Source organism: Gorilla gorilla, chromosome 14 (assembly GCF_029281585.2).
Source record: "Gorilla gorilla gorilla isolate KB3781 chromosome 14, NHGRI_mGorGor1-v2.1_pri, whole genome shotgun sequence".
Taxonomy (NCBI): Eukaryota; Metazoa; Chordata; class Mammalia; order Primates; family Hominidae; genus Gorilla; species Gorilla gorilla.
The window spans coordinates 103,013,971-103,302,328 of record NC_073238.2 but is presented as its reverse complement, the minus strand read 5'-3'; the positions used below and the strand labels follow the sequence as shown (position 1 = coordinate 103,302,328).

General features: G+C 34.9%; 3 long non-coding RNA genes across 3 annotated transcripts; all 3 read right to left on the bottom strand.

The window, feature by feature from the left end:
* Positions 1 to 22,170: 22,170 nt before the first annotated feature.
* On the bottom strand, positions 22,171 to 26,251 carry LOC129526302 (uncharacterized). Its single transcript, XR_010130693.1, has 4 exons — positions 26,186 to 26,251; positions 25,657 to 25,727; positions 25,318 to 25,359; positions 22,171 to 22,297 (listed from the first exon to the last, which is right to left on the bottom strand). It is a non-coding gene; the product is annotated as an uncharacterized lncRNA (long non-coding RNA).
* A 62,849-nt stretch (positions 26,252 to 89,100) lies between these two features.
* On the bottom strand, positions 89,101 to 136,921 carry LOC129526153 (uncharacterized). The gene is made up of 3 exons (XR_008670768.1): positions 136,811 to 136,921; positions 121,737 to 121,802; positions 89,101 to 89,136 (listed from the first exon to the last, which is right to left on the bottom strand). It is a non-coding gene; the product is annotated as an uncharacterized lncRNA (long non-coding RNA).
* A 2,607-nt stretch (positions 136,922 to 139,528) lies between these two features.
* Positions 139,529 to 240,626, bottom strand: LOC134757086 (uncharacterized). The gene is made up of 3 exons (XR_010130692.1): positions 240,156 to 240,626; positions 165,845 to 166,037; positions 139,529 to 139,957 (listed from the first exon to the last, which is right to left on the bottom strand). It is a non-coding gene; the product is annotated as an uncharacterized lncRNA (long non-coding RNA).
* Positions 240,627 to 288,358: the final 47,732 nt, after the last annotated feature.

Here is a 288,358-nt window from a genome sequence, read left to right as displayed (position 1 = left end):
CTCCGTCTCAAACAAACAAACAAACAAACAAAAACGAAAAAAGAAACAGGTGGATTTTAGTGGTTGTTCTGCATTCTGGCCAAAAAAGGCACTACACATCATGGTGCCTTCAAGTAGGCATCATCATCATGCTGCGGGAAACACTGCCCACGTGTTTTTCAGGCGTGAATCCCTAGTCGGCTAGTTAGCTTCCCCACACAGCCCATGTGCTTTTGATAGGTCTTCCCCAGGTCAAGAGACAACTACAGGTCAGCAATTACTGCAGAGATAACATCTTCTGCCCAAGACTGCTGGCAAATACATTATCCATCTAAGTTCCAGTGCTCAGGTTGTCTTCCACGAGTCAAAAAGCAATGGCAGGTCAGCAGTGACCCAAGGAGGGCCTAACTAATACCCACAATCTCTTTTCCTTATTTTATTCTCTTCCTTTTCTTTCCTCTTTCCCCCTCCCCTTCCCTTCCCTCCCCTTCTCCCTTCCCTTCCCCTTCCCTCCTCTTCCCTCCCCTTCCCTCCCCTTCCCTCCAGTTCCCTCCCTTTCCCTTCCCTTCCATTCCTTTCCCTTCCCTTCCATTCCTTTCCCTTCCCATTTTCTCTTCATTTTTTCTTCCCTTTCATTAACTTTCTTCCCTCCCTCTCCTTTTTTCCTTTCCTTCTTAAAACAGTCAAACACAAGGAGTATTCAATTTACTGAAAAATGTGTTGTGCCATGAATGATTTATATAAACTGAGAATCTATTCTGCAACAAATCCATTAAAATTAATTATATTCACCATTTATTGACAAGTTAAAGTTTTACAGAGTCATTGCTAATAGAATGGATACAATTTTCATTTGTCTAGAAGAATGATGAACATTCTCTGCTCTCATCTCAACAGACAGACTGTTCTGTCAGTGGACTAGAAGAACAGAGGTTTCCAGAGAGAATAGAGATACAGTAGGCTCAGTATAAAAAAGAAAAATATTTGAAATTTGAAGGCTGTTTCAAGTAATCAAGTAACATCTTTATACAAATAAACTGCCCTTGAGGTAAATGAAATCAAATAAAGATGCAGAAATAATCATATGTGACCTAAAGGTTAAAGAAGTAATTGTATTACAAACTAGCACATGGAAAAAATAAATCTTAAAAAAACAGAGATACAGGAGGATATGGTTAGTAAAAACACCAGGTTCTAGCACACTGGATGAGAATAAGATAACTTCCTTGGAGATGTAGAAGTGGATACTTTAACAACACATTGCATACCCAATATAATGTATTTAGAAAAAGTCAATATATACTTTATACAGTTATTATTATATGAACAGAATTAATCATCTTTATAATTTCTAGTGATAAAGAAACCCAATGAGTGTTTGGATATATAGTTAACAATATTAATATAAAATTAGCTATTTTAACAAAAGTGTTAATTCTAAAATAGGAAAAACCAGGAAAGCTAATTACTGTCAGATTTCATCTGTATAAATTATCTCTGTCAGTCTTAGTCTATAACACATTTTCTCTCCTATTTATCTAAATATGATTACTTTTTCTGGGGCCTGGAAAATATTTTCAATTTTTTTTTATGAAATCCTCCTATTTCAAAACAGACTGGGCTTGTGATATTAAGCAGGTGCCAGCAGTTTTTGAATTGAAGTATGGAGCTTACTGAAGAAGTGAGATACCTGACCTTTTGATTTGAGTCACGCATGGACTGCTTACTACTCATCAAACCTTTTTGGGTTTTGTTTATTTTTAGTGATAAAAATTCTGGAACAACTTCAGAGGGCTGATTTTCAATGTTGTTTTAGCTCTCAACAAATAGATTTCATACAAGTTTCACTAACTCTTTCATCACTGCATTTTCTAGATTGTCTGAATTTTATGCTGCAGATCTTGAAGGACTCTCTGTGAGGCATCTGTTACTTAGTTATCTAGTTACCACAGACTCTCTTACTTTGTCTTCTCTAAACCAGTTCACAGACTGTAAAGGGAATACCAAAACTTGATATAAGTAGTGAATAAGTAGCATAGCCTTTATTCTCAATCTCCCTTTGCAAGTATCTGATAACAAACTTTTTTCCAGAATTCATATTTATTTGTAATTAGATTCCCTAATTCTATGAACACTCTATTAGAGATGTTAGCCTTCTGATATTTGACAATCAGGGCATTAAAACCACAGGCAATGCTGAAAATTTAGTAGCTGATTTTGGCAACATGAATGTTTTAGTCTCTCCCTAGATTGCAGAAATCTTAGGAGACTAAGTAAGAAAAGACAGGATATTCACATCTGAGGGATAGATTCACTATACTTGCCCATGTCTCTTTCCATGAAAGATAGTATGAACATTTGCTCTTTTGTTTTACGTTCTTTAAAACTACTAACTGCCTTCTGATATATACACATTTGGCTGTACATTTTCTAAAGTCAGTGGAAGTTTTCCAAAGTCAGTGGGCACGTGAATTAATATTCAAGGTACTATAAGCAATAATCACACCAGCTGTGGTATTTTATAATGCTATACAATCTACCATCTTCTCATGCTGCAGTGGAAGAATCCTAACTTCCAGCTACCATGAAATGACGATATAGTCAATAAGAATCTATTTCTAGTAAATCTCCTTCAAAGCATTACTAGATATTTTAGGCAGGATTGCTTTTAAAAGAGAAACTCATTTCAAATTAGCTCAAAAGGCAAGTACTTTTTATTCATGTGTGTATATGTGTATATAAATGCATACAATGTATGTATACATAATAAAAGATAATAAATGACATTAATAGTTAAATTATTTTTAGCTGATTTAACAAAAGCTATATTATTTCTCACAAATGCATATTTCTGTGCTCAGTTTACAGTTGTGCTGACAGCCAGAGATTTAAGTAATTTTCTTATAACAGCCAAAAACTAGTTGGCATAAGTGTGTGTGTGCTTATAATCACAATGCATTTGGAGAATGCCGTAGAATAAGATCACAATAAATGTACTTTATCTTCATTGGAAGAAGTATATCACCAAGCAGCTCATCTTTTAAGAATCTCATGGTCACATTTGCTTCTATGCTCTTGTCTCTACTATCCCCGTTGCTCTCTCCTCCCAAATCTATCATCTGCTTCATTCTAACTTTCTTTCCTAAATTCCTCTTGGTAGACAAGCTTCCCTTGGTAAAAAAATTCTGCAATTTTATTTGTTTCTGTGTCTGACTTTATTAAACCAGCTTGTATATCTCATTTGCAAATTACCAAAATATAACTTAATCGTTTGAATTAGGTTCAGAGGGTGGTTGCTTGCATATGTGGGTTTTTGGTTCTATGAAAATGGTGAAGTGGTCAATTTAAAAACTTTTTTAAGCTTTGAGTTTTGACATAGCTTTTCACATATTTTTGACCTGTAATGTAGTGAAAACCTGAAATAAAGTAGTCAAATATCTTTATCTAAACAATTTGTATCAGATGTTTTAAAATTTTATAAATCTCATTTTTTCTATCAATTATATCTAAACATGTATAGGCAGACAATAGTAAATGCTATATTTATTTTAATTCTCACTGTAGTATTATTAGTCATCTCATGCTAATATTTCTCTTCCACCTTCCCTAGAAACACTATTCTTTTCTTCAAAGTGTATCAGTATCTATACTTCCTTCATCTACCCTGTGTAGTGTTTGAAATGGAGTAGGTATTACATTGACACTCTTGTCTGTTCTGCTACATTTAATTTTGCAGTAGTCAGAAATTTCTTAGAAAAATCTATCATTACTCTGAATTTGTTTCATATAAAAACTCAAGAAATGTTCAAACTGTTTATTTCAAAGACAGACACCCTAAATTAGGACTGGGATATACATGTTCTCTTTTATTCAATATTCTGCTGGCATATGCTATGACAAGTAAATTTCCATTTTGAGGTTGATACTAAGCAGCTTCTAAGCAAGTAGGAGTAGTATTAGCAGCATAAGGAAAATGCAATGATCCCATTATCAATCCCTATGCTTCCAGTTTATTCTCTACCAAAATCAATCATTTTAACTGTTGCTATATAATCTTCCAAAATTTCCCTTTCATCATGTCATAGTACTGGCCAAAACCCTTCAGTTTTCAAAATTCATTGTCTCAAAGAAAAATAATAATGTGCTTTATAGGTTTTTCACTGTCAGTTTTCAAACTACCATTTCAACTTCATATATTAATATTCTAATATAAATGTTTTCAATACTAACTAAAGTGTTCTACTTGAAAACCTCACACTGAATTTTTCTGACTTTACACCTCTCCCTGAAATAATATCACTTGAGATGGTTTTCTGAAAGCCAAATCTTTTCTATTTCCAGATGGGAATTTCAGGAAATTTCAGAACACTTGTCTTTTTCTGAGTTCTCCTCTCCTGAGAAATCTGAAGCTGATTTTGTCATAAATTATATAACCTCTATTAACTTGTGTGTTAAATAATGATACTGTACATCTTTGTCTTAAAATGTCTCTTGTTTACAATGTAGGATTTGTGTGACTTAGTGTATATGGTACCAAATTATGAATGTTAAATATTTGAGGACACTCAAGCTTCAATAAATCCATTAAAACTCAATTACGCTGCAGTTATTAATGAGGTTACAATAGGTCAAAAACTCAGAAGATACAAATTAAGGGGCTAAACAAGTAATTGTAAATTTTTTCAGTTACAATAGGTCAAAAACTCAGAAGATACAAATTAAGGGGCTAAACAAGTAATTGTAAATTTTTTCAAAATATTTTTCTTTTTAGTGTATTTCTCATCCTATATTTTATATATATACACTTATTGTATATATAATATACACAATAAGTATTAAGTATATACTTAATATATGATATACACTTATTGTGTTACTTTTATACAGAAAGTAAAATTAATAAAATTTAATTAATTTCTTTGAGAAAATGTTGATTGTGACCAACACTAGTTTGGAAAAGAAAGAAAAAAAATGTACAGGTTTTAGCCATCAATATGCACAGACTTTGATATCATTTAGGTTTCATGAAAATAACACATTATCCTAGGTCAAGTTGCTTATTGTCTGTTTTTCAAGCATCGCAGAACTCCAGTGAAGCACAACTTTCAGGCAGTGCCCTGGCAGCTATACCAATGTCATGCTAGGCCAATCTACAATCCTACTTCATCCATCAAAATTACCTTGACCTTTTCCCAATAAAATGTCATAATCTTTCAATCTAAAATACTTCTGTTCTTAACCTACTTCCTTTATAGTATAATGTAATACATATATAATGTGTGTGTGTGTGTGTGTGTGTGTGTGTGTTTGTATATACACATTTTTTTTTTGAGACTGAGTTTCACTCTTGTTATCCAGGCTGGAGTGCAGTGGCGTGACCTTGGCTCACTGCAACCTCCGCCTCCCAGTTTCAAGCGATTCTCCTGCCTCAACCTCCCTAGTAGCTGGGATTACAAGCTTGTGCCACCACACCCGGCTAATTTTTGTATTTTTAATAGAGACGGGGTTTCACCATATTGGCCAGGTTGGTCTCGAACGCTTGACCTCAGGTGATCTGCCCACTGTGCCCCGCCAATATGTATTTTTTTATTTCTACATACATATTATATGTTGACTCTAGGCATCTTGCCTAGAGTTGGTATGAGAAGAGTTTGGAATCTCTCTTTTACTGCCTCTACAATATTAGAAAATTATTCTGTATTTCTCTTCTTTTCTCCTAAATATAAAAGTGTAGGATTTAATATTTTGCTTTTTGTTTTCTTCAACATTTATTTTAAGTTCAGGGCTATATGCACAGGTTTGGTTATATAGGTAAATGTGTTCCATGGTGGTTTGCTGCACAAATCATCCCATTTCCTAGGTATTAATCCCAGCATCCATGAGCTATTCTTCCTGATGTTCTCCCTGCCCCCACCTCCAATATGTAGTAGTTGTACTTCTATATGAGGCATAATGAATATACGTGTGGGAAAGGCAGGGTTTCTACCTTAAAGGTCTTAAACTCTAATAAAAGAATCCAATGGCTAAACAAAAACCTCAGTGTCTTATATGCAACTAGAGAAGGAAATACAAAAACATAGACTTTTGCAACTACTCAGTCTCATAAGGTTGCAGTTGGAGGTTGGGGGTGTGTGCAAATAAAAACAGCGAAAAATAATGGTAATTAGCATTCATTGAATGTTTACTATAGGACAGAGTACATTATTCAATTTGATCCACAAAACAAAATGTTAGGTATATTGGCATTATAATTGGGTTATTGAAGGCTTAGAAAAGTTCAAATAATTGGTTTGGAGCCTGTTATGTATAGCTATTATGGTATGTCCTATCCCACCAAAGTTATAAATTATCTTTAAGCTGAGGTCAGAAGGATAAATCCAAGATAGGAAAAACAAAAGATGGAGCAGGAGAAGACTCCATGCAAAAATAATGTTATGCTTAAAGACCAGAAGCAAGGATAACATAATACATTCCAAAACGTGTTTCAGGATTAGCTGTATGAAGATTAGAGTGAGACATAGCCTAGTTTTTAGGCATCACATTATAACATTTTAATTTTCAATACAAAATTTTAAAAGCAGTGACAGTCATAAGGAGCTAGTAAAGGTTTTAAGACAAGGATATATTATACAGTTTGTGTATAGAATGATCATTCTACTGGCAATGTGAAAAATAAATTTTAGGAACTTCCAATTCTAATGACAATAGCTTAAATTACTTATATCAAACCTGAGGTAAAAAAAATTCCAGAGAAATTTTTAAAAAATAGCCTGAAAATACTGAAGAGATTTAAACATTTGGAAATATTCACACAAAGCTGTGGATAAAAGCCTGCATTCACAAAGGTAAGTAGAGTATTAAGGCATCACATTTTTTTAAAAATTGGATGGCATCTTTTTCTTACCATACACTAAGAGTTGAGATTCAAAAAGTTGCAGAGTTAGTAGGAAAAAAGTCAAAACCAGAAAACTTCCCCAAATAGGGAGTCTATAACCATATTATGCAGATACCTCTAATGTCTACACACCTTCTGGATAATAGCAAAGCAGAAATAGATCATCCTACACTACCCACAATCCAATTGAGATGCTGCTGATTAGAACAGAACAACCATAACAAATTTAAAAATGGGAGAAACTTCTGGTAAACTATTACTCTGTATTACAAAAGTACAAATTCCTACTCTTGATACACAAGACCTGGGTTGATCAGGGAATCTCAAGCAAGAAATTTGCATTATATTGGTTTCTGTCTGGGGTGCAAAAGGAGGCAAAGCAACTTGACAATGTGGTGTTGAGAGAATAGTCCTATCCACGCTTTGTATATTTGGATTATCAAATTATGTAGTAACATAAAAATAAAACAAACTATGGGTAATTATAATAACCTTTATGAGGATTTATTGAGAGATTTTAAGAAGACAAATTAATGGGAATGTATGCTATTGTTATGAATTAGAAGAACCAATACATAAATCTATCATTGTATGCACAATTATTAATACATTCAGTGCATTGTTAATACAAATTTCAGCATTTTTCCTATAAATAAATAAAGTAAAATGTATGTAAAAACATGAAGAAAACCCAAGACATTCTTGATGATAAAGAACACTGTGGAAAAAGAAATTATGCTACCAGATATAGAGATTTACTATAAAGCAAAATGAGTAATACTCTGTTGTTTGGGCAGAAACATAGATAAATAAATGCATGGAAGAGAAAAGAGTCTCAAAACAAACCTGTGACATATGGTAGTTTTATGTAGAACCGGCATGTTATTCCAAATCAATGTAGGAAACAGAGGCGTTTTTCTGTAGTGGAGCTTAGTACTACTACAGTAGCATAACAATTTTATAGATAAAATAAATACCTAATGGCTTTAGGTAGCATATTAACAAATATAATAGTTGAAAGGAAGATAAATGTACGAAGAAAACTCAAAAACATAAAGTAAACTAAAAGTAAACAAGGAAAGTAAAGTATGACCCTTATGAAACCAAAGGCTAAAAAAAAAAAAATCAAGTATTTAGGCATGGTAAACACTGTCAAAATTAAAAAAAAAAACTTTCGGGAACACCAATAAAAGATAATCAAACATAATATTGATGAAATCTTTCTCAGTGTAACGGTGAACTTTTTACAGATTTGAGGAATTAACTTATTGTGAAGAATGCCTAGGGACAAAATATTCAATAGTAGCATTTTGATGGGCTTGGTGTTAAGTATGAGGTCTGGACAGAAAGAGAGCTTTGAAGTGGGCTTTATTTTCTCTGTTGCAATGCTTTGAGAAAACTATTATGTCAGTGTGAGATGGATATCATAACAGATTGTCACAACGAAGGTGGAGTAAAAAGCTGATAGCAACAGCATCCCCACCTTCCATTTTGCACTACGAACAAACAAGGAGGATACTTAATGAAACAGGTAAAGACGGTTTTCCCGAGGTTCAGAATTTTCTAAAAAGAAAATTTATTATTTGGGTAGCCAAACTCAACCTTGGTACTCTGGCCTCTGCCATGGAGAATGCTTTCCCTACTCCAAACTCTACAAATACCAAAGCATTAAGCCTTGCCTCTTCTACCTTGAATACTTTACAAGCTAACTATTTGGTACCTTCAGGAATAAACAAATTCAAAAATAAACATAATAGGCCGGGCGTGGTGGCTCACGCCTGTAATCCCAGCAATTTGGGAGGCCGGGGCAGGTGGATCACCTGGGGTCGGGAGTTTGAGACCAGCCTGACCAACATGGAGAAACCCCGTCTCTACTAAAAGTACAAAATTACCTGGGCATGGTGGCACATGCCTGTAATCCCAGCTACTAGGGAGGCTGAGGCAGGAGAATCGCTTGAACCTGGGAGGCAGAAGTTGCAGTGAGCCGAAATCGTGCCATTGCACTCTAGCCTGGGCAACAAGAGCGAAACTCCGTCTCAAAATAAATAAACAAACAAACAAACATAATAGCATCATAAATAAGAAGAATATATAAAAATAAACATCTGTAGCAGATAAGCCAGGGCACTATGACAGTATAAATACATGAAAATACTAAATTAACAATAACACCTCAAATGGATGATATGGCATGATTACATCATGAAGCAGGAAGAACTAGTAATAAAGAAGACTGTGGAAATATTGAAACTGGCCCAATTCTCCATAGAATTGATGTTCATGATTTCTTTGGAATAAACGTGGAAATTGACCCTCTCAGTCTTTAGACTTGTGAAAGTTATGATTGTCTTATCTGAGTTATTTTCTCAGGAAACTAACCTTTAGTCCTCCCAAATAGTATCACAGACCTAAAGCACACCAGATTACTGCATCTGGATAATGAAAAACCAGACCCCTCACCAGTCATGATTGTCTAACCCACCACTGGCTTCCTGTTCACCAATACCTTTTCCTTACCTGTCCCTAATTCCTGTTTTCCTGCGTGTGGCTACAGTTCTTCCTGCTATATAAACCCCTGATTTTAGTCAGTCAGGGAGGTGGATTTGAGACTGGTCTCCCATCTCCTCAACTGCATCACCCTATTAAAGCCTGCTTCCCTGGCAAAACTTACTGTCCCAGCGACTGGCTTCCTGTGTGGCAAGCAGCAGGACCTAGACTGAATCTCTGGCACTTGGTTAACAATATTAGGTTAAAAAATAGTGAAGTAAATAAATAATTCAATAGATGAGGGAATAACAAAACTAATGCTATTTAATAATATGGATTGCACTCAAAATTTATTAAAGAAATTCTTTCAGAAAACACATGACAAAGGGATGATGTAATAAAATTATTTGATATAAAGATGTATTATTGTTAAGAAATTCTAGGTGTATAAGAACAGAGAAAATCAAATATTAATATGGAGAATTGCAAAGAATAATAGAAACATAAAAGACTTGTGGTTGAAAGGAATCCCAAAATTTCAAACAGAATAGTTAAAATAAAATTCACACATAGTACAATAATAAGATCAGCAAGAAAAAGTTCTTTACAAAAGTTGTTGAAGTTCATAGATTTTTACAAGGTAAACAATGTCAAATTAAGATAAATAGTCAAAGAACTGACAAGAAGACCAAAAAATAAGCACTATTTTCTAAGTTCTGATAAAAAATAATTTTGAATTACAAATGCATGTCTTACCAATTTATTATTAAAACATGAACACCAAATGCATATGCTTTCCAGCATAAAGCTTTAAAAAGTTTACTAAAGTCTATCTTTGTAAAGATTCTTGGTAGATATACCAAAACAAAACAAAACAAAACCAACAACAAAAATAAACTATTGAAAGAGAAGACTACATATTTAAATGAGAAATAAAAATAAGTAAATATTTAGTAAAAAGACTCTAATGTTGGATAAACTTCTTCAGTGCCAATTAAGTAATGAAGGAAAAACAGTCAACTAAACAAAGTAGAATTTAAAAGACAAAATAAACTCCAGGCACAGAAAAGATTAAAATGAAAAGGAATGTTAGAAGAATTATACATTAAATTTGGATCTTAGAGATAACTACTTGAAAAAAATAAAAATCATGATTTTTAAACTCTAGTGGATAGACTTTAAGATGGTCATCATGATCCTTTTCTCTGGTGTTCAAATTTATATGAAATATCTACCCTTGAGTGTGTCTGGGCCCTCTGACTTGCTTCTAACAAATAAAGTAAGACAAACATGATGGGATGTCATGCCCATGATTATGTCATGTTGTTTAAGACTTTGTCTTGTTAGAAAACTCACTCTAGAGATTCTCTTTACAGGCTGGATGTTTTAGACTGAATGTTTTTGCTCCCCCAGAATTTGTATGTTGAATTCCTAACCACCAGTGTGGTTGTATTTGGAGATGAGCTTCCTTGCAGAGCTGTGGGGAAGACTCTGCTACCCCTGTGGTCCTTGAGGACAGTGCAGCAAATGAAAGATGAGACATCTTTAGCTTTAAGATCTAATGGAATTTGCCTTGCTAGGTTTTGGACTTGGTTGGGAAATACTACCCCCTCTTTCCTTCTGATTTTTCCTTTTTAGGACAGGAATTACTATTCTCTGCCTGTCCCAACACTGTATTTTAGAAGCACATAATTTCTCTCGTTTCATAGGTTTACATTTTAAGAGGAATGTCATCTAAAGATAAATCATAGTTCAAGTCTCATGCATGTCTGATATAGATAAAATTTAGATGAGACCTTAGACTTTAAAGTCAGAGAGTTAGTACTAAAATGTGTTGAGACTTTTGGGACTATTTGGATGAAATAAATGTATTTTACATGTAAGAAAAACATAGTTTTTGGAGAGCCAGGGGTGTAATGTTATGAACTGAATATATATGTCCCTCCAAAATTTATATGTTGAAGCTTTACTAAGCCCCAGTGTGGCTGTATTTAGAGGTGAGGACCCTAGGAAGTAATTAAGATTAAGTGAGGTAAAAGGGCATGACCCTAATCTGATAGGACTGGAGTTTTCATAAGAAGAGACATCAAAGAGCACTTTCTCTCTCCCCAGCGCAACACCTCCTTGTGCACATTCAACAAGGAAAGACCAAGTGAGGACATGGAGAGAAAGCAACCATCTTCATGCCAGGAAGTGAGCCCTCACCCTGCCAGATATTGATCTGGGATTTCTAGCCTCCAAAGCATATATATATATATATGTGTGTGTGTGTGTGTGTGTATATATATGTATGTATATATATATACATATATATGTACATATATGTATGTGTATGTATATACATATATGTATATATGTATGTGTATGTATATACATATATGTGTATATATGTATGTATGTGTATATATGTATGTGTATATATATACATATGTGTGTGTGTATATATATACACATATGTGTGTGTGTGTGTGTGTGTGTGTGTGTGTGTGTATATATATTCTGTTGTTTAAGCCATGCAGTCTACAATATTTTGTTATGGCAGTCGAAACAGATTAATACACTGGATGAAAAAAAAAGTAGGTATTCTGAGCAAAGCCCACGTGTCAAGGAACTGCAGACAACTTCCAGGAGGTGACAGCAGTTTAATCCAACAATCAGAAAGAAACCAGGGCCCCCAGTTTTACTACTGCAAGAAAATGAATTGCACTAGTGAACTAAATGGTTTTGGAAGAAGATTCTTTCTTAGTCAAACCTCCAGGTGAAAATACAATTTGGCCATTACTTGGATTACAGTTTTGACAGATACTGTCAGAAGATGCAGCAAAGCCATGCCAAAGCATCTGGCCCACAGCAACTAAGAAACAATAATGTGACTTGCAGTAAATGCTAAGTTTGTGATAATTTATTACATAAGAATTGACAATACTATAATAAATTCTAATTAATTTATGTAATTTAACTCATAAAAAATAAATCATGAATGGTAAATAAATAATGCAAGTGTATTTGTAGAAATAAGTATTAATATGTGACTTAATTACTCTGTGTTTGTGTGTGCTAAGCTTACCAATGTAAAAACAGATTCCCAAATTAAACTTAACTATATCTATAAAATATATAGTTATATAAATTTAAAATAAAACACTAAAACTAGAGACATGAAAAAATGATATCAGTGAAAATGGTAGAATAGATAGGTCTAAGGTCTTTTCCCTTCACAGAATAATCCAAAAATGAGCCCAAAACTGTCAGAATAAAGTTTGTTACAATTGCGAAGAACAGTCCAAAATTTAAGCAACCAAATGAATGCTGAATCAAGGAAAAGACAGCTTAATATGGAAGAAAAACTTAGGCACTTTACCTGCTTTTTCTCCACCTTCTTCTTTTGCTCAGCAATTATCTTGAAGATGACAGCATGTTTCCAGTGTGGAATGCCGGTCCCTGGTTCTGTACAGCAGAACTTATACTCAAAGAATTGCATTTGTCTGTTCTAGCCTGCCTGGGGACTTCTTGAAGGACTAATGCAAGACAGTCATCTTTGATTGGCCTAACTCAATATTCACTCCAATTATAAAAGTGGCAGGCATTACTTGAAAACATTTTAAGGCAAGCTAACCAACTGCTGTTGCCTGGGGCAAAATATTACAGTTGAGGTACAAAAAATAGTGCACCTAAAGGATAGGAGGAAATCCTAGAAACAGAGAGTTTCTTTGGAAAACTAGCATTCAAAAGTTTATATGTATAGTGGGGAAGCTAGAAAGTCACATGCTTGCCCCGGGTAGGGGCTATGATTAGAACATGCATAAAAACACTTAAGTTTCATTTCTGGCTATTACATAGATTCAGAGCAAGCAGAAAATAAAGATAAGATATGAAAATAGAATTAATAGTCTGGATAAGTGTTAAAGAAATGCCCAGCACAGAATTAATCAGCAAAGACTGGAAGATTTTGTTTACTTCTTTCCTTTTTCTTTTTTCTCTCTCTTTTTTTTTCCTTTCTTTGGTTCCTGGTATTCAAGAAAATCTCTGTGAAAACACTAGCTGAACACAAGCTAAAGGAACATAAATTTCTGGGACCAAACATGAAGGAAAAAACTACAAAAAGAGTTTATAAAGGTGACTAAACAAACAAAAAGCTACAGCCCACAGCAAAGATGGGTAATAATATAATATCCAAATTACCACATTATAATATTCAAAATCTCTAGTTTTTAACAAAAAAAATGCAAAGCATGAGAATAAACAAGAACCTATGACCCAGTTAGAGAAGAAATTAATAGAGAATGCACCTTCAAAAATCAGTCATTGAACTTTCTAGACAAAGACATTAAATCTATTATCTTAAATATGTTCAAGAGTTAAATAAAACCAGAAGATAGTATAAGAAAATATAAACAAAATTATGATAAGTACATAAAAGGGGATAACATAAAAATTTTGGAATTAAAAAAATAATAACTAAAATGAAAAACTCACTGGTTAGGTTTAACGGCAAATTTGAGCAGGACATAAAACATAGCAGTGAATTTGAAAATAGGTAAATTGAAGTTATGCACTGTGAGAAAAAAATTAAAAAAATGAAGGAAAACGAACAGAGATAAGAGCTATAACAGATATCACCAAGCACAACAACATATGCATAATGGAATTCCAGAGGGCAAGAAGAAAGAAAGGAGCAGAAAAAAAAAAAAACTTGAAGAAATGACAATAAAAAAACTTCCCAAATCTGACAAAAGGAAAATATCTACACGTTTAAGAAAATTATTCAAAGTGTAAATTCAAAGCAAACCACTTTGAGACACATTATAGTCAAATTGTCAAAAACCAAAAAAGTTATTGAAAGCAGCAAGAGAAAAAATTCATTCCATTCAAAGGACACACAAAAAGATTAATAAGTAATCTGAGAAGCAGATTTTTCATCAGAAACCATAGGGAGGCCATAGGGAGTAGGATGACTTTTTTTTTTAAGTGCTAATAGAGATAACTGTCAACCAAGAATTCTACATCCTTCAAAAATAGCCTTCAAAAATAAATCAGACATTAAAGCATTACCATCCAGGTACAAGTCTGTTCTGCCCATGTACAGTAAATCAACTACTGTGACATGGGTTTTGCAAAAGAGAGTTTTATTCACAAAACCACTGAGTGAGGAGGCAGGAAAACAGCTCTCAAATCCACCTCCAGAAGATAAGACTTATGGATGCCTATGTGTTAGGGAAGTGGTGTAGGGAAAGGTGATTGGCGGCGGAGAAAAATAAAGTAACAGGTTTGTTCTACGCAAGCATAGTCAGAGTTCATGACATTTCAAAGGAAATATGTCCAGAAACTGGCAATATTAGCATGTCTGACGGTGAAGTTTTTGGCCCTCCAATGCCAAAAGGCCACCTGTGCAAACCCAGTTGAAGGGTCCGTGGTCTCAACCAGTTTGAACCGGCCAGAAGTTGGACCAAGTTCCTGAAAGACAACTGACAACATGGTGACCTATGATTGTTTTCTATAAAGTAACCAGTGAAATTTAAGTTTCAGTTTTAAGCAGTGAAAGCTTCAGCTACTTCAGTCTTCAGCATCATGGAAAAAAGACAAAAATAATAATAACAACAAGCAAGCAATCTAAAGCAAGCAGGGCAGGCAGACTTGATCAAATTAACCCTTCAGTTTCCAAAGTATTCCCCATTTAAAGAAAATAAATAAATAAAAGCTGAAAGAGTTAACACTGGTAGACCCACACTACAAGAAATGCTAAAACATTTTAGGCTGAAATAAAAAGACACTATGTAATAACTTTAAGCAATATAAAAAACATAAAGAACTCCACTTGTACACAGGTAAAAGTAAAAGCCAGTATTACTGTATTTTTATTGGAACTTCTTTTTTTATTTCCTATATAATTTAAAAGTCAAAAGCATAAAACAATAATTTAGTAATTCAGTAATGGTCATACAATGTATAGTTGACCCCTAAATAACATAGTTTTGGACTATATGGGTCCACTTATACATACATTTTTTTCAATAAATATATTGGGAAATATTTTGGAGATTTGCAACAATTTGAAAAAAATGTGTGCATTTAAAAATTGTACCTACTTATTCTTATGACTTAGCACTTTTGGGGATTTTATCTATAGAAACCTTTCAAGACATGTTGACTGAGCATTTCTTCTGGAAGGATTTGTGTTTGCTTCTGTCAGTTACCTCACAATATTTAGACCTATTTTCATGCTGTTTCAAATAGCATGTGGTCTGAGATAACTTGAGATTCAATAATCAAATCACGTGAGACTCTGACAATAGTAATATATTCTCAAGGGAGGCATTTTTTAAAAATTCTACACCCAAAGCTAGGGATGAAGCAGGACATTTCTCTGGCTGTTCAGCCTTTATGGTGGAATTTCTTTTTCCTAATTCATTATTTTCCCGAGAGGAAAGATTGCTTTGGAAATCAATATACATAACATGGTCTCGAACCCAATTCCCACTCTACATAGACCATGGTACTATATTTCTAGACCATCATCATCTATTTATGCCCCTTAGTATCTAAAAGCTTCAGAATTTATTGTATTCTTTGGACTTAAAGACCTTCGCTCCTTGCTTTAGTGGATTTGTATATTGTCTTTAGGCTCTCTAACAATATATAAAATCATAACTATTATATTTAACATACTCATGTATAAAATAGCAGAAGAATATGAGCATCTCTTTCATCTTACTGAAAACAGAGGCTGATGGTATTCTATATAAGTAAAAACTGATAAAAATAAAATATGAATTATATTTTGTCATGAATATGTCCACCACCACTCAAATATTCAGTTGGTGAAAACTGAATTCTGTATTTTGCATTGGCATTCATACAATAGAATATGCTGCATATTGTACGTGTTTTATAGTAGCTTTTAAATGGACTTCAAAAATTAGTATAGTTCTATGGAATTTCATTGGGAATGTAGTTTGACTTGGCCAATTGATCAATAATGCTTCTTGTAAGATATGTTTCTGCATGAGATTCATATTCATTTTGTGAAAATTAGCATATCTTACTAAATAGATATAAGACAAATGGCTAATATTAATCTCCCTGAAATGTACACATAGGTGTAGCATAATTACCATAGGATGTAGTTAACATCTTGTTCTAAAATGTGTAAATTGTCAATACAGGAATACACAAGAAAATTCTATGATCCAACATGTCTTTAAAGCACATGTCATTTCCCAAATTTATTCGTCTGCATTTGTTAGTTAAGAGCATATGTTCTGCTTTCTTAATAGAACCTCAGTAAGCAATTGTATCAAGTAATAACCCAAATGTAAACAATGCTATGATATTGTCTAAATATTATTACTTCTGAAGAAATTTAAATATTAATGATATATAATATAAATATAATCATATAAATATGTAAATATATTTATATTAAAGAAGTTTATTTTTACATAAAGTGAGATTTTATTTAGACACCAACAAGAACTTGTCATTATGTTATACCAACAAGTTTCAATGCTTCATATAACTAAATGATTATTAACAGTTAAAACAGTCCTTTCCTCCACTAAATAATCTCATGATAATTTAGGTATATTTTTAAAAATACATTTTTGTGTTCATTTTCCTAAATAATATAATGCTGTTTTACACCTGAAAATCATCTATAATATCCATTTCACAATAGGATAATGAAGACCATCTTCCAACATACTGTGAAGACTCTAATTTTGATTGTATGTTATTTATGAGCATTTATTAAACAAACATATTTATTTCTCTATAATTTTTGTTCTCTGAATTTTGTGATTTTATTTTGTAATTTTTCAGAATTATTTCATAATTTTCTTTCTGTTTTTTCAATTATGAGTGTTACCAGTTATATTATTATTTCCTCAAAACTTTGTTTTATTATTGAAACAACAAATTTTAAAATATTTGCATCTATAGCTCAGAGTGCTTTTTGTTAGTTTTACTTCTGGTTAATATTACTAAATAATAATATTTTAACTTAAGATGCAACAAGCTGTTAACACTTTTGTCTTTAAATATAACTAGCAGAGCTTAATTGAGTTATAGTTTAACTCACCCATGAATATGTTCTTATTTTCTTTCTGTATTTTAAATATGTTCTAGACTTATTCTGCCATAGGTATTGCAATAGTTATTATTTCAGATTTATCTTTGTTCATTATATGTTTAAGGTATTATAAAATTATCACAACTTTCATCCCGAGTTTATTCATTCAACATATGTTTATTGACTGATAATATGCCAGGCACTGTTAAAAAGACTGAGGTTATGTTGAAGAGTAATCAAGGTGCAGACATGAGCAGTGACTAAAGAACACAGTTACCGGGGTGTTCAGAGGAAATCAAATGCTTAAGTGCAAACATAAATCTAAGAAAACTCTTCATTTACTTTTATTTTAATTTAGAAAGCATCAATTTCCTCCAAGTATAGTGACATGATTTTAATAAACTGATATAGAAATAGTTTGGTTAGTTTAATTAGGTTGAATAAAATGTTAAAAGCACTGCACCTCAGTTTTGCTGCCTAATAGCACGATATAACTTTTGCAATATCTCCTAAATTATTCCATAACATAATAGTTAACATTTAGATATCCAAGAGGACTACCATCTCTATCTTTTAGCTTCCAGTCCTTTTTTATGTTCAAAAATATGACACTGTTTACGGCAGTCTATGTGGTTGAAGAGTGAAAGTTTATGCACCATTTGCTGCTAATGACACCAGACAGGTCAGATGTTTTCCAGCTTTATTTGCATGGCAAAACGAACACTAGAATGTAGAATAATAAATACATATACCCCTTGAGATTGCATTTTTAAATTACTATGAAGTTCCCTATACGTAAATCAATAAACAATATTTTTAAGAATGTATAATATATTTAACTATGAGCCATCTGTAGATTAAAAACATTATTTTAAATACATCAATGTATATGCTCCATTGTTGCTTTATTCAGGGTAAAATTAAGAAATCTGTGAGGTAGTATATTTACAATCTGGAGAACTTTTTTTTTAAATCAGTCATTTAGAACTAAATATAGTCATTAAAAAGGCAAATCAAACTAATGTAGTCAATATAGTAATGCCTATTCTATTTAAATGAGCAATTATTTTAGATTTTCATTGTAGTATAATTTTTACATAGGATCATCTAAATCATCAATATTAAAAATAAATATAGTTACTTCAATAATATTTAAGTAACTAATAAAAAAACTAAGTTATTCTAAAATCAGAAATCATATCTGCAATTCCAATGTAGTGTGAATAACATCCAGTTTGTGCAGTAGAATTCAAATAACCACTATGAGGACTTTAAAATTTTATGACTCAGAAAAACTATTTGAATAAATATTTCATTTTTCCAATGAGTTTCTTTAATATCATGTAGGCATTAGATAAGAGACGTTCCTATTCTTGTTTTGTCTGAATTTAACACTACTTTAAATTTCTTTGCATTGGATTAGCAGTGATTATGAAATTATATAACCAACTTTTCCTGCTGTAGTACTTATATATATTTTAATGTCAATCATTTGAAGCACAGCAGGTAACTATACCTTACTGAGTCTTATTGTTGAATACTTAAATATTTTACAACTAAACAAAATATCAATCTCTCCTTTAAAATTCTTAGCATAATGTAAACAAATTTGGATATATTATATTTACTCAGACAGGAAGTACACCTTTAAAAAGCATAAAATATGGATCACCTTTCTCTTAAGATATGAGTAGAATTTTTATGAAGATTGAGCCATTCTATATGTTGATTTTTTGCAGAAAATAAATTCAAATTGTTCTCTGTAATCCTCTATTTACTGGGGATATTTTCTTTTTTAAAAGATTAGTATTCTGAATGCCAAATAATAACACTACTGATGTTTTGGGAAGTTTTATAAAGAATATTTATTTATGTCTTGACTTAGCAAAATACTTACCACTCAATCTAAATTTTAGGCTACTCTGGAGACAAGAAAGAATGATGGAGTTTTGTTTCCCTTATACTCAGCATCAAGAAATCCTGACCATTACATATACAATGTCATTATGCTATATCACATCATGTCATAGCATATCATATCCAGAGCACATGTGTTAATTTCCTGGGGATGTCATAACCATGTACCACAAACCCAATTGTTTAAAACAACACAAATTAATTATCTCAACGTTCTGGATTTTAGAAGTTTTCTATCACATTTCACCTGAACCATAATCTCTCTGAAGTCTCTAGGGAGGGATCCTCCCTTGATTCTTTCTAGCTTGTGCGAATGGCTTGCAATCCTAGTTGTTCCTTGGCTTCAACTGGTATCATTCTAATCTCTGCCTTTATTGTCACATGGACTTCTTTCTTCTCTTTCTCCTTCCTCTATATCTCTATGTTTCTGTCTCTCTCTGTAGTCACCCTCTCTTTATAAGGACTTCAGGTGCTGAATTTAGGGTCCACTCTAATTCAACATTATATCATCTTAATTTTATTACATCTGCAAAGACTATTTTCAAAGAGAGTCATATTCACAAACTCCCACTGAGCAAGATTTTTTGGAGGACCCTATTCAACCCAGTAGATCACATCATATCGTATCATATTATATCTTATAATTTTGTATCATATGATATGAAAGAGATTTTTAAGCAATTCTTGCTTTATTAAAGTGATGAGCAGGTAAACGGTAAGGAACAGGGGTAGGGTTACCTATATGTCACTACTTCAACCTCAGCATTAGTGGCATTTTGGATTGGATGATCCTTCATTGTGCAGAGGTATTTTGTGCTTTGGAGGATGTTTGGCCACATCCCTTGCCTCTATACACTATAATCCAGTACCCACTGGTGAGTTATGACAATCAAAAATATCTCCGGATATTGCTAAATGTACCCTGAAGGTAACATCACCTGTAGTTGAGAACTAGGATTAAAAAACCTTAGATCATTTCCTCATTTTGCTTATTGGAACCCATTTTACTATTAACTCTTATTCTGACCATTATTCCACAGGAAATCTTGTTTATTTCTTCTTCTGGGTTTATTGTTACTTTGGCATAATCTCTCTTAACTATTTAAACCAGGTCAAAAGAACATGACTTCTTAAAATTTTACTATGCTCCATAAATTAAGATTTCCTACGTCACCTGCTCTATCAAGACATTTGTGATACTTAAGGCAACTAAACCGAAAAGAAAAAGTTCAGAAGAATAATATGTGAAGCTAAAACAAAAAAATTGTTAATATAAATGAGAAACAAAACTATGTACGCCACATGACCATGTTGTTCTGGCTCCAAATTATTTTATTTCATCCTGGCTCCTTGAGGAGACAGATGATCAGGGGTTTGATGGTAATGAGTGGAGTCAGAAAAATGAACTTATGAAATTTGAATTTCTACCAGTATTTCCTTTAGTGATGTGCCTGGCCTTGAAAGCCCAGTTTGGCAAGACAGAGCACCTGTTTCTCTGGAGTTGGATGAACATGGCAATTGTCTTTATGTGTTTAACTATTCTTCAAATCTTTCTCACTTTTTATTTTTTTCTGATTTTTTTGCCAACCATTTCATACAACTGCCGCATCTTTCATTTAGGTATAGTACTGTTTTCATCTTATTTGAAACAGTAACATCTTTCTATAACCAAATGACATGAGGCAAATATTTAACATGTTATGATGCTTACTATGGTCTGAATGTTTGTATCTCTACAAAATTTACATGTTGAAATCCAGGATTTCAACAAATGAATGGGTTTCATTCATATGAATTAAAAAATTCATATATTATTAGGAGGTGAGGCCTTTTGGGATACGATTAGTTCATGAGACTAATATCACCACGAATGGTGTTAGTATCCTTATAAAATACACCAAAGGGAGCTCATCTGTCCCTTTTGCCATAAGAAGACACATTAAGACGGTGCCATCTATGAACTAGAAAGTGGCCCCTCACCAGACTCCCAATCTGTAAGTGATCTTGGACTCTCCAGCCTCCAGAACTGTGATCAATAAATATCTATTGTTTATAAACTACCCAGTCCAGTTTATGGAATTGTTTTAGCAGACCAAACAAGCCAAGGTAATGCTTCATGGTCCATTTGTATTCACTGTGTGGTTTATATGATTTATATTTTTAAAAGGCTGTCTAAATTATAATTTACTAAAAGCAGTTCTCTGACAAACATCCAAAGTCCTCTTTCCCTAGCCATCAACAACCTAGAACTATGCATTTCCCATAGAAAGAATTAATCTTAAGGCCTGTATTAGCATGAATTAACAATTGAAGAAATGTTCAATATTCCTTATTTGCTAGGCCACAGATACAAAGGTATCTGACATAGACAACCTTTTAGACATTTATCCCATCATATTTTTCCATCCACAATACCTGAATTGTTTTTGTTTATGTCACAGCATTGGTTCAATCTGCTATAACAGAATAGAATAGACTAAATGCCTTAAACAACAAAAATTTATTGCTCACAGTTCTGGAGGCTAGGAGTCTGAGATCCGTGTGGCAACATAAGTGGATCCTTGGTGAAGGTCAACTTCTTAGTTTACAACATCCATCTACTCGCTGCATCCTCATATAGTGAAGAAAGATCTCTTGTCTCTTCTCTGTTTTTAAGGACTTGAATCCCATAATGAGGGCTTTACCTTTCAAAAGCCCCACCTCCTAATTCCATCATACTGGGGGTTAGAACTTGAACATATAAATTTTGGAGGGATACAAACATGGAATGAATAAAGGTTATACATGAGCAGTCGCTGTATTTGACCCAACAAAACTTGTCACTCATTCTCTGAAACAGGTTTTATGTTTTGCTCTCCTTCTTCCACTCTGTTCACAGTGCTTCAGACCCAGTTTGTAGTACCTTTCTCGGTCTAGGCTCATTCCCTTGGTGATGTCCTCTTGTATTATTGCTTTAAATAAATGACAAAAAGCACAAATCATATCTCTGTATCAGAGATCTCTTATAAATTTCATCCTCATACCTACAACTGCCTACCTGACACCTTTGCTTGAATGTCTGATGCACATCTCAAACATGACACTAAACCTCTGTCGTTCCCCCCTCAGACCTGCACCATCTTTGGTACTAATTGTGTTCCTCCCATTGCTCATAAAATACTTGGGGTTATTCTTCACATGTTTTTTGTTGTACACCTTACATTCTGTAGATCAACAAGTCCTGTTGGCCAGATTTCAAGAATACAAGTTTGAATCACTTTTTATGACATGCTAATAACACCATGGTCTGAGTCATCATCATCCCTCTCATTCATTAGTAAAATGGCCTCCTATTTAATGTCTCTGTTTCTATCATTACATCTTCAATCCATTCTTCAGACATAATCCAAAGGGATTTGTAGTGAAATATATTTTGGAACTTGCTGTTTCTCTGTCTAAAGCCCTGAAGTGGCTTCCTATGTGGTCCTACATAGAACTACCACATCTTATCTGAGTTTGAGTTACATCTTAAAATTGCCTTTGCCTGGATAGATTAAATTTTGTATCTTCAAGATATGATCAGAGTTTGTTTCTCCAAGTCATCAAGTGGCACTAACAATGTGAGAACACTTAAATTATATTCTCTACATAAGCTTTTTGGTGTACCATATTTGTCATGTGGATTGAAATCTTAAATCAAAATGAGCATAAGCCTATGGTTCCAATATTCAAGTGGTTTTTTTCCCTTGTTTTATCTTTTGCCAAGATAGAGACAGCTAAGTTTCCTTGCTATGATTTTCAGTTTTTTCACCTTTACTTTGAGATGGAAAATTACAAGTATTTTTAAACTCTTATTGAATTCTGCTTTTAGAGATTTTGCTTGTTAATATTAAATAAAATAAAGGTACATGTTGAATTTGGTGAAATTTAATATGACACACACAAACACATACATTCTAAATCTCTGCTCATAGGAAATGCAGTCACTGCTTAGCACACCTTATAAAACCTTTTGCACAGTCTTACATATTTAATTTTTCAGAAGTAAAGGGATACATATAACTTTCTGTGTTTCATTAACATCCTATTTATGCTAGAGACTCCTTAGTTGAGAATGGATCTGGGAAGGCTTAATTTTTATGGTTATATTTTACTATGTTTTAAGAGTTTGGCACCATTAAGTTTTATTTTTAATCAACAAATGATCTAATTAAATGATGTAAAAAATATTTTTAAAGGCACACATATTTAGAGTCAGTTGTTTTCAAGTGGACTGCTCACAAGGTTCAAATTAATTAGCTAATTACAAACAATATTCTCCTATCCACTTTGGCTGGTGAACATAACCAGGCAAGAAGTTTCCTGAACTGGGAAGAAAACCTACATTACAAAGTTTTGATCCTAGATTCAGTATTACGGTGTGCAATATTCAGTTGTATCAAAGCCCTGGATTTCTTGTGCCAGATAAAATTATCATCTAGGTGGCAAATTTTTTTGCCATTTATGTCTAATTAATATTGAAAATAATTAGAGGGTATGTTTTATGCCGTCTACTCTTTTAGGCCTGTGTATAACTTTACTAATTATTCTAGCGATACATAAGATTTAATTAAGGAGAAGTCAATTACAAATATTCCACTGTGTACTGAAGAGAAAACTGCAAATGAATCACCAAGAGGTGAATTTGGAGCTGAGTCTCAATAATGTTAACCTTTGTCAGTGAGTTGTCAAGGATTGATAGGCATGAAAGAATAAATATTTAATTTATATTGGTCCAAAATCTGAGTTTCAGTGACTGACACCTGTATTAACTTTTTTGGAAGCAAAAAGGCTTCAATAAGCCAGGGAACATTCCAGAGGTCGATAGATAGCAAGATCCTTCAGTCTCTGGTGAATGAAGGATAAATCAATGTGTTTCAGATTAGCCATCCCATTTAGGAGTAACTTGGTTCCAGTAGTCATTCTTGATATTTGTTTCTTAATGTATGTTTTATAAATTCCAGAAGCACCAATGAAAGATGCATATACACATTCATTCTTGCAGAATGTCTTAAAACACTCAAAGACATTTTGAAATCTTCTCATGGCCTCCTGGTTGTCCATGAGCTCTAGAATAAGAACCTCTGCCTAAAAAGATTCTTGAAATCTACCTTGCTGATGTACATCTTGCAATGCTGAAATTAGTGTCTTTTTTATCAGTAGAAATCTTCCTAAGATATTGCTCACATACATAATGACAATGCAAATAGACAATACAGACAGTACTTCATTCATGAATATCAGAATTGTTTGTAAAACTTAATTAAAATTAGCACAAAAGAGATCAAATTACAAAAAGAGTGCAATATTTTTAAAAGTAGAAATCTAATGTTATTATGTAAGGAAGCTATTGGGAAATAGATATATGGGTGTATATATATACACACACACAATTTTTGAGTGTATAATATCACATACTGCAATTAGATATTGATTTTTTCTTTTTATATCTAATCTATCATATTTTTTTCTTACTATGTCACCTTCTACTGTCTTACTTACCTCATATAACTTCTTGATTTTAAAAAGTAAGTAGTAGATAATCACTTTAAAAGTAGGCAGAAGGCAGATAGGCTTTTATTAAGTGGTTTTAGAAGTTAAGGAGAAATGATATATTTGAGAAAAAGAGTTCAGGCCTAACAAATAGAAAATAATGTAGAAAGAACAAGCAATTGGTAAGTAGAAAGTCAGGTTTTTCAAGATCAGTATGAGTACTTATTCCATCATGCAGTATATTAAAATTAATGTCCAAAGGATGATCACCTACGATGACTCTCATTCATTTATTTGACACAAAACATCTTAAATTTTCATTTAAATTCTTTTCTAATAATATGTCAATTTACCATTCTTGATCCATTCCCCCATGTTTTTCTTTGCATATCTGGCTTTCTGCCACATGGTCAGGTTAAACTAACACTTCTTAGCTGTGTATTTCTCTTGGGGAACTTACTTTTCTCTGCCTCAGTATTTTCATCTGTCCAAAGGTGGCAATCTGAAATTATATTTAGTAAGATTTCTGGGAAGTAAAATAGATAAAACATGTAAAATTGCTTACATCATCAGTTCATGATACATATTAATCACTGAAAAAATGTCAGTTGGCATTATTCTCTCACACTGGATGCTTTTTATTTTTTGGCACTCCATGTATGTCCCCTTACATATCTCTCTTATTAAATTTACTAGTCTGTTCATAATTTGAAATATTATGTAGTATGGGATCTAATTTAGCACCTAACACATTGTATATGAAGGAAGAAATTAATTACCATATTTAAAACGTACACACCTGTACTGGCAGATGCACACCATATGACTCTGATCTTGTTAAATGTATAGTTTTAATGATTATTTCAAAGCCTGTGTTAATAAATTTAACATGATTATATAATGCATGTTACAAAACTTATTATATGATATATGCAATAACAAGATATCATACTAAAGCAACATATAGCCAAAGGCAACCTTATTTCTTATTTAATGTATATTATCCTTGGATTATAGACAAAAATAATTTCAAAATTTGCCCTCTCTTGTTATAATATAAAAAAAACTATTAGTTGAATTAGGTTAAATATGCTTAAAAAATAACGCCAGTAACATCAAAACATATTCATAATTCTGTGTAACAGAGACAAATCAAATAAAAATTTGAGCCATATCCATGTGAAAATCTGATAAACAATAAAAATTATGCTTACGAAAAATTATGTTTATTTTTGTGTCTCTGTGTTTTTCTCTTAGTCAATTTTCTGTTACTTATAACAAAACCTTCATAGTTGGGTAATTTATAAAGAATAAAATGTATATCTTACAGTAATGGAGATGAACATTTCAAGGTTGAGGATCCATATCTGATGAGCGTCTCATTGCTGGTGGCGACTCGCTGTAGAGTCGCAAGGTAGTGAAGGGCATCGCATGGTGAAGGGGAGGAGTGTGCTAGCTCAGGTCTCTCTTTCTCTGCTTATGAAAGCACTAATATCTCTCCCATGACAATTCATTAATCCATTAATCCATTAATTGATAAATTCCCTCATGAGGGCCGTGATCCAATTACCTCTTGAAGGCCTTACCTCTCGATACTGCCACACCGGGGACAAAGTTCATGCAACATGAATTTCAGAGGGAACAAACTTTCATGCCATAGTGTTCTGCCCTTGGAGCTCCAAAACTTATGTCTTTCTCACAACTTTAAATACATATACGTTTTTTTCCATCCTCATAGCCCCAAAGACTTAACTCATTTCAGCATCAGCATCAGCATCAGCTCAGAAGTCCAAATTCCAGAGTCTTACTGGTAACCTTCGAAATTGAGGCAAGTTATCTACTTTCGAGATAAAATGGTGTTACAGGTATAGGACAGACATTCCCATTCCAAAAGGGAGAGAGAATCAAAATAAGAGTAAAAAGCTCCAAGCAAGTCCAAAACCCAGCAGGGCAAACATTTAGCCTTAAAGGTGGAGAACAATCTCTTTTGATTCCATGTCAAACATTCTAGAACACACTGGGACAGGGGTTCAAAGCCTCAGGAAGCCCTGCTCCTGTGGTTCTGCTGGGTGCAGCTCATATGACTACCAACATGGGTTGGAGCATGGGGCCTGAAACTTTCCTGGGTGGGTGTTGCATGCTGCTGGTGACTCCACAGTTCTGTAGTCCTGTTCCCATGGCTTCAGTAGGAATTGCCCTGTGAGGATACACCGCAGTAGCTTCAACCCCATGTTTCTACTCAGCATTGCTTTACTGGGGGCCTGCTGCAGTGGCCCTGCTCAGCTACAAGCTTCTGACTGGGACCACAGGCTTTTGAAGACATCCTTTGAAATGTATGTGGAGGCTGCCAAACCTCCAGCTTTCTTGCTTTCTGCTAGGCAGCAAAATCCGCACCACATGGACACTGTCAAGGCTTATGACTTTTACCTTCTGGAACTGTGGCATGAGCCCCACCTGGATCTGCATCAGCCACAGCTGGGGTAGCCAGGGAGCACTGTGCTGAAGTGTGGAGGGTAGAGTCCTAAGATGGCCCTCAGCTTCAAGCCCAGGAAGAGCAGCTGAGGTCTGTCCCTTGGAATCATTCTGCCTTCCTAGGCCTCTGGGCCTGGGATTGAAGGGGAAAACTTAAAAGATATCTGAAATGCTTTCAGCATCTTTGTTTCATTCCCTTCTATCCATGTTAATCTCATTAGCAAACAGGCCTTCGGCTATGACCTTCGTTTCCTCTCCAGAACATACTTTTTCACTTTTTATGTGACCAGGCTGAGAGTTTCCTAAATCTTTCTGTTCTGCTTTCCTTTTAATTATAAATTCTGGCTTTAAATTATTTATTTGCTTTAGAATCTTAGTGTGAGTGGCCAAAAGTAACCATGCATCTTCTTTTATATTTTGCTTAGAAATTTCTTCTGCCAGATATCCTACTTTATCCTTCAAAAGTTTGGCCTTCCATAAAACCCCTGGGCAGTGGCACAGTTCAGACAAATTCTTTGCCAGTTTATAACAAGGCTGGCTTTTACTCTAGTTTACAATAACTTATTCCTCAGCTCCATTTGAAACCTCATGAGAATAGCGTTTACTGTCTATGTTGTTATCAGTTTTCTGCTTATGACCACTTCACCAATCTCTAAGGATTTCCAAACTTTTCCTAGTCTTCTCGTCTTCTAAGTCCTCATTAGAACCTAGGCATTTTCTAGCCTGCTCCTCTAAATTCTTCCAGTTTCTGCCCATGACCCAGTTCTAAAGTTGTTTCCACATTTTTAGGTATTTGTTGTCATCAACACCTTACTCCTCAGCACCAATTTTCTGTCTTAGTCCATTTTTTGTTGCTTACAAGAGAACACCTGAAACTGGGTGATTTATAAAAGAAGAGAAATATATTCCCTACAGTATAAAGGCTGAGTTCAATGTCAAAGGGCTACATCTGGTGAGTGTTTTCTTGTTGGTGGGGCCTTGGGAATTCTGAGGTGGCACAGGGCATCACGTGGTGAGAGGGCTGAGTATACCTGCCCAGGTCTCTTTTTCTCTTCTTATAAAACCACTAATGCCACTCCCATGATAGCCCATTAATTCATTAATCCATTAATTCATGAATAGTTTAATCCACTTATGAAAGCAAAGACCTCTTGACTTAATTACTTCTTAAAAGCTCCACCTTTCAGTAGTGGCACATTGAGGATTAATTTTCAGCATGAGTTTTGAAGGGTGAAAACATTCAATTCCCAGTACTCTCTTTCTGTTGCTCTACATACAAAAACACACAGACACACATGTTTACACACATAAAGGGAACTGGATGAAAGTAATGTGCAGAATATACTAAACAATGACAATAATTTGAAATGAAGAATTCCAAAAATTGGGTATAATGCTGTTATAAAAACAGAATGAATATTATTTTCACTTTAATGATATTTTTATTTAAACATTTATTCAAAGCATTTTTAATGATTTAGAATGTAATAGAAGAATGTATCAACGTAGAAAGTATTTTAACAAATGCAATAACATCTTAGTTTATATTCTAGTTGAGCTAAGGCATTGGATCCCTTGCTAATATTATAAATAGCTCATTTTTTTACTTCTTATAATTCTCATCTCATAGGTTCTATTCTGTTTTTTCATACAAATATCTTTTACATATACTTAATTTTATGATATAAAATATAATAATACATCTATTATAAAAATATTCTCTAGGGAGCTATCAGTGTATCACTTTTAGAGGCATTAAGCTGTCATTGCTTGACCCAGACATACTTTATGTGTACCATTGAGAAGACCTATGATAGAAATTACAATAAGAATTTCTTAAATGGATTTTTTACCTTCTCTTTTTTCCCTGTGGCTGTTCATGATTGAGCATTAAGTGCAAACATATTTCTGTTGCCTGATTTTGAATATAAATAAATAATGACAATTACTAATGTTAAGAATTAATTCATTTTTATTTTTTGTTTTTATTTCAGTAAGTTTTTGAGGATCAGGTGGTGGTGTTTACATAAGTTCTTTAGTGGTGGTTTGTGAGATTTGGTGTATCCATCACCCGAGCAGCGTACACTGTACTCAATGTGTAGTCTTTTATCCCTTGCCACCCTGACCCTTTCCCCTGAGCCCTCAAAGTTCAATGTATCATTCTTATGCCCTGTGTCCTCATAGCTTAGCTCCCATATATGAGTAAGAACATATGATGTTTGATTTTTCCATTCTGGAGTTACTTCACTTAAAAATTATAATAAAAAAAGACATTGGCATTGATGCAGTCAAGATATAGAACATATTTCTCATCACAAAAAAGAATTAAACATTAAGAAATTTTATACATTAATAATTTGATTAAATATTTTGCTTAAAATAAAGCAAAAGTAGATTTAAAAGTATAAAATCTGGGAAATATAGAGAAAATATATTGTGTTTTAAGATTCATTTTTATATCCTGTGTGTATTTTCATGCCTACATACAGAAATTTTATAGTTTAAAAAACTTTTTCTAACTAATCATAATTTTATTTCTTGACCATCTCATAAACATGCACATAGATAAGGGACAAATATGGTGCAATATAGGATAGCCAGTAATGCCAAATTCAGTTGATTATCTTGTGCCCTGCAGATCTGAGTTGTGATTATGAAATCATGAACTGACCATGAAAATTCCAGCTACAAACAAAAGGAGGGGATAACATTCAGGTGAACAAGTCTATCAATGTGCTAAAATTAGAGGACATTTTTCAGGAGCAAAATAGTTCATTCAGGGATTGTGAATTACAGGTGAACTGTATTCTATGGCCTATTACCCTCTCCCTTACCCTCTCAATCTGGTGTTATACATATGCTTTACTTTATTAGTTTAGCTTTTAGTGGGACTTACAAAACTACTCTTGGCTAATTTAGTTGAATAGTTTAGAAACTATTGGTGAAACATTTTTTGGTTTATTTTAAAAATAAACACTCAAAGCTTATATATGCAATTATGATTTGTCAATTTAATAGTAATAAAATTAAAAAAGTAATAAAAATGCTCAAAGCTTATATTTTGCAAAATTGCCATCGGAGAGCATTACCATCTGAGTTCTGCCTCCTGTCAGATCAACTGCACCATTAGATTCTCATAGGAGTGCAAATCCTACTGTGAACTGCACATGCGAGGGATCTAGGTTGTACACTCATGAGAATCTAACTAATGCCTGATGATCTGAGGTGGAATAGTTTCATCCCTAAATGATCCGCCTTCTCTGTGGAAAAACTGTCTTCCACAAAACTAGTCCCTGGTGCCAAAAAGGTTGGAGACCCTTGCTTGATAGCATATAATACTTCTGATGCTGTGATCATTTTATGTATTAACGTGATTAGGCCACAGGTTTCCTAGATATTTAGTCAGGCCACTATTATGGTTGCATCTGTGAGGCTGTTTGTTGAGATTAACATGTATGGTAGACTGAATAAAGCAGACTGTCTTCCTTTATGTGGGTGTTAATCATCCAAATCAATTGAAAGTGGGAATAGAATAAAACATGTTTGACTCTCCTCTGAGCAACAGGGAACTCCTTTTGCTGAATGGATGAGCTGGAACGTGGGCCTTTTCTAGCCTCTGGACTCAAATGGAAACACCAGCACTTGCTGGGTCTCCAGTGTTCCGGCTTTCAGACTGAAATTTGCGCCATTGTCTCTCCTGGTGCTCGTTGGACTGGGCTAGAACTACATCTTCTAGGTCTTCGGCTTTCCAATTGCAGATCTTGGGACTTGTCAGCTTCCATAATCATGTGAGCAATCCCTTATAATAAATCTCTTTATCTTTGTGTATATACATTATATTGGCTCTATTTTCTAAACAGCCTTAATTTAATGCCAATTTTTTGCATGCTTGCTTCCATTTGGTCAGTGTGAGGCACCAGAGGAAATGGGACGGTCTAAGGAATGTTCTCCTTTAGGACTAGCGGTTGTAAAAGATCCTCCACTGTTCCCATGACTTTATTTTTAATATTAATTTTTAAAATGTGAAATACATTATTGTAATATGATTTTTATCCACGAATAAAATAAAATGTCATTCACTTAAAAATTATAAATCTGGCCAGACTCAGTGGCTCGCGCTTGTAATCCTGACACTTTGGGAGGTCAAGGCGGGCAGATCACGAGGTCAAGAGATTGAGACCATCCTGGCCAACATGGTGAAACCTCATCTCAACTAAAAATATGAAAATTAGCTGGGTATGGTAGCGGAAGCCTGTAATCCCAGCTACTTGGGAGGCTGAGGCAGGAGAATCCCTTGAACCTGGGAGGCGGAGGTTGCAGTGAGCTGAGATCACGCCACTGCACTCCAAGCCTGGCCACAGAGTGAGACTCCGTCCCTATATATATATATATATATGACCAGCAAAGAAAAAAAAAAAATATATATATATATATATATATATATATATATCTTTTCTTGGCTCACGGAACTTCTTCTCTGCTTCTCTTCTAAATACTAAGAAATATTCTTTCTAACCACATTGAAGAGGAATTTTACAATGACAGCTAGTAGGTTTTATTTCTGCCATGCTTTTGTGATTGATTTTGTTAAGTTTTGCTTCATTTCCTTTGAAACATCTTTTTCCCCAAGTTGAAGAATCAATATAGCTGCTACAGTTATATATAATTTAATAGGAATAGTAGTTTAAAATATTAACCCATCATAGTTTTTTTTTTTTTCTTAAATGCATTTCTTTTCATCCTTTCACTAACTAACTTGAGTCATGAGGGTTCTCACCACAGCATAAGTAGTTTGGTGGTAGCTGATTACAGTAGGAAAGATGGGGATATTTGAGTTGTTCTTTGCCGGTCCAGAAACAAACAGCACAAAGAGAGGCATATTAAATAGTGTGAGGACAGGAAGGAAAATAGTATTGAGGCAGCTGTGTTTGGAGGCAAGAAAAAAGCTTGTATAAATACTCTGCGATTGTCTTGGCACCAATGTAGCATTGAATGGATCCAAAGTTCTTCAACACACCGACAAAATATAGTAAATATCAGCAAGTGTCATACTGGGGTGATTATATAAGAGATTATTTAGGCAGAAGAAAGTGACCAGGTACTTGAGGGCTTTGTGGCAGTCGGTTCTGGCAAGGAACAAATTTGTGTCCTAGCCATATTTCAGAACATGCCAAAAAAGAATAAAGTGTGGCCAAGTCATTAGTGGAGAACCATAATGTACAAGCAACTCCAAAGAAGAGACCATATGTTCTCTAAATTCTAGAATCAATAACAGATGCCGGCAGAAGTTCAACACCCAGTAGAACAGGAACCATTGCCCCTGTGACCAGTATAGTCAACACATTGCTCAACTCCAGGATGCCTAGAGTGTATCACAATGTAAAACAGTACAATGTAGAGTACCTAGAGGTTTATAGATCCTGTCTCCTTGATACAAGCACATGACACAAGCTTCTTTAACCCACCATCAACATATATACATCAAAATTCCATAGGGAATAAAAAGAAATCTCAAAGACAGAGATGTCCTTTCTTTTCCCATAAAACTTATATTGATGGAATTAAAAATTGATTCAAAATTGATGGAATTCAAATGCTTATGTGTAATGAGATTTTACATATTTTATCTTTGAAAATGTCTTTTCATGCAGACAGGTACTGCCAAATGCTGATTTAAATGCACAAGTATATTATTTTAATGAGCATATTTATTAATTACAACGTATTTATAGAGTTCTATTTTTTTCTTTTCTTTCTTTTTTCCTTTTTATAAGAGATGAAGTCTCACTCTGTTGTTTAGGCTGGAGAGCAGTGGCATGATCATAAGGAGACCATTATACTTGTGAAGAATACTGCTAAATCTAAATGTTATTTTCATTTGATAAATTAATATGAAATATTAAGGCAGCTCTATGATAAGTCTTGAATCATTTCAATGAATGAAACTGTGAAAGTTCTGGTGATTTGAAAATTTGTCTTTATACATACTTATCACATGATTCAAAAACAAAATAAAAAGGCAGGATAATACCAATAATTTAGTAACTCTTTTATGTGCTTTGACATCTCTGCCAATATACATACCCTCGTTTTCCAACTATTTGGACTTAATTTTACTTAAAAGTGAAATAGATTGTTTCAGTTATAGGAGAGAACTAAATTCCTATTTTGTCTCTGTTTTCTATAGATTTGTTTCCTGATATTAAGTTAGGTTTCTTGGTGTTAATTCTACATTCCAATTTCAGGACTCTGCAAAATGGTAATAAAATGTTAAGTGAATAAACTATATTTGTATTATGTGTCACATATCAATAGATAGGGCAGATAGGAAGAAAACAAGAAATGGAAGAAAGAAATAACAAATGAAGAAAGAAGAGAGGAAATTAGGGAGGGAAGAAAAATAAATAAGAGGGAAGGAAGGAATAGACATATTAAAGATATAAATAATATTAGGAGTGTTCTCCCACTCCTTTCCCATTAGCTATCTGTATAGCTCATGTTTTGCTAATGTTATTTGAACTTTTTAATTAATCTACATGTTATACAATGTACATACATCTCACTATAAGCATAACAGTCAAATTGTTAAAACAAATAAAAATTATTAACAAAATTGAGTTTTGTGTGGCTTTGATATTAACCATGGTTTGGTCCTCTTCTCAAAATTAAGAAAAATCAGGCTGCCTTTGATATTTTCAGTCTATCTCTTAAAATTAAAATTTAATGTATGCCAAAGTTTCCTGCACATATATTTCTTTAGAAAGTACATTATATTTTTCCTCAAATCATGTACATGTAATGTTGAAATATGGAAAATGTGGAATTTCTTATTCATATTGGAGATGCCACGAACATACCTTTGTAATTCGCTATTGTCAGAAAAAGTTTCTTTCTCTATTTTCTACATGTTATGAATAGGAATACAAAGAATTTAATGATATTATAACATACTTCTTATTTAGGTTTTAAAAATGCCATTAAGTGAATAGAAAGTAAAACAGTTGCAATTACAAACTTATAATCTCAGGGCTATAACATAGTATATTCAAATTGCATATGCTAAATATACACATATTTATATAATTAAAAATATTTTTATAAATTTTAAATATAAATATTATTTTTAAAACTATGTTTAATTTAAATTTTTTTTAACTATACCAGAAACACATTTCTGTAAACTGTGACAGAGTATGCAATTCATAGCTCCTTTGCTGAGTTTTGGACATCTATAAATTAAATGTTTGGTGAATTTAGAAATAAGACAAATTCCTCTTTACAATATTCCTAAAGGTGTGTTCAGTGATACTGATTTCTTGTCATCACTTTGAGGTAATATGTCTGTGAAACATCTTATTCATAATTGTGATTATTCTTTCGGCTACCCCAGACTTCTGTTGCTGAAGTTAAATCATGAGTATATGTGGCTGAGAATCGGGGGCTTTCTACTTATTTTCTGGCCCCACCAATAGGACAAGGTTCTCTCATTGGCATAACACCACAGGGAATACTGATGCCAGGATCCCAATTAACCTTGTACTAACTTGTGGTTCCACACAGAGATAGGTCAAGTGTGACCTGCACTGCTGCTATGTGTTGAGGAAAAAATATTGCTGTAAATGTCTATATTAGGAAAACAAGACAAATCTCAAATCTATAATTTAACCTCACCCTTAGGACATTGGGACAAAAGGAAAACAAATTGAACTTAAAAGAACTGGAAAAAAGAAATTATAAATATGAGAGCAGAAATGAATTAAGTATGGAATGACAATGAAAAGAAATAAAAAGGTGTCCTTTGAAAAGTTTAAGAAAATTGACGAATCCTTAATTGGATTGACCAATTGAAACAAAGAAGACTCTATTAAAATCAGAAATTTAAAAAAGGGTAAAATATTGCCAATTTTGCTGAAATTTGAAAATAAGTAAAGATAAAGGAATACTATGAACAATTGTGTGCCAGTAGACTAGACAACTCAGATAAAATGGAAAATTCCTAGTAAGACAAAAATTATCAAAATTGACTGAAGAAGACACAATCTTTATAGACTCACAATATATAAATAGAGTAATTAGTCAAAATAATTCTAATACCCAAAAAGAAAATTCCAGACCAACATTGATTTGCTGAAACATTTTACCAAACATTTGAAAAATTAAATGTTTTATTTAATTTTTCACAAACCATTACAAAAATAAGAAGAAACCCTTTCCAACTATTTCTATGGTGTGACTATTAACTTGATATTAATGTCAGAAAAATACCTCAGAAGAAAAGAGACTACAGATCAATATATTCTATAAATATGGAAATAAAAACCCTCAACACAATACTAACAAACTGAATCCAGCAACATTGAAAAAATAATTATATAACAAGACTAATTTGGACTTCTCACAGGAATGCAAGTTTGGTTTAACACCCAAAAGTCATTCAACATAATACATCATATAAATACAATTAAAAAGAGGCATGGTAATATCGATAGACCAAGAAAAAGCACTTAGCAAATACAAATTCTCTATAATGAAAACAAACTCAACAAGAAATAAAAAAGGCTTTCCTAAACCTAATAAAGTATTTATAAAAAACTCAAAGCTAATATGTTAGTTAACACTGAAAGATGGGTAGCTTTACATATAGCTTTGAAACAAAACCAAGATGTCTGTTTGGCCCATTTTATTTAGCATTGTACTAGAATTCTACCAGAGCAATGGCATGAAAAAAAATTAGAAATATCCAGAATGGCAGGGAAGAAACAAATTTATCTACATTAAAAAATGGCATCATTACACCTATAAAATATTAAGAAATACACTTAAAATAGTTTAAATTAATAAATGTGTTGATCAAGGTTACAGGATGCAAGATCAATACACAAAAAGTAGTTATATTTTATATGCTTGCATTGAACAATACAGAAAGGAAATAAAGAAAACAATTCCATGTTATGTAGCATAAAATAATAAAATATTCAAGAAATAATTTAACCAAAAAGAAAAAAAAATATGCTTTGAAAACTACAAAACCTCATTGAAGCTAATTAATTATGATCCAAAAATATAACAAATCATTCCATGTTCATGGATTTGGAGATTTCACACTATCAAGGTGACAATACTCCCTAAATTAACCTACAAGTTCAATATATTCCTAATAGAGTTTCAGCTGCTTTTTTTCTAGAAATTCATAAATGGATTTTAAAACTTACATTGAATTGAATGGGGCCCTTAATAGCCAAAACAACATTGAAGAAAAGAATATAGGTGGAGGACACACACTTCTTGATTTGAAACTTACTACAAATCAATAGTTTACAAGTTAATATGGTACTGGCATAAGAGAAGACATATATATATATATATATATATATGTAAATGGAATAGAATTGAGAATTCTGAAATATATCTATGTCTCCATGGTCAACTGATTTCTGAGAAGGATCAATAAGATTAAAAGGGAATGCATAATCTTCTCATAAATAATGCAAGGGCACCAGGATAGCCACATGCAAAACAATGAAGCTGGACTTTTACTACAGGGCATATCCAAAACAGATCAATGCCTTACATATAAGAAGAAAAAGAATATTATGTTTAGAAGAAAGTGTGAAGCTATATATTTATTATCTTGAATTGGGCAATGGATTCATAGATATGATACCAAAAGCACAAGCAACACAGGAAATATAGATAAGTTAAGCTTTGTAAAAAATAAAAATACTTTTCTTTTAAAGGATACAATCAAAAAAATGAAAAGAATTCACAGAATGGGAAGAAATGTTTGTGTGTTACATATCTAATAACAAACTTCTATCTAGAATATATAAAGAACAAATACAACTTAATAATAAAAAGACAAATAATTCAATTGAGAAATGGGCAGAGGACCTAATAGACATTTCTCCAAGGAATATATACAACTAGCTGATAAGCATACAAAAAGATACTCGTATCATCAGTCAGGGGAAAACGAAAATAAAAACTGTGAGATATCACTTCACACACACTAGGATGGGTTAATGAGAAATCAGATAATAACAAGTGTTGGTCAGGATGTGAATAAACTAAAACTCTCATATACTGCTGCTGGAAATGTAAAGTGATTCTGCCACTTTAAAATAGTCTGGCAGTTTCTCAAGTGGTTGAGCACATTAAACACTGAGTTAACATATGACCCAACTTTCTCACTTATAGGTGTATATCCAGAAATAATGAAAATGCATGTCCTCAAAAAAACTTGTACATGGATGTTTTTAGCAACATTATTCATGGTAGCCATAAACACCCATCAATAGATGAATGGATAAACAAAATGTTGTATATCCATAAATGGAATATTATTTGACCATAAAAAATCAAGTACTGATATGTGCTACAGGATCAATGAACCTTGAAAACACTGTGCTAATTGTTAAAAGCCAATCACAAAAGTTATACGTTTCCATTTATATAAAATGACCACAATAGGCAAATGTATATCAACAGAAAAGATGCAGGTTATTCACCACATAGGGCTGGAGGAATTGAGGAATAGGGGGTGAGAGCAGAAAGTGTACAGAGTTTTTTTTTTAAGTTGTCAAACTGTTTTAAAATTTACTGTGTTGATGGTTGTACATTTCTGTGAATGTTAAAAACCATTGAATTGTACATATTAAAGGCTTGCATTATGTGGTTTGTGAATTATATCTCAATAAGGCTGTTACAAAAAACTTACAATAAGTATAAAAATGACTGTGAAGTTAGTCCCAATAAAATTCAGTGCATAAATTCCCATATAAATTGTGTTATAGGTGTATGGGCACATGTATATTTCTGAATACTTATACAGACATACACATGTGGCCCATACATGTATAACACAAACTTAGTATTTAGAACCCAAATGAAAAATATTTTTCCATTGATACATGCACATTTTTATATTTATGTATGTACTCATACTTGCTTGGTATATTCCAAAATGGGATAAAAGCAATTTTATAAAATGAATAGTCATGGAGTATTCACATGCTTAGAGGTTAAAGAACAAAGCATTTCACATATTCATTGCAAAATAAGCTAAATAAAAATAAAATATAACACTAAATCTTTTTGTTTCCTCTGTCTATATCCTTTATTTTCTCTACAATCATGGACAACTCTGAAATATTTCATCAAAACTTAATTATAATTTCCAAGGCTTTAAAATTTCATTAGTTTATCAATTGTAAAATTAACACATTTTGGCAAATGACTGTCATGTTACAATTTTGGGACAATTAATTAGTTTGAACTTACAAAATTACATTTTGATTTTAAACATAACAGAAGAATAAAAAATAATAATGTAAGTTAAAAGATTATGGTATGTATCATGGTGCTGTTGCTTCTTGATTTTGCATTGTCTGTTTAGGTCCAAGGTTTTTTTCATCTACAAATCTGTTACAAATTAGCTTTTGGAAATCTCATTTATATATTTGTTGAATCTATTAGTAAATCACATTGTTATCTGTTTTTTCAGTAGGATAAAATTGTTTTTTTCTTAAGTAAACAAATTTAACTGAGTTTACTCACCATTATGTAATGTATTAATTAGTTCTATTAGAGAAGATTGTACAAATTAAGTGATGCATCTTTGGTTTATGCACAACACCTTAGGAAAAATTAAAAGTTTAGGTTTTAGAATCATTTTCAAAAGTGAAAATAATCTTACCTTTTCATAATCTGACCTAATTGTAGTTTAGTGAGATACTTAACTATTCTTAACTGAGATAAAGCTAAAATATTTGTAAGCAATTTTCTCATACTGGTTTTGCCTGGTGTTGTCGTTTGCATGAATGTAGTATCAATAGATTTTATGCTTATTCAAAATAGAAAATAGAAACTATATGGTTAAATGATAGCTGATATAATTGGGAATCTATTCCTAATGAACAAAGTGGTAACTATCCGTTGGGATTTTGAATTTCATTGTAATCTCCAGATTCTTTTTTTTTTTTTTTTCATTTTTGAGACATTGCTACCATTGTATACATATAAACAGGACTCTAGGTAGAGAATGCTTGCATAAATATTTTGCTAAAAATGCCTGAGAGCTTCTTTGCTCTTTTCTGGAGTAAGTTATGCTTGCTTAGCTGTCAGAATTAGATTTTGAACTCTCTGCCACAGGAGTATCCCTTTAATAGAAACAGATGTGTATCATTGAAAAATACCTTTTTAAAAAACCCTTCCTTAAAAAACAATTGTACAGATTTAAAAATATGTATTTTCGAACTGGTTCTAATAATAGTATTACATTTTGTACTTCGAAATTAATTTACCTTGGTCATTTTCCTGTCAAAACATAAAGATCTGGTGGAATAACTTAGATGCAATGGGTTTTGGCCACAGTAATTTATTCTATAAGCTTACCTTTTCAGTTAACATTAATTAAAAGCAGCTTTTGAGCAGAATGTGTACAGTGAGGTAAATAGCAGCAGATACTGTTATACACATTGAGAGGTACAAAAACTTTCAGGTAGAGTTAGGAAGTCAAGAAGAATTTGTTCTGATCTAACTATTATATTCTGAGTCAATCTTCATTATCCATTACCGGAAAACGATAAAGCCTAAGACATTTATCCTTTCCCTATCTTATCTGCTTCTTTTGGAACATACCAATTATTTTATTTGATCTAAAATGCTACAGATATTCTTAGAATCAGTCAGCGATTACTCCCTAAAATGGGGAAGAGATAAGTTTATCCCTAAAGCATAATTTATTAACATTGGTTGGGAGATTAAAAGGAGGAATTTAAGTCTTAGTCACTTGGGAAATGACATATATTTAACATGGCAAATACTTTGAGAGAAAGCTAGATGAAACTCTAAATAGAAAGAAAATAGTAGCACAAAACACAGAAAATGTCAAGCATTTTAAATATGAAAGTAAACGTAATGCAGAAAAATTAAGAAAAATATGTAATTATTAGAATGGTGATAGAGATGGAAATTAGTAACCTGGATGTGATTTTTACTATCTTTAGCATAAGAATGAATAAGAATTGTAAGGGGAAAATAAGGAATGGGTTTCTACTCAATGACACACAGAACATAGAAACCATTAGAATAAGTGTAAAACTATAAAAATATATACATATTTTATATGGTATTTTCATCCTCCAAGGTTGATAAGCAATAAATTCAATAGCAAACCAATAAAGTGAGATTGGTGGGCCAGTAAAGGAGAATGTGTGTCCTGTTAACATCGTTCTCCACCTTGCTGAAGCAGACCATGTGTGTGTGATTTCCCGACTTTCACATACCTCAAATCTCCGAGGCAGGAGCAGAATCCGCCGGAGGCGAGAGTTAATGCATGAAGTCATGTGTACAACTGATAGAGTCAGCAGCCACACAAGCAAGGAATTTTAGATCAGATGAATCCTAGAAAATATTTTGAAATGTGTGTAAAAAGGCTTTTATTTCTAGAGAATTGATGGTGAATTCACAATTACCCGTGAAAGAAAACAGAATCTTGGAACCCCAAACTTGCTATTTCAAATGGAGAGTTAAAATTTGGACCTGAGACACACAAAACTGCCTTCCTATTGTTCTCAAACAGACAGCTGTAATTTCACAAGCTTATGTCATAACGTCATACATAAGCCAGGTTCCCACAGTGGTAGAAGGCTACAGGTCTTCCCAGATGGCCTGTCTCACAAATGTTGGACAAAAAAATTCCTTGTGGGCCCCAAATTGTTTAGAATGCATGCTCCCCCTTGAAACTAGCCCTGAAACCAAGTTCTGTTAAATCTTTTCTCAACAGTGTCAATTACCAGCTTATCTTCACAGGTACAGACAAGACAAGGACAAAATTAGAATTCATCCCTCTTCCCACTCTGAGATGAATGCATCATTGATTTTTTCCTCTACTGTCTGCTCTTTCACATGTAAAATGTAGATTCACTGAGCAGTAATTCGAGCCTCGTGAGAATGTAACCACTTGCTTCATTGCTCACCCTCCCCTCTTTTTTTGTTCTTCTCCTTCTGCTTGCTCTGTCCCCTTTAAATACTGAGGTTCTCAAAAGCCTCTTTGGAAAATGTGCAGGTCACAGATGCTCCTGTGATTTGTGTTTCTCCTGGGCACATTCTCGACCCTGGCAAAATAAACCTCTAATCGATTGATACCTGCCTCAGTAACTTTTTCATTTATATACTCTACGCTTTATTTTTTTTTAAGATAAAGAAGACAACACATAATTCATTAAATAGCCCTGAAAAAGTAAACAATATTTTGTTTTTTAAAGTTAGAGTTTTATAAATTTAAAATTTAAATAAAATTTTGATTTTGATTTCCAACACCATTATTTAAAAACATCAAAAGAAGGAAATTATAAAATTATCCCCAATAGATACTGAAGCACAGTTTCATTATAAAGGTGGCTTACTGTAAAAGTGTACATGTATAAGATGCATATATATGTGTGTGGATGTAATTATACATACAATAATATGTTATGTTAAATATATTCTTACATGTAATTTCCATCAGTAAAAAAAAATCTGTGAAGATTAGAAGTTATTTCAAAACCAGAATGTAAAGTTGTATTAGGATTCTCTAATAGGAGATTTAAGATCCTCTATCTATATCTTTATCTATATTTAAATCTAAATCTATCTATTTACCTATCTATCTGGAGAGAGAGAGGGAGAGAGAGAGGGAGAGAAGAGATTTATTATGGGAGATTTCTTACAGGATTATGGAGGCTGAGAAATCCCACGATATTCCTCTTATGAACTGGAGAACTAGAAAAGCTGATGGTGTAACTCAGACCCAGTCTGAAGGCCTGAGAACAAGGAGTTCCTATGTCTGAGGAAGGAAAAGCTGGATATCTCAGAGAAAGAGATACAATTCACCCCTTCTTCACGTATTTACTCTATTTGGGGATCTCAATAGGTTGGATGAGTGTATAAGTTCATTCTCACACTGCTATAAAGAACTGCCTGAGACTGGGTAATATAAAGGAAAGAGGCTTAATTGGCTCACAGTTTCAAATGGCTGGGAAGGCCTCAGGAAACTTACATTTATAGTGGAAGTGGAAACAAATATGTCCTTCTTCACATGGTGGCGGGAAGGAGAAGTATAGAGTGAAGTGGGGGATAAGCCCCTTATAAAGCCATCAGATCTCATGCGAACTCACTCAGTATCATGAGAACAGCATGAGGGTAACCACTCCCATGATTTAATTACTTCCCACCAAGTCCCTCCCATGACACTTGGGGATTATGGGAACTATAATTCAAGATGAAATTTGGGTGGGGACACAGCCAAACCGTATCAATAAGGCACACCCTAATAGGTGAGAGCAAATCTTCTTTATTCATTCTACTGACTCAAATCCTAATCTCCCCCAGAAACACCTTCATAGACACAACTAAAAACACGGTTTTATCAGTGATCTGGTTATCCCTTGGCCCAGTCAACTTGACACACAAAATTTACCATCACCACAGTGTTTTTGGAGTGAGAGAATCCTGAAAGTAGAACAGTAAATAGTGTACTAGAAGTAAGAAAGAAAAGGATGGAATAATTATCACAGATTTAGAATTATTAACTTGATCTTAAACACAAACCTGGGGGGTGGTGGATATCTGTGCTTTACTAGTGCAAGTTTGTCTTCGTTTATTGAGCTCACTTAATGGCCTGGTTATACTTAATTTAAAGTTATGTATGAGCAAGTCTAGGCTTGACTATGTATTACAAAAATACTCAAAAAGCACTGTTGTAAAAATGATAGAAGGCTATTTTTTACGAATTATCAAACAAGTACAGGAATCATGAATCCAAGACTTTTAATCCACTTGAAGGTGAGATAGATTAGTTACTCTCAATCATAGTCCTGTACTTTGTTATTTTCTATTCCCAGATTTACCTCTTAGTACAAGATTATAGCTAAAGATTCAGCAGTTACACTTGGCATTTCAAACAGCAAGAGTAAGAGAAGATAGATACAGGTCTCTTCTCTATAAGAATACTTCTAAGAACTATTCTTGAGTGCCAACCCTATGAATTTAATCACATTAGCAAAACTGTCTAAAAAGTCTCTAGAATATTCAGTCTGTACTTTGCACCTATGCATCTAACCAGATTTTCATTAGTGAGAAAGAAAGATTACACACATAAACATTTCATAAATATATAGAGGGACTTCTAACATCAATATTCAGTTGTAAATCAGTATAACCTTGAGTTAATAATGACACGCCAACATTGGTTTACAGACTATGAAAAATGTGCCATAGTAACCTATTAGCATGCTCAATGTTTCACGTATTTCTAGGTAGAATGTTGGAGATGCCACCTTGTTTCAACTGACTGCCTATAGTAAAATTAAGAAGGAGATACATGAGGTTAAATTTAATAAATATTTTTAAGAATTTAAGCAAAAATTAAAATCATATTAATAAGATACAGCTTTCTGGGTTTAAAATTTAAATTATTTTTTATTCTCTCCTATTCAAGTTTCTCAAATAAAAAGGGACTTCAGAGGAAAAGTTAAATTCAGTATGTAAATATAATATCATTGGCAAAGACCACAGAAAAATCCAAATTAATGCCTCGAAAATATTCAGTTAGACAAAATATTCATTAATTATTAGTCAGCATGCCTCATACTTTTCACTGAAGTGCATCTGAAAATATTAAGAAAAGTGTCCTAATCACCTTTACAGGAAATTCAAGGCAGAGAAAGTCTTATGTTGGAGATTTTTAATGTGTCTTTTGTCTAATGGAGTGAATAACCAATTAATTCATAAGACCCACAAAAATGTTATATAGAGCTATTTAAGCTTGAACTAGAAGGAACAGAAACAGTGCAAAATTAAAGGGGATCTTTAGACCCTCAGACTTCTAAAGGCCAACAGCAGGCTCACGAAACGATTTCACCGGCCATCTCTGCACAGCTGTGCTATGAATGTTTGTATCTTCTAGATGTCAGCCATTCCTCTCCCACTTTTGAGTGGGAGTGGCTATAGTGATTATTCAATTTCTGTTCCACCATTGTATTTGGGTTGAGAGGGATACCTTGTCTTGTTGGTTCTTTATTCTTTAATTGAGATAAACTAAGTGTGCAATGTTTTACCAAAGAAAACATTTCTGAGGAACTCTATTGATACATGGGCCAGATTCTCATGTGCAGACCTTGAACCTCAGGAATGAACTTGTTGCAGTAGATCAGTAGTCAGCAAACTGTGGGCAGCACAAATGTGACTCCACATTTCCTTCTTGTACTGCCCTAGCAGAGGTTCTCCATGAGTACCCCACCCCTGCAGCAAACTTATGCCTGGACATCCAGGCATTTCCCTACATCCTGAAATCTACAAGTCCTTTTACCAAAGGAAACATTTCTGAGGAACTCTACTGATACTGATACATGGGACAGACTCTCACGTGCAGACCTTGAACCTTGAAGAAGCACTTCAGTGAAAAGTATGATGCATGCCAACTAATAATTAATGAATATTTTGTCTAACTGAATATTTCTGAGGCATTAATTTGGATTTTTCTGTGGTCTTTGCCAATGATATTATATTTACATACTGAATTTAACTTTTCCTCTGAAGTCCCTTTTTATTTGAGAAACTTGAATAGGAGAAAATAATCTGAACTTGTTGCAGTAGATCAGAGGTCAGCAAACTGTGGGCAGCAGGGCAATTCTGACCCACATGTTTGTAAATGAGGTATTACTGAAACACAGCCATATACATTCATTTACACATTGTCTGGGGCTACTTTCAAGCTATAATGGCAGAGCTAAGTAATTTGGACAGAGATTGTATATACAGTACTAAAAATATTACTGTTTCATATATGATTATTTGAAAATGGGTCTTAGAAAGTGGGATATACTTTTTATATGCAAATAATGTAAACCTCATGTGGCCAGAGGTCAACAAAAAGGTCTGCACATATTTTGGTCAATTCTCCAACCTATATTTGAGTGTACTTTCTTTCTCCTCAAATATAGGGTCACCTTAATTTCTAATTTGTAATGTGTACACTGCAATAGAAGTAACATTGTCTAAAGCATGGTACTAAAAATTATTACAGCTTTTGCTGTCCTTACTTTCTCTCAGGACACACACTCTTGGAACCCAACAACTATGCTATAAGAAAGCCCAAATTAGCTTACAGGGAGAGAAACAGAGAAGTCCAAGTAGAGAAAAGTTGACAGCCCAGATGAAAGCCACCAACAACCACCAGGTGGAAGTCGGATTCAGATGATTTTAGCACCCTAGCAAATAAGATATGAATGTACAATCTTGAGACTTATTGGTTGTGGTAGATATCTCACTATTTAGAAGTAGCCAACCTAGTAAAATGGTAGAATGTCTTATAAAATCTGAGTTAATTTGCCAGACTGGAAACAAGACCCTGTGTGTTTGGATGTTTTCCTCTAAGATGCAGTATATGAACTAAAATATAGTGCTGTGTCCCAAACTACTAGAATTTGTGACTTCAGGAGTAATATTGCCCCTGCTCTTTGTAAGTCCCTGTGGCTCACCTGTAGAATTTTTGCTTAAATCCTCACAACTTCTGGCTCTGCAAATTTGAGATCCTGATTTTGAATTAGGAATATGAGTGCATATCTAATAAACAGAGTTGTAAGAATTTCAATAAACTCAAAGCTATGAATAACACCTGGTCATTTAGGACTCCTCATTACCTCATTAAAGATGAAAAAAGACTGTATGAATACTTATAAGTTTTAAGATTTTTTGTGGTTAACTATTTGATAATTTTAGTATACATTACAAAAACTTAAAAAAATATATGTTCTGGATTTGAAAGATTTAAAGCTCAATTGTACTATTTTCTGTTTTTACTTTTTATTATGTTTTTGATTTGTGATACACTACAATTGGTAAATCTGAAGAAGATTTTATGTTTCCCATTATAACTTTATTTATGCTTTCTCAAATTATTTCTGCATTTCTTACAGTTTTTGGCTAAAAAAAGGTATGCTACTAAGGTCACTTGGAATTTGTATTAGTCTGTTTTTATGTCTCTGATAAAGAAATACCCAAGACTGGGTAATTTATAAAGAAAAAGAAGTTTAATGGACTCACAGTTCCATGTGGCTGGGGAAGTCTCATAATCATGGCAGAAGGCTAAAGCCATGTCTTACATGGTGACAGACAAGAGAGATAATGAGATCCAAGTGAAAGGGTTTTCCCCTTATAAAACAATCAGATCTTGTGAGATCTATTCACTATCACAAAACAGTGTGAAGGAAACTGTCCCCATGATTCAATTATCTTCCAGTGGGTTTCTCCTACAACACATGGGAATTATGGGAGCTATAATTCAAAATGAGATTTGGGTGGGGACACAGCCAAACCATATTATTCTGCCCCTGGCCATTCTCAAATCTCATGTCCTCACATTTCAAAATCAATCATGTCTTCCCAACAGTCCCCCAAAGTCTTAAATCATTTCAGCATTAACTCAAAAGTCCACAGTCCAAACTCTCATCTGAGACAAGGCAAGTCTCGTCCACCTATGAGCCTGTAAAATCAAAAGCAAGTTAGTTACTCCCTGGATACAATGGAGATACAGGCATTGGGTAAATACAGCCATTACAAATGGGAGAAAATGGCCTAAATCGAGGGGCTACAGGCCCCATGCAAGTCCGAAATCCAGTGGGGCAGTTAAATCTTAAAGCTTCAAAATGATCTCCTTGGACCCCAGGTCTCACATCCAGGTCATGCTGATGCAAGAAGTGGATTCCCATGATCTTGGGCAGCTCTGCCCCTGTGACCTGCAGGGTACAGTCCCCCTCCCAGATGCTTTCAAGGGCTGGGTTTGAGTGTCTGCATCTTTTCCAGTTGCACAGTGCAAACTGTTGGTTGATCTACCATTCTGGAGTCTAGAGGACAGTGGCCCTCTTCTCACAGCTCCGCTAGGCAGTGCTTCAGTGGAGAGCCTCTGTGCACCCACAGCCTCAACACCAAGAAGTTGCCAAGGCGTGGGACTTGAACCCTCTGAAGCCATGACCAGCGCTTACCTTGGCCCTTTTTTTTTTTTTTTTTTTTTTTTGAGATGCAGCCTCGCTCTGTCGCCCAGGCTGGAGTGCAGTGGCATGATCTCTGCTCACTGCAAGCTCCACCTCCCAGGTTCATGCCATTCTTCCGCCTCAGCTTCCCTCCCAAGTAGCTGGGACTACTACACCCGCCACCACACGCGGCTAATTTTTTTGTATTTTTAGTAGAGACGGGATTTCACCGTGTTAACCAGGATGGTCTAGATCTCCTTCCCTCGTGATCTGCCCCCCTCGGCCTCCCAAAGTGCTGGGATTACAGTCGTGAGCCACCGCTGCCGGCCACCTTCACCCTTTTAAGTTGTGACTGGAGTGGCTGGGATGCAGGGCACCAAGTCACTAGACTACACACAGCAGAGGGACCCTGGGACCGGCCCAGGAAACCGTTTTTTTTTTTTTTTTTTTTTTCCTCCTAGGCTTCTGGATCTCTGATGGGAGGGGCTGCTGCAAAGGTCTCTGATATGCCCTGGAGACATTTTCCACATTGTCTTCGTGATTAACATTGGGCTTTCATTACTTATGCAGATTTCTGCAGCTGACTTGAATTTCTCCTCAGAAAATGGGATTTTCTTTTCTATTGCATTGTCAGGCTGCAAATTTTACAAAGTATTAGGCTCTATTTCCCTTTTAAAACAATGCCTTTACCAGCACCCAAGTCACCTCCTGAATGCTTTGCTGCTTAGAAACTACTTCTGCCAGATATTCTAAATCGTCTCTATCAAGTTCAAAGTTTCACTAACCTCTATGGCAGGGGCAAAAATGCTGCCAGTTTTTCTATGAAAACATAAAAAAGAGTCACCTTTGCTCCAGTTCCCAACAAGTTCCTCATCTCCATCTGAAACTACTTCAGCCTGGATTTCATTGCCTGTGTCATTATCAGCAACTTGTTCAAAGCCATTCAACAAGTCTCTAGAAGTTCCAAACTGTTCCATATTTTCCTGTCTTCTTCTAAGCCTTCCAAACTGTTTCAACTTCTGTCTGTAACCCAGTTCCAAAGTCGCTTCCACATTTTCAGGTAACTTTTTAGTAGAGCTCCATTCTTGGTACCAATTTACTGCATTAGTCTGTTTTTATGCTGCTGATAAAGACATACATGAGATGGGATAATTTATAAAGAAAAAGAGGTTTAATGAACTCACAGTTCCACGTGGCTGGGGAGGCCTCACAATCATGGCAAAAGGTGAAAGGCACAACTTACATGGCAGCAGACAGGAGAGAGATTGAGATCCAAGTGAAAGGGGTTTCCCCTTCTAAAACCATCGGCTCTTGTGAGACTTTTTCATTCCCTACCATGAGAACAGTATTGGGGCCACAGCCCCCAGGATTTAATTATATCCCATTGGCTCCCTCCCACAACATGTGGGAATTATCAGAGCTAAAATTCAACGTGAGATTTGGGTGAGGACACAGCCAAACCATATCAGACCCCTATAACCAGGAAGGGCTAAGGTAACTTCTGCATATTTGTAGTAAATACCAGGATGTTTGGAAGCCATATCTGAACTTTGTGTCAGAAATTTTTTACATATTCCTCTTGTCAGGCCTCTGAGCCCAAGCCAAGCCATCGCATCCCCTGTGATTTGCAGTTATATGCCCAGATGGCCTGAAGTAACTGAAGAATCACAAAAGAAGTGAATATGCCCTGCCCCACCTTAATTGATGACATTCCACCACAAAAGAAGTATAAGTGGCTGGTCCTTGCCTTAAGTGATGACATTACCTTGTGAAAGTCCTTTCCCTGGCTCATCCAGGCTCAAAAAGCACCCCCACTGAGCACCTTGTGACCCCTACTCCTGCCCGCCAGAGAACAAACCCCCTTTGACTGTAATTTTCCTTTACCTACCCAAATCCTATAAAACAGCTCCACCCTTATCTCCCTTTGCTGGACTCTCTTTTCAGACGCAGCCCGCCTGCACCCAGGTGAAATAAACAGCCATGTTGCTCACACAAAGCCTGTTTGGTGGTCTCTTCACATGGACGCGCATGAAATTTGGTGCCGTGACTCGGATCGGGGGACCTCCCTTGGGAGATCAATCCCCTGTACTCCTGTTCTTTGCTCCATGAGAAAGATCCACCTACGACCTCAGGTCCTCAGACCGACCAGCCCAAGAAACATCTCACCAATTTCAAATCTGGTAAGCGGCCTCTTTTTACTCTCTTCTCCAACCTCTCTCAGTATCCCTCAACCTCTTTCTCCTTTCAATCTTGGCACCTCACTTCAATCTCTCCCTTCTCTTAATTTCAATTCCTTTCATTTTCCAGTAGAGACAAAGGAGACACGTTTTATCCGTGGACCCAAAACTCTGGCGCCGGTCACGGACTGGGAAGGCAGCCTTCCCTTGGTGTTTAATCATTGCAGGGACACCTCTCTGATTATTCACCCACATTTCAAAGGTGTCAGACCACGCAGGGACGCCTGCCTTGGTCCTTCACCCTTAGCGGCAAGTCCCACTTTTCTGGGGAAGGGGCAAGTACCCCAACCCCTTCTCTCCTTGTCTCTACCCCTTCTCTGCTTTTCTGGGGCAGGGGCAAGTACCCCTCAACCCCTTCTCCTTCACCCTTAGTGGCAAGTCCCGCTTTTCTGGGGGAGGGGCAAGTACCCCTCAACCCCCTCTCTTTCACCCTTAGTGGCAAGTCCCGCTTTTCTAGGGGGCAAGAACCCCCAATCCCTTATTTCCACACCCCAACCTCATATCTCTACGCCCCAATCCCTTATTGCCATGCCCCGACCCCTTATTTCCATGCCCTGACCCCTTATTTCCGTGCCCCAACCCATTTCTGCACCCCATCCCTTATTTCCACACCCCAACCTCTTATCTGTGTGCCCCAACCCCTTTTCCCACTTTTCTGGAAGGTAAGAACCTCCAAACCCCTTCCCTCCATTTCTCTACTCTCTTTTCTCTAGACTTGCTTCCTTCACTATAGGCAACATTCCACCCTCCATTCCTCCCTCTACTCCCTTGGCCTGTGTTCTCAAAAACTTAAACCTCTTCAACTCACACCTGACCTAAAACCTAAATGCCTTATTTTCTTCTGCAATGCCGCTTGACCCCAATACAAACTCGACAGTAGTTCCAAATAGCCAGAAAATGGCACTTTGAATTTTTCCATCCTGCAAGATCTAAATAATTCTTGTCGTAAAATAGGCAAATGGTCTGAGGTGCCTGACGTCCAGGCATTCTTTTACACATCAGTCCCTTCCTAGTCTCTGTGCCCAGTGCTACTCGTCCCAAATCTTCCTTCTTTCCCTCCCGCCTGTCCCCTCAGTCCCAACCCCAAGCCTCGCTGAGTCTTTCTAATCTTCCTTTTCTACAGACCCATCTGACCTCTCCCCTCCTCGCAAGCCCAAGCTAGGTCCCAATTCTTCCTCAGCCTCTGCTTCTCCACCCTGTAATCTTTTTATCACCTCCCCTCCTCACACCTGGTCGGGCTTACAGTTTCGTTCTGTGACTAGCCCTCCCCCACCTGCCCAGCAATTTACTCTTAAAAAGGTGGCTGGAGCCAAAGGCATAGTCAAGGTTAATGCTCGTTTTTCTTTATCCCAAATCAGAAGCGTTTAGGCTCTTTTTCGTCAAATATAAAAATCCAGCCCAGTTCATGGCTCGTTTGGCAGCAACCCTGAGAAGCTTTACAGCCCTAGACCCTAAAAGGTCAAAAGGCCATCTTACTCTCAATATGCATTTTATTACCCAATCTGTTCCCGACATTAAATAAAACTCCACAAATTGGAATCTGGCCCTCAAACCCCACAACAGGACTTAATTAACCTCACCTTCAAGGTGTACAATAACAGAAAAAAGTTGCAATTCCTTGCCTCCACTGTGAGACAAACCCCAGCCACATCTCCGGCACACAAGAACTTCCAAACGCCTGAACCGCAGCAGCCAGGCATTCCTCCAGAACCTCCTCCCCCAGGAGCTTGCTACATGTGCCGGAAATCTGGCCACTGGGCCAAGGCATGCCCACAGCCCGGGATTCCTCCTAAGCCTCCTCGCTTCTGTGTGGGACCCCACTGAAAATCGGACTGTTCAACTCACCTGGCAGCCACTCCCAGAGCCCCTGGAACTCTGGCCCAAGGCTCTCTGACTGACTCCTTCCCAGATCTTCTCAGCTTAGCAGCTGAAGACTGAGACTGCCCGATCACCTCGGAAGCCTAGACCATCACGGACGCCGAGCTTCAGGTAACTGTCACAGTGGAAGGTAAGCCCGTCCCCTTCTTAGTCAATACAGAGGCTACCCACTCCACATTACCTTCTTTTCAAGGGCCTGTTTCCCTTGCCTCCATAACTGTTGTGGGTATTGATGGCCAGGCTTCTAAACCTCTTAAAACTCCCCAACTCTGGTGCCAACTTAGACAATACTCTTTTAAGCACTCCTTTTTAGTTATCCCCACCTGCCCAGTTCCCTTATTAGGCTGAGACACTTTAAATTATCTGCTTCCCTGACTATTCCTGGACTACAGCTATATCTCATTGCATCTCTTCTTCCCAATCCAAAGCCTCCTTTGTGTCCTTCTCTTGTATTCCCCAACCTTAACCCACAAGTATAAGATAACTCTACTCCCTCCTTGGCGACCGATCACGCACCCCTTACCATCTCATTAAAACCTAATCACCCTTACCCCACTCAACACCAATATCCCATCCCGCAGCACGCTTTAAAAAGATTAAAGCCTGTTATCACTCGCCTGCTACAGCATAGCCTTTGAAAGCCTATAAACTCTCCTTACAATTCCCCCATTTTACCTGTCCTAAAACCAGACAAGCCTTACAAGTTAGTTCAGGATCTGCGCCTTATCAACCAAATTGTTTTGCCTATCCACCTCATGGTGCCAAACCGATATACTCTCCTATCCTCAATACCTGCCTCTACAACCCATTATTCTGTTCTAGATCTCAAACATGCTTTCTTTACTAATCCTTTGCACCCTTAATCCTAGCCTCTCTTCACTTTCACTTGGACTGACCCTGACACCCATCAAGCTCAGCAAATTACCTAGGCTATACTGCCGCAAAGCTTCACAGACAGCCCCCATTACTTCAATCAAGCCCAAATTTCTTCCTCATCTGTTACCTATCTCGGCATAATTCTCATAAAAATACACATGCTCTCCCTGCCAATAGTGTGGGACTGATCTCTCAAACCCCAGCACCTTCTACAAAACAACAACTCCTTTCCTTCCTAGGCATGGTTAGTGTGGTCAGAATTCTTACACAAGAGCCAGGACCACACCCTGTAGCCTTTCTGTCCAAACAACTTGACCTTACTGTTTTAGCCTAGCCCTCATGTCTGCGTGCAGTGGCTGCTGCTGCTTTAATACTTTTAGAGGCCCTAAAAATCACAAACTATGCTCGACTCACTCCCTACATTTCTCATAACTTCCAAAATCTATTTTCTTTCTCATACCTGACGCACATACTTTCTGCTCCCTGGCTCCTTCAGCTGTACTCACTCTTTGTTAAGTCCCACAATTATCATTGTTCCTGGCCCAGACTTCAGTCCGGCCTCCCACATTATTCCTGATACCACACCTGACCCCCATGACTGTATCTCTCTGATCCACCTGACATTCACCCTATTTCCCCAAATTTCCTTCTTTCCTGTTCCTCACCCTGATCACGCTTGACTTATTGATGGCGGTTCCACCAGGCCTAATCGCCACACACCAGCAAAGGCAGGCTATGCTATAGTACAAGCCACTAGCCCGCCTCTTAGAACCTCTCATTTCCTTTCCATCGTGGAAATCTATCCTCAAGGAAATAACTTCTCAGTGTTCCATCTGCTATTCTACTACTCCTCATGGATTATTCCGGCCCCCTCCCTTCCCTACACATCAAGCTCGAGGATTTGCCCCCACCCAGGACTGGCAAATTAGCTTTACTCAACATGCCCGAGTCAGGAAACTAAAATACCTTTTAGTCTAAATAGACACTTTCACTGAATAAGTAAAGGCCTTTCCTACAGAGTCTGAGAAGGCCATCGCAGTCATTTCTTCCCTTCTGTCAGACATAATTTCTCAGTTTAGCCTTCTCCCCTCAATACAGTCTGATAACAGACCAGCCTTTATTAGTCAAATCAGCCAAGCAGTTTTTCAGGCTGTTAGTATTCAGTGAAACCTTTATATCCCTTATGGTCCTCCATCTTCAAGAAAAGTAGAGTGGACTAAAGGTCTTTTAAAAACACACCTCACCAAGCTCAGCCACCAAAAAGGACTGGACAATACTTTTACCACTTTCCCTTCTCAGAATTCAGGCCTGTCCTCGGAATGCTAAAGGGTACAGCCCATTTAAGCTCCTGTATAGACGCTCCTTTTTATTAGGCCCCAATCTCATTCCAGACACCAGACCAACTTAGACTGTGCCCCAAAAAACTTGTCATCCCTACTATCTTCTGTTTAGTCATACTCCTATTCACCGTTCTCAACTACTCATACATGCCCTGCTCTTGTTTACACTGCCGGTTTACACTGTTTTTCCAAGCCATCACAGCTGATATCTCCTGGTGCTATCCCCAAACTGCCACTCTTAACTCCTGAAGTAAATAAATAATCTTTGCTGGCAGGACTATGCTGAATCTCCTTAGGCACTCTCTAATCAGGTATCCTGAGTTGTCCCAATTCTTAGACCTTTTATACCTGTTTTTCTCCTTCTATTATTCCATTTAGTTTCTCAATTCATCCAAAACCGTATCCAGGCCATCACCAATCATTCTACACGACAAATATTTCTTCTAACATCCCCACAATATCACCCCTTACCACAAGACCTCCCTTCAGCTTAATCTCTCCCACTCTAGGTTCCCATGCCACCCCTAATCCCACTTGAAGCAGCCCTGAGAAACATCGCCCGTTCTCTCTCCATGCCAACCCCCCAAAATTTTTGCCACCCCAACACTTCAACACTATTTTGTTTTATTTTTCTTATTAATATAAGAAGGCAGGAATGTCAGGCCTCTGAGCCCAAGCCAAGCCATCGCATCCCCTGTGACTTGCAGTTATATGCCCAGATGGCCTGAAGTAACTGAAGAATCACTAAAGAAGTGAATATGCCCTGCCCTGCCTTAACTGATGACATTCCACCATAAAAGAAGTGTAAATGGCCGGTCCTCGCCTTAAATGATGACATTACCTTGTGAAAGTCCTTTTCCTGGCTCATCCTGGCTCAAAAAGCACCCCCACTGAGCACCTTGTGACCCCCACTCCTGCCCTCCAGAGAACAAACCCCCTTTGTAATTTTCCTTTACCTACCCAAATCCTATAAAACAGCCCCACCCTTATCTCCCTTCGCTGACTCTCTTTTCGGACTCAGCCCGCCTGCACCCAGGTGAAATAAACAGCCATGTTGCTCACACAAAGCCTGTTTGGTGGTCTCTTCACACGGACGCGCATGAAACCTCTCTAGCCTTTTCATTGTGTGTATTACCACAGCAGTCACAAACTCAGATACATCACATTAGCAGAAAACAAAGAACTGAACATCAAAAATGCACACTATGATTTTTAAATACTAAATATAAAAATGCCTTCACTTTGAAAGCTATAAAATGAGCACTTAAAAATATTCTTGCAAATAAGTTGAAGCGGAGATATCATTTGAAATGATGCAACTACTATATTTTTTATTTCCTGTAATTTCACACATTGGTACAAATGTCAAATCTTTCTTTCTCTTGTCACACATTTTCTCTTTCTTCTAGCTTTGTGCCACACAACCTCTTCCCTTCCTCCAGGAAGAGTCTATATATTAAGCTAGGAACATTTGTTTATTTCCAGAACAAGTTGGTAAAGGGGCAAAAAAAAAAGATGTAAAATCAGAATTGAACCATATTTCCAAATTTGAGACAGAAAGGTGAAAACATTGGCCAAAAGCCCTATCTAATTCTGAACATGCATTCATCTCCTTGATTTAAAATATATTATCAAAGATATTTGATTTGCCTTGTATTTGAAATTAATTTTCTAGAGAATTTTTTAAATATAATAATTTCCGTATCATCTTTTGTTTCACTATCACTACAATTCCCCTGAACAAAATTAATCTCTATTCTCTTCAGATTACTTTGCTGGCTGGTAGCAAAGTGTTGATTTTCAGCAGGATAATATTTACAATATTAACTGATTATTTTCTTTTGAACATCCTTTTCATTTCCTCTTCCATGTTCAGTTTGCTCATATCTTTTTTCTCTCTCAATATAACAGTGAATGAATAGCACGGTAGAATACAAAACTGCTTATCCTTGACTTTTTATTGAAAAAAGAGTTTGGAAAAACAAACATTTTTTTTTTCAATATGAAAACCAGCATACTGAAGTGAAAATAAATAATGTTTATATCAGACATAAGAAAATGAGAATATCACAGACTATGAGGAAATAAAAGTAATATCTTGTTGGGAAATAGTTGTAAGCTCGTGATAAAGAGAGCTAAATTTCTTCCATTTATCCTTCCCACCTCCACTTGCTCCCAGGGTAATGCCTACAGCATGCAGAAAGGAGTAGGGGGAAATATAAATCCAAAAAACGTGAAACAAAAAGTTTTAGGAAAATGTATATCAGAATAGGACAGTTCTGCACTTCTGGGTAGAATTTGGGGAAGCAGCAAAGCTGTGCACTCATCATGACTCAGAAATAGCAGAAGCAGGAGATTTGAGATGGCAGACATGTCCTCAGATGAGAGTAACTATTTCCTACATATCAATGAGAGAGGGGCTAAGCAGTCTGGAAAGAACTTTTAGTGAAGAAAGTATACTGCAGTCTAAAATAAAGATTTCTCACAAATATCATTAGATGATGAACGAGGACAAAGATTCTCCCCTGTTCAAAAACAAAACAAACATATTACTTGATTTTCCTTAACGGCTTTGTAGATTATTGTGTCCTATCCAGAATAGGATGATGAGAAACACTAAAATTTATTTATTGAGACTAAGTTTCACAGACTGGGGGAAGAAAGATTCTAAGTAAAATTCAGACTCACTTACTGAAATAAAAAATATAATTTCTTCCATATCTACATTTATGAAATGAAATATTTTAACTGCTATATTCAGAAATTTAGGCAATTAAACATTAAACGCTAATACTGTTGATAAAAAATGTTAATGTTGAAAAATATACTTTGATGTAATGTGTCTAACTAGTACATGAGCACGGCATTATGTATAAGGCACAAAATTCAGTGTTTAAGAGGAATTTACTTACTTCAAAGAGTAATAATTATAAGTCACGTAAAGAAAGAAGTCACAAAATGTTCTTTTTTTTTTTTTTTTTTGAGATGGAGTCTCGCTCTCTCACCCAGGCTGGAGTACAGTGGTGTGATCTCGGCTCAGTGCAACCTCTGCCTTCCAAGTTCTAGTGATTCTTGTGCCTCAGCCCCCAAGAAGCTGGGATTACAGGCGTGCATCACCATGCCCAGCTAATTTTTTTGTATTTATAGTAGAGACACGATTTCCCCAAGTTGGCCAGGCTGGTCTCCAACTCCTGACCTGAAGTGTTCTACATGCCTCAGCCTCCCAAAGTGCTGGGATTACAGGCGTGAGCCACCACACCTGGCCAGAAGTCACAAAATATTCTATATACGATTAGTTATTTTTAAAATTACAAGAGATATCAAAAATATATTTAAAAATTAAAATTAGCTAAAATTTGTTATATTAATCTGCTTAGGCTGTGATAACAAAATATCAGAGACTGTGTGGATTAAACAACAGATATTTATTTTCCCATAGTTTTGCAGTCTAGAACTTCCAGATCAAAGTCTGGCAGAGATGATTTCTGTTTAGAGCCCTCTTTTTTATTCACAGACAACCACATTCTTACTATATCCTCACATGGCCTGGCCTTATTTACATATGTAGGTTAAGAGAAATTTTTCTGATCTCTGTTCTCTATGGATATTAATTGATATTGTGTGGATATTTTTTCCTTCCAAATCTTACGAGTTGTGATTCCTAGTGTTGGAAGTGGGGCCTGGTGGGAGGTGACTGGATCATGAAGGCAGATCCCTCATGAATGGCTTAGCACCATCCCCTTGGTGACAAGTGAGTTCTCACTCTGATTTCATGCAATATGTGTTCGTTAAAAAGAGCATGGTATTTCCCCACTCTCTCTTTTACTCTCATTCTCGCTGTGTGGTATACCAGCTCCCCTTTCTACCATAACTGTAAGCTTCCTGAGGCCTTTGCCAGAATTAGATACTTCTGTATAGCCTGCAGAACCATGGGCCCATACTTCCTGTGAGCCTGCAGAACTGTGGACCAATGAAGATTCTATTTCTTTATAAATTACCCAGTCTCAGGTATTTCTTTATAGCAACACAAATAGCCTAACACAAAAAGTTGGTACTCGAAGTGAAACATTGCTAAAAAGATACCTGAACATGTGAAAGCAGCTTTGGAACTGGGTAATGGGCAGAGGTTGGAAGAGTTTGGAGGACTCAGAAGAAGACAGGAAGATAAGAAAAAGTTTAGAACTTCTTAGAGACTGCAAAAATGATTGGGACCAAAATGCTGATAAAATATGGCCAGTGATAGCTAGGTTGATGAGGTCTCAGATGGAAAAAAGGAAGTAATAGGGAATTGGAGTAAAAGTCACCTATGTTACACCCTTGCAAAGAGCTTGGCTGCATTGCGTCCACATCCTAGGAATCTGTGTAAGTCTGAACTTAAAAATGATGACTTAAGTTATTTGGTGGAAAAAACTTCAAACCAGCAAAGCATTCAAGAAGCACTGCAGCTGCTTCTAACAACCTACAATCATAGATGGGGGCAAAACATGTTAGAACTTATATATAACAGAGAAGCAAAGCGTAAAAACTTGGAAAATGTGCACCCTGGCTGTTTGATAGAAAAGGCATTTTTCAGGAGAGAAATACAAGTGGGATGCAGGGCAGCCACTTGCTAGAGAGAGTAGCATGACTAAAAAAGAGCAACGTGCTAACATACAAAACAATGAGAAAAAGGCCTCAAAGGCATTTTCTGGGATATTCAAGGCAGCACCTCTTACGACAGGTCTAGAGGGCTAGAAGGAAAAAATAAAAGGCTTCAGAGACTAGGCCCATGACCCCACTGCCCTGCAGAGCCTCAGGAAACTGTTCCCATCATCCCAGCTGCTGTAGCTCTAGCAGTGGTTCAAAGGTCCCCAGGTACAGTGTGGACCAACACTCCAGAAGGTACAAACCATAAGTCTTGGCAGCTTCCACATTTTATTAAGTCTGCAGGCACACAGCATGCAAGCATGAAGGAGGCTTGGAAGCTTCCCCTAGGTTTCAGAGAACGTATAAGTAGCCTGGGTTCCCAGACAGAAGACTGCCAGAGGGGCAGAACCCTCACATAGAACCTCTATTAGGACAGGGCAAAGGGGAAATGTGGGGTTCGAGCCCCCAAACAGAGTCCCCACCAGTGTACTTCCTAGTGGAGCTGAGGGAAGCCCTTCAGATTCCAGAATGGTAGAGCCATAAGCAGTTTGCATTCTTGTCTAGAAAAGCCACAGGTACTCAACTCCAAACTGTTAGAGCAGCCATGGGGGCTGCACCCTGCAATGCCAGAGGAGGGGAGCTACCCAAGGCCTCAGGAGCCCACCCTTTGCACTGGTGTGCCCTAGATTTGGGATGTGGAGTCAAAGGAGATTATTTTGTAGCTTTAAAATTTAATGACTGGCCTGCTGGATTTCAGACTTGTGTAGGGCCTGCAGTCACTTTCTTAAGTCCAATTTCTCCCTTTTGGAGAGGGAATCTTTACCCAATGCCTGTACCACCATTGTGTCTTGAAATTAAATGACTGGTTTTGAACTTTCAGGTTCAGAGGAGGAAGAAACTTGGCCTTGAGTTGCAGATGAGACTTTGGACTTTTGATTTAGTTGATGCTGAAATGAGTTACGACTTTGGAAGACTATTGGGAAGGGATGATTGTATTTTGAAACTTGATAAGGACTTGAGATTTGAAGGGCAAGGGTTAAATAATATAGTTTCGATGTTTGTCCTCTCCATGTCTCATTTTGAGATGTGATTCCCAGTCTTGGAAGTGGGGCCTGGTGGAAGGTGATTGGATCATGGGGATGAATCCCTCATGAATGGCTTAGCACCATCCTCTTGGTGATATGTGAGTTCTCACTTTGAGTTCATATAAAATTTGATTGTTTAAAAGAGTGTGGCACTTCCCCTTCATTTTGCTTCTGCTCTCACCATTTGATACAACTCCCCTTTCACCTTTTGCCATGATTCTAAGCTTCCTGAGGTCCTCACCAGAAACAGATGCTGGCACCATGCTTTCTGTACAGCCTGTGGAACTGTAAGCCAATTAAACCTCTTTTCTTTTTAAATTACCCAGTCTCAGATATTCCTCAATAGGGACACAAATTGCCTAACACATTAGTCTTATCAAATCAGGGCCCACTCTTGTGACCTCATTTAATCATAATTATGTCCTTACTCTAAATATAGACACACTGAAGTTTATAACTTCAGCATATGAATTCTGGCAAAACACAATATTAGTCCATAACAGTCACCATCCTGAGATGAAATACAATAAACATAATTTTTTCATGAATTCTACAACATAGCTTATGTTATATTACACCTGAATTTTTTGTGTTTTTGTTTTGTTTTGTTTTGAACTTGGGCACATATATTTACTGAAATGTATAAGGGCATTTTTTATTGACTTAGTTCTGCATGGCAGAGGAAACCTCAGGAAACTTACAATCATGGTGGAAGGCACCTCTTCACAAGGTGGCAGGAGAGAGAATGAGTGCTAGCAGGGGAAATGTCAGATATTTATAAAGCCATCATATCTCATGAGAACTCACTGGCTATCATGAGAACAGCATGGGGGAAACTGTCCCCATGATTCAATTACCTCCCACTGGCTACCTCCTATGATACATAGGGATTATGGGGATTAAAATCCAAGATGAGATTTGGGTGGGGAGACAGGCGAACCATATCATTCCATTCCTGGCCCCTCCCAAATCTCATGTTCTTATATTTCAAAACACAATCATGCCTCCCCAATGGTCCCCCAAAGTCTTAACTCATTACAGCATTAAACCAAAGTCCAAATCCAAAGTCTTATCTGAAACAAGGCAAGTCCCTTCTGCCTATGGGCACGTAAAATGAAAACCAAGTTATTTACTTCCTAGATACAATGGGAATATAGGCATTGGGTAAATACATCTATTCCAAGTGAGAAACTGGTCAAAAGAAAGGGGCTACAAGGCCCCATGCAGGTCTGAAATCCAACAGGGCAGTCATTAAACCTTAAAGTTCTGAAATAATCTTCTCTAGGTCTCATATCCAAGTCATGCTGATACAACAGGTGAGCTCCTATGGCCTTGGGCAACTCCATCCCTGTGGCTTTGAAGAGTACTGTCCCCTTCCTGGCTGCTTTCACAACTGTCATTGAGTGTCTGCAGGTTTTCCAGGCACATGGTGCAAGCTGTCAGTGGATCTACCATTCTGGGGTCTGGAGGATGGTGGCCCTCTTCTCACAGCTCCACTAGGCAGTGCTCCAGTGGGGATTCTGTGTGGGGGCTCTAACCCAGGTTTTCCTTCTGCACTGCCCTAGCAGAGGTTTTCCATGAGGACACCATCACTGCAGAAGACTTCTGCCTGGACATCCAGGAACTTCCATATATCCTCTGAAACCTAAGTGGAGGTTCTCAAACCTCAATTCTTGTCTTCTGTGCACCTGTAGGACCAACACCATGTGAAAACTGCCAAGGCTTTGGGCTTGCATCCTCTGAAGCAGTGGCCTGAGCTGTACCATGCCCCCTTTTAGCCACAGCTGGAGCAGTTGAGACACAGAGCACCAGGTCCCAAGGCTGCACATAGCAGGGATACACTAGACTGAGCCCAGGAAACTATATTTTCCTCCTAAGTCTCCATGCCTCTGATGGAAGGGGCTGCCATGAATGTCTCTAACGTGCCCTGGAAACATTTTCCCTATTGCCTTGGCAATTAGCATTTGACTTCTCATTACTTATGCAAATTTCTGCAGCTGGCTTGAATTTCTTCCCAGACAATGAATTTTTCTATTCAACTGCATTGTCAGGCTGCAAATTTTCTAAACTTTTATGCTCTGTCACCTCTTGAGTGCTTTGCTGCCTAGAAATTTCTTCCTCCAGATACCATACATCATCTTTCTCAAGTTCAAAGTTCCACATATCTCTAGGGCAGGGACAAAATGCCACCAATCTCTTTGTTAAAGCATAGCAATAGTCAATTCTGTTCCATTTCCCAACAAGTTCCTCATCTCACTATCAGCATTTTGGTCAAAGCCATTCAACAAGTCTCTAGGAAGTTCTAAACTTTCCCACATCTTTCTGTCTTCTTCCGAGCCCTCCAAAATGTTCCAACCTCTGCCTGTTACCTAGTTCCAAAGTTGCTTCCACATTTTTGGGTATCTTTGTATCAGCACCCTACTACGTCGGTACCAATTTACTGTATTAGTTTGTTCTGACACTGTTATGAAAAAAATACCTGAGAGACAGGAATTTCTAAAGAAAATAGGTTTAATTGACTCACAGTTCCACGTGGCTGAGGAGACCTCAGGACATTTACAATCATGGTGAAAGGCACCTTTTCACAGGGCAGCTGGAGAGAGAATGAGTATCAGCAGGGGAAAGCTAGATACTTACCAAACCATCATATTTTGTGACAAGTCACTCACTATCACAAGAGCAGCATGGGGGAAACTGCCCGCATGATTCACTTACCTCCCACTGGGTCCCTCTCATGACATGTGGGGATTACAATTCAAGATGAGATTTGAGGGGGGACACAGCCAAACCTTATCTATCAAATAGACAAGCCACTAGTTAGACTAATAAAGAAGAAAAGAGAGAAAATTCAAATAAACAGAATCAGAAATGACAAGGAGAATATTAACACTAACCCCACAAAAATGCAACCATCAGAGAATATTATGAACACCTCTATGCACATAAGCTCGAAAATCTAGAAAAAATGGATAAATTCCTGGACAGAAGCCAGAAGAAATTGAATCCCTAAACAGATGAATAATGAGCTCTGAAATTGAGGCAGTAATAAATAGCCTACAAACAAACAAACAACAACAACAACAACAAAAAGCCCAGAACCAGATGAATTTACAGCTGAATTCTATCAGATGAACAAAAAAGAGCTGATACCATTTCTGAAACTATTCAAAAAAATTGAGGATGAGGCATTCTTCTTCAACTCATTCTATTGTATGAAGCCAGCCTCATCCTGATAACAAAATCTGACCAAGATACAACAAAAAAAGAAAACTTCAGACTAATATCCTAGATGATCATCAATGCAAAACTCCTCAACAAAATACTGGCAAACCAAATCTAGCAGCACATCAAAAAGCTTATCCACTACTATCAAGTAGGCTTTATCCCTGGGATGCAATGTTCATTCAATATACACAAATTAATAAATGTGATTTATCAGGTAAACAGAACTAAAGCCAAAAAACACATGATTATCTCAACAGATGCAGAAAAGACTTTTGATAAAATTCAACATCTATTTGTGCTAAAAACTCTTAATAAACCAGTTATTGAAGGAACATACCTGACAATAATAACAGCCATCTTTGACAAACCCATGGCCAACATCATACTGAATGGGCAATAGCAGAGAGAATTCCCCTTGAAAACTGGCACAAGACAATGATGCCCTCTCTCACCACTCCTATCCAGCACAGTATTGGAAGTCCTGGCCAGGGCAATGAGGCAAGAGGAGGAAATAAAGAGCATCCAAATAGGAAGAAAGGAAGTAAAACTATCCATTTGCAGACAACATTATTCTGTATTTATGAAACCCCATAGTCTTACCAAATGCTCCTTAAGCAGATAAACAACCTCAGCAAAGTCTCAGGATACAAAGTCAATGTTCAAAAATCACTTGTGTTCCTATAAACAAACAACAGTCAAGCTGAGAACCAAATCAGGAATGGACTCCCATTCACAATTGGCCACAAAAGAATAAAATACCTAGCAATACAGCTAACTAGGGAGGTGAAAAATCTCTACAATGAGAACTACAAACCACTGCTCACTCAAAGAAATCAAAGATGATGCAAACAAATGAAAAAAATATTCCACGGTCATGGGTAGGTAGAATCAATATCTTGAAGATGGCTAAATTGCCCAAAGCAATTTATAGATTCAAAGCTATTCCTATTATACTGCCATTGAGATTCTTCATAGAGCTAGAAAAAACTGTTTTAAAATTCATATGGAACACGAAAATAGCCCAAATAGCCACGGCAATCCTACACAAAAAGAACAAAGCTAGAGGCATCATGTGACCCCACTTCAAACTATAATGCATGGTTACAGTAACCAAAACAGTCACCAAAATAGTATGACACTGGTACAAGAACAGAAACGTAGGACAATGGAGCAGAATAGAGAACCTAGAAATAAGACTGCACACCTATGACAGTGTCTTTTCTACTAGCATATGCATTAGATACTTGAAACCATTTGTTCATTATTTTCAGGTTAATATTTATATTTTGACAACATTTTAAACCCTAAAATTGTTAATTATTAATATGTATCATGTTCTTTGATTCTATAATGAAAGAACAATATTTGGACCTTTGTTTTATCATATCTGCCATGCATGTTTTCAATGATAATCATTCATCATTTTAAACTGCCTTTTACCTTTTCTTCAACAAAGCTGACAAAGACAAGCAATGGGGAAAGGATTCTCTATTCAGTAAATGGTGCTGGGATAACTGTCTAGCCATATGAAGAAGATTAAAACTGGACCCCTTCCTTATGCCATATACAAAAATTAACTCAAAATGGATTAAAGACTTAAATGCAAAACCCAAAACTATAAAAACCTGGAAGACAACCCAGGCAATACCATTGAGGACATAGTCATGGTCAAAGATTTCATGACAAAGATGCCGAAAGCAATAGCAAGAAGAGCAAAAACTGACAAATTGAATCTAATTAAACTAAAGAGTTTCTGTACAGCAAAAGAAATTACCAACAAAGTAAACAGATGACCTACAGAATGGAAGAAAATTTTTTGCAAACCATGCATCCAAAAAAATACAGGCGGTGGCCCACACCTGTAATCCTAGCACTTTGGGACGCCAAGGTGGGCGGATCACCTGAGGTCAGATGTTCAAGACCAGCCTGACCAACATAGAGAAACCCCGTCTCTACTAAAAATACAAAAAAAAAAGTAGCCAGGTGTGGTGGTGCATGCCTGTAATCCCAGCTACTTGGGAGACTGAGGCAGGAGAATCCCTTGAACCTGGGAGGCAGAGGCTGCAGTGAGCCAAGATTGTGCCATTGCACTCAAGCCTGGGTGACAAGTGAAACTCCATCTTAAAGAAAAAAGAAAAAGTTTTCAAAAGACATGAATAGACATTTTTCAAAAGAAGATATACAGGAACCCAACAATCACTTGAAAAAAAATCTTAACATTACTGATATTAGAGAAATGCAAATCTAAACCACAATAAGATGCCATCTAACACCAGTCAGAATGGCTATTATTAAACAACCAAAAAACAGCAGATACTGGTGCGGTAGTGGAGAAAAAGGAACACTTATACACCCGCTAATGGGAGTGTAAATTAGTTCAACCCTTGTGGAAGACACTGTGGCAATTTCTTAAAGACCTAAAGACAGAAATACCATTCATCTGAGCAATCCCATTAGTGGGTATATACCCAAAGGAATATAAATTGTTCTACTATAAAGACACTTACATGTGTATGTTCACTTCAGCACTATTCACAATAACAAAGACAGTGGAATCTATCCAAACACCCATCAATCATAGACTGGATAAAGAAAATGTGTGTATGTGGAATATATACACCATGGAGTACCATGCAGCTTAGAAAAGAATGAGATCGCATCATTTGCAGGTGCATGGATGGAGCTGGAGGCCATTAGCCTTAGCAAACTAAGGCAGAAAGATAAAACCAAATACTGCATGTTCTCACTTATAAGTGGGAGCTAAATGATGAGAACACATGGATACATAGAGGGGAACAACACACACTAGGGCCTATTGGAGGGTAGGGGGTGGGAGGAGGGAGAAGATCAGAAAAAGTAACCAATTGGTACTGAGCTTACTACCTGGGTGATTAAATAATCTGTATAGGAAACCCCCATTACACAAGTCTATCTATGTAACAAGCCTGCACATATACCCCTGAACTTAAAAGTTAAAAACAAACTTTGCATTAAATATAGCTCTATAAACTCATGGCTAATCTTAGGCAATATTCTTATAGTATTCAAAAAGATTATTATATGAATTCTCACATTTTCACTGATGATTTTATCCCAAAATTAGTACACATAACTCTTTTGTGTGCTATTAAAATCTGTACATCATTTTGCCTCATCTCTAAAATTTTAGTAGTATGAAGGTATTTGGAGGAAATGTTATTTCTCTTTGTAAATAGTTAAAAGTTACTTTGTTTGTTGAGCATCAGGTCCTCTTTCAATTAAAATGTCCGTTATTTTGGGAGAGCAGCTAAACATAGATACTAATAGCATCCTCTGCACTCAGATTATGTAGGTGCAAATCATCACTGTGGGGAGAATTACTTAACATCTCTATTTCTTAGTTGCTTTCTCTCTAAACTGGGAACACTAATATTATTGACTTCATAGCATTGTTGTAAAGATTAAATGATGGATATTAGAATGTTGCTTGGCACATGTTAAGGAATAAAAATGAAAGGCTCTGGTTTGAATTTGTGCTAGTGAAATTCCTGCCCCGTGTAGCAACTATAAGCTTTGCTTTTATAAATTTGTCTCTGCTTTGAAATATATCTGAAAGCTATTCACACTGGGTCAATATGACGTCTTTATAGCTGCATATGCATTTTCTGAAAAGAAAAGAAAATACATCATCCAATCGCCCTGGTGATGACTATTTATGTATAAGATGTGCCTGAATTTCAGCACTGTAAGTTATACTCTCAGGATATAAAGTAGCCATGTTTAGGAGCTAATGTAACACTCTGATACTTTCAAAATTTACTATTTCAGTGAAATCTTAGTTCTTGTGTGCATGTGGAAGTTAATTTGCTTGTTGTACAGTGTCTTTTCTACTAGCATATGTATTACTTAAAACCATTTTTTCATTATTTTCAGATTAATATTTATAATTTGACAACATTTTAAACCCTAAAATAGTTAATTATTAATTTGTATCATATTCTTTGATTCTATAATGAAAGAACAGTATTTGGACCTTTGTTTTATCATATCTGCCATGCATGTTTTCAATGATAATCGTTCATCATTTTAAACTGCCTTTCACCTTTTCTCAAGATCCATCCCAAAGTAATCTTTAGAGCAGAGCTGCCTGCTCTTTCGTATCCTCACCTCAGTATATGAATTGGTAAACTCTACCCCATCTTCAGCATGTGAGCTGCATAACAGATTCTTTAATTAATATAAAAATCTGACAGGAATATTGTGCAAATTTTATCTACAAGGGATGATTAATGAGGTTTTGACTGACAACAATTAAAGAAAAAAACTAAGACTCATTGATTTAAGTACAGGGTCTATCAAAAGTGAATTATAGGCTACTAAATTTAACACTAATGAGAATCTTATTAAAGTTTCTAAAAAATCGGAATTCCAAGTTTTCATAAAAAGGAAATGATTCCTGGATTCTAAGTACTAATATAGCTTATTATTATGGGTGGTATAAACATGTATTTAACTGTGATATATTTAAAACTAGTCAAAAATAAATTTATCATGAGTTACTACAAATCATGCTTATATTTACTACAAGTTATTTATAAAATACTGATCCACAAATAAATAGTTTCTATATTGTGTATGCCTGTGCATGTAAAATATCTATCCATTAAAAAAATGGTGATGAAGAAGTGCTACACAGAAGCTATCACTTTTCAATACTGTACCACTATTCAGAGACTGAGAAACCAGCTGTGTGTGTGTGTGTGTGTGTGTGTGTGTGTGTGTATGTTGGAGTTGGCTTATCCCTTAGATTTCATCAAATACAAGCTTTGTATTCCCACAACTGAATTTAATAACATATATTAGGTTGGTGCAAAAGTAATTGCAGTTTTTCCATTAAAAGCAATGGCAAATACCACAATCACTTTTGCACCAGACTAGGGAATCCCCCCACCTTTTTTTTTTTTTTTTTTTTTGAGATGGAGTCTCGCTCTGTTGCCCAGGCTGGAGTGCAGTGGTGTGATCTCGGCTCACTGCAAGCTCCACCTCCTGGGTTCACGCCATTCTCCTGCCTCAGCCTCCTGAGTAGCTGGTACTACAAGTGCCCGCCACCTCGCCCAGCTAATTTTTTGTATTTTTAGTAGAGATGGGGTTTCACCGTGTTAGCCAGGATGGTCTCGATCTCCTGACCTCGTGATCCGCCCGCCTCGGCCTCCCAAAGTACTGGGATTACAGACGAGAGCCACCGCACCCGGCCCCATCTTTTTTTTTGAGAGAGAGTCTGGCTCCTTTGCCCAGGCTGGAGTGCCGTGGTGTGATCTTGGCTCACTGCAAACTCCGCCTCCGAGGTTCAAGCGATTTTCATGCCTTGACCTCTGGAATAGTAGCTGGTATTACAGGCGTGCACCACCACGCCCAGCAATCCAATACACATAACTTGGTGTCAGTCATAGATTAGGCAGGTGAAAAATAATGGTTTGAATGACTTAAAATATATTTCTCAGTAACACAAAAAGTACTTTATTGGAAGATATCAAGATAAAAAAGGGACCTCTTTACAAAACAGTGAATATTAAATTTGATAGTGTCTTGTTGTCAATTTTTAATATAGACCTGGCTAGCGATTAAGCACCACGTGGTCATTCCTCATGTTTCTTTATTTTCTCTACTTACTTTGGATGGCAGTGCTGACAGTCATGCAAAAGCAGCTGTAAAATACAAACTCAATTTTTTAAAAAAGGCAGAGAAGATCCTCAGAAAAATTAAATAAATTGTGTGCATGTGTGACGTGCATACACAAAGTGCTTTTCTTAACTAATTTTCATTTCTGAATGGTACTATTACTTTCTAATCAAGAATGAACTATTAGAATTGACATCTGGCTATTAGTGCATATTATCTACCAATAGTATAGAATATGATACTAAAAAGTTTAATCAAATGTGCTTATACAACATATATTTATCTCTCTCAATTTTACTACTCACTACATGAAGTTCAATTCCCAACATGTAAAATTAGAATTTGCATATGATTTTATGCAAATAAAATTATCCAAAAAAATCAATATCCCATATTCTTAGCATTTCATATAAATAAAAGTTGTAATTTAATAATATATCACTCTTTCATTGACATGTGAAAGAATAATGTAATAATGTAAATTTCCAACATTTAAACATATTTAGGTGTAAGTAAATATATTATGGAACATTTTAGTGTGCAGTGGAGCTATGTCATTTGGATTTAAGTTAAAAATAATGACTACTAAAACACAGTGAAGCAAATAAATTTTTTTATAAATTAAAAATATGAGTTACAAATGATTGTATATTCACTTGATCAAAATTTACACTTATGCATTTGAACATTAAATTGATATTTGATAAGACATTTTAATTAATTTTTTAAACTGTGCTAATGATATTGTGTTTATATTTTTTAAATAAAACTTTATCTTTTAGTGGTGCTTGCTAAATTTTTAGGAATGTAATGGGGATGGAGAACAAATGGTTGAGTATATACGTAAAACAAGATTGTCTATAAGTTGAGAGCTTTTTAAGTCAAGTGATTTATGCCTGCGTTTTTTGTTGTTTCTTAAATTTTTCTACCTACTATTATATACATTTAAAATGTTTTTCTTAATAAAATATCTTAAAGACAAAAAAATTAAAGCAGAGTAAACTGTGTAAATTTTAAATCAAAGCTATCTTAAATAATTTTACATAAGAAAATATAATATTACATAATATATTGCAGTGCTTATATAAGAAAGCTCTGTAATCCTGACATTTTTACTTTAGAGATGTGTGTTACCAATTGCTTGCCTCTATACCTGTTTAACAGAGTTGATCTTCCCTTAAAGTTGTTGTCAATCTGTTGTGATACAACTGGAACACACAGCACTGCCAGCAGAAGTAGAATGCAAAAATTATTCTATAAACATGTTTGAGAAATTGTAGGCAGCAGGGACACACACTTGTGCCTAAACATGAATCAAGCATATCTGAGCATAAATGATGAAATGCAGATTCATCCCATAAGTAGTAAATTTTCAAATGTTGTTTTAAATGCTGTTTTTCTTTACAAAGGAGGAGTTTGAAAATGTCTTCAGGGGGCCGGGTGCAGTGGCTCACGCCTGTAATCCTAGCACGTTGGGAGGCCGAGGTGGGTGGATCATGAGGTCAGGAGATCGAGACCATCTTGGCTAACACGGTGAAACCCCGTCTCTACTAAAATAATACAAAAAACTAGCCAGGCGTGGTAGCGGGCGCCTGTAGTACCAGCTACTTGGGAGGCTGAGGCAGGAGAATGGCATGAACCTGGGAGACGGAGCTTGCAGTGAGCCGAGATCACGCCACTGCACTCCAGCCTGGGCAACAGAGTGAGACTCTGTTTCAAAAAAAAAAAAAAGAAAGGAAAAGAAAATGTCTTCAGGGGAGCAAATAATATGATACTCATCTTGGGAGTGTTTTCAGGACTGGTTTCTTGACTTAGATCAGAGCCAAAAGTTTGTTGACCTAAGTTTTAGGGCTTCTTTTACAATGTAATATATGAGATAAGGAAAAAGAAAATACTCTTAAATAGCAAAATGTAGACATATAGTGAAACATTTTAACCACTTCTGGTTGAAACTCAGTATGGTTTAGCTAAATGAGGGCTCCGTTGCAACTTGGACAACTAGGCCAGTTGCAGCTTGCACCCTTGGCAGAGATGCAGCTTTTTCACTGACAGCTCCATGTTCAGAGTCAGGGTGCACTTAACTTCAAGGGAAATAAGCATTGTGAACTGGAAATCTGTGCACTAGATGTCATTAAGGGTGAAGAAAGACTATATGTGAGGTCGTATTTGATGGATACACCCAACAACTGAATGAGACTTTTGAGCAGGGCTACAATAATCTCTGAATTATGAAGTTGGAAGCATGGTTCAAGAAATGTCAGCTACTCCTGTAAATGTGACCATATTAGAACACTCACCTGATCTGATCTTGGAGAATTCTACTAAATGCACTCCATAAAGTACAAAAACATCTCAAGTCCACTATGCTAATGCAGGTCAAATCTACACAAAACATCATTTTGTTTTGTTTTGTTTTTGTTTTTGGACAGGGTCTGGCTCTGGCTCTGGCTTTGTCACTAAGACTGGAGTGCAGTGACTTGATCTTAGCTCACCGCAACCTCTGTTTCCTAGGCTCAAGGGATTCTCCCATCTCAGCCCAGTAGCCGGAACTACAGGTACGTGCCAACACACCTGGCTAATTTGTTATATTTTTTTGTAGAGACAGGGTTTTGCCAAGTTGCCCAGGCTGGTTTTGAACTCCTGAGGTCAAGACATAAACCCAGTTTGGCCCCTCAAAGGCTGTGATTACAGGCATGAGCCACCACAACCAGCCCATTTTTTTTTTTTTTTTTTTGGAAAAAAGTAATATTAATAATGGTTCAGAGGAAAAGGAAAAATAAATATTTTGTAATTGGAATATTGTGTATGTCATTGGTATACTTCTACAAACACAGATCATCATATATTTGTATAATATAAAAAATAGATTAAAATTAAAAAATATATATTTAAAAAATAAAGTTGTAATATAATATTAATAGAATGAATATCCAGGATATACTTCTTCCCTTACCAACCTTACTACCTCCCTAGTCCCCAGAGGGTTGTTTCAAGCTCTCTTAAGAATAAGGGCTGACTTTTATCATGGTCACCATTGTACCTGTTACGTTCGCAGCTCATCAACCTCAGTACCCAGGTCCAGCTCAGTTGGAACCACGCAGACCCTGACTTTTCCAGTGAATGCCAGACAGGGCAAATTAATACAGGTCACAAATGTGGGGGTGTTCAACCCATTGAGGCAAACTGTAACAATAAAATACAGGTGACATAAAGGAGTTAGCCAGATAAACAGCTTGATTCACTTTCTCTAATACCTAAATGGACAATTCCAGACATAGTGACTCCAAACATCCTGTTAAGGGATGCCTTTGCAACTCAGCAAGCCCTGTATTCCCTGTGAATTGATGGATGGTTATTCACTAACATATATTTCTTCCTCTCCTTCCTTCCCACTTTCCTCATATTTATTCTCTCAGCCTTGTTGTCCTGGTAATGCAGCAATCCTTCTACCACCTCTCACCCCTTATATATATATAATCATACATATACATATGCTATACTTGTGGGTAGATTTTCAAAAGAATCTTTGATAAGATAATTGGTTACATTAGTGGTCCTATAAATCAATCCCCAGAATGAGATTTTAGCCTTGCGCTTACCATTGATCTGAAGTCAATAGAGATATATTTCTGTGGGTAATTAGGGCAAGTAATAATCCCTGGAATTCGTTGGTATCATATTTACTAAGGCTTTCAGCAGTGCTTAATCAGGAAGACGTTCTGATGCAGTGTAAGAAGTTAGAAGGTGACTAAACTTGTTTTGTGTAGAGGAATGATAATTATAAGAAATGTCATATGGGGTGTCTGTTTTGACGAATTTGACAAATTTGGAGACCTTGAACAAAACACGCACACACACACACACACACACACACACAGAGAGAGAGAGAGAGAGAGAGAGAGAGAGAGAGAGAGAGCGCACTCAGGACAGATTTTTCTTCGACCTTAAGGGTGCTATAAATATCTCACGAATTCCTTGGTAGTATTAAAAGCAATTTTAACTACTGTAACCACTAGAAAGATTAGGCTGAAAATCAGGCCGAAGATAATGGTTACAAGTTTGGAAACACTGCAGTGAAGACTCAACACACAGTCTTGGTATGTCTCGACCTTTATAAGGAAAGAATGGGTCTGTGAGAAAAAACTGGCAATATTTGGGATAAAAGGATTGAAAATATTGAAAACCTAAATTTTCCTGAACTCTGCTGGTCAGGAGGCCTCATGAAATGACCTGGTCTATAGCATGTGTCTTAAAAGATGATGATGTTGTTTTCAATATCTGCTGACTTTATATGTTAGCCTCCAGATTTATAAGAATCAGTTCTCAGCATAGAGTGGGGAAGTGCAAGCCCTGGTCAGGAAAAATTAAAAAAAAAGACAAAAAAATAAAACAAACCCAACAGCCTACACACCATGGGGATGTGGAAGATTTCACCTGAAGGAATGGGATGGTATATAAAAGAGTTGAGGCTCAGGTTGCTGTACAAGTTGCCTTACAACTGCATCATGTCACACAGAGTATTTGATGGTCCTCTAATTATCCATGGAGGATAGGAATGCTAAATAATGTCTTTGGAATGCCCAGCAGAAGATGAAGGCTCCCAAGGTTCTGTATCAAAGCCAAGCATGGTAATGTTTGTTTTCTAGACAATGAAAAATAGCACATAGTCTACATGTGACTTATTGTTTCCTGTTGATTAAATTAATTAAGCATTATTTGATTGTCTTTCATAACTACTCAGTTTATTAAAAGACATGTGTAGCCAATCCTTTCTTTTTCCTCAATAATTATTTAAGGAAGCCTGTTAGTCCCAATTTTTTTACAATAGAGATATTACTGATAACAGGTAAGTCACAACAAGCAAATCTTTTGAGTCTTTAGATGAATGTTATAAATCAATGAACATTTAGGTTAAATTAGAATTTCACATGCTGACTTTCAACCTAGAGAACACAATACTCTCATTATACTACACTGTACCTAAGTAACAAGATCAATGTATCTTTAGAAACCCTCTTATTCATTCATTTCTATTAATGAACATCTGATCTACCATGTGTCAGCAAGCCCAAGGCCTTAGTATTAGAATGGAGTACAAGACAGACACTCCAATTAAGGAAGTAACCCACAGTCCACACTGCCATGACACACAAATCACATATAAATAACTTGGAAATATCTTACCCTAGAGCTATGCCACAATACCTGCATTTTGGATACTAAATCTTATGTGGTGTCAAATATACCATAAATAAAAAAGGTGACTTCAGAGAATGATCAGTTATATGGAAAAAAGTTTAAAAGTCAATGAGATGAATAGGGAGTAATGGGGAAGAAGTGTGCTTTATCTGGAGAGGTTGGTTGGAAAACAGTTTAGCTTATTTGAAAAGGCCTAGCAACAGGAATCTCTGCAGAAAATCATTCTGAGCAGAATTAATTGCCAGTGCAATGGCTCAAAAGTAAAATAAAGATAACTTTATTGGCATCTTTGGCATCTTTGAGGGCCAATTTTTTAAAGTCATTCTGAGTGGGTTGGGAATTAGGTAACAGTATTGTTATATAAAAGCAGAGAAAGAGGTAAGGTCCAGGTAATACAGGGTCATACATGTCATAGAAAAGGATTCATATTTCAATTTCAGTCAAAATTTCTTGGTGCATTTTAAGCATGTAACATGTACTGATTTGTGCTATAAAGTTATTACTCTACATGAAATGACAAGAGGAAATTGTAGGGGAGTTGAGAAGAAGTGAGACTTGTTAGGAAGTTAACTCACAGTTTTCAACCCTGAACAACTGACTGGTGAAAGCATTAATTAAATGGAGAAGGCTGAAGGATTCAAAGATGTTGCAGTTTAGGAGATTTTCCTTAGGACACAGGAATTTTGAGGTGTCTCATACATATCAAAGTAGAAATATCAAGCAATTGTTACCAAAATGCAAAGGGCTCTGTCTAGGTCCTGCTGCTCACCTCGCAAAAAGCCAATCACTGAAACAATGAGTATTTCCAGAGAAGAAGGCTTTATTTGGTTGCTGCAGCAAAAGAGATGAAAGATCAGTCTCAAATCAGTCTCCCTGAGCAACTCTAATAGTGAGTTTATATAGAAGGAAAGGAATGTTACTACATGCAGGTAAACAGGAATTAGGAAGGGGTAAGAAAATCATGAAAGATATGGGTCTTGTTTTTCACTGTCTGAATATAGTGATCTAGGGAGTTTCAGCTCACTGATACTATCTGGAAGTCCTGAGGGTTGGTTTTCTGAGGAAGAAACTCAGGTAAGACAAATGTAAGTTTTAAGCTTTAGGACCGGGAGAGTCCATTTCTATGTTTATTTTAAAACACTGTAAACATCAGTTCTATGGGACAATTGGGCCTGTTTTAAGTCCCCCGTTTCTATTTATCAGTTCCAGGGAATTAGGTTAAAGATCTCTTCGATTGCTTCATGCTGAGGAGTGGCATTGTGAGATAATCATGAGGAATGAAAATATTACCTCTGTTATTGGAAGTACTCATGAGTACCTAGTCAGCATCTGGCTTGTTGAAGCACCACAGTCTGAGTACTTTTATTAATGGCTTTAGAACAGCATTTTAACCCAAGTTGACTAGGATGATTAATAACATAATCAAAATTTAAAAATATCAAAGAATATGGAATAAATATCCTAGAGAATCCAAGAGAATTATCCTGAAAACCACATTTTCCATAGGGTATTTGGACGGGCTTTGAATATTAACATAAAGTCATCCAACAGTTCATAAAACCAATCCCACAGGGACTGGTTTTATCTAAGTTTGGTAAATCCATGGCTTACCATCAGCTAACTTGACAGATTAATGGGTGGTTATAGTACTTCAAAAGGCCTGACCCATGGTGATTGCAGCTGGTTTTCAACTTGTTTGAATTTCCAGGTCTTCAGAAAGACCTGGTCCTTTAGTTTCAAAGCGTGACGAGGCATGTCTATAGGGAACTGAAGCCTGTTGGAAGCAAACTCAGAGAGACCGGTTAATATATCTCCTAGTTGTTTTATACATGACCTAGCTTCTTTATCCAAGTAAATGCCCCTTAATTTTAATAATGGTAAACAGAAAGTGGCTTGGGAGAAATCCCAGTCAATCTAATTTTCTTACAAAGTCAGTCTTCCCCACACATTAAAACTTCCTACTCACATCACAGTTTTTCCTCATTAACTAAAGGAAAAGATCTTAAACAAAATCAAATTATTGATTGAATTGAATTACATTGGTAATAAACACCATTTAAAGATTTCTACTCTCACCTACTTTTCCAAATAACAAAATAAAGAATTGATTAGTTCTGTTCAGAACTTATAAAAATGAGTCTTTTTTTCCCTCCAGGAAGCTTAAAGCTCTGATAGCTCTGTAGATCATCAGAAGTAAGCAAAACCAATCGAATATTGAATGGCTGATGTGCTCTAGCAATTTTTGGAGGCTTGACAAAGGTGGCTTAGAAACTTTATATTAATAAAGCAAATGATGAATTGTTGGAAATGCATAAGAAACAAAATGACATTCCCTGAAAAAGTTTTCATTAGAAACTGCCAACATCAATAGTTTTATATATGTATATATAAGTAAAATCCAAAGTAGACCAGATAGCAGATGAATGAAAATTAGAAGCCAAACCAAATAAACAGGAAACGAATCCCACTTTTTACCCTCATCTTTTTTTTTTTACCAAAAATATAGATCTTTGTATCCATAACTTTCTGTACATCTCTCTCCTCTACTTATTGGTTCCTTTCTACGTTACTTCCTAAATAATCTTTCCAAGTCCATAATCTGAGTTAATCTTTGGATAATTTTTGAACTGGACAAAATGATTCTTTTTCTCAATAAAAACACATTTTTTGGTATGTTTTATATCTAGAATTACACATTAACTAGAATTCTTATTCTTAGCAATTTCACTAAATTCTTAATTTTTTTTATTTTTTTATTTTTTTAAATTTTTTTAAATTTTTTTTTTTATATGGAGTCTCGCTCTGTCGCCCAGGCTGGAGTGCAGTGGCGCGATCTCGGCTCACTACAACCTCTGCCTCCCAGGTTCAAGCTATTCTCCTGCCTCAGCCCCCTGAGTAGCTGGGATTACAGGCGTGCACCACCACGCCTGGCTAATTTTTTTTGTATTTTTGTAGAGATGGGGTTTCACCATGTTGGTCAGGCTGGTCTCGAGCTTCTGACCTCATGATCCATGCGCCTAGGCCTCCCAAAGTGCTGGGATTACAGACGTGAGCCACAAGGCCTGGCCAACTTCACTAAATTCTTAATTTTAGTGAAAATCTAGGAAGCAAGAAATCCTGAACTATCAGATACTAGTTCTGATTGGATGCCACAGTGTTAACCAGAGCCTTAAAAAAAATATGTGATAGATATTTTGTTTCTGGCATACAAATTACTGCCTTTAGGTCTACTGAAACTATTATACATGTGTACAGCTAACAAATTCACTTCAGGCACATGATAAGTAAGTACAGTAGTGCTAGTACCACCTTTGCAGAATAGCAAATATAGTATGAAAGAAAGCAATGCAGGCATTTTTGTGAAATTTGGCTTCATGCTAAATTTGGCTTCATGCTTAATTATATTAAAAAAGAATTGTCAAACTGCCAATGTATTTCCTTGCAATATTTCTTATTTTACCTTTATCAAGATTAAGAGCATTAACTATGAACAATGTCAACTGGCCAAATTTCTCAAATTTCCTATCAGGTTTTACAGAATATTTTACTATACAAGCTTTTGCAACTTCCTGTTTTCTCTGTATGTAGATGAAGATACAGAGAAACAAACAAACAAAATACTGCATATGACTTACACATACCATCTATAACATGCTTAAACTTTTTGTTTTGTCCTAAAGTTTCTTTTTGTTTTAAATACTTATTTTAAATTTATCATACAAGATCATTTTCCATATAAAATTATTCTTTTTTCTTTATAAACTTCTTTTATCAAAATATATATCTAGAAGGTTTTCATTAGAAACTGCCAAAAACAATAGTTTTATATATGTATATATAAGTAAAACCCAAAGGAGACCAAATAGCAAATTAATGAAAATTAGAAGCCAAACCAAATAAACAGGAAACCAACCCCATTTTTTACTTCCATCTTTTACCAAAAATATATATCTTCATCTTCATACCTTTCTTTATATCTCTCCCCTACTTATTGGTTGCTTTCTACTTTACTTCCTAAATAACCTTTCCAAGTCCATAATCTGAGTTAATCTTTGGATAACTTTTGAACTAGACAAAATGATTCTTTTTCTTGATAAAAACACATGTGCTTTGGTATGTTTTATATACTGAATTATACATTAGCTCGAATTCTTATTCTTAGCAACTTCATCACAAATTCTTAATTTTAGTGAAAATCTAGGAAGGAAGAAATCCTGAACTATCAGATATTAGCATTTTATAGATGAGAAGATTCCATAATTTTCAAAAATATGTTTTCCCATATTAAAACCCTTTCTCACTTGGAAATGACTCAGACAATCTAGAGGCATCAAAAATAATTTTGAGATTTTAAATGGTATTGTACCAATTTGCATTGCATTCACTTTTCTCATTTTTAACAGTTTTATTGAGATTACTTTTGAGAACTGAGACGTTAGAAAAAGCTCATCATTATTTTCTTGTTAACCATTTTATAACATGTGAATACTAGGTGTTCATGTAACTTAAAGTTACTTCATGGGTATTTTCACCAAGAATTCAGACAATTCAGCTATTTTCATTAAACCAACAATATTAAATAGTCTTAATTAGTTAAAAGGGTCACATAAATGAAGATCATTTTGTTTTGTCTGGGTTTATAGTTTAATCACCTTCTGTGCCAAACTCTGACACCTCAAAATATCTAGCAGAGACATATGTAAAACTCAGACAGAAATATGTGCTGACAATTTCAAAGACATTTTATTTATATCTTACCAATAATTTTAAAGATAGCCTGTTTATTAATGATTTACTTAAGTCATGTGAGTTAAAAAATGCTTGGATATATTTACTTAATATATGAGTGCTCTTTCATTTATAAGTCAATTTGGTAGACATAACATATGACATAATAAATGTACATACACATAAACACATCCAAACATGTATATACGCAAAGATTCGATAGCTTTTACCTTGAAACTGTAGTCATGAGACAGCAATACAAACTCACCAGTCTATAAACATGTTCAAATGGTTAAACGTTGTTTCCCACAATAGGTAATCTACTGAAGGCTGTGAACCAAAATTTCAGGTAAAGTAGTTTCCATGGCAGTATAATTTTTAAAGGCTAAAACCTCCCCAGACTCCAGAGAGTACTGGGGCCAAAAAGCACCACAGAAGAACATCACATACTAACCAATCCCAACCCTGTTTAAAACTGCACCATAAAAGCTTGGATACATAGAACTCCATCCAATTTTCCCTTTCAACCACAAAATAGATCCAGAAAGAGGCAAAACTTCCCTGGATCCCAAAGAATATGGGGCCAAACAGTATTACAAAAGATTATGAGTTCATTAATTCTGATTTCCTTGACTATATTGATACACAATCATCAAAACACAATCCAACTGTTGCAGTAACTAACAAGCCCCAAGAATATCCAAACTGAAACAGTCAGGGTGATTTATCCTCTCACAGTCGGCTTGGCTTGTTCAACCTGTGAAGAGAAACTTTCTCAGAATTTCCCAAATTGAGTGGTGCAGATTCCACTGTCTGGTACCAAGAAAAGAGACTCACTTGTCCAGATACAGATGACAAATTTCAAGGGATGTTCTTCCTAGGCAATCAGGAACACAGCTGGGGCTGGAAGTGGAGAGATCAGAGAGAAACCACAACCCAACTTCAGCCAATGAAAGGGCCTGGCAACTGCTTAGAAAGGCTTCTGAAACTTCAAGTCTGCAGCAGCCATGCCACGAGCAACATATTCTTAGTTAGGGAATCAAAATCTGTTTCCAAAATGGTAAGAATTTGGTAGAGGTCCTTTTGTTCACAACACGGAAAGCCAATCACTGAGACAATGAGTATTATCAGAGCAGAAGGCTTTATTCAGGTGCTGCAGCTGAGGAGGACAGCAGATCAATCTCAAATCCATCTACCTGACCAACTAAAATTGGGAGTTTATATAGCAGGGAGTGAATATAACTACTTGTAGGTAAACAGGAATCAGGAAATGGAAAGAAAATCATAAGGGATGAGAGGTCTGGCTTTTCATTATCTGAATGTCGTGATCTTGGGAGTTTAACTACTTTTATACTATCCAACAGGCCTGAGGGTTGGTTTTCTAAGGAAGGACTCAGATAAGACAAATGTAAGTTTCATGCTTTAAGATCAGGAGGGTCAATTTCTATGTTTATTTTAAAAAATTATAAATATCAGTTCTATGGGATAATTGGGCCAGTTTCACATCATGTGTGCTAATGTAAATAAGGTTAAAATTCAGATAATATGATAAATTCTGGAATATTTGCTATGTAGATTAAATTGTAATCCCTTTCTTTCCCACTGCATAGACAAAACCAAATCACTGAGACAGCAGCATTGCAGTAGAGAAAGTGTTTAATAATGCACTGCTAGCCAAGAAGGAGAAAGGGAGTTTATTACTCAAATCAGCTTACTTAAGGACTCAGAGACTAGGGTTTTTATGAATAATTTGGTGGGCAGGGAGCTAGGGAATAGGTGCTGATAATTGGTTGAGAATGGCATCATTCAGGTGTGGAAAATGGTCCTCATGTGCTTAGGGCAGGGGCCACAGGACTGATGGAGTCATGAGTCATGAGTCTGGGTGGAATCAGTGGGTACCAGAATGCAAAAGTCTGAAAAACATCTCAAAAGACCAATCTTAGGTTCTGCAATAGTGATCCTATCTACAGACACAATTACGGAAGTCAAAAATCTTGTGGCCTCTGGCTCTATGACTCCCAAGCAGCAGGGGATTATAGAAAAGTAAACTAGGAAACAATGGCTGGTTATTGTTTAACTATGCCTACTTCTGAGCAGTATTCAGGCCACTCCCATAACCCTAATTTTGTGGCCTTTTATTTATCTTATAAAGGTCATTTCCATTTCCAAACAAGGAGGAGATCAGTTTTAGGGAGGGACTATTATCATCTTTGCTGGTAAGTTAAAGTACAAACTAAATTCTTCCCATGGTTAGCTTGCTCTACACCCAGGAATGAGCAAGGTCAGCCAGCCTGAGAGGATAGAAGCAAAACTGAGTCAGGCATTCTAGCCTTCTCTCACTGTCATAATTTTTGCAAAGTCAGTTTCAAAATCACCTGGTGCTTGGGGATTAGTAAAACAGACTGGAACTTAGTGACAGAGCCCAGGTACTCAAATATTTAACCGAACAAACAATGTGCCAGGACTTTAAAAAGACAAAGAAAGTATACCAGAAGAGTTTTGGGGTGCAGATAACAATACTCCCAAGTTTGGTTCTTTGGCATGCTGAGTACTTTGAGTTAGAAGAAATTGGAGGGTCTTAGAAGCTGCTTCAGAACCAAGGACTTCCTAATCTTCTCTTGTTTTTTCCCACACACCCCACCCCCACGTGCAAGGAAGGACTATCTTTGGAATTTTCTTATCTGACTAAGAAGACTTCTTTCCAAGAGAAATGCAATTGTCTTAAGGTCCCCTCCCTAGGAATCTCATCAAATAACCAGTAAAGATCAGCCTAGAAAAAAAAGAGACTAAAAATCACAGTACCCAGATAGATTTCCTGCCTATTCTTCTGAAGGAAGCTTTGAGAGAGATTACCTAGGAGACTTTACCTACATAAAAAGACAACCTTTGCTCACAGTGCAATTTGGGCCCTCACCTAACTTGTTGGACACATTTTGTTTTCTAAAAAGAATCATTTACAAGATAATGTCTACTGCCTAGGTTCATTCATTTTCCCTAAAAAGTATTTATTATTATCCACCTAAAATTTCCTATAGCCCTCTCAGTTTCCTCTCCCCTAATAAGAGAATATTTAAGCCTCGATTATCAGGTCCTTTGAGTCTCATATTTGAGGGATTTTCATGTTCATATGCACATTAATAAATGTGTGACTTTTTCTCCTATGAATGCAACTATTGTAAATTCATTTTCAGCGAAACTTCAGAGGATAAAGGGTAAACTTTCCCTATTCACCCCTACAAAAGGAAGGTATCATGGAAACCTAGAAAACATTTCAAGAATGACACGGTGGTAAACTGCATTTAAAATGCTGAGATATTAAGGTAAGTGCAAGAAATAGAAAATTGGAGGCAAGGTTTCCCCACTTCCATAAATGGCCTTATAGTGACCTAAGTCAAAAACTTGAAGTCATATCTAACTCTATTGTTCTCACCCCACCTCCTACCTATCAGTACAATATGCTGCATCTATTTTAAAATACATATCTGTAATGAGAACATCTACTGTAATCTCTAATGCTATTATCCTGGTCCAAGTCATAATAGCCTTTTGAGTGGTCTCCAAGTTTCTATTCCAGTCCTCTTTTATTCTATTCTAAACTCTTTAATCAGTGTGCTCTTATTAACTTGAAAGTTACATTATAAAAGCATCCTACTCAAATCTTCTAAAGGCTCTTCATCTAATGACAGTAAAACTAACATTTTTACAGTGTTCTATCAGCCTCTTCCCCTTTTAGCCTCTGTTGCTTTTTGTACCACCACTCCTACTATAGCTTAAGTCACTCCAGTTGTTCTGGTCACCTCTGTTCTTTAAATATACAAATATCTCCTCCTTCAGAGTCTTTGCCTTTTAATGTTGTCCTGTGAGATATTTCTCCTAGACATTGGCAAGGTTTTCCCCTCAACTCCTCTATGTCATCACTTAAAGGTCATTTTTTGGTGAGACATTCCTTGACCATTGTGGTAAGTAGGATAAAGAATATTCTAACTCCATAATTTGCAAATATATGTTAACTTTAAATGGAAAAGGGGACTTTGCAGATGTGATTTAGTTTTCTTACTCTGAGGAGGGAAGATGGTCTTGTATTATCTAGATAGGCAATACTTTAATCATATAAGCCTTTAAAAGTGGACAACTTTTCTGTCTATATTGAGTGAAAGAGAGAGAACCAGAGAGATGGCAGTGTGAGAACCACATGTACCTTTTTTAGCTTTGAAGATGGAGGAAGGGGTCATGTGCCAAGCAATGGGGGTGGCCTATAGTAGATGGAAAAGGGAAGAAAATGGATTCTCTCCTAGAGCCCTCAGAAAGGAATAAAGCTCTGGCAACACCTTAATTTTAGCCAAGTGAGACTTGTATCAAACTTATTACTTGAAGAAATATTAGATGTTGAATTTTTGGCTTAAGCCACTAATTAGTAATCTTTGAGAGCAATAGAAAAGTAGTAGAGCCAAGCTATCTAAAATTGCAAACTTCCCATCAAATCTCCCATTTTTTTCTGCCTTTTTTTCATAGCACTCACAGCCCTCTGCCTCCATTTTTATTCATTCATTTCATTTATTGACTGTATTTTTTTTTTTTGAGACAGAGTTTTTCTCTGTTGCCCAGGCTGGAGTGGAGTGCAATGGTGTGATCACAGCTCATTTCAGCCTCGACCTCCCGAGTTATTGCTGACAGCCTTTTACCACTGGATTGTAGGTTAAATAAGCAGAAATTATTGTCTCTCTTTTTCTTTTTTTTTTTTGTCTTTTTCAATTAAAAAGGTGTTCTGCTATACCTCAGAATTCTTTTTTAAATGTTTTATTGACACATAATGATTATACATATTTATGGGGTACATGTGGTCTTCTTATACATGCATACAATGTGTATTGATCACATCAAGGTATTTAGGATACTCATCAAACATTTATCATTTATTTGCTTTGGGGACATTAAAAATCTTGTATCAATTCTGAAATATACAATATATTGTTGTTAACTAGAGTCACCCTACTGTCCTACTGAACACTAGAAATTATTGCTTTATACCACAAAATTCTTGATAATCACTTAATCCACAAGAGCTCTTGAATTAAATCAGGTAAAATAACTAACAAATTAATAAACTAATATACTTTAACCAGGTTTATATTTCATCATTCAAGTAAAACAACTGCAGCTCTGTCATCCTCGGCTGAAAAATCCATAAATAGTTTTACAGGCTCAACTTTCTTGACTCCCTAAAAGTCAAAACTCACTGAAGAGAACCAAGTTTTTGATAACAAAATACTGTTTCCTCCTCTTTTATGATTCCATATTCTCCATAATCTCTTATTTACTAAAAATATTCAAGTAAAATTATCTTAAGGACCCAAACTAGGTCTCTTTCTGCACATGCTCACATTAGCTAGCTTCATGGATTCCCACATTAATCACACCGCCTATATGCTGAACACCAGCTGTACTTCTCCAGCCTAGGCCTGTTTTCTGGGTTTCAGACATCTATATCCTAATGTTTGCTAAGCATTCCTACTTGGTCCCACAAAAGGCATGTCAAATGCATCCTCTCCAGTTTGAACTCTGAAATCTTGCTGACTGTATGAAGACAGTTTAAGGTTCATAAACCAATAAAGTTCTGGAATCACCACACATTTAATACTTACACTATACTAAGATAATTTCCACAGGAAAATTAAAAAAAAAATCTTAGACTGTGATAGAGTCAAGTGGGTTTAACACTATTCTAATAGAGTAAAAATCATCCTTTCTTCTGAACACAGTGTTTTCTATCTATCATCCGGAATAGAGGATATTTCACCACTGTCACTCTTGGTACATTCACTATTATTGGAGATTGGAAAAAGGAAAGGAGATTAGGCTAAATTAATCTGTTTTCTGTAGGGCATACACTTTTATTGAAACTGCCAGTTAAGGTGATATTCCATTTTAGCTGCCAGGTCTCTTACGTTGGCTTTACCTTCCTGGGTTAAATGACTATCAGTTCTTTGGAAACAACCTGTCACTGATGGCAGGTGATGCAAAGAATGAGGAGCTCAGGCAGCTCACTGGTGGAATCCTCCTGTTACTTGATTCATTTAGAGAGGAAATTAATGCCATTCCTTACCCTAAAGGAAAAAATAGAAGCAATATTAAAATACAAAAAAATAATTCATAGGTAAGAAAACAGATATCATAGCTCATCTCCCAGTTGAAACTTAATTTGGTTAATGACTTCCTTTAGGTCACTGGTTGAAATAATCATAGTATTGTTAGACAAGAATAATCAATAATATTGTTAAGCAAGTTTAATTTGAACTTGTTAGACAAGTTTAATTTGTCTAACCTTATAGACAAGTTTAGTTCGAGGTTTTCTTGAATAATTCTACCAAATTATTTTGTTTCTTTTTAAGCTGTAGGGAAAGGACTCACCTCTACTCAAGCACGTGAAGACTTGGAATATAATAATAACAATCATAATATTTATCAAACACTTAATATGTGCCAGGCTTTGTGCTACATACTTTACGTATTTTGTCTTCTTACATTATTCCACTTCTATTTTCATAGAATGAATTCACTATGAATCTAAGATCTCCATGAGTTTTCTATTTTTTTCTAATATTTGGAGGTTTTAGTCTGAAAAATATTTGTCTTCTTATTTCTCACATATCTGTTTTTATTTTTTTATTTTAAAGTACTTTTCTGCCTTTTTAATATTAACATTTTTACCTTCAATTTCTGGCTTTTTTTCAAATATCTGATAATGTTTTGTTTTTCAACAAAATCTTACCTCAGAAAAGTATTGGCACAAAGTAAGCAGTTAAGTGATTCTTAAAATTATTATTTCAAATTATAATTTTTCTTGTAATAATAAGAAAAGATTAGTTATATAGAGGCTTTCCTTTACAGTGAGCATGAGAGGAACTAACCCTTATGTTCAGGTTTATCCAAATGCTAGAAAAAGGAAGGCTATTCTTAAATTAACAACATCCATATTAACTGTACATTCTTTTCCCAGAGGGATTATATAATCCATCAGAAAAGAATAGTATTTTTTTTTCTCTGGGTAGGCAAATTCCTGGCTGCCCTGCAATCTCTAAATAAAGGCAGAGGTGGGAAGTGTGAATGCATAATATACTGTTATGTAAATGACATTCAAGTTTGCAGTTAGGATTTCTGATTTCTGCCTCCACCTCTCACTCCTTTCCTCTGATAAACCTGCTGTCTCTAAGTCCAGAGTTCCTTCGGTTTCTTTGTTCTTCTCAGCATCCTTCATCAGACTGCGACTTTCTCTGCTCTAAGCCATCCATAAATAGTCTGTCATCCACTTTTCAAATTCTAGAAATTCGTTAAAATTTGTCATCCGTGGAGATGCTCCTTTAATTATTATGAAATCATGCTCATTAAATGCTCCTCTATTGACTTAATATGGTTGGGAACAAGTAATATTATGAAAGCATGGACTCAGTCTTTTATTTTACTCTGGAAGTCACTTTGAGGATGTTTATGACTTTAAATTTTTATCAGCCTTCCAGCTTCCAATCCAGATTACAGAGACCTGGAAAGAACATTACTCCAATGCTTGCAACAAAATGTGAAGTTATTCGGGCTAACAAAATTCACAATGTTTTTAACCTATTAAAGAGGAGAGCACAGAGCAACCAACTTGGACAAAATTCTCAAGACAGGATGGAGGCAGTGAAAAAAGAACTGTAAGGATTCATTTATCCAAAGTAGATACAAGGGTAAGAAGAGTTCAGTTAGAATAGATGTAGACCAATGAAAGCTGAGTGTGGGCTGGCAGGACAGTGTGAAACCACTGGGGGCTGAAGATATTGGAGTTTATACCCTCTTTCAAACATCCACCATGAACCCTGCTGAGTGCTCAGATGAAAAATTGGAAGAGGCCCTGAGAATTGACCATGTGGTGCAAACCTAGGGTAGGAAAAAGCAGCTGCACAAAAGGGCAAGAAATTCCACGTGGACTTGTTTCCCTCTCTGCTACAGAACAAAACCTTTACTCTTTGGGAATGAAGGGAAACCAAGAACTGCAATCCTTAGTGCAATGGTGAAACCACATTGCAGTTGAAAAGAAAAAATGTCAGGGTTAAAAAGCAAAAAAACAAAAGCTATTGTTTGAAAAGTAGTTGGATGATACATAGAGCCCACAGCTACAGTCAGAAGACAAGCAGCAGGACAAAGAAGGTTGTATCTCCCAGATCCTGGGACATTACTCCAGGTCAAATACTGAGGTTTAACTACTAATTAGAGAATGCATCTCATTTTATGAATTAGAGAATGTACACCATTAAGTGAAGCAGCTTCAACTTGTAAGTCACAGCAGAGCATGCCAAGAGACTTTCTGAGGCTCAGCACAGGGGCAAGGCCCGAGACTCAGCATTGGAGAGGCATTGCTCTGGAAAATCAACCTTGCTCTAAATACAAGGTATTTATACAGAAATTTGAAGCCTGCGGTATACTAATAGCAACCATAGCAATAACCCTACAAAATCAGTACCGCTCTTAAATATGTTGATGCAGACTTTTCCATTAAATACTTAGGGGAAAGGTGTCCCCAATTCCAAGTACACATATTATTTAGCTCAAACTGTGCTTTACCTACATATGATGTCACCAAGAAATGAAATATGATGTAAATGTAAAAGCAAGAAAAAATATTCTAAAGAATACACAAAATAAAATCTGAACCAGACTCTGATATGACACAGGTATTGGACTTGTCTGAGAGGGAATTTTAAATCACCATAATAAATACCTTAAAGGCTCTAATTAAAAAGATGGACAAAATGTAAGATGAAATGAGTGATTTCAGTTGAGGGATAAAAACTCTATAAAAGAATAAAAAAATGGGGAAAATAAAAACACAGCAACCAAGACATTTAATAGAGCCAATAAAGAATCAGTGAATTTAAGAAGCAGTCAATACAAATTACACAAATTAAAACACAAAGGGGGAAAAGAGAATAAAAAAAAAAAACCCAAAACACTAGGAAATTCAAGAGCTGTGGAACAATATTAAACATTCTAACTTAGGTGTGATAGGAATCCAAGAAGGAAAAGAAGGAAGTTCTTTCAAATAATCATGAAAAGTTTTCAAAATTAATTATAGTTAATATAGTACATATCCAACAAGCTCTTGAACACTAATCAGAAACAAACACACATCAGATACTAAAAGGCTAAGGACAATGAGAAAATATTAAAGTTAGCCAGAGAAAAAAGAAACACTACAATGAAGCAAATAAAGCAATATCAGAAATTACACAAGCTGGATGATACTAAAGAACCTTTAAAATGAGGAAAGAAAATAATTCAGTCTTCCTAACCAGAAATTTATACTTGCAACCCATATCTAAAGAAAATAGCTTTTAATAATAAAAGGGCAATAAAGCCTTCCTCAGGAAAACAAAAACTCTAAGAATTCACTGCTCACAGACTTTCTCAACAAAAACATTAAAAATGTTCTTCACGCATAAAATATATGATGTCAGATTGATATTTGGATCTACAAAAGAAATGAAAAGCTCTGGAAATGAAATAAATGTATGGTAATGAATTAATTTTCTTGAGCTCTCAAAAAAGTGAGATAAAAAAGAAATGTATCAATGCCTAACATGCTGTCTTTTTTTTTCTTTTTTAAAAAGACAGGGTCTCGTTCTGTTGCCCAGGCTGGGGTACAGTGATGCCACCTCATAGCTCACTGCAGCCTTGAACTCCTGGGCTCAAGCCATCCTCCTACCTCAGCTCCCTGAGTAGCTGGGACTAATGGTATGTGCCATCATGCTCATTTTTATTTTGTTTTTCACAGAGATGGGGTCTTCCTATGTGCCCAGGCTGGTCTTAAACGCCTGCCCTCAAGCGATCTTCACATCTGGGCTTCCCAAACTGCTGGGATTACAGGCCTGGACCACCTTGCCTGGCCCCAAAATGCTCTTTCAAAGAAACTTTTTATTCACATATCAATGCTCAGGAATAACTGCCAGGTTGTTATGGATCAACTTTACTCAAAGTAGTGAAACAAAAGCTGTGTAGACCAATTATGCTTGATACCAAAAGTGTAGATATAGACATGTTTGCATAAAGTGAAAGCTATTACAATTAGAATGTGAAATAAAGTTTATAAATGTTCTTCTTTAAAAGTAATTTGGTAATTTATACATTCTTCAAGTTGTTTTTAAACTCAACTCAATGATTTTGTAGCTAATTATATCAAAGTGTTTTCATGCTTGAAATTCTGACGGTATTTAAAATATATATTTCTCTCATTGTAGAATATGCTTTGATTGGAATTTATCAAGCATAGGCTTTGATATGAAAATCAAAATTATTATCCAAAAATACTTAATTTTTATGGTTGAATTGCAATATATATTGTTAAATAAAGTAGTAGGGTGGAAAGATGGCTTGTCCAATAAAAGCTTTCAGGGAAAAAGAAACATTTAGAAGGTGTGAGGATTCTCCTTCTGGCTTGAAACCACAGTGAGACTTCTAAAATGCAAAAAGCACTTGTCTTTTTTTTTTTTTCTTTAAATGTTGTCAAAATTTTTGATTGCCTTAAAAAAAATTAACACTGTTTGATATAGTTCTAGAAGTCATGGCCTGTTTATCCTGCCTGCCTTATTTTTCTCCATCCATAACTTTTACCTCCTCTCACCTCACAGCTATGGTTATATTGAACACCTCTCAGTTACAAGCATAAAATGTCTTTGGATTCTCAAACAATTTTTCATCTGCCTCAAACAATTTTGACCGTTATACTTTAGTTATCAGATGAAATGTAATTCCTACTGACCATCCCTAGGCTGATGTGTTAGATAATGTTTTTAGATGTAATTTGTGAAGCTTTTTTTTTCTTTCTGCCTTACCACATTTTCTTCTTTCTCTTTCTCTGTAATTTTTAGCATAGCGGGTCTCATGTCTTTCTGCCTCAGGGGAATTGTCTGCCAGGTAAAAAAATAAATAGAACAAGTCAGCAGGACTTCTGGATTTTGCCTTAAAAATCTTAAAACCTTCAAGAAAGGCTAGGGTTGTCAGTAAAAAGGTGTACATTAGTAGAAGAAAGAGAATCGACCCAGTCAATAATCATAGGAAAAAATTATACCAGCAAAGGCGAAGCAAGAGAGTAGTGTTGGATCTATACAGCTCAACACCTGGACTTTGTTCCCTGCCTTTGTCCAAGTAAGATGAACACTAGAGATGATTTATGCATCTGCAATATATTGGGGGATACAGAGGTGCAAGAAACGTAATAGTGTTTATTAAAGATACTCAATAAATGTTCTTTAACTATATGATTGCACCAAAATATAAATGCAGAACAGAATAATGCTAGAATTAATGAGGCAGCATCTCCTAAGAGCCTAGAGGTGTTGAAGGATTGAAGAACAAATTGAATTAATTTACAGGAAATTAAGTGACATTTCTTCATACCTGTATGCCTGGAGACATAGTGATACTGCTAATAGTAGTATATGGTCTCATAGAAATTTATCACTATTGTGATAAAGTTTGCCACATTTTATGCCTACTGTTTAATTGTGCATGTTTTCCCCTAGAATGGGGACAGTTTGGGATTGTCCACAAGTCTATTTTGCTTTACAATTTATTCTCAAATGCCTAACAATAAATGACAATTAATGATCTTATGTTTAAAGAATAAGATAAGAGATGAATGAAAAGTTTGATCGCCTGGGATGAATTCTGGTTCAAATAACAGTATTGTTACTGGATATTTTAGAAACTATCTAATTCAGAGTTTTATCTGTCATCTAAAATTCACTCCACTCTGTGTAGTTCATATCAGTCTTTTTAAAACTGCAACCACATACCTTGCTGGCTATGGTATGTAAAACATGCAAAGCGATGCATACATTTACTTTACTTTCATTGGTATTGAAAGATAATTTTCTCCTGGATAAGAATTTAAATCTATTAAGAAAGTAAGACGCATATGAAGATCACTTTGAGAAGATGATATATATCTGTGGACGAGTGGGGTTCATAAAGCACTGACTGTAGGGCTCTGACATTGGGGACTGCCCTATAATGTTTTCACATGAAAATGGAAAGGAAACTGTGTTGTCTGCAGACAGGTAGTTGAGAGAAAAAGAAAGTTGTTGAGCCGAGAATTCCTAGTTCATTATTTCCAAATTCATCAGTCAAGTATGTCAGAAACTTGGCTCATCTTACAATCACTGAAGGCTAGGTAGGATGTTGAATTTGTTGTCATTGTGTTTCCATGAGCATCAAACTTTCAGGATGGGCTTTAGCAGCTGGGAGGAAAATTCTGAGATAACAATTCTTAAAATTGTTATTTTGAGAAATGTGGCAAACCAAGCCTCTTGATTTCTCAGAGGTTGATATTGTATGAAGAAATATGAACACTGATGACTCTGAGTACAAACACATTTCAAACAGTCATTAGACCATTTATTTAATTTGTTTTCCTTCCTCATGTATACACATGAATGATACATAATAAATATTTAGGTCTAATTAAACTTGAAAGACTTCTTTCTGTAAATATAAAATAAAAAGGCAACACAATCAGAAATCTTTCCGTAATTGGATTTGTAAATTTTTCTATTAATTAGTGTTAACAGAAAATAATGGTGTGCCTTGTAATTGATGGCATCTTATGTTAAAGGAAGTAAGATAGTTCATTGAAATACACTTGTAATTAACAAGTCCATATCCAGTGGGAGTAGTACTTAACTTAGTATTTCAAAGTTAACCACAGAACAGGCTCTTGCTCCTTTGGACAATTGACTATGGATATTAATTTAATTCAAATAATCTAAGTTAGTAAGTAATAAAGAAAATGCTATTTGAAGCAAGATTCCTGTGAACCATGCTGAACACTTGGATGGTAATAGCTTAACAGTTACTTATCTTTTTTAAATTAAATTCTGGCCCCCAAAACCTACTTCTGCCTTCTAGAATGAGGAAGTGTGACGATACATTTTATTTCTATTCCCCTTTTGCTGTGAAGAAATAAAATGTCATTAGACTAGGCAAGTTCCTTGCAATAATCTTGGCTATTGTATTCATGTTCTCTTCATAGATCTTTTCCTTAGCAGATAAGATTTAGATATTCTCTTTTCTAGCTAATATAATTTCAAGCCCTTGTTTCATTTTCCTTAATTTTTGGTATTCGGTGTGAATATCTTGGCCATAAGCTGTCCTCTTTGGCTCCCAGGTCTCTCAATTTTACTCTTATATTCATGTAATGGATCTGTATTTTCTACCATAGAGCCTTCTTTTTATTACAGCTCAGCCTTTACCTTGGGTGAAAATTCTTCACTGAGATCCTGGACTCCACAAGTCCTAGAGAGATTCCTCTGTCTTCCTGGCAGACAGCAGAGTTCATTGGGCATGACCCGCCAGTGTTTCTGCTTTAATAAATCTCCCATCTCTCACTGATCTGGGACACTTCCTCAACTAACTTGTCCAGTTTTCCAACCACCTCTATTTTTACAGGTAGAATGAAGCTCTTGGAATCTGTTAGAGACTTTTCTGGTTGTGCTCACAAATAACTGTATATTTTAAGTTCCAGAATAGTACAATATCCATTCATGTTGTCTCTTAAGTATCTGGTTTAACATAGTTTTGTATTAAAACAATTCTGAAGCTTCTTTTTATAAAAGTGCTTAGCTTATTGGAGTAGAAATAACTCTACTTTACTTTTTGGACATAATATCTCAGCTCCAGCTGCCATTTCTATCTTTCTCTCCTGCCCCTGCAACTTCTCTTCATGATGCAAACACAGAATAACCCACAGGTTAGCAGCATGCAGTCAAATAGTTCTTATCACACCTCTTAAATTTTTTTGACTAGTTAACTTTCACTACTATTATAGTACCCACTTTCCATTATCTATACTCCCAACTGCCAATCTGCTGAAATTTCTAGATAATAGAAAATTTTTATAAAACGTAAGTTAATATATATTCAGTTTTTCTTTTTTTGTTCGAGACAGTGTCTTGCTCTGTCGCCCAGGCTGGAGTGCAGTGGCGCGATCTCGGCTCACTGCAAGCTCCGCCTCCCGGGTTCACGCCATTCTCCTGCCTCAGCCTCCCCAGTAGCTGGGACAACAGGCACCTGCCACCACGCCTGGCTAATTTTTTTTTTTTTTTTTTTTTTTTTTTTTGTATTTTTAGTAGAGACAGGGTTTCACCGTGTTAGCCAGGATGGTCTCTATATCCTGACCTGGTGATCCGCCCATCTTGGCCTCCCAAAGTGCTGGGATTTCAGGCATGAGCCACCGCACCCGGCCTATATTCAGTTTTTCTAAACTCATGTCTTCATATACCAATATTCTTGTCTTCTATACAAAAATTATTCTTTGTGACTCTTTTAAACACAGCATATCAGAATACCAGATATTGAAATATAATTTTATAGTATAGTGTTCACATATAAGACTACATGTATTTTGTGAAAAGGGGAATGTTTGGTTTATGAAAAAGTAAATAATTTTCTTAAGATATCAAACATCTAGCTTCTTCTCAGATCACTGTTATGGCAGTGTTGTTCTTATTTTCCTACTATGTATTTAAATCGTATCAATCAACCATAGAAAAACTAATGTATACTCTCCCTTATTTTGCAATTGTCGAGGCCATGAAAATAACAATTAAGAATGAACATTTTGTCTAAGAAATTTAAAAATGGAATTTAGACATTCAGCAAGTATTGTATGAGTGTTCGTTCACCAAGAATGATTTTGAAAGTAAAGCAAGTATCCTGGAATTATTAAGAATAACAATAATCACAAATTGAGGTTGTCCCAACAAACCAAGAAGGCAAAGTCTCCATAATTATAAATATATCCCTGTCTAACATGTAAACACTTCTTGACTTTATTTAGTTTACCGGAATGACATAACTTTTTTTCTTTCTTTCTTTCTTTTTTTTTGAGACAGAGTCTCACTCTGTCCCCCAGGCTGGAGTGCAATGGCGCAATCTCGGCTCACCGCTACCTCCGTCTCCTGGGTTCAAGCGATTTTCCTGCCTCAGCCTCCTGAGTAGCTGGGATTACAGGTGCACACCACCGCGCCTGACTAATTTTTGTATTTTTAGTAGAGACGGGGTTTCACCATGTTGGTCAGGCTGGTCTCAAACTCCTGACCTCATGATCTGCCCACCTCGGCCTCCCAAAGTGCTGGGATTACAGGCGTGAGCCACCATGCCTAGCTGACATAACTTTTTTAGGAGCAAAATGAAACTATTGAAAGAACTTATATGTATACAAATACATACATGTATATGTATGTTATATACACGTTATATACATAGAGTTGATTTATGAGCTCACAGAGAGTATGCATTTCAATTTTTGCTAATGAGTGTCAAGTTGTCTTATAAAAGAACTGTACTTAATTATATCCTCACCATTGGTGGAAATCTTTGTCAACACTTAGTACTGTCAATGTTTCAAGTTTTATTCCTTGTTTTTCATTGTTGCCAATCTGTCCATTGTAATATGTTACTACTCTGTGGGCTTGATTTACATTTATCTAAAAATGTAATAATACAGAATACACTTCCTATATTCATTGACCATTCAGTTTTCATCACCAGTGAAATTCTTGTTTTTCTCTCCATGCTTGCCTATTTTTGTACTGGGTTGTTTTTTTTTTTTTTTTTCTCTCTCTGATTTTCAGGTGTTCTCTATAGATTCGGAATTCTAATTCTAAGTTGGGATGTATCTTCTTCCAGTTGTAATTTCCCGTTTTATTTTTATGTTGTATTTTGGAGCGCAGGCATTAGGTATTTCAGTATGTCACATTTTATAATTTTTCTTTTAGGTGTTACGCTTCTGTGTCATTTTTGAAATATTGTTACTTGTTTTAAGTTCTAAAATTTATTCTCATATAATCTTTTATAATTTAAAGTTTATTTTATATACTTAAGTCTATGAAACACCTTGAACTGAATTTTATAATTGCACATATCAAAAAAGCAATTTTTAAAAGACATTTTATCAGTCTAGGTTTGGTTAGTAAACTAGAACCACTATAAGTATTACAGACACTAAACATAAGAAATTAGATATTAAGTATGGTGGAAAGTGGCAGAATCTGGGTGAATGAAGATCTAGACAAGAGTAGAAAGATGGCAGAGTGTGTCACTAACAATTTAATCTGAAGCACAAGATCTCATGGAGCAGCTGAAGCTTGTGGGGAAATTTGAAAAGCAGCCTGTATCTGTCTTCCTACGTGAGGTTCTGAAGCAGGAGCTTGGAGAGAATCCTGCAAAGAGAATGCATCTTTTAAAGATACCCCGTCTGATAAAACCAGGGTTCCTAGTGAAGCTGCCACATCTGATTGCCATAACATATCAAGAATGATAGCTTCTGTCTTACTTCTGCCTTCACTATGGCACTTAGTTCCTTTCTAAACCTGGCTAGAATTTACAGGGCAAGGAATTATAGAAAATATATCGTGCAGCTTTATCCTGGATAGGTAGCACCAATTCATGGGCAATTCAGACAATTCCAAAAACTATTTATTAAATAGTTGAAAATTTACATACTGCTCTTCAGTTTGGCCACACGTGTGTTATAACAAGTTTCCATATGTGGATATGTATGTTCTGGGTTTTCTTTTACTTCTTTCAAATTGCCCTTTTTCTTCTGTATTTGTATCTCAGTCTTAATTATTCTAGCTTTATGTTAAGACTTGATATGTGGTACAGCTACATCCCCATAATGTTGAAGAAGCATCTCTACTTTTCCCAATAAAATGCAGAATCAGCTTCTTAAATTTCATTTAAAAAAATAAAAACCTGTTGGTGTTCTGAAGATAATCTTATTGCAGGTATACATTAGATTGGCTATATTTCCCTGCCAAACAGTTCTGTTCTTTACCTTCCTCCAACTTTCTGAGTCTTAATTCAAAAACCACTTCTTCTACTGATAGCTCAGGACTCTTGTCCTATCTCAGTGATCAGGCACCAAGACTGTGTGTAGCCTATTACAGAATTACAACTGAAGAATATTAGCTTTCTGGAGAGGAAGGTCCATGTATGACATTGGCTATGAAGCTGGAAGGGACAAATTTTTCTCCACTGGGACAACTACATCCCAGGCCCTGACTTTAAGAAGTGATTATAGATCTAATCTTTTCCTTAGATAGGATTCTGTAAACTCTTTTACACTGAAGAAGCCAAATTCCAGGTAACATTTGATTGTTTTCAGACCTTGAACCCAGCAGGCCTGCAGCCTCAGTGACTTAACTTTTGGTATTGGCTACATTTCTATTTTATTATTAAAAGTATATATATTCATGACCAGCCTGGGAAACATGGCAAAAACCCATCTCTACAAAAACTACAAAAATTAGCCAGATGTGGTGGTGCGGGCCTGTAGTCCCAGGTACTTTGGAGGCTGAGGTGGGAGGATCGCTTGAGTCAGGGTGGTCAAGGCTGCAGTGAGCTGTGATCATACCACTGCACTCCAGCTGGGGTGACACAGTGAGACCCTGTCTAAAAAAATACATATATGTATATATCATTTTCTGTCAGTTTTTTTCTATTTGTTTTACATTTCATCAATTACTGCTATACACCTGTAACAGAGGGAAGTCTCGCAGTGAGAATTCACTAATTGTTTTGTCTGAAATTATCATTGGTGGACATTAGCATCATCTCAATCCTTTAAAAGTGAACTTTTATTTTCTGTATTTTTTATTGTAATAAAATTAAAAATCCACTATATTAACCACTTTACAGGTACACTTTAGTAGTTTTAATTATATTTACATTGTGATGAAACAGATCTCCAGAACTTAACTGTCATTACTGAAGCTCTATACCCATTAATAAACAACTCCCCCTTTTCTCCTCTGACCAGCTCCGAGTAAGCAATATTGTACTTTTTATTTTCATTTTGACTACTTTTGATACCTTGTAAAAGTGGAATCACTGTGTTTATCCTTTGGTGACTGGTTTATTTCACATAGCATAATTTCCTAAAGAATTATTCATGTTATAGTATGTAACCATATTCTCCTCCTCTTTATGGCTACGTAATATCATATGTATTATCATACTTTCTATATCTTTTTAACTACCAATGGACATTTGGGTTGCTTCCACCTCTTAGCTGTTGTAAGCAGTGCTTCTATGAACATGAATGTGCAGATACTTCTTAGAGACCCCTGTTTTAATTTGTTTAGATACACAGTCATGCATTGCATAAGGACAGAGATTTGAGAAATGTGTTGTTAGATGATTTTATCATTGTGCAAACATCATAGAGTTTACTTACACAAATCTAGCTGGTATAGTCTTCTACACACCTAGGCTAGATGGTATAGTATTTCTCAGAATGTATATGTGGTCCATTGTATATGTGGCTTGTCATTGATTGAAACTTTATGCAGTACATGTCTGTATAACCAGAAGTGTGATTGCCAGATAATATGATTGTCCTGTTTTTAATTATTATTATTATTATTTGATACAGAGTATCACTCTGTTGCTCAGACTGAAGTGCAGTGGCACAATCAGGTCTTACTGCAGCCTTGACCTCCCAGGCCCGTGTGATCCTCCCACCTCAGCCTCCTGAGTAGTTAAGACCACAAGCATCCATGACCATACCTAGCTAATTTTTAAATTTTATTGTAGAGACAGAGTCTCTCTATATTGCCCAGGCTGGTCTCAAACTCCTGGGCTGAAGTGGTTCTCCTGCCTTGGCCTCCCGGTGTGCTGGAATTACAGGTGTGAGCCACCACACTGAGACTATTGAAGAACTACCATAGTGTTTTTCACAGAAGTTGCACCATTTTACAATTCCACCACAGTGCACAAGGGTTTCAGTTTCCCCAAATCAATTGTTTTTTTATTGTAGCCTTCCAAATGTAAATGTGTGTGAGGTTTTATATACATATATATATGTGTGTATATATATGTGTATATATGTGTGTATATATATATACATATATATATACACATATATATGTAGTGTGTGTGTCTGTCTTGTGTTTCTCTGATTAGTCATACTGTTTCTCATGTTTTAATAAACTTCTTGGGCATCTGTTTATCATCTTTGCAGAAATAGCTATGCAAGTCCTTTTTCCATTTTTTTAATTGGGCTTTTTAAAATTATTGAGTTGTATGAGTTCTTTATATATTTGGGGTATTAACCTGTTATCAGACATGTGATTTGAAATTATTTCTTCTATTCTGTAGATTTCCTTTGTACTCTAAAGATTTTATCCTTTGATGAGCAAGTTTTTTTAAGTTATATGCAGTTCTCTTTGTCTACTTTTACATATTTTTTTTTTGCTTGTGCTTTTGGTGTTGTGAATAAGATATCATTACCAAATCCAATGTTGTGAAGCTTACTCTGCTTTTTTTTTCTAGGAATTTTATAGTATGGGTCTTCTATTAGGTAGTTAATCCATTTTAGTTTTTTATGGTGAAGATAGGGGTGAACTTCATGCTTTTGCATGTGGCTAATTTTTCTAAAACCATTTGTTGAAAAAACTGTCATTTCTTCATGAATGGTCTTAGCATCCTTGTCAAAGATTTTTTGATAATAAATGCATGAGTTTATTCTTAAACAATCTCTTTTATTTCATTAGTCAATACATCTGTCTTTAAAGGATGTTGAATATTGTCAAATGCCTTTTCTTCATTAATTGAGATAATTGTGTACTTTGGTCCTTCATTCTATTAATATGATATATTACATTGATTGACTTTTGAGTGGTGAACCATCCTCAAATTCCAAGAATACATTCCACTTGGTATTGATGAATAATCTTTTTAATGTGCTTATGAATTTTATTTACTAGTATTTTGTTGAGATTTTTGCATCAATATTCATCAGGATTATTGGTCTATAGTTTTATTTTCTTGTAGTGTCTTCATATTACTTTGCTATCAGTTTAACACTAGCCTCCTCACTAGGAGCTTGGAAATGTTTTTTTCTTCAATTTTTGTAAAGAGTTTCAGGAAAATTGGTGTTAATTATTCTTTATGTGTTTGATTAAATTCTCCACTTAAGCCTTCTGGCCTTGGGCTTTTGTTTGCTTGGGGTTTTTTGATTATTGATTTAATCTTCTTGTTATGTTGGTTTGTTTAGATATTCTATTTTTTGCGTAATTTCGTAGGTTACTTTGGTAAGTTGTGTGTTTCTAGAAATTTATTTCTTATAGGTTATCCAATTTGTTGGCAAATAATTGTTCATCATATCCTCCTATAATACTTTTGATTTCTGTAACATTGGTAGTAATGCTTCTTTAATTTCTCATGTTAGTTACTTGAGTCTTCTCTCTTTCTTAGTTAATCCAAATAAGGTTTACCAATTTTGTTGATCTTATTTCTCTTTGCTCTAACTATTATTAGTTTGTTTCTGCTAGTTTAGTTTGGTTTCATTTTCCCAATTTTTTGAGACATAAAGTTGTTAGTTTCAAATATTTCTTCTTATTCATGTTTGTAACTACAACTCCACTCTTAGCTGTGCTTTCCATTCATCCCACAAGTTTGGGTTTGTGGAGTTTTTGTTTTCACTTATCTCAAAATCCTTTCTAATTTATTTGTATCCTTTTTTGACTCATTGGATGTTTATGAGGGTGTTATTTATTTTCCACATATTTATAGATTTTCCAGTTTTTCCTCGTGTTATTGATTTCTAGTTTTTTTTCCTATTGTAATTGGAAAAGAGGCTTTGTAGAATTTCAGTGTTTTTAATTTATTGAGACTTATTTTGTGGCCTAATACGTGGGCTATCTTGGAGGATTTTCCATGTGCACTTGAGAAGCATGTATATACTGCTGTTGCGTGGAGTAATCTTTACATCTCTGTTCAGTCAAATGGACTTCATTTCCATACTTCTGACTGGTTCTTCTTTCCATTATTCAAAGTGAGGAAATGAAGTCTACTATTAGTGTGTGACTGTCTATTTCACTCTTAAATTCTGTTCAATTGTGCCTCATATATTTAGTGTATAAATATTTATACTTGTTATATCTTCCTGGTGAATTGACACTTTTATCTTAATATAATGTCCTTCTTTGTCCCTTGTAACAGACTTTTTCACTTAGTTTATTTTGTCTGATGTTAGTATAGCCATCTTTGTTCTTTTCACTTACTATTTGCATAATAGTTTTATCATCATTTCACTTTTAGCCAACATACGGGGTTAGACCTAAAGTGAATGTCTTATAGACAGCATGTAATTAGATTCTGTTTTTTTTTTAATCTATTCAGTCAAACAATGTATTTTGATTTGGCAGTTTAATCCACTTACATTTAAAGTATTTATTGACATAAGAGCCTTTTTGTTCATTGTTTCTGAATGCCCTGTAGCTTTTTTTAAACTTTTTAGTTCAAGGGTACTTTTCGAGATTTGTTATACACATAAAATTGTGTCATGGAGGTCTGTTATACAGATTATTTCACCAACCAGGTATTAAGCCTCGTACCCATTAATTATTTTTCCTGATCCTCTCCCTCCTCCCATGCTCCACCCTCTGATAGGCCCCAGTGTGTGTTTCTGTCCTCTTGTGTTCTCATAATTTAGCCCCCACTTATAAGTGAGAACATGCAGTATTTGGTTTTCTGTTCCTACAAGTTTACTAAGAATAATGGCCTCCAGCTTTATCTATATTCCTCCAAAGGGCATAATCTCATTATTTTTTATAGCTGAATAGTATTTCATGATGTATGTATAACGTATGTTCTTTATCTAATCTACCATTGATGGACATTTAGGTTGATTATGTGTCTTTGCTACTGTAAATAGTGCCCCAGTGAACACTTGTGTGCATGTCTCTTTATGACAGAATGATTTATATTCCTTTGGTTATATACTCAGTAATGGGATTGCTGGGTCAAATGATATTTCTGTTTCTAGGTCTTTGAAGAATCACTACACTGTTTTTTACAATGTTTGAACTAATTTACACTCCCACTAACAGTGTATAAGTGTTCCTTTTTCTCTGGAACCTTGCCAGCACCTATTTTCGACTTTTTAGTAATAGCCATTCTGACTGGTGTGAGATGGTATCTCATTGTGGTTTTAATTTGTGTTTCTCTAATGATCAGTGATGTTGAGCTTTTTTTCCATATGGTTGTTGACTATATGTATGTCTTCTTTAAAAAAAGTGTCTGTTTGTCTTTTGACCACTTTTTAATGGGTTGGGTTTTTTTTCTTATAAATTTGTTTATGTTCTTTACAAGTGCTGTATATTAGACGTTTTCCAGATGCATGGCTTGCAGAATGTTTTTCCCGTTCTGTAGGTTGTCTATTTGTTCTGTCAATAGTTTATTTTGCTGCTCAGAAGCTCTTTAGTTTAATTAGATCCCATTTGTCAATTTTTGCTTTTGTTGCAATTGCTTTTGGCCTCTTTGTCATGAAATCTTTGCCTGTGCCTATGTCCTGAATGGTGTTGCCTAGGTTGACTTCTAGGTTTTTCAGTTTTTGATTTTACATTTAAGTCTTAAATCCATTTTGAGTTAATTTTTGTGTATCCTGTGAGTAAGGGCTCAAGTTTCAATCTTCTGCATATGGCTAGTCAGTAATTTCAGCATCATTTATTGCATAGGGAGTCCTTTCCCCAGTCCTTGTTTTTGTCACCTTTGTTGAAGAACAGATGGTCGTAAGTGTGTGGCCTTATTTCTGAGATCTCTATTCTGCTCCATTGGTCTATGTGTTTGTTTTTGTACCAGTACCATGCTGTTTTCTTTACTGTAGCCCTGAAGTATTGTTTGAAGTCTGGTAGCATCATGCCTCCAGTTTTTTTTTTTTTTTTTTTGCTTAGGATTTCCTTGGCTTTAGGGTTCTTTTTTGGTTCCATATGAAATCTAAAATTTTTTTCTAGTTCTATAAAGAATGTCATTAGTAGTTTGATAGAAATAGCATTGAATCATCTTGGAATTGGTGTGGGCAGTATGGTCTTTTTAAGTATATTGATTCTTTATATCTATGCACATGAAATGTTTTTCCATTTGTTTGTGTAATCTGTGATTTCTTTGAGCTATGTTTCATAGTTCTCCTTGTAGAGATCTTTCACTTCCCTAGTTAGTTGTGTTCCTAGGTATTGTATTCCTTTTGTAGTAATTGTATATGAGAATACATTCATGAATTGGTTCTCTTCCTGACTTTTGTTGGTGTATTGAAATGTTAGTGATTTCTGTATGTTGATTTTTTATCCTGAGACTTTGTTGAAGTTGCTTATCAGCTCAAGAAGCTTTTAGGCTGAGAATATGGAATTTTCTAGATAATGGCATCATGTCATTTGCAAACAGGGATAGTTTGACCTTCTCTTTTCCTTTATTTCTTTGTCTTGTCTGATTGCTCTGGTTAGGATTTCCACAACTATGTTGAATAGGAATGGTGAGAGAGGGCATCCTTGTCTTGTGCTACTTTTCAAGGGGGAATGCTTCTAGCTTTTGCTCATCCAGTATGACATTGGCTGTGGGTTTGTCATAGATGGCTGTTATTATTTTGAGGGACATTCTTTCAATAACTAGTCTATTGAGAATTATTTTTAAAAAAGTGTTGTTGAATTTTATTGAATGCCTTTTATGCATGTATTGAGATAATCATGTGGCTTTTGTCTTTGGTTCTCTTCATGTGATGAATCACATTTATTGATTTCCATATGTTGAACCAAATTTGCATCCCAGGGATAAAGCCTACTTGATCGTGGTAGATAAGCTTTTTGATGTGCTGCTGGATTTGGTTTGCCAGTATTTTCTTGAGAATTTTTGCACTGATGCTCATCTAGAATATTGGCCTTAAATTTTTGTTGTTGTTTTATCTCTGCCAAGTTTGGGTATCAGGATGATGCTAGCCTCATAGAATGAGTTTGGAAGGAGTCCCTCTTCCTCAATTTTTTGGAATAGTTTCAATAGGAATGGTACCCACTTTTCTTTGTACATCTGGTAGAATTCAGCTGTGAATTTACCTGGTCATGAGCTTGTTTTGGTTGGTAGTCAATTGATTACTGATTCAATTCCGGAGCTTGTTATTGTTCTGTTCAGGGATTCAATTTCTTCCTGGCTGAGTCTTGGTAGAGTGCACGTGTATAGGAATTTATCCATTTCTTCTAGGTTTTATAGTGCATAGAAGCATTTGTAGTCATCTCTGATGGTTATTTGTATTTTTTTAAGGTCAGTGGTAATATCTCCTCTATCATTTCTAATTGTGTTTATTTAGATCTTCTCTCAGTTCTTCTTTATTAGTCTAGCTAGTGGTCTATTTTATTAAAAAAATAAAAGCTCCTGGACTCACTGATATTTTGAACGGGTTTTTGTGTCCCAGTGTCCTTCAATTCAGCTCTAATTTTGTTTATTTCTTATCTTCTGCTAGCTTTGGGGTTGGTTTGCTCTTGGTTCTCTAGTTATTTTCATTGTAATGTTAGGTTTTTAAGCTGATATTTTTCTAACTTTTTTATGTGGGCAGTTACTGCTACAAATTTCTCTCTTAACACTGCCTTTCCTTTCCCAGAAATTCTGGTATGTTGTGTCTTTGTTATCATTAATTTCAAAGAACTTCTTGATTTCTGCCTTAATTTCATTATGTACCAAGTCACTCAGGAGCAGGTTCTCAAGTCCCATGTAATTATATGGTTTTGAGTGAATTCATTAGTCTTTATTTCTAATTTGATTCCACTGTGGTCTGAGAGAGTGGTTTCTAGATTTCAGTTTTTGCATTCACTGAAGAGCCTTTTATGTCTAATTATGTGGTTTTATGTATAATAATATGGATATTCTTTTGTTTTGGAGTGGATTTTTCTGTAGATGTCTATCATGTTCATTTCATCCAGTGCTGAGTTCAAGTCCTTAATATCTTTGTTTATTTTCTCCCTCCATGATCTGTCTAATACTGTCTGTGGCTTGTCAAAGTCTCACACTTTTATACCCAGCCAAACAAAGTTTCAAAAGTGAAAGAGAAATAGCATCCTTTTCAGATAAGCAAATGTTGAGGAAATTTGTTACCACCAGACCTGCCTTGCAAGGGTTCCTGAATGAAGCACTAAATATAGAAAGGAGAAGACCATTACTGACCACTATAAGAACACACTTACGTACATAAACAAGTGACACTATGAAGCAACCACATAAGCAAGTCTGCATAATAACCAGCTAACATCATGATGATAGAATCAAATCCAAACATATCAATGCTAATCTTGAATGTTATTGGGATCAATGCCCCGATTAAAAGGCACAGAATCACAAGCTGGATAAAGAACCAATAACATTGGTATGCTGTCTTCAAGAGATCCATCTCACATGTAATGACACCCATAAGGCTCAAAATAAGAGGATGGAGAAAAATCTACCAAGTGAATGGAAAACAGAGAAAACCAGTGGTTGCAATTCTAATTTCATACAGAACATACTTAAAAGCAACATAAGGTCAGCCAGGTGTGGTGGCTCATGCCTGTAATCCCAGCACTTTGGGATCCCAAGGTGGGCAGATCATCTGAGGTCAGGAGTTTGAGACTAGCCTGCCCAGCATGGCAAAACCCTGTCTCTACTAAAAATACAAAAAATTAGCTGGGCATGGTGGCAGGTGCCTATATTCCCAGCTACTCAGGAGCCTGAGGCAGGAGAATCACTAGAACGCGGGAGGTGGAGGTTGCAGTGAGCTGATATCGCACCACTGAATTTCAACCTGAGTGACAAGAGTAAAACTCCATCTCAAAAAAAAAAAAGAAGTCACCTAGATTTATAAAGCAAATTCTTAGAGGCCTTCAAAATGTCTTGTAGCTTTTGTTTTTCCTTTCCTGTCTTATTGTCTTCGTGTTTCATTTATATCTTTTGTAGTAACATGCTTTTTTCCCTTTACATTTGCTTTTTGTGTATATTATACAGATTTTTGTGGTATTACCATTGCAATTACATTAAAAAATCAAAGTATTCTATTTTAAATTGATAACAATATAACTTCAAGTGCATACAAAACTGTACTTCTATGTAGCTCCACCCTTCTTCTACTTTATTGATGTTACAAATTACATCTTTATATATTGTACACCCACTGACATGGATTAATTGTTATTTTTATTCTTAGGCTAGGTGCAGTGGCTCATGCCTTTAATCCCAGCACTTTGTGATGCTAAGGTTGGGGGAGCTCTTGACCCCAGGAGTTTGAGATTACAATGAGCTATGTTCATGCCGCTGCACTCTACCCTAGGCAGCAGATCAAAGTCCTGTGTCAAAAAAATAGTAAAACTTATTTTTATTGTTTTGCCATTTTAAGTCTGCACAAGAACTAAAAGTGAATTTATGCACCAAATTCACATAAATTAGCCCATGTGTGGCTTCAGTTGGCCCAGGTGTGGTAGAGGTTACAATGACTACCATTCCATACGGCACAGGTGGTAAACGTTGTAGGCTTCCTTATGGTGTCATTTACACAGATGTGAAGAGTACACAAATTATTAGGGTGTGGTTAAATCTACCTAGATTTCACAGGATGGAGACAACTGGAGCATTGGATATGCAAGCCAGGCAGGTCACTGTGAAGGTAGTGCACCACAAACAGCCCCCACTAGGGGACTGCCTAGCGAAACCATGGGGAGGGTAATACCTCCATTAGGCCAGTGCCTGATAAACCCAAAGGGCCTAAGTGACCTCAGCAATCCCAAACTGATAAAGCAACTGGTGTGCAACTCTAGCCAAAGAGAGCCTCAGGTGTGCACCTTTAACCCATGACAGTGGAGACAAGGGCTGTGCCCATCAAAGCTATTGGGGCAGAGCATCCCAGAGCTTAGGGGACTGAACTCCCATCCCTGTGTGCTCAGAAGATGGGGTATTGAGTCAAAGAAGATTATTCCGTAGCCTTAAGATTTAATGTTGTTTACCATTTTGGACTTCAGACCTACATGGAATGTGTCATTTTTCTTTTCCTTTCTTTTCTTCTTTTTCTTTTCTTTTTTTTTTTTTTTTTTTTTTTTGAGAAAGAGTCTCTCTGTCACCCAAGCTGGAGTGTAGGGGCATGATCTCAGGTCACTGCAACCTCTGCCTCCCGGATTCAAGCAATTCTCCTGCCTCAGCCTCCTGAGTAGCTAGGACTACAGGCCTGCAGCACCATGCCAGGTTAATTTTTGTATTTTTAGTAGAGACAGTGTTTTGCCATGTTGACCAGGCTGGTCTGGAACTCCTGACCTCAAGTGATCCGCCTACCTCGACCTCCCAAAGTGTTGGGATTACAGGCATGAGCCACTGTGCCCAGCTTCTTTTTCCTTTTCTATTCCTCTCTTTTGGAATGAGATGATCTGTACTATGCCTGTTCCACCACTGTGTTTTGAAAGCAGATAACATATTTGACTTAACAGTCTCACTGCAAAAGGGAAATTTGCCTCAAAACGATTTATAACTTGAGTTTCACTCATATCAGATTTAGATGATATTTAGGTGAGAATCTGTACTTTAGACTTTAATGTTGATGCTATTGGGATGGAATGCTATGGTCTGAATGTATGTCCCACCAAAATATATATGTTAAAACCTAATATTTAATGTGATAATATTAAGAGGTGGTGACTTTGGGGGAAGTGATTAATTCATAGGGTTAGAGCCCACATGAATAGAATTAGTGTCTTTATATGAGAGTCCCAGATAGCTAGCTAGTTCTTTCACCATATGGAGATGAAATAAGAACAAGTCATCCAAAAGAAACTGGGCCAATGCCTTGATCTTGTAAATCTCGGTTTCTAGAACAGAGAGAAATAAATTTTGGATGCTTATCTGCAACCAAGTCTATGGCATTTTATTATTAACAGTCCAAATGGACTAGGAAAATATTCATTTTGTCTATGCATTATTTTCCTGATTTTGTGTAGTTGACCACCTGTTAGCTCATTTAACATCTTTAAGAGAGTTATATGATTTTTTTTGTCAGACAACTCATATTTGTAATTTTTTTTTATTTTTTTGAGACAGAGTTTTACTCTGGCCCAAGCTCACTGTAGCTTCAACCTTCTAGGCTCAGCCTCCCAAGTAGCTGAGTCCACAGGCATCCACCAGCATGTCTAGTTAATTAAAAATATATATATATATATATATATATATATATATATTTTTTTTTTTTTTTTGGGAGATGAGGTATCACTATGTTGTCCAGGCTGGTCTCAACCTCCTGGACTCAAGCAGTCCTCTTGCCTCAGCCTCTCACGGTGGTGGGATAACAGATGTAAACTATCACACATGGCCAGATTTGTATTTCCTCAGGGTAACTTTCTGGAGATTCATTTTGTTTCTTTGATTGAACCATCTTTCCCTGTTTCTCTGAACACTTTGTGTTACACTGTTGTTGTTATTGAGACTTAAGCATTTGGAAAAAAAAAAACAAGTAGTTCCTCAGTGTTTCTGGATTGTCTTCTTGCAGGGGAAGACCTTTGTCTATCAGCCCAGCTAGAGGTCTAGGAACTCTCAAACCTTTCTGAGTAATCTCTTTTCCAGGTTTGTGCATGTGCTTTAGTTATGAAATTACCCAAGGAGGTTTTCACTACTTCTTTTCAGAATCTCTTGTTCGCACTAGTTTCTGCCTGTGAAACTGCAGTTTTAACATGCTATGGTAATTGTGTCTGTTTTCAGTGGCATCCAAACAGTGCCTTTAGTTCCATCAGTGTTTCAAGTCTGACACAACAAACATAAGTCCCTCAAGCAGCTCCCAGACTAGCTTAAGTATTGGATTCTTGGCTCATGTTTTGGTTTCTGTTTCAAGCGGGGATTCCCGCTGTGGGAGATTTTCTTCTGATTGAATCACATCTGATAAAGAAAGGTAAAATTCTCCTTGTTTTTCTTCAACTATGTTTTCCAGTTATCAAAGTATACATTTTCAAGAGTACATTTATTTTGTTATACTTATTATTAAATATATTATTATTTGTGATGCCATTCTTAATGGAACTTTCTCAATTTTAACTTTTGTATTGTATTTGATAAAGAAAGGGATACAGAGAGGCATATACATAGAAACTCTTCACAGATGAATAATATTCCATTGTATAGATAGGCCACATTTTGTTATCCATTTGTCAATTAATGAACTTTGAGGTTGTTTCCACTTTTTGTTTATTATGGATTATTCTACTATAAATATTTGACTACAATTTTTTGTGGACATATGACATCATTTCTCTTAGATGTATAAATAGTAGTAAAAACTGCTAGTGAAATATGATAACTATGTTTACTCATTTGAAGAATTACACTGTTTTTCACAGTGTCTGAACTATTTCATATACCCCCCCCAGAGGGTTCCAACTTCTCCACATCTTTACACTTGTTATGTGAGTTTTTCCATTTAGCCATCTTAGTGATATGTAGAATTATCTCTTCATGGTTTCGATTTGCATTTGCATGTCCCTGATGAATAATGATGCTGAGGATTTTTTCATGTGCTTATTGCCATATGCATATCCTATTTGGAGAAATGTTGATTCAGATTATTTGCCTATTTTTAATCGGATTATTTGTCTTTTAATTACCAAGTTGTTAGAGATGGTTATATATTCTAGATAGAAGTATATTATCATATATCTGAATTTGCAAATATTTTATTCCATTCAATGGATTGTCTATTCACTTTATTGATGGTGCCTTTTGAAGCAGAAATTTTTTGTAGCCTTTTGCATTTCCATATGAACTTTAGAATCAGCTTTCCAAATGCTACAAATAAGTCAACTAGAATACTGAAAGGGATTGTGTAAGCCAGCAGATCAGTTTTGGAAGGTTTGCTACATTAAAAATAGTGTCTTCCAATTCATGAATTTGATATATTTTTCCTTTATTAAAATTCTCCTTGTTTTTCATCAACTATGTTTTCCAGTTATCAAAGTATACATTTTCAAGAATACATTTATTTTGTTACACTTATTATTAAATATATTATTCTTTTTGATGCCATTCTTAATGGAACTCTATTAAGTTTTGTATTGTTCATTGTAAGCACAAATACAATTGATTTTTACATTTTGATCTTGCATCATGCAGCCTTGCTAAGTTCATTTATTAATTATAATAGTTTTACAGCAAAACCTCTCACGATTTTAATATCTGTGCCTAGAGATATTCTTAATTCCTATTTTTCAATCTGGAAGCCTTTTATTTATTGTTATTGTCTTATTGCCCTAGCTAGAACTTCCATTACAGTGTTGAATAGCAATAGTGAAAGTAGGTATCCTTGCATCAGTTCTTAAGTTGATACTGTCTAGTCTTTTGCCTTTATCTATGATGCTAGACGTGTGTATTTCCTAGGTGCCCTTTCTCAGACTGAAGAAGCTTCCTTCTATTTCTAATATGTTGGTGTTTTTTTATCGTGGAATTGTAGTGGATTTTGTCAAATGCATTTTCTTTATATATTGAAATAATCAGGTGGTTTTTATATTTTGTTGCCATAATGTATTAGATTAATTGACTATAATATATTACACCAACATTGCATCCTTATGATAAATCACTTGGTCATAAGTATTTAGTTTTCCTCGTTTTTTTTTTCTTTCTGGTCCTGAGACTGGTTAATTTTAATTGAACTATGTTCATGTTCACTGATTCTTTGTCTATGCAATTTGCAAAATATTTTCTAGAACTGCATCCCTTGCTACAAGAATCACAACTACTGTGTAGGGATATGGGGGAAAGGTGAACAAATAATAATTGCAATGATATTACCAAGAACCAAGGTTTTCACTGTGAAAGAAGAAAATACAAATGAGGAGTATCTGAAGGCAAAGGATCCTGTGGGTAAACAGAATAGAATTTAATGTAATACTTTTAATATATAATTTAATTCAAGAGCTCAGAAGTAAAGCTACCCTGATAGCAATGAGCACAGTTAGCATTCTAACTTCGATTTATAATTTCATTACCCACTAAAGAAACTAGAGCTCCTTGGAGAAGTGGCTGATTCAAGACCTAGGACAGGAAAAGTCTAAGGTAAGCCCTTAGCATCTAATTATAATACAAAGTAAAAAAGTCCTGTGCTCTTCCTCCTGCCAAAATGTTAGTAGGGCATGTTAAAAGAACACAGAAACCAAGCTGACAGGCCTCTTCTAGCCAAATCTGGGGCAATTTAAACATTACATTCATCAAGAACAATAATGAAATACAAATAATAAAATACATGTAAATAAACAGAAAAACACAGACATAACTCCCAATAAACTCACGATGGAAAAGGTAAGAATCTTCCTGATAGGAGAATGGAGACTGATCGATGTTCACAAAATGCTGAAGTTAGAAAATCATCATTTTCCAACCATCATAGTGTAGACTGCTCCAATCAAGAATAAACCAATGGATGCTAAAGCAGAGTCAGGGACGTGAATGAAAGGTGTTAGGAGGGGAATATTCCCATTGTCTCAAATGTCTTCTTACAGATTGCTTGTTATTTGCAAAAAGAATGTAATAACTATGTGATGGTGAAGCCAGAGAATACTGTGACCAGATTATCAATTTAAAATCACAAATGAGGAACAGAAGAAATGTGAAAAGATCAGAAGTAACTTATGTAATGTTCTGACTTGAAATGCAGAATCTGACTCTAATCATGAGAAATTATTTCAGATTAAAGGAGAATAAGGAGCTATGATAACATTATGCAGGATGCTATCCTGGAACTGGTCTTATACTGGAAATGGGAAACTGCTATAAAGGTCATTCTTGGTTTTTAGGTAAACTGACAAAACAAAATAAAAATGGAAATTAAAGAATCATATCAATGCCAATTTTTGTTTTTGTTATATAAGAAAATGTCCTTGTTTTTAGTTAGAACGAGACAGGATATATCCAGAAAACTTCCAAATAATTGAGGGAAAAAAGTGTGTGTGTGTGTACACTTTCAGAGAGGAAATCATTTTTAAAATGGAAGAAAATGTTATCAATAAATATTTTTTGGTAAAAAATACATTGAGGATTTTTTATTTTTTCAGCTCTTCTGTAAATTTGATACTATATTCAAATGAAAAGTTTATATATAAAGGAAAGAAGGGAAGAAATACGATTAACAAAAACACAAAACCTTCATTAAAAATTTACTATCAATCTCTCAGTTGAACAATTTCATAGCATTTTTATAGTTATCACTGTCTTTAATCTACACTTGCGTTTTCTTTGATATGCCAACATTGTCTAATAAACATACTGAAATATATATCTTCAGACTCGGACACTTCTGAGTACATAACAATGATCTAACACCATTTACTGAAAGAAAAATGAATAAGTGAACTAATAAAAGGAAAGATAATAAACATGCTTATCTGTAAGGATGTTGAGGTCCACATTGATAAACGATTTGCATCACTTTAAGTGTTGCATCAAGAAGTAGTTTGATTCCTTCTCCAAATGACTTCTCAATTATTTTGTTCTATTCAACAAATTTACCTGAAATGTACTGCCTGCAACAGAACTGTCAGAATCCACAGCCATGTAAACATGACTTAATTTGCCCTCAGGCGACATTAAGCTTATGGTAGAAATGGTAAGACATTCAGCATGCCTATGAAGTGGAATATTTTAATTAGCTAAAATTAATTTTAAGTTCTAGTAATTATGTTGTAAATTTTGTTTTTTAAATTGCAAATGTATTGCTGCTACGTGTAAGAGTTGTGAATATAATAATATGCAGCCCACAACTATTTTTATTAAATCATATCAATTATATTTAGCTCTCTAATTGTGAACTCTAATGATTACTTCTTTATGAATATGATTTACGTGAGTTTTGTGTTTGCTGTGACCTTTTCCTAAAAGGTCTAAATTTTTAATTGCCTTACATCAAGTAGTCTTTTGGTGATTTTTTGTTATTGCCTTGAAAATATTTCTTAGAAAGGTTTTTTTTTTTTTTAATTTTGTGATGTTGAAAATGACTATGAAGAGTTGTGGGGATACTGTGAATTGTATTCCCTCCATGTAACTTTTTTTACCTGTCGCAATATTCATAATATTTTTCTTTGTCTTTGCAGTTTAGTATGTTACTGGAATATATTTTATTTGATTTGACTTCATTAAATTTTTCTGGAATATTGTGATACATTTCAATCAACAGATTCAAGCTTGAACTTTTACAATTTTGAATAATTTTCTGTGCTTTTTTTGCTAATTTATGTACATTAGTTATAATATGTTTGGTATTTATTGACTGCCCTTTTTTATACCCTTTATTCTTTTATCACATTTATCTTTTTTCTTATTTGTCTGCATATCATGCAGTTTGCTCAGGCTTTCTCTATTAACTCATTTTCATTTTTCCTTTGGGTAAATTCTATACATTGTTATATGTCACATGTATTTATATTATTTACACTTCTAATGTTTACAATACATTTTCTGCTTTTTAAAATTCTGGTTTTATTGTGGATTTATAGAGGAGAGAATTTTCAGATTACCCTTATCACAGATTTTGTTACTAGATGTCCTTGAAGTAATTTTCTCCTGTTAATTTAATGTTAGTGTTTTTCCAAAAATCTTTGTCATATTTCATTCTACATTCTGATACACCTATTAAAATATAAAATATGTGTTCTTAAATATATAATATTTTCGGTGTCTCTCTTTTAAATCTTCATACCTGTTTTTTTCTATAAATTATCTTTTTAAAAACCTTTTCAAACACTCGCTTTTCCCTTAAAAAATATTAGCTACGTGTCCATTTTCCTAGTAACGAACATTTAGATTACATCCAAATATCTTCCACGAGAAACATCGCTATTATAAAAGTATAATCATAAATGCTATGGTTTTGATGTTTTCCCTCAAAACACATGTGGAAATTTAATCCTAACGTTGGAGGTGGGGTTTATGGGAGGTATTTTGGTCATGGGAAAACATTCTTCATAAATAAACACCTTCTCTGAAGAGTAGAGGAGAGTGAGTGATTTTTTTTCTCTGTTAGTTTTCCTGAGAACTAGTTGTTTAAAAAAAAGTCTGGCACCTCCCCTCTCTCTTGCTTCCTCTCTCCACATGTGATCTCTGCACATCTGGCTCCTCAGCCTTCCACCATAGTGGAAGCAACCTGAGGCCCTCATCAGATGCAGATGCTGGTGTAATGAAACTCATACAGTCTTCAGAACTGTGAGCCAAAGAAACCTTTTTTGTTTATAAATTACCCAATCTCTGTTATTTCTTTATGGCAACAAGAAACAGACTAAGACAATAAATTTTTTGAAAATTTGTTTGGAATATAAATCAATAGATGAAATTGCAGTCTTCAAGTATACACATACTGATTTCACTGAATAAAACCAGATTATTTTCCACAAGACAGATGTTCCTTGATTTATGATGGGTTTGTGTCCCATCATATGTTGACAATATCATAGGTTGAAAATGCATTTAATATGCTAACATATTGAACATCCTGTCTTAGCCTGGCCTACCTTAAACGTGCTAAGAACACTTATAGTAGCCTAGAGTTGGCCAGAGTCTTATAACTTAATGTCTACTTTATAACTTGAACACAGGACATTGGAGAGTACAGTACTCATGAGAGCAGTATTGCTTGGCTGACTGGGAGCTGGGGCTCACTGCTGCTTCCCAGCATAACAAAATAGCATTGTATTGCCTATTACTTGCCTAGAAAAGAACAAAATTCAAATTTGGAGTATGTTTCTACTGAATGTGTTTCATCTGCACACCATTGTAAAGTCAAAAAACTGTAAGTAAGTCAAACCATGGCAAATCAGGGAACTGTTTGTGTATTTACCAGTTCAAATGCTCAGCAGCATTGGAAAATAGTACTAATCTCCCAAAATATGATGTTATTCAACATTCAAAGTTTTACAAGTTGACAGCTTTGAGGTACTATCATGTTGTTTCAATTTTCATTAATCAACTTATGAGCGGCAACACAAAACATAGACATATATAGCATTTAGTTATCTTACTTTTCCTTTCTATTCCTATTTATTACTTGTGCTCATTTCCATAATGTATTTCACTTCTTTTTCTTGTCAATTTCTAGTTCTTTGTACATTCCAGATATTAGTAATTGTTTTAAAAATTAAGACATCGTAATCATGTTCTCATATTATGGTGACACTTTTATTTCATATCAAGTTTCCCACATGCATGTGTCTATTTCTGAGCTGTCCAGCTGTTCCATTGGCGAGTGTGTTGGTTTTGGCCCTAGTCCCTATATATATTTTACTCTTGCCTTGCCATTATTATTTAATATTTGATATGCTGAGTATCAATCACTCTTTTGGGATTTTTGAAGTACATTTGCTATTTAGAAAGATTTATTCTTTTGCATGCATTATACTATTTTAATAGTTTAACTCTATGGCATACACATGTATACATAAAATTATAAATAAAATTGCTATAAACTACCTCTGCCTTATCCTATAAGTATTTTGGAAGATCTCTGTACAGGCTTCTGTGGCATACATACTTAGAAAAAGCATAACTGTATCATTGAATATATATGTCTTCAATTTTAATAGATAATGTCTAACAGTTATTCAAAATGCTTATACAATTCACTTCCAATAGCAGTGCTTTGGAATTGCATTTGATTTTTGACACACCATATTGTTAACCTTTCAAACTTTTTTAAAATTATTTTTTAAAATACAGCCATTTTGGTGGGTGTGCTGTGGTTTCCCAGTTTGAATTTGCATTTTCCTTATGACTGTTGAAGCTGGACACCTTTTTATATGTTTCTTGGTCATTTAGGCATCCTCTTGTGATATGCCATTGGAAGCATTTTGTCTAAATTTCTGTAGGGTTGTATGCCATTTTTTCTTAATTTCAAAAATTAAAAAATTATTATTATAAGTCATTGTTATACAGATGTAAATATGTTTTATACATAATACATATCTTTTAATTATATAACATTTAATAATGTTTATATGTAATTATATATGGTTATATGTATACATATTTCTATAAACATATGTGTATTTATTTGGGATTCAAAAAAGCTATTCTTAGGCATCTCTGGCTTTTTATGACTTACTGGTTAGATAGAACATTATCGATGACAACAACAATAAAACAAGTAAGATCATTTAATGGCTAAGAAAACCTGCAAACTGCACTACCCACCTATGGATAATAATGAATATATATTATAGTGTTGATATACAAAGTTCCTCATTGAGCCATTATTTCACCCAGTAGCACAAATTTACTTTTCAAGTTGCTATGAATTACACACCACACAGAGTTTATATAAAGAACAAGATTAACTTAGGAGTAACAAGACGTTAAATTTTGCTTGAAACCCTAAAATCCCTGAAGCACAGTAAAAAGTACAGTTTCTTAGTCATTGGTGTGTAAACATATAAATCATGAAGGTTTACATAAACAGAATAATATACATGGAATGGATAGATTTTCTATGTTCAATGTAAGTTTTGTGCTTGGACTAAACCTCCGTACTAAAACTCATACCTTAATATATTGGTGCACAAAAGGATGTTTGAAATGATAAACTTTCATTCACATATTGAATACACAAACTAAATGCTATTTGTGATCCCCCCCAAAAAACAACAAACAAAAAAGTTATTGCACAATGTTTATGTTCTTCCATCATTTTCTCCTTTTCTTCAGAGAGTTTATAATATCCAACACCCTTAGTTAGAGGCTTTTGAAGTATAATTATTCTTTAAAGTTCACTATTACAATTCTTAAGGCAGTTAGTACTATATTTAAATATTTTTACTGACCTTGACATTCGAATTGTAATCTTTACTATTCTTTGTTTAGCAATTCATTATTTGGGCTCCAGTGGTATTTACTTATTATTGATACATGCCTCTTCAACTTGGATGACTTAACAACCACTTTCCTTTGCTGTTTATCATTGATGTGATACTTTCAGACATATTCTTGCTTTCATGTTTCTCTTAGACCTGTCTTAAATAATTTGTAACATACCCTGATAGTTTATCTTTTATGTAGTGTTTTACACATGATATACCCATTTGGTACAGTTATAATTTAGATACGTTTGGTGCTGAGATTATTTAGCAATTTAATTCAATATAACTTACAACTATTGAGCACCTATTACATGACAATAATTGAGTTAATTTTAATGAAGGAACAAAGTTGAATAAGGCAGTCACTACTGAGAAGTACATATTTATTCACAAATTTAGGTAATTAAATAGTAATTGTGAGCAAAGTATATATGGTAAGTGTCAAATCCAGGCAAAAATACCATAGTTAGGTGGGCATCTCTCTTTTAGGCATATTTACATGCCATAATAAATAATCTAAAGAACTCTGTCTTCATGGATCATAAAAATAAGAGACAATTCAACCTTAGCCTGACTCCCATACAAATTGGTCAATTACATTGTTATTTGATTTTAATATATTTCTCAACTGCCACTATACCATCAAGTAGAAACTTTGCAAAAAATAATAATAAAATATCTACCTTAAGACTTCTGGAAATTCATTCAATTATATCCAATATAAAACAATATATGTTTGTTATTGGAAAAAGTTATACATTCATATTTAATAAAGATTTGATAACATCATGATAACATGAACAGCAAACTGCTAATTGAATTTCCTAGAGAATATAAAATGATCTAAAGTGAAAGAAATTATATTGTACTGTAAAGTGCAGAGGCAAAATCTGTTTTGTGGAAACACACTGGCATAAGTAAGAGTGTCATAAAAGTAAAAGCAGTGCCTAAGGCATAGAAAATGTAATAGATCAATATAAAATGTGTCATAAGTAATTAAATCTAGATACATGACTCAGATACACCATATCGTTGAAGATAGGATTAGTGATGGCAACTCTATAAAGATGAAACCTACACTATTGGATCAATATTCAATATGATTCCATTTTTCCTTGTTTGTTTTATTGTAAATAACTAAAAAAGAAACACATCCAGTTGTAATCTGACACGAAAGACTCCAACAGTGCGGATATGAAGTGTGTTTTTTTAAGTTGCAAAATATTTCAGAGATGAAGGGAATGCTCATTCAATGTCATCATTTTAACTTTGTTTTTATATATATATTTTAAAATATTTGTAAAAAACACAGGTTAGGCCGGGCGCGGTGGCTCACGCCTGTAATCCCAGCACTTTGGGAGGCCGAGGCGGGTGGATTACGAGGTCAGGAGATCGAGACCATCCTGGCTAACACGGTGAAACCCCGTCTCTACTAAAAATACTAAAAATTAGCCGGGCGTGGTGGCGGGCGCCTGTAGTCCCAGCTACTCAGGAGGCTGAGGCAGGAGAATGGCGTGAACCCAGGAGGCGGAGCTTGCAGTGAGCCGAGATCGCGCCACTGCACTCCAGCCTGGGCGACAGAGCGAGACTCCGTCTCAAAAAAAAAAAAAAAAAAAAAAAACAAAAAAACACAGGTTAAGTTAGCTGTACTCATGCTAGCTATTACTTTTATGTGAAAATATTGTATTAACTTATAGCAAATTTGTATGAATTTAGCTCAGCAGTGTAGCATATAACCTAATATTTCTTGGAAAACATACATATGCTGTCTCTCACACACATATTAATACATGAAGTGAATTCTGGGATAATTTAATAATTAGAAGACTTAAGAAAAACAATGATTCTATGACTTGTGAAGTAAAGTCTGAGTTAACAGAGGGTATGTTTTATATTATAGTAAAACAAGGAGTAATGACAAATGTAGTTAAAAATGAGGAGTATCTGGCACCCATAAGAGCAATTTTAAAGTAAAATCTATAATTTTATCAGTTACAGCATTCAAAATTTATTATTGACTTTTATTAGATGAGAGAAAAGAAAATTCTTTTTTTTTCTAACTTTTCATTCAACAAAATATGTGTTCCTTAAAGAAGAATGTTAAAAGGGTAAGGAACAAATTCCACTGGTGAAATACTGTTGAGAGGGGTAAAAATCTTATCATGGTAGAAAGAATAACCAAGACAAAGGAAGAGACACAGGAAACCAGTGCATTTGACTATTGTGTTAGAATCATCAGATGCTCGGCTTTTAGGTATAGACTTATCAAAATTGACATGGTTGCAAAAGATAAGGATAAGCTCAATAATTAAAATATAAAACAACAGAGATTCAAGAAAATGGCCTCAAGAATGATGTCAAAAATTATCTGGCCTATTGGTATACTTAAGGAAGATAAAGTACTATTGTAAACAACTTACAAATGATAAAGCAAAAAATTGTGATGGACAAATTACAAATGTCTATAAAAGTAAAATACTCCACAAAATAGTAATATTGTTCTACTTAGTAACAAAAAATAATTTGCTCACTTTATTTATTTTCTAATTTAATCTAGTTACCACAATATTATGCATCTATTTTAATTCAAGAAGGTTGCATTTCCTGTATTTTAGGAGGACTCAAAATGCCAGGTGAAAGGTGTGAGACACTGTATATTGTCTAATGAAATGTCAATTACTATTGAGATGTAACAAGTGATGTCTGGGAATAAATGCTGTGGCTAGAAAACTTTACATGGGTGACATTTCTACAACCATGTAATTTGTTTATTAACAGGTATTCTGTGACCAATCACTCCACTATTATTTACTAATAAGATCTTAAGGATGGTTTTATATTATGTTAAAATGTTACTTTGTACTTTGGAACAAAAAAAATCATAAACCAAATCAGAATATGGATTCAATAACAAACGCTAACATCAAAATATCTTTATTACAATGATAATTTTTATAATTATGAACTAAGAACGTTAATTAACAGGTGATATCCCCTCTTTTTCTCTCTGTTCCCGTTGCCACATTAGCAACATAGTTAATAAATGTATATTTTATTTACTCACAATGCAAACCAAGCAAAATTTGATATAAACACTACACTAGGTTCATTCCCAGGAGCAGCCTCTAATTCTTTCAATAGGCTTGAAACTGACACACAGTCTTCTCATACCCCTATAATGGGCTGCTCCAAATTTGATGATTTAGTCAGACTTTGTTAGATAAATCTTCTTTCCCACAAAACACTATTCCACTGCACTTTCTAGGCCTATATTTAATTTTCTTAACAGGAAAATTTTAAATCTTGAAAAATTTATCTGTTATTATACTAAAAAAAAGAGAAAAAGGCCCCATCAGCCTTTGTGTGTGTGTGTGTGTGTGTGTGTGTGTGTGTGTGTGTGAAGAATAGGGCTATTCTCGTCATAAATCCCAGAAATTCTAAGTTGAGGACTGGTGCTTTATAGCGATACCCAACTTAGAATTTCTGGGATTCATGAAGTAAAATGAATTTGATTAAGGGAAAATTTTATCAGCATCAAGCAGCACTATGAAATTTATTGAAAAAAGTTTGAGCGCACCATAAAGTCATCGTGTGTGTATATCCAGTAAGTTAAACACTACCATAATGTAATATCAATACGGCACATCAATTTGCAATTGGCTTGGCATTTGCAAATTACTTTCCCAAATATTGCCTCATTTGTAATTATAAAAATAATTATAAATATCATTTACATTTAAATTATGATAAAATTCATTGTAGACTACTTGTTAAAGATTACAAGGTAATAATTAGCAGAGTGGAACTCAAATCCAAGCTCTGACTTTTTGCGATCTTTTTATTTTATGGCACTTGCTGCTAAATAATTGCAAAAATAAAATATTTTGTTTCATTTTCTTTGAATGTTAAAGATTCCTTGTTGCTTTTCCTCATCTCCTCTCCTCTTCTGTTCCAGTGAAAAAGACCTCTGATTTTTTAGCTGCTGTGTTACAGGGTAGAATAAATATTATTTCCTAAACCTCCTCACAGGAGGGTGGGGACATGCATCTGAATTATGGCCAATGAGTTGCATATGTGAAACAAAATAAGTGAAACTTTGCTAATGTACCTTTTCTTAATTTTTATTTTTAGTTCTGGGGTACATGTGCAGGATGTGCAGGTTTGTTACATAGGTAAATGTGTGTCATGGTGGTTTGCTGCACCTATGTACTCACCACCTAGATATTAAGCCCAGCATGCATGAGCTATTTTTCCTAATCCTCTCGCTCCCCACACCCCGACCGGTCCCAGTGTGTCTTGTTCCCCTCCCTGTGTCTATGTGTTCTCATTGTTCAGCTCCGATTTGTAAGTGAGAACATTCAGTGTTTGGTTTTCTGTTCTTGGGTTAGTTTGCTGAGGATAATGGCTTCCAGATTTCACATATGTATATATATATATATATATATATATATTTTTTTTTTTTTTTTTTTTTTTAAGACAGTGCCTTGCTCTGTCACCTAGGCTGGAGTGCAGTGGTGTGATCTCAGTTCACTGCAATGTCCGCCTTCTGGGTTCAAGTGATTCTCCTACCTTAGCCTCTGGAGTAGCCGGGACTACAGGCGCATGCCTCCATGCCCAGCTACTTTCTGAATTTTTAGTAGACACAGGATTTCACCACGTTACTCAGGCTGGTCTTGAACTCCTGAACTCTAGTGATCCGCCAACCTTGGCCAGCTTCCACACTTTTAAAGGGAGAGATATTTCTCCTCTTCCTTCTATTCTATGACCCTGACAACTGATGTTTTAAGGAGAGATCTTGGAACAAAAGGAAAAAAAATTCTAGGGAAGCTAAGAAATAAAAAAGGAAAGAAAAGAAAAGCATAGGTTCTTTTTTCTTTTTTTTTTTTTCGAAGTCTTGCTCTGTCGCTAGGCTGGAATGCAGTGGCAAGATCTCAGCTCACTGTAACTTCCGCCTCCCGGGTTCAAGCTATTCTCCTGCCTCTGCTTCCCGAGTAGCTGGGATTACAGGCGTATGCCATGATGCCCGGCTAGTTTTTGTATTTTTAGCAGAGATGAGCTTTCACCATGTTGGCCAGGCTGGTCTTGAACTCCTGACCTCAGGTGATCCACCCATCTCGGCCTCCCAAAGTGCTGGTATTACAGGCGTGAGCCACTACAGCCAGCCAACATGGGTTCTTAAATTAACCACTGCAGTAAATTTATCAAGCTGTCTGTTATGGAATGAACTATGCACCACCACCTCCAAATTCATATGCTGAAGCCTTAACCTCCAATATTACTGTATTTGGATATTGGGCCTTTAATGAGGTAATTCAAATTAAATGACCTTATAAGGAGTTGGTCCTAAGCTGATAGGACTGGTGCCCTTATAAGAAGATAAAGAGACACCGAAGTTCTCCCTCTCCACTCACATGCAGGGAAAAGACCAGGCAAAGTCACAGAAGAAAGATGGCTATTTGCAAGTCAAGAGAAGAGGCCTCCCCAGAAAGCAACCTTGCTAGCATCTTCGTCTTGAAAGTCCAGTCTCCGGCACTATGAGAAAATACATTTCTGTTTTTAAAGCCACCCAGTCCATGGTATTTTGTTACAGCAATCCCAGCAGACTAGCATACTATTGCTTGAATATCTATCTATCCTATAAAGCAGCAGTCCCTAACCTTTTTGTCATGAGGGACCAGTTTCACTCCAGATAATTATTCTACAGACGAGGAGGGGGAGGATGGTTTGGGGATGATTCAAGCACATTACATTTTTGCACACTTTATTTCTATTATTACATTGTAATATAAAATGAAATAATTATACAACTCACCATAATGTATAATCAGTGGGAGCCCTAAGCTTGTTTTCCTGCAACTAGACAGTCCCATCTGGGAATGATGGGAGACACTGATGGATCATCAGGCATTAGATTCTCACAAGGAGCACACAACTTTGATCGCTCGCATGTGCAGTTCACAATAGTGTTCGTGCTCCTATGAGAATCTAATGCAGCTGCTGATCTGACAGGAGGTGGAGCTCAAGCAGTAATGCAAGCAATGGGGAGCAGCCTCAAATACAGATGAAGCTTCGCTGGCTTGCCCATCACTCACCTCCTGCTGTGTGGCCTGGTTCCTAACAGGCCAGGGACTGGTACCAGTCTGTGGCCCGGGGGTTGGGGATCCGGGCTATAAAGGATAATGTCTTAATAGATTATTGGCAATATTGTGGAAAAAAAAATGTTTCCTAAGAAAAGTCAGCGTTTTCCATACTTTGATGTGACAATTTCAGAAGCAGAATAAAGTTGTCATTTTTCTGTACTCTTTAATAATTATTAAAAATTATTATATTATACTATCAGCTGTAGTATAATAATAATACAATTATTATAGTTTCAGCTATACAAACACTTTCAGCTGAAAATGTTACATCATCTGTCTAATTTACATTCATTTCCTCTTTAATGTCTGATTCTAAAATAGAACTATCAGATGTGTTATTTTGAAAGCAAACTAATGTCATAGTCCAAAGGTGAATATGAGGTCAAAATTCTTAAAAATGTAAATAAAGTTAATTAAAGATAAAATGGCTAATAGTAAAAAGCAATTACACCTTTATCATCTTTCATATCAAAATAAAAATTATAGTGCCTTTCAAGTTATTTTATTCTGCCTACTTTTCCTTATTTTTTCTAAAAAACTCTTGAAAACTGTATTCTTTGTTATCAAAAACTTCCTTTCTTCCCACTCAGTTTGACCCTTCATAAAACAGTTTTCACCTTCTGGGTTGTACTGAAACATCTTTAACTACTTTACTCTGTTCTTACCTTCCTCTTCAAATTTGCTTTTGTTGTTGACATAATCAATCACACACACCTGTAATGCCTTCCATTGCTCTATCATCTCCTGTTGTTTTTCATCTCCCGTTGAACTGGAGTATGCCTTAGAGACAAAGAAGAAAAATAAAACAGCAACAACTTTTTATGATAGTTAAAGATGATAGAACAACTTAGACCTTACTTTCATAAAAACTTTTATTAACTGAAAATAACAAGAATAACACAAAAGTATTTACACAGAAATACATTATTTACAGTGAGATAACATTGGCATAATTTTTCTAACCAATATTACTTAAACTAAGAAATTTATATATTTAAGAAAATTACACATATTATTTTGTTTTCTTCTTCTTGACTTTATATTTTTAATTGGAAATATACCTCATATGCATTAATTAGAATTTAATTGCACAAGCAAAAATTATTTAATAACCAAGTTATTTGAGGTTTTAAGGCACCTAGTAATAATATATTTATTATGTTATATAAATAATAAATATATGTAAGAAAAAAACTAATCAGTCTTCATTTTTAGAACCAGGACAAATTTTACTATAATGTTTGATATTGAATATTTATTTATAGTCTATCTCTCAAAAATAAGCTAAGTAATGTATTTACACATGCAATTAAAAACATTAGTCATAATAAATATTACATTTCATTATGAATGAAACCTAATGACTCATAGTCTTACCTTGCAGTAAGGATCCACTTAAACATTAGTATCAACATGTAGAGAACCATTTGCATTTTTAAATGTGCCATTTAACTCATTAGTAAAAACAACGGATTGAATTGTGTCCTACCAAGATTCATAAGTTTAAAAGATAACAGGCATGCATGGTGGCTCATGCCTGTAATCCCAGCGCTTTGGGAAGCTGAGTGGGGAGGCTCACTTGAAGCCAAGAATTTGAGATCAGCCCGGGCAACAGAATGAGACCTCATCTCAACAAAAAATTAAGAATTTGCTGGGTGCGGTGGTGCATGCCTGTAGTCCTAGTTACTCTGAAGGCTGAGGCAGGAGGATTGCTTGAACCCAGGAGGTTGAGGTGGCAGTGAGCCAGGATCCCGCCTCTGTACTCCAGCCTGAGCGACAGAGCGGGACTCCGACTCGAAAACAAAAACAACAATGAAAAAAGAAAGTAACATAGACCAAAGACCTTAACAGACACCTCATCAAAGAATATATACAGATAGCAATTAAACATATAAAATGTTCTACATCATACATCATGAAGGAAATGTATATTAAAACAACAAGCTATTACCATACGCCTATTAGAATAGCCCAAATCCAAAACACTGAAAACACTACAGGCTGGAGAGGATGTGAAGCAATAAAAATGCTCATTCACTGCCGGTAGGAAAACAGAATGGTCTGCCCACTTTAGAAGACAGTTTGATGGTTTCCTAAAAACCTAAAAATACTCTTAATATAGGATCCAGCAATCACCCTTCTTGGCATTTACCCAAGGAGTTGAAAATGTATGTTCACACACACACACAAAACCCAGCACACAAATGTTTATAGCAGTTTTACTTAATAATTTTCAAAATGTGGAAATAACCATGGTGCCCTTAAGTAGGTAAACAGATAGATAAACTGTGGTATATCCAGACAATGAAATATTATTCAACAGTAACAAGAAATAAACTTTCATGCCATGAAATGACATGTAGAAACATTAAATGCATATTACTAAGTGAAAGAAGCCACACTGAGCAGGGTACTTACTGTATGATTTAAACTATATAATGTTCTAGAAAAGATGAAGCTAGGAAGACAGTAAAAAGATCAGTGTTGGCCAGTGGTTAGGAGGAAGGGAGGGATGAATAAGAGAAGCACAGAGGATTTATAGAGCAGTTAAAATACTCTCTCCGATATTATAATAGTGGATACATGTCATTATATATTTTTTTAAATCTATAGAATATTCAACAAGAAGAGTGAACCTTGATTTAAACTAAGGATTTGTGATGATAATGATATGTCAATGTAGGTTAATCAATGTAACAAATGTACCACTTTGGTGTGGGGATGTTGATAATTGGGGAGATCATGCATGTATGGAGCAGGAGTAATTGGTAAATTTCTGTACCATCTTTTCAATTTTCCTCTGAACTTGAAACTGTTCTAAAAAATAAAGACTATCACAAAGAAAAAAGGCAAAAAAAGAAAAATTATATACCGAAGTGCTTACCCCCAGTACCTCAGAATGTGACTTTGAGAATAGGGTTACAGCAGATACACATAATTAACAAAGTTACAATGAAACTGGAATAGGGTAGGTCCCTGATCCAATATGTCTGGCAGATATTTGGACATAGGCATGCACACATGGAGAAGCCCATATGAAGATAAAAGCAAAGAGTGGCAGACGTGGAAGACTAGGAATGCCAAAGATGGCCAGTAAAGCACCGGAAACTGAGAAAGAAGCATGGAACAGATTCCTCCTCACAGCCTTCAGGAGGAATCAACTCTGTTGACACCTTAATCTCAAGCTTTTAACCTCCAGAGATGAGAGACAGTAAGTTCCTATCACTTAAACTGATCAAGAAAGCCGTAATTTTCTGCTCAGCTTGATGAAACTTTAGACAGCATTCTTCCTGACTATAGAATTTTCTTAGAGCATTCACTTAAATGTGCAATTTAAATTTTTTTCTCTTTTTTGAGATATAAATCTTCTTCCATTCCTTTACCTGTTTTATAATCCATGAATTCTTTCTCAAGGACTTGGGAGCCACCCCTTTGAAATGTAAACATCAGATTAGGGCCCCTACCTCCACTCCCCCATCTCTGTGGGAGAGTAGGAGTCTGTTTTACGTAGCAATTAGCAAACAGAGATGACCTACTCATCTTGACCAACCTGCCCTCTGTCCTCCTCCAATACTTTTTTATTAGCTCACCCTAGTACCTAGAAACTCGCTCACTTTTTGTTTTCTCAGCAAAGTTGAGTCAATTCTCTCTTTCCTATTAGAGTAGTCCTGAATAAAGTCTTCCTTCCCTGTTTAACTTGTCCAGTACAATTTTTCTTTGACAAAGCCACCTAGATCATGGAACTTTGTTACAAAAGCCCTAGCAAATTAATACTCCACAGATTGTGTACAGTACATTTGGTAAATTAATAATACTCAAATGCTAGATTTAGAAAGAGTGGGCATTAGAGGAGCAAGAGTTCCATATGTAGAACTGCATAGCTAGTTACACTTCGCTATATATAGTTCACACAAATCTAAGACACAGTTCTGGCAGCTATCGAATAGCATAAAAAGAGCATCAACTAAGTGTATGTTGAGACATAAATGAGATAAGATATGCAAAGTATTGAAGGCACGGTTAGCGTTCATTTATAATCTCAAATGTTAGCACATATATTTATTTGTATATATATACATATAGACATGTGTGTATATAAAAGCTTATATATATACACATATTTAGTCATATTTAGTTACTATTATTAAATGTAGATATTCTAAAATTTTTGTGTAGATATAGGTGTGATTAATATTAAATTTTGTAAAAGCACTGCTGAATGATCTTATGTTTTTTATTTTCATTTCCTTTGTAGATAGATGCTAAAGGCATTACCTGCTTATAACTCTTCAGAGAATCCCTCTCATGGAGAGAAATGAGACAATGCATACAAGTTTTTTCTTAGATATTTCTGTAGCATCACATCTCACAACTCCTCACCATGCTTTTATAATACGCATTTATTTGTCATTTCCTTTTATACAACGTATTTTTCAGGCCATCTTTCTTTTCCTTATGCTAATCCCTGTTAGGAAAGCCCTTATCTCTGTTCTTCGCCAGCCATACTCATGCTCATTTCTTCCAGAATGACCCTAGGTACTGTCTCTTCTATGAAATCCTCCCTGAATGAAGAGGTTGAAAGAATTACTGCTGTGGTGTGGGGTGATCTTTGTGTCTTCTTGTTCTTGAACACTTTCCATATTACATACAAATAATCAGTTTTTATGCCTGATTTCCTCAGAAGATTGTAAAGTCCTTGAGGGCATAGTCTAGGGCTGGTATTTTATAAATCTTCAATAAATGTCTGTAAAAACAAACAGAACTGTCAATTCTGGTTTTTTCTAGGTAACATATGGGTAAGTAAATATTTTGTATTTGCTTACAATCACATAAATTATTGTTATCAATATATCCAAATCAATGTAACTCATGGATTTAATGTACATAATTTAAAGACTTTTAATTTAAATATCAGTAACCAAACCACTGTTCCTATAAGAAAAAGTGGCTGTTTTCTTCCCTAAAACCTTCTAATTTTATATGAATACTCAAACATTTCACTTTATTTTCCAAAAGTTCTACTTTCCCACTCCTCCCTAGACTGCTGAACTCTCACAGTGGTTGCATCTGCCACTCATGTGTTTACACAGTGAAAATAAATCATTCTGTGTGAGAAAATAAAAAGGATGAAGAAGAAATACAAAATACTATGTGTTTCAACATTCAAGTCTTAGATATTTGACATGGTGTCACACAGTTGTAATCTGATACACCAGTTGTCAAATGCTATCTTCAGCCCTGTTCATCTTTCTAACCTCTAATTCTGTGCAGTAGGGCCATGTTGTAATTTATTAATTAGTGTAATGTGCTAATTAAATTACTAAGGATGGGATTTTCTTCTGAACCAACATTTCTGAGTAAATCAATGTTCCCAAATGTATCCTCTGAGTCTGTAACCAAGCCATCACCCCTTACATCTGGATAACTGGAACCACTTCCTAACACATGTCTTTGCCTTCTCATTTCCACTCCTATGATCCATTCTCCACACTACAGTCAGTGTGAAATTGTACCACACAAATCAGATTATGTTATTTTCTTTCTTAAAAACCCTCCAATGGCATTCTATTGCCTTAAAATAAAATCTAAACTTCTTCCCATGACCTTGTAGGCAGTACAGAGAGGACCCCTGCCTTATTGCTTCCCCACTCCCTCTTACACACTCACTACAGTCCACAGGCTTCACTCTGATCCTCAAGCATACCATGTTTTTTATTTTTTATTTTTGTGATCTTTGAAGGCACTGATGTCTCTACTCCCCAGAAAATTCTGACTGTAAATTTCTTTATGAGTGTCCCCTTCTCATTTTTCAAATTGCTACTCACAGTGACATTTCTTGACCCCCAGTCTAAAAGATGTTGGTGGTTGAATAAATAAGAGAAACTTGGCATTTAAACATTTATTGAATAACTAATATCTTTTATAGAACTGTTGGGACATTCATATTAGCTTGTTACACTATTATATACTAGTTAGACCAATGACTGGTATGTAATAGTGTAAAAAATAATCTTTTTATTTTATTATATTATAATAATTATATATTATTATATTATAATATATATTATTATATATAATATATATTATAATATTATATAATAATATATTATATATAATAATATATAATATTATATAATATATTTTATATATTATAATATAATATATATAATATAATATATATATTATATTATAATATATATTATATTAATACATAATAATTATACATAGAATTATATAATAGTATAACAAGCTAGCATTTATTGGGCTATAAGTATAGCATGCAGTGTTTTAAGTTATAATTGTAATTTTTAACAGTTAAAATATGATCTAGGTGCTATTTTATCCTCCTGTTATCAAGGAAGACATTTAGGCACAAAAAAGGTTAAATAACTTGGCCAAGGTTGCACATCACATATGTGAGTAAACGGAGATTCTTACACAAGCACCAATATTCACATATGCTACATTGAAAAACTACATTGCAAATATTATTCCTCCGCAATTCACCTATCATCATTACTATGAGAAAGTATGCAACTGTGCAACCTGAATTCAATACTACCGTAAATTGAGCAATCTTTTTAATTCAGTCACAAAAGTGAAGTTCAATTTGTTAAAATCCAGGGTAATTTTCTATCTATTCTTAATAACAAAACAAATTTTTTCTTACATAACTTTCCATGTATTTATCTTATATTTCTGTAAGATACATGTATGCATAAATTGTATTTATATTTCATTTTCAAGTATAAGAATGTGTTTTTGCTTGAGTTGGCACAACTGAAGTCATACATTTAAAATAATAGCATGATGTATAAATGTAAATCAAATGCATTTAAATGAATACGTACTTACCACTTATATGTACTCAAAGACAAACTGGGGATAAAAAGAAAGTAATATAGAATAATTCCAATTTTAGGAAATATTTTAATACAAGTAAGTGAACAAAAGACAGAGATTATTATATATTTTCAGCAGATAATGGTAAATGCCAATAGTTGCTGCAGTGTTCTAAAGTGATAAAGAACAGAATTGGCTCAAGATCCAAGTGTTAAAGGATAATAATACAAGATGGCATCACAGGAAGGGTATAATTTTGACAGGCAGAAATTAACAGGGACCAGTCTGGGTTTTAACACTATAATTCTTTCTATGAATAGCAGATTAACTTGAGGAAGGGCTAGGGTCCCAAGAAGCTAAGGCACCCATGTTTGATTAATTAACCTGGGAACTGAGTCTAGAAAGTAAAGTTGTAAATATAAGTCCCATGTCTGCATTAGTACACAGTATGAGGCGATAATGTTATAGTGTGTTTTGCAATCAATGAATCGTTCTGAAAAAGAGAGAAAGAAGAGAGAGAAAGAGAGAATTAGAGAACTAGAACAAAAAGTAGATTAAGTCTTTTCCCCATTTCAAGCTTTGGAATGGGGAAGAATTTGTTCAGGAGGAACCATGGTTTATACACAAACACACGGGGATTTAATATCTTGCATGTGAGAAATTGTATGGACTATGAGCTCATTAGATCACAGTGCAAGTCTCTAGAAAGACTGGCTATCGTGAGAAACTAGAGTTTCCTGAAGCAGAGACAAATGAGTACATTTCACTTAGTAGAGTTCTTTCAACAACAAATCTGAGAACTGAATTCAGAAAAGCACTTAATTCCAGGTTCAGCAGCTGGAGGAGGTGAAAATATTTTGGAGGCATAACTTTTCAGTAACTACGTGCAGTTCAAGATGTAATATTGCATGCATTTTATAATCTCTGTGGTTAACAAAAACTTTTTTTTTTTTTTTTTTTTTTTTTTTTTGGCGATGGAGTCTTGCTTTATCTCCCAGGCTGGAGTGCAGTGCTGCAATCTCAGCTCACTGCAGCCTCCACCACCCAGGTTCAAGCAATTCTCCCACCTCAGCCTCCCAAGTAGCTGGGATTACAGGTGCATGCCACCATGCCCGGCTAATTTTTGTATCTTTTTTTTAGCAAAGATGGGGTTTCACCATGTTGGCCCAGCTGGTCTTGAACTCCTGACCTTGTGATCTGCCCACCTCGGGCTCCCTAAGTGCTGGGATTACAGGGGTGAGCCACTGCACAAAGCCAACAAATACTCTTAAAATAAATTTATGCCACAAATTTGTCCTATTTTTCAAAAATTCTGAAAGTGCTGTTCAAAAAGCAAACATATGATATTTCCAAAAACTTGCTTGTTTGGAAGTTCAAGAGACAGAAAAATCTTTATTGGGAGTCAACAATTATTTTTCAGTGAAATGCTTGCCATTGGTGGCTCAGCCTGGTTTGGAGGTATCTGTGCCCTCATGATTAGGGCCGTCAAGTCTCTGCAGCAGCATGTACTTCCCCTTGTTTATCAGTTGTGAAGCCGTAAAGTCACTTTCCGCTTCAACTACAACTTGGAGGAGGTCACATTTATATTTCTCAGCTTGAGTGGAAGAGGGATTCCACCCTTCTAAGTATTTCTTTTTTTATTCATGGTCAGATTTACCCTCTGCTAAACACAGCTGGCAAAAATCCACAAAGCTGAAAACTACTTGATTATATTAAGGGAAAAAAAGAGAAGTATTTTCTGTAGCAGAATGTTTCAATTTTCTTCTTTACTGTTTGAAAAATAAACTCCAGTTGTTGTGAAATAGGGGAAAAAAGAAAAATAAAAACAATGATTTTAGCTGTATAACTTGGTTCTTGTGATCTCAGAGCAGGTTTTCTAAAAATACTGATCTACCTTCAGGATCAGAACTATTTAGTATTTGCTGATATTTAGATTCCTGATTCATACCATTTCTCTCTCTCTCTCTCTCTCTCTCTTTTTTTTTTTTTTTTTTAATAGAGATGGGCTCTCACTGTGTTGCCCAGGCTGGTCTTGAACTCCTGGGCTCAAGTGATCCTCCTGCCTCAGCCTCCCAATGTGCTGGAAATACAGGTGTGAAACACTGTGCCAGGCCCAAACCACTTCTCATTTGAGTTAGAATATCTGTAGAGTAGAGGCTCTGCATTGTTTCATGCATTCCACAACTTATGTTATGCTAATTTATGCTAATTACTGAGAAATTTTGTCCAAAATCTCCCAACTGCCTATAAGTCCAAATTCCATGATTCATATTACAAAATAAATTGAAAACTAGTCCTAGCACTTTTAAAATCAGTTTCCCTTTCAAATTATTTATTTAACAAAAACATACATAGCACTTACCTTATGCCAGTCACTGTCCCAGGCACTTTACAAATGTTAACTTACTTCCAATATAAACATTATTTTCTTCACTATATAGATAAAGGAAGTAAAGTACAGGAACAATTTAGGTCACATGACTAAAGAGAAGTCAGTATAACGAGCGTGAATTTCCAACATTTTGGTTTCAGAGTATTTTCCTTTCCCTCCACAATTATGCTATTTTATTGCTCTAAACTTTGCATATTGAATATACAGGCTTTTGTCAAACTTGATGTGGGTCTGTCTTTAGGAGATTTTCTTTACTCTGTTGTTTCTTCTTGGGAATCAGACATGGTAATTCTGATTGCTTTTCTAAAAAATATGAAATATAATTGCATTTCCCTGATGCATCTTTTTCAATCACTTTCTACCTTCATCTCCAGTGATGTAGGTTCTTCCTTTCTAAAGAAGAAATAAAACACATCCCTTCATCTTTCACAGAGTAATATTTCATCATATTTTAAATAAGGGAAGTGGTTCCTGTTCACCTATATCACAAGTGATGGTATTTTAGGAAATACTTGGAGAAACCATAAAATAAAATATCAATAGAAGACGACTTAAAGAAGGATAAAATCCAATATTTACTGAGAGATTACCATGTGCCAGATATTATACTGAGTATCATTTTTCATATGTTAAGCATATCATGGCCTCTTAATGACCCTATGTATTGGGTGCCAATAGCATTACTTTATACCATTGAGGACACTGAGTCACAGTAAGGTTAAGAAAAAAAGAGGCTAAGAACTAGTATTCGAACCCAGGCAGTCTGATGTTAGAGGACAAGAGTATAACTTCAGCATTCTACTATTTTCAGTGGGAGATAAAAAGGAGGCAATGTTTTTGTGTCAGAGTTTATATTTAATCTTCTGGCTGGGTTTGGTGGGAATTCACAGTAAGGCCAAGACTGCACAATGAACCTTATCAGGCAAATAAAAGATAGGAAAGTAAAAAGGAAAATGTCTGTGTTCTCTATTAAAGTTAAATGATATCTTATATCTTCAGATATGTGTATGTTCTCTATTAAAGTTAAATGATATCTTGTGTCTTCAGATGTACACCATTACATGTGTAAGTATGAATCAGAGATACTTAGTGCAAATAAGTACCACTTACAAATAATTTTCAGGCCACTTGACATTAGGTAATAAAAACCTTCTCTGCCGATTATCATCTAAATATATTAAGCTGTTTTGAAGAAGGGTTCAGACATATATATTTATGCATATTTGATATGCACAGGAGGCAGAGAAATACTGGGTAGAAGAAGGTGGTTCCCGTAAGGGCCACACCCTCAAGCATGGAACAATGCCCCAAAGTGAGAACATGCATTCCTGTTTTCCTACTTGAATGTTGCTTTTTGGCCCATCCCACCCCCCATTCTGTACCCATAAAAACCCTAGGCTCCACTGGCAGAGGGGCACCAGCACAACAGAGTGGAAAAGTGGAAGAGAAGAGAGGGAGAGTGGAGAAAAAGCAGGCAGACGTTGGAGAGAACCATCTCGACTTCAGAGGAATGGCTTGACAGTGAGACTTTGGAGAAGAGTTTGGCTGCAGACTGCCGAACTCCAGGAAAGACCACCTTCACACTCCATTCCCTTTCCAGCTCCCCATCCCACTGAGAGCCATTTCCACTGCTCAATAAAATCCTACACATTCACCACCCTTCAATCCATTCGTGTGTCCTGGACGCCAGGACAAGAACTCAGATACCAAGATGGAGGGTGCAAAAGGCTGTCACCCTGACCCTCCACTGAGCTGTTAAACACTGAAACCATCTGTGGATGGCAAAGCTAATACATGCTGTCTGGGTGTCTGGGGTCACGGGTATCCCCCTAGATGCTGCTGCAGGGCCACTTGGAGTTCATCCTGGCTGCTGCACTCACTCACCTGCATGCTCCCGTTCCCATGAGGGGTTGAGAGCTGTGGACTGCGTAAATGAGTCAACCTCTTCACAAGTACCATGAAGGGGTCCATAGAACTACCCTGTTTTATCTTCATATTCAAAACACAGTCAAACACACATACATATATTTCTATTTCGTAAACAAACAAACCAGAGGGGCTTATGTCCATTACACTTTTCAATCACAGCTATTAAAACGGCATACTAGCTGCAATTTAGAAAAGGACAAATAGTAGTCTTGTTTTCTAGCTCTATATCTCAAGACACATATTAAATAATTGTACATATTAAATAATAAAGAGAATGGAGATTCAAAAAGGGCTATGACCAGATGTTAATCTAATTAATATAACAAATGTGGAAAAGGAGGCATACTTCAAGTAAAAATTGTTCAACATTAAAAGTTGTATGGAGGCCGGGTGCAGTGGCTCATGCCTATAATCCCAGCGCTTTGGGAGGCCGAGGTGGGTGGATCACGAGGTCAGGAGATCAAGGCCATCCTGGCCGACACAGAGAAACCCTGTCTCTACTAAAATACAAAAAAAAAATTAGCTGGGTGTGGTGGCATGTGCCTGTAGTCCCAGCTACTCGGGAGGCTGAGGCAAGGGAATCCCTTGAACCTGGGAGGCGGAGCTTGCAGTGAGCTGAGATTGCACCACTTCATTCCAGCCTGGTGAAGAGTGAGACTCTGTCTCAAACAAAACAAAACAAAACAAACAAAACAAAACAAAAGATGATGGACGATGTGGCTCTGAGATACAGTGAAGCGGAAAAAGCAAGTTGATCTCTCTGAAGTTAATATGGTACAATCAACTCAAACACTAGGCAGACAGATTGAATGTCTTTTAAAAAATTAAAACATATAGTATATTGCTTCTTTCCATGAATACAAGAAATAACACAGTGTAAAATCAGGAGTTCTCATCTCAGCACAGCTCAACCCACTGAAGGTTCTCACAGGTGCAGATTTGTTTTAATTGAAAAACGAAAAGTGTATATATATATCTCTTCTGTGCAACATTGTTGTTTTGAAATATGTATACATTATAGAATGCCCAAAGGGTCTGGGGGTGTGGGAAGATGTTGGTCAAATGATACAAAATTTCAGTTAGGAGGAATAAGTTCAAGTGATTTATTGTACAATGTGGTGACTATAGTTAAAATTGTATACTTGAAAACTACAAATAGAGTACATGTAAAGTTTTCTAACAATTAAAAAAGGATAATTATGTGAGGGAATGAATATATTGATTAGCTCAATTTAGCCATTCCACAATGTATTGTAAAATTGTATATACAAAATGACATCTGTGGTTCAGAGCTCTAAAATGGAGCCTGGAAGCCATTCTAAGAAGGACTCCCTGCATGACCTTGCAAAACTGTAGCTTGCCTTGAGTATTTCAACTGGGCCGTATCACCACAACCACATTCTGGACAACAGCTAAATTTCACCAGCACTGCAATTCCTGAACAGCAACAATCATGAAGTATGGACTCATACTAACCTAACCACCTCCACCAATGATAATTCTTTCAAAAAAACCTGTCATACACCATCAGGGTTCTTTTAAATATTCCTAAACTCCTTCCTTTTTCAGAACACAATTTGGCTTTTAGTCATATCTGTATGTCCCAGATTGTAATTTCTAAGACCCCAATAAACACCTTATCTTAGGCACTTTTTGCCTTTGGTCTTTTGTCTCTTCTTGGTTGGCAGTATACATGTTTTAAATGCCTTTTTTTTGAGACAGAGTCTTGCTCTGTCACGCAGGCAGGAGTGCAATGGCACGATCTCAGCTCACTGCAAACTCTGCCTTCTGGATTCAAGCAATTCTCCCGCCTCAGACTCCCAAGTAGCTGGGATTAGAGGCACCTACCATCACTCCTGGATAAATTTTGTATTTTTGTAGAGACAGGGTTTCACCACGTTGGCCCGCTAGTCTTGAACTCCTGATCTGAGGTGATCAGGCCACCTCAACCTCCCAAAGTGCTGGGATTACAGGCATGAACCACTGTACCCGGCCTTAAATGCCTATTAAAATACATTCAAACTGTGAAATTCTGAGATTCAGACCTGAAAAATTGAACTGTTTCTAAATGAGATCATATTATTTTCTGGCATAAAAACAAAAAAGACTGTTAACATGGTTGTTACTTTACTAATAGAAACTTTCCAAGATTGTTCCTGGGGCATGTGTTTCTTACACATGAACATACATATTTGTGTGAATATGTCTTTGTTTATGTGTGTATGAGTAATTGCTATATTTAAAACTATCTAAAGATTTTATTTTTATCCTGATGGGACTCTATTTTAAAACACAATGATTTGCAGGTGGCAGCCACATTTATCTTATCTTTTGTGTTGTAAATGTAACATTTATTGTAGAAAATATGAAAGCTTAATTTAGATTGAAAACAAATCAGGCCATAACTTAATCTTCACTTCTATAAGTTTTATTGAAGTAGAAGCAAAGCCAAAATGCATATTTGTTTTGTTAAATTGGTAAGTGTATGAATTTGATTCTTTTTAAATTTATGGTTATTCATATTCCTAGGTGGATAACTGTTTTTTATCTATATACAGAGGAAATCATACCTGATATAGTTTGTGGAAAATGTAGCACTTTGTTTATATCTGCTGTCTAAATGTGTGTATTTTTATCTCTGTCTAAAATGGTTTTATTATCATATTAACTTAATTAAACAATTCAAAAACATTAGATATACAGGTAAAATAGAAAGCAAAGTACTATAAATATAACAGCTGTGTAGTTGTAATAAGTTCTCCTTTCCCAGAAAACATCCTGGGATTTATTATACAAGGTCATGTCTGGAAAAAAAGATTAAATATTGCAGGACCATTACAGTCTACAATAGCTGCTCCTTGCACTTTTATTTAAAGGCTACATGATTGACACATTTTATTAGCTAGTTCTATGCCTGCAGCTTTGTCATAGCAATTGCTAAATTAATTTACAAACTTCAGTCAACTTGTTGTATTTGTATCGCTGTCTCCCTGGATATCCTTAACAATACTAGAATTCCCCCTAGACAAAGCATTGCTGTTAAAACCTTAATTCTTCCCTTGTTAAATACTTGCGTTCTTTTGATTTCAGCATAGGTCTAAAGGGTATGCTTTCCTGACACACATTCTATTTTGTCAATGACTACTTCAGGAAGAAGTCAAATTGCAATGTGTATGGGATGGATTATTTACATTTTATTTTAATAGAAGCTATTATAATTCATTGTATTCTACAATAATTAGGTTTTAATGTAGTCATTGGCAACAAACTTAAACTCAAGGAAGGGTAGCAGTGACTCAGAGAAAGCTGAAGATAGCTTGACGGTTACAAAAAATGTTTACAAAGGAAATATGGTTTATGAATAAATCAAATAAATTTGGAAAAAATATTCACTGGAAGAGGTCTTCAACAATGAACAGGTACAATGTGATCCTTTTAGCTTCCTACTGACATCAAGCTTATTTTGTCTTAAAATAATCAAATGTTTATGTCATTTATTTTGCTTCAAATAAAATCTTATTCCTTTGAGACTTACCTCACCTTTCCTGTACTAATACCTGTGGGATCATTTAGGAACATAGGAGACATACAGAGATTGTCTTTAGACTATCAATGCTTAAACATAGGTATTATTGCTGGATGGTTCCCTACTCTTCCATGACAACTTCACTGAAGGTAATCTTTTTCAGAAATTCATAGGGAGAGAAATGTATATATGCTGGAATATATTTATGAACTGGAGGAGATGAATGAAGGAGGCAGGGTGATTCAGACATAATGAGACAATGTTAGGTAATAAAAGTTTCTCTTAGTTTGGAAGAAAAACTTCACTCAGTATGTCTATGTGATTTTGTTGATTTCTAGTAGGCAAAATTTACTTCAGTTATTCATGCAGACACAAAACAATACCACCACCACCAACATATCTAAAGTCTCATAAAAATATTTACAAAATGCCTATTCCTTTCATTTAACTTAAACTATGTGTTTCCTGGACCTATACTTCCTGAGTGCTGAGATTTTATGTATAGGCCTGAAGATAACGTTTGCAGTTTGGCAAAATTATCCACTACTTTAAAGAAAGTTTTTAAACGTAAGTTTAATGAATATTGAAATATTTTCCATATATTATTTTCTAAGCAAACCTTTGTGTAATGTAATTTTTGGAAACCATATATGTAAATGATAAATTTAAAAATGCATTGAAGTCCATAGACATTAAGCCACATAGTCAAGGTAATACACCTCATGAGTAGCAAAGTTAGAATAAACACTCAAGCCTGGCTGATTCAGTATTCCTTTTTTTTTTAAAAAAAAAAAAAAAAAAAAAAACTACACCCATGTTCTGTTAAGCTGCTTCTATGTTTAAAATCAGAGTTACAAATAAAAGCATAATATAAATTTCAGCTTTCTGAATTTAGGCCTTATTGCTTTTTGGATAATTTCTTACACTATTAGTAGGCTCAGTTAGCCATGATTCTACTGATGAACTTCAGGTAATGTTTCAGAAAAAATAACTCTCAGCTTGATGCTTACATTGAAAATTCATTGTATGTCTTAGTCAGCTTGGGCTGCTATAACAAAAATATTGTACACTATGACGCTTAAAGAAAAGGTTATTTACTCCTCATAGGCTAGGAAGTCCAAGATCATGGTTTCAGCTGATTCAGTTCCTGAAGAGGACTCTCTTCCTTGTCTGCAGATGTGCACCTTCCTGTTGTATCAGGGGGAATCTGAAAGAGAGACAGAATGCGAGGAAGTGCTCTAGTATCTTCTCATATGAAGACACTAATCCCATTATGTTGGTTCTACTCTTACAACCTAATTATCTCCCAAAGGCCCCACTTCCAAATACCATCACACTGGTTATTAAGGGTTTTAATGTATGAATTTTGGGGGAACATAAATATTCAGTCCACAGCATTGTACAAAGGAAATCTAACCCAATTAAATATTGTATTAACCATGATGTCAGCTCCAATCTCAAAGTCCTTACTTTAGGACTCTTAATTAGCCAGGTACCTTCAGAAAAAAATCAACCAACCAAACGAACAAAAAACTATATAAGAACTGTATCTGGCTTCCTATGTTTTATAGTAAGGAATTTTTTTTTTTTTTTTGTAAAGTGCTTATACAGGCCTATAATCCCAGCACTTGGGGAGGCTGAGGCAGGCGGATCACGAGGTCAGGAGATCAAGACCATCCTGGCCAACATGGTAAAATCCCACCTCTACTAAAATACAAAAAATTAGCTGGGCATGGTGGCTGAGGCAGAGGAATGGCTTGAATCTGGGAGGCAGAGGTTGCAGTGAGCTGAGATCGTGCCACTGCACTCCAGCCTGGCAACAGAGCAAGACTCCGTCTCAAAAAACAACAAAAAAAAGTACTTATACAGAGATTCTGTAATTTGAAATATAAGAATAGAAATAAAAATAAAAACAACTATAATATAAATTGTGATACTGAGGAAGATGTTTGAATCTTATATAAGATTAGAGAATGGAACATTAACTTCTATCTGAATTGATCTAAGAAGATATTAAATTGAATCTTAGAAATATAGTACGTGTTATTTTTGCTTGTTACAAAAATTAGCAAGGTTGTGGCAATCAGAAAACGGGATACTCATCAAATAATATTAAATTACTCAAATTTCTGGATAGTAGAATTCTGCATTAAGATTATATATACTACTCCAATATAGAGTGTTGGAGTAGTTAATTGAAATAGTAGTTAACTTAAAATGACTTGCCTTTGAATGTCAATCCAAGGATTTTGAATTTTAGGTTTGTTTTTAGCAAACAGCTTTACCATGGGAATATTATTCTTACAGATATATCCAGTATGTCCTGAGGAAAAAAAAAGTCATGACAATTGGAGGGTGTAACTGTAAGAATAAGGTAATATGGGCCGGGCGCGGTCACTCACGCCTGTAATCTCAGCACTTTGGGAGGCCAAGGCAGGCAGATCAAGAAGTCAGGAGATCGAGACCATCCTGGATAACACAGTAAGACCCCCGTCTCTACTAAAAATACAAAAAATTAGCAGGGCATGGTGGCGCACGCCTGTAGTCCCAGCTATTCGGGAAGCTGAGGCAGGAGAATCCCTTCAATCCGGGAGGCGGAGTTTGCAGTAAGCGGAGATAGCACCACTGCACTCCAGCCTGGGGGACAGAGCAAGACTCAGAGACTCTGTCTCAAAAAAAAAAAAAAAAGAATAAGATAATATGGGTTAAACAACATTGATGATGGTAGTAAAGGGTATGAAGAAAAAGCACTTTTATTAATGGTGTCTCTCAAGGTCTGAGTACTGGCCTTGAATCACCCTTTGGCACCTGCAAACAATTACATACAATTGGCTATTTAAATGTTTGTCTCTCACTAAAATGTAAGAGCCATAAGGGCTAGGACTATATCCTATTTTTCACTGAGTTGAAGTAACATCAAGAATTAAATTCTGGGCCAGGCGCTGTGGTTCATGCCTGTAATCCCAGCACTTTGGGAGGTCGATGCAGACAGATCACGAGGTCGGAGTTCAAGATCAGCCTGGCCAACATGGTAAAACCCCATCTCTACTAAAAATACAAAAAAAGGCCGGGCCCAGTGGCTCACGCCTGTAGTCTCAGCACTTTGGGAGCCTGAGGCAGGCGGATCATCTGAGGTCGGGAGTTCAAGACCAGCCTGACCAACATGGAGAAACCTTGACTCTACTAAAAATATGAAATTAGCCGGACGTGGCAGCACACATCTGTAATCCCACCTACTCAGGAAGGCTGAGGCAGGAAAATCGCCTGAACCCAGAAGGCGGAGGTTGCAGTGAGCCAAGATTGCACCATTTCACTCCAGCCTAGGCAAGAAGAGCGAAACTACGTCTCAAAAAAAAAAAAAAAAAAAAAAAAAAACCACTTAGCTGGGAGTGGTGGCACGTGCCTGTAATCCCAGCTACTAGGGAGGCTGAGGCAGGAGAATCGCTTGAACCCAGGAGACAGAGGTTGCAGTGAGTGGAGATCGTGGAGATTGCACCATTGCACTCCAGCTTGGGAGACATCTCAAAAAAAAAAAAAGAAAAAAAAAGAGTTAAATTCTACTGTGTATTTACCTGCGATTTAGATTCTACTGTCTAGCAACCTGTGATTTAGATACTGCCCCATATTATAGTTGTTTTTAAACAAATTCAAATATCTAGGTAACTTGTCCCAGATCACACGGAGTACATGGAAGAGCTGGAACACGAAGCTCAGGTATTTATCTGCAGCACTGTTTCTATCTATGCACAGCAACAAAATTTATCTTTATTTTCACAAAAATATGAAAGATGAACGCATATTCCAAAGAATGCCTAATAGTGCTTTAGCGGTATAATATTTAAAGTATTTTTAATAAGTGAAAAAAATGACAATTTTCAAATATCATAGGAGAGAAATCAGATGCTCATGAATTAAGACTGGAGGAATACTGAGGAATACACATTGACCTATTATGAAACTGATGAGGCTGGGTGCAGTGGCTCAACCCTGTAAACTCAGCAATTTGGCTGCGAGGGTGAGAGGGTCACTTGAGGCTAAGAGTTCTAGACCAGCCTGGGAAATATAGGGACGCTCTGTCTCTACCAAACAAAAAATAATAAACATTAGCCAGGGGTGGTGGTGTAAGCTCGTAGTCCCAGCTACTCAGGAAGGTGAAGCAGGAGGATCACTTGAGCCCAGGAGTTTGATGCTGCAGTGAGCCATGGTCGTATCATTGCCCTCCAGCTTGGGTGACAGAGTGAAACCCTGTATCAAAAAAATGAAAAAAGAAGGAAAGAAACTGAGAAATAGTACTCTTACCAAGGGCATGCTGTGTGCTTTATCCTTTGGTGACTCTGGGGTTATCCTCCAATGCATGTTTGTTAATTCTTTTAGTACTTGCACTCCATTTTGTTGTAGCTAGCTTTATTGCAAATTTTGTCTAGAAAACTACTTTAAAGTTCATATGGAACCAAAAAAGAACCCGCATCGCCAAGTCAATCCTAAGCCAAAAGAACAAAGCTGGAGGCATCATGCTACCTGACTTCAAACTATACTACAAGGCTACAGTAACCAAAACAGCATGGTACTGGTACCAAAACAGAGATATAGATCAATGGAACAGAACAGAGCCCTCAGAAATAATGCCGCATATCTATAACTATCTGATCTTTGACAAACCTGAGAAAAACAAGCAATGGGGAAAGGATTCCCTATTTAATAAATGGTGCTGGGAAAACTTGCTAGCCATATGTAGAAAGCTGAAACTGGATCCCTTCCTTACACCTTATACAAAAATTAATTCAAGATGGATTAAAGACTTGCGTGTTAGACCTAAAACCATAAAAACCCTAGAAGAAAACCAAGGCATGACCATTCAGGACATAGGAATGGGCAAGGACTTCATGTCTAAAACACCAAAAGCAATGGCAACAAAAGCCAAAATTGACAAATGGGATCTAATTAAACTAAAGAGCTTCTGCACAGCAAAAGAAACTACCATCAGAGTGAGCAGGCAACCTACAAAATGGGAGAAAATTTTTGCAATCTACTCATCTGACAAAGGGCTAATATCCAGAATCTACAATGAACTCAAACAAATTTACAAGAAAAAAACAAACAACCCCATCAAAAAGTGGGCAAAGGATATGAACAGACACTTTTCAGAAGAAGACATTTATGCAGCCAAAAGACACATGAAAAAATGCTCATCATCACTGGCCATCAGAGAAATGCAAATCAAAACCACAATGAGATACTATCTCACACCAGTTAGAATGGCAATCATTAAGAAGTCAGGAAACAACAGGTGCTGGAGAGGATGTGGAGAAATAGAAACACTTTTACACTGTTGGTGGGACTGTAAACTAGTTCAACCATTGTGGAAGTCAGTGTGGCGATTCCTCAGGGATCTAGAACTAGAAATACCATTAGACCCAGCCATCCCATTACTGGGTATATACCCAAAGGATTATAAATCATGCTGCTATAAAGACACATGCACACATATGTTTACTGTGGCACTATTCACAATAGCAAAGACTTGGAACCAACCCAAATGTCCAACAATGATAGACAGGATTAAGAAAATGTGGCACATATACACCATGGAATACTATGCAGCCATAAAAAATGATGAGTTCATGTCCTTTGTAGGGACATGGATGAAATTGGAAACCATCATTCTCAGTAAACTACCACAAGGACAAAAAACCAAACACCGCATGTTCTCACTCATAGATGGGAATTGAACAATGAGAACACATGGACACAGGAAGGTGAACATCACACTCTGGGGACTGTTGTGGGGTGGTGGGAGGGGGGAGGGATAGCATTAGGAGATATACCTAATGCTAAATGACGAGTTAATGGGTGCAGCACACCAGCATGGCACATGTATACATATGTAACAAACCTGCACATTGTGCACATGTACCCTAAAACTTAAAGTAAAATAATAATAATAATAATAAAAAGAAAACGTGTTTTATGGTGAATACTGTTTCAAGTTATTAAAATCAATTTGAAATTACCTCTCTTGAAAAATGATTGTGAGATCATTGGAGATGTTAATGGATGTTTGTAACTGTCTGCTTCTAGTACTATTCTTTCTTCTCCATGAGAAAAAATAAATTCACTGTGCCTCTGTGTATGAGGCTTCTAATATATATAAAATGCAGAAGTCAAATATGTAAGCAGAACCATTTCAACTATTGGTGAAGAGCATAAAAAATTTCTGGATCTAATGAAGGCTGCTGTGTACTGACTGTCCTCTGAACTCACAATTAATCAAATTTGACAACTGACTACAAAATGCAGATTACTTGGCAGATAACAACTTAGGTATCAAATATTCTCCTTACTCTCCTTGAACTATGTGTTTGTTTTTTACTCCATGAATCTGGTGTTTTATACATACTCAATAAATCTATTATCCAAAGTTGCTTTAAATAGCTAGTACTTATGTGTCCATTTAATTATCTGATACGTTAGCAATGTATCAAGTGACTTGAACTGCATTGAAGAATGTTTGATTTCAAGGACACTTATTTTGTTTGCCAATAATCATAATGCATGTTTTGAATACATGTAGAGTCCTATTTTTGATGGAAAAAGGATAATTTATTTGTTATATTTCATTGCCATAGTAAAAACAATATAACTGATTATTATTACTAATACTAATTGTAATTAAGTAAAACATTTAATAATTTTCATAGCCAAAAATTTTTTTAATATACATTTAATACTAAATGTATCACTGAACATTAATCATCCATAATCTAATTTTCCAAGTGTTATTTTGTAAAAATATATGGAGTGTTAAAAGGTGGCCATTATCAAAAATTGTTAAGAAATATGCAGAATAAAGGCATTTACTTGAAATAAATGTGGAATGAAATGAATCATATAAGTTGACTAAGAAATAAAATAGTGAGAAAAAATATAGCAAATAGGATTATAATAATTGTCAAGCTAAATAATAAATATCCCCTTCAAAATACCATGGTTCCCTGTTGGTATTTGTTTGTTGAGAGTACAGCAGTGGAAAATGCATGGATGTGGATAATAATTTGTTGAAGATAAATCAATTGAAATACATTAAAGGAAAAGAAGCTTATTTGTAAATTAATTTAACCCACTCAAGTGCAGAATTATATCATGTTGATTATTGTTGATTATTATTTCCAAACTTTGGAGCAGGAGATACTTTAGATACAAATACGTACACATAATTAATTACTAGAGAACCAGATTTGGCTATTATTTTTCCTCTATGTATTATAAATAATCACATGAAACAAACAATCTGAGTTTGCTAATTGCCTTCTGAACTTTAATTTTGAAGTATACTGGAGGATTCCAGATACTAATGCTACTTATAGCAATGACTAATTTTAATCAGTCATTTTATGGAAGTGATGATTAAAAAAAAACAGAAGCAGATGATAAAAAAAAAATCTCAGACAGAGTGAAGTATTCCTTTAAATAGAACGTTGCATAAACAGTAAAGTCATAAACTATTCTAGGCTTCAGGACAAAATCAGCAAACTAGAATACTGTAAATACTGTAGTTTTATAACTGTAATCAAAAAGATATAATGACCATATATATGGAGTTATATTTTAAATACTCTGCAAAGACCTTTCTACTTCAAGTCATCAGGTGGATAAATACATTAATTTGTTACTGTAAAGTAGAAGTCATTCTACCATAAGTACAAATGAAATGCGTAAATATACTTACTTCATTAACATTTCACTAGAAGTTGGTGTAAAATATGAGATTGGCTTTTCTTTGTCCTAGTTCAGTTGCTACAAGAAGATATCTATTATCAGTTGTCATACTGAAACCTAGCTAAATTTGTGAAATTTGTGGCATGATGTGCAAAGTTAGAACCAGCAAGCCTCAGTCATTTTTATTATTTATATCTATGATCAGGAATAAAATCATAAATGTAAGAGTTTACTGATAGTCTTGGTATATGTATTCAGGGTCTCCGGAGAAAGAGAACCAATATAGTATTTATTTATTTATTTATTTATTTATTTATTTATTTATTTGATGGTTAATTATAAAGAATTTGCTAACTTAATTATGAAGGCTAAGTACCAAGATAGCAAGATGGCAGGGTGAGTTGGGAATCTGGAGACCCAGGAGAGCTGATATTGTCTTTCCAGTCCAAATCCAAAGGCCTAAGAACCAGGAAAATTCATAGCATCTACCTCAGGGAAAGGCTGTTCCTCAGCAAATGCAGGGTTAATCTTTTCAGATGGGAGCGGAGAGGCTGCCTTCCACTGGCCAAGAAGACTCATCGGAGTCTAGAGACTTAATGGCTCCCGCTTGATCAGTTTCTTTTCACATCTCCATTTCAGTTTTTAGTTTTTCATTCTTCCCAATCAATGTATTTATGTTAAGAGTAAACACTCTGAGAGGTGGGGACATTAACTCTCATTGGGATTCAGTCAGTTGCAAGATGACATTCAGAATTGATTTTTAGCAATATCAGCCCTGCAGCTGCAGGAGATAAGGGTCTCCATCAGGGCCCACATAGAAGCTTTAAGGTAATGTATGTAGTGCTTGAGGCAGGAATTCAATTCACTGTGCTCATCATTTTATTTCCATATTTTGTCCAGGAAACTCTAGAAGCAACCAGCCAATACCATTTTATTTGTTAGTTTGACAATAATGGTTAAAAGTATCATATATACAGTTACTCAGATCCTTATTTATAAGTGGTTGGTTAGGAGTGTGCAATGGTAATATTTTGCTAGTCTCTATTGCCACATCATACCATGAACTACTAGTTTTCTTATTACTGGAAATAGAGCTATTGGCATATTTAAGTATTATCATATTACATATCCAATTACAGAAACCCCAGACCCAATTCAGAAAATTTATCTTTAAAATTTTATTATTCTAGAACCACTCTTGGTACTTAAATATGTATCAGTCAAAGTTTTCCAAGAAACAGAATGAATAGAATACAGATAGATAAACAGATAGTTGATAGGTAAAAATATAGGATATATATATATGTATATAATATGATATAAATGACAAAATAATAGAATATATATATGTATACATGCACACAAAAGATTTACTATAAAAAATTGGTTTACATGATTATGGAGCCTGATAAGCCCCAAGATTTGCAAGGTACATTTGCAAAGAAGACCTAGGAGAGCCGTGGTGTATTCCAGTGCAAAGGCTGGCAGTCTTGAAAACCAGGAATAAGCAATGTTTCAGTTCAAGTTTGAAGAAAAGAAAAAGTGAATGTTCCAGTTTAAAGATAGTCAGCCAGGAGGAATTTCCTTTAACTCAGGGAAGAGTTAGTATTTTTCTTCCATTCAGGCCTTCAATTAACTGGTTGATGCCTACTCACATGAGAGAGGACAATCTACCTTACTTAGTCTTCCAATTTAAGTGTTAATCTCATCCAAAAGCACCATCACAGAAACATCTAATGTTTGAGCAAATATCTGGAAACTCCATGGTCCAATCAAGTCGACACATAAAATGAGCCATCACAGCCTGTATGTTCTAGCAATTTCTGCTAAATAGTATAAGAAAAAAAAATTATTTTTAGATATACATAAAATGTTAGCTTCCAATTGCTGTGTAACAGATTACCATGTTGAGTGGCTTAGAATAACACACATTAGTTGTTTCATAATCTGCTTGAGTCAGGAGCCTGTGCACAGCTAGAAGGGTCCTCTGCTTGAAGTATTTCACAGTTGCAATTAAACTGTTGACTGGGCTGTGTTCTCAGCTGGAGGCTCTGGGGAAAAATCTGCTTTGAAGCTCTTTCAGGTTATTGGCAGAGTTTATTACCTTTTGACTATATGGTTGAAAGTCCACATTATTACAGACTATTAAATGTAGGCTGCCCACAGATCCCACAGGTCTAGTGTAGTTACCAACCTGTTGAACCTCCCACAAGCAGTTCACCACATGGCTATTTTTCACTTCTTCAGAGTCAGATGTATGCCCTTTCTCTCCATCCTGAATAAGTAATATCCTATCACTACTGTTATATAGTGTAATCTAATAAAGTTAGTGACACCCCATCATCACCATCACTGTATTTCATTGATTAGAAGCAAGTATCATCTTCAGTTCAAGACAGGATATTATACAAATATGTGACTCATTTAAATTCAACAGGGTGTGTTCATCACTATAAGAAAAATTGTGTTTTTTTCCCACTTGAAGCAAGAGCTGTTAAAAATAAGTTTTGTTATATGGTTTATTAATTTATTACACGTTAACAGAACACAAACCCATTGTAAGATAAGGAGCATTTGTACCTAAAAATGATTATGCAAAAAAAATCCAGACACAATTTGAAACACATAGCATGCTAAAATAAAAATAGTGGTATTATGACATGGAGTAAATGGATTTTGTACTAATTTAGATTAGAACAACTCTTTATCAAAATGAGATTTCAGCTGAGGTCTACATTTTTTTGCCAAAGTCAATTGGAAACCATCTGTAAAGGCTTTGTCAAAAATAAATATGACTTAATTTACATTTTCAAAACAATGCTTTTCTTATAGAGAATATCTATAGAGAATGGCCATTGTGCAGAAGAGTATAAAAGGTTAGTTAAGAGGACATTACATAGTTTGTGTTAGGGATGATAGCAGATTTGAATAGGATGGATGTTAAAATAAAAAAGAGAAAAATGATCCAATATATATTCTATACACCAGATCTAAAGATTTGACTCTTGACAGATTTGATATAGGAAGTACATATTTCACAATGTTAAGAGAAAACTAGACAGTAGCCCGAAATTGTCAATGTTCCTCTTATATCCTTAAGCAAACTGCATTGACCACATCTCTGAATAAGAACAGAGGCGGAAACACTGTTTGATGTAGTTATTGTGCTTTTGAGATACTCAAATAAAAATAGGAATTTATTGTATCAGTTAGTATATGGTATGTGCTTGTGTGTGTGTGTGTGTGTGTGTGTGTGCATGAACACAAAGTTCCACAACCTAGAGAAAAAAAGTAGGGGGTCTCTATAGTCACATAGACATGAAACAATTGCCAATTGCCAGTTTGGGAGAAAGTCTCCAGAAGAGAAGTGAATATACAGCATTCTGGATATTGTATTCTCTTTTCCTTCCCTTCCCTCCCTCCCTCCCCCCCCTTCCTTCCTTCCTTCTCTCCTTCCTTCCTCCCTCCCTCCCTCCCTCTTTCTCTCTCTCTGTCCCACCCTTCCTCCCTCCCTTCCACCCTCGCTTCCTCCTTCCCTCCCTTCCTCCCTCCCTTCCTTTTTCCTCCCATCTTTCCTCCCTTCCTCCCTCCATCCCTCCCTTCCTCCCTCCCTCCCTTTTTTCCTCCCATCTTTCCTCCCTAACTTCCCCGGCTCTCTTTCTTTCTTGTTTTCTTTCTTGACAGGGTCTTGCTCCATTGCCCAGGCTGGAATGCAATGGCATGGCATACCTCACTTCAACCTCAAACTCTTGAGCTCAGTCTTCCCACCTCAGTCTCCTGAGTAGCTGGGACTATAAACATTCATTATCATGTCTGGCTTAGGTATTGTGTCATATATCCTTTTTATAACCTGCATGAACAGTTAACATTCCAAAAAGAAATACCCTCAGAATTTGTTTTCATCTCTAATTGGCTCCAGGTGTAGTCTTATTGTCTACTATTTGTTTTTACTGAGAATTTATGTAATTGCTCAAACACTTGTGATTTTAGAGTGAGGAGGGAGATGATCATAGATCATTTTTTCCTTACTTTATACCTCCTTTTAAAATCCAGACCCAAACACAGAGAGGTAATAAGGTCTATGCACAAATATCTTAGATAATTGATTACATAAAGTTAACTTTTACTCATTAATGATAGCATAACTAGAGAAAGATTAGATGGCATTGTTTCTTTTTAACATTCATAAACTATTTTGCTGAGAAGATAAAAGAGATATTAAACAGACCATACTCTATAAGGGCCTAAAATAAAGTTGAAATGAGTAATAAATTATGAAATAATTAGAACACAGTTACTATATGAAATATGGGAAATTATGAAGTTACTCTGGGGAAGTTCAGATTCCAGCCACAAATATCTCATCAATTTAAAAGTCACATAGCAAAAGCCCTACTGTGAAGACAGAATGACATGTGGCCAGTGAAATGTGAGAGAACCCAGATTATTTGATGCCATTTCAGGCTGGCTTCATGACATATCACCAGTGTAGCCACATAGGGTCCCACATTTGGTTTAATTGTTTTTTACCATTTTCAAATTATATATATGTGTGTGTATACATATATACACACACACACACATACATTTACATATATATGTGTGTACATATAATTACATACATATGTATATATATACTTTTAATATTTGGTTTTAATTGACAAAAATTGTGTATGTTTCTGGTGTGTAGCATGATGTTTTGCTACATCCATAAACTGTGGAATGACTAAGCTAATAACATAACTATTACCTCACACATTTATTAATCTTTTGTTTGTTTTTGCTGTGAGAACATTTAAATCTACTCTGTGGTTTCTGCATAAAAATGCTTTGTTGTTAACTATGGTTACCATGTTGTTCAGCGTATCTCCTGAACTTATTCTTCCTGCCTCAATGAAATTTAGTGAGATCCACATGTCAGTGAGATCATGCAATATTTGTCTTTTTGGGTCTAGCTTATTTCACTTAGCATAATGTCCTCCAGCCTCATGAATGTCATTTAAAATTACAGGATTGTCTTCTTTTTAAAAGGTGAATATCATTACAATGGGTATGTATACCACATTTTAAATTCTTTCATCTTTGATGGACACTTAAGTTGATTCCATATCTTGGCTATTGTGAATGGCGCTGCAGTGAACACAGAAGTACAGATATCTCTTTGACATACTGATTCCTTTCCTTTGGATATACACACAGAAGTGTAATTACTGGATGATATAGTAGCTCTATTTTTTTATTTTTTGAGAAACTTCTATACTTATTTCATCATGGCTACACTAATTTACATTCCCATCAAGGGTACAAGATCTCCATTTTCTCCATACCCTTTCAAGCACTTGTTAACACTTGTCTTTTTGATAGTAGCTGTCATAACAAATATGAGGTGATACCTCATTTTTACTTTGATTTGCATTTCCCTGATGGTTAGTGATGTTGAGCATTTTTAATACACCTATTTGCCATTGGTATGTTCTGTTTTGAGAAATATTTATTCAGTTCCTTTGCCCATTATTTTACTTGGGTTGTTCTTTTATTTTGCTATTGAGTTGTTTATGTTTATTATGTATTTTGGATATTAACATCTTATCAGATGTATGGTTTGCAAATATTTTCTCCCATTTCAGAGTTGTTTTCATGCTGATATTTCCTTATCTATAGAGAAGCTTTTTAGCTTCATTCAATCCATATCAATTTTTGTTTTTGTTAACTGCACTTTTTAGTGCCTTTTCCAAAAAATTTTTGCCCAGACCAATGTCACAAAGTTTTTTCCCTATTTTTTCTTCTAGTAGTTTTACAGTTGCAGGTCTTGTGTTTAAGTGTTTAATCCATTTTGAGTTAATTTTTGTATAAATTGTGAGGTCAGGGTCTAACTTCATTCTTCTGCATGAGAATATCCAGTTTTTCCAAGACCATTTATATAAGAGATTGTCCTTTCTCCACTTTATGTTCTCAGCCCCTTTGTTGAAAATCAACTGGCTCTGAATGCATGAGTTTTTTACTGGGCCCTCTTTTCTGTTCCATTGGGCTGCATGTCTGTTTTTATGCCAGTACTATGCTGTTTTGATTACTCTAGACTTATAGTAGGTTTTAAGATCAAGTAGTGTGATGACTCCAGGTTTTTTTGTTTGGTTGGTTTTTTGTTGTTTTATTTATTTTTTGCTCAAGATCTGTTTGCAGATGACATAATCTTATACATAGAAAACCCTACAAATTTTTTAAAAATACTTATCAGAACTAATAAACTAATTTCTTAAAGTCTCAGAACACAAAATCAACATACAACAATCAGTAGGGTTTCCACAGAGTAATAACAAGATGTCTAAAAAAAAAAAAAAACAAGAAAACGTTTACCACGCGAACCCACCCCCAATATTTCAACGTAGGTTCTTTCTATTTTTCGTAAGTGTCGGCCGGCTGAGAAATAAAGACAAAGAGTACAAAGAGAGGAATTTTACAGCTGGGCTGCCAGGGGTGACATCACATATTGCTAGGACCGTGATGCCCACCTGAACCTCAAACCAGCAAATTTTTTATTAAGGGTTTCATAAGGGGAGGGGGTGTAAGAACAGGGAGTAGATCACATGCTTCAAAGGGCAAAAAGGAGAACTACTGATAAGGGTCTATGTTCAGCAGTGCACATATTGTCTTGATAAGTATCTTGAACAGCAGAAAACAGGGTTTGAGAGCAGAGAACCGGTCTGACCCCAAATTTACCAGTGCGGAGTTTTTCCCCACCCTAATAAGACTGAGGGTACTGCAGGAGACCAGGGTGTATCTCAGTTCTTATCTAAACCGCATAAGACAGACACTCCCAAAGTGGCCATTCACAGACCTCCCCCAGGAATGCATTCCTTTCACAGGATATTAATATTAATATTCCTTGCTAGGAAAAGAATTTAGTGATATCTTTCCTACTTGCACCTCCGTTTATAGGCTCTCTGCAAGAAGAAAAATATGGCTCTTTTTGCCCAAACCCAGAGGCAGTCAGATCTTATGGTTGTCTTCCCTTGTTCCCTAAAAATCGCTGTTATTCTATTCTTTTTCAAGGTTCAGTGATTTCATATTGTTCAAACACAAGTTTTACAGTCAATTTGTACAGTTAACACAATTGTAACAGTGGTCCTGAGGTGATGTACATCCTCAGCTTATGAAGATAACAGGATTAAGAGATTAAAGCAAAGACAGGCATAAGAAATTATAGAAGTATTATTTGGGAACTGATAAATGTCCATATTAAAATTAAATCTTTACAATTTATGTTCCTTTGCCGCAGCTCCAGCCGGTCCCTCCACTCGGAGTCCCTGACTTCCCACAACAAACATTCCCATTTATAATAGTACAAAAAATAATACTTAGGAATAAATTTAATCAAGAAGGTAAACTATTTGTACACTGAAAACTATAAAGCATTCTTAAAAGAACCTGAAGACACAAATAATTGGGAAGATATGAATTGGAATACTTAATATAGTTTAAATGTTCATACTACCTAAAGCAATCTATAGAGTCAATGCAATTCCTATCAAAATCTTGATGGCATTCTTTACAGAAATAAAAAGATAATTCTAAAAACTATATGGAGCCACAAAAATCTTGGTTTTGAAACTTAATAATTTTATCAATAAGACACTCTACATTTTAAATTTTGTACCATGTTTCATAAATTATTTAGCTGGTCCTAATGCCATTAAAGCCAAGAAAAATAAGGAATTGCTTAATGGACCAAATGCAAATGTGTCTTAAAGAAGGTGTGGATTTAAAAAATTGGTTGGGATATCATGAAAGTCACTAATGACTTCACAACATGTCTTTGAGTGAACATTTTAGAGCATGAAGCCACATTGAAATGAATTGTAGCATAGATTTTAGTTGAGAACATTACTGGGGCTCAGAAAATGGTACTCCAAAGTGATGGCTTCAGAAGCAGCCTCAGAAGCAAAGTTTCCCTCTGACTTTATCCTGCCCTCCTGTCTCTCACCCCTCACTGTTCCCTGAGACAAGCCATAGAAACAAAAATTTATCTTCCCCAGGTAAGTCATAGAAACTAGAACTCCTTTCCCCCAAAGCCAGGCATAAAAACCTAAAATATTGCCCTAACTTTTCCCTGCCTTACTGTGTAAAACTGGCCATAAAGAAATACTCTGGCCTACTTTGTTTGATTGTAGGTCACAAGATTCCTTATGTAGGGTGGGTCCTGCCTCATCCCAGAAGGAAGAAATGCAACACACACAGACCAAGGAGAATCTGAATGGATAGGCCTTGCTAGGTCCAACCCTTATATTATTATCATGAGATCATACCATTTCTGTTCAATTGCAGTACTACACTGCTCTTCCTGCTCTTATGAAACTAAGCATAAAATTAGATAGCTTCCTCTGTGTCTTTGAGTTTTCAATCTGAAGACTTTGTGTCACATAAAACTATGATCAAATACATTTGTTATGGCTTTTCTCCTGTTAATCTGTCTACTGCCAGCTTATTTCAGTAGACTCAAAAGTGAACCTTCAGAGAGGAGGTTTGAACTTCCCTACAAAGTCAAAAGAGTGAATAACAAACATTTCAAAGAAACTTTTCTGTGAAGAAGAATAGAAAAAGAAAGAAAGAGCATGTGAGTATAGGATAAAAGAGGAATATGGGTTAGAGAAAAGGTATTTTCTGTGTTTATGTCTTTTATATAGATGTTTCTAAGGCATGTTTGAATATCAAAGTTAAGAATCCCATAAAGAGGCAGAGGAAGATATGGTAAAATAAAAGTTAACCAAAAAGAACAAGAACCACAAAAGAAGTAAACGGAATGATATTTGGAACAAGTATAGGAATGCTGGCATTTGAATGCAGAGTGTCCCTTTACTTTGTTTAATGGTAGGGAAGAGACACAGATGTCCAAATGCAGGTAGAATTTTAGATGGGCCATGGGAAGATGACATAATTTCAGTATCAGAGCCTGCATGCTATCAGGTTAACAGTTTAGAGTGGAAAGAGAGGTGGGATATTGAGAAAAGTAAAAAAAGACATAAAATTATCATTGTAGAAAGAGAGCGGAAAGTAGAGCTTACCATTGATAAAGGGGAACTACTGGTGAGCTTTAAGCACTTCTTTGTCTGATTGAAAGGAGGGGATGGACAAGGGCAAACCTGAGCTCTAGGCTATCTTTGTTCAAATTAGCAGATATAATACTGAGGGCATAGGACTGAACAAACTCAAACAGGGCTTTAGACTTACTTGCTTCCTCCTTCCTCCTTTTATTCAGTGCCACTGAAACAAAAAGTTAATTGTCTTCCTGGACATATGGCACACCATTTGAAACCCACTAACCAAGCAGAGATCACGCTGAACACTTGTGTTCCCATCTCCATGTTATATTTGAGTTAATCCCAGTTGTGCCATGGTTTAAAAAAATTTAAAGGCAATAGTTAGAAAACAGAGCATTGATATATTTTGAGAAAAATACAAGTTGTGCATTGCATCATGATTATTTATTTTTTCTTATAGGAAATTGCCAAACAACTTTTAAATTATTTTCTTCTACATCATCTCATACTTGACACTGGTACAAAAAGATATATTTAAACATTTTAACTATAATATTTTTAGAGTATCACATGCCCAGAGTGATAAATTATATGAGAAAGCACATTTCAACTTTTTTTAATCAGCATTTTTTCACTCAAATTGTGCTCTTTTCCTTTTTAAGGACATAAAATAAGAAATTAACCTTTCTTCCTGGATGTTACTGGTTGAACATTGGTGATTTAACTTTGATTATTGACTTTTACCTTGTGGATTTTTTTAGTTGCATTTTTGAGTTTTTAATTGAAGTATAATTCATATCCTAATGAGCTCATTAATCATAAATTCACAGCTCAGGAAATTATTGCAGAATCAAGATAAGAATGAAATTGCCCCTGGAGTTAAAAAAAGTAGTGTTACTACCAGCACCCTAATTTATTACATCATAAGTATATTTTGCCTATTTTAACCTTGTGAAAATTGAGTCACACTGAAAATTGAGTCATACATGTATTCTTTTATTTCTGGCTTCTTCTACTCAACATTTGTTCTGTAATTACTCCATATTGCAATTATAATTAACTTACTATCAGTGCTGAACAGCAGTCCATTTTATGAATCATTTATTTATGTATTCATCTCTACATGGACAATGGGCATTTGAACTACTTCCAGTTTGTATGTAAAGAAAATTTAGCTACAAATGTGCACATCTTTTTTATTTCTTTAATTTTTTTTATTTTTAGATGCAGTCTCGCTCTGTCACCCAGGCTGGAGTGCAGTGGCGCGATCTCGGCTCACTGCAAGCTCCGCCTCCCAGGTTCACGCCATTCTCCTGCCTCAGCCTCCCAAGTAGCTGGGATTACAGGTGTCTGCCACCACGCCCAGCTAATTTTTTTTTTTGTATTTTTAGTAGAGACGGGGTTTCACCATGTTAGCCAGGATGGTCTCAATCTCCTGACCTCGTGATCTGCCTGCCTTGGCCTCCTACGTCTTTTTATTTTTTATTTATTTATTTATTTTTGCATGTGCAAACCCATCTTTGAGAAGCAAAACATTTTCTGAGTAGGGACTCAGTTCTTTCAGCGTTTTTATTTTCTAAGATGACATAGTCATAATCTAAATTTAAGTTTCACAAAGATGAGAATAAGGTGTGTTGTGTTGGCTGGGTGGGCCTGAGTAACAAGGTACAGGCCATGAATTCACTGTTTTTCAAAGATCTTGAAAGGCAGAAGTTATTAATAGACACATTTTTTTTCTTTCAAACACCGGAAATATACCTAAGCCATAAAATGCAACAATAATTTCAATCAGGTTTGTGGGACTAATGAAGCATACACAGGAAGTGAGAGTCAGAAAGCTCCAAAAATTATATTGTTTATAAAATGAAATATAAGGTATTTACATTGAGCATTTGTCTTTTAATATTTTCTATTAAGGTACCATGAAAATACTGAAACCTATTTTCAGGAAAAAGTTAAGATTAAAATTAGTACATATTAAGAAAAATATTTCATTTTATTTAGAAAATGAAGAAGTTTGCTTAATCTTTGGATGTATCAGAACACCCACCTACTCAAATATACATTTAAAGTTTGACTTCCTATTACTAACTCAACAAATAGAATATATGGAAAGCAATTTTTAAAATTTAAGATATAGTTATTTTTTGCCATAAAAGAAAATAGTATTTGATATGGTTGTATTAATACATGTCTCAGAAATATGTGTTATCATAATTAGGTAATTACATATCATTTTAATTATACATATGTAATTATAATTATACATAATTTGACTTATACTGTACATTATGTAATTATACATAATTTTAATTATACATTTGTCATATCATCTAAGACGTTAGAGATAAAATATCTGCTAGGTCACCTAGCAGTCAATCCTTTTCTTAGGATTCTGCCCCAGAGATTTTCTTCTCCTAAATATTTATCTCCTAAATATTTATTTTTATTCTTCAAATGAATTAATGAGACTGATCTTTTGTGCTTTTGTGCTCAATGAGCTTTTTTTTTGTTTTTTGTTTATAAGATTTGGTTTATATGTTGAAATTTATTATGCCTCTCAAAGTGTGTAGCAACTCAGGTGATATGGTTGTTAATATATTTGTAGCGAAATGAAATTAAATGAGTCTCATTTATAAATAGGTTAAGTTTATGAATTGAAGTTGCCCGCAAGATTTTTTCTCCCAACCCGGTTGGTATCTGTGATGTTGATAATCAGAATGGCAATGTATAGAAGATTATTGCTGAGGAAATGTCACCTCTAACACTTTTGGCTCATATTACAACTAGCTCTGCCTATTTAGAAGTTTGGTTTTCTGCAGTCCTGAACTGATGACACAGCTATCAGAATACTATAGTGCAGATAAGGAGGTCAAAGCTATGCTAACCTCAGAAATACTAAAATAGCATTTACTGTGTACTGGGTTTTGACATTCAGATCATTTGGGCAGTTGCTTTTAACTTGAAAATAAATTGAATACATAAGTTAAAGCTTTCCACAAGCAGTATTATCTTACATGATCAGCACTTTCTTAGAAAATCACCTCAGGGCTGACTGATCTTAGCAATATGTTTGCAGTATTCCCAAACGGGTGAATTGTTCTTTTGTACTATTGCTAAATTAGAAGTAAACACAAATTTCTCTTCTATGGTAGGCAAGGTAAGTTTAAGTATCTATACCTCGGCCTCTCTTTTTTCTCTGTGTGTGTGTGTGTGTGTGTGTGTGTGTGTGCTTTTACATTTATATGTATATAATATACATGTCACATACGTATATGAGAAGCTATTTTTCTTTCCTGTGAATATGTTAGTATATGTATAACATACATATGTGCCTACGTGTGTGTACTTGTGTTTATATTCAAATTCACAACCATCCCATGGCAATTTCAGTAAACTGCAGATACCTGCCTTAAGTTTTCAAGTAGAAAAAGACAGGTGTCCTGCTGATGGCATGTACAGTGATAATTACTAAGATAACTCTTTTTTAATCAGAAAAGTCAAATTACGCATCTTTTTGTTAACAACAGACTTTAAATCCTAGTGGACATCTGCTCCCATTAGAATGTATTCTATTTGGCAGTGTAGCAAGCTGCAATGAAAATGAGGTGAAATACTTCCCTTGACCCTTTTGCAGGACTTGTGAAGGGGTGGCTTATTTACTCGGCCTCCGCACTTAATCCCATATGGGAGGGAGCACACAAGCGGAAGGATGCAGGAACCAGAGAGAATGAATGCTGGAACCGGCAGGTTGCTTCTCTCCGGCAGGAGCAGGCTCTGTGCGAACCCCACAGCAGCATCCAAGCATATTACAATGCTATTTAAGCTCTGCTGTCCAGGAGGTGGTGTCTGTGAACTGTGGAGACCCAGAGTGCATATGTTACAATCAGTGCCTTTTAGCAGTTGCCATCTGTGGAAGGCTAAGTGTTAACTACTTTGGTGGAGGGCCAGGGTGACACCCTGCCTTCTTGGTACCTGAGTTATTGTCTGGCATCCAGGAAGAATCAGGTCACATGAACAAATTGGAAGGTGGTGAATGTGATGGATTTTGCTGAGTGATGGAAGTGGCTCTCAGTGAGATGGGGAGCTGGAAAGGGGATGGAATGGGAAGGTGGTCTTCCCCTGGAGTTCAATCATCCCCTGCTGAATCCTCTCTGACCATCCCCAGCTGAACCCATCTCTGACCATAATCTCCAACATCCAGCTGCTGCTTCTCCTCTTGATGTTCAGATGCTTCTCTCTTCTGTGTGTATGTGTGTCTGCTGAGTCTCAGGTTTGGGGTTCTTATGGGCACAGGATAGAGGGTGGGGTGAGCCAGAAGGCAATGTTCAGGCAGGAAAACGGGTAGTTCTCACTTTGGGCCACAGGTCCAGGCTTGAGAGTGGAGCCTTTGCCAGGGACCCTACCCTTTTCTATCTAGTATTTCTCTGCCTCCTGTCTGTATCAGAAAAAATAAAATAACAATAAGCTTTGGCTCCAAGAGAGCCACTATAACATTGAATAAGTTATTTAATCCATTTGAACCACAGTTTCTTTGCCCATTAAGTAGAGTTGGTTATACTTTCCCTTTTAAAGCTTAGGTGAGAGTTTTCACTAAACATCTTAACAGAATTCTTAGAAGAAAGTAATTGCTGAATAATTTTTTTTCTTTTTTTTTTTCTCTGTGATTAAGTCACCATATTCTGGTCAACTCTGACTTACATGTTCTGTCCCTCAGTGGCTCATGCTTTTGTTTACCTGCTGCATTTGGAAGCCCTGGAAACGGCTCAGAATAACTATATATGCATCCTTCATAGTCATTAGCATCTAGTTGCATCTACTATGCATCAGTCAACTAAGTGCTGAGAACTGAAATAGGAAAAAGTCATGCATTGAACATGCTTGTGCTTTAGTGGAGATTTGGCCCTAAGCCTAAGCTGAGCTACTGCTTAGTCCATAATTATGCCTTAAGCAGGGAAATAGGGTAATATAAAACTTTATTTTTATTTTGTCAAGGAAGTTATATTATCTTACTAAAACAACTTCAGTTTTCTGATCTGTAAATTAGGGATAACAATGGTACCCATTCTGTAGTATCTTCATGGGGATGATTGTTAATATTGTATGGAGCATAAAAACCAATGCCTCACACACAGTAAACTCTAAATGGTTTGAACAAGAAAAGGAGTTTTGTTTTAACTCTCAGATGACAATTTTGTTAAATAATTAAATGCAATTAATAAAATAGGGCCTTTGTATCAGTAATCTGGTCTTTCTAACTTGCTTCTTTTCTGAGCCTCTGAAGCCCTCTTGACCTTTCCCAATGAGTATTGTTATGTGGATAATTAACAAAATAAACTATAATTAGACCCCAAAGTTATTTTTTCTATATGATTTTATATATTGACTGAAATTCTTTTAATCTTATAATTTAATATTGTATGTCATAAGGTGTACACAATACCTGTTGTATATTGAGTCCCTACCAAATATTTGCCAGCTACCTATCCAATGCAGGAGGAGGGTGAGATACTTGGAAATTAATTATGGCTGTAGTGTGTTGTTTTTCACTGACTGCAAGCTGAGTCCATGAAGGAGTTTTTTATTTATTTTTCCCTCTGTCTATCTGAGTTTTTTAAAATTTCAGAGTACAATTTCTCTTCATTCTCTGTACACTTGGCAAGACTGTTTAAATCACATTTATGGCTTCAAGCATGCAAGTTCCAAACATCTGTCTCATTCACATTGTATGTCCAGTGGTCTCTTTAAAAAGCACTAATATATTAATGATCTTCAAATCTGTATATTCCACACCTATTTCCTAGTTTCTACTCCCATATATTTGATGGCCACTGGACATTTTCCCTTTGATAACCACATAGGCATCTTGCTGAAAATTCAAATCATTTTTTCACTTGAACCTAATATATTTCCTATCTTATTTAATAGCACTGTCACTCATCCAGTTGCCCAAGGCAATTTCTTGGGAATCATTCTATATTTTTCTCTCTCCTTCTCAAACATAAGTCTCCCATCTCTGCTTCTTTCCAATTAAAGTGAGAATGTGTTTTTGCTGTACTATCTCTAGTGCAAATTATGATAATGACAGACTGCTGGTCTTCAGCTTTCCAGTCTGTTCACTGTCCTGCCAATCCTCAACATTTCTATCAATGCCTTTGGACTAAAGACAAATCTGATTCTGCTACTGTTCTACTTAAATTCCTCCTTTTCTAATATCTCACAGGCTAACAATTAACTTCTTAGAAAAGTCTGTATGTGCTTCTTGATTCCATGCTTGTCTACATGTTTAGTCTCATACAAATAACAAAAAAGTGCTGCAAGCATCCTAAACTGTATGAAACATACCAAACGAGACATGTCCCATCAGACCCTTCACCTTTTACTCAGGCTTTTTCTTTCAGCCAATACTGATCTCCTCTCCTTTTGGTGCCTCCTGTTTCTACTTTAGAAATCTAATTGAGGGTCTTCTACTCTATGAGTTCTTCTTAAATTGCTGAAGTAATGTTTGTAGCTCCATTATATATTCTCCTAATTGCTAGAACATCATTTTGAAATGGAAAATAACATATACTGTAATTGTATATTTATGAAGCTTTCATCCCAGCTCTTCCGTGAGTGCTTGAAAAGCAGAGATACAACCTATGCTTGGCACAGTATTTGAGGTGTGATATAGAGCAGGGGTTTAGTAAATGTTGGTTTACTGTATTAATGCATTAATAATATTTATCTAACTCAGAAAAGACTACAGAATACTCCTTCAGTGTCAAATGAGGCTGTTACTTAGTAAGTCCACCTGTAAACTGTTTCTTTTTAGAATTTACTCATGGTTGGCTTCAAGATTTACTACTTGCTTAAAGCTGTAACACTATTAGGTTATATGTTAACTCGGAGATTTCTTGTCAGAAGAAAAGTTAAGTCCAATAGTTATGATTGCATTGTCCTGTAGGATATTCACCAGCTTTGCATTGAATACAAAAACTATAAAAAATAAGCCTCAGCCTTGAGCACAAAATTTCAAGTCACAGACTAGATGGATTTGGATGAAGTATTTGAATAGCACTATTCAAGTGCTATTACTTAATGCTTTAAATTCTTATGGCCAATCAGCTGAATTGTACTTATTGCTTTCAAGTTAATTGTTGGTTTTATGAACTATGAAATGTATCAATCTCAAATTATAACACCTTAGTATAGAGATAAAGGCCTCAGTTCTGGAAGTTAAGCCCATTCAATTGTACCCTCAAATAATGGCATCAATAAGTGAGTCGCATTCTGCCAGTGTGGTGATAAATAAGAATAAATGATTACAAAATGATAGTATTTCTACCTCCATTCCTATCTCCCTTCCAAGAAAGTTTTAATCCTTTCATAAAATAAAATCCAGTGCTTTGTATAATTATAATTGGAATTGTTCAACAATTATTTGCATCTAAAAATGACCCTGTTGATAAAAATAATAAATCTTTGAGAAAAAAAATTATTCACAGGAAAATTCATATTGGTTAAAACTCATTTTATTGAAATAGTTTTTGTTTTATAATTTGATGTATATAATATCCAAATTCAAACATGCTTTTTTATCTATTTAGCAAAGAATTGAGTTCATCTGATGATGAATTGTGTATGGCTAAAAGCAATTAACATAAAGTTCTGCATGACGTTTAGGCTTAAAGATAATAATAGTTCTTACTGAAAGACTCAACAGCTATATTTCTAGCTATCTCTGTTAATCTGACAATATATACTGTCACCCTTATTGTAGCTAATATTTAATAATGATTTAATAATTGTATGTAAACAACACATCCTAATAATAATGATGTTGTTATTCTCATTTTGTGGATACAATTGCAACATGAAACCATCATTACAAGAAAGCAATGTTACATATAATAGTATTAAACTCAGTTTCATGATAAATATTAATTTTCTATAAATGTTTAACAAGTTTTATTTATGTTTGTAAAATACATGAATAAATTTAAAGACATTGATTATCTAAAATTATTTTGAATTGATAGATTTCTCATATAGTTTATAATAGTCTCAAAATCCCAGCTCAGATTTTAATCAGACCCAAAACTTTCTCAGAATTCCCTAGACTGATTATTAGAAGGCATGAGAAGGAAACCAATTTATAGCAGTTTCAGAACAACTAGAGATAGGCTGCAAATGGATCAATGAGATGTTACAGCCACCCAGATTACATCCTGTCAAAAGGTCCTCACAAACTAGTAATGAAAGACAACCTCTGTCAGGAGTAGTCATGGAGTTGTTACACACTTTTAATAGAGCAATTTTGAGATCATGATGTGCACAGAATCCTACTTAAAATGGCTCAGATGAGTTCGCCTATCTCAGCCAAGGCTGTAATTGATTTATAAAAGACTTTACACACACACTGAAATTTGGCCTCCAGGTATCTTTAAGTCTTGTCTTTAATTTTCCCAATTTTCTTTTTAATTTTCTTGAAACCCATCTCCTCCAAAAATATAGATAAGAATGACAAAGGAAATTTTGGAAAGAATATCAATAAACTCAACAATCCTGTACTTAGTTTCCAGATCTTTTATTACTTTTTTCAAGTCTATAATTTTAAGATTTCAAGTTATTTGTCCAATATATAAATTTATTTTATTTTTTTTCATGCAATAAAACTCACTGTTCCTGGGTGGCTGGTCATAAATGAGATAACACTCTATTCAATATGGTTTATATCTGGGAGGACCTTAGTTGCCTGAAAGCTGAGTAGTATCTAAAAACTCTTAAACATAATCACCTATTAGTACATTTAAAAATAAATTCTTCTGAGGTCATAAATTCTAGACTAGCCTGGCCAACCATGGCCAACATGGTGAAACTCTGTCTCTACTAAAGATACAAAAATTAGCTGGACGTGGTGGTGCACACCTGTAATCCCACGTACTTGGGGGGCTGAGGCAGGAGAATCACTTGAACCTGGGAGGCAGAGGTTGCAGTGCACCAAGATTGCACCACTGAACTTCAGCCTGACTGACAGAGTGAGACTCCATTTCAAAAAAATAAAAAATAAATAAATAAATGAATTATTCAGTACTTTAAGGTTAAGACACTGACGGTCAGTGATAGTTTTCATCAGTAAATTAGAGTATGCTGAAATTAATGTGGAATACATTGTTGGGAAAGGAAATTTAATAAGAGAGCATACTTAAGATTTATTTGGAAAACATTAAAATTAGCTTTGAAGAAAATATAGTAAAACTTGGATCAGCAATTAATAATACAATTTAGAGGAACAAGAAGAAAATAGAACACAGAATTTGGGAAAACATGTAGATGATAATATGCTAAAGTCGTGTGAAACTGAATTATCATGGTGTGCACCCATGTCATCCATGTGCTTAAGCCTACAAAGCAATTTCAAGCATATTATCTCTCTCTCTCTCTCTCTCTCTCTCTCTCTCTCTCTCTCTCTCTTTCTCTTTAGGAGACATCATCTCATTCTGTCACCCAGGTTGGAGTGTGGTGGTATGATCATTGCTCACTGGAGCCGCAAACTTCTTGGCTCAAGTAATCCATCCGCCTCAACCTCCTGAATAGCTAGGACTACAGGTGTGCACCACCATGCGCAGCTAATGTTTTAATTTTGGGTGGAGACAGACGGGAGTCTTGCTATGTTGCCCAGGCTGATTTTGATCTCTTGGCTTCAAGTGTTCCTCCCACTTCAGCCTCCCAAAGCACTGGGGCTGCAGGGGTGAGCCACAGCACCTTTCCTTTAATAAAACACATTTTCTTTATTGTCAGTGTATTGTGTGAAGGCACAGGGCATTGGCTGTTGGTGAAGATAATGTTACCTATAGATGTAGGTACAATGTACCTACATCTAAATATGCACATATTTCTTCAGTTGACTGTCTTACTCAGGAGATAGAGAGTATTATCAACTTCTTTAAGAAAGGAGGAATTTAGTGACTATTTAATAAATGCCCCTCCTGGCACAGGAAAGGTGTTAGTCATCATTTTTCCCATGAAAGTATGTTAAAACATCTAGTAAGTTGCCTGGCATATGTTAATTGTTCAATAACGGCTAGGAAAACTTCCATCTGAAAAACTTATTCTGCAGGAATTTCAAACATATTACAAAAAGTTATCCATATGCTTGTTCCAATAATCATTTATAATTTCAGCAATATTCAAAATATTTGGCAATAGACTGAGCAAGAACAAGCAGAAAGTGTTGTATATTATTTTTTATACATTGAAAGAGGCTCCTGGATGACTTTTGTGGTACCAAGTCTTAGCAAAGGCTTTCTTGGACTCTTCAGGAAAAAGTGATATTGATGAGATGAGAGTAATGTGGGGACTGGAAAAGCATATCTTTTCCAAAGTGTAGGGAAATAAATGTCAAATTATTTAACAATTGTCAAGGCTACATTGGCTTAGAGTGACTTAATATGAACTCTTTTATGTTATCTGTATCTGTCTTTACCTATGTCTATATTTATAAGTAATTTGTGAAACACACAAATACACTAATTTTATCTTAACTAAAGACTATAACTAGAAAAGCTTAGCTAAAATTATCTTTGCTGTTAGAAAATCTGAGTTCTATTAGTCATTTCTTATCTGAGTAACTAACCTTAGGCAAGTCATTTAATCTCACTGCACTTAGGTTTTATCACTGGAATTACAGGTGTAAAATAATATCTCCTATATATCAGGAAATTGAAAAGACATTATAATTGTGTAGGATATGATTAAATAGTAAAACTTTACATTAGATTGTAAAGCAAAATAGTCATATATTACATAAAATCTATTCAGTGCATACTTTATGTGATGCCCCATTCACTTTTACTATCCCAAAAAGTTTTCAAAATAATACTTTCTAATTACTACTCAATAAAGATGAAAAATAAGTAAGCTTGTACAATAACTAGTATTTTCAATACTTCCACTGAGTATACTTGAACTTCATTTGTTCCACTCTTACATTTGTCATGAATTTTATTTTTTTAACAGAACAAGATTATATTTCAATATACAACTTCTGTGCAACCAAAAAATAAAACATCACAGTAAAATGAATGAGAAAAACATATTTGCAATTCTAGACAAAATGTTAACATCTTTAGTCATAAATGAACTTTTCAGAAATCAGTACAAAGAGACTAACATTACAAAGGAAGTGAAAATAAAAGGAACAGAAGAAAATGGAATAGCACAAATGAGTTATAAGGCTATATGAAGATGATATACTTAACATTAAAATCTGAGAAAGCAATTTCATTATAAATGACATTATCGATCCTCACAAATATTGATATCTGATGTTTGTACAGCTTTAAGAAATGAAGAATGATCAAATACTGGGGAAACCTACTCTAGTCAAGGGGGGTTTATCCAAAAATGTAGATTTTTGCATAAACTTGGCCCTGGCAGTTCCAAACCACAGGAATCACTCCAACAGAGCAGTTGGATACACACCCACACACATACACATACATGTTTACTACATAGAAATTATGTAAATAATATATCCTCCCACAAGAAACTATTTATGTATCAACTGGTTTATAAAATAATAGACTGGGGGCTAGAAATAGAAAAAAGGCACTTAAGTAAAAATACTGCATTTCACAAAATTCTATGTCCTTTGAATTCTTATGAAACATTTTTAATAAATCAGTTTTATATTTACCCTGTGATACAAATTTTAATTTTATATTTACTATTATAGACTGAGTGTTTGTGATCCTTCCCTCAAATTTATGTGTTGAAATTCTATCTCCTAAAGTGATGATACTAAGAGGTGGGGTCTTTAGGACGTAATTAAGTCATGAGAGTGGAACCCTCATGAATAATATTAGTGCCCTTAGAAAAGGATTTCCAGAGAATTTCTTTAACTTTTTTTGCCACATGACAATACAACCGAGAAGCTGAGAGTCTGCAACCCAGAGAGGGGCCCCCAACAGAACCCGAACATGATGGCACCCTGATGTTGGTTTTCTAGCCTCTAGAACTTTGAGAAATAAATTGTTACTAATAAGGCACTTAATTTATGGTATTTTGTTCTATCAGCCTGAACTGAGTAAGACAAATTTAGAGACTTCAAGATACTAGTATTATTGTTTTGTGTGTTCAATGTTCATTTTCTTTTACCCATGTATTTTCCATTCACATTGCTGTTATATTGTTTTCTTTAATTCCCTGTTTTCTTCTGAGAAGAATTATCATTTATTATCTCTTTCAGTACAGATATGTTAATGACAAATTTCTTCATTTTGATTTTTGTGAAAGGATCATTTTTCTTCTTTTTGTAAAGATATTTTCACTAGATAAAGAATTCTAAATTGTCTTTTTAATTTCAGTATTTTGAAGATAAATTTCATCACGTCATTTTTTTCTGGCTTCTACCAATTCTAGGGATAAGTCAACTAACATTCTTGTTGTTAATCCCTCAGAGAAAATATTTATATTTTCACACGGTGTTCTTGACATCTTTTCTGTTTTTGGTCTCTTCACTTTGAGTTTGTGCCTATAGATTGCTCTTATTGTGTATAATTCGGTGTTTGAAGAGCTTTTTGAATCCACAGGCTGGTATATTTCAGCCATATTTGAAACAATAATTAACTGTCTTTTCAGTATTTCTTCTTCTGCAATATATTTACCCTATTCTTCTTAGAATCCCTGTGTCACACTTGTTATTTTTTCTCTTCATTACTTCCAACTTTTTTTTTATATATTTCTTGGCTTCAATTTTGATACCTTTTAGCCAGTTTTTAGTTCACTCATTCAATTTTCTGTTTTGACTATGCTGCTTTTAAACCAATCTATTGATGTCTTAATATTACAAATTCTATTTTACAGGCTTAAAATTTCTACATTAATCTACCTCTCTTCCTTGTATTTAACCCTTCTGAATATTTAATTGAGGATCTATTATGTCCAATAGAGACCCTCCTTTTGGCATGTCTTTGTCTACCCCTCGCCTAGAAACTATAAAAAGAGCAACTCTGCTTTTGAAACATTTTGGCTTATATATTTATTCACACCACATGGAAATTCAGACTTCAGCAAAGCTAACTTTGTATTGATGATCTTCATGCTGCTAATTTTGCTACTCTAACTTCAAGTGACAGACAAAATCTCTGCTTCTTTCTCTGTCCCGGTGCAACGGCCTTTTACACAACACCACACTAGAATTTTTAAATTTTAGCTTTTGCCTAGAATGAGAAATTATCGCTAGGGAAAGAGGAGTTGTAGATTCTCAGCTCACCATTAATTGTAGAGTTCAACTGACAGCCTATTATACTCATTGAAGCACCTTCCACTAGCATTAAGAGGCTAGAAATAAAATCTACTGTTTTACACGTTTTATTTTAACTTCTAAGTTACTTACCTCGTATAGGTTCATAATTAAACAATTTTCCAAGAGAAAGACCAGGCATATGGCTGAGATGTCTAGTCCCCATTTGTGTCATTTAATCCTGGTGACATGACAAAGACTGTTGGACACTCTGTTCCACAGTAGCTGCTCACTATGCCGAACTTTAAATTTACTCTCCTGTTCAGTCCAGAATTTGCATGCTCACCTAGGAATAAAGCATCCATAGATCATTAGCAACTTTCCCCGAGAACAATTTTTTTCTGAAATTTTAGCCCCATTTTCTATACTTTGATTCTGTAGTTTCCTGATGGGTTTCAAGGAGTATTTTTATTTTCTTTCTTTCCTGGATTTGTCAATTGGCATATTAGTTTGCCAATAACTGTTTTATTTCTTGTAGAAAAATAAAAATTAAAAATTTGTTCTAAAAATTACATCTTGAGCTACCTTAAAATACTAATTAAATTTAATTCCATTTAAAATCTAGGGTGCTTTCTACTCTGCATGTGGACCCTGGCTGACAAACTTGAAATAAACTTAAAGTAAGTAACTCCTCATGTCTTCACAACACATAAGTAGCTCTTGGATCTTAATCTGGAAATCCTCTTAGTTTCTTAATCCATATTTAAATAACATTTATGGTTTGAGGCACTATATAATTGACAGATTTATTCATTGTATTTTCAAAATACAATGAATAGATATGTTCTTTAGACGACATTGTCTTGGACAATTACATTTGCATTTTCAACAAGTTATATTACACATATGTTTGATTTTAACTGAGACAATACAAAACAGGTTTCATGTATCATGTGAACAATATAATACAAATCTTCACAATATCTTTCATTCAGTCTAAAAGTCAATAATATCTCAGTGATGTTTTCATTTTCTCAAACTAATATATGTCTTGCACTGCTATTTTCAATTACTGCTACCACTATAAAGTGGGGAAATTTGAAGCTTTGTTAATAGCAGAAGGAAAATAATCATCAAATCAAAACTGAAAAGATATATAATTACATATAGCAATACAGCAGCATATTAATTTAATTGCAAAAATATGATCAAGATATGCTTCAGAACCCAAATTTGACTTTCAGTTGAAGCTGTGTTTTTTCCTTGTTAAAAAATTATATGATTTGAAACTCTGCACAGGCAAACTACAGTTGATGGGTCATTAAAGAAATTTTAATATCCAGTGTAGCCAATAGTTCTCCTAGTTATCAATTACTTGACTCAAATACAGTGAACTGTTATTACCTAAGTCAGCAAATTTCCTCATACCTGGCAACACTCAAAGCTAAGTGAGAAATGAATGACATTTTGAATTTATTACGAAGGAAATATTATATAATAAGGCATAGATTTTCTTGTTGAGAAGTCAAAGTTAAATATTGATCATCATTAGAATTCCTTATAACAATATCCATGCTCATTCAAAACAAATTTATTTCAATGAAAATCTAATTGATTAATAAAAACATACCTTCACTGCATAGTTTATTTGAATATATTACTGCTGAAAGCCATCAGAGCAACTAGGGGCATCCATTTCTCCTAACCATAGAGCTTTATATTCATATGGTTAATTAAAATACAGCTGGTATATAAATAAATGTGGTCTTCTTGAGGGGCAGTTTAGAAAAAAGTTAAACAAAAATAATATTGTGATAGTTGGGCACAAAGAAATTTCACCAGAAAAAGTATTGTTGTTTTTCAAATGCTGAAACACTGCACTGTACAATATTACAAATAATATATTTTTGTTAAGTGAAATTACATAGGCAAACAAAATTATATAATTAAATAATTTTAAGAAAAATACCTAAATATAAAAGTTTCTAATATTTACATAAAATATGTAAAAATAAAACATGCTTAATAAAATATAGAGGAGTATGGAATTGAAAATTGATCAATTCTAGGAAGCAGGATGGCGTTTTAATTTTCAGTAAGGATGAAAAGCTCCCCACAAGTCAATCATCCTGTACATGTTGGATACAATCTTTGAACATGGTGTAATTACTTAAAGCTCCAAAAACCAAAATGAAGCAGTTAGATTTTGAACATTGTTAAAACAGGAAGAAGAGATGGTCACATTGCTAGCTGTCCCAGTTTGTTTGTTTGTTTGTTTAGGCTTCAGACTGAAAGCTTTTCTACATGTCTAAAACTAGCTCCCGAAAGTCTTACTTTCTGGCCAGGAAACAGAGAAGCCTTTTATCAAGAAAAAAACATGAGATAGTATCAGGAAAACTCCAGGAAGGAGAGAATCCGAAAAAAAAAGGAATTACTAATTGTGTGGATAGAGTAAATCCAGTCGCCCGGATTAATGGTGAGAACAGCCTTGCTGTTCTCTGAACCTCACATATGAAAGGAAGACTAAGTCCCTTGCAAATAAAGCTGAAACAATTAAAGCCAATTCTAAGCCTCTTTCTACTTCAGGTATGACAGTCTACAATTTGAGTTTAAAGTTAATTTAAAAAAAAAAATTTAAAAGTCCACAATATTTGATACAACTAGCAGAATTCTCAATCTCTGCAATATAGCATTTATATTATCTGTGATGCAATAATACAAGACTCAAACTGTAAAGTACTGGGGACTATGATCCATTCTTGTTTCAAGAGATCAACAAATGTCAATCCTGAGATGACACAGATAAGAAAAAACTATATATACAGAAGCCGTTATTGTTGTGCTCAATGTAGTAAAGTTATATACAATTTAAATGAATGAAAACTTAAGAATCTCAGCACAGAAATATATCATAAAATGGTAAATCATAGAACTGAAAAATTTGGTGTCTAGAACAAATAAAATAATGGAATGAAGTTGAAAGAAAAATGTCACAGAAATTTGAAGAAAAAAATTATTCGATTTGAGTAGAAGAGATAAAAGGACTGACAAAATTAAAAATAGCTTCATGATCTTTGGGACAATATCACATTTAACATAGCGTTCATTTGAAACCCAGAATGAGAGGAAAGAGAAAATGAACTGCTCCAGAATGAAAAACACATAAGTGATAGAATAATGGACACAATTTTCTCTCACATTTTGAAGGACATAGCTGTAAACATTGAAGAGCTCAGCAAAGCTCAACAGAAAAAAAAATAAAGTTGAAGAGCACATCACTTAGACATATCAAAGCCAACTTCTGAAAACTGAGGATAAAGAAAAAAATCTCAACAGAAGCCAGAGAAAAATGATAAAATAATAAGAACCTGATCAAAAACAATGGAGAACAAAAGTCTATGGAGCAATATCTTTAAAATACTGAAAGAAGAAAAACCATCTACCCTTTTTCTGGATTTAGCAAAAATATGCTTCAAGGTAAGGTCATTGAAAGGTACATTCACGAAAAGGAAAAGTAAGGTAATAATAGATTGTTCTCATACAAGAAGTACAAGAAATACTAAAAGATTTTCAGCTTGAAGAAAAATGAAACTGGAAAAAATCACAATCGTTAGAATTGAATGAAAATATTGGAAATGTTAAATATATGGGTAAAAATAAAATCTTTTTTATTAATGTATTTAAAATATATATGATTGTCCATAACAAAAATTATGCAATATTATGGTGGGAATATATGTAGAATATAATACCTATGTCATTTAAAGCACAGAGGGTGATGGGGACTGGACCTAATATGGTTGCAAGTTTTCTATGCTTTATTTAACATAAATCTTAATAGGCTGCGACAATTTAAGTATAATATTGTAATTACAGAAAAATTATAAAAAGTATAAAGGTGTATAGCTAAAACACCAATATATTAATAGTAACAAAATTGGAATATTTTTGCATAATAAAAATGGAAGTTAATACAAAAACAGAAGGGACAGTAGTAAACATATAATAAATAGATGATGTAAGTGCAATCATATCAATCATTACATTCAATGTTAATGAACTAAACTCTACAATTAAAAGTCAGACATAATAATAGATAAAAACATAACACTCAATTATATACTATTCTGCAAGAAGTTTATCTTAATTATAAGGCATAAAGAGGCTGAAAAGAGTGAGTGAAAAAATGCGTTCAATAAAAACCACAAATATAGGCTGATGTGGCTATAGTAGCATCAGAGGGAATAAAGATGGAGACAATATTAGAAATAAAGAGGTAATTTCACAGTGATGAAAGGTTCATTTCTCAGTGTAACTTAAGTATCGTAAGTTTTTATGCATCTAATTAAAGAGTCTCATTATTACAAAAGGCAAAAGTTGGCAGAAACAATGAAAGAAATAAGTGCTCAATCAGAGTGAAAATTTTAACACTCTTAGCAATTAAAAGCACAACTAGTCAAATAATTTATAGAGTATTCAAACAACATTATCAACCATCTTGGCTTAAATTATATGTACAGGGCACTGTAAACAATAAAGACAGAATATCTTCTAGGGTAAACATGGATCACTCACCAGGATAAAGATATGCTGGGCCAAAAAAACAAAGACTCAGAAAATGTGTTATGTTTGATATTATATGCAGTATAATATGTAATGCATAAATAAATAGTAAATCAAAAACAAAGAGTAATCCAGGGACAGTTTAAATATTTGGAAATTATTCTTCATATCTTGAAATAAAACATGGGTCAAAGAAACAATCTCCAGGAATTATTTTATCCAAATTCATGTCAGAAACAGATATTGCTAGGAAGATAATACAAGACAATACTTCAAACTTTTATCCACCAATACCATAAATGAATAATCTTTAATAAAATTTAATTCATAGAATACAGCATTATATATATATATATATATATATATATATATATATATATATAAAATGAAGGAGTCAGGTTTATCTCAGCAATGCAGAGTTGACTTAACCTGCAAAAATTACACCACATAATATAATCTATTCATAGAAAAAGAGGAAACTAAATCACATTAGCATCTCCAAAGGTGTGAAAAAAGATTTAAGAAGATTCAACACATATTCATAACTCTCACAGAAAAAGGAATAGAATTGAATTTTTTTCATCTAACAAAGGGATTTTAGAAAATTATACTCTCCCTCTCTCTCTTTTTCTCAACACACACACACATACACTGCAAACTACAGAATGCTGACGTGCATTAAAAAAGACTGAAATAATTGAAAAGATATATAATATCAATAATTTGGAAAATAAAATTTCAATTTACAAAAATTTGCCAACATATAGAGGTCAACTCCATGCAAATCTAGCAGGCATTTTGGTTGAAACTGGCAAGTCAATTTATATATTATACAAAAATATAACTGCCAAGGCAAATTTAAGAAAGTAGAACTACACTGAAGTACTTATTGTACCTAATCTTGACTTATATAAAACAACAGGGTCGGGCGCGGTGGCTCATGCCTGTAATTTCAGCACTTTGGGAGGCCAAGGCAGGTGGATCATGAGGTCAAGAGATCGAGACCATCATGGCCAACATGGTGAAACCCTGTCTCTACTAAAAATACAAAAATTAGTTGGGCATGGTGGTGCACACCTGTAGTCTCAGCTACTCAGGAAGCTGAGGCAGAAGAATCTCTTAAACCTGGGAGGCGAAGTTTGCAGTGGGCTGTGATTGCACCACTGCACTCCACCCTGGTGACAGTGAGACTCCATCTCAAAAAAAAAAAAAAGTAAAGAAAATTAAGAGTTGGTAAAACAAAAGACATATAGATCAATGAAACTGATGAGACAGTCCAGAAATAGACCTTCACACATGTTCAATTGCTTTTTTTATTTTTACTTTCATTTTTAAAATTTTTAAATTCAGGGGTACAAATGCTGGTTTGTTACATAGGTAAACTTGTGTCATGGGGATTGGTTATACAAATTATTCCATCACCCAGGTATTAAGCCTAGCACCCATTAGTTGTTATTTCTGATCTTCTCCCTCCTCCCACCCTCTGCCCTCCAGTAGGCCTCAGTGTGTCTTCTTCCTCTATGTGTCCATGTGTTCTCACTTAAAAGTGAGAACATGCAGTGTTTGGTTTTCTGTTCCTGTGTTAGTTTGCTAAGGATAATGGCCTCCAACTCCATCCATGTCCCTGGAAAGAACATGATCTTGTTCTTTTTTATGGTTGCCTAGTATTCCATGATGTACATGTACCACATTTTCTTTATCCAGTCTACCAATGATGGGCATTTAGATAGATTCCATATCTTTGCTGTTGTGAATAGTGCTGCAGTGAACATGTGTGTGTGTGTGTGTCTTTATAACCTATAACTCCATAAAAAGTGAGCAATGAATATGAACACTTTTCAAAATAAGAAATACACGTGGCCAACAATCATACGAATAGAAGTTCAAGATCACCAATCATTAGAAGAATGCAAATTGAAATCACAGTGAGATACCATCTAACACCGGTCAGAATGGCTGCCATTAAAACATCAAAAAACAACAGATCCTGGTGAGGTTGTGGAGAAAAGGGAAAGCTTGTACACTCTTGACAGGAGTGTACATTGGTTTAACAATTGTGGATGACAGTGTGGTGATTCCTCAAAGATCTGAACACAGAAATCCCATTCGACTCAGCAATCCCATTACTGGGTATATACCCAAAGGAATACAAATCATTCTATCAATTGCTTTTTGACAAAATTATTTCATAACTCAATGTGGGAAGGAAGGAAAACCCTTCTAGAAACGGTGCTATGGGGGAAAAGAAAGCATCAACACTTAGCTTACACAACCTTTTTTTTTTTTTTCAAATTTGATTACCCTAAATGTGAAAGACCACACTAAAACCTCCTCGAAGCCCTCCCAGGACTTGGGTTTTTTATATAGTACACAAATAGAGTAAATTATAATATTAAGAAAAATGAAGAGTTTAAGCTTTATCAAAGTGAAAAACTTTTGCTCTTTGTTTCCATTAACAAAATGAAAACACAAATCCTATGAAGGGAGAAAATATTGCGACTCAATGTAAAACTCAATAATAAACAGTCCAACAAGGCAATGGTGGTGGAAAGTAAAATGTCACTACCAGTTGGAAAAAGTTTAACAGTTTCTTAAAATGTTAGTAAGCACTGACCATAAAACCCAGAAATTCCACTGCTAGGCATTTAACAAAGAAAAATGAAAATACATTAGAATCAAATACTTGTACATGAATATTCATAATAGCTTTAATCATAATGGCAAAATTTGCAAATAACACAAATGTTCATCAACAGGTAAATAGAAAACAAAATACACTGTTTTCACCCAGCAGGACATTAGACAAGGGTGAAAGGAGATAGACTATTGATAAAAGCAACCCTAGTATGCATCTCAAAGGCATTAGGTTCTGTGTAAAATGAATTTTGAAAGAGTATATACTCTATGATTCTGCTTATGTAACATTTTTGAAATGACAAAATTATGAAGAATAAGAACAAAATAGTGGTTGCCAAGCGACAGGGATGGTGTGTGGGAGGAGTGAGAATATAAAGGGATAGAATGAGGGATTTCTTTATGGTAATATAATAATTTTGTATGCTGATTTAGTTGGTGGTTATACAAATCTCTATATGGGACAGAATTGCATACAAATGTACACACACATGTGTGGATACATGTAAAGAAATGGTGAAAACTGAATATGGTGTGTAGTCTATTTAAAGTTATCATATCATGGTTTTGATATCCTACTACTGTTACATAAGGTATCACCTGTCAAAGAAGCAGAGTGAAGCATTCAAAGGACTCTATGTGATAAATAGAGATGACTACTGTTATGCCGAACAACATAGATGAATCTCAAAATCAGGTTGAATGAAAGAAACCAGTCACAAAAAATTTCATGCCATACAAGTTCATTTATATAAAAAGGCAAATTAATTATAGTGACAGAAAGCAGATCAATGTTCACACGGGCCAGCAGCCGAAAGAAATATACACTGCAAAGTAATATAAAGAAGCTTTGGGGGTGATTGAAATGTTCTGAGTCTTGATTGTGTTTGTGGTTTTACAGGTTTGTGTAAGTCTCAAAACTCACCAAATTGTACACTTTGGAATGATGCAGTTTTATTGCATGTGAATTATTCCTGAATGAAATTACATAAAGTAAAACACAGGAAGGAGGAAGGTGTCATTGGGGTGTTTCAATTCTACTCATAATATATTAATAGAAGTAATATTTAATTTCTTTAGAAACATAGTTTGAATTTGTCTGTTTACAATTATATATGTATTTATTTGTATTAAAATAATAGAAAATTTTAAATTGATAAGAAAATGCAAGATTTTTAGCCTCTGCATAAATGTATTTCAAAGATTTGTCAAAAATATATCAAAGAGTACTTAATTCTATTATATTCAACCAACTTCATTTGCAGTTTGCAAAGTAAATGTTTTCTCTCAAGTCAGGTCATAATAAGCTATCAAGTGGAACCAGTTATTTTGTGTGTGTGTTTATACTGACTAATATAGTCAGCTATTTTTAAAAAATTATCTTTATTTATGTAAGGGATAGGAAAAGCTAAACCAGTGAGTAATAATAAAAGTATATATTGCTGCATTTATGGCATGATATTATCTTACTATCTTTAAGCTTATTTTACTCTAATGTATAATAAATTTCCTAGTGAAAATTTGGAACATTATTTTTACAATAAGCTGATTTTTTTGTTTTAAAGTCTCGCTCTGTCGCCCAGGCTGGAGTGCAGTGGCGTAATTTCAGCTCACTGCAGCCTCCACATCCTGGGTTCAAGCAATTCTCCTGCCTCAGTCTCCCGAGTAGCTGGGATTACTGGCACATGCCAGTGCACACTGTGCCTAATTTTTGTATATTTAGTAGAGAGGAGGTTTTACAATGTTGGCCAGGCTGGTCTTGAACCCCTGGCCTCAAGTGATCCTCCTGCCTCAGCCTCCCAAAGTGGTGGGATTACAGTTATGAGTCACTGCACCGGGCCACATTGTGCTTTTTATAGAATGGGTTTGTCAAAGCAGACTCTGAGATGAAGAATTCTATGAGGGTGGTTCATTAGAAAGGAAGCATTTCCGGAAAACACCAGTACAGAGTGGGAGAGTGGGCCTGAGAAAGGAAGAAGAGCAAGCACATTTGTGATATTAAGTCCCACTGAGCTCATAAAGCAATGTAGGTTATACTTCAGTGAAGTCCAAATCAATTGTACCAAACCAATCAGACATTAGCTAAGGGCTGCCCCTGAGGAGATGTAAATTTGCAGGCACTTCCAGCTACCTCTGCACTTGCAGAAAACGTGCTCTCCAGGAGACTAAGGGCAGCTCTTCCATAAAGGCCCTCAGTTCTGGTTGTTGGTAATAAAAGCACATTGGAGAGCAATGTGCACAAAATTGATGAAGGAATATGACAGTGATCAGACAAAGCAACACCAACATTTGTTGCAGCCTTGGATACACTCATGCCTCACACTGGATTCACTACATGGATTCTTCAGAATGATAACTAGTCATGATTACAAAGGGTTGAACTCTACAAGAGAACAATTACTGCAATGAACTGTAGTTCCTGCTGCTGAAGTTGTTGCCAAGGCTATAATTGCCAAAAGATATTTCAAGCCTCATCAGAACAAATCATTGCACCTTTGAGGTTGAAAAGACTGTCTCTACCATCCATTGTAGTTTACCCTGAGTCTACACTTCTTTAGTGTATGATGCTCTCCTGAGTACCCTTCAAGACTCACATCCCTATACCTCTGGTGGCCATTCACTTGCCTGATAATTACCTGACCACAGTTCAACAATATATGGGAGCATGAAGAGATGGACAGTGGATTCCCGAGGTTTCCAGACTTACATTTTCCTACTCGCATTCAATGTCTAATATCCTACCATCTCACGATGATCAAGGTTAATAATTTGTTTCATTTATTTGCCTACTTGCTTATTGTAACAAGTATATAAAAATGACCAGATGGCAGTGGTACATCTATTTTCAGTGGAAGTCTTGATGTGTTCCCTGGTGATTCCCAGGAACTCTAGATACTGTGTTTAAAATTGTAAGGACAAGAAATATATCTTCTTCAAATAAATTCCTTGGAGTGAAGGTGAGAAGAGACATTCTTACTTCAGACCCTCGATTCCCAGACATGTTTATTCATTCTTTCAGAGGCATAGAACTACACAGTGGCCATTGATTCCTGGCATATACTGCATGTTGAAAAACAGTATCCTAAACCCATCGTGTGCCATTGAGATAGGAGGCAAGACTCAATTCTCGAGTCAGGATTAGGATACTGACCAAATCAAGGACTTGCTAAAACAGGGACAGGGCAGAAGAAGCAGCTTTCTATAAAGATATGCCCACCTGTGTGCCATGTTTGTTTACCATTGCCATGGCAAAACCCAGGAGTGACAATGATCCGATGACCCAGAAGTTATTACCCTTTCCTTAGAAATTTCTGCATAAACTGCCCTTTAATTTGCATGTAATTATAAGTAGGTTTACATATTTCTGCAGAACTGCCCTGAGCTGGTTCTCTCAGCACACTCACTATGGGGTAGCTGCACTGCTCTGCAGGATCAGTCATGGAGCTACAACACTGCCTGAGCTGTAATACCACTGAAGCTGTAACACTGCCACTTCAGTAAAGCCATTTTCTTCTACCACCAGCTCATTCTTGAAATCTCTCCTGGGTAAAACAAAGAACCCTCCCAGACTAAGCCCCAGTTTGGGGTTCACCTGCTTTGCATCACCATCAGGAGCTTCAAATTGGCACTTTAGGTATGTCTTTAAAAGGTCTTTCCAATGTCCTATCAAAACAGCAGCCCTAAGTAATTTACTACGAGGCATGAGCAGTAGGTCCCACAATGTCGTAATCTCATTGAAGAGCAGATATTTTGGGCTGTGCAGCGTCAGTGTTGTGTGGGATCCCATGATCGTAAAGGACATGTTCTCTTAGTCCTTGTATAGTGCTGCTATTCCAGTGTTCTGTAGTCAAAAAGGCAAACTCTTACAAAAAACACAAATTGACCCTGTTCAGAATAAATTACTGCCCTTTAAAAGTTTGAAAAGCCTTACTCTAACAACTTGACACAACTTCTGGTGGATTTCTTTGAGACATATGTTGGAATTCTATACCTCACAATTTAGATTTTCAGTAATGGGAATAACCACATCAGCCCTGGTGAGAGGAAGACTATGTTGCTGGGCCTACACATAGCTGTACATCTACTTAATTTATAGGCCCACTGCTCAATCACTGAGAATAGAGGCTGGCTAATATCTATGTGATAAATATTTTTGTTCCCTTGTGGTTAGTGCTTCTTTTTAAGTGTATGATCTAGGTTATGCATTAATTTGAGATTTAGCCTTTCTCAAACCTTGGTACCATTGTTCCACCCACATGACTATTCCCCAGACTTCTTTATCTCTTTCTTCAAATATTGCTCCTTCCAAGCCCCCAAACCAACAAGCTAAGCTATTAGCCATTCTCTAAGAGTTCATAAATATTCTTATCTCAGACTATATCACTCCTCACAGTGGATGGCCAGGTGCATCTCCTGAACTCTGTTATTTAGAAGATTTCCACTCACCCCTCTTTCAAGGACCTCCATGCTTGGTGGTGGTGTTTTCCGCAAAGTCATTTTCAGCTCATAAAAATATGCTGAGGTAAACTATACACAAAGTAGGACCTATTTTTCCTCCATCAGCAGATTCTAAAGAAATCCCTTCGGCACATAAATGTAAGCTAAAGGAGCATCATTACTTGAGTAGATGTTTATGACCTGAGGCACTGGCTATCTAGTACCATAACTTTCTATGTCCTTGGCACCTAATAGTCTTTACTCCAGGTTGACCATTGCTATTACCTGGTAGACAGCTTCTGTGCCTACTCAAAGTTTGCAGATGACATATGGTTGTTTGTTGCGAACAGCACAGTTTTGTTCTTGAATCCTAGGTTCGTGTACTACAACTCGCTATAGAGCTTTCAGTTTCCAAATGACACACAATTTACCACTGTTATCTCCAGTAGCACAACTGAATATATGAGTTCTCATGGAAGAAAAAGAATATGCGATTGTACCCACTCACCACTGACAGCCTTCAATTTATCCAGTAATTATTCAGAGAAGTACTTCCCAAAGTAGGCCAAAATCCAAACTGGCTTACCAAGCACAGAGTGGTGGTGTAGGAACTCCAGTATACAAAGACTTTTCTTTCAGCCTGGAGGATATATCTTGTCATTCTCCTCATTCCTAGAATCCTAAAAGTTTATACATTATGGAAATCACTAATGTTTTGTAGAGTTTATTTTCCATCCTCTGGATTTTATCTTAGAAAGACATCTAGAATTTTACCACTATGTGCTCTTCATGTCTAATGGACACAATATAACCAATATATTTATGTGGTGTATATACATTTTCAAGGTCCTTTTGGAATATATTTTAGTAGAGGGCAGAAGAATAAGTATAGCCTTAGAACAATACCTTAAATTTGTAGTATTGTCCAAAATGAGTGAATGTTTTTGTCCTCATACATTTTTAAAAGAATACCTACACCAAATCCATAACATATAACCTATCAGGGCACAGAGAGTATTGATTAAGATTGCAGAGGTATACCATCATCTACAATAAGCTGTTTTTTCCAGGGGCTAGAATGTCAAATAAATGAAGACATGACAAGCACAAATAACCCTTTATCTTTGTGCCAGTGAAAGTGGTTTTGATCTCTGCCTTGCTTCTCAATATATGTCACTACTTTTAATTTAAAATATTGAGAAGTGGCAATAATTGAAATTAATGCATTTTACAGGTAATATATATATATATATATATCCATTTTGAATTTATACTGAGCCACTGCTAACTAGCTAGCTTGGATGTACTGGAACCAATGAGAAACAAACTTTGGCCAGGCTTCTGCTTACTATCTGTCTTCTGTATACCTCTGCACAAATGACAATCCATAGTATCAACGTAACTTTGACAAAATGTCAAATATCTCTTATAGAATTTGTGTATTTCTCTTTCCACAGTCTACAGTTACTTAAGTGAATGATCACACATTTGGAGAAGGAATGGAGGGATTATTAGTGCATATATTTTCTGTGTCATGGTATGATTCTTCAAGAAATATTAGTCTTTTCAACTGATTATCTCCGGTCTGAGGAATATCTCAGATACTATATAAGATAATGTGATTTTTTTTTCAGTGGAGCAGCTGATAACAGCCTTGTAATCATTCTCTTTTTAATATCAAATGTATCATTAGACATTTTTGACTATTAATTAATTTTTCACAAGGACCACTATAATCAATTGGCCACTGTCATAATTCTCTTTAGGTCATGTCCCATGCTTTCCATTTGATCCCAGAGTCTGTTAAGGTGATTATGTCTGTCATACATCTAGTGGTTTAGTGCTGCCACCTGACCGCCACTTTTCCAGCAGCGTTTTATCTACTCTACTGATAAGGAGACCAGATTAATACAAACATGTCTTAACAGCTCCCCTGGTTTACTTAGACACTGGTGATTTGCCGAAGCTTAAAGATTACCCTTCTTTCTAGTTCTGCTCGCCTTATGATCAAAGCCTCTAAGTATTGGAGATAAAGGTCTCTGATCCCATGAAGACAAGCTGAAATGCTCACCATGCCATGAGTTCGTAAACAGTTGGCTCGATAGCTTTGTTTTCCTCCAGGGCACCGGTGGAACTTAGCAAAACCAACAAATGCAAAATCTTTTATTTTTTAGACCTCAAGGGAAAAAATAAATTTGCAATTTTAAAAAAATTGCTTTGAGACAGGATCTTGCTCTGTTGCCCAGGCAGGAGTGCAGTGGCATGATCACAGCTCACTGCAGCCCTGACCTCCCAGGCTTAAGGGATTCTTCCCCCTCAGCTTCCCAAGTAGCTGAGATAATGGGTGTGTACCACCGCACCTGGCTAATTTTTATTTTATTTTATTTTAACAGAGACAAGTTCTCACCATGTTGCTCAGGCTGGTCTTGAACCAGCCCGATCCTCTTGCCTCAGTCTCTCAAAGTGCTGAGATTACAGGCATAAGCCACTGTGCCCAGCTTCATTATGTCTTAAATTACTATTTTTCCCCATATCTATTTAGTGGTAGATATTTTTTTAGAAACTATTAGATTTCCTTCAGTGTGAATCACATCCCAATTACCTACAGACTTTCTTAGCTACAATAATGCTACCATATAGCATGAATAATTAATACTCTACTTTTATGGACGCCATGGCCCCTTTTGTTATCTGGCCAAAGAAGACTCAACTCGAGAATTCTATCCTGAGACTCTGCTACCTAGAACCACATTGGAAACCAGATGTCTCAGTTTGGATTTCCTAGAAGCAAACGCTGAAACAAGAATTTAAACAGAAGTGCATAGGAAATATTCCAGGAGGTAGGTGGGGTGCTATGAGAGTGAGAAAGTGAGAAAGTAAGAATCTAAGGAGCTCAGGCAAAGGCACAATATCAAGCAAGGTTCCACAGGTGGTAACTTTGATTAAATGAAGCTTTGGAGTTTTGGAGATAATATAGATCTTACATAAGTTGTGGTAATCAGGAACAAGAAAGCCAGAAGATTTACACCTCATTGCCTATCTATTATTGTCTACTGGATACCTATTGGGAGACATGAATTCCCTGTCACTGAAGGTTCTTAGTACATAGATGAGGGGCATAATGAGATGTGGGAGGCTAGGACAAGGGTCTGGTAAAGAGATGCAAGTTCTGGCTGTTGGAAGTGAAAGCACACCAGAAGTCCATGTGCATGAAAATGAGAAAGGCATCAGAGTAATCATTGGTGGAACATTGACAATATCTGAAAATAACATTTAAATGTTTACGTATTTGTGAATATTTTTCAAATGCTAGGAGTTTAAATAGGATATAACAATATTTTTAATGGCTACAACTTATTACTAATTTTCCGTGCTTTGAGATAAAATTATTTTTATAAGGCCAGCAGAGAGGAGAGCTTACCTACTTACAATTATGTATTAGTTGAAATACTCTGATATTATTTTCTATTTGCCTTTCTATTATCCTTGTGTCAATCCTTGTATTATTATTATCCTTGTATCCTTTGCATCCCAACAACAGTTGTACAGTTTACGTAACCCTGATAAATAATTAAAATTATGATTTTCCCCCAAGCTGATGTTAGGTGGTCCATAAAACATTCCCTCTCCAGAGGTCCTGCATTGTGTATTAGTCCATCTGAAATATTAGTATTACATATTTTTATGGTGCCCATTATCAAAATAAGGTAATAGTTACATTTCAGATAGATTAAAGCATAAGAAGATATACTTTTCACAAATGAATAATTATTGCCATTAAAAATAATTACATAAAAAATTAAAATTTGGCCTATAATGAAGCATAGTGTCCCTACTAGAATAATAATGGATGTATTGGCTTGCCCTACTTGTGAAGGTGTGTGTTTATCATTGGGCTAGAGGATGAGGCCAGCCTAAATGGGAAGTGAAATGAAAATGTGAAACTCATTCCCCTCTCCAGAGGTTTCTTCAGGTGGCTAATGAAAAGAAATTTTAAAGTAAAATTTTAAAGTAATTATCAAGTATGCATATACTTACTGCAATAAACTACTTTTCCTGAAAGTTTATTGTTTGAAAATTGATTCTAAGAAAATAGTGTTTATCTGGCATTCTTCAGCATTCACTGGAGAATATCCATCAGTTTTCAATGAAAGCATCTACTGAGATTGAACAGAAGGGGATTTTGATACAAGCAAATAAAACACTTGTTAACAAGACATAGAAGAAACAAAGAGGTACGTAAAGGAAAACTAGAATTGTATAGGATTTATGCCATGAATAGATAATTGCTCTGGAAGAGACAATTTACTGTAGAGTGACCTCATTTCCTGTCATATGTCAAATTCAGTTATTTTCATCACAATGACACGACCTATTCTTAGGTTCTATATATACAGGGAACGTGAAATGACAGATGAACATTTATTCAGTGACTTTAATCAATGTGGACAGATTGTTTATAAATTCTTGTTTTTTAAGAGAAGCAATTTGCTTTTCACTAATTATCTGAATAATGGTCTCCATTCTTCCCCAGATTTGTGACTCTCCAAATGTTTTCTCAGACACTAATTTGCTCACAGTAATTCAATGTTCTATTTACATCATTCTATGAAAGACAACTGCATATGTTTATATACTACATTTATTTTCACAACTCAATTTCTTTGCCCATCTTTTTCTTTAGTTCTTTAGTCCATTACATTTCAGTAATATGCTAAATAAAAATCCTATAACTTGAAATGTCTAGTTCACTTTTCTCATTGCATGATTTGTGTAGTAGGGGTGGTGTTAACTTCCAGAAGCACAGTTCTTAAACATCAGAGTAGCTGATGATTCATTATCTTGGCAGATGTCTTTGTCTGCTGGCCTAACAAGAACATCCTAGAGCTCTTATTTTAATATGATTTCATATACATTTGTTAACAATACGACTTTCATACATCATATACAGTTTAATAAAATCTTTAATAACTGATATATGCAAACAGAAAAAGGAAACATCTAGGAATACTTATATGATCCTAAAATTTCTAAGCAAAATTTCGAAAAGAACAAAGTTGAAGGCATCACACTACCTGACTTCAAACTATACTACAAGGCTACAATAACCAAAACTGCATAGTACTGGTGCAAAAACAGACACAAAGACCAATTAATATGTTAGAGGACCAGAAATAAAGCCACGCATTTACAAAACCATCTGGTCATTGGAAAAGTTGACAATAATGAGCAATGGGGAAAGGACTTCCTATTCAATAAATGGTGCTAGGATAACTGTATAGCCATATGCAGAATATTGAAACTGGATCCCTTTATTTTACCATACACAAAAATTTACTCAAAGACTTAAATATAAGACTTAAAACTATAAAATCCCTAGAAGAAAACATAGGACAGACCATTCTGGACATAGGCCTTGGTGAACTATGCTTCCAACAAAGGTCTGATATCTAGAATGTATAATGAATTTAAACAATTCGACAAAAAAAAAACAAACATCCACATTAAAAATGGGCAAAGGACATGAACAGATGCTTCTTAAAAGAAGAAACACACGTGGCCAACAAGCACATGAAAAAATGCTCAGTGTAAAACAGAACTACCATTCGACCCCAAATCCCAATATACCTTTGGCGATGTAACTGGGTATATACAAAAAGGAATAAAAATCATTCTATTACAAAGATACATACATGCACATGTTCATTGCAGCACTATTCACAATAGCAAATATCAACATAGATATCCATCAATGGTGGACTGGATAAAGAAAATATGGGACATACACAACATAGAATACTATGCAGCAGCATGTTCTCACTCATAGGTGGGAATTGAACAATGAGAACACTTGGACACAGGAAGGGAAACGTCACACACCTGGGCCTATTGTGGGGTGGAGGGAGTGGGGAGGGATAGCATCAGGAGATACACCTAATGTAAATGACGAGTTAATGGGTGCAGCACACCAACATGGCACATGTATACATATGTAACAAACCTGCACGTTGTGCACATGTACCCTAAAACTTAAAGTATAATAATAAAAAGAGAATACTATGCAGCCATTTAAAAGAACAAAATCATGTTCTTTATAGCAACATTGATAGAGCTGAAGGCCATCGTCTTAAGTGAATTAATGAAGGAAGAGAAAACCCAATACTGCATGTTCTCACTTATAAGTGGGAGCTAAACATTGAGTTCACATAGACACAAAGAAGGGAATATTAGACCCTGGGGCCTACTTGAGGGTGGAGGGTGGGAGGAGGTTGAAGGCTGAAAATCTACCTATTGGATACAATGCTCACTACCTGGGTAATAAAATCATCTGTACACCAAACCCCAGCGACACATACTTTACTCATGTAACAAACCTGCATGTCTATCCCCTGAAACTCAAGTGAAAATAGAAAAAGAAAAAATAAACAAATAAATAAAATTTTAAAGATGCAAATGCAATAGCTCTAGTTCTTTTAATTAGAGATGATGCTTTTACAAGTGGATATTAGGAACCCATATAGTTGTCTTATAATTTTATATATGTCACCAGCCAGTTGATGGGTTTGTGCAGTGTTACATATACAACAAGATCTTGCTTACATGTAGTATAAGCCTTAAACAGAAAACAGAGGAGTTGGTCAATGAAAAGGAAGAATAAAAAGGTGTGTAGAAATCTTGATCAAAGGTCACCTTCTGGATAGAAGTTTACCGTAGTTAGAAACATAGGTCATCAATAGAAGCCAACTATGACTTTTCAGTATATCAAAATATCTGTTTTTTTGACAAATTAATTAGAAAATAGCACAATAGTGTTTGAAGTAATTAATGTGAATCGTTTCTTAAGTATAAAAAGAAGATTCAGGCTGGGCACTGGTGGCTCACACCTGTAATCCCAGCACTTTGGGAGGCTGAGGCAGGTGGAAGGGTTGAGGTCAGAAGTTCAAGACCAGACTGACCAACATGGGGAAATCCCATCTCTACTAAAAATACAAAAATTAGCTGGGTGTGGTGGTGGGCACCTGTAATCCCAGCTACTCAGGAGGCTGAGGCAGGAGAATCGCTTGAACCCAGGAGGCAGAGGCTGCAGTGAGCCAAGATTGTGTCATTGCACTCCAGTCTGGGCCACAGAGTGAGACTCCATCTCAAAAAAAAAAGAAGTGACTGCACATTTTCTCCTTTATTAAGCATTCCAAGTTATGCTCTAAAATAAACTAATTTAGCCTCATATTAAAAGCGCTAATATCTTAAAAAAATTGTGGCTATTTCCTAATCAAAGGTTTCAAAAGGCATATTTTTAGCACATAAGAAAATGATGAACGAGCAACATTGATCAGCCAATGGGTAAGTCTTATGGGAGCTCCATCAAGCACATAACATGGTTTATCTTTAAAGTCTGTGCCCATGAGACAGAAACAGTCAGAGACACAAAATTTTATGTCTTTAAACGGTAACCATATAAGAACAAAAATGTAGACAACTATTGTCACCAAATTCTTAGAATGCTCAGAATATTCTTTGACCTGATACTGTTGCTGCAAAATCAAAAAAATAGAAAGGAACCAACTATGAGTTCATACACATTACCCTGAAGCATTGCAACTCTGTCACAGAGATAAGTTCCTTGTTCCAAGATGCATATACTTTGGTTGTGAAAGTAGTTTATCTCTGTTTACCATGATAAACATAAAACCACATGCAAGAACCTAATAATAGCTTTCTGTAAGTGGAATGTATCCAACAGCACAGAATTACATTAAGTTCTTCACTTTAATTTGCAAATGGTAACTAATCTAGTCAAAATGTTAGGAGTAATGTGATCATTATATGTTAACTACCAATCCCTATGTAGTGAGAAGGTGAAGAAGGAAAATCTAACATTAATGATATATATAGTTTTCTTGTAATAAAATGTGTCCAATCCATCTACGATTTTGCCCTTTAAGCTTCTGAGTGTGTATCAGTAGGGTACAGTCTATATACAGTATGTAAGACTGTTGTCTTTGCATTTAGGGTGCTAGATCCTGAACTCAGTGGCCGTCAGGAAGAGAAGATGAATGTGAAGTAGAGAATGGAAGGGAAAACTAGAACACAAGATCAATCTATCTTGTAATTGACAGAATGGAACCCATATTAGTATCTCACCATCCTGAAGCTTCCAACCTCAATGATGGTGGTGTCCTGAAAAGAAACTTGTACCTTTCCTCACAGAGCTATGCATGCACCTGATTCAGCAGTCACAGAGGCTAAAGAAGGCTCTAGCGAGTTGGAGGAGCTGAAAACTCTGCTGGTGCCCCTCATCAACAAAGTGATTCAGCAGATAAAATAACACATGAGTTAACTACAACAGTGTTTGCTGCACTTTTCTTAGTCATCTGGGTATAAAAATAACATGGTCATTGATTTACTTTTACCTTTCAAATCTCTTAGAAATGTCTCACGTGGTTTAGGATAACTGAGAACTGTGCTAGGAAAGGAATTATAAGAATCAGTGCTAGTTTAGCTAAGTTGAAATAATACAAATTTGCCAGACTGGAAAGTGAGGAGCAATAGGGTAATATCGTAAGACATATTGTATGAGGGAGACATGTTGACACGAGTGGCCCAATTCAGATCTGTATATTTGGATACAAGTGAGTGATGTGTACTTGCATGGCCTGAAAAGGAACTTCTATTTGCAAATAAATTAAACTAATTCCTAAAAGAAAAAATAACCCCACCTTAATTATCACTGAGGAAAACATAAGAAACTTTCTTTTAGACTTCCAATTTTAGAATAACGATGCATGGAACATTATAAACCTACTCTACAGATCTTCTCTCCAGGAGGAAAAAAAAATGGGGAACATTGTGAAAAATCCACCATATAAATCTCTGAAATTGTCCTAAAGTTTTACGACACATGAAGAAACAATTATTCAAGAAAATAAATTAAATTTCTGCAAGAACAGTGAGACTCTGGAAACTGAACCAGGACCCACTCCTTCCTTTCTTCCTCCTCCTTCCCACGTCAGCACAATGACTATCCAAACTGAGTAAGTACAGCCAAATAAAGAGGGCTTCCTCTCAGGTCCCAATCAAGGGATATGGTATTTCACCAGGAATGCAGCTGTCAGCATTTATCATTGCACCAGCTCCAAATTGCAGGGAGTAAATTCTTAGCAATTGCTGTTTAAAGATTGGAGGCTTCCTTCCTCTACCCAGCTAACACTAATAAAGTAGATGCTCAACTCTAGGTATGCCAGGCTCAGAACATCAGTACCCAGCTTGCCTTGGGGTAGAGGTTTCATGCCAGGAGTCACAAGCTGAGAAAATCAGAAGCTTTAATTCCCTTCCAGCACCCTGCTCGTAAAGCCGGGTATGACTACAAAAAGATGAGTTATCCTGGTTCAGAAAATAAACTCAAAAACTTTCCTAAAAAACTGTATCTGCAAAGGAGTTAGAGTTTAGTTATATCAGATGGTGTAGCAATTTATTCTGCATATGGCTACAAAGTTATGCCAGCACCATTTATTGAATAAGGAGTCCTTTCCTCATTGCTTGTTTTTGTCAACTCTATTGAAGATCAGAGTGCAGCATTATTTCTGGGCTCTCTATTCTGTTCTATTGGTTTATGTGTCTGTTTTTGTAACACGATAACATATCATGCTATCATGCTATTTTGGTTACTGTAGCCTTGTAGTATAGTTTGAAGTCAGGTAATGTGATGCTTCCAGCTTTGTTCTTTTTGTTTAGAATTGCCTTACCTATTCGGGTTCTTTTTTGGCTCCATATGAATTTTGTAATAGTTTAATTTTTTTAATTCTGTGAAAAATGTAATCAGTAGTTTGATAGGAATAGTATTGAATTTGAAAATTGCTTTGGACAGTGTGGCCATTTTAACAATATTGATTCTTCCTATCCATGAGCATGAAATGTTTTTCCATTTGTTTGTTGACAAAAACATTTGTTTCTGATTTCTTCAAGCAGTGTTTTGTAATTTTCATTGTCTAGGTCTTTCACCTCCTTGGTTAGCTGTATTCCTAGGTAATTTTTTCTTTTGTGACTATTTGTGAATGGAATTGAATTTTTGATTCTGCTCTCAGTTTGGATGTTGACATATAAGAATGCTATTGATTTTTGTACATTGATTTTGTATCCTGAGGCTTTGCTGAAGTTGTTTATCAGATCAAGGAGCTTTTGGGTAGAGACTGTCGGGTTTTCTACGTGTAGAATCATATTGTCTGCAAACAAGGATAGTTTGACTTCCTCTCTTCCTATTTATTTATTTTTTTTCTGTCTCTTGCCTGATTGCTCTAGCTAGGACTTCCAGTACTGTGTTGAATAAGAGTGGTGAGAGAAGGCATACTTGTCTTGTTCTGGTCTTCTGGGGGAATGCTTCCAGTTTTTTTGCCCACTAACCGTGATGTTGGCTGTGAGTTTTTAATAGATGGCTCTTATTTTTTGAAGTACGTTCCTTTAATGCCTAATTTGCTGAGAGTGTTTAATCATGAAGGTGTTGAATTTTATAAAAAATCATTGTTTATTGAGATGATTATGTGCTTTGTGGTTCTGTTTATGTGGTAAATCATATTTATTGATTTCTCCATGTTAATCCAACCTTGCATCCCAGAGATAAAACCTACTTGATCGTGTTGGATTAGCTTTTTGATGTGCTACTGGATTTGTTTTCTTTTTTTGTTGTGTCTCTGCCAGGTTTTGGTATCAGGATGATGCTGATCTCATAGAATAAGCGAGGGAGGAGTCCTTCTTTCTCAGTTTCTGGAATAGCTTCAGTAGGAGTGGTACCATCTTCATACATCTGATAGAATTTGGCTGTGAATCCATCTGGTCCTGGGCTTTTTCTGGTTGGTAGGCTTTTTAAAACTGATTCAATTTTAGAACTTGTTATTGGTCTGTTCAGGGACTGAATTTATTCCTAGTTGATGACATATCTTCTCAAATACGGAAACTCAATAATAAAAGCAAAATGGAAATTTTGGATTTAAAAATTACAAATGAAATTAAAAGTTCACTAGAGAAGTTCAGCAGTCAATTTGAAACCCAAATGTCTTAAGAATTCACATTCTCATAATTTAGAAATATTTTTGGAAAACAAATATTGGTTTAAAGTGTTGGTTTAATAAAAACAGCTATATCCCCTTAGTTATCAGTGTTAACTATAATACAAGCATATGTTATTCTGTTTGTATAGGTTCTTCTTAACTTCATACAGGTTTGCTGTTCTAAGGAGCTATATTACATCTGTTAAATGTGTGATATGAAAAATGTGAATTTATGTTTAACTAAATTGACAAACGTTATTTCAACAGTCACTATACTTGGTAGTATGTCAGATTGAAGATATTTTCCAAGTTCTTTATATAAATTAACATCTTAAACTAAATTACATTAGTAAATGAATACTCACTGAGTATGTACATAATTTCTAAGTAAGAGAGAATAGTGAAGCATTAATTGCTAAGCATAATTTTAAGTTTATGTGGTTTCTGCTGCTTTCTTTTATGAGGTACTGAGAAGGCACATATATATTTGCGTCCGTTAATACATGGGATCCTTTTTCACACTGAGAAGTTGTAGTCTGACAAAGTATATATCTATAAAAAGTTTTGATATGTATGTTCATAAACTTTGCTAGTTGGTGCAAAATTCTGCTGTACGATAAACAGCTGAAATTATCCACATTTGAGTTCTGTCTCTGAAGCTGAGGTTACTATGAGTAGAAATCATAATATCTGTGAATGAGACACTTCTAGGAGCAATAGCGGCAGAGAAAAAAAAGCTTTTTGTGTAAGTTAAGCAGCATTGCTTTCATTACAGAAAAACAGTAGTTTTGTCTGAAAGTAAAATGACTGGTTGTTTCAGAATGAGAAAGCAGAATATTTAGAATGAAACCTGAATCAATTTAGAAAGTCATAGAGAATTCATAGAAGTTTGATTTTATTTGCCATGCTTAAAGCTAGCCAAAGTTAATGTATAATTTTTTTGTCAATAAAAATATCTTTTGCTCTTTTGTTTGAAAGTTGAGTTGATGAAAAACTAAAATTCAATTTTTTTTGTTAAAATCTCAAATATCCATGGATTATTGGGCTGCTCTCAGTAGGACATTATTTTCTATACCTCTGAATAATCTGCTTAAGAAGCAGAGATTCTGTGTCTTATCAGAAAAAAGTCCCGTGCTTTATGTTGACTTTTTTCATGTCATTGATTATTTAACAATCTCACTTTTAAAACAGCTAAGATTCTTTAAGATCATATTAACTCCTATATTTTCTTTTAAAATCTGGCACTTGTTTAAATAGGTAGCCAAGTATTGTTTCTCATTAACTCATGATTCTATTTAATCAAATGTTGAAACCTCCTGACAACTTCTGATATTTTGCCTTTTCCAAATCAAACCCTAAATGATATCCCTTGCACATAAAGCCATCTTTAATATTTCCCAGGGGTTCCTGGAAACATTTCACAAGATTTGTTTTTTTTACCATATAAAAAGCTATAAATAATTAGGTTTACTAGATATGATTTGCAGGAGAATTGTTGTCAAATGAGAACAGGTGCTAACCCCTTCCTGTGTTAAATTTATATGGGTAAAATATTATTAATATAAATATTGCAGAAATCATATAAAATTTCTAGAGATGTGTCTGTGCACTTGCTGTCTATGATATGTTTCTATTTATCAGAGTCCTGGTGCTGCTTTTGTTAGAGAACAACAGTGTTGTACCATATTGTTAATTGCTTTTTAATATATTAATTTGGTCATGATGTTCTGTTTTAAATTAGATTCAGTATATTTTAAAGGTTTTTGATTGGGTATTAATGTGGGGATATGAGAATCCCTCACACTACTTAGGTTTGATTAATATACAGATGTTTAAAAATTCAGACTTACTGAATCTTTTGCTTGATAATCTTAATACATTTTGGTGTGTTTAATTGTATGTATGGTATATTCATAATATTTATATTGCTGGATTATTTTTTGTTTTGCAAAGACATATTTTTTTAAAAAAATTGTGAGTACATAATAGGTGTATATATTTATAAGGCATATGAGAAATTTTGATACAGGTATACAATGTGTAAGAATCACATCTGGGTAAATGGGGTATGTATCACCTCAAGCATTTACCCTTTCTTTGTGTTACAAACAATCCAAATATACTTTTAGTTATTTTAAAGTATACAATAAATTATTATTGACTGTAGTCACCCTGTTGTGTCATCAAATATTAGATCTTGTATATTCTATTCAACTGTATTTTTGTACCCATTTAACATGCCCCCTCTCCCCATACTACCCTTTTCAGCCACTGGTAACAAACATTCTACTCCCTATCTCTATGAGTTCAATTTTTAAAAAAATGTTTTGGCTCCCACGAATAAGTGAGAACATATGAAATTTGTCTTCATGTGCCTGGATTATTTTAGTTAACATAATGACCTCCAGTACCATCTATGTTGTTACAAATGACAAGATCTCATTCTTTTCTATGGCTAAATAGTAGTCCATTGTGTATATGTACCACATTCTTTATTCATGTGTCTCTTGATGGACATTTAAGTTGCTTCCAAATATTAGCTATTGTAAATAGCACTGCAATAAACATGGGAGTGCTTAGCTCATGTCTGTAATCCCTGTACTTTGGAAGGCCAAGGTGGGACAATCACTTAAGGCCAGGAGTTTGAGACCAGCCTGGCCAACATGGCAAAACTCCATCTCTACTAAAAATAAAACATAAAAAAAAAAAAAATTAGTCAGATGTTGTGGTGCACGCCTGTGGTTCCAGTTAATTGGGAGGCTGAGGCATGAGAACTGCTTGAACCCGAGAGGCAGGAGTTGCAGTGAGCCAAGATCATACTGCCGCACTCCAGTCTGGGCAGCAGAGAAAGACTCTGCCTCAAACAAACAAACAACAACAACAACAAATGGGAGTGCAGGTATCTCTTCAACATACTGATTTCCTTTCTTTGGGGTATATACCAAGGAGTGCTGGATCATACGGTAGTTCTATTTTTAGTTTTCTAAGGAACCTCAAACTGTTCTCCATAGTGGTTGTACTAATTTACCTTCCCACTAACAGTGTATGAGCATTCCCTTTTCTCCATATTCTCACCTGCATTTATTATTGCATTTTTAAACACAGAAGCCACTTTAACTGGGGTAAGATGATATCTCATTCTAGTTTTGATTTGAATTTCTCTGATAATCAATTATATTGAGCACATTTTCATATACCTGTTTGCCATTTGTATGTCTTCTTTTGAGAAATGTCTATTCACATATCTTGCCCATTTTTGAATCAGGTTATTGGATTTTTTTCCTATAGTGTTGTTTGAGTTCCTTATATTCTAGTTATCATTCCTTTTCAGAAGAATAGTTTGCAAATATTTTCCCCCATTCTGTGGGTTGTTGTAGTTATTATTTTTGATAGGTTCATCTTTATCTTTCTACTCAAGATGATCGGTTCCACACCACCACAACAGTGTTATAGTAGTCTATGTTTTTTGGTGTACTTATTATTACCAATGAGTTTTGCATATTCAGGTGATTTGTTATTGCTCATTAACATCCTTTTCTTTGAGACTGAAAAATTCCCTTTAGCATTTCTTGTAGGTTATGTCTGGTATTGATAAAATCCATCAGCTTTTGTTTGTCCAGAAAATTCTTTATTATTCCTTCACATTGTGATATTTTTTCTGGATATACTATTACAGGACACATGCTTTTTGTGTGTTTTTCCTTCAGCAATTTAAACATATTATGCTACTCTCTCCTGGCCTATAAGGTTTCCACTGAGAAGTCTGCTGCCAGACATATTGGAGGTCCTTTGTGTGTTATTTGTATCTTTTATTTTGTTGCTTTAGCATCCTTTTTTTATTCTTGACCTTTCAAAGTCTGATTGGAATGACACATTGGAATGACTGAGGTAGTATTCTCTGGGTTAAATCTGCCTTGATATTCTACAAACTTCTTGTACTTGAATACTGACAGCTTTCTCTAGGTTTAGGAAATTCTGTTACCCCTTTGAATAAATTTTCTACCCAAATATCTTTCTTTGTCTCCTTTTTAAGGACAATAGCTCTTAGATTTGCATTTTGAGGCTATTTTCTAGAACTTGTAGCTATGCTTCATTCTTTGTTTTTTTGTCTCTTCTGATTATATTTTCAAACTGACTATCTTCATGCACACTAATTCTTCTGCTTTATTAATTCTGCTGTTTAGTGATTCTGATGATTCGTCAGCGTGTTAATGGCATTGTCAGCTTCAGAATTTCGGCTTGATTCTTTTGAATTATTTCAAACTATTTGTGAAATTTATCTAATATGACTCTAAAGTCCTTTTCCATATTATGTTAAATTTTGTTGAGCTTCTTCAATGGAGCTATTTTGAGTTGTCTGTCTGAAAAGCTCACGTATCTCTGTCTCTCTGGAATTGGTACCTGGTGCCTAATTTTTTTTGGTGGGGTTGTGTTTTTCTGGATAGCCTTGATGCTTGTAGAAGTTTGTCAGTGTCTGGGCATTGAAGAGTTAGGTGTTTATTGAAGTCTTGCAGTCAGGGCTTGTTTGTACCTGTTCTACTTGAGAAGGTTTTCCAAGTATTTGAAGGGATTTGGGTGTTGTGATCTAAGTCTTCAGTCACTGCAGCCATATCTGTTTGTTTGTCCAGAAAAGTCTTTATTATTCCTTCACACTGGAATGATATTTTTTCTGGATATACTATTACAGGACACATTTTTTTTTTCCTTTAGCAATTTAAACACGTTATATATGCTAGTCTTTCCTGGCCTTTAAGCCTGCTGCCAGACTCCTCAGTGGAAACCTAGCTCAGTAACTCTGTGGCTCTTTTACACTCATAGAGGCCCTGCCTTTGTGATCTTGGGTAAGATCTGGGACAATTCCATGGGTTACCAGGCAGAGATTCTGATTATCTTCCCTTACTTTCCCCCAAACAAATGAAGTTTCTCTCTCTGTGATGAGCTTCTGGGAACTAGAGGAGGGGTAACACAAGAACCCTCGTGGCCACCACCAATGGGACTGTGTGAGGTTGGACCTGAAGCTAGCACAGTGCTGCATATGACATAGGGCCTGCAGTGATCACTGTCTGGCCACTACCTTTGTTCGCACAAGCCTTGGGCTCTGAAATCAGCAGGTAGCACACCCAGCTCGGCATGTGTTCATCTCTTTAGGGTGGTAAGTTCCCCCTCAGCCCTGGACAGGCCAAAGATGCTGTCCAGGAGCCAGAGCCTAAATAAGGAACATTAGGAATCTACCTGGCGCTTTATTCTACTATGGCTGAGCTTGCATCTAGGCTGCATGACAAAGTCCTTCCCCATCCCTTCCTCCTTTTGCTAAAGCAAAAGAGCCTCTGAACATGGTCACCACCATCCCAGGCTGGCAAGTGCTGCCTGACTACCACTGATGTTCACTCAAGACCCAAAGGCTCTTCAGTCAACTTGTGGTGAATACTGCCAGTCCTGAGCCTCTTCCTTCAGGTTAGTGGGCTGCCTTCTGTTTCAGGACAGGTCTAGAAATGCTGTCCAGGAGCCAAGGTGTGGAATCAGAGATCGTAAAAGCCAGCTTAGTGCTTGACTCCAGTGTGGCCGAGCTGTTACCCAAGCTGCAAGACATAATCCTCTTTACCCTACCCTCTGCTTTCCTCAAGTGGAAGCGTTCTCTCCCTATATCCACCACAGCTGGGAATGTTCTGGATCACACCTGAAACCAGCATGGCTCTGAGTTTCATCTAGCACTGCCTGGGTACTGCTACTGATTACACAGGGCCCAAAGGTTGTTTAGTTAGAAGAAAATAAATTCTGCCAGGACTGAGTCCTTCCCTTCAAGGAAATAGGTTCTCTTCTGGCCCAGAGTGTGTTTATAAATGTTTTCCTGGATCTAGGGTCTGAAATGGAGGCCTCTGGACCCTGTCTGGTGGCCCCAAAGAGCTTTTGTACTTGGCTAAATTGGTATCCAAGTTGCAAGTCAAAGTCCCCTTTACTCTCTCCTCTAGAGGGAAGGAATCTCTCCTCCAGCTGGGACCCTCAATGCCAGGAGTTCGGGGACAGATGACACAAACACTCCCTAAGCTGCCCAGGCTGGTGTCCCACTAGGTCATGTGGACCCTCAGTCCAGTGGCTCCCAGCCCAGCTCAGTACCAAGAATTGCCCAGGAATTGCTGTCTTTGTGGTCTAGATTGCTTTTGAGGTTTATGTAGAACCCTATAACCCTTTAGTCCATGGTGGTGGGCCCAGCTGGAACTCAAGTTCTGACTAATGGACCGGACAATTGCCTCTGTCTAGGACTGGTCTGAATACCCCTTCCATGGGTGTAGGCTGAGTTCTACCCCATGTTGCTTTCCACTGTGACAGGGTAGCGCTGATTCAATGCAAAGTTTCACAGTGCCTACATTATCCCTCCCACAAGGACAAGATTCTCTCTCTGGTCCATGTGGCTGCTGCCAGGTGATAGGGGAGGGGTAGTAGGGAATTGAAGCCTGTCTCTCCTACCCACTTTAGTTTCTCCTTCCATGATATGATGTTAAAACTAGGTTCTATGGTCTGTCACCTGATTTTTGATTCTTATAAAGATGCATTTTTTTGTGTAGCTAGCTGTTCAATTTGACATCCCTACAGGTGGGATAATTGCTAGGGGCTTCTTTTTAGCTACCATTCTTTGCCTCCCCTCTCAAGATTGTTATACATCTGAATGCTTTTTTTCTGTAAATACCATGTTCACTCATGTTCATAAATTAAATATTATATCTACTCTTTAAAAATAGAAATATCTATTATGTTTATAGTTATTTTGTCTAATTATTTCCCAAGTGATTTTTTTATTTTTCTTTTAATATTATTATTTTAAATTTCATAGACTCAGGGGCTACAGAGGTTGCTCTGTTAGATGGATATATTGCATAATGGTGAGGCTTGGGCTTCTAGAGTCCTCATTACCTGAGTAATGAATATTGTATTTAGTAAGTAATTTTTCAACTCTCACCACACTCCCACCATCATCCCCTCTCTTGAAGTCTTCAGTGTCTGTTATTTCCTTCTGTAGTCCATGTGTCCTCATTGTTTAGCTCCCACTTACCAGTGAGAACATACAGTATTTGATATTCTATTTTTTAGTTATTTTACTTAGGATAATAGCCTACAGCCTCATGCATTTTGCTGCAGTAGACATGATTTTTTTTTATGGCTGTGTAATATTCCATGGTGGATATGTACCATATTTTATTTCCAATAATTCATTGATGGAAACTTAGTTTGATTCCATGACTTTGCTATTATAAATAGTTCTGCTATAATCATACAAGTCCAGGTGTCTTTTGATGTAATGACTTTTTTTCTTTTGGGTAGATAGCAAGTAGTGGGATTACTGGATTGAATGGTAGTTCTATTTTAAGTTGTTTGAGAAATCATACTGTTTTTCATGGAGACTGTACTCATTTATATTTCCATAAACAGCATGTAAGTATTCCCTTCTCACTGCATGCTCACCAGTATCTTTTTTTGATTTTGATAATAAACATTTTGACTGGTGTGAGATTGTACCTGCTTGTGGTTTTAATCTGCACTTCTTTGACGGTTAGAAATGTTGAGCATTTTTTAATATTGTTAGCCACTTATCTGTATTTTGAGAAATGTCCGTTCATGTACTCCGCCCATTTTTAATGGGGCATTTTTTTTTTTCCTGTTGAGTTAGTTGAGTTCCTTTTAGATTCTGGATATTAATCCTTTTTTAGATGTACAGTTTGCCAATATTTTCTCCCATTCTGTATATTGTCTGTTTTCTCTACTGAATATGTATTTTGGTGTGTAGAATCTCTTTAGTTTAATTATGTTTCATTTGTATATTTTTGTTTTTGTTACATTTGCATTTGAGGTGTTAGTCATACATTATTTGCCTATGTTAATGTCAAGAAGAGTTTTTCCTAGGTTTTCTTCTAGGATTTTTATAGTGTTCAGGTCTTACATTTAAATCTTTAATCTATTTTTAGTTACTTTTTATATATTATGAGAAATATGGTCCAGCTTCATTCTTCTGCATGTGGCTATCCAGTTTTCCCAGCACCATTTATTGAATAGAGTGTCTTTTCCTTTCCTCACTGTGTATTTTTGTAAACTCTGTTGAAGATTGGTTGGTTGTAGGTATGTGGCTTTATTTCTAGGATCTCTATTCTGTTCAATTAATATAGGTGTCGATTTTTATACCAATGTCATGCTGTCTTGGTTACTACAGTCTTGTAGTATAAATTGAGGTCGGGTAATGTGATGCCTCCAGCTTTGCTGTTTTTGCTTAGGATTGCTTTGGCAATTCAAGCGCTTTCTTGTTTCCATATAAATTTTAGGGTTGAGGATTAAGAATCTCACTCAAAACCGCTCAACTTCATGGAAACTGAACAACCTGCTCCTGAATGACTACTGGGTACATAACGAAATGAAGGCAGAAATAAAGATGTTCTTTGAAACCAATGAGAACAAAGACACAACATACCAGAATCTCTGGGACGCATTCAAAGCAGTGTGTAGAGGGAAATTTATAGCACTAAATGCCCACAAGAGAAAGCAGGAAAGATCCAAAATTGACACCCTAACATCACAATTAAAAGAACTAGAAAAGCAAGAGCAAACACATTCCAAAGCTAGCAGAAGGCAAGAAATAACTAAAATCAGAGCAGAACTGAAGGAAATAGAGACACAAAAAACCCTTCAAAAAATTAATGAATCCAGGAGCTGGTTTTTTGAAAGGATCAACAAAATTGATAGACCACTAGCAAGACTAATAAAGAAAAAAAGAGAGAAGAATCAAATAGACACAATAAAAAATGATAAAGGGGATATCACCACCGATCCCACAGAAATACAAACTACCATCAGTGAATACTACAAACACCTCTACGCAAATAAACTAGAAAATCTAGAAGAAATGGATAAATTCCTCGACACATACACTCTCCCAAGACTAAACCAGGAAGAAGTTGAATCTCTGAATAGACCAATAACAGGAGCTGAAATTGTGGCAATAATCAGTAGTTTACCAACCAAAAAGAGTCCAAGACCAGATGGATTCACAGCCGAATTCTATCAGAGGTACAAGGAGGAACTGGTACCATTCCTTCTGAAACTATTCCAATCAATAGAAAAAGAGGGAATCCTCCCTAACTCATTTTATGAGGCCAGCATCATTCTGATACCAAAGCCGGGCAGAGACACAACCAAAAAAGAGAATTTTAGACCAATATCCTTGATGAACATTGATGCAAAAATCCTCAATAAAATACTGGCAAACCGAATCCAGCAGCACATCAAAAAGCTTATCCACCATGATCAAGTGGGCTTCATCCCTGGGATGCAAGGCTGGTTCAATATATGCAAATCAATAAATGTAATCCAGCATATAAAGAGAGCCAAAGACAAAAACCACATGATTATCTCAATAGATGCAGAAAAAGCCTTTGACAAAATTCAACAACCCTTCATGCTAAAAACTCTCAATAAATTAGGTATTGATGGGATGTATTTCAAAATAATAAGAGCTATCTATGACAAACCCACAGCCAATATCATACTGAATGGGCAAAAACTGGAAGCATTCCCTTTGAAAACTGGCACAAGACAGGGATGCCCTCTCTCACCACTCCTATTCAACATAGTGTTGGAAGTTCTGGCCAGGGCGATTAGGCAGGAGAAGGAAATAAAGGGTATTCAATTAGGAAAAGAGGAAGTCAAATTGTCCCTGTTTGCAGATGACATGATTGTATATCTAGATTTTTCTAATTCTATAAAAAGTAACGTTGGTAAATTAATATGAATTGTGCTGATCTGTAGATTGCGTTGGGCAGAATGGTCATTTTGATGAAATGTATCCTTCAAATCTTAAATATGTTTCCCCCCCCTTTGTTTGTGTCATCTATGATTTCTTTCAACAGTGTCTTGTAGTTTTCTTTGTAGAGATCTCTCACCTCCTTGGTTAAATATATTGCTAGGTGTGTGAACGTGTGTGTATGTGGATGTGCAGGTGTATGGCTATTGAAAATGAGACTGTGTTTTTGATTTGGTTCTTAGCTTGAACGTTATTGGTATGTAGAAATGCTACTGATTTTTGTATATTGATTTTGTATCCTGAAACTTTATTAAAGTCACTTATTAAGTCTAATAGTGCTTTGGAGTCTTTAGGATATTTTATGTATAAGATCATGTCATCAGCAAACATAGATAATTTGACTTCCTGTTTTCCAATTTGAATGCCTTTTATTTCTTGTTCTTGCCTGACTGAACAAGGAATTTAAGGACTATGTAGAATAGGAGTGGTGAGAGTGAGCATCCTTTAGGAGAAATGCTTTCAGCTTTTCTCCATCGAGTATGATGTTGGCTGTGTGCCTGTTTTAATATGGTTTATATTATTTTGAGGTATATGCCTAATTTGTTAAGGATTTTAATCATGCCTATTTTGTTAAGGGTTTTTATCATGAAGCAATGTTGAATTTTATTGAAAGTTTTTGCTGCATCTATGGAGGTAACCGTGTTTTTTTGTTTTCAATTCTGTTTGTATGGTGAATCGCATTTATTGTTATGTATTGATTTGTGTGCCTTGAGCCATACTTGCTCCCTGGGTTAAAACTCACTTGATAGTGATATATTATCTTTTTGATGTACAGTTGGATTTGGCTTGTGAAAGCAAAATGAATCTTGGGGCCACCAAATCAACAAGCTCAATGGAAGAGTCAAGCTGAGAACTGCTTAAGGCAAACCTGCTTCCTATTCCACTCAAAGTCATCCCTCTGCTCACTGACATAAATGCATATCTGATTGCCTCCTTTAGAAAGGCTAACCAGAAACTAAAAAGAGCTAATTGGAAACTAAAAAGAATGCAACCATTCCAGGACATCCTGTGACCTTGTACATCTTACATATATTGACTGATGTCTCATGTCTCCCTACAATGTATAAAACCAAGCTGTGCCCTGATCACCTTGGGCACATGTCATCAGGACTCCCTAAGTTTGTGTCAGGGGTGTGCATCCTCAACCTTGGCAAAATAAACTTTCTAAATTAACAGGGACCTGTCTCAGATATTCTGGGTTCGCTGGTTTGCTAGTATTTTGTTGAGGATTTTAGCATCTATGTTCAACAGAGATATTGGTCATAGTTTTCTTTTTTAGTTGTGTCCTTGCCTAATTTTGATATCAGGGTGATACTTGTTTCACAGAATGAGTTAAGGAAGAATCCCTTCTCCTAATTTTTCAGCGATAGGTTTCAGTAAGATTGGTACCAGCTCTTCTTTGTATGTTTAATAACTTTAGTTTGTTTTGTATGCCACAGAAACAACAAAATTTTCTTGTCAGTTACATTGTTCCGATAATGAACTCTTATTAGATATTTTACTTTTGAAATTTATCATTAATAAGTTAAACAACAGTGATTTTGAGCCTTTTATCATCTAAATATAGTTATTTTGCTCTGATGCTTCCCTGAAAGCTCTTGAAAGTCAATGAGAGTAAAATGCTTTGACTTTCACAAAAAGCGTATCAGAAACTTAGAAAATAACTATGCTACCCAGGCATTCTTAGACATAAACTTCTGATGGCATTTTGTAAGTAATTTTGAGACTATACCAGTAGACTGACTCAGAATTTTCAGAACTCTCTTGGAGAAGCAGATGTGTTTGTGAGGTTGCTACACCGATATCAAGCAAAACAAGGATTAAATCCATAGGACTGAATGCACCTGATGAAGGATGATTATGGGGTTTTTTTTGGAATATTGCTAATATTTTAATATATTTTCTCAATATACAGAACCATTTATTTTCTCTTAAGCTATCTATAACTCATAACAATTTAGTAGACTAAGCTTCTTATAAACAGAAATGAAGCATTTATTATTTTTTTTACCTGCTAAAGCTCACAGAATTTGGAAATTGTTATTGAACATTCTTATGATCATGACAATAAAGTTATTGGTATAGGTTCTGTAAGTGTCTGCTCAACGTATTAACATGAGATAACTAGAAATTTTCTATGCAAATTTTAAATTCTTGCAGTTTCCTTCAATGTTAGCTACAGCCCTCTAAATGAACGCTTCCAATTTAGTTCCAAGATTAAAACTTCAATGCTCAGACACTTATTGGGACTGTAAGGTGACTCATAGCTGGTTTTCCACCCCAGCACCTGAAAAAGTATTTTCAGCAAAAGCCCAATAATTTTACATAGTCCTCGAAAGACTTATGATTGCAGTAGATGAAGCATGGTCTGGATTTCTCCATGACTGAGCCAATGTTTCAGCCACTATGTAAAATGCTTTGGTCATGAGTGCTTTTATAAAAATGATAATCAAAACTACAGGTAACATCCCCAAGAACATTGAACTCTTTTTTCAAAAATCTCAATGAGTAACGGTACATAACCAAAATATTTTTACTAACCTCTTGGAACCTGCTAGACTAAATAGACTCAGGATTAAACTCCTGGCTCTTTAAACAAAACTTTTAAATTAATAATTATTTTGTTTTTATTCCAAGCATTTCTCTTTTAAGAGGTACAATCGTCAGTACTCTAAATTAACTGATGTTTATCGCCATGCCGCAAAATAGCTCAATTAACTTTGCAAAGACTGCACAAACAAGAGTCTGTCCAGAGACTATTTCATAGACCCAAATTCACTCTACTCAAGGAGGTTTATGACTGTTACTGAAATTTTTAGTAATGAATAATCACCATAAAAGGAATGCCAATATTTTTACCTTGAGATGACAAACCAAAACTGTAGCATGCAGCTAAAGCAGTACTTATAGGAAAATTTGTAACTTTAAATGCCTACATTAAAAAAAGAATGAATAATTCAAATCAATAACATAACCTTCCATCTTAAGGCATTGGAAGATAAGAGCAAACTCGACCCAAAGCAAGCAGACAGAAATAAATGATAAAGATTAGGATGGTCATGATGTTGTACTTTACCTGAGCCCGGTAGTCATGGAAAATAGTAATAATTAAAAATTTTCTTCATCCTCTAGTGGTCTGGGAAGTGGTTAACAACAAAGAACTAACCTGTCCCATATTATTTAGATAAGATTTGCTCCTCATTCCTTCTCATGATTCCAGTAAGACTCGAAAATGACTCATTGATTTAACTGTGACATTATCACACACAGATATTTTTCCTTTACCTGAAGCTACTTAGGATGCCAGACATGGAACCACAAACTCCCTGTTTTATGCCTCACAAATAATTAAACTTTGTCCCTGTGAAACTAGCTAAAAAGAGGTAAAGATTTCCTGTTTAGCTGATTGTGACTTCCCACCATCATAATAACAATACCAAATGTAAATTATCCAGTAATCAGTTCTTTATTTCTCCCTGTGAAGGCATAAAACAAAACCATCCTGCTGAGATACTGATGTTTGGATGTGTGGTGCTGACTCTACTGCATTAGCCTGAATAAAAACATCTTCTTTACTTGACCAATTTTGTCTTTGCAACAGAAATTAGTAAAATAGTGAAAATCAACAAAGCTACAAGTTGGCTCATTGAAAAGTTGAACAAAATCTGACAAATTTTTAGCTAGACTGATCAAGTAGAAAAAAGAAAATTCCAAGTACTAAAATCAATGATAAAGAAGAATTTACTAACAACTTAATAGTAATAAAATGGATTAAGTGAACACTGTACAACTATAAACAAAAAATAGTTAGCTTACATGTAATGGACAAATTCCTAAAAGAATACAAACTATAGAAACTGGCTCAAGAAGAAATAGACAATCTGAATAGACCTATAACACAAAACGAAATAGTAAATAAAAAATACCCACAAGGAAAGCTTAGCCCCAGATTGTTTAATGGTGAGTTCTGAACATATTTAAAGTATAATTAATGTCAATTGTTTATGGGCTCATCCACAAAAGATAAGAGTATGTTACTGCTCATTCTATGAAGCCCGTGTTACAATTATACCAAAATTAGACCACAAAAAAAAGAAGAAAAGAAAACTCAAGGAAAAAAACTATAGACCAATATTTCTTATAAATGTAATATTTTTGAGAAAATACTAGCAATCTTAACTGAGAAACCATATAAAAAGGTTATATACCATGACCAAGTTGGATTTATCCCAGGAATGGAAGATTGGTTTAACATCTTTAAAACAATACATATGCTATGCCATATTATTAAAATAAAGGAAAATAAACACATCCTCATCTGAATAGATGCAAAAATAACATCTGACAAAAAGGAAACACCCTATCATGATAAAAATATTTAACAAATTTAGAATAAAGGGAGACATTCTCAACTTTATAAAGAGCATCTGAAGAAAAACCACCACTCACATGAATCTTAGTGATGAAAAATGGAATGTTTTTCTCCTAAGTATATGAAAAATGTAAGAATGTTTGCTTGTGTCACCTCTTTTCTGGAGGTTCTAGCAAGACAAATCAGGAAATAAGATTAAATAAAAGTCATCAAGATTGGAAGGAAAGAAGTAAAACTATCTCTAATTGCAGAACACATGATCTTTTATATAGGAAATTCTGAGGGATCCAGTGAAGAACATTATAGATAGTAAACAAAGTCAAATCTATAGAGACAAAAAATTGGTTAGTGATTTTTAGGGACTGGAAGGAGTGGGCAATGGGAAATTACTGCTAATAGGTATGAAGTGATGGAAATCTTCTAAAATTGTTTGTGACAATATATGTAGAGTTCTGAAATACTAAAAACCCTTGAATTTCACACTTTAAAGGTGAATTACATGGCATTTGAATTACATATCAACACATTTATACCTTAAGAAAATAAAAATGAAAGAAATAGGTTTTTCTGGTAGAATATATGGTAAAGCGAAATAAAACATACTATTTTTAAATTTAATGAAATTAGTTCAGTTTCTGTAACTGGTGAAATAGTAAATTAAATAATGTAATAACATGGTACATATATAAAAACATATACATTATATATACTTTAATATACTTTATATATAATTTTTATTGGCATTCTGCATTATATTTTCTTACACAAACAAATTAGTAAAATTTTTACTTCTGAACTCCTCAAAATATAGTGGAAACCTAAATGCAGTATATATAGTAAACAATGTGGAATGCAGCTCAGTTTAGTCTTTTCTTCACCTGATTAAATTTTATTTCCCACATAAAACTCGTAATTCATTGGCAGGTTTAATAGTGACTGTTCTATAACTTGATCTTACCAAATGATTTAACTTACTTTTCAGTAAAAGTTATTCTTTTTTAATGCCCTCTTTCCACTAGTTTCTACAATAATTTAATAATATATTTACAATAACATAGGAAACCAGCATTTAAAAGGATTGGAGACAAATGCTAGTTAATTGTGTTAGCCAAATCAATCAAAACAGGGAGCAGAAGTGAGCATCCATATTAAAAATCGGTAAATTAATTTTAAATTACATTTATATGGACATTTTTAGGACAAAACAGACTATTTTAGTAAATATGGTAAATTGGTTAAAAGTTCGTTAAGATATTTTTTATACTAGCCTTTTTTATGTTCAATTCATGAGAATTTATATTGATTATGTAAAATTAGGTAAAAGATTAACTAGATAGAAGGCTGTATTGAAAACCTCTGTTGTTTTAAATACAATAATTACTATCATTGGGTATAAGAACAGTAGTTTTCTTAATCGAGGTTAAATCATTTCAGTTAATTCCATAATGGTGATAGACTGTAAAAGACAATTCAATTCAACTATATCTTGCTAAATTTTGGGAGCCAAAAAATGGGATATAATTATTTGTATTCTGGAACACTTAGTACAAATAAAACAAACAGCTTATTAATAGTTGAGGTTAGTTACCAGATATCATGGCTTCTCAGTTGTACCAAGATAAATTATGTTGACACACCAGCAAGTCTTTTCTCATTAGGGTCAATGGAGCTGGGGGAGGATTGTTACTCATGCTATTTGGCTTGGTCATGGAGAACTATGATTTATCTTTTAGATTTAGGCTAATGCAGATAAAATAGATCTACATATGGTAGATCTATTTTGGTAAATAGCCATCATAGTCTGAGAGATGCCCAATATAAGAAGCTAAAATTTATGTGCAGAATTCTAAATAGAATTCAAAAGGGTTCCTGCCAAGCCACTCAAATTGTTGTTTAATAAATTATTAAACCTATCTCAAAGAGTATTAATAATGTCAATATGTACTGAGCAGTTATATCTATTTACAATCCACAAATTTATGCAGTAACTTTTTATCATTTAACCACTTAAAATTAGACTATTAATTGAAACAAGAAACAACTACTGTTACTAAGGTTTATTTAAATTATGAGAAAGTCTTAATGGCACTGGTGGAATTCAAAGGGCTTGTCTTTTCAGAAATCATAAATCTTGTAAATTTAGAAATATCTTTGAAAAGGGAATCCCATTTATAGACTTAATCATTAAACTAATTATTACAGTGATTGTAATTAAAATAGTCATTAATGAAGCAATCTCCAATTATAGTCTGACTCAAGTTCATTTCCTATCAAGTGAAGTGTGGTTTCCGATATAGTCTATACCAATTTTCCCAAATTTAAAAAATACAGTTTTTAAAATTTTAAACCACTGGTTTCCTTATTTTTTAAGTAAAGTCTACTGTTTTTGAGTTAAAGGTTTTAAGTAAAGTCTATTGTTATTGAGTTAAAGGTTCATATGAAACTATTGCAGTTCCTTTCTCCCACTAACACCTAAATACGTTTAAAAATCACATCCCTGGAATAAATGCAGATGTTCACCATGTAGACATGTAGGCATGTCTGTTTATGTCATGCCTGCCATTCACTTCTCTGTTGGCTGTGGCATGTATAATAAGTCTTAGAGAATGCAGGCAAACCTCTGATTGGCAATGCAGTGCATTCTCTGGTACTCAGCAGCCACAAATTTGGGAAATTTATTTTTATATTTTTTACTAAACTGCGATCCTCAATAGCAGTTTCTTTTATCTGACAAGTGTATCAGACTGCCCTTAATTTTCTTGCCTTAGTGACAAGTCAAATTTCGAGAACTGCAATATATTCTAGTCATAGGTACCTAGACCCAATCATCATTAGATAAGAGATCTTCTGTTTCACCATATTTATGATGTAATCTTGATTGAACCTGCAAATAGCATCCATCCTGTTCTTAGTTATGTACCTAAGATATCAGTCCCATAAGTAGCACAAGCGAAAAAATATCCCATCAGGATACAGAAGTAGGCTACTATAGTGGCATGTTCCCGCATGTCATTCAGAGCCATTTGTGACACATGTGTCTTAAATGGTCATTAAAAATTCAAGCTCAAAAATAAGCTTGGACTGAGGGGAAACTACGTGATGGAATATATGCCTTAGAATTACAAGCACCCTGTTTCTGCATTATCCTTGTTTTTAATATTATCGTCTCATATACAATGTAATTTATATTTGTTTTTTTCTACTGTCAATAGAATAGTGATTTTTCATCACTAGAAATATAGCTTTTATGTGGCCAAAGAAAATGAAAAGACACTTCTCAAGAGAAGACATACAGGCAGCCAACAAGCACATGAAAAAAGCTAAACATCACTGACCATTAGAGAAAGGCAAATCAAAACCACAATGAGATATCATCTCACACTAGTCAGAATAGCTATTATTAAAAAGCAAAAAGTAATACATGCTGGTAAGGTTGTGGGGAAAAAGCAACACTTATACATTGTTAGGAGTGTAAATTTTTTCAAGCATTGTGGAAAGCACTGTGGTGATTCCTCAAATACATATAAACAGAGTTACAATTACTGGATATATACCCCCAAAGAATATAAATCATTCTATTATAAAGACCCATACAGGTATATGTTCATTACAGCACTATTCACAACAGCAAAGACATGGAATAAACCTAAATCCCCATTATTGGTAGACTGTTTAAAAAATTTTAGTAAAAATGTGGTGCATATGCACCAGGAATATTATGCAGCCATAAAAAGAATGAGATCATGTCCTTTGCAGGAACATGGATAGATCTGGAGGCCATTATTTTTAGCAAACTAATGTAGGACAAAAAACCACCAAATACCACCTGTTCTCACTTATAAATGGGAGCTAAATGATGAGAACCCATGGACACATAGACAGGAACAAAACACACTGGGGCCTACCTAAGGGTGGATAGAGGGTGGTAGGAGAGAGAGCCTCAGAAGAAAATAACTAATAGATATTAGTCTTAATACCTGAGTGGTGAAGTAATCTGTATAACAATCTCCCATGACACAAGTGTACCTATACAACAAACCTGCACATGGACCCCTCAACTTTCCCCTAAAGGGGTTTTTTAACCCCTAAAAGTTTTTTTAAAAAAGAAATACACTTTTTATGAATAAGGACTTCCATTCTTACTTTCTCATGTGTCTATTTTTAACATAGTCTGAGAATTCTCTGAAAATCTTACATATTTTTCAACACACTGCTCTTTAAAAAAATTTCAACTCACTAAAAAAGATACATATATATGTATATATATAAAGATATGTATATGTATATCATGTATATGTTTCTCTCTCTCTCCCTAGAGTGATATATATATACACAAGCTAATAGGCCTATCTCTGTGGAGTTCCTCAGTCTAATTCTATATTTAATGTATACAGAAGAGATAGATCTTATAGAATAGCAGATTGGTCCACTGAACATTTGGCTAAAGGGTCAACTTAGAGAAAAACAACATAATTTCATCTTATATGTGCTATTTTATGTGAACAAATATTTAATATTTGGTGTGTTTCATAGCAAAATCATAATACATTTACCCAGAAACAATATATTGAGAAAGGGGGTGAGATACTCTTGGCCCTTTCTGCCCCTGCTGATGATAGTGATTACAGCATTCACACTAATTTCTTTTAATTCTTCTGACTAATAACATTTATTTTGTTGTATATAAGTTTTAAGACTGGATTGGCCACGGTGGCTCACCCCTGTAATCCCATTACCTTGGGAGGCTGAGGTGGGTGGATCACCTGAGGTCCGGTATTCAAGACCAGCCTGGTAAACATGGCGAAACCCCATCTCTACTAAAAATTCAAAAAATTAGCTGAACGTGGTGGTGCATACCTGTAATCCCAGCTACTCAGGAGGCTGAGGCAGGAGAATCGCTTGAACCCAGGAGGCAGAGGTTGCAGTAAGCCGAAATTGTGCCACTACCCTCCAGCCTGAGCAACAGAGTGAGACTCCATCTCAAAAAAAAAAAAAAAAAAAAAAAAAAAAAAAAATTAAGACTAATGGGCAGGAACATTTTAATCAGAAGACAATAATATATGAACTTAATTAGATGCAGACACTGCAGTGTAGTGTAAGTGAGGCAAACAGGCAAAATATTGGGTATTTCTTGATGTAATTGATGTTTCCTTTTCTGAAACAATTTTATTGAGGTATTGTTGACATATAAAAAGGTATACATGTTTGAAATATAGAGATTTATGAATTTGGGGATAAACATGCACACTTAAGTTACCCACTCAGCAAGTGACCTAGACCACCATAAGTGCTACTGAGAGTAAGGAATGTTAGAATGGGTTGTAGATACCCAGAAAGGAGAGCATTAATGTGTGTTTCAGATTTAGGATTAGCTGCATCAATCAATAGGGACTGTGGTTTGCCCTAATAATTATTCTTTTACTTTTATTATTATTATTTTTTCAGTTGTGACTACTTACTACTTTAGAAAATTGTTGACAGTTCAGTGTGAATTTTATGTGGTGTATTTGACTAGATCCAGGCAGTGTATGATGGACTGTAGAGGATTCTGAGTTGTACTCATCCATACTCCCTCTCCTCTTTCTATTTCCATCTATGCTTGCCTGACTTCCAGCTACCAAATCTTATGTGTCTTTGCCTGAAAGATTTTTCTTTTCTTTTCTTTTCAGACACTGTAATTTTCTCTATCTATAAATAAGCCAAAGATACAGGGGAAATAGCAACTTTGGAAACAATTCTCTATGTGGCAATGGATAAATACCCTCACCGTCTTATAGTTATGGTTGAGCAAACAAAATCATATAGTCTACTCTGACTTTAATGACTAGCAAGCAGAATTTATCTCCAGATATTCACAGTGGTTGCTTGTCTAATAATCTACCTTTTTTTCTTTTCTTGACTTTCTTATCTCACTTTCATGCTCTTCTACCACAATTCCTGATATCTCCTCACAGATGAAATATTAGCATCCAAATCATTTTTTCAGAGGACTCTAAACCAACATGAGCGACCTTAACATAGAGTAAACTTGGATTCATGAAGTTTTTTTTTTTTTAATTCTTATAGAGACTTGGTAAATCACAGAAGGAAAAAGAGAGATTCATAGGAAACACTGACGCCCGAGGGGAAAAAAAAAGGAATATGTACAAAAGCTCCAGGAAAGAGTAGTCAGAAAAACAGGAGGAAACACAGTGAGAATTTTCTATCAACAAGCTGAAAGAAGGCAGTGGTTCAGAAAGGCAGAAAACACTCAGGGAGCCAAAATTTTAGAAATGTAAAGCATTTTAATAACTAAAAATTGTCCCTTGTTTTTAGTACATCGATTATTTCTGTGTAGGCACTGATCAGATTCTGGTACATTTAAGACGTCAGTGAGCAGGTGATAGGAAAAGGTAATTTACAGAATGAATGACAGAGAAAGGCAAAGAGTTGTAGAAGAGAGAAACTTTCAAGACAGAAGGATAGTAAAGATAGAAAAATAATAATTGATAAACATATAAAGACACCTGAGTGAGAGTAACAGTGAGTGTAAGGAAGTAAGAAATCTGAAAGGATAAGATTTTAGAGCAGAGAATGCCATAATTATAACTAAACTTTAGAAAAGAAGAGGCTGGGAAACAGCATTTCTATGAAGGTATATTTTTCAAATAAAAGCAGTAATTTTGTGACATGAAACACAGAAACCGAAACTTAAACTGTCTTTGAGGTGTGATAAAATAAATAAAGTGTTAGCCCCTGCTTCAAGTAAAGTAATTATAGAAAAAACTTACATACTTAACAAGAAGATACAATTTTTACCTGAATTTCAGGTATTAACAGCCACTATAGCCTAGATTTGTGAAGTAAACAAACTCTACTTAATTAAGACTTGAATGAATCATTGCCGGCCGTGTTCCTTGGGCAACTGGCATTGCCAAAATTACTCTAGACAAGTCAGGTGGTACAGAGGAATTAAGCAATTCATGTGGAATGTGTTGCTAAATAATATTTGGTGATCTATGTATCCCAGGTTTATTAGGTAACAACTGCCTTTGTTTCACTTAACTTTTATTTGTATAGCTTTACATTGACATATTTTAAAATTAAGTTGTGAAGTATGACATATATTCAAAAATGAATGCTATATAAATATTGATTTCAATGGAGTATCATGTAAAGACCCTATGTTTACCACCACTCAGGAAAGAAAAAGCACATTTTTAGAAAGACAAAATCAGTTTCACCTTCCAATCACTATCCATTCCCTACTACCCAAAAGTAACTTCTAACCTAACTCCTAAAACTATAATTCAGAACTGCCTAATTTTGCACTTTTAAGTAGAAACATATAGTATAGCTTTCTTTATATCTGACTTCTTTGCCCAATATTAAGTGTGAAAATATTCCATAGTATTGTATGTAGCTGCATTGTCTTTAAATGAAATACAGTATTCCATAGTGTGAATATAATGTTATTTATCCATTTTATTTCTGATAGCTATTTGAACTTTGTCAATTTTGTCCTGAAAATGTCTTCTGCCCGGTGTGGCTTGTAATTGTTCTTTTGTTATGTCCTTATACTTAGATTTACATACTATCGTGAATGAGTTTTTATTCATGTGATGTTGTACAAATTACAAACAGCACTGATGTGAACATTCTCTTACATTCTCTTGGTATACATAAACCTGTTAGGTAACAGGCTACATATATATTAAAGTTTAATAGGCAAAGTTATCAGTGTGTGAGGGTTTTGGCTATTCACCATTCTACGCATATGTTAATATTGACATTTTTTAGCCATTTTGGTTGTAATACAATGCTATTTGCATTTGATTTGAATTTGAAATTTTCTAATAGTCAATGCCTCAGTCTCCCGAGTAGCTGCGACTACAGGTGAGTGCCACCACACCTAGCTAATTTTTGTATTTTTAGTAGAGACAGGATTTCACCATGTTGGCCAGGATGGTCTTGATCTCCTGACCTCGTAATCTGCCCACCTCAGCCTCCCAAAATGCTGGGATTACAGGCGTGAGCCACCGCGCCCTGCCAACGTTTTCTTATACCTGTTGACCATTTATATGTCTTCTTTAGTCTTTTGCTTATTTTTGAACACTAATTTTTGTTTGTTGCCATTGCCTTGTGGAGTTTATGTTTGAAAAAGTAACCCCTTATCAGATATATGATCTGCAAATATTTTCTCTGATTTCTTGAGCTGTCTTTGAAGAGATAACTGCACTCCCATGTTCATTGTGGCATTATTCACAGGAGCCAAGATATGGAAACCTCCTAAATGTCCACCAACAGACAAGTGGATAAAGAAAATGTCATTCTCTCTCTCACACACAAACACAATGGGCGTTATTAAGCATTAAAGAAGAAAATTCTACCATGTGCAGTAATATGGATAGACGTTAAAAACATTTTGTTAAGTGAAGTGTCAGTCACAGAAGGACAAACGCTGTGTGATTCCATTTATATGAATTACAAAAACAGTTAAGCTTATAGAAGCAGAAAATAGAACGGTGGTTGCCAGGGAGGTATATAAAGTTATTCAATGAGTATAAACTTACCATTATACAAGGTGAATACATTTAAAAGATCTGCTCTACAACTTAGTGCATATAGTTTAGAAAACAGTGTTGGGCGCTTGAATATTTATTAAGACAGATCTTATGTTAAATCTTCTTGCCACACACACACACAAACACAAAGGGACAGAAGAATATTTGGGGAATGATGAATAGGTTTATTACATTGGTTGTGATGATGATATCATGGATGTATGCATATGTCCAAACTCATCAAATTATATACATTAAATGTGTACATTGTTTTGTATATCAATTATATCTCAATAAAACTGTTTTTTAAAAAGTAGGCAGAATAGAAATCTTTGTTTTATTCTGATCTCAGAGGGTATAATTTTTTCATAGGCATGATTTTTGTTTATTTTTTTAAAAGTGCTTTCTAGAATTCATTGGCAAAACAATATAGGTGTAGACATTTTATCCGAAAGAAATATTTAAACTATATAATTTATTTAATAATTATAGATTTCATATTCTATTCCATCACGTCATTTGTTATAAGTTTCATTTTATGGTACCATTTAATTTATATTTTAAACAAAATGTTGAGTTTTTATAATGATTTGCCAATATATGCTTTATAATAGTATTCTTTTTAATTCTCATATATTTATTTGTATTTTCCTTTTTTCTTACCCCAGTCTCATCTTGGGCTATTAATTTTACTGGCTTTTTATAGAATTATTATGTTTTGTCAGTTATTTCTATTTTTTTATCTTATCTGCTTGCCAAGACATTGGGCACCACATGCCAAGACCAGCTCGGTCGGGGAGACCCTAACCCAGCGGCGCTAGAGGAATTAAAGACACACACACAGAAATATACAGGTGTGAAGTGGGAAATCAGGGGTCTCACAGCCTTCAGAGCTGAGCTGTACACAGAGCATAGTGCTGGCATGTGCTCCGGTGAGGACCTCAGGAAGCTTGCAAGATTTACCCACATATTTATTAACAGCAAAGCAGTCATTAGCATTATTTCTATAGATATTAAATTAACTAAAAGTATCCCTTATGGGAAACGAAGGGATGGGCCGAATTAAAGGAACAGGTTAGGCTAGTTAACTGCAGCAGGTACATGCCCTTAAGACACAGATCGCTCATGCTATTGTTTGTGGCTTAAGAATGCCTTCAAGCGGTTTTCTGCCCTGGGCGGGCCAGATGTTCCTTGCCCTCATTCCTGTAAACCCACAACCTACCAGTGCAGGAGTTAGGGCCATTATGAACATGTTACAGTGCTGCAGAGATTTTTATGGCCAGTCTTGGGGCCAGTTTATGGTCAGATTTTGGGTGGCTTGCTCCTAACCTCTGCTAATAACATTTTACCTTCCTTTCTCTCCTTTATGTTTAAATGTTAAAAAATATTTTAATATATATAATTGATATAAATTGGATATTTGTCCCCTCCAAATCTCATGTTGAAACATGATTCCCAGTGTTGGAGGTGAGGCCTGGTGGAAGTTATATCATGGGGGCAGATTCCTCATGAATGGTTTAGCACCATCCCCTTGGTTATAAGTGAGTTTTCGCTCAGTTAGTTCACTCAAGATCTGGTTATTTAAGAGATTCTGGAACCTCCTTATTTTCTGTCTTGCTCCTGCACTCACCAGGTGACATGCTGGCTCCCCTTCACTTTCCACCATGTTTGCAAGCTTCCTGAGGTCCTCACCGGAGCAGATGCCAGCACTACGCTCTGCGTACAGCCTGCAGAACTGTGAGTCATTTAAACCTCTTTAATTCACTCAGACTCAGCTGTTTCTTTTTGGAGATGCATGAACTGACTAATACAATAATTATCTTACTTTTTTAGCCTACGTTATTTTTCTAATGTAGACATTTGAAGCTATAAACCTCCCTCTAAGCACAGATGCGGATAGATTACTAAAATTTTGATATGTCCTTATATTTCCATTAAATATATTTTCTAATTTCTACTGTGATTTTCTTCACATTTACATGAGTTATTTGGAAGCTTATTTTTTATCTCCCAACTTACGGTGCAGTCAGGTGACTTTAAAAAATAATTGATTTATAACTTATTTCACATTGGTCAGGAACATAATCTGAATGATATAAATCATTTAATATTTCTTGAAACTAGTTTTATGGAATAGTATTTGGTACATTTTATAAATGGTCCTAATGTCCCTAAAATAATGTATTTTCTGAAGTTATTAAGGTATTTCAAGTCTGTGTGTATAAAAATATATACATGTTATACATTTATATTACATACGTATATAATATATACACATATATGAATATATATACACATTTTGTGTTTATCAGATGGCTTACAAGTCATATTGTTAAAATCTTCAAACACATTATTATTTTTTAAGTCTGCTTATATTTTCAGTTTCTTAGAGGCTATCTTAAAATACCCCACTTTCATTGTGAATTCTTCTTCTTCTATTTTTTTGTAAATTTTTGTAGAAAATATATTTATTTTTCTTACTTTCTTGAAGGGCAGTTTTACCTAGCACAGAATCTAGTATATCAATCATTTTCTTTCAATACTTGAAGATATATCTTTTTTTTATTTTTTTTATTTTTTTTAAATAGAGTCTCACTGTGTCACCCAGGCTGGAGTGCAGTGGCACGATCTCGGCTCACTGCAAACTCTGCCTCCCAGGGTCATGCCATTGTCCTGCCTCAGCCTCCTCAGTAGCTGGGACTACAGGCGCCCGCCACCACGCCCAGCTAAATTTTTTGTATTTTTAGTAGAGATGCGATTTCACCATGTTAGCCAGGATGGTCTCGATCTCCTGACCTCGTAATCCGCCCATCTCGGCCTCCCAAAGTGCTGGGATTACAAGCGTGAGCCACTGTGCCCTGCCGATATCACTTTAATTCTTATAGACATCCACAGTTTCTATTGAGAAGTGAGTTGTGAGTCCTATCATGACTTCTTTAAAAATATTCTTTTAATTCTTCTTCTGTGTTGCTATGTTTTTTCCTTGTTTCATTGGGCTTCTAGTATTTTTGTATTCTAATTTTGCATTTGCATTAAAAATTGTGCCTTGTTTTTTTTTAAATTCGAAGTTTTTGGGATTTTTACGTTTTTTGGAATCTGTGCCTTGATATATTTTATTTGAATATTCTCAGCATTTATTTCTTCAATTATTGCTTCTCTTTCCTTTTTCTGTATTCTCTTGGTATGACTTTAAATATGAATATGATTATATGCATAAAATATATCTGTTTTAATTCTTACCACCGGTGGTAATTAATTTTATATGACAATTGGGCTACGCTATGCTGTTTGTTCAAATACTGTAGATGTATATTTAAAATGTGATTCACATTTACAACCCATAAACATTAAATAAACTTGGCTATCCTCTATAATGGAGGTAGGCCCCCTCCAATCAGTTTAAAGCCTCAAGAGCAAAGATAGGTTTCCTGAAAAAGAAAAAAAAATTCTGCCTCAAGATTGCAACATAGAGACCCAGCCTGATTCTCCAGCCTGCTGGCCTGTCTGTGAGTTTCAAACTCAAAGACTGCAATATAATTTCTTATCTGAATGTACAGACTGGCAGCCTGCCCTACAGAATCCAGGCCAAAAAAGTCTCATAATCTTATAGGCCAATTTCTTAAACTTTCTTTCTTTCTCTCTTTGTATATATGTGTAAGTATATGTGAATATATGAATATGAATTGAATATGAATATATTATAAATATGTAACATATACACACCCGCACAGACACACACACACACACACACACACACACACACACACATTCTCTGTTCTCCAGAGAAACAGACGAGTATAATAGGATTCTATTGGTTCTGTTTCTCTAGAGAACCCTTAATAATACAGCATCTCTGCTTTTATTCCACCCTGTAGTTTCTCTAGGCTTCAGTCTGGATAGTTTTTCTGATTTATCTTACAGTTTACTAATTCTCTCAACTGCTGAATTCACTGGTTGAATTATTTTATTCAGTTTCAGAATTTGCATTTAATTTTTTCTTAAGCATTGTTCTTCCAAAGCTAACATCATTTGTATTTATATCTTTAAACATATTAAGCATGTTCTTTTAATGTCTATTTATTCTAACTTCATTATCTGGAATCCAGGAAGCTCTGTTTCTATTATGTGTTGTTTTTCTTGTTTTCTCATCATGTTATGATGTTCCCTCTTGTACCTGATTGTTAGCCAAATTACATGAAAAAACACAGACAAACTCGACCTAGAAAGGTGTTACCTTCCTCCAGAGAGTAATTAGTTTTCTTCTAGCTAGTAGGTAAGGGATTTATCAATTATGATTACCTACATCCAATTCCAGGTACTGAAACGACTCTAAAGGGCCCGTCTAGTTTCAATTCACCCTTATTCCTATTATCTATTCAATCCAGATATTGATAGTTTATCAGGACTGTCAATTTTGCTGAGCACTGAATTCAAATTTTCAGTATTTTCTTCATGACCCTGTTTAAAGATCATTTCATTTGCTCATCTTCCCAGCAGCTTTTCCTGGAATTGTCAGATATCCCTAGGGGAAAGCTGTCTGCAATAATGAGCTCATCTCTCTAATTTTTTTTAATCCTTGACCTTATCCCTATAATTTCTCACTGTATTTTAATCTTTTCAATGCCTTTCAATAGATTTCAAAAATAAGATATTTATTATACTTCTTTTAGTTATGTTCATATGAAGCACTGATCCAATTTAAATATTCTCATTTCCAGAAGGGGATATCTTTTGAATGTAACATATTGCGACAGGTAATTTAAAACAATCTGAAACTCCCTACTACATTTAATTTATATTTAGTCATCAGTAAAAGTGAGCATATCTAGAAATACTGACATTTGTGCATTTCATACTATAATTCATCTAGCCTATCCCTTCTAGAATGACAATATTCATATTTGGAGTTAGACTGTAGTAAGACTTCAAACATTCAGGCACATTATTTAACTTCTTTGAACCTAAGGCTTTTCTCATTTAAAAAAGACTAATATGATTTATCTCATAATGTTGACAAAGTCATATTAAACAATGGACTAGAATGAAGGCCCTTGGACAGTAAACGTAGTCAACAGATCTGGTTCTTTTCACCTTTATTTTTCAAATGTAGAAACAAGGCCCAGGACTTAAGTTGATTAAATGTACATTATCAAAAACTTCTAACAGAAACCCTAGTGCTAAAAAGCAGGACCTCCTAATTTACTCCCTAGCATTCCTCTAATAATTTGGTGCCAGGCATTGTCAACAACAGCAAACTAACAGCTCATCTGGGTTGTGAAATAGAAGATGGACTCCCCAAGAATATCCTACTGCCAGCACTGGGCCCTGTCATCTCAGCCTCAATGTGAAAAAGACAGCAACTTCTTCTGCAGAGAGAAAGATTTAATTAAGATCTAGTGTCCATCATTCAAGTAGACATTTTTTACATCCCCTTGCAGCTCCTGTTACACATTCAAAAAAATCTCTTTTGCTGCTGTGCTTACAAAATACATCTTATAAGCATTGTACATCCATCTATGCCCAGCTATTAAACATACGCAGCAAATTTTCTATCCATGTTCTTACAATTCTTTTCTTAAAGTATAATAAAATCTTGATGTTAATTTTGTTGATATTAACCATGATTTTCTGTTTATTCGTGGATTCTTCAGTCCTATTCTTAAGAGTTTTAAGTGCTTCACATAAATCCTTGGTCATGTAAACATTATTTGGCATACGTTTAAACAGACCACTTGCATTTATTTTATTCCACAGAATGCTGAAATAAAACATCAACAATATTTTCTCCCTGGTTTCTTCACATGATAATGTAAAAGACTGAAACAATAATAAATAAAAGAATAAGTTGCTATTCAGATGCTCCAGACATGTTTCCTCTGAAGGTCACATTAATATTACAAATTTAAGATAACCTGTATGCTTAATGAGTACAATTAGCCAGTCAATTTGCTATACTCGTCCATCTGATCTTCTATGGATGAAGTTATAACCTAACACTTTTATTAGCTTTTGCTTTTTTTAATAATGCACATTTTAGAGTGACAATAAGTCACACACCATGGCCTAATGATGCTATTAAAATTCAACCCACTGCTCATAAAACAGTTTAAGTCTCTTTGCCCTTTGTAAGCCACATTTCTGTAGATATATCAGTTGGAGGTGGAGACGTATAAAGGTGTCTCCAGGCTCTTCTCAGCAGGTTAGCATGATTCTTGAATATTCACTGGCACCAATTTCTTCTGTGCCACTGGCTTACCTGGAGCTATATGAATATACAGAGGCAGATGACTTCAGTCTTCATTGACTACTCTGGCTGAATCTTTAGTTTTTTGTCAAGGTCTGATACCTGCTTTTGAGCTTCATCCTGTGTAGCCTCTATGGAAAACACATTTGGATTGGATGTTTGTGGAAAATAAAAACATATTAAAGTTATAATGTCAAGTTCCTTAAAATACACAAATACTTAGGGATATTGAGTTTGCATGTACCTACAAGTCTTCATGAAAAGAGCTAAGAGACATGTTTGATGTTGCACACCAATAACTTTTCAAATGGTTTCATGTGCCAGAGGCTGAGAAATACATTAAAAATCCTCTTTAATTTACATGTCACTGAAAATTTGTGTAGCTTCTAGGGAGTGTATGTTTTATTATAAATGGTCTTTTAGCCTCAAACCTGATATCTCCGGCCTGAAGACATTTTCAAGGTCAGAGATCAAATGGATTCCTCTAAAAAAGTCCCACATCATCTTTTGCAAAGTCCTATTATTTCAAACATATCACATATTTAAAAAGAAATCACATTAAACTCATGAAATCTTGTCTCCGAAATCCTACTACTCCAAACATAGCACATATTTTAAAAGAAATCTTATTAAATTCATAAAAATTTTATCTCTACTTTCAAAGTATAGTTTGTTGATTACTTTCTTTTTGAAAATGCCAATAGAGTTGCATATAAAACTCTGTGCATATGTTTATAACTTTTTGTGTACGTGAATCTTCTCAGTGAATAAACACGTTAACCTTCATCAATTATTTTTCCTCCAATTCCTTGTGATATATTACTTCCTATATTATTCAATGAAAAGGGCACTATAAGCATGATAATACTAGAAAAATTACAAATGTAATTAGAAAGATGTGTATCTGTTAGGAAGTGAATTCAGCATCATCAGAATAAAGAGTTTTCTATTTTATTATGTAGTATTTATTAATTCATTTATATTAATATTAAAATAATATTATAAGTTGGGTAGAGGAGGCACTTCTACCCTTGATTAATAGGTATAGAAATTGAACCTTTGATATATTCAAATGTATTTTTATATATAATGTATATTTTATATACATAATATACAGTATATATATGAGGTTATCCACCTGCACATTACAGAAAAATGAAAAGAAACTGTGGCTTAAATAAGAAAATAATTTATATCTCTCATACAGTTGAGGTATTGTCATTCCAGGTTTGATATTGTAACTCCATGTTTTCAGTTCCCAGGCTCTTTCTTTTTCTTGCTACTTTTCTTAAAACCCAGCTCTTGTCTTTATGGTTCAATATATCAGTTGGAGTTCAAATGAAAGAAGAAAATTGTGTGTGCTGTGTGTAAGTATATATATATATATATATATATATTTGTATATATTCAAATTTATTTATATATTATGTATATTATATTATATATTATATACATGTGAGGTTATCCACCTGCATATTACAGAAAAATAAGAAGACTTAAATAAGAAAATAATTTATCTCAATTTACTTGTGTATTATAAAGTACTTGTAAATATTTATATAAGTAACTTTATAATATATATAGTTATAAATAATTAGTAACTTTATTATACATATTTATATAATATGCTTACATCATTACCCAAAATGTAGTAACATGGCCACATTCAGTTGCAAATATGGCTAGAAAAGGTTATGTTTTCACTCAATGAATACAATTAGTGCAAATGAGATAAAGGGGGAGATCAGATTGCCCAGTAGGCAACTAAAATTATTTTCCTCACAAATGAATTACAACACATCTCTAAATTTAGAATCTCTTGCTCTTTCTGTTAATCTTCTCTACTTATTGTACTATTATGTTTCTCTCTGTGAATGTGAACTCTATTTATATTTACTTTCACATGCAATAGTTGAGGTAAAGGAAATATCATAGTAAGGAAATCTAATAATAGCACGTGTCTAAAATAGTATATTTATACATTATATGTTATGCATTTAACAATAAATACTATGTGAATCTAATTACATATGGTGTAAGATAAATGTGAAAAATAGGTAAGTAACTTTAAGGGACTGTTTCTTATAATAGATATAAAAATAATTTATTAGAATGAAACATTCTCACATTTCAATTTCTTTATTTACAAGCATTCCTTAATGTTGTTGTTCTAGCCTTATGTCTGGATTGCTTACAAAAGACCCACAAAACATATGAAGGTCAATTCAGGACTTGATGTTATTAAGATCTGCTATACATCAGACTTTAGTTTAATAACCAAAAATGACAATAACATTAACAACCTAATTTAATGGTGATGATAATGATTTTCAAATGCTGCATATGTTTCTCTACTTTACACTTACATTCAATTTGAAGTAAAAAAACATATTTTTCTTTAAGAAGAACATTTAAATGTGTCAGAATTTTTCTTAAGTGGGTATCTTTATACTCCAATATCTTTCAAGAGCAACAGATATTCCTGTGTGTGCAGAGAAATTTCATTCTTCACAGTTTGATATTCCCCCAGAAACTTTTTAAAACACACTCTCCTCCTCTAATCCACTTATAAAAATAATATACTGCTGTTTTCGATACTTTATCCAAAATATATTCTTAGTTTTACCATAGAGGAAAAAAACATATATTTTAGTAAAACTTTAACTTTTCTTATAAAAATTATTTAGGGCACAAAATTTTAATTTTAAGGCTATAAAACACTCACCCAACCTGACATATATTTTCTTTAAAGAAGATTTGTCCTCATCCAGGGGAGAAAACTGATTATTTTAAATTGCTATTTAAGAAAATTTAAAATATTACTATAATTTAACACACATTCAATAATGAGGTTAATATATTTCTTATTTACAGTGTTTGTTTTAAGAGAAGATGGCAGGAAATTTTGCAAGATCCTAAAGTCAATCGTAAATACCCTGCATGATTTGAAAGGTTAATCTTACTTTATATCCATCCAGTACAATGAGAAGTAGAATAGATAGTTTGGAAATGTTAAGGAACTGAAAAGCAGCTCCAAAAAGTCTGCCTTCATCTATTATAAGCAGACTTCTACTCTGGCTATCATAAACTCACTAATACTCTTTTTGTTTGTTTGTTTGTTTGTTTTTTTCTGCAAGCAACAACTACAACCATAAGCCAGGATCAACTGTTTAAAAATCAGTTGATATCTTTAGGAATTGCAAATTATAACACTGAGATATTTCTACACACGTATCAGAATGACTAAAATCCAAAACACTGACAATGCCAAATGCCGACAATGATACGGAGAAACAGAAACTCTTGTTAGTTACTGGGAGAAGTGCAAAACGGTACAGACATGTTAGAAGACATTTTGGTCCTTTCTTACTGTAGTCATCACACTCTTACCACATATTTCAGTAATCATAGTTCTTGGTATTTAAGCAAATGAACTGAAAAATTATATCTACACAAAACCTGTACACAAATATCTATATCAGATTTACGCATAATTGCTAAAACTTGGAAGCAACCAAGATTCCTTTCAGTAAATGAATAAATCAGCATTCTATGACACATCCATCCAATGAAATATTATTCGGTAATAAAAATAAATGATCTCTTATGGAGAATCTAGAAAAAGGTTGATCTCATAGATGTAGAGACTAGAATAGTAGACACTAGAGGTGAGAGAAAGCAGGAGGAAGGGGCAATCGGGAGAGGTTGGTCAAAAGGCACAAAGTTACAGTTAAATGGGAGGAATTTGTTCTATTGCATAGTAAGATGACTGTAGTTAACAATAATGCATTATATATTTCAAAATAGATAGAAGAGAGGATTTTGAATGTTCCTACCACAAAAAAGTGATATGTATGAGGTGGTAAATTTGCTAATTACCCTGAATTGACCATCACATAATGTATACATGTATTGAAACCTCACATTGTACCTCAAAAATATGTACAATTATTATATACAACTTAAACTACAATTTAAGGAAAGGAAGATATGAGCTATCAAACCTCAAAAAAATATGAAGCAACCTTAAATGCACCTTGCTAAATGAAAGAAGTCAACCTGAAAATAGTACACGGTGTATGATTCTAACTATATGACTTTCTAGATAAGGTAAAATTATAGAGACAGAAAAAAAAAGTCAGTAATTGCCACGTGTTTAGAGGGACAAATGGCGGGATGAATAGGTGGGGCACAGGGCATATTCAGGGCAGTGAAATTATTTTGTAAGATACTATAATGGGCCGGGCGCAGTGGTTCATGCCTGTAATCCTAGCACTTTGGGAGGCTGAGGCGGGCAGATCACCTGAGGTCAGGAGTTCAAGATCAACCTGGCCAACATGGTGAAATCCTGTCTCTACTAAAAGTACAAAAATTAGCCAGGCATGGTGGCACATGCCTGTAATCCCAGCTACCCAGGAGGCTGAGGCAGGAGAATCGCTGGAACCTGGGAGACAGGGGCTGCAGTGAGCAGAGATCACGACCGTGCACTCCAGCCTGGGAGACAAAGCGAGACTCTGTCTCAAAAAAAAAGAAAAAAAAAAGGATTATATAATGATGGAGAGATGCCATTATACATTTGTCAATAACCATAGAATATACAATACAAAGAGTAAAACCTAATGCCAAACATGAACTTTAATTAATAATTTATTCGTGTTTGCTCATTAATTGTCATAAATGTACCACACTAATAAAAGATGTTAATAACAGGAGAAAAGGAGAAATTGGGAAACAAAAGTTAAGTTTCAGTTCAAATTTTCTGCAAACTCAACACTTCTAAAAAGTTATCTATTGGTTAAAAACATAAATAAAAGCATCTCAAAAACAGTTTTACACTCTGATAGAATTAGTAGGTAGAATTGCTGTTATGAAGAGAAAAGGAGAACTTAAAACATAAAACGTGGTTTGTAAACCAGTGTCTGGCAAATTCTGTAAATAAATGTGTGTATCAGTCCTTATGTTCTAAAATATTTTGAGTTTTTCTAAGCACTGAATATATTTATTTTATTTTTGCCAAGTTTCCTTAGCTTTGCAATTCACTAAGTTAATAGATGTAAGTTTCCTGAGTGGATCCTATAGCATTTTATGTTGGTGGTCCCTAAGATCAGACAAAAGCCATATCCTTGAAAAATTTTATGTTTTAGAGGAAGTCAAAAGATTAAGCTTAAATATCCCTAAGGAAGTTTACATAACAAGTATCTTTTAAACTTTTTAATATCATCCCAATCCCGTTTTCACCCGGACGAGCACACCAGCACAGAGGTTTTCTTCAATCAGTTATTTTTCAAACACTTATTCACCAAATATACATTATAGTCTCGGTAAGCAGATGTTAACAAGACAAGAAAATTGTCTGAAGCTTACGTGTCAATTGAGGGAGACAAAGTTTACATGGAGACAAAGGAATAAAATAGTAATTTTAGACGTTAAGTGCAATCTAGAAAATAAATATGAGAATGAATGGAAATTATTCTTGATCAGATATTCATGGAAGGTCATATTTGCTTTTGATTAGTTATCTTAATTATTTATCTCTCTGTTGAAATATGTGTTTGTTACCATTATGTTGCCTTTAAGAAATTGTAAGAAGTTGATATAAATTTTGTACCATAAAAATTTCTTAAAGTAGCACATATATTTGGGTAACTTTGGACCAAGTTATATACATTGCACACATGTGGACATAACACATTAACAGAGTTCACAACAAAAAGCTCATTAATGAAAGAAATATTGCTGAAACCTCAATCACTTATATTCAGAGATTATTATTGCTTTTAATCACTTAAATTGAGATATCCCTTTTCATGGTGCCAACATGGATTTCTCTTCTCACTCATAATTCCCCATTTCCTAATCCTAGTCTGCACAAGAAAAATTGGATTCTCTTACCAACGCTTCTCTGGTTCCTTTTCAGCTCAATTTAAGCCCTGTTAAAAGTATTCCAGTTAATCTTCACCCCAGGAAGAGGGGAGAACTGCCCTAAGAAATGTTTGTGTTGTCCAGAATTAGATCGGTTGAACTTGACAGTTTCTCATTGCTTTCATGTATCAGAGGTCCCTCATGGTGTCCCAATAATTTTATTGTTAATCTTTTCTTACAAGGAGCCAGAGTCAAAAATATGCACATGCACACACACACACATACACACACACACACACACACATGTATATATAGTATATGAAATTAGAGATAATATCTGTTCTCAGTGGAAGTATTATTCAATGGGAAAATTCAATGTATTTATAATAGTATACTTGCAAGTAGAAAAACAAACTCCATGATTAAGCAAATGTTTAATTTAAATGATTTAATTTACAGCTGATTAAATTTGTTAGCGTTTTCTCAAATAATGGATCAATTTACTCTAATAGGGAAAATAACTTACCATATAGACCTATTAATGTAATACATTCCACTAACACTAACACTGATGCACTCTGAAGCTGTTTGGATCATTGATGAGAGAAACAAACTAATCCGGGTTCTAGTCTCGGTTTCCCATCAATTAGTTGGGATTCTTGAGTAAATCCGGTTATATCTCTAGAGATCAATTCAAATGGTTTTTACATTCCCTATGTCATAGTTTTGCATGTGTGATGCACATGAGCTATCATGTATTAAACATAAATACTGATAAAATATTTTATTGTACTGATATTTTCAAATATTTTACTGATAAAATATTTTCTATTTATAAATGTAATAATTGTATGATGTAATACATTCTAAAATATTTTTCATCTTAACAATGGGCAAACGTGGCCTCCTTATACATATCTGTTTGTTTTAATTGGCTATGGGATAATTTATATTTTTGACTGATGATAGACAAATTTCAAAAGGTTAGCCATTATTGAATTATAGTTTCACTTTTGTTTAATCAAGGGATGCCAAGTCATGAGAAAAAGTAAATACATATGGAGACCACGTTTCTTATGAAAGTTTTTATTAATATTTAGTTTATTAGAGTTTATGTCTTTGCACATCAGTAAGCAACTTTTTGCTTTCTTCAATGCTTAGTTGGGACTTTTTGATTCACAAGGTTTTATGTGAACAAACCCATGAATATATAACTCATGTTAATAAAACTTCAATATTTGCATATTGAAAGACAATCCAGGCAAACATTCTCACACATACAACAAGAGCTCTTTTCAGTTACATGTCACATGCTAAACTAGAGTTGCTAATATATATGTAAAACTTAAAAGAAAGCAAGAAAATGATTATCTTACTCTTCTGTTGGCATGTAACATATTGCCAGTACTTAGTCTCCTCATGTGCTCCTGTGCTCTTCTCAACCACCTCATTCTGTCTCTGTTTCAGTCTGTCTCTCTATCCCCATGCCCAGTGCCCCCTAGATACACACTTTGTATTTTTCTGTTTTCACGCTCCATAGATAGGAAACCTTAGAGGATATATTCTGTTTCTTGCTTTTTCATGCTCAACATGACACTTCCTTCTTCATGGGGTAAATGAACTCTATTTGATGTGTTTCCATTGATATATAATATTGCATGAATATTTTACCAATTTTGATAAATTAGTCATTCCAGTTATGATGATTCATACTGATTCATCAATCAGTTTGGTATTTGGATTTTTTGAAGTTTTATTATAAAATATCTGCTATTGAACATGGGTAAGTACCCTGTAATTGTCACCTGTTCTGCAGGAGTCTCTCTCTCTGTCTCACACACACACACACACACTCACACACACACGCACACACCCAGACACACATATACACACACACACAGAGGCAATTTAATCTTCCAAGTTCCTTGAAAATATTTTTACCTGTAGTAAGAGATTCCCCTTTCTCAATTTGTTAACCACCCAGTTTGTCTTTTCCAAGGATTGTCAGAATGGTTAGTTTAGATGCTGTTTATTATGGTTTTGTATGTCATTGTTTCCATCACGTATTACACACCCTCTTAAGCGGGAACAGTTACGGGGATGACCAAACACTGGACAGATGAGACTGAGATTCGTCATATGCATTCACAGCCCAGGGAAGAAGGCATCACTTGCCACTCAGGGCCATATGGGTGTGTATTTGAGAAGAGTGAAAAACCAGAAGCTGTGGGAAGCTGACTTTGTGATATCAAGAAGACGAAGTGCACCTTGGACCCAGTGGGGGATGTGATTGGCATGTTTGCCTATTTCTAATGGGTGGTGAGAAACTGAAACTCACTATTCAGTGATAAGCAGTACTTAACTTGGTCCAACTGATAATGAAGGTTGTTTGGCTAGGAGAACAGGAGAGCAGAGTGAGGAGGGGAAGTTGTGATTAGGCCATAGTCCTCCTGATTTTCCCAGCTGTCTAGAAAGCATAAATTGCTAATTTTAGGCCTTACCATATTCATTTACAATTTTCGTATGGTTTTAGATCACTTATTGATTTTCTGTGCATTGCTGGTTTTTGACTCTTTCTACTTATCCTTACTGTTATTTAATATTTTGCTTTTTGATTAACAGATATATTTTATATATTCTGGATACTCTTCCCTTATCATTGCAAATTTTCTTTCCTAGTGTTTGATGAGTCTTTTCTCTTTCATTTTATATATTTTGATATACAAACATCTTAGTTTAAATATAGTCAAAGGTATATTTTAACATTATTAGTAAATTTGGTGCCATGTTTACTATATCCTTAAACTCCTAATACTAATCTGTATTGCATCTTAAAATATATAATTTTGACTTTTACTTTTTTTTTAATCCACATGGAGTGAATGCTGTAGAGTAAGTATTCAATTTGGTTGTTTCTTTATTCCCTTGAATATACACAATTGTCCTGAGAATATTTAATATATAGGGCATGCATTTCTCAGTCATTTATAGTGCCATCTCTACAGTAAAACAAATGTGCATATGTATATCTCCAATTTGAGATCATTTTGGTTTTTCAGTGGTTTTACATTGTCCTATTCCTGTGCCAATGCAACACAATATTAGTTAATATATTCATATTATAAATCTCATGTTTTCCACTTTTATTTATATTTTTATGGATACATAAGAGTTATATGTTTGTATAAAGTACACGTGACATTTTGATACAAGTATATAGTGTGTAATTATCAAATCAGGGTAATTGGGATATCCAACACCTCAAATATTTATCGTCTAATTCTGCTTCCCTAGTTATTGTGAAATATACAATAAATTATTGTTAACTATAGTTGCCCAGTTGTGTTACTGAACACAAGATCTTAATCCTTCTATCTGTATTTTTGTACCCATTAACTATCTTCTCTTTATCCCTCCCTTCCCACTACTCTTCCCAGCCTCCGTCAACCATCATTCTACTCTCTATCTCTATGAAGTCTTTTTCTTTTTACTTCCCACATATGACTGAGAACGTGTAATATTATTCCCTCTATGCCTGGGTTATTTCATTTAATATGACATCCTCCAGTTCTGTGTTGTTGCAAATTACAGGATTTCATTATTTTTATGGTTGAATAATAATATTCATATATATATATGTGAATTTTCTTTATCCATTTATCCATTAATGGACACTTAGGTAGATTCCATTAACAGCTATTTTGAACAGTTCTGCGACAAACATGGGCGTGCAGATATCTCTTCAATATACTGATTTTCTTTCTTTGGATATATACACAGTAATGAGATTGTGGATCATATTTTAGTTTTATTTTTAGGTTTTTAAGAAACTTTCATACTGTTCTCCATAGTAGCAGTACCAATTTACCTTCCCATCAACAGTTTATGAGGGTTCTTCTTTCTCCACATACTCACCAGCATCCGTTGTTGTCTATCTTTTTGATAAAAGCCACTTTAACTGGGGTGAGATATCTCATTGTAGTTTTGATTTGCATTTTTTTTCTGATGATTAGTGGTGTTGGGCATTTTTAATATACTTGGCCATTTATATTTTATTTTGAGAAATGTCTATTCAGATCTTTTGCTCATTTTTTAATCACTTTTTTCCTATTGAGTTGTTTGAGCATCTTATATATTCCTGTTATTAATCCCTTGTCAGATGATGAGTTTGAAAATATATTCTCCCATTCTGTGGGTTGTCTTTTCACTTTTTCCAGATCTTAGAAGGAAGGTTTTCAGTTTTTGCTGTTCAGTGTGATACTACCTGTGGGTTTGTCACATACGGCTTTTATTGTGTTTAGGTATGTTCCTTTTATACCCAGTTTTTAAAAGAGTTTTTATCATGAAGGGATATTAAATTTAAAAAGAATTTTAATTTTAATTAAATAAATTTTAATTAAAAATTTGAAAAAGTATTTTATCAAATACTTTTATGACATCTACTGAAATAATCATATGGTTTGTGTCCTCCATTCTGTTAATGTCATGCATCATATTTACGGTTGGCATATGCTGAAACATCTTTTCAGGCCTGGGATACTCCCCTTTGATCATGATGAATGACATTGTTAATGTGTTGTTGAATGTAGTTGCTTATATTATGTTGAGGATTTCTGCGTCTATGTTCGTTAGGGACATTGGCCTGCAGTTTCACTTTTTTGGTTATGTCTTTGTCTAGTTTTAGTACCAGGGTAATTAGTAGCCTTGTAGAATTAGTTTGAAAGTTTTCCCTGCTCCTGGATTTTTTGAATAGTTTGAATAAGATTGATCAGTTAGTTGTTCTTTAAATGTTTGCTATAATTCAGCAGTGAAGACATCAGACCCTGGGCTTTTCTTTGATGGAAGAATTTTTATTACTGCTTTTATCTCATTACTTGTTATTGGTACACTCAGGTTTTGGATTTCCTCATGGCTTAATCTTGGTAGGTTGTATGTATTTAAGAATTCAACTATTTATTTAGGGTTTTCTAATTTATTGGCTTACAATTGCTCATAATAGTCTCTAATAATCCTTTGCATTCTATGGCAGCAGCTATGATATCTCCTTTTTCGACTCTGATTTTGTTTGGGTCTTTCCCTTTTCTTCCTTGTCTGGCTAAATGTAAATTTCATTTATCTTTTCAGAAAAACTTTGGTTTGGTTTATCTATTTTTCATCTCAATAGTGTATATTTCTGCTCTGACAGTCATTCTTTTCTTCTACTAATTTGCTCTTTTCTAGTTTTTTATGATACATCATTAAGTTATTTGAAGCTTTTTTCTTTTTTGATGTAGGAATTTATTGCTATAAACTTCCCTTTAATACCAGTTTTGGTGTACTCCATAGATTTTTGTACATTGTATTTTGATTTTCATTTGTTTTAATATTAAAAATAGATTTCTTCCTAATTTCTTATTGACCCACAGTCATTTAGGAGCATATTGTTTATGTTCCTTGTGCTTTCATAGTTTCCAACATTCCTCTCATTATTATTAGTTTTATTCCATTGTGGTCCAAAAACTTACCTGATATGATTTCAATATTTTTGAATTTTTTTACACTTGTTTGCAGCCTAACATATGGCTTATCCTTAAGAATGTTCCATGTGTGAGGAGAAAAATATGTATTCATCAGCTTTTGGATAAAATGTTCTATAAATGTCTATTAGGTTCATTTGGTTTATAGTACAGATTAAGTCTGATGTCTATTTGTTGATTTGCTATCTAGGTAATATGTCAAATGCAAGTGGATTTAAAAGTCTCAAACTCTGTTGTATTGGGGTCTCTCTCTCTCCTTATCTCCAATATTTGTTTTACATATTTATATGACTTAGCACTGGCTGCACATATATTTAAAAGTTTTATATCCTCTTGCCAAATTCAGCCCTTTATGATTATATAAGGATGTTCTTTGCCCCTTTTTATAGTTTTTGTCCTAAAATCTATTTTTTTCTGATAAAAATATATCTACTCTTGCTTTTTTTGTTTGCATTTGCATGTAACATCTTTTTCTATCCCTTCATTTTCAGTTTACGCATGTCTCTATAGGTTAAAGGATTTTCCCGTATGGAGAATATAGTTAGGTCTTTTTTTTTATTAATTCACACATTCTATGTATTTTGATTGGATTATATTTTCATTTCCGTGCAATGTTATTTTTGATAGGTAAGGACTTACTGCTGTGATTTTGTTGTTTTCTTATTGTTTTATTGGTACTCTCTTCTGTCCCCCCCGCCTTTTTTTTTTTTTTTTTTTTTGTCTTCTTTGTGTAAATGTGATTTTACCTGGCAATATGTTTTAACTTCTGGCTTTATTTTTTGGTATTTATTATGGGATTTTGCTTTGTGTTTACCATGATGCTTAAAACAACATCTTGTAACCAATTATTTTAAACTGCTAACAACTTAAATCTAATCATAAAGAAAAGAAAAACCAAAAAAAAAAAAAGCAAGCAAAAAGAACATTTAAAAAAACCTCTTCACTTTAACTCCATCCCTCTCCTTTTTTGCTTTTTCTGTTCACTATTTATCTTTTTGAAATTGTTGTAGTTACTCCTCTGTGTAGGCTTATCTTTTAGTCTTTATACTAAAGATATAAGTGGTTTACCCACTGCAATGATGATGCTAGGGTATTGTCTTTGTCCATATACTTACTTTTACCAGTGAGTTTTATTCATTCATATAATTTCTTATTACTCTTTAACATCCTTGTCTTTCATACTGAAGAACTCCTTTTAGCATTTCTTTGTAAGATAGTTCTGGTGGTGATAAATTCTCTCACCTTTTGTTTGTCTGGTATAGTCTTTATTTCTCATTCATGTTTGAAGGATAATTTTGCTGGACATAATATTTTAGGTTGAAAGGGTGTGTGTGTGTGTGTGTGCGTGTGTACCTTAAATATGTCATCCCACTCCCTCCTTGCAAGTAAAGTTTCTGCTAAGTCTGCTGCCAGACGTATTAGAGCTTCTGTATATGCTGTTTGCCTCTTTTCTTTTGCTGCTTTTGAGAATCTTCTTTTATCTTTGACCTTTGAGAATTTATTATATACGCTGAGATAGTCTTATTTGGGTTGAATCATTCTGAGGTTCTCTAACCTTCTTGTACCTGTCTATTCACATCTTTCCCTATTTTTGTAAAGTTCTATGTTATTATTTATTTGAATATGTTTTCTACCCCAATCTTTCTCTCTCTCCATCCTTCTTAATCCCAGTAACTCTTAGATTTGTTGTATATATACATATACAATGGACTGCCTTCCGGTTCAGAGTGAGTCTAGGAACATAGTCCAGGAATAAAATCCTGGAATCATGGGGTTTAGGAATTTTCTTCGTGCTTTATTTTACTGTGCCTGAGCTGGTACCCAAGTTGTGAAACAAAGTCTTCTGTATTCTTCTCTCCCCTGAGTGGGAAATGTCATTCCCTGAGCTACTCTGCCAGGAGTTGGGGGGAAGGTGGTGCAAACATTCCCATGGCCACTGCAGTTGGTGTCACACTGGGTTACATCCAAAGTCCACTGCCTCTAAGACCAGGGCAACTGCATGGCTTGCCCAAGAATTGCAGTCCTGTGGCTCAACTGCCATACAAATTAATTCAGGCCCGCATCATTTAAGTCAGTCAATAGTGAAGCTGGCCAGCATTTAGTTTCCTTCCACTGGAGCAGAGGATTCTCCTCTAGTCCAGGGCTGGTCTATATGCCCCCTCCAGGGGCACCAGCTGTATTATTATTCCACTGTGACAGAGAGGCACTGAGTTCCAGTGCAAAGTTCCACACTCACTGTGCTCTCCTTCCCCTAGGCACACAGCTTCTCACTCCACACTTATACTGGCTGGAGGAGAGGTGGTGCAGGCAATGTAAGCCTGTCTTTTCTACCCTCTCCAATGACTCTCTACTTGTTATTATGTTAAAAGTAGGTTCTATGATCACTGACCTGAACTTTTTGTCCTTATGAAGGTGCTTTCTTGTGTAGATAGTTTTTAGTTCAATTTGATGCTCCTACAGGAAGATGAATGCTAGAAGGTTCTACTAGGCCATCTGGTTCTGCCTCTTTCTCCCAAATCTGAGTATTTTTAAGGCAAATATTTTTATTTTATGCCTTTTTAAAAATTTTTATTTGTCTTCTTGGGTATTCTTGGCCCTTTGCTCTTTCTTATATATTAGTATGAGCTTGTCAAGTTTCTTGTAGCCTCTTTTAGAATTTTGATTACATCTTTTTTAAAAATACATTTTACTATAAATTGGCAATTTATAATTGTATAAATTTATAGGGTACAAAGTAATATTATAATTTGAGTACAACGAGCAATAATTAAATCAGCTAGTTCACATATCCATTACCTCAAATAGGTAACAATGTTGTAGTGAGAAGAGTTAATATTTACTCTCTTAGCAATTTTGAAATATATAGTACTCTATTATTAACTACTTTCACCATACTGTGAAATAGAACTCAAAAAAAGGAAAAAAACCACATCTTTCTCTTAATTGAAACTGTGTACCCTTTGACCATCATCTCCCCATTTCCTCAACCTTTCAGTGTATGTAATCAACATTCTACTTCCTCAGAAGTATGTAAGCTATTTTATTCTAAACACTCTTTGCCCTCTGATAGCATGTTTTTATTTTATCCACAAGAAGAAGCTAAAAGAGTGAGACCAAGAAAAACACATGGAGTTCCATAATCACTGGTGTCATCAAAATATACAGGAGTTTCACAGGCTAATTAATTTGCTCTCAAAGTCTTCTCTGTCCTACTGACATTTATGTTTTGTTTTACTTTTCCCTTTATGCACTCCTTCTATCATAAAAAATAATAAATCTATTCTCTCTACTTGCTAAGAGAAACTAATTTTTAACAGTAAAACTATGTCAATTTTAAAAATTATTTTAATTATAATGCCTGAACATTCATTTATAAAAGGAATTTTTTTCTGAACTGAGTATAAGTATGATTGAGTAGACATATTGTAATCAACCTTGGTACACTTGTATTATCGTGGCTGGATGGAAAACTTCTAAGAGTGGAGGTGACAGGTCAAGAATATGCCAATTTTAAATTCTGGTACATATTATCAAATAGTCCTGTCTAATGACTGTACAAGTATAAACCTCTATCAAAAGTTTACAAGGGTGACTAATTTGTTATGCCCTTATAATCATTGTGTATTTCAGTTATTTAAATTACTATATAGTTCATATAATAGAGATGACTGTTTTCTGTTTAGTATTTTAATAATTATTTAATTATCCATTGTTTTAGAGCTGTATAATTAACTATATTTCAATGTCAAAACATTACATATTAATATATACTAATACTTAGGAAGAGTCACAGTGTGTCTGTGAGTGAAAAAGGAAGTTGAAAGCAGTGTGTATAATAAAATGCCAATTTGTAAAATATGTTAAAGTTTGTGTATAAGTATATCTGGATGTTTATAAGTGCACTAATATGCACACATATAAAGATCTATCTATATATATACAGAAAACTTTGAGAGGTACCACTGGTGTTAATAACAATGGTAATTTTAAGAAGAATACTTAGACTTTTTAAAATTTATTGTAATAACATTCTCTAATAGTCACTGGCTTCTCAAGATGAAGCTAATACAGAATCTATGACTCTTTCCTTCTTATGATGTTACAAGTAGGTACTATGATTGCTAACCTTCATATGAAGGTGATGTCTTTTGTAGATGGTTGTTCAATTTGGTGTTCTTAAAGGGGAATGATTGCTAAAAGGTTCAACTCAGCCATCTGGCTGTGTCTGTCTCCAAAATCTCAATATTTTTAAGGCCAATATTCATACCTGTGAAATCTGAGCTTGCTCTCTGAAAATACAATATGACATAGTACCCACTGATAGGAAAGCGTTGATGCGTTTTCACTAGACCTTAATTCATCACTAGCATAAATCTAGACAATGTAAACAAAATCTGTTTTAATAGCTGTTGAGCTCTGTTAATCTATAATGTAAAAATATATGAATATAATATTACCTATGTAACCTATTACATTTATTCATTAACTTGGATGCCAAAATTTTTAAATTTAAAATTTCAAAGATTATATTTCTAATTAATATATATTAATTTATGCTGCATAGTTCAGTTATTTATCTTGGAGATAAAATAAAATTACATTCCACACTTGTAAAATTCACATTCCATATATCAACATTAATATGCTGGGCATGAAGAAATATGAGAGACTTTGTTCACTGCAATAACTACTTACTCTTGACACTGCACTCATGTACATGTATACGTTCATATATATATCTCAAGAAATGTGTTAAATCCAGTGTTTACATAACTGATGGCAATATAAGTATTTATTTAATGATACTGATGAAAACAGTAAATTGAGGACAGGCTTTCTGAAAAACAAGTCTATGTTCTTGTTCTGATAAACAAGAAAATGTTTTATGCAAATATGTTAACTCATGAATAAGTTTACAGCAGCATTACTCTTTTTATGTTTGCATGTATTATTAACTTATTTTAAAGCTAACAGGCCAGTCCTATAATTTAATATACTACAAATTGGATGTTTATTTAAATTGTTTAAGTTAGTTTAAGTGGCACTTTTATTTCTTTTTTAAGATGGATTTACAGAAGAGTTGGATGTATGATAAATATTCTTAACCTTTGGATATTAATATTCAGGTTTATCCTGAACAATCGAACAGAACAACTGGACTTTTCACTAAGTGGTTAAAAATAACTGAGTTAACAGAAATATTTTTAGTTGCCATTTTAGTACTTATTTGATTTTTCTCTTAAAATAAATAAGCTCAAATTCACCTTTATTTAATCTTTGCACCCAATAGTTATTCTCTTCTATCAGACTTTTTTGACAAATAGTGGATATCTTTTTAGTCATAATAAGATCTGATGAACAGAGATCAGAACAATGACACTTTTAACAAGTGCACTTCTGATTTCTCATTTAATGAAAGATATCACTTTAGTAATTTACTATCACTAGAATTTTGCCACATATGAATACAACTATTATATTTTTAAATTATTTTTAAGTTTGTAAAAAGGCATTTATGGCCTTAGCATCAGACAAATCCTGATATTTGATGATATAACTAGAAAGTGACTTATATAGAAATTATAAAGATATTTTGGTATCTTTGCTGGAAATTTTAATGGCCCTTCCATTATCACGAATGTAAGATAGATAACATCAAGTAAATATTAGTAAGTCTTATTAGCATTGATGATATTTATGCATGGGAATTAAAGAGAAGACTAGACTTCCTTAATTTTGAACATTAAAATAATGTGAGTATTTTAATTGAGAATAAATATTTCCAAAAATGTCTAAAATTAAAGCATGGAATATTAGGGCTTCAGGTAATTTTCCCTTAATTTATGTTGTAGCATGACGTATTTTTCTTATTCTAAATTTCTGACCACTACCATAGAAATCATTTATTCTGCTAACAATGGAATGTGCCAAGTGCTTCCTATTTAAGACACCAATGCTATACAACACAAGTTGGCTTAATGCCTACTTGTTTTTCAAGGTCTAGTGCTAACGTTATTGCTTTCCTGAAGCTTTTCCAAAATCCATTATTTCCAGACAAAACTAGTTATTAGCAAAACCTGAGGTGTTAAATATGATATTCACAACTTTAAATTAATATAGAATAAAATACTATGGATATAGTTCATAAGCTAAGAAATTATTATATGAAAACATTTCTGTATGTGTAAAGTTGAAGTGTGTATCACATGAGGTGCCTTGATTAATATGTTAAGATTTTTAAGAAATTTGTATTGCTTTTTATTTAAAATAAATTACTGTATTTAAAATAAAATAAAATTTCTTCAGCATTAGTAGCCATTAGACATCTTTTAGCTCAAGAGTCAGACTCTCATTCATTCAGTACAGAGTAGAATTGGTAAATGATACTCTCAGAAAAATACTAGATTTAGATATCAGACATTAGAATTAGGGAAAGGACTGTTACAGTACTATGGTGAAAAAATGTAACAGAGGAGAAAAAATGAAAATCATTTCTCCCTTTAGAATATAAAATTTTAGGATGTAATCCCTTTTTTGGATAAGAAAAACACAACTTAGTCATATGTTTTCCTATGGGAAGAGACAAGCTCTCACAAAGACAGAAAATTTTCTCCGCCAAAATGAAAAAAAAAGGAATATCTTGCCAATTTTTTCTTTTTCTTTTTTCTTCTTGATTAAGCCTTTTTATATCACAGGGGAGAGAAAATTGATTAGAAGTATTTAAATGTTTCATTTGGATGACATTATTTTTTAGTTTCCTACTTGATACAAGATTTATTCAAAGATTGATTTGTAATAATATACTAATTATCTCAATTATCTCATTTCCTTTCTCAATTATCTCAATTTTAAATATTCTTAAATAAATTATGTAATCTACACAACAGTTTTCTTGTCAAAATTTCTGTTTGTCAAAAATTCTCATATAGTGTTCAGGCGTTTTGTTACTATTCAACATATTAATTTAAATTAGCTTTTTTATTTGCCTTTGCTTTTCCAACATTTGCTGGTTGCCCTTCCAAAACAATGTCTTTTTGGCAGCCTCTCTCAGGAAAGGTTTGATTAACTTATGAATGGGCATCACGCCACGTAAACAGATGAGGTAGAGTAGGTAGAGTATAAACAGAATATATCTGTCAGTGTAGCCATTGTGCTGGTATAATCCATGATTTCATTCTAAGTAACTGTATTAATGTACATATTAAGCCATAGTCACCTAGAGCATAAACTCTTTAATGATGAACAGGGACTTTTAGAAGCTGCTAAAAAAATTTTTATGCCAGTAGGATAATGTGCTATGTATTAAGGCAGCTTAATAAATTATACAAGCTAAAAAAATTTGCACTCTACCAGTCCATTGGTAGAGTGGTGATGACAGCCTAAAGGCAGTCGAAATTCCCATGCATTGTTTTATCTCTTCTTTAATCAAGTATTAAGGTCTGCTAATGTTCAAGCAGTGTGATATACACTTATAAAAATATGTTATCTCATTTACGAGGCACAAAATTCAACTGAGTAAATATTCCTATTTTTAGCATATGAGGAACACGGGCAGAGAGATTGTTCTGCCTCTTTCTCTCTTGGTCATTGCAACGATTTTTGTATCTTTCTCATTGTAAGTAAGAGTTTATCTTAGCTCTTTGTAAATCTGAAAATCAGCTGCTAATGTAGAGTTTGGATTTCTTTTTTACCTTTTTTTTTTTTTTTTTGCGACAGAGTGTTGCTCTGTCGCCTGGGCTGGAGTGCAGCGGTGTGGTCTCCGCTCACTGCAACCTCTGCCTCCCGCCTTCATGCCATTCTCCTGCCTCAGCCTCCGGAGTAGCTGGGACTACAGGCGCCCGCCACCATGCCCGGCTAATTTTTTTTGTATTTTTAGTAGAGACGGGGTTTCACTGTGTTAGGATGGTCTCGATCGCCTGACATCGTGATCCACTCGCCTCGGCCTCCCAAGGATTTATTTAAGAATCTTAATATGTGAATGAGTGTAGATAAACCATCTTTGGGTGCTGCTGAAATTGCAAGATAAAATTCCCCACAACTAAGACTGTGGTTTCATTGAAAGTTGAGCGAAATGTCCTAAGTAAAAACAAGTACTTTCGGTAGGAACATGTTCACCTCTGAGACAGATGATAAGCTGTAAGTACTCAGGGTGGTCGATAAGTAGATGTTTAGGTTCCTATTTCTCATTCAGGGCAGAATCCTTGGCCAATTTTCATTTGACACCCAGATTATGTAAATCAAGACCAGAGTAAGACAACTCTCCCTATTCCCTTCCCAGTTACTGAAAGTGAATAAAATTATTGGAAACAGATTTCAATGTGCAAATCTTTACTCTCACAATATTCTGCAGCCATTTCTCTTCATGCTCATTATTGAATCCCATACATTAAAAAAAAAAAATAGTTTAGGCTGGGCGCGGTGGCTCACATTTGTAATCCCAGCACTTTGGGAGGCTGAGGCGGGCGGCGGATCACCTGAGGTCAGGAGTTCAAGACCAGCCTGACCAACATGGAGAAACCCCGTCTCTACTAAAAATACAAAACAAATTAGCCAGGCGTGGTGGCGCATGCCTGTAATCCCAGCTACTCGGGATGTTGAGGCAGGCGAATCGCTTGAACCTGGGAGGCGGAAGTTGTGGTGAGCTGAGATCACGCCATTGCACTCCAGCCTCGGCAACAAGAGTGAAACTCCGTCTCAAAAAAAAAAAAAATTGTATTAAACCAATGTCTGACTTCCTCTTTTTTAAATGCCATGTTTAATGGACACAAAAAGAGAGAAAAAAAGTCAATGAAATAAAAGGAGATGGAATTTAAACCTACCCCATTCTACGTAATGAAAAGTTCCTGAGATGGAAAACTCAGAAAGGTGAGATACTAGAGTTATAAAGTGAGACATTAAAAGTACTCCAAAACATTAAAGCATCAATCTATTTTTAGACTAAATACAAGGAGGTCTATAGTGCCCTATCCCCACCAAGTGCTTAATAAGAGGCGCAAGTCTGGACAGAATAAGGAGTAGTATTTACATGAGAAATAAAGCCACATAGCAATGTGCAGGTGGGACAGAAAATATGGTGAGTGCACCCTGAATGCTAGCTGTATGAAGTGGCAAACAAAAATTTGTTCCTAGGTGGTGGTACTTGTACTACTCTGTTTGTTCTCTCTCTAGCTTCCTTCCTTCCTTCCTTTTTCCCTCATTCCTTCCTTCTTTCCTTCCTTCCTGCCCTCATTCTTTCCTTCCTTCCTCCCTCCTTCCTTCCCTTCCTTCCTGCCCTCATTCCTTCCTTCCTCCCTCCTTCTCTTTTTTCCCTTCCTTCCCTCATTCATTCATTCCTTCCTCCTTCTTCCCTCCTTCCTTCCTTCTTTCCTTCCTTTTTCCCCTTCCTTCCTTCTTCCCTCCCTCCCTGCCTCCCTCCTTCCCTTTTTTCCCTTCCTTCCTTCATTCATTCCTTCTTTCTTCCCTCCCTTTTTCCCTCATTCCTTCCTTCTCTCCTTCTTTCCTCCCTCCCTTTTCCCCTTCCTTCCTTCTTTCCTTCCTTCCTCCCTCCCCTTCCTTCCTCCATCCCTCCCTCCTTTTCCCTCATTCCTTCCTTTTCCTTCCTTCCCTCCCTCATTCCTTCCTTCTTTCCTTCCTTCCCCTTTTCCCTTCCTTCCTTTTTTCCTTCCTTCCTCCTCCCTCCCTTTTTCCCTCATTCCTTCCTTCCTTCCTCCCTTTTTCCCCTTCCTTCTTTTTCTTTCTTTCCTTCCTTCCTATCTCCCTTTTTCCCCTTCCTTCTTTTTCTTTCTTTCCTTCCTTCCTTCCTCCTCTCTCCCTCCTTCCTTCATTTCTTCCTTCCTTCCTTTTCTTCCTTTCAATAATAATAGCTAATTAATCTTCAATTTTCTCCCCCATTCAGTGTCTTCCAGTTACTATAAAATCTAGATCCTCTCAAAAGGTGAGGACTCCCAAATCTTAGTTGAGGAAAAACAAAATAATTTCTTCATAGAGATTAAAAGGGATTAGTTGCTGATGCTAGAATAGGTACTAGTGACTTCAATCCTAATTTTGCCTTACTCGTTTCTGTAAAAAGCCAAAAACGTATTTAACATAAACTGATTTGAGTTACACATAAATGGTGTGTAAATGACATTTGAATAAGGATGTATTAGGTGGCAGTAACTTGAGTTCTCTAAAGAAAAATATTAAGAGAAGTCTTCATTATCTTGTAATAAAAATCATTTTAATATAAAATATTTAAAAAAATCTAATTTGGTATTTGACATATTATCATTGGCCAGTATTTGCTGAAAGCCATTACAGTACACCCGTGAGCATCCCACTATAGAAGCTATTATGTCACCTTAAGTCATATTTCATCCAGACCTTAAGTTTATACTGTAACTGCTAAACACATGTTTATTGCTTCACAAATATCAGAAAATAGTTTGTTCTCAAATAAGCTGATTAGTAATTAACAAAGTAAATTTGTGAGTATTCCACTCTTGTTTCGGTAATATATTTTAGAAAATTTGGCTAATCAACATTTTGGTACTTCAGCAAATGTAACATCAGTTAATGAACTTGGCTATAAGGACTTTATATGTAACAAATGAACAACTTATTAATTGAAGAATTATTTTCTGGGGAAGAAGGAAGGAGTTTATCTTCTTCATGGTAATATAAATTAATTATATATTTTAAACAACAAATCAATATAGTGCACAGTATCAGAAAATATGTTGTTACACTATGTGTTCTTATCCTGCCATATGCCAGAAAACCTAAATATAAGCAAGATGTCATATATTTAAATTATATTCTAACATTATAATGATCTAATACACAATTTTTCAGTCGTGCTTTTTTCAAGGCTGCTTTTATATTTTCATCGAGTGATAGTAAAATAGATTATCTTCTGTGTTTCTTACAGCACTTTAGGCTACTTCAGAGAAATCAATGTAGAACAAAGAAAAATGACGTTTTCTTCTCAGAGGACATTTAATTATGGTTAAGCTCTGTTTTATTTTATAATATGCTAATGGATAATAAGTATGTTTTTACACTTAAACCTGAGTTGAAAAACTCTCTGGCCTTATGTAAATCTGAAATGAAAGATCTGGCTAGCATCTTCGTAGAAAGATTGTCTGACTAAGCATCTATGCTTATATCTATATATTTTCATCTATCTCCCTGTCATTCTATCTATACATATTTTTGTGTAAACATATATATACAAAATAGATAAGTGCATATTTATGTAATTTAGATATCGATCTGTGTCTGTGTTGATACATCTATAAGAATACCTATACATATGTGTAGCTATGTTATCTATATATAGACAGCTAACATTACATATGAGACAGTGGTAGAGTGTTGATATTCAACTCTTCATCTATCATTACTTAAATGTTGAATCTGGACTTACCTTTGGCTTTTCACATTGACAACCTGGAGTAATAATGTGTTCCAGTTACTGAGAGGTGACAACGTGCTAGCAGCCCTCACTCACTCTCAGCACCTCCTCGGCCTCGGAGCCCTTCAGCCCGCCACTGCACTCTCCCAGCCCCTCTCTGGGCTGGTGGAGGCCAGAGCCGGCTCCCTCCGCTTGTAAGGAGGTGTGGAGGTAAAGGTGCAGGCGGGAACCGGGGCTGGACTGGGCTGGGCGGGGCGGCACGGCTCGCGGGCCAGCGCGAGTTCCAGGTGGGCGCAGCCTCAGCGGGCCTGCACTCAGAGCGGCCGGCCCGCAATGAGGGGCTTGGCACCAAGGCCAGCAGCAGCGGAGGATGCGATGGGTCCCCTACCGCTGCCAGACTTCCCGCGCCAGGCTTGAATTCTCACCAGGCCTCAGCCGCCTCCCCACGCGGCAGGGCTGGAGACCCGCAGCCCGCCATGCTCTAACCGCCCGCGCCCCTGCGTCCCCCCGCCCCCTCCGCCCCTCCCCGCGCCCCTCCCCGTGCCCCCCGTCCCCCTCCCCCGCGCCCCCCGCCCCCCCTCGTACCCCCCACCCGCCACCTCCCCCCTCCCCTCCGCGAACCCCCCCCCGCCACCTCCCCCACTCCTGCACCCCCCGCGACCCCCGACCATGGGCTCCAGCGCAGCCGGAGCCTCCCCGACACACGCACCGCCCTCTCCTCCGCAGCGCCCGGTCCCATCGACTGCCCAATGGCTGAGAAGTGTGGGCCTGAGGGATCTAGTAGGCAAAGCCAGCTGGGCTCCTGAGTCTGATGGGGACTTGGAGAAATTTTATGTCTAGCTAGAGGATTGTAAATGCACCAATCAGTACTCTGTGTCTAGCTCAGGGATTGTAAATGCACCAATCAGCACCCTGTCAAAATGGGCCAATCAGCTCTCTGTAAAATGGACCAATCAATCAGCAGGATGTGGGAGGGTTCAGATAAGAGAATAAAAGCAGGGTGCTGGAGGCAGCAGCAGCAACCTGCTCTTGTCCCCTTCCACAGTGTGGAAACTTTGTTCTTTCACTCTTTGCAATAAATCTTGCTGTTTGTTGCTCACTCTTTGGGTCCGTGCTGCCTTTAAGAGCTGTAACACTTACCATGAAGGAAGGTCTGCAGCTTCACTCCTGAAGCCAGCAAACCCACCAGAAAAAAGAAACTCCAGACACATCCGAGCTTCAGAAGGAACAAACTCCGGACATACCATCTTTAAGAACTGTAACACTCCACGGGAGGGTCCGCAGCTTCGTTCTTGAAGTCAGTGAGACCAAGAACCGACCAATTCCAGACACATTACCATAAATATATGCAACTTCTTTGCACTAGGTTTCCTGTCACTTAGTCCCAACAATGCACTAAAGAACTTTCCATCAACTCCCATGTGACTAATTTAAAACTACTTCTACCTCAACCGTAAATCAATCCCACCATTACCATTCTTCAATTGTATTGTAAAATCCTATTTTTGACTCCACTAATTATACTTAGTACATCATTATCTCACTTTCTTCATTTCTTTCCTTGTTTAGATTCATTCCTATACTGTTATTGCAAAAGTATGTTTTGAAATACATTAAATTTCCCTGTGTTGATGTGCTTCTAGAATACTTCTAATGGGTGCAGCACACCAACATGGCATATGTATACATATGTAACAAACCTACACATTGTGCACATGTACCCTAAAACTTAAAGTATAATAATAATAAAATAAAAAATAATAATAATGTATATTAGTTTGGACAGGTTAGTTTGAGTAATAAACATACTCCAAAATTTCAATGTAGTACTAGATGTCAGCAAACTATGGTGTGTAGATCTGGTTCATGGTCTGTTTTAGTAAATAAGTGTTTATTGAACACAGTCGTGTTTGTTTGTGTTGTCTCTGGCAGCTTTTTCATTACAATTGCACAGATAAGTACTTGTGACAGAGACCTTATAGCCCACAAAGCTTAAATTATTTACTATCTTGCCTTTTAGAATAAAAGAGTGCCTACCATTTATCTATCACAATTAAAATTTATTTTCTGTTGACAAAAATATCTTGAATAGATATAAGTTTTGCTGGGAATTTCTCTGTCACATGGTTATTCAGGGAACTTGTTTGATGGTCTCTCTGCCTTCTGCAACATGTGACCTCCAAGATTGTCCTGACATATTTATCCCAGTCAGATGAAAGAAGACCACAGAGGAATGGATGGGAATATTTCATGTGTCAGAACTGAACTTACCTAAGATAAATTTCACTCACAGTTTTTGGCTGGAAATCAACTACTGGTCTTGTTCAGATACAAGGGAGAATGAAATAAGTAGCCCAGTTTTGTACTCCAGGAAAGAATACAGATTTTACTGAACAACCTGCAGTATTTGCCACAAGCTGTCTGTTAGAATGTTAATCTTGAAAGACCTCAACAATGTGATTCTTCTAGGCCTCTCAGTGAACAGTCTAACAATGCTGTAGAAATTCACAAAACAAGGTTAATTTTTGTCAAAATACAGAGAGGCATCAGATTCAAGTGGGATTTTCAACTTGTTCTAAAAATCATGTTAGAATTCTCTAGTGAACTCTCATACTTCCAAGTAACAATTTCAAACTTTCTTTACTTTATCCAACCTTTCACTTCTCTTTCAGCACTACTATCCCCTCTGTCTTAGAAGACAACCTTATCACTGGCTTCAAAGGGAAGTAAAATCCATCAGATGGTCAGTCTTGAAAACTTTTGTACCAGTGATAACAACTTAACATGCATCTGCAGCCAACCTTCACTTTTTCCCCGCTCTTATAAAACAGGAGTTCTTTCACTGAAGGACAAAACTTTTACTTCTACTGGAGATCCTTTATTTCTTACTAATTAAGAATATTACATAGCTTAGCCAGGCGCGGTGGCTCATGGCTGTAATCCCAGCACTTTGGGAGGCCGAGGCGGGCCAATCACAAGGTCAGGAGATGGAGACCATCCTGGCCAACACGGTGAAACCCCGTCTCTACTAAAAAAAAATACAAAAAATTAGCTGGGCGTGGTGGGCGCCTGTAGTCCCAGCTACTCGGGAGGCTGAGGCAGGAGAATGGCGTGAACCCGGGAGGTGGAGCTTGCAGTGAGCCGAGATCGCGCCACTGTACTCCAGCCTGGGCGACAGAGCGAGACTCTGTCTCAAAAAAAAAAAAGAATATTACATAGCTTATTGCCCACGTGACAATAATTCCTCTGATAATAAGCTATGTAACTGATATTTATTTAAAATATAATTCTCAAGTTATAATCCTTTGGATAGTCTACTTCATCTTAAATGAAACAAAATAAATGAAATTATCCAGTCATTACCTTATATAATCATCTTTACATGGCCTCTAATTTATGGCATTCTTTAAAACTAATACTTAACTCACTGATCTCTGCTTACATGATCTTAGACAAAATAATATGGAGATGGTCTTTGTATCATCTCCTCTCCCTATTCTGTGCTCCAGATTCAGGTATCATATTGTACAAAAGTACATACATTGCCATCCTGCTTATTCTCCCCATTGTTTTTCCTCTAATGTTATATAGCTCAAAAAATGTTACGGATATCCATTTGATTGAATGGGAATCAGCAAACCTGGGGTCCATCTTCTCATCTTTCTCTATGCACTATCTTCATAATACATCCTTTAAACACATAGTAACTTCAAAATATACAGTCTCAGAACACCTCAAATTTCTTACAAGTGTTTTTCTTGTTTCTACTTCAAGCTATTGTCATTTACTAGAAATGATAGCAGATAACATCTATCAGATCCGTCAGTAAGCCACCCTTTCCATTTCTATTCTCCACAATGTAGGCAGTGCAACATTATTTGCTGGCAAGACAATTACTTCCCCACATGCAAATATTACTATTCCCCCCTTTCACATTCCACAAAATGTTTAAGACAAAGTTGTGACCAATTCTATTATTGTTGAAAAATGTTTATACCCTGAATAATCAAGCTATTTCCTATCCTGAAACTCACCCCTTGTAAGCCCCCTACATTTTAGCCTCATGAATCTGCTTTTCTCCATGGCCGCCTTTGTCCATTCTGTTTTCTTCCTTCTGTTATTACCTACCATACCACTCTGAAGAGTTAAAATCTGCTTAGCTACCAGAACTCAGCTCTAATATTACTTCCTCAAGGAAGGTTAGAATGATACTAGGTTTTTGTTTTGTTTTTTGGTATTTCCCCCTCCATGTGTGCCTGAGCAGCTGCTCTGCTGAGTCTCCACGCAGCTCTGTATGTCAAACCCAAGGTGGTGTGGGCTCACAGGGGACTCTGAGATTGCAAAGATCCATGAGAGAAGCGTGGTTCACAGGAGTTGTATCTTCACTAACCACTTCTCTTGGCTTTACATACTCCAGCTCTGGGATTCCCTTCAAGGTGAGAGGTCTGTGCGTATCCCTAGGAAAGGGGATGAATCCAGGCGTCTGAGCAGCATCGATCTTGGGGCCTCACTTTGATGGCACCTTACAAATGGCACCATTTACTTTTCTTGTATAGCACTTAATAGAGGTGTCATTTGGTTTACTGTGACTATTATTTATGTGCTCATTCAATTAATGTGTGTATAAATTAGTACATTGTGAACTCCAGAGAGGCAGGAACTTGATCTGATTTTGCTCTCCCCTTTATTTTTAGTGCTCAGGAGAATTCTTGAAACTGAGTAGCAAATAAAAAAGTGTTTACTTAAAAAGCATCTCACAAATAATCTGATGAATAAAATCAAAGCAACTAGACTGTTTAATAAGCTCATGACATAATCTAGTCCAAGCTTAACAAGTTTTCAACTCTCAACTCTAACTTCTCATCAAATATCAAGGTGTTTTTCACTGTGCACTTTTAATAATATAGTATTTAAGAAGGCAGTGCATTCTATGGTTGAGCTTCTGTAATTTATTGGATCAGGCTTTGCTGTGCTGAATTAATCTTCTAAATTGTCACTCCAACGATATTGGGCCTTGTGTGAGCGGTAGTGTCTGCTTTATTGACCACAACATATGTTTTTATATGCAAACACAATATATTATTTTCCATATGTGTTTATTTTTACTATGATAAAAAATTTTTTTTATTTCTCATAATACTTATCTTTATCTTTCTCATAATACTGTAGGGCAGAATTTTTCACAATAAAATGTGAATATTTATTTCATTAAAATTAATACTGAGATAATTGTAGATTCACATGCACACATAAGGAATAATAGAGACAGAGCCCATGTGAAATTTTCGTGGCTCCTGCACGACAACATTCTACAAAACTATAGTATAGTTTCACAATGAAAATAGTAATTTTAATCAAACCTACTGATTATACTCCTTTATCCTCAAATTTACCTTCATTTAATTGTGTTTGTGTGTATATGTTTTATTAACATAACATAACATAACTGTGTTTATTTCTATACAATTTTATCAGATATGCGGATTCTCGTATCCCTCACCACATTCAAGTTACCGAAGGGTTCCAACACGACTATAACTTCTATTGTTCTATGATAGAACAACTATGCCCATCACATCTGAAACTTCAAAACTTACCCCTAGCAACCACAAATCTGCTCTCCATTTCCACAATTTTGTCATTTCAAAAATGTTATATAAATTAAACAGTATATGTAACCTTTTTGGAATGGCTTTTTACACTCAAATGACATGGAGCTATGTTGTAATTATGAATCATTCGTCCTTTTTTATAACTGAGTATTCCATGTTATATAAATATATACTCGAATTTAACCAGACGTTCATTAAAATATATTTAGGCTATTTCCAGTTTGGGGATATTATGAATGATGCTGTTATGGGCATTCATATGCAAGGTATCATGTGAAGGTATGTTTTTAGTGTTATGGGGTAAATGGCAAAAAGTCAATTGCTAGGTTGTATGGTAATTGCATAGATTTACCATTAAAAAAAATGTATCCCTAAACTTTCACCACTTGTCATAATAAGGTGATTTCTGAGTAGCAGAATTACTTGAACATACGATTATTAATATACTTGAGTAGTTCATATGCACATTTATTTTAGACACCCATTCCCAGCTAAGAGACGTGGTTAGTGAAGGTGCAACTCCTGGGAACCCACGCTTCTCTCATGGATCTTTGCAACTCTCAGAGAGTCCCTTGTGAGCCCACACCACCTTGGGTTTGACATACAGAGCTGTGTGGAGACTCAGCAGAGCAGCTGCTCAGGCACACATAGAGAGACCCAGGAGCTTTACATAATCCAGCTCTGGGATTCCCTTCAAGGCGAGAGGTCCGTGTATATCCCTAGGAAGGGGGATGAATCCAGGCGGCTGAGCAGCATCGGTCTGGGGGGCCTCACTTTGATGGCACCTTACAAGATAAGATACCCTGGCTGGGAATTCCAGCCAGCCACCAGCAGCAGGGTGGAGCCTGCTTGAGACTGGTTGGAGCCCCTCTGCCCCCCGCCCCTTAATCTGTGCAGCTCTGTGTGGGAGCTGCCAGCCGGCTCTCCCTTGCCTTCAGGTTCAGCAGCTTAACTATTTCTCTCTCTGGTAACGAGTGCACCTGTACAGTGTTGGCAGGGCATTATACTTTTTACAGACAATAGTGGTGTAGAGCCAAGTGACGACCTTCCCATTTTATGGCTTGATAGCTGTTTATACATTATATATGGAATTGTGTGCCTGTGTTCCAAACTCACTGAGTCATGCAGGATGTTTACCTCAGCCTCTCCTGCCTGGCTGCAGTGCAGCCATATTCCTCACAAGATGCTAGCGAGGTTACAGAGAAAAAAGGAATGCTTTTATACTCTTGGTGGGAGTGGAAATTAGTTCGACAATTGAGGAAGATGGTGTGGTGATTCCTTAAAGATCTAGAGACAGAAATACCATTTGACCCAGCAATCCCATTACTGGGCATATAGCCAAAGGAATATAAATCATTCTTTTACAAAGACACGTGCATGCATATGTTCATTGTGGCACTATTCACAATAGCAAAGACATGGAATCAACCCAAATGCCCAGCAACGATAGGCTGGATAAAGAAAATGTGGCATATATACACCATGGAATACTATGCAGCCATAAAAAGGAATGAGATTATGTCATTTTCAGTGATATGGATGAAGCTGGAAGTCATTATCCTTTGCAAACTAATGCAGGAACAGAAAACTAAATATCACATGTTCTCACTTTTAAGTGAGAGCTAAATGATGAGAACATATGGACACATGGGTGGGCACAGCACACACTGAGGCCTGTCAGAGGGCAGGAGGTGGGAGGATAGAGAGCATAAGGAGAAAGAGCTAATGGATACCTGGGTGATGGGATGATCTAAGCAGCAAACCACCATGGCACATGTTTACCTATGTAACAAACCTGCACATTCTGCACATGTACCCCTGAACTTAAAAGTTGGAAATTAAAAAAAAAAATTACTTTACATACTCTTTCCACCCTTACTGAGATAACACAAAAGTCAACTGAAAAGAAAAAAAAAAAAAACATTTCTTACTGTCAACAGTTTTACTAATAGTTCAAATGATATGAGCAATCTCAGGCTACTGGTTAACAAACTTTGTGATGTTTGAGACCAGCTTTTTATGTCTTTTTTTCCCACGTTAGGACAGGCTCTTATTCTGATTAATATGCGAGTTTCTAAGATATACTTCAGGGTACCACCTGTACAATGTAGTGATTTTAGCTGTGCAATTTTTTTTTTTTTTTTTGAGATGGAGTCTTCGCTCTTTCGCCCAGGCTGGAGTGCAGTGGCACAATATTTTATTTTATACTCTGACCACTACAAACTGTCACTGACATTTTCTGGCTTCCTATATTGCATAAATTTGAGGTTTGTTTATAAGCCATTTAGATGGACAAGATATATTCTGTTAAAAATATTTCATAGATAAATCTCAGATTTCCACTAGTATATACACCAGGAGGTCAGATTAGCATGTTTAAAAGCGAATTTGACCACATTATTATTTTAATTTAATTCATGAGCATTTCTAGGGGAAATGGGGAGGGAACTTGATTTTATTCAAGCTATTTATCCTTTCTTTTCCATCCATTTTCTTAGTTTGGAAGGTCCTAAATGTATTTTTATGACATATTTGGAATATATGTATCTATATCTATCTCTGTATGTGCCTTATGTGCTTTTCATGGTTTACTGAAAAATAAAATAAAAATGACCTCCTGTCCATAACATCATTGTCCAGTGGTATTTTTTCCTAGTAGATTCTACCACAGCTTCTTCTGAGAGGAAAATACTGATAACTCTCATCATAAAGATGTTGTCAACCTTTACTCCCATCTCTAAAACTCATTTGCAATCTTGCGCTAAACCTAATTTCAACAACACTCTTATATTGATTTTGTGTGTGTGTGTGGGTGTGTGTGTGGGGGGGTCATGTTTTGCAATATCCGTGGTAGGAATCTTACATCATGAGCTATTAGAACATTTCTGAGGAACCTCATTCTATAGGACATTTTTTATTTAGTATTCAATATGAACTTTATCAAATCTGAATATCTCAGTAAGTGTCATAAAACTGGCAAACATAAATTAATTTTAAAATAAATGAGCATACATTTGAAAAAAAATTGCTGTAGTCAATGCCTCTAATATTGAATAAAATAAACGAAGCAAAATTTTTAAAAGGACACAAAAGAAGAAATATAAATAGGCTTTGTGCCTTTAAATAGTCAGATTCATGTGTCAACTCGAATCCCATATTAAGTCAAATGCATTTCTTTATATGAGAGTTATATAACATAAATATTGTCATGATGGTGACACAGTATATTAGTTTAGAAGAAAAAGAGCAGTTTTGGAATATAGGCTTGCTCAACTGTAAGAACTGTATAAATATTTTTCAATTGCATTGCCAAAGAAAGCTTTCTACATTCTAAAATCATTCATTTAAATACATGTATTATTAAGAGAAATATTCACTTTATTTAAATGATATTTAAATGCTAACTTTGACAGCATCAGCAAAGTAAAAGAGAAAGGAAACATTAAAAGACCAAAGAGAGGGAAAGAGCAGCCAGCCATGTTAAATTCATAACACACATCAAACATTAAAAATATGACTGTCAAATAAACATGGAGGTATTTTGTACATTTTTTATATATTATTTTTACTTAGTTTTTCTTTACGAATCATAAAGACAAAATTGAAAGTCACATTTCACTTTTGAGTGTATTTTGTATTTATATACTAAAATGTACTTTTCTTTGTTTTGATTTAAAAATAAAAAGAGATCCACACTTCTCGTAACTTTGCTATGTATTTTTTTCATGAGCCAGAAGGTCATTATCCCTAGCTGGGAAAGAACAAATCACATTTAAGCCCTTGAACTTGACTTTTTGTGAAAATAAGGAACAAATAAGAAGAAAATTCTCTTATTCTCAGAACCCCTAAAGAGGCAATTTCCCCAGAATCCCTGTTGTGAAAGGCTGGGGGTGGGGGCCAGCTATAGAAACTAGACACTTCAAGATATAAGCAAAAAAAAGTATATGTGAGTAGATTATCTTTAATATCACTACCAAACCTGATTCTCTATGTTTCTATGATAGTCCTTTACAATAATGTAGCTAATAATGGAAAATGCAAATATCCAAATATTACATAATTATATCCCATCGTGAACTTACATTACGCTACCCAGTCCCTCTATCATCCTGTAACACATGGATTAATTTACTAATCCTACAACTTCTCTTTATTCTCCCTTCTCCAGAACTCATTGAAAACTTGAGAAAACTTGCTTTTAAATGACTTATGGACATTTGATACAATTCTAACTCATTCTTTCAAATATGCCTTTTAGGTTTTTTGTCTGTTTGTTTTTGTTTTGTTTTGTTTAGCTTAAATCAATCTCCCTTTTCCACCTATTTTTCAAGATAATAAGCCTTGGATAATTTATGTAGTTATTACCATACTCATTCAAACTCAAATTTGACAACTAAGCTTTCAGCTTCTGGAAAACACAAACATATTTTATTCATCTTGGTATGCTCACAGTATAGTACAGTACTTTTCCCACATAAACACAGAGGTGTTTTAACCCTCCACATGCTGAACACATGATTGCATAACTGAACCGCGAATTATCCAGGTAGAAAGATTTGTCCAAATAGGTTTATAGCGCCAATTTTTTATCTCTGCAACTTCAAGTTTTCTCACTTAAGAGGAAGGCTCTTCTGAAAAATATTGAATGGAGAGTTTCTAAAGTATTATCGTAAAATGTTAAATATTCCCAGTGTTAATTTTTTTTTTTTTTTTTATTGAACACTGCAACCATCTCCAGAAAGACGGAAAGAAAAAAAATCCAAATTGATATGATTTGGCTGTGTCCCCACCCGGATCTCATCTTAAATTGTAGCTCCCATAATTCCCATGGGTTATGGAAGGGACCCGGTGGGAGATAATTGAATCATGAAGGCGGTTTCCCCCATACTGTTCTCATGGTAGTGAATAAATCTCATAAGATCTGATGGTTTTATAAGAGGTTTCTGCTTTCACTTCTTGCTCATTCTTTCTTGCTGCCACCATGTAAGAAGTGCCCTTCGCCTCCTGCCATTTATTCCACAGGGAATAAAATATTTAGCCAGGCATGGTGGCTCACAACCATAATTCCAGCACTTTGGGAGGCCAAGGCGGGTGGATCACCTAAGGTCAGGAGTTCGAGACCAGCCTGATCAATATGGTAAAACCCCGTCTCCACCAGGGATATATTTAGCAATATCAAGCTGCTGGGATTGGTGATTTTCCTCTGACTGGGGCTGGTTTAAATGCTCCCTCTGTGGACAGGCATCAGTTGAGTTTGGTCTTGTTTTCCTTTTTGCTCTAACAGGACAGCATTGAGTTCAATGCCTCACAATTGTTGTGTTCTCCCTCCCTCATTGTCCATAGATGGTCTCCGGACTGCACCACACTGGAACTCCCAAGGGTGGGAGAGGATGGGGATGTCAGAAATTCAGGACTGTTTTTTTCTGTTTTTTTAGTACTTCTTTCAGCAATATGAAGTTAAAACCAGGTACCATGAGTTCTCACCTGATTTTTGGTTCTTATGAAGATTATGTGCGTGTGTGTGCATGTGTGTGTGTAGATAGTTCTTAAATCGGTGTCCTTGTAGGAGGGATGATCGGTGGAACTTTCTACTCTGCCATCTTGCTGTTCCTCCTCTCTCCTTATTATGTCTAAATTTAGGGGGAATTTTTGTATGTTTGTTTTATATTTAGCTGTACACCAAGCTCTGTTAAATGAAACATGTATCATATTAACTTTTTAATGTTAACAAGATTAAAATCTATGCCCATGGTCTCATTATGCACACACATAGCAGCTCTATTGACCTGAATTGTTTGAATTTGCAAAACAGAGAGCTGACGATTTCATATATTCTACGTCATTTGAAAATTTCAGCTGTGCTTGCTATAGAGCTTTCCAATAAACCCTGCCATCACCTAGGGCTTTTCCAAAAGCTGAGTGGTCATGGATTTGGAGATCCAGTTGCTATATCGCTTATCCATAGAATTAATTTGTCTTTCCCACAGCAATGATTCTGTCTCCCTCATCTTATTTACAACTGAAAAGCCATAAAATACAAGCCTTTAAGTAATACAGAGGTTCTATGCCTTCAATGTGCAATTTGGAATTTTCCTACCCAGTTAATACTTGTTCTCATAGCAGACATCTGCTATCCAAATTGTTCACTTTCTTATAACATAGCTTTTAATGCTGAAATTAATTTTTTATCTGGGAAAATCTTCCTTCTTTTGTTTTTTGTTTTTCTTGATAAACTCCCTCCCTTACATTGTTGTTTGTTAGTTTGTTTTCCTAAAAAAAAATATGGTTCTCTGTAAGCCTCAATTTTTTTTTCAATTCTAACCTCTCAAATTGTCAGAGGTTATACAGTCTGCTTAAGCCATTTTTTTAAAAGACACATGCATTATGTGCTAATAAATTAATTCATCTATTGTAGTAAATAAAATACAGATGCAATCTTCCATAAACTCAGAGGATAAAAGATCATACTAAGAAAATATTTATTTCCTACAGATGTGTGAACATCATGACTTTTAACTTCTACTACAGTTACCCTTCAAGATAATATGGTAAAATCGAGACCAGCCCAACTGCCCCATAAAAACAATGTTTATGTTTCTTTTTGAATACACATAAATTGATCCTCCCAGTCTTAAAACTTGTGAGTTATAATTGTCTTATCTGAGTTCCTTTCTCAGGAAACCGAACATCATGCCTTCCAGATACTATAAATGAACTAAAACTTAACTAGATCACCCTGTCTGGACAATGAGACTCCAGACCCCTCATCTGTCATAATTGCCTAAATGACCACCTGGTTACTGTTGACCACCTCTTCTTTCTTACCTCTCCCTAATTCCTATTTTCTCACACATGGTTATATTTCTTCCCTCCTATGTAAGCCCTTCATTTTAATCTATCAGGGAGATGGATTTGAGGCTAATTTCCCAACACCTCAGCTGCAACATTTGATTAAAGCCTTCTTCTCTGGCAATACACATTGCCTCAGTGATTGGCTTTCTGTGCAGCAAACAACAGTACCTAACCTCTGGTATTTTGGTAACAAAATCTAAAGTTTATCTTTTAATGGGTTTAAAATATTGTTAGAGAAACATGGGAAAGCAGTTTGTCTTTCTAATCCCTACTTTGAATATATTTCAAGGGATTTAAGAAAAACATCAACCACAGACATTTTTCAAAACTTTATGGGTGACTTTTCTGCAATTAAACACATGTATTGACTTATGAAATACTATTATTTCCTGTCCTTTCTCCTATAAATTTTAAAGTATTTATATGTTCTAGTTTTCAGAGGCAAATAGCAAACATATTAATAATGTTGCCAGTGTTTGAAAATCTAGGTAATGAACATGACTAAACAGAGCCAAGATTACTTTTTTTTAATTCAGAGCCTTTTGTTGGAATATATAATGTTTAAACTTTTTTTTTTTTTTTTTTTTTTTTTTGCTCCACCAGTCTTTGTGCTGTGGATGGGACAAGTTTCTTATCTGTTTTTACTTATGAGTAATCTTATTTTATGTAAAAATAACTTCATTTTATAAACTTAAACTTTTTTTCTGTTAAAATAAAACAAAACATTTGAGGTACAATTGAGTAATTTACTAATCAATGTATTTATTAATACATATTTGTGTGTGCATTCTTATACACGGTTTATCCTATGTATAATTTACCTTGCAGGTACATGTTTTTGTTTTTGTCAGTATTCGCATGGTTTACTACAAGCACAACCCCCCAAACACTCATCGCAAAGTATGTACGGCCAGCTATATAGGGTTGCTATATCATATACAAAGTAGCTCTTCATTTTCAAAAAATGTTTAGTGTACTTTTGTAACTTGGGGAGAATATGAATAAAGTTATACAAATATCATTTCAAATATACCATTATTATTATTATTGAATTGTTTTGAATCTAAATTTTAACATCACATGCATTGGCTTTGAGAAACCTAATTAGTAATAAAATATTATTAGCATCATTGCCCTGGAGTGATACTGGATTTCTCAAGCCTGTGTAACATCACCAGGGTCTCGGCTTTTAGTAATATATTTTTAAGCAAATTCTTCAAAGCAATGATATTTGGAAGACATGCTACAAAATTACAAATGATTGCACAAGGTAGTTGGAATCTTTCCTTATTTTTATAGATAATTTTGTGTTTATCATAAAATAAAAACAGGAAGTCAATACATTCAAAGCATCAGAGTAAGTCTCAAACCATTGCTATAGGCACTTACCCAGCTACTGGGTTTACTTCTTATGGCTTGAATGCAGATTGCCCTGTCCTGTTCAGTCAAACCAAACAGTCATATTTTAATGTTAAAATTGAAGCATGCTGAACATCATCATCAGTGTTTCTCCCCAGTCTTTGTCAATGTTCATTCTTTCTATTTTCCTTGGGGACACAATATTTATTGCTGCCCTCTGGATAACATAAGGTCCCCTCTATAGATGCTCCTGGCATCCAGCCAGGAGCTCTCTCTTTGGTTTAGCAACCAAAGTTCAAATAGGAACATCATTTCAGTTTTAAAATGCAGAAAGTTAACCTGATTAACAATGTATGTGTATTGTGAGTGTAAATATACATACATATATATGTATATGACTCATTGTATTCTTGAGGTATACAATGCCTTCTGAGCATTGTTTACATTGTTTTTTATAGCTTTATTAAAGTATAACTGAAAAATAAAAATTGTATATATTCTCTTATGATATATGTATACATTGTGAAATGTTTACTGCAATCAACTTAATTGGCATATCCATCATCTCATGTAGCTACTGTTTTGTGTATGTAGATGTATGCTGAGGACGATGAGGATCTCTCTCTCGCACTCTCTTGCTCGCTCTCTCTGTCTTCTCTGTGTGTGTGTGCATTTTATTACATTAGGAAAATTTAAGCATTTTTCCAAATTAAAATGAATAAAGTGAAAAAAAGAACAAACTCCAAAGTAACATTAGCTATTATGTTTATCTTAACGTGTAATTAAAAATAATATCTGACAGGCCGGGGGTGGTGGCTCATGCCTGTAATCCCAGCACTTTGGGAGGCCTAGACGAGTAGATCACCTGAGGTCAGGAGTTCGAGACCAGCCTGAGCAACATGGTGAAACCCCTTCTCTACTAAAAATACAAAAGTTAGCTGGGTGTGGTGGCATGCGCCTGTAGTCCCAGCTACTCAGGAGGTTGAGACAGGAGAATTGCTTGAACCCGGGAGATGGAGGTTGGAATGAGCTGAGATCGTGCCATTACACTCCAGCCTGGGCGACAAAGTGAGACACTGTCTAAAAAAAAATAAATAATAAATAATAATAATGCTGGGAATAGTGCTCAAAATCCTAAGGAGATTGAATAGTCAAAGAAAGGATTCTTAGCAAAGCAATTTTACTTCTGTGCAGAGGGGTGCTTCTCCTTGGACAGTTGACATCAGAGCACACCTGAACAAAGGGGCACGAGAGCCTTTATTCCTGATGCAAGTCCTGCCCCTGTACCCTTTCCCCATTGGCTGGTGTCGGGTAGCACAATCTGAACTAATCTCAGTTGCCTAGACATTTAAACTTTCTTTAGATAAGGTGGGCACATAAGGCAAAGAGGGAAAGAAGAAGGGGAAGGGGTGTCTGCAATGAGCTAGAGAGCTAGTCTCCTTTCCAAATAAGGAAAGGAATGTGAGCTGGTACTGATAAGCCTGGTACTGTGGCGTGTCCGGGCATGTAACAAAGGCACAAAAGAGAAAAAGGAAAAAGGGTTGGTGGGAGGTGTACTATGAATTAAACAATAAAGGATTGATCAGGCTATTTGAAGAGAAACCTCATCGTATCCCACAATAATAATAATAATAATATCTGACTACATTAGGCGTCCCAACTTTCTGTGTGGTATACTTCTCTTAATTATAATTTAGACAAATGTTTTTAAAAAATCAATTAACTAATATTTAAAAATCGGAAGATAATTTATATTACTTCAAACGATATTCTTTTCAGAAAAAAAAACTCATTACATCCCTTTAACTTATTCAATTACTCTTTGGGCTTAGTCTTTTTTAATCCCTCGGAATGAGTACACTAATCTCCATGTTTTGAAGATTTAAACTCAACATCAGTAGATTAAAAAAACATGGCTTTTAAATGTGGCATGGACTTTAGAATACTGGTCATCACCTAGATGGAATCTTTTTTTTTCCCCTCTAAAATGTTTAATTATCATAAAAATAATTTATTTTGTATAATTATCTAATTAATTTTTCTAGCTTTGAATGTTGCTCACAATCTGTATTCATGGCAGCATAAATCATTGGTATCGTGCCATACTCCAGTCTGTGTTCATTTAGTGAAAGCACATACTTTTAAAACCATTTGTAACTGATCTTTCACATTGACTGTTGTCATTCTAGAAGATGGGCTATGATAGCTGCCAAAAAAATTAAGCATTTTAGGACCAAGAAAATTCAAAGTTTGAGAACCATGTAGAGTACGTATTATAACATTTTGTATTTTTGTCTGTATGAGACAAAACTGTGTGAAAATTAATGAGGCCAAAGGAACAGAGGCAAACTTATTTAGTTCTCTTCTCCTCCTGCCTTTGCCCCAGTAATGCCTTCTCTGATTCCTCATCCATTGATGTGGACTTTTCTTTTTTCTTTTTTGTCTCATTATTTCTCCCTAGCCCATGAAATGTTTTATTTAATAATCTTAATTTTGGTCAATTTTTTTTTCTCTTTTCTATGAGCCCAAAGTATAACTCAAGACATTTTGCCTCTTTCTTCATTTTTTTTTTTTGCAAAAAATATGATCAAGCAGTTTTTCCTATGCTATGTAGCAATTTTAGCATCGTGAATTTATATTGTGAATATATACATGTAAAAAAAGATGAAGATGAAGATTCCTGACAATATATTATCCATTCTACTCCATTTGACTAAAGTAGTCTAAATAAATCCTGGACGTTTTTAGATTACTAGTTTCCATGGTTTATAGCATTTATTGGCTTTGTGTAGTGACTAAATCATCCATTCCGTATTGATAAAAGCAACTAAATAAATATATGTGATTCACTATGTATGAGTTACGACTGTACCAATAAAGAGTGAGGGAACTGAACAGGTATCAGCATACATTCTCTAATTCCTACATCCCATGTAAGCTCTTTGAATTGGCTATAATAAAAATACAACAGTTTAAACATTCAGGATTATAAAACATATGCCTAGTCTACTTCTGGAATGTTTGTGTAAGCCTACCATAAACTGACTATCTTACAGTTAACTAAACACTCTGGGTAAAATACAAAAAGAAAATCAATATTCAATGGTTATACAACATGAACAATAGCAGGTAACTTTTGAAGCAAGTTAAAATTTTGAGGGAGCTATGAATACAAGTTATGATCACTGTATTTTGTGGCTTGTCACTGAGAGAAGACTGCGGTTGTTTGATGCAAGAAGGCTTAAACTCCAATTAATAGTTTGCCGTCTTTCTCAAATGAAGAGCCAGGGGACAGAGTCCAGGCAACAATGGCTGCATGAGAATTAGTCAGAAGAAAGAGTGGAAGAAGAAGAATTGAGATTTAGTTGAGAATTAAATGGATGTTCACAGTTTTTTCAGGTTAAATCTAAACAAACTAAACAAAGCATCAACATTCTTTAGAATAATGTAGCAGAATCCACAGTCTTCAACCATTACATTTACAATGCTTAAACTACAAACCAAAATGTTTGATGTACAAAGAACCAAGTAAATATGGGCCATTTCCAAGTAATAATATAACTATCAGAGGAGGTCCCTGATATGACCCATATTTTAGAACCATCGGAAGATTTTAAAAGAGTTATGATAAATATATTCAAAGAGGTGAAAAAACACACATCTTTAAAGAAAATAACAGAAAATCTTAACAGAGAAATGAAAATTATATGAAAGAACCAAAGGAAATGTTAGAATAAAAAATACTAAAAAAATTATGGGCTTAATAGCTTTATAAAATGACAGAGAAAATAATCAATAAACATGAAAATAAATTAATGATTTTTGCCATCTGAAGAAAATAAAACATTGAGAAACTGAACAGAATCTCAGGGACTTGTGAAATAGGAAGCACATCCCAATCTAAATATTAAAATCTGAAGAGAAAGAACAAATCTTAAAAGTAGCAAGAGAAAAATGACACTTTAAATAAAGGGCAAAAATTAAATTGATTAACAGTTTATTTCTCACCAGAAATTATGGAGGCAGAAGATAATGAAATAATATTTTAAGTTTATGAAAGAAGAATAACTGTCAATATAGAATTCTACATTTAACAGTATTATTTCTCAAGAAGTAAGGCAAAATAAAGACAATCACATATTTAAGAAAACTAAGAATTCACTGCCATAACTTCTGTATGACAGTAAGTGCTAACTACAGTTCCTTCAGATTGAAGAGAAATAATAACAATAAAATTTTGATATATATCAATAAATAAGTGGCATCAGAAATGTTAAATACCTGTATAAACATGAAAATTGTTTTTTTCTTTATTTTTGTCCTTTGACTCTATTTGCAATACATTTTATACTTCAGCTTAAGTCATCAACTAAAACCTTATCATGTGGAGTTTACAATATTACCACATTTAAAAACTATCTAATATAAGGAATGAGAGGAGTATAAGCAGAATCCCATATTGGAAGTTTTCTATGCTTTATAAGGATACATACAACATGAAGTCCAAGTAGACTGTGAAAAGGTAACAACATAGTTTAGTACTGGCACTTTGGAAAATATATGACAGTCTCTCAGAAAGTTACATATACACCATACATCTATTATATAACCCGGCCATTCAACTCCTGGATATTTACCCAAGAAAAATGAAAATACTCAAAGATTTGTACCAAATTCTTACAGCAGTTTTACCCAGAAAAAATAGAAACAAGTTAATATCTATCAGTAAATAAGTGAATAGAAAATATGACATATAAATATTGATACACCCAACAACATGGATGAACCTCAAAATATTCAAGCTGAATGAAAGACGCCCGAAATAAAAGAGTAGATACTGTATAATATAGCTTATATAAAAAGAAAATGAATATGTGCACACTAATCTAGAGTGACAGAAAGTGGGAGATCTCGAGATAAGAGCTGGTTGGAGAGAGGAAGGGTTGCAAAAGGAACACTTGACAATCTTTGTGGGAGAAAATGATTTGAATATTGAATTTCACAGCCCTCAAAAATGGGTATAGAAGATGGATGGCAATCTTGAGGAACATCTTAGATTATGCCTATTGTGTGTGTGTATGTATGTTAATACATAATTTTGTACACACATTCATGCATGTTTTGGGGGTGTGGAAGTTAGAGTTGAAAGTAGTATCATGTGAGTAATATTGGCTGTATAATGCTGAAAAAAAGGCAACTCCAAAATCGCAGTGAATTAACACAACATTAATACAAAGCCACAAGTTCATTGTAAGTAAGCTGTGTATTTACTGAATTTCTGTATCATTTGCCTTCTAAGACTCAGAGCTGGGTATGGCAGTGAAAGTACTGAAAGAAGCACATTGCAGAAGAACAGAAACTTGTGTTTAGAAGAATCACACTACTAACTAATTTATTTAAGTGATGTCTTATTTTCCATTTTGTTATTCTTTAAATTAAGATGTATTTTAATATTACTACTTGTTACAGATATATATCTGTATCAAGTGAAGGATTTTCTAAAAATTATTTATTTATTTTTTCTGCCTTCCCCTGCAACCCATTTGGGTTAGAGTTGCAGAAATAGAACAATTTAACCCAGGTGTTAGATTTGCGTAGTAATGCTTTTCAAATTGAGAGAAATTAAGGTAGAAAATGAAGTTTAGGTAGAAAATTTGGTAGATTGCTGGGACCAATTGCATTTTTTTTAATCTAGGAAATTCCCCTTTGGTTCTAAATTATTAAAGATACTGAGCTGTGTTTCAATGTATTTATTTATTTTCCTTCAGACTCAAAAAATTGTCTGTAACACAGTTTCTTAAATTGAGTGTTTCACACAATAAAAATATTCTGAAATAAATGAAGATAGAACAGAGAAAAGAAAAAAGTAAACAGGAATGAAAAATTTGTAAAATGTAAAAACTGATTTATTGTGTCCTTTGTTCTTCCAGTAAATCATGTATACATTCTTCACGCTGATGTAATCAGTGCTATAATTTGCAACACTTTCCAATGATGCATATTTTTAAATGTATGAAAATTTGTGCCACAATTTTCTTATTCAATTTGATCTCTTTATAATAATGTAAACATTTTGAATGCACATGATAGAAATAGCAGAACATTACTTAAAATTCTTTTAAAGCACATGTGAATATAGTCTAAAACTGTTCTTTATTATCTGGAAATCTGCATCGTTTTAGAGAAACTTAGAGACATATCTATTTCTTTAAAGTAAACTTGAATATCTTTTCTCTAGCTGATGTTTCTTCTTTTTCCTCTTATTATTGTTGCTGAAGCTTGAAGTCTTTCTTTAAAGATAGGATTCTGAAACACCTAGCTGAGTTTATGACAACTATTTCTGTTCCTTTGGTTGTGTTATTCTCATTGCCAATCATCTTGTTATTTTTGTAACACATATCCTGGAAAAGAAAAGGTGTTCTTAACCCACCTAAATCACAGAAAAATTTAGGGTCTGGTGATGGTGGGAATATATCAGGCTTCACCAAGATGCTATAAAAATGGACTGGAAGAATGTACGTTGATTGTTTTAAATTGACTGTAAACAATACAACTATTGTTTACTGAAAACGTATAGGTAAGCATACTCACTTTTCTCACTGCAAAACACAGTTTACTTTTGCCTAACCCAATCAAGAAATTACAGAAATATTTCTCATTGTCTCCCATTATCAAGGTTCCCAGAACTCTTACATTTCCTCCAGGCTGTACAAGCTCCACATACATGGCCTTTGGCAATCCACAGGAGTAATCAATGTCACCTTTCAAAATGTTCCAATTTCAGGAGCTTTCATTCTACATAATTTTCAGATAATCACAATCTTCAGAACCTTTTCCTTTTTCCCAAAAACTTTCAAGGAAAACAGAATTTCATGTACACCATGATATATTCAGAGCTCTCTAAACATTGGCATACTTTATATACCAAAAGTATTCTTCCTAGGGAAGAATTTCTAATGCTATGCATATGAAACCATGTTGGAAGACATGAAATTGGAAAAGGAGTTTGAACTTGCAGAAGGAATTTCAGCTGGTTGTCAGAAACACCACAGGAGTATTTTGTGTGTTTGCAGTTTTGTGCTTTCTGGGTAGATAAAGATAAGTGGGGCTTTGTGTAGTTAATTCTTCACTGGGTTTTAAAATGTATTTTATTGATGTATTCAAATAATATTGTCAGCTATTTATGTTCTAACTGTGTAGTTGGAAAAAATGGAGCTACTATGTTTTAAAAATCTGCAAAAGCTAAAATAGCTTCTCTACAATTGCACATATCATTTTAAAGGTATGTTTCTCTGATATATTTAGTCTTTGCTGTGGAATTCAGTAAATTAAGATGTTAAACATTATCCATTCAACTATGTTTAGCTTTGTTTATTTTAATATGCTAATGTCTTTAATTAAAACTGCACCTGTTACCATCAGTGAATGTAAGGGTCTCATGTTTCCATTACAATTCTATTTTTAGAACTTTTTCTGGTATATCAGCTCTGTCAAACATTTTCAATTCTATATTGATTTAAACTAGATTTCAATAAATAGCCATGAATATTTCTTCAAGCATCTCTTTTGTTGTTACTATTGTTGCCCTCCTTGCTTTGTTTTAGAAAATTTCCAGTGAATTATTGGGACATTATTAGGTTTCTTTACAAAATAATGCATGCTGTGGAAGCTAAAATAGTCAATAAGCAACACCATTTTTCTCACAATATTTTTAATGAAAATACTATCTTCCACATGCATTATCTTTTTTACTTTATTAAAAGGTATTCTCAGCTGGGTGCGGTGGCTCACGCCTGTAATCCCAACATGTTGGGAGGCCAGGGCAGGTGGATCACTTGAGGTCAGAAGTTCGAGATCGGCCTGGCCAAAGTGACAAAACCCCATCTCTACTAAAAATACAGAAATTAGCCAGGCATGGTGATGCATGCCTATAATCCCAGCTACTAGTGGGGCTGAGGCAGGAGGATCACTTGAACCTGGGAGGCGGAGGTTGCAGTGAGCCAAGATCATGCCACTGCACTCCAGCCTGGGCAACAGAGTGAGACACCATCTCAAAAAAAAAAAAAAAAAAAAAAGGTATTCTCCACCATGACTAGCAAAGGATACTGCATAGGATAAGCTCACAGTTAATATTTATTGAATTTGAGAAAAGCTAATGAAAATAACCATAAACACAATTTCAAATTCACACCTCAGTATTTACAAGGATTTGGGGTTCCAGATTTGCATCTAAGATGGCCTTTTTCTACCTTCGTATCTGAAGCAAATCTTCAGGTATTCAGTCTGCTTCTTTCTTTCCATAACTAACTCTACACATTTTTCCCCTTGATATTTTGTTCCTTCCTAGCATGGCTATGTACATACTGCCTTTCAAAATACTCAATTTTTGAAATTTCTAAAAAAAATTACAAAAGTAACTTACCATTTGATGGCATATTCAATGGATTGAATGTTTGTGTTTTCCCAAGTTTTTGTGTTGAAATCCTAATGACCAATGTAAGGAGACTTGGAGGCCGGGCCACTGGGAAGTAATCAGATCATGAGGATGAAACCCTTATGAATGGGAGTAGTGCCTTTATAAAATAGATCCCAGAGAGCTCTCTCATGCTGTTCATGCCCCGTGAGAATTTGGAAGTCAGTAGTCTGCAATCTGGAAGAGAGCCCTTCGCCAAAGTCAAATAGGCTGTGCCCTAATCTGGGACTTCTAGCCTCCAGAATTGAAAAAAAAAATTGTTGTCTTTAAACAGCCAAGTATTATAACAGCCTTAAGTAACACAGCTTATAACTTAACACTAAAGGGAAACGTAAAAGAAAAATGTAATTTTACTAATTGCTGAAGGAACAAAATCCTCACTTTAGAATCTTGTTTCCTACTGGATGGATGCTGATTTTATTCATGAAATCTAAAGTAAACGCTATATATCATGGTCTTCCCTCATTTGTTTATTTCATAAATATTTATTGGGCAATTTTTCTGAGCTGGGCACTGTACTAAACATCAGGGCTTCAACAACATATAAAAACATCCACTATCAGAGAATAATTCTAGTAGTTTAAGGAGTGATATATTCACCGATGCTCTTTATTTTTCTCCAGAACTTCCTTGCAAAAAATAAAAACTTTATATATTTGAGTTGGGTAGAATTGTATACACACAATTGGATCCAAGTTCTACACACAAACATGTATATCTCATCAGGTCTTCAAATAGTTTAATGACTGATTTATTCATTCAGTGCATATGTACTTTACATCTTTTCTGTGGAAAATTCTAAGACTGAAAGAGTGCTGAACAAAGCACTCTCCGTTTCAATCCTCAAGGAGTTTGCCTTTTTTAAAGTCTATAAAATTGAAAAAATGTTAAAAAAAACCATTTCATGGAAACTAAAAACATATAGATAATATTTCAGATAAATGTAATACTCATACAGTTTTCAGCTCTTAGAGATTGTAAAGATAAAGATCCCATAATCTCTTATTTTAATAAAGATAAAATAGGGCCAGAAATATGTCATGACAACAATGGCAAGGAAATAGAATAGCTAACAAAATATCTGCATTTAGTAAACTGAGCATATGTTTTCTAGAGAAAATAAAGACAAGGACTTAAGCTCACTATAGGCACTCTGCTTTATTCTTCATTTGAGACAGTATGTTAATTAAATCTGATTTGGACCACCTCTGGAGCATATTTCCACCTCTTAGCACACTTACTGCCTCCTTTCTTCTTTTTATATAAGCATCTTTACAAAAAATGTATAGAATTGTCCTCCTGTTGTTCTTTTGACACTCATGATTTTGTTAGATACTCAAACAAAAATGCACCAAGGAAGCTACATAGACTATTATTAACTGATTCTTTTTTGACGAGAAAATTCCAAGTTATAATCATGAGCTCCTAGGTCAAATAGTAATTAAGTCATATATAATGTGCCATTACAAATTACTTTTAAGAAATTAATTTGAATATAATAATAAAGAGATATGGATAGTCTTTGCATGGAAAAGAGTCCCAGGTTGCAGTTAGTAGTAATTACAGAACAGAATATAAACAAAACCATTCACATGACATGATTTAAAGTAGAGTTTAGGAATGGCTGGGGGTATTTAGAATATTTTAAGCAACTGTAATGTACAATTGATGAAACAATTTTAAGGCAATATCAAAAATAAATACAATTAAGTACAGGTATTGAAAAATTAATTGATATAACAATGATGCAGGAGGCCACAGTAAATATAACAGTAGCTATATAAGAAACTGTTATATAGTATAAGAAACTCTTATACAGTAACTATATAAGAAAACTCTTTTATCACTATCTGGAGCACCATGAATCCCTTCATTTATTCCATAACTATTGTTGACCATTTAATGTATGAAAGACACTACGTATTATATCTATGAGTGACTATAGCCCCCCTCTGCTATCTTGGAGTTATAGTCTTTCAGGGAGAAAACCAGGAAATGGGTCATTTTCATAAAATATACTTGTTATTAAATAAGTAAAAGTCCATTATTCTGTGGGAAAACTTTGAGGAGCTCCATTGAAGAGACTATTTTTTCTCTTGGTTGCAAGTGCCTCTGTTTCCACAGATTACAATGAGCGAGAGGTTTCAAAATTGATAGCCCTTTACCTCACAACTTAAAACAGTTCAGAACCCAGACTTTAGATTTGTGACAAGGGCTAAGGTTAATAAACTTTGCGGAGGTAAAATTTGCATACAACTTGCATGTGTTCCTTGAGAGGTGAATAAGCATTTAAAATGAAGAAATGTAATAGTTAAAAAAAAGTATACATAACTTCAAGACTCAGATATTTTTCTGAGTTAAAAGTCAAGTAAAAGCAATCTCAGTGAGAGTACAATATAAGTTTCAGAATCCATAAAATATTAACTATTTTCCAAGGTCAGTGCATCTAAACCTTCTTCAAGCCTATTTTTCACCGGGATATATAAAAAGAAACTTGTTATTATTTACCATTTGAAATTGTATTTTTATATGAACTAAATATAAAAAGGAAAATAAGCCAAAGATGCTATTTCTTTTCTTGGAACAGCCAGTGTTTTCCAAATTCTCTTTCCTTTCCCTCACCTCTCCCCTGCATATGCCTAAAATGAAATCCTCATGGCAGGAGAAAGGCACTGAAAAACATAAGAAACTCTATTTCATTTTCTTCACATTGTTAGATTCATGGTAGTAAACTCTAAATGTGATGAAAAATGTCTCTACTTGCCTGGGAGTGTGGGGAGCACTGGCAAGATAACCTAAGTTCATGGTATAGTCTAGTTTATTTTTTAAATGCATAGGTCAAAAGACATTTAAAAAATAAGTACACTGCGGTATCTGAAGTATTTGACTGAAACAATAACTGATCAATAACAAAATGCAAGCTGGTAAGATTGTAATAGCTTGTGGCTTGACTTCAGGGGAATACAGAGAAGCATAACTAAATCAATTCTCCTTTGGAGAGGAAAGTAAAGTCCAAGAGCGGGCATTCTCGTTGGTAATTGGAATCCTTTGAGACTTGTGAATGAGGGAATGAATAAGATCTAATAATTTGAACAAACTAAAAGGAGTCCAATCCATTCTAACGGTGGCTGACTTGAGAAATGCTGTTTTGTTCTTTCTGGAAATGTTAAAGCAAAGGCTGAAGAGTAACTTTCCAAAATCATTGTAAATAAAATTTCAGTTCTGCCCCCGAAGTGTAGTTAGATGAAAAGAACTATGGGTCAATGGTGTCATGCTTTCAGAAAGGGTCTTTTTTTCCCCTTTCAGGGTTATCATTTTTGTTTTTTCTATAAATTATCCCCCTTCTACCCGACACACACAGTAGATAATGACTGCACTCCACGCAGGTGTTTCAGGTCACTGTTTTTCTCCTGTTTTTTTTAACATCCTGGTTTCAGTGTACTTGAACTACACAGTAGCTGTTTCTCTTTTGAGTAAAAGAATGGTCCTCAGACAAGGGAAGCCCATTTCCTCCTTATATATGCAAAGCAAGACATCTCTTGGAATTCTTGTCACCTCCTCTTCCTTTCTGATACACGAACACCTTTATGCTTTACCTAAAGACTGGTGGGTGAAAGACTCTGAAAGACCCTCTTCCCTTCCCTCAGCTCAGGCCAACCTGGGTTATAACTTACTTGCTAGCATTCTTCTGTATGATGAGGCTGAGAGTATACACTGTGATTTTTACCCAAGATGGAAGTCTTTTCTTTGTGCCTTCTGTCCTTTTTTTCTTGACACTTCTATAAAAATAATTTTAAAAAATCTTTAAAAATAAATCACTAAAAAAATCAGCTAATGGTTACTTCAAAAAAAACTTTACATAAAACATTATTTATCATACTCAGCCCATTCCTCAAGATTCCTTGTAACTCCTATTTTTCCCTTGGAACATTCACTAACCACTCATCCTTAGATCATATATACAGACTGATGATCTCTCAAATATTTTAGAAGTGGTATGGAAACTTTTAAATCAATCCCCCTGCCATCTCCCACCTCTCTCTCTCTCTCTCTCTCTCTTTCTCTCTCTCTCTCGGTCTCTCTCTGCTTCTCACTTCTGTGTTGGCATATTTGGTCTCCTCAATAATATTATAAACTTTTAAAAATCAGAAACATATCTTTTATGTTTTCTTTGTGTGTGTGTGATGATATATTGGTAAGCAGTGAGAAAGAAGTTAATGAATAATTAGTAAATGAAAAAATTAAGTCCTTATGAGAGGAAATGGAAATACAAATGTGCCTATTTTGTCTAGGCAAAATGCAAAATGAGGGAGGTTGATTCTCTAAAATACACATTAATTTTACGGCCATATAAATCATGAGTGAAATTCTGTACAGTTATCAAGTGAGTGAACTGGGATGCAAACACAAGCCTATATGACTCAAAGGTTAATGTACTTAGTCAATGCTTTCAACACAAGAATCCAGCAGCTCTTCTGAGATTATAATGCTGCTTACTTCCAATAAAGCTTATGCTAAAAAGACAAAAATTAGTTTATCCATCCAATTGTTAATACTTGTCAAATAATGACTTGATGCCGAGCTATTAAATTGGCTTTAAAAAATGTGGGAGATTGTCTCAAGGAGATCCAAGTCTAGTGGAAAAAAATGATGATAAAATATTAAGCATAGAAAATGGGATAGGACCTTAGACTGGAAGTGTATACCATAGGTTATGGGAACACAGAAGGTATATTTTTAATTTCATCTGGGAGTGAGGATGTATTTTAGGAGACTTTATCTGTTATCACTATAGTCATGACCCTTAAGGCTAAAATTATTTTTTGTTTTAATTAAAATCAGAAGGAAAATGAACATTTCTTACCTGGTTCCATTACAAATTGCTTACTCATAGTTTTATTTATGATTATTCAACATAACTGAAGTATTAATGGAGATTGTTAATTTTTTATGATTAATTTTGTTATTAGATAAATTTGCTATAGAAATCTTTGTATTAGACTGGTGCAAAAGTAATTGCGGGTTTTGCCTTTGAAAGTTATTTCAAAACCCGCAATTACTTTTGCACCAACCTAATATATTGATAATATTCTCTGGTTATTTAGAATTCACAACAATTCAAAATTATTGAAAGAGTTAACAAGAATAAATATGAGATATAAAAGTTTCTCTTTTTTTTTGTTTTTATATAGAGTAGCCTCCCCTTATCTATGGGAGATACGTTCCAAGACACCTACTGGATGCCTGCAACCACAGACAGTACCAAACTGTGTGTGCTATGGATTTTCCTATACATACATACCTAGGATAAAGTTTAATGTATACATTAGGCACAATAAGAGATTAACAACAATAACTAACAATAAAATAGAATGATTATAACACTATGCAGCATCACTACTGCTGTGCTTTGGCACCATCACTAAGTCAGATGAGAATTACTTGATCACAAGAACCGCACTACCATGACTGTCGATCTGATAAAGCCGACTACTAAGTGACTGACTGGAAGATAGTGTCTCCAGCACAGAGACACTAAGCATAGTGATGATGCACGTGGGAAGTGGGACCTCACAGGACAATCCAAGATTTTGTCACACTACTCAGAACAACGTGCAATTTAAACCTTGAGATTTGTTTGTTTCTGGAATTTTTCATATAATATTTTCAGACCAAAACTGACCACTGGTAACTGAAATCGCAAAATGCTAGTCCAGAGATACAGAGTGGATTACTGTATTTGACAGTAGTTTGAACATCTATGAATCTATATTCATTTTTGAAGCAATGACTAAGAAATTTTAAAATTCAAAAAAACACACAGCTTATTCTAAGGAAAAAATCATTATGATAGTACATGGACACATTTTTAAAATTTTCTTTATACTTTACTGTTAGTGTTTTCTCTAAAATGTTATTTTTTTCCAATATATGTGTATGTATATGTGTTAGTAAAATTTTATTTAGTGATGTTATTCTTATCTTTTAGTAAGTTTAAAATATAAACTTTTAAATATAGAAATAGCACAGCATAGATAATAATTATTTTGCATTCTCAAAGATATCTGAGAAGTTGTATTGGAGGGACTGCAAAGTAGAAATCAGGTAACAAATAAAAAAGAGAAAAGATTGCATTGCTGATGAAAATTTTCCTTTTAAAGTTGATTCATTTCCTTGTTCATCAAACAGAATTTGTGGTTGAAGCTCTGATGAAAGACAACACTAGCACTTTTATGGAGAATATAATGAAAATAATTCAGTAAATCAACACAAAAATGAAATCCACTGAAAATATGTGTATGTATTAACTTTGAAGCTATTTTAGCATCAGCAATTTTACTTGATAAGCACATAAATAAAGAGAATACTAAATAAGATATAGGAGAATAGTATAATCTTCCATTGGCATTTCACATTTTTCATCCACGTGAAATATATATTAACCTTATATTATGCAATCACCAGCCAGTCATTTGCCAATTTGCCAATAACAACAAAGAAGCTTTCATTCTCATATATATATATATATAGACATATATATATATAGACATATATATATAGACATATATATATAGACATATATATATAGACATATATATATAGACATATATATATAGACATATATATATAGACATATATATATAGACATATATATATATAGACATATATATAGACATATATATATATAGACATATATATAGACATATATATATAGACATATATATAGACATATATATATAGACATATATATACACACACACACACACACACACACACACAGAATTTATCCTGTTCCCAACTTTATATGCCAAGTATTTTTTCAGACTATTCAAACATATGCATAAGCACAAACATAATGACTTCTGAAGTCAGCTTTGACTTTTTCTTTTAATTTAATATATTCCTTATTTGGGGAGGCATGTTTCTAAAGTAATTAAACAAATATTTGTTTGAATGACTATTAAAAGAAAGGAACTACAATAATTGTTTTTCTTTACTTTTGCCCAAAATAGAGTACAGGAGTGTTTGTGCTCATTTATTAGAATAGCCGGTATAGTACTGATGTGTTCAAGGTCAATTACACTGAAGTGACACCTGGGCAGTATCATACATACACTGGATGTATATTAGGGAATTTGTAATTTAAATATGGTGTGTTTTATTTCATGAAACAAATTACTATTTGATTAAACATAATAGAATAACTGTAGCAATCATGTATAGATTTGAAGCCTGATACATCAATATTTAATATTTTTCAAGCCATAACAAAAACCCTAATGCTTTTTCTTTAGCAGATTTTTTTTATCCTACTTTATATTTAATTTTGTTTGAAACAGTTTTGGTGTATATGCCAACTGGGTATTTATTTCTAGGTGCTTGTATATTTTGTTGTTCTTAAAATTTCAACCTCAAAAGCATTTATTAGTGTAGCAAGATTATTTTGCTGGAAATCACGAAATCTATACTCTGGAATTGTATAAAATAGGTCCTGATCTCAATCACAAACTCCAGGACCTTCTAATGAACAACTTTGTAATTTAGAATAGTTTAAATATTTTTAAAATTTGGAATTCCCAACAACATAATTTTGCTAAATTTTTCTAAAAGTTCAAGGTTGATAAATACCAAATGGAGTTAAAGAGATGCAGTGGAGAGGGCAGAAGAGATGCAGCAGAAGAGGAAGTAGGGAAGGTTCCAAAAGCTAGAGAATTTTGACACACTGTTGCAGATATAAGAGGGCCACAGAGGGGCCTGTAGGAGGCAAGGCTGGCAATCCTTGGCTGACATCCAGTTGGGAAACAAGAACCTCCACCTTAAAAACACAATTCTACCAGTAACCTGATTGAGTTTGAAAGTAGGTTCTTCCTCAGAGCCTATCGAAAAGAAAGGAACTCAACCCTACTGACGCCGTAATTTCATTCCTGTGAAACCTGTAGCAAATGAAGCAGCTGTGCCACATTGTGGCCAGACTTCTAACCTATAGAAACTGTGAGATGATAAGGAAGTTTTTTGTTTGTTTGTTTGTTTTAACTGCTAATTTTGAGGTAATTAGATACATGGAATATTATCACTTATCTAGAGAAGCCATCTTGTTTTAATTACAAACTATACCTTTGAACACCACTTTTAAAATATATCTTATCAGTTTTCAAATATTAAATGTAAAGAAGAATGTATTTATAGGGAATAAATTAAGCATTACTGTTTATAGAGAGTAACTAAATACATTTAGTGTTATTGTTGGAAATAGAATTATTCATTCATATAATAAAGTAAGTTTTGTAACATTAGTTGTTATTATGTGAGCTAAAATTCTTAAATCACATAGGTTTGTCAAAAAACAATATTTAAGTCTAAAATTTTGTAAAAGTGTAAACCACAAAATGCCACATATATGGGAAATTTTAAAGAGCTTATGAATATTACATATTAATACCTGATTAAATGAGACATGGCCATAAGGTAATATATATTGTATATAATAATTGTGTCAGTACTATGCAATAATATATAAAATACTATAACAAACCTTTTTAATTCACAAGATAAAATAATTTAGTAAAGAGATTCAGTTCAGAGAATAATTTATTCTCTATATTAAAGGTAACATAATAGTTTACTTTTTATTTTACTGTGCCCTGTTTTTTTTTCCAGCTTTACTGAAGGATACTTGACAACTAAAAATAATTATTTATAATCTCATGTATATGTGAAATCTGAAAACGCTGAACTCGTAAAAGTAGAGTAAAAAAGTGGTTGCCAGGGGCCAGGGAAAAGGGAAATGGGGAGATCTTGATAAAAGGGTATAAATGTTCAGCGATACAGGGTAAGTTGTGGAGATCTAATATAGAGCATGGAAACTCTAGTTAATAATAAGATACTTTAGATTTACTATGTAATATTTTCTAAAAAGTATAGCTTTGATCCCTAAAATAAAAATCATTATAAGCTATCAGTAACATATAGATATTAAAATATACATAACAACATATGGTTTAATTTCAAGTAATCAGTGTAACAACATTTTTTTTTGTAAGTTGGCTTCTTTTCCCAAATTAAACATGTTTGTCTTAACAAATCCTTTATTTGGTAACAATCACAGTGTAGTTGTCAAAACAAAATGCTCATAGTTTTGCCAAACATTTTCAAACAGAAATATTGGTATTAGTTATTTAATGAGATAAACATCTGCTTTAGGACATGCTCCCCTCTGTGAACTTTGCCCTAGGATTATTGTCAATTAAGAAATCATTGTTTAAAAATAGTGGATAGCGTTTTAAGTGGAAATGTAATACTTATAGAAAATATAAACAAAAGTTTTCTTAAGAATACTTGAGTTAACAGACATTAAAGAAGACATAATATGGATGGCAAATAAGTGTATGAAAGGATGCTAAATGTCTTGTCACTAATGCAAAGCAGATTAAAAGACTTATTTAAATGGCTACAATTTAAATGATTGGCAATACCAAATGCTGTTACTAAGCTACAGGAATGTTCTTTCATTGCTATACTTTGCAAGAAATTCTAAATATACAAATGTTTACAGTAGCTTTATTTATAGTTGCCCCCAATCCGGAATAAACCAAGATATCCTTCAAAATGTGGATGGCTAAAGAATTGTGGTACATCTACACAATGAAAAATTAGTCACTGATGAAAAAGGAAAGACATACAGATCAATCCAAAAGACATTATGCTATGTGAAAAGAGACAAATTGAAAAGGGTAAAAAATGTATAATATGCAATTCCATTCACATGTCATTTTGTAAAAAAGTAAAATTGTAGGTAAAGAAAGCAGATTAGTTTGCCAAAGGTATGGGAAGTATGGAGTGTTTGAATAGGGAGATAATAGAGAATATTTTATGGTCATAGGACAAATCTGTGCATTATTGTGGGTAGTGAATATGTGACACTATGTATTTTTCATAGACCATAGAACTATACAGCAAAAAGTGTGCAATTCAACCAGGAGGCTGAAGGGTCTCAGGAGATAGGACAAAATTTGTTTTAAGATTCAAACTTTATTACAAACACATGACCTAATTGATTTAAAATAAAATATACTTAACTAGCCACATTTTATTTTAGAAGTTCAGTAATAAAAATAATGTATTTACCTATCAAGAATATTATGCAAGTGAATATTGTCTTAACTTTGCCTACTTTGTTTCATTGGTAACTTTAAGCCAAAATTATAATGACCACATAGTATTTTATAGCTCGCACACAGAAACAGTTTTCTATGTTTTATAGAGCCATAACACTGATGACTTCATGCATTTGAAGGTTTGAAACAAAAGGTCAAAATGTCCTTTATTGAGTTTCATTAGTTGCTACTTGCAACATTTTTGAAGTTAGTGCCTCAGCTGACTGTCTTCAAGTCAGTTTTTTGTTTGTTTGTTTTTTGAGACGGAATCTCACTCTGTCGCCAGGCTGGAGTACAGTGGCACCATCCTGGCTCACTGCAACCTCTGCCTCCCCGATTCAAGCAATTCTCCTGGCTCAGCCTCCTGATTAGCAGGGACTACAGGCACACGCCGCCACACACGGCTATTTTTTTTTTTTTTTTTTTTTTTTTGTATTTTAGTAGAGACGGGGTTTCACCATGTTGCCCAGGCTGGTCTCGAACTCTTGAGCTCAGGCAATCTGCCCGCCTCAGCCTCGCAAAGTGCTAGGATTACAGGAGTAAGGTACCGTGCCTGGCCTTCAAGTCAGTTTTAATGACTGTACAAATGACCATCCTAGTTTGAACCATTTTTATGCATTATTGACATGTGTACCTCTCTAAATGGAATAAGAAGAAATATGTTCTCATATATCAAAGAAAAAATAAATTAGAATTTCACAGTGGTTCCAGGTGTTAATTATATTTTATCATGGTGTGACAATTGTAGCCAGTAAATTAATAAGTAGTAAAGTATATTATTTTAACAGAGTATCCCTGCCAAAGAACGCAGATAAATCCACCCTGTTACCCATTCCCTTAATTTACCCCAATCTCAATGAGCTGCTCAGATCTTGGACATAGGACAGTTCAAGCGATTAAAGCATTCACCTTCAATCGGAGACCTATAAGTAATATAGATTTATCTATATTGCTCATGTATTCTATAGTCTAAAAGGTAAGCATTTCATATAACCTTTGCAACAATCGCTGTTATATTTAGTGTTTTGAAATTTTCATTTCACTGCATAAGGAAGTATTAAAGTATGTTCTATACAAGAGTAGCAATGCATCCCCAAATCTGTGATACATAAAATCATGTAATAATTTCGGGTATCTTCCTACATATTGGAATAGTGAAAGAATTACCTGTATAGTCCTCAGTTTTGTTTGCTCAATAAAATGTGCTTTAAGTATAAAATAGAAGACTTAATGGTCTTATAAAGCCACTTTGTACATACATTTTAAAGACAAGCTTATTATTTCAAATACTATTTCCCAATCAGTAAAGAAAAAAGACACATATTTTAGGAATCATTGTCCCTTAAATTGTCCTAAGATTTTCATTCTATATATTTGAATTTTTTAATGATTGGATAGATCTTGAAAATTAGAAACATTTCATAAAGGAATATTACCAATCATTCCTCAGGATTAACATTTTATATTAGTACATATAATAGTCAGACAAAATCACCTGATTGCTTTCTGCAACATAAAATACAACAATTCTATCAAGATTTTATACAGTCATCTAGGCTTATAGACTGCTGCATCTAACTAAATCAGTTTGCCTGGAAGTACTGGATTGGAGGCATTGTGTCAGATAAACATAGTTCTGATAACTGATATGTTAAAGTACATTAAGAAATAGGAAATCTTATTTACTGTCACCAAAGTGACACATCTTAATTGTAGAAAGATATGAAAGGGTATTGGTTTTGCTACTTCCAAAAAAAGACTGACATTTTTCATATGAATTCTGATTTAGCCACCAACTCTGAGGTAAACTGTTATTGAAAGAAAATAACATTTTAGGTTACAAACTTTACATAAACTAAGAGTGAAGGATATTTATAAATTCAACACATATATATTGTAAAACAATGAAAGATTAAAATATTTGAGTTTCTAAAATAGATGAAATTTTTAATAAGCCATTGAAAATAGTATAATGTTGAAGACTATTTTTCAGAAACTTATGATTTTCTTTGAATGAAATTTTTGTTTTGTTTTTCCTATCACAAATATATAAACAAAATCTCCATAAGCATATAGTCAGAAAACTAGATCTATTGAGGATAAATTTGGAATCATCTGAGGATACGTGAATGCTTTTAGCCAACTCTATTCATGTTATAAACAAATGAAAATCAGGGCAATAAAAATTGCTTAAGGATTTCTTGGAAAACATTGCTCCTGTTTCTGTGTAAGTAAGTACATAGAAAGGCGGATGGATGAATGGATGCATGGATGGTTAGATGAAGTTATGATAGATAAATTTAGATAAACATATATAGAAAGACATATTTTAATACTTAGATTGATAAATATAGTCAGATGCCACAATGTTGTGTCTCAGATATGATAATTGAAAGATATGATTTCTACACCTTAACTTGATTGATTCATTTTTTCAACTTCTGTTTTTAGGTTTGGGGGTACATGTGCAGTTTTGTTACATACGTAACTTGTGTGTCACTCAGGTTTGGTGTTCAGATGGTTTCATCACCCAGGTAGTGAGCATACTATCTGATAGGTAGTTTTATGACCCTCATCTTCATCCCACACTCCCCCCTCAAGTAGGGGGGAGTGATATAAACTATTTTTATCTTTGTGTCCGTGTGCACTCAATATTTAACTCCCACTTACAAACGAGAACATGAGATGTTTGGTTTTCTGTTCCTGGGAGAATTTGCTTGGGATAATGGCCTCCAGCTGCATCCATGTTCTTGCAAATGACACGGTTTTATTCTTTTTATGGCTACATAGTATTCCATGGTGTATAAGTCCCATATTTTCCTTATCCAGTCCACCATTCATGGGCACCTAGGTTGATTTCATGTTTTCGCTTTTGTGAATAATAGTACTGTGAACATAAGGGTGCATGTGCTTTTTGGTAGAATGATTTGTATTGCTTTGGGTATATACCTAGTATTGAGATTGCTGAGTCAAATGATATTTCTGCCTTTAGGTCTCTGAGGAATCGCCACACTGTCTTGCACAGTGGTTGAACTAACCTACACTCCCACTTACCACTTATACAAAACAGTGTGTGAGTGTTCCTTTTTCTTCACAACCTTGACAATATCTACTATTTTTTTGACTTTAAATTAGCCATTCTGACTGGTATGAGATGATATCTCATGGTGGCTTTGATTTGCATTTCTCTGATGATTAGTGATTTTGAGCTTTTTCTCATATGCTTGTTGGTCATGTGTATTTGTTTGTTTGAAAAGTGTCTGTTTATGTCCTTTGCCCATTGTTTAGTGGGGTTATTTTATTTTATTTTTATTTATTTTATATTTTGCTTGTAGATTCGTTTAACCTCATTATACTTTGGATTTTAGACCTCTGTCAGATGCATAGTTTGCAAATATCTTCTCCCATTCTGTGGGTTGTCTGTTTACTCTGTTGATAGTTTCCTTTGCTGGAAAAAAGCCCTTTAGTTTCATTAGGTCTCACTTGTCTATTTTTGTCTTTATTGCAATTGCTTTTAGAGACTTCATCATAAAATTTTTGCTAAGGCCTATGTCCAGAATGGTATTTTCTGTTTTCGTCTAGAGTTCTTATAGTTTTAGATCTTACATTTAAATATTTAATCAATTTTGGATTGACTTTTGTATAGGGTGAAAGGAAGAGGTCTACTTTCGATCTTCTGCATATGGCTATCCAGTCATCACAGCACCATTTACTGAATAGGGTATCCTTTCACTGTTGCTTGTTATTGTTGACTTCGATGAAAATCAGATTGTTGTAGATGTGTGGTCCTGTTACTGTGTTCTCTATTCTGATCCATTTGTCTATGTATCTGTTTTTGTAACAGGACCATACTGCTTTGGTCAGTGTAGCCTTGTTGCATAGTTGTATAGTGGTTAGTGTAACCTTATTGCGTAGCGTAGGTTTGAAGAGAAGCTTTCTGGTTGCATCTATTCAGACATCTTGGCTCTTCCTCTATATTAGGTTTTAATCAAGGTGGAGTCATTAGCAGTCTAAACATATTATGGCACAACCTCTAAGGGAAGCATCTATATCTGTCACTTTTTTGTCAAAAAAAAATTTGACTTTCCATGAGGAATAAATAGTTAAACATGCCAAATAGGGGTACAGACTTCCTCTCCTTTCTCTGGTTTCATGTAGTAAGAACACATGGAATCCCTCCTTGTGAGTATAATGTAGCACAATTTCAACATATTTAGGTGTACATTATGGGACATTACAGACTGATTTACTAAATTTGTACATGTTTACGTACTATATCTTCTGTGGTATAAACCAGTATATAATGACCTTAAGAATATACTTAGAGGATAAAGTAGTTAATCAAGATCTATATCTTTTGAGTTAATCTCAACAGGTCTAAGGACAACTGGAAAAAAAAGTGAACATAGTACAGTATTAGAAAGCCTAGTAAGACTTAATCTTCCTCCTTGCCCTTTTTCTACTCAAGCTCCCAAGGAAAGAGACTAATTCATTATATTAACAGTTAATTACGCCATTAGACAGAGTATATCTTGACTTGCAAGTAGAAGTACTTCATGTACCACCACTCAACATCAGCAGCATAAATGGCATTCATATTAACTATTTAAATGAACTCTACTGAAAACATTATGAGCAGTATGCATTAAAAAAAGTTTCAAATGAATGATACTCATTCATGTTAATATTAATGATATTAAATATAAAAAATACTTAATATTATAGATTTCCAAAACATAGTACTATAGAATGTAGTACTTCTACCTAGTTTTTGCTACATGCCAGAAAGTAGTTCCACTTGTTTTACAAATGTTAACTCATTTAATCACCTCTAAAATCTTCTTATTAGGTTAGTTATCTTTCCTGTTTATATTGTTAGAAAATGAAAAGATATTAAGAAAATTGAAAATTCACATGAAAATTAAGTGCCAGATTTAGATTTGAACTCTGGCTCTGGAATCTATTTGCCTAACTAGTGCACCAAACACTGCCTCTAGATTAAAAAGGTAGATACAGTCATTAATACTAATTTATAATCATGTACTGTAATAATGTAATACATAATGTAAATTATAATGTAATATATTCTATCCACATAAGAAGACTATTCAGGCTTAAAATAAGAAAAATTCCTTTGTTAAGAGAATAGTAAGCTATTTAAAACCTAAAAGATTGGTAGAAAAATTAAGCTTAATTGTGAAATTGGACATGTACAATTTTCTGTTTGGGGGAAAGTGTTACATAATAGGCAGAGCTAAAGCAGTGAGAAAAAGTATTACATAGTGAGTGGAGCTACATTAGTGAGGAAAAGTGCTTAAACTATTTATATCAAAGATCAATATTATTGAAATGATCAGAAGCTTAATAAAAAAACTCTTAAGGAAAACATTAATAAAACAAGTACATTTGTATTTAGGCTAATGTTATTTTAGATATCATTTGAATTTAGATTTGTTTAAAAACAAGTTCTTAGGCATTTAGTGAGAGTATCTGGAGTCCTTGTATTTTAAAAATCAATTCAGGAACAAAGCATACATCAGTATTTTAAATTTTATTCGTTTAGTCATAAATATTACATAAATTTTGAAATATCAAAATGAAAATGGCATTTATAACGTTAATACTTTATGTATAAGATATATTTTAATATTCATTAAAAGTAAATGTCAAATGCATTATTAGTCATATTAAAAGTAGCTACTAGTCCCGATCAAACAGTTAAGCAGTTCTAAGCAGCAGTGCAGTGACAGCTGCTAGGCTGGCATGTCATACTTCCATAGATTTTGCTAGTAAAGAGACAGTGAGCCCAAATGGATTTAGACAGGTAATTTTTCAGGGCAATACAGACATCTTGAGCTTCATGCTAGCATCAGTTCCCAACGCTGCATAGTATTATGGGGATAATGGGAAAACACGCCCAGGTGAATATGACAAATAAAACCCAAATGTAAATTTATTAGTATTATGATTTTCTTAAAATACAACATTTAAAAATTAGCAATAGCAAACTATAAAACTAAATAAATTCAAATGAACTACATTAATAGATATGTGATAGTTTTGTTTGCTTGATTAGTCTTGCTTTATTTGGAGTAATTTATTTTAGTCATTTTCATATTCATTTACATCATTTTTTTCCTAATTTTATAATGATATAATTTCAAACAACAAGTCTATTACTTTTCTTGGTCATTTAGTGTAATAATTTGCTCCAAAATGTTACACTGAAACATAATAAAAATGCACTTAATATGAACCTCATTGCATCTTTATTGCAATGTGAGAGAATTGCTGTTAAAAAACATTGGTATACAAAAAAGTACTACATGGCATTTTAGTGAGAAATATCATATCACCTACCACGATTTAGCTTCTATTATATTTTTGGCATGTTTACATTACTCTTCCATTTCATAATTATATTCTTCTGTTATTTTTCTCTTTGACTTATAACACATTTCTCTTTTCTGTATAGAAAATTATTACCCCACTTAGACTTCATTTGATGTAATTATCTTATTTGTAAATTAACATCATACTTGTTCTTTTCTTATTAGCCCTCAGCAACTAAAATGTTTTAGTATTTCACCAAAGAGTGTCATTTTATGAACAAAATAATCACATCAGTATATTATGCAAATCAAACAATAAGGTTATGTACTAGGAAAAAAATGCTATTTGGATTTTTACTCCAAAAGATATTTGGACTTCATAATTTATAAACTATATGTGTCCATATTATTTTGAAAATGGAAATTCAACAATTATGTGGGATACGTGAGAGTCCAAGAATAGATCCTCTTGAAAAAAAGAATTAGCAATATCCATGGCTATTTGGAATGAGGCTTGCCCATTCCTTCCTACCCTTTCCTTACTTGTTGAGGCAACCAAGAGAGTTGTATGGTTCAATTAAAAAGCTCTAATGTGGTAGAACCTCTGTCCACTGGAGTATCAACATAGAGTAAATCTCCTACAGTGCTTTCTTATATGTATGAAATCAATGAAAATGAAATACAGTTATGTTGTTTATATTATGGTTGTCTATACTGATGAATTGAACACGTTGCTTCCAAAGTTGGATATCTTGGAAATTCAAGATATGAATTTGATATAATGTGTGTCACATGCAAAGAAATATATGCAATTAATAAGTTAATAACAAAGTTACAAACATAATTAATACTTATTTACCAACCAAGCCAAATGAGTATTAGAAATTACCAAATCTGTTACAACTAACTGTTTGCTATCCCATCTATATTAGCTATGACAAGATTAGACTGCCATAAAAAAGACAAAACAATAACTATTTTAGTGGTTGAAAAAAGATAATTTTTTAAATCCCTGGTAACAGTTCAAGGTGAGCCTCATAAATTAGTGAACTAGTGGTCTTTGTAGACTCTGATTCTTCTATAATGTCCTTCTTCTATTCACAGCTTTGACTCTTATTTCCATGGTTGAAGTTGTTATAATTCAAGATTGCAATGTGGAATGAAGAAAAAAATGTGAAATCTTTCATACTATCTTCAGTATATATTTTAAATTTCACATATCACTTTCATTTACATTCTCCTGAATAGCAGTTGGTCTCATATCCACTCATAAGTTATCTCTGCCAGGTTGTCTAGTCTTATGACCTTGAAAAAGAGAACAACAGATTCTGGTGCACAGCTCTCTAGGTTTGACATAACATCCACTTTCTTACCTTGAAGTTACACATTTCCCTAAATGTTACGTTATTGATTCATTTTTTATTCCTTGAAACAATTGTCCCTGATTTATCTACATATATCCTTAAACGACAAGTTGATTCGTTTTGCTTGGTTTTGAGATTTACAGTAATTTACATGTTGATATGTTTTTAAAATAAACATTATATTACTGCAATTTTATCTACTTTATCTGCAAGTTTAATTTCATTGATTTTGACTACTATATAAAATTCTATTGTGCGATTTTAATGTACTTTATTTCGCATTCTCCCACTAATGTAAATTGGTGTTATTTTCAGATTTTATTACTGTAAAGAACACTGCTATATATGTTTTCATGGTTACCTTCATTTTCAAATGCAAGTGTATTAGTACATTCTCACACTCCTATAAAGAAATACCTGAGACTCGATAATTTATAAAAAGATTTAGTTGACTTATGATTCTCCAGGCTGTTCGGGAAGCATAGTGGCTTCTGTCTCTGGGGAGGTCTCAGGAAGCTACCAAGAATGGCAGAAGGCAAAGAGAGAACAAGGCACTTTACATGGCAGGAGCAGGAGGAAGAGAAAGAGGGCAAGGAGGTGACACGCACTTTTAAATGAGCAGATCTTACAAGAACTCACTATCATGAGAATGTCACCAAGGGAGATGGTGTTAAACCATGAGCAACCAACCTCATGATCCAATCATCTCCCACCAGGCCCCACATCCAACACCAGGTGTGACAATTGAAGATGATATTTAGGCAGGGACACAGATTCAAACCATATTGTTTTGCCCCAACCCCTCCAAAATCTCATGTTGGTCTCATGTTTCAACATAAAATCACGCCTTCCCAACAGTCCACAGAGTCTTAAATCATTCCAGCATTAACAGAAAAGTCCAAAATCCAAAATCTCATCTGATACAAGGCAAATTCCTTCTGCCTATGATCCTGTAAAAAACAAAACAAAAACAAACTAACAAAAAAAACAAGTTAGTTACTTCCAAGATACAATGGGGATGTAGGCATTGGGTAAATACTCCCACTGCAAACAGGAGAGATCAGCCAAAAGAAAAGGACTAAAGTCCCCATGCAAGTCCAAAACCCAGCAAGGAAGTCATTAAAATTTAAAGCTTCAAAAGAATCTCCTTTGACTCCATGTCTGATATCCAGGGCACAATGATGCAAGGGGTGGACTTGCAAGCTCTTGGGCAGCGACACCCCCATGGCTTTGCAGGGTTCAGGCCCCACAGCTGTTCTCAAGAGCTAGTGTTGAGTGTTTATGTCTTTTCCAGGTGTGTGGTGCAAGCTGCTTGTAGATCTACCATTCCAGGGTCTAGAGGATGGTGGCCCTCTTCTCAAAGCTCCACTAGGCAGTGCCCCAAGAGGAATCTGTGTGTGGGCTCCAACCCCACATTTCCCCTCCACGCTGTCCTAATAGGAGTTCTGCCCCTGAAGCAGGCTTCTGCCTGGACATCAAGGCTTTTCCATATAGCCTCTGAAATCTAGCTAGAGGCTCCCAAGACTCAACTCTTGCACTGTGTGTACTGGAAGTCTTAACACCACATGGAAGCCACCAAGACTTACAGCTTGCACCCTCTGAAGCAGTGGCCTCAGCTATACCTGGGTCCCTGTGAACCACAGCTGGAGCAGCCAGGATGCAAAAAGCCATGCACGTCCTGAGGATGCACAGGGCAGCAGGACCCTGGCCCTGGCCTAAGAAACCATTCTTTCCTCCTAGGCCTCCAGTTCTGTGATGGGAGGGGCCACCATGAAGATCTCTGAAGTGCCTTCAAGGCCTTTTCCCCATTATCTTGGCTATCAGAACTTGCCTTCCTTTTAGTAATGCAAATTTCTGTAGCCTGCTTGATTTGCTGCCCTGATAATAGATTTTTATTTTCTACCACATGACCCAGCTGCAAATTTTCCAAACTTTTATGTTGTGCTTTTCTTTTAAATATAAGTTCCAATTTCAGGTCATTTCTTTGTTCATGCCTACGAACATAGGTTGTTAGAGCAGACAGGTTAATTCTTTAACACTTTGCCACTTATAAATTACTTGCACCAGATACCCTAAGTTATCACTCTATCACTCTCAAGTTCAAATTTCCTCAGATCCCTAGAGCAGGGGTACAATGCAGCCAGGTTCTTTTCTAAAGCATAACAAAAGTGAACTGTATTTCAGTTCCCAGTAAGTTCCTCATTTTCGTCAGAGACCTCCTCAGTCTTCACTTTCTTGTACATATCACTATCTGCATTTTGTTCACAACAATTTAACAAATATCTAAAAAGTTCCAAATTTTTCCTCATCTTTCTGCCTTCTGCTGAGCTCTCCAAACTCTTCTAACCTCTGCCTGTTTCCCAGTTCCAAACCTGGTTCCACATTTTCTGGCAACTTTGTATCAATGCCACACTCCTCAGCACCAATTTTCTGTATTAGTCCATCCTCATATTGCTATAAAGAAATACCTGAGACTCAGGAATTTATAAAGAAAGAAGCTTAATTGGCTCATGGTTCTGCAGGTTATACCGAAAGCATAGCAGTTTCTTCTTCTGCGGAGGCCTCAGGAAGGTTCCAATCATGGCAGAAGTCAAAAAGGGAGTGAGGCACTTCACATGCTTAGAGCAGAAGGAAGTGGGAAGGTGTGTCACACACTTTCAAATGACCAGATTTAATAATAACTCACTATCACAAGAACAGCACCAAGGGGGATGGTGTTAAATCACGAGAAACCACCTGATAATTCAATCGCCTCTCATCAGGCCCCACCTCCAACACTGGGAGTTACAATTTGATATGAGATTTGGGCAAAGATGGAGATCCAAACCCTATCAGCAAAATTTCTTCCAGTAGAAAATCTAAGAGTAGAATTGTCGAACTGCAGTATATATATAACTGAAAAGACAATGACAAAATTATTTTCCAAATTACTTGTTTTGGCCATTTTTTTCAAATTGATGATAATAACTTTATATAAATTCTAAACACTACTAATTACACTTTTCTTCAAATACTTTAAACCCCAACAGAGGTGTTTAAGTTGTTTATTTTCGTCTCTTTCTTGTTGACTTTTGCTCTGTGTGTATGTTAAGAAATTCAACTTATTCACTTCTTAAATATGTGCCTTCAAATTATTAATAACACTACAAGGGATAAAACAGACTTTAAAACCATGAGTCAAGAAATTTCATGGAATAGATGTGTATTGTTTGCCAAATACATCAAGTTGTGTATATTTATTATGTACAGCCATTTGTATGTGAAAATACATGAATAGAATATTGAAAAAAATTTCATAGACTGAAAGTTTATTTTGCCCATATAGCACCAATCAAAAGCCAAAAAAAGTGCGTCAAAATACCTCCACTGTCCAAAATACCTCCACTGTCCAAAATTCCAAACTACCACATATTTATTTTAAAAATAGCTACAGAATATAATATATTCATTACTATAGTAAAAACTGGAGATACATAAGTGAAAAAAATCACTGTTATTTCCATAGTTTAGTGAAAGAGATGAAAAATGAAGTAGATGTAGCTACCATAGGTATATGAGAAATAGTAAAAAAAAAAGTTGTAGAAGTCTTGTGTTTATTCAATATCTTAATCATAGGACATCACAGTGCTATAGGAGTTTGAAGATGGGGTTTTCTAAACTTAAGTTTGGCAGTTCATGTTAAACGGATACAACATGAAAGACGGGAAATGGTACTTTGGGGAAACTAAGCCCATTTGGCTTTGCTTCAGCTAAAGTTACCATAGAAAGAAGGCGATGCAAGAAGGGTGGATGAAGGTAATATACCAAAGATGAAAGAATTTCTTGCCAAACTATGAAGTTTGCTTTAATTTACAAAGAACTCTTGACTGAATTGATTATATTTCCATCACTATGATAACAGAGTGGCTTAAATAATAAACTTCAAATGAAGTCAGATCTGCATTTGTGTTTCCAAACTCAAAAAGCAGTTGAAACTTCATGTACGTGAATAGGGAGAATATGTAAGAAAATATTCACAGCTGGCCAGGCGCAGTGGCTCAAGCCTGTAATCCCAGCACTTTGGGAGGCCGAGGTGGGCGGATCACTAGGTCAGGAGATCAAGACCATCCTGGCTAACAGGGTGAAACCTCGTCTCTACTAAAAATACAAAAAATTAGCCGGCTGTGGTGGCAGGCGCCTGTAGTCCCAGCTACTCGGGAGGCTGAGGCAGGAGAATGGTGTGAACCCGGGAGGTGGAGCTTGCAGTGAGCGGAGATCGCGCTGCTGCACTCCAGCTGGGCGACAGAGCAAGACTCAGTCTCAAAAAAAAAAAAAAGAAAGAAACTATTCACAGCTAATATACACTTTTTCAGGAATGTTTTACCTGGTAAAAGTCAATTATTTAAAAAAATTCATAATAATTTAATCGTTACTATTATTATACCATTTTATAGATAGTGAAATTATGGCCCATAAATATCAAGTAAATTGCCCAATGGCGTACAGTAGATGACAGTAAATCAACATAGAATGCAAAGCCAGGCTCCAAGAGCAAGCACATGTAACTACAACGTTACACGAAGAACAACATTTAAAAGAATAGAAAATTATCATCTTTTAAGGCAAGCAAAATCAAAGGTACAACACAACAAGATAAAGAACCAATACATATGTTTCTTAAATCCTCATTTGCCTATGAGTCAAATCTTCTAGAAGTTAGATCTTTTAAAAAATGAAGACAACAAAAAGTGAGACATTTCAACTGATCTGCATCTATGTGTGATTATACTAGATTGTGTCTCTTGTGAACATTCTATTGTTAGAAGATTTCTTGTGTAATTATAAGATGAAAAACAGATTGTGGATATTACCCTCTGTGATGGGACTCCTTGCTGTTCCAAGTGGAAGATTTTTTTGAGTCAATTGAAAGCACAGCTTGATGTCCCATGCAGTTTAAATACAGATATTCAAAGCAGAGAAAAATAGTAAATAAATACACTCTGCTAAAGTAATATTTGAATTGAAATAAGTTGGTAGAATAAAGAGAATTCTGGATTATAGTTATTTTAAAGTCTTTCAATATCTCTAAACATATAACATGTGTAACACATTACTGATAACTTGAAGATTTATGCTTAAGTAAATGTTCATCATCTTGAGGCAAACATGCTAATTAGCACTGGCATACAATGACTAAAGTGACTGGGAATAAAAAGCTTTTGTAGAATCTGTAGGTAAATATTAAGCATTCATATAAGTTCTTTTTAAATACAGTAAGTCGCTATGCATACATTATTTTTCTCTGGAGATACTTTTCTTATCACCATTTTTCAGGAGATGAAACATTGGTAAAATGATTAAGCATGCCAAAGAGCTCAAGCTTAATTAGTGGCAGAGCCAGAACAACATTAATGACTACTCATCGTGTTCTTTTTACTATTGTTTTAAATCGACAGATAAAATTGTATATATTTATTGTGTACAATATGATGTCATGAATTATATATACATTGTTGAATGATTAAATATAGCTACTTGCCATATGCATTAACTTATTTAGTTATTTTTGTGGTGAAAGCACTTTATATCCACTCTCTTAGCATTTTTAAAGAATATAATAAAAAAAACCGTAATCAACATCTCCTTTAAGTTTATCTAAGAAATCATTTTTGAGCCAAGTACTCTTGTAGGTGCTAAGAAGAAAGGCAAAAACTGAAGCCATAAAACTGATACATGAATAAACAATGAGAGCATAAATATGTAGCATAATCATTTATATTAATAAAGTAATACAGATGGGGGAGAAATAAAGTGAGGCTTGATATTTCTCATGAAGTTATCAAGGAAGAAACGCTGTAAAGTCTCATAAAGGTCTCTTCATGAAAGATAAACTTGAATGAAATGAAGAAGTAAATAACAAAGATATCATTCCAGTGTTTGTATATTTTACCTTTTCTTACATATATATTTTAATTATATGTATATTTATATTCAGTATATCTAGATATTATGTATATCTATATACACATGGTTACCCTTTAGTATCCATGGGAGACTGAGGGGATTGATTCAAATACAGTATGTAGACACCAAAATCTGTGGATGCTCAAGTCCCTTATACAAAGACCCAGAGAGGATATGAAGAAAGGGGATTGCTTGCACTTTGTTGGTGGGAATATAAATTAGTACAGCCCTTATGGAGAACAGTATGGAGGTTCCTCAAAAAAACTGAAAATAGAACTATTACACAACCCCAGTGTGGAAAATAGAACTATTCTACAATCCCATTGCTTGTTATATATCTGAGAGAAAAAAATCAGTAGATAGAAGAGATAGCTACACTTTTATGTTTATTGCAGCACTATCCACAATTGCCAAGATATACAATCAACCCTAGTGTCCCTCAGTGAATGAATGGATAAGGAAAATGTGGTGTATACATAAAATGAAATGTTATTCTGCCTAAAAAGAGTGAAATCCTATCATTTGCAGCAACATGGATGGAATGAGAGGACATACGGTTAGGTGAAATAAGCCAGACACAAAAGGACAAATACTGCATGTTCTCATTTACACGCAGGAGCTAAAATATTTGAGCTAATGAAGGTGGTTACCAGAGGATAGGAAGGGTAGTGAGAAGGGGATAGATAAAAGGGTTGGTAGATGGGTACAAAAATACAGTTAGATAGAATAAATAAATTCTAGAGTTCAACAGAACAATGAGTTGACTATAGTTAACAATAATTTATTGTATATTTTAAAATAGCTAGAAGATTTGGAATGTTCCCAATACAAAGAAATGACAAATGTTTGAGATGACGGATATCCTAATTACTCTGATTTGATTATTAAACACTATATGCTCGTATCAAAAATCGCATGGACCCCATAAATTTGTACAACTATTATTTATCGATATAAATTTTAAAAAAGCATAGTATTTTTGTATTAGCACATTTCAAGAATTCAATGTGTCATCAGCTATAATAATTATCCTCTCCTTTAATTTATTTAAGAAATAATTTTTGAAGCAGGTACCCTTGTAGGTGCAAAGAACAGAGGCACAAATTGTAGCCATAAAACTCATATTTAGTAAAATACATGTAGGCCCACCTGTCATATACTTTGACCATCTCTAGATTACTTTTAATACCTAATACAAAGTAGATGCTATGTAAATAGTTGTTATACTGTATTTTTTATTTGTGCTATTTTTATTGTTGTATCTTTTTAAAAAACCTAAATGTTTTTAATCCACGGTTGGTTAAATCTGTAGATATGAATTCTGTGGATATCGAAGGCTCACTATATGTGTGTGTGTGTGTGTGTGTGTGAATGAATGAATATGTATTCATTCATACATATATAAATGAATGTAATTTTAGATGAGAAAGTAGAAAATATAAATATACATTAACATATATTGTGTATATTTGTGATCAAAGTATTTCCATATATATTTTTGCCCATATATACATGTATGTATGTGATATGTATGCATAGTATTAACATATGTGTATTCCATTCCATTCCCAAAATGTCAATCTAAAACTCCCGATCTAATTTTCAGAGATATTACCAACCTGTAATTCCCCAGCTCCTGACTATCCAATCAAAATGCTGCTTCTCAATCATAAGCACAATAGTTTATATTTGGCCAACTCTCTATTCAGACAATGAAGACTAACAAATGTATTCTTAACTTTGCTGATGTCTTTTAGGGATGCTTCTGATACTGTCTCAGCCCATTCCCAGTTACAATTAAAATACTGTGCAGAACGAAGACTTTTGTAAAAGTTCCACCAACATTCCAAGAACTCCCCATGAGAAGGTAGATGTGGTTTGAGGAGGAGGGTGGGCACCTAGGAGGTGATACCATGAGAATATGAGAAACATATTTATAAAATCTACTTGCCCCTGGGGTACTGCTTTTGCTCAGCCTAGAGCACATACAGACTTTTCAATTAAAAGCTGCATTTTCGTTAATCCAAAGCTTATAATGTGATAGATTAGTTACAATTTATAATGGGCACCTCAAGTTATGTGAGCACCTCAGGTTATGTGGGCATCTTATGGCCAAAAGACAGATA